Source organism: Podarcis cretensis (genome assembly GCF_951804945.1).
Source record: "Podarcis cretensis genome assembly, chromosome: 12".
Classification (NCBI taxonomy): Eukaryota; Metazoa; Chordata; class Lepidosauria; order Squamata; family Lacertidae; genus Podarcis; species Podarcis cretensis.
Window position 1 is genome coordinate 10,525,529 of NC_137181.1, and position 288,358 is coordinate 10,813,886.

At 45.5% G+C, this 288,358-nt stretch overlaps 2 protein-coding genes across 4 annotated transcripts; both read right to left on the minus strand.

Moving 5' to 3' along the window:
- Positions 1 to 386: 386 nt before the first annotated feature.
- Positions 387 to 23,078, minus strand: EXOG (exo/endonuclease G). Of its 2 annotated transcripts, none has more exons than XM_079946995.1 (6): positions 22,830 to 23,078; positions 17,260 to 17,409; positions 15,263 to 15,402; positions 14,666 to 14,742; positions 13,674 to 13,788; positions 387 to 1,354 (listed from the first exon to the last, which is right to left on the minus strand). In XM_079946995.1, exons 1-6 carry the CDS (start codon positions 23,041 to 23,043, stop codon positions 893 to 895), a joined length of 1,158 nt encoding a protein of 385 aa, XP_079803121.1. In that variant the 5' UTR covers positions 23,044 to 23,078; the 3' UTR covers positions 387 to 892. The 2 variants fall into 2 exon arrangements, with proteins under 2 accessions (XP_079803121.1, XP_079803122.1); XM_079946996.1 differs by lacking the exon at positions 22,830 to 23,078 and adding an exon at positions 21,390 to 21,466.
- Positions 23,079 to 33,075: 9,997 nt separating this feature from the next.
- On the minus strand, positions 33,076 to 171,419 carry ACVR2B (activin A receptor type 2B). 2 transcript variants are annotated; one of them, XR_013831823.1, is made up of 12 exons: positions 170,553 to 171,419; positions 78,713 to 78,920; positions 69,665 to 69,774; positions 64,383 to 64,534; positions 60,674 to 60,817; positions 53,925 to 54,068; positions 51,894 to 52,042; positions 46,801 to 46,915; positions 45,078 to 45,216; positions 41,645 to 41,775; positions 37,762 to 39,123; positions 33,076 to 37,685 (listed from the first exon to the last, which is right to left on the minus strand). XR_013831823.1 is itself a non-coding variant. In XM_079946920.1 (11 exons), the coding sequence occupies exons 1-11, from the start codon at positions 170,602 to 170,604 to the stop codon at positions 38,929 to 38,931; spliced, it is 1,539 nt and encodes a 512-aa protein (XP_079803046.1). In that variant the 5' UTR covers positions 170,605 to 171,419; the 3' UTR covers positions 33,076 to 38,928. The 2 variants fall into 2 exon arrangements, 1 of the variants encoding a protein (XP_079803046.1); XM_079946920.1 differs by having other exon boundaries at positions 33,076 to 39,123.
- Between the last annotated feature and the right edge of the window lie 116,939 nt (positions 171,420 to 288,358).

Below are 288,358 nucleotides of genomic sequence, written 5' to 3' on the forward strand. Positions count from 1 at the left end.
GGTGTCATTTGTTAGCAAGGGCAACAGCGAGGCTACTTGCACGCTAGCCCTATCACAGACAGGGGCAAACCTAGCAATGTAGCAAAGTTTCCTTTACTGGCAACCTGAAATTATAGCAGGCTGTGTCCAAACACAAGCAGAGAAACACAAGCAGCCATTGGTGACAAAGGTCACTGCCCAGAATTCAATCTTGCCTGTTACAGGAATCGAGGAGGAGGATCCTGTCAGTAGGAACTGGCTGTCTCTTCTATAAAGTTCTTGCGAGCATTTAGACTGTGATCTTAGCTGTCGAAAGAACCAGAGATGCTGGTTGAAGTAAAACACATAACATTTTTCTCTAAGAAGGCTTTCCCCTGCGGTGTGTAGAATAAAAGCAAGAATCAAAATCTTGGGGAAACATTTATTAAAAACTTGCTTGGGAACTGGTCCCCGTCCCCCAGTTCTTGAATCGTCAGTTTATACAAATAGTCATTTACAAATGAATTTGTTCTCAAGAGGCATTTCTAGAGATTTAGATGAATGAAAACAAAGAAAAGGCTAAAAAAAAAATACAGCTGGCAAAGAATTATATAAATAATATATTTATTTCTATAGCATCCTGTTAGAAAAGGAGAGTTATATCTAGGAGAGGTCTACTTATATTCCCAAGGTGACCATTTTCTATTTTTCTTGTATTCCAGAAGAGATTCAGAATAAAACTTACAACTGATGATGGATTTAGTAAAGGGCACAAATGAGTGACCTTAAGTCACATTGCCAACCTGTGCCACAGGAGGTGTTTTAATTTCTCAGCAAAGTGCAGCACTTTCAGCATAGGCACACAACCAATGGGGAGGCTTGTCCAAGTTTTCTTCTTAGTAGTAGCAGAGTCTCTGTAGAACAGTTCCTTATATTAACCAGATGTACCTTCTCTAGCTTCCATTGACTTTTGCATTGCTAATTCCTCCTCCTTCTTTTTATAAACCTTTAAGAGATACTCATCGGACTCAATTCCCTTTTCCTGTAATTCAGACATGATCTTTCTCAACCTTTCCAGTGTCCTTGCACTCTGCAACTTCCGAGTGGTGATGTACAGAGTGAATTCTTCCAAACTCATCAGCTTACAAGTATCAACCTCACAGATATTTCTAACGTCTTTAGTTTTATTCACCTGTGGGAAGAAAACAAGGCCTGACATTCTCTCCAGGTCTTCAATACTAACTTGGAATTCCGGCAGCTGGTGGTCAAAGCCAATAGCATCATTGGGTACCACGAAGGCCCCAAGTACCAAAGGATCTGTCGATGTTTCACTTCTTCGTGCCAGAATCACTTTGTAAAGATGCGAGGGTACAGCCACATCATCTTTTCCAATTACCTATCAGCAGAGCAGAGAGATTATATCACTCAAACTCATCAGAAAGGAGGCCATAATCCTCCCATATCTAGAACTAAAATTTTCTACATAATGTGCAGCTGCCAAACAGATTAAAAGGAACACCATACTGAAGACTCCACTACCCCAATATCAAACCAGCTGCAGTTCTCTCATGCAGAGCTGCCAAAATAAACTCAAGCTGATAATTGACAATGTTCCCATTCATGAAATACATAAATGAAATATGGTAAAAGGAAAACGTGATGACTACCTTCTATAGTTTAAAAACCAAAGACAAAGCCCATGGAATCTGTGAATAGTACAAGAGGCAATCAATATAACAGATTGTTATAACAATGATATTGAAGTAATAGTACATAAGAATTTATTTGAAATGGTCTCCAATTGTAACACATGGAAATTAGGCACAATATAGCCAAAAAAGCATTAAAAAGACCAAAAATATAGATTTCCTAGTGAAGAAGAATCTATTACAGAGTTCTTGGTGAGATCTCTTAAAAGTCTGACAAGGAGACAAGAACAGATTTTGGAGAAGGACAGTAAAAAGCATCATAAATTCTCTGTGAAAGCATGTCTACTTTACACACAATCTGGTTAAATAGCAATGACCCTGCCTTCTTTTATGGTATCCTGGGAACAGATTAGCAGTCTCAATTATAAAGAACAAGAGGGACGTGACAAAATGTAGAGTTTTCAGTTCAGGGCCATCACCTTTTCCAAGATACTGTATTCCCTTTCCTTCTCCCCTGTCTTCCATTTCCCATAGCCTAACATACGCCCCACACAACAGCCAGTCAGCATTTTGTGATCATTAAGCATGCTTTTTATTTTTACTTTATTTATACTTATGCATCATACAAACACTAAATAAAACAAGCAAATAATACCAAAACAGAAAAAATGCAAAGCCAGAAATACAAAAATACAAATATAATGACATACACATAGATCACTGAGCATGTTCAGTCTTCTTTGGGCTTTTTTTTAAAGGGGTGTGTGTCTCCCCTCTCTTTTTCTGGACTTCTGCAAACCTTGGGGTTCCCCTGAGTCTGCTGATACCTCACTCTTGTGCATGGACATAGCAATTTTGGCTAAACAGGTATCAGCTCTCAGAGAATGTTTGCTATTAGTATAAATTATTCTTTGATCTTCTGGAAAGCTGACGAGTCTACTGTAGTTGGTTTTAAGGGAGCCATGACAATGAAACCAGTTTAAAACTGGCTTATAGTGGTACTACCAAGCTTGGGGGAAACATTTTATCAGGACGGTTAAACAGATGGTGTATAAATCAACAATGATGTTTGTTTTCCCCCCCACAGATTGTTTCAGAACACTGATTGCAAAAAATTCCTCTTGTACCCTATACAACTGATTTGCCATTAAACTGATCAAAATGAAGAGGTGCTAAATTTGCTGTGATTGCAGGAAAAGAAAATATTTACCAAAGATGGATGTCTTTCATTTATAACACACACAAGTTGTTTCCCAGGTCATAGCTGATTACTTAAAAACAAAATGGTTTTAGTATCAGTATGTCAGACTTAGGACCAACACACTCTGCTTCACATGCTATATAATATAGTCACATATGTGAGAGCAGGTTTTCACCCAATTTATGGAACTTTTTCACAACATGAAGACAGGACTGCATTTCTATTTGAAAGCTACTCTGGGAGTAAAAATGCTTTAAATAGGCACATAAAAGCACACTGGAGCACGTATGCACAAATCTGAGGATAGAGCAAGGCCTGGGGAAAAAACAAAAAACTGCTTCCATGTGACTAGGGGCTCCATGTTGAAAGTATGAAGTATATATTTGTGCAATATCGACCATCTCAGATGCTACAATCAGCAGTATCATCATCATGTTGGTGGTATCATCACTGAGGGCTGCCCAGCTGGCACTGAACTGTGACAAGGTCTTTTCAGTGATAGCTCCCTGTTTGTGGAATGCCCACCTAGTGAGGTGTGTCCGCCTCCCTCATTACTGTATTGACTTTCAGAAGCAATTTGAAAATATTCCTGTTTATTCAGGCATTTGATGGCCGAAAGGAACTATTCCTGGCAACCTTGAGATCTCTGGTTGAGATAATGGTTTTATTAACAGTTGCTGCCTTGGGCTCTTTTGGAAGGAAGGTGGGACATAAATAAATAAATAAATGTATTTATTTATTTATTTATTTAAACAAATAAATGTATTTTTAAAAATAAATAAATGTCAAGGGTGATATATGCTGGGAGGGGAGAAGAACATTGGCAATGGAGGATCATCCCTGTGCTCAGTTGGAAGGATACGCTTGTTAAAAATCTGGAATTCTCAAACTGATCTTCCTCCTCTTTCATTCCATTCCATGTTGCAAGTCTTGAGTGACACACAAACCACTCAGCTATGTAGATATAACAGCTTTCTTGTTCTTTTCAAAGTTACAGAACCCGTTTTGTGAACAGCATGGAATCCTGGACTTCCATGGCTCATGAGGGAGAAGTGTGTGGTCTCTGCATGTAGGACCTGCTCGTCCATGAGACGGAGTGAAGCAGCCTGCCTTGGGTGGTGATATCTTGCGCCGAAGTGCCCCTGCAGGTGCTACTACTGCTGCAACTTCTAGCGAGATCTCACGAGATCTCTCCGGAAGCCGTTGCTGTGTGACCCCAGGAAGTGAGGCTCGGGGCGGGGGGCAGCATACTACAGCACCTTCCTGTTTTGCCTCCAGTGGTGAAATGGAATGGACCGCCTCTGCCTTCATGCACAGAGCTCTGACATCCACAAGGATCTATCAGAGCCCCTGGAGCACAACAAAGTGGTTAAAGACTGTGTACTTTTATGTGATCAGCTATGGTAGTGCTTTCTTATTTGTAATGGGAGGTAGCAGTATCTTGCACAGAAGTAGCGAAAATACCAATCAACTGACAGAGCAACAACAAGAACAAGAGACCAACTCCCACCACGTGAACGGCACTGCAAAAGACTTTTATGATTATAGTGCATTTTTGAGACAGGTAATGTGCATTGTTCCACATGATTGCTCAGCCCAAGCAAGCTGAAAAAATATCAGCATGTTCATAAGCTATGTCTTTGTAGTTTTGAAAGTAATGTCTTCATTCTGAGAAGCGGTTCAAGCATGGGACTCTGGATATTTTATGCCCGAGTGCCACCTAGTGGCTTTTTAGATGTAGGTGCTCTACTCAAGAGCTTGCACATCAATTTCCATAATTTAGATCCGACACACATTTCTCTCGCTGCTTGACTGAGGCAGACAGAGAGCATATGCCCTTATGGTAAGTGAACAGAAAGCATCTGAAAACTATTCATGCACACATGTCTTCTTTGATTTGTGATCATCTATTCACATACAAGGGATGATGAGAGAGTCACCATTTGCATCTTCTGCTGCAGCAGCGACACAGTCTGGCCAGAGAACAGCAGTGGCCTTTTTACACTGTCAAAGACTTACTGTGATTTAAAAGCTAGCACAAATAAAAACAAACTACAGTATTACATAGTGGAATTTGGTCCTCCCATCATGCTATCTAATTTACTGTTTCATTTGTACGATTTGTATCCAGCCTTTCATCATAAAATGGCAGGTCACAAAATACAAAAACAAACATAAAAACAGCCTTTAAAAATAATACAACTTTAAAAATATGGAATCTGGTTTTGTATATAGATTATTTATTTTAAATCATTTTTATACAACCTTTCATTTTTTTTAAATAAATTCAAAGGATGACTCACACCTCACAGCGTAACTGAGGTGGTCTAGGAAGATACCATGGTTAATGGTATCACAAACTGCTGAGACATCAAGCAAGAGCAACAATGTCACACAGACCCTGTCTCTCTTCTGGGTCATCCATTAGGGCAACCAAGGCCCATTCCCTCCTGAAACTCGAATGGATCTAGAATGGGTCTAGATAATTGGTCTTCCTCCCACCTCAGTCTTGCAAATGGACTACTAAGTACCTTCCACAAAATGGAGACAGTAGCAACCAGATGGCGCTATCATTAGCACAAAGAGAGGATCCAAAAACACACAGTTCATAAGGAAATAGAGCAAGGCATTGCTTAGGGGCTGGGGGAAATAAGTGGTTTAATTCACAATATAATCACAGTTACAGGACATGTTGCTGAACCTCTATCAATTTTGTTCTGCTAACTTACTATATATAGATTTGTTGACACCACTGGGTTAGTTTGGAAGACATCAGTGTTGTGGGAGACCACAGAGAGTGGCTTGCCACCACACTGTTCTGATTTTGCTGAGACTGGTATAAAAAGGAACAGCTAGCAGAGGCATAACTTTATGTCAGATCTATCTAACACAATTACCTCTACCCAAGTTGATTTAAGATAAGGTGACATCTAGGCTTTCCACAAAGTCTCCTTGCTAGTTGATTCCAGGATGGCATGTCTGCTCCATCAGTGAAGCTTTGTCCTGAGCTGACCAGAACTGCTCTCTCCTGTAGACGGGAGGGACCAGCCACACCAAATGTGTACAGTAAGCCACCTTTGTTCAGTTATGATCATCTGTTGTAGTTAAAACCTTTTGGGACCAGCAACAAGATTTACTGCAACAGGACCTGGTGAGTGATTTATTCGAAGCTGAAAAAAATGAGCTGCTGTTGTTTTTGTCTATGCTTAACCCACATAAATGCCCCCAATTCACCAGCCACTGCTAAATCATATTTTATGAGATCCTGTGGCTGAGAAAACTGTATTTATTTCTGGGGCACTCACAGTGAGGGGTGCTAGCCCCATCACCTGCTATTAGCATGTCAGGGCTTTGTTCCAACCTTAGTATTTGCTTTGAGGAAACCCTTCCTATTTTGCAGCCCACCCAAAGAAAGCAGCTACAACAGGTCAATAAAGAGAGGGAGAATTCCAATCTGCTATGACAGGTAAGTGTGCAAAGTGACTGATTACAACACATGAAAAAAACCAACGTGTCCGCATATCACTACCAGTGTCAATTACTGAAAGTATACCTGGAACAATGTTCCAGTGTAATAGCTTCTCTCGGTTTCGTACTACTGCTGAAATCTGGGTCTCATGACTTTGAATCGTTTGATGGTGTGTTTCAGCTGGAGTATTGGTCGACATTTCTAACTTTACTAGACACATACCACATTATTCATAGGACTGAATGTCAGGAACCATCGTCCCTTCTATTCTACCCTAGTAAAGGTAAAGGGACCCCTGACCATTAGGTCCAGTCGTGACCGATTCTGGGGTTGCGGCGCTCATCTCGCTTTATTGGCCGAAGGAGCCGGCGTACAGCTTCCGAGTCATGTGGCCAGCATGACTAAGCCACTTCTGGTAAACCAGAGCAGCACACGGAAACGCCGTTTACCTTCCCGCCGGAGTGGTACCTATTTATCTACTTGCACTTTGACGTGCTTTCGAACTGCTAGGTTGGCAGGAGCAGGGACCAAAAAACGGGAGCTCACCCCGTCGCAGGGATTCGAACCGCCGACCTTCTGATCGGCAAGTCCTAGGCTCTGTGGTTTAACCCACAGCACCACCCACGTCCCTTTTCTATTCTACCCTACCTGGGAGCAAAATTAATTACCCCAAACAAACTGTGTTCACAATGGCTACTGCACAACCCTGAAACTGGCATCAGTAGACAACCTGACCCAAACCCAAATCTGAACTTCTTGTAGGTGTCACAAAAACATTTATTTAAACTTAGCATTTGGTGGTGGGAATAAATGCTGGCGATATGATGGGGTTTTAACATTCAAGGCATAATCGAAATAAAAGTTGGTGTGCAGTTAAGTAATTATAGTGCAATCCTATGTTTAGTCATGATTATGTTGAGGTATATGGGCCATAGCTCAGTGATAGAGCATCTGCTTTGCATGCAAAAGGTCTCAGATTCAATTCCTGGCATCTCCAGGTAGGGCAAGGGAAGACTTAACCTCTGCAACCCTACCACTAGGCAGCATAGACAAAACAAACAAACAAAAACAGCTAGATGGACCAATGGTATGACTCAGTGTAAGGCAGCTTCCTGTGTTCTCAAGCAGATCAAAGCAATGTAACTGTGCTGGATTGAACAGTTAAAACAGATTTATTTCAATGGAATTTAGGCACTGACTATGATTGAAAACCAACTGAATAATCATCTGCCTTTGAAACTATTTATTGATTACATTTAGATAAACCAACAAATTACCCAAATGTCAATGTAAGTGCTTTTTTTGAAATACCGAAAGTAAAATAACTTTTCATAGATCATAGCATCATAGAGTTGGAAGGAACCCAATGCAGGAATATGCAGCTGTCCCATATGGGGATCAAACCTGCAACCTTGACATTATTTTAATATTTGATAAACAAAAACTACGTCTAATTGTCAGAAAGAAACACCACCTTTAACATCTTATTGTAATTTTCCAAACAAAATTAGTATTTAAAAAGCAAAGCTAGTCTAAATTTGCTGTCCTATGAATTATAAGTGACCTTTGATTAATCAACTACAACTTTCATTGACTAATTTACCAATTAAACACTGTAGCCCTATTTATTCTTCACTTTTTAAATTGTAAGTGGTATCTCTGGGAGTATGTGAGCTAACATCACATCTTCCATTTACATAATGTGGGGTTTTATGGCACAAAACTGGCCTCATTTTTATGGGACAGAGAATACACAGAACTCTCTAAAAGTATTTTCCAATACAAAAATCCAAATGGGTCAGAGGCAAGTAGTGTTTCATGCTTCCAGAAAGTCACTGAAAACCCACCACTTAAAACTTAGAAGAAAAATGCATTTTCACCCAGCCTTTCCCTTAAGTTGGTAATACGAAGTGTAACAGTAGAACTTTGCCTGCCAACTGTTCCCCAGATGAAGCGTTCTTTTAGCAACATATATAAACAGCTATCATATAACCCTTCTCTAGCTGTAGCAGAGAAAGTGACCTGAAGAAACTATTAGAGAAATACACCTTTAAAAAAAGATACTTGCTCTGTTGGCAACATAAACAGGCAGAGTGTAAGAAGAAATATACAGTGCCCTCTAGTGAGTGGGCAATGCAATGCCGCCACTGTAAACAAAATTAGTGGATATCACTGGACCTTTGCCTCAAAGATGGCAATTACCTGAGATTTCTGCAGGGTACGGTCAATAGAAATCAAATTTCATCAAGACTTAGCTGCCAGCACACATTATCCACTGCTGCACACTTCGCCTTGCATCAGAGGCAATGTTGTCAGATGCATTAAAACAACATCCACAGAAACTCTGTGTGCCCCAGTGACCCTTTCCTTCCCGAATGTACTTCAGAATCCTTGAGATCTTGGTGGAACTCTGTAGGCTCAGAAAAATAACCTTATTCCACCTCATCCACAAACTATGCTGTTCCGCTCCAGGCAAGGCTGCGCCACAAGAACTGCCATACCAAATCAGGCTAAAGAGCCATCTAGCCAAGTCCTCTGCCTCTAATGGCGGCCAGCCAGGTGCTTCAGGGGAGCTCACATGCATGATGGAGATAGCAATCCCCTGTAAGACTACTACCCCTATGAGTGATCTAATCCATTTGTAAAGCTGCTGGTGCTACAGGCCATCAAAACATTCTGTGGCAGTGATGACCACCACAGATGTGGACATACCGCTCCACTGGTCTGCCCTGAATCAAATCTTAGTCAAGTTCATTGGATGACCTTACAATTGTAGCCTTTTAGAAACACATAGGGGACGCAGGTGGCGCTGTGGGTTAAAGCCTCAGCGCCTAGGGCTTGCCGATCGAAAGGTCGGCGGTTCGAATCCCTGCGGCGGGGTGCGCTCCCGCTGCTCGGTCCCAGCACCTGCCAACCTAGCAGTTCGAAAGCACCTCCGGGTGCAAGTAGATAAATAGGGACCGCTTACCAGCGGGAAGGTAAACGGCGTTTCCGTGTGCGGCTCTGGCTCTGGCTCTGGCCAGAGCAGCGATGTCACGCTGGCCACGTGACCCGGAAGTGTCTCCGGACAGCGCTGGCCCCTGGCCTCTTAAGTGAGATGGGCGCACAACCCCAGAGTCTGTCAAGACTGGCCCGTACGGGCAGGGGTACCTTTACCCTTTTTTACCTTTAGAAACACATAAATCAGAGAAATTATCTTAACTTTCAAAGTGAGCCACCGACAACATTACCGATACTCATTTTTTAATCATCTATCTAGGACCAGAATAACAAGAAGGTGGGGTCCAAAAATTCATTTAACTGCAATATAATTGTGCGGTGATTACTAGACACACTATCCTTCTTGTTTCTTGATTAATCAGCCATCTAACACAAGAATAATGAAAAGGTGGGGTCCAAAAAAATCATTTAACTGCAATATAACTGTGCAGTGATTTCTAGACACACTATCCTTCTTGTTTCAGAATAAGCCTGTGGTTTCCTTGGGCACAGTGTCTCCAATGAAGTGTTTGGTTTTCCCAAGCTGTTACTTGAGCGATGACACTGACCATTAAATATCTTCCTGAAGATAACATTATTCTAACAGATATCACCTCAGGCCTGGCCCGTTCACTTGAGCTTTATTATAAACATCCTTTACAGAAGGGAACTAACATTGGTGCTGTGCAGAATTCGCTTCTTCACTAGATTTATTTTTCTGGTTACAATTGTCTTAAAAGAATATGAAGTGTCCACTACTCCATTACTCTCTGGATTACTGTTGTTATTGGGTGATTTTTACTGCTTTGGTCCTTTTTACGCAGCTTTTCAATCTCAGAAGGCTCTATCAGGAAGAGACTTCAGGGAGCTCCAAGTTAATATGAAGTGAAACCTAGACTCTGAAGGGGCTTCTGCTTGATGTTACTTCAGTATTTACTCCCGCTTTGGTCATATGTACTGAAATAAGAAAACCATGAAAGCCAATAATATATAGGACATCTCTCTTGACCTGGATATGATTGAATCCCTTTGTGTCCCCCTAAAAGGTGTTGACAGTACCACTAGGCAGCAACAAATGTATTGTGTCCTGCCTTCATTGTTTAAGGTAATTGTCCTTGAAATTAATGAGAAAATGATAACATATTCTTAGGAGATATTATTAGCATTCATATTAATTCTGCATCCCTCCTTCAGACATTGTTATTCTTTTGGAAGGATGTTTATCATTCCAATCTTGTGTACTAAATAGAAAATCTGCCTACTGTGTCTATCACACTCTCTTGGTTCCCATCAGCATATAATTTATTTTTTAAAAGCATACAAAATTTCTTAGCAAAATTATGAGTTGGTACTGTTAGTGATACACTTATTTATTTTCTCACAATGCTATAAAAGCTACTAGTAATACAGGGTTGCTTTTTTTTTTAAGCCATCCCCACAAATGTACAGAATATTTGCAGAGAAAATGCCTGTAATTCTTGAGAAATCATAGAATTGTAGAGTCTGAAGGGTCCGCGAGGGTCATGTAGTCCTACCATCTACAATGCAGGAATCTCAGCTAAAACATCCATGACAGGTGGCCATTCAACCTCTGCTTAAAAACCTCCATGGAAGGAGATTCTGCCACCTCCCGAGGGAGTCTGTTCCACTGTTGAACAGCTCTTACTACCAGAAAGTTCTTGTTTAGTCAGAATCTCCTTTCTTCTAACTAGAATCTATCTTCTAAACTCTTTCTTAGAAAAAATTATATTAAGTTCTTCCGAAAAACCCTTAGTGAAAACAGCTGGTCAAAGTTATTTAAAAACAACTGTTTATGACAGACAGAAAAAAGCTCTTTTTTATTTTAAAAAAAAACCTTGTCATTAAAACTCAATTAAAAATATTTGATAAAAGCCCACAACTGCTTGCTAAGGCTGGCAGGGGGAAGGGTTTGTCCCCAGTGTTGTACTCAAATCTTTTTCAGATCACTAATTAGTAAAGCATGATTCCCCAGCATCCCGCGAAATCCATCAGAGAAGCATAATGGTTCAAAATGTAGATGATCTGACCTTCCTCAGAATGAAAAATCCTGTGGTTTCATACAGTAGGTTTGGTAAGACCCATTATCCACATGCTATTCACATTTTTAAAATAAAGTGAACAGAATAATTCAACATCATTAACAGTGAAAGGCAAACATAACTGAATAGCTATAATTGAATAACAAGGCAGACATTAATTAATGTGTATGCTTAATCAGCTAATTCACAATCCATTTAGATTTAAGGCTTTGTAGTTGGAAAATCCCCTCCTAAAGGGTAAGGGCAGTTCTGTAAGAGAATGACCTGCCTAGAGGGCTTGTATAAATTCCCTTCTTTATTTCCCTTGTTTCATCCACTTTAAATCTGTTGGGGGAAGCAATCCAGGGCATTCTCTAACTCAGGGGAAAAAACTAGGGATCTGATCCAGCTTATTTAAAACAAATCCAAGCCAGTAAGCCATTTTTGGTGGCAAATGCTTCCTCAGGCAGTTGGAGCTGATACATTAACACATCAGCAAGAGCCTCTGGACAGCTCTCATAAACAGTGGGCTGTATCCAAGCAACAGATTCACAAAGTAAACCTGACAAAAATCACCTTATAATGTTTTTCATATGCCGAAAGTCAACATGAGAAATAATCCCTCTGACCATCTTGCTTTCTGGTGGATGTGTTTCATGGCAGAAGTATATTTCACAGTGCAATTCTACACATGTCTATTCAGAAGTAAGCCTGAGTCCTGTAGAACTTTGTTCTCAAGAAACTGTATATAGCTGGTGTGGGGAACCTTTGGCCCTCCAGATGTTGCTGAATTATGACTCCCATCATCATGATAGCTGTGCTTGCTGGGAGTTGTAGTTCAGTAACATTTGGAGGGCCAAAAGTTCCTCACACCTGGTGTATAGAGATGCTGCCTAATATGGTTTCTCACAGCAGCACTGTATTTATTCATTTGTGAGAATGATACTATTTACAGTCTTGTTTGCAAAATAATTCTTATTTTTGCTAAACATAGTCCGTTTTATTCGTAATTTATCTAGTCGTTCTCATTGTTTAAATTAAATATAGTTAGGTTAAAAATAAAAGATCCAAGTCTGTCCATATACTTCAGCAATGAAATCCCCTCAAATAAGAGACTTTCAATGAAATATAAAGCATATATAAGGGGAAGAATCCAGAGTCTGGGAATTATGGGTGACAAAATTATAAATTTTGCCTTTAATATGGGTTCAATCTGAGTGAAATGTAGGAGGAAAAATGATTGCAAAAAGACACATTTAGAAACAAAGATCTGCTAGCAGACCAAAGTCACTAAACTGACATTCTCCAGAGAACAGCAGTATATAAAGCAAGATGCTGTCATTTTGATTTGCTCTGGATGAAGATGGAAAACCTGCTCCTGCCTCTCCAGTGACACAGAAGAGATTCTTCCTGTTGGCATTCTCTTTTACGTTTTCAGACATACATTTATATTCTGCAAATGTGTCTCCCAAATATCAAGTGTGGTCATCAAATGCTTCACCAAGGCAGACAAAACGATGGCACAGACCTTGAGAAACACCAAATTCAGCCAACAGATAGCAGCAGCTTCTGATTAATTTCTTTGGTAATGAGAAGTGGTAACATAACCCAAGCAAGGAGCAATGCCATAAGCAATACTTTGGGAGTTCCTCTCTTTGCTTAAGAGATCCAAAAATAATCACATGTCCATAAGGGCAAAACAAAAACACAAAAACAATAGTATAAAGCCATTAATTTAATAGTTAACTTTAAACAGTGCACAGCCACTGGCTGAAAACAATTTAAGTGAACTTGAAGAGGATATGGCTATAAACCAGAGCTAAAATAATTAATCTATGCATGTTGTTTTTTTAAAATGTAAAGCGTATTTTAAGCTTGTATTTCTAGAATTCACAACATTACTTGCATCATATTAAGGAAGTCACAGAACTTCACTTTTCTGGATGCATAATTTTGATTTGTTTCACACACAGTAAGCACAGCTCTGTTAAAAATCCACCACTTGATTCCTAGTATCTACGCACTGCATTGCCTCTTACTGTTCTTACTCAGTTCTGTTTGCTGCCCACAAATTGTCCCTACTCCTTCCTCACAATACGCGACTTAAATTTTGTTCTTGGGCCACTGGACCTATTCTATGCACGTGAGCCCATATTTATATTCATCAGCTGAGACCACAAAGCAAATTCAAAAGAACTACTTAACAGTATAAGGCCTCAAATCGTGCAACCTTACCACCGGTTGTTATAGCCTTTCTCACACATGCAGTTCCAAGGCTGCATCCAGTTCAACTCCTAAGAAAACCTGCATGGCAGAAAACCCCCAGCAAAATCAAAGAGGACTTTGTTCCAATTATATGGCTAGGTTCAATAGCTTACCTGATATACAACCCTTTTTTTCCCATCATCATCCATCTGAGGTAATGTCAAAGGTCCAGAAACAATCCAGACATCTTCAAATCTGTCAGTCAGTTCCCGGCAATACATTTCTAGCCTGAAATTAAGCCAAAATAGTTTAAACATATGGACTAGCCTGGGGCTGGGGAATTCCAAACATACCTAGAACAGAGAAGGGCAGTGGGGCATTTTAGGGATGGGATAACATTTCCCAAGCTAAATATATTAAGTAAGCATGATGAGCAAATGTGAGCTTTAATCTTCAGTTTATTCCTATATGGCGCTTTAGCTCAGCAACCAGATCACAAATCAGGTCTCTGCCTTGTTTGCTTCCATTCATATGTATCTTTGCACATGCTTGTGTTATTGTTTGGTCTGTACCTTAGGGGAGGCTATTAGTGGAAATGCTTTGTTTCCAACATGCTCAGCAAGGAGAGGTCAGAGTGTATCTGTTTACAATGAGTAGTAGGCAGAGACCCATTCCTGGACTCACCCACATTAGTAGCTACCAAATTAACAGAAACCATTATCATACTGTTTTCCCTGCTTGAAGCGAGCTAATTCTATTTCTGTGCTAGTGTGTGTCTAATTAATTGAATTCCATTCCATTCCATTGGATTTGTAGGCTTTAAAATGCCGTGCACTGTGTGCCTTCAGGAAGAGAAATATTATAAATCTCAATAAATAAATATATGAACCTTGGACTAAGGCATAATATGCCTGCCACTTGCCCTGGGCAGCACTTCTCTCTTTGCATAAACAGACTATAGGAGCTTTCTGGCTAGATCACCAGAATGCTAATATGTGTACTCCTCCCCAGAGAAAGCTACATAGTTTCTCTAGTTTATTTCTTCATTTTTGGTCTTCTTCCCTTGCCTCCCTCTCTCCATGTTAGGCTGACACTTGATTAAAATGTTTAAAATATCACTAAACAAAATTTTACCTTGAATTTAGTTAATCTAGTAGCAATTTACCTATTCCAGAATCCAGCATTATTCTGATAGTTCTGGGGTACAATGTTGGATAGATAAAATGTTTCTGCCATAGCCTTCTGTAAGAAAAAAGAATTGTAAACAAAATTTTGGATGGATACCCAGACCTACTTAAATGCTCAGAATGAAACAGAATAAAGCAGTGAAATGTCAATGTTTATCTCTTTCAGCAAGAACCACCAAGAAGAACATTCTAATACATTTACACACAGAACATCATTCTGTTACATGATATATTACATTTCAAAACTGGTGCCTTCAAATTCAATCTGCTTTTTAAATTACTCACTTCCCCCTGGTCACTACGGCTAGCACAGTCTTCCCCAAATTGTTGGTCTCCAGATGTTCTGGAATACCTCTCACCATCTCTAATCAATGGCCATATTAGCTGGGGGTAATGTGAGTTGTAATCTAAAATGTCAGTTGGGCGCCAAACTGGAGAAGGCTGGGTTAGCAATATTTTCCAGTTCTCTCAAAGCACTTTCACAGCTCTGTCATAGATTTTAGGAACCATAGATTCTGTTCCAGTCCCCTCCCCTTCAAAGAAACAACAAGCCAAGAATTAAGTAGCAGTCCTACCGGTGAATATTTGTTATCCCCAGCTGGTGCCATATGGCCTCGTGACCAGCCACTCCCGATGTAGTCTTCATTCAAGGCAGTGAATATTGGAGGGATGCTAGGATCTGGTCTAAATTTGCAATGTTTTCTGTCTGCATTGCCTGAGGAACAAAAACAAGTTGTTCAGCAAACCTTTTCTTTTTTTAAGAAAACAAAAACTATACTAAATGCAACTGACAAAACTGCAAAATCAACAGCAATCCTAAACAATATCCTAGAATACAGTCCGTTCACATGGAGCACTGACAAGGCTTATTGATCTCCATTATTATCCTGTGTGAGTTGGCAATGTGCATTCAAGACTCCCATGAAACTCTGCATTGCAAGGAAAAACCAGTAGGTGAGCTGTCTTTCAGGGAAGATTGTTCTTTATTACTGATGTTTCTCACCGAGAAACCTGGTAAGCCTCAGATGAGTTCTCTACTCCTACACACATCATGTGCACTTTGCCAGTCACCCTACATTGCCTGCAGAGGTCCACATGTTTAAGGGTCACAAAGGGAAGAGGATGTAGAAAGGGCAGGAATCACATGGAAATGAAAGCCTTCATTGACTGAACAAGTCCATAAAAGGTAAAGGTACCCCTGCCCGTACGGGCCAGTCTTGCCAGACTCTAGGGTTGTGCGCTCATCTCACTCTATAGGCCAGGAGCCAGCGCTGTCCGCAGACACTTCCGGGTCACGTGGCCAGCGTGACATCGCTGCTCTGGCGAGCCAGAGCCACACATGGAAACGCCGTTTACCTTCCCGTTGGTAAGCGGTCCCTATTTATCTACTTGCACCCGGAGGTGCTTTCGAACTACTAGGTTGGCAGGCGCTGGGACCGAACGACGGGAGCGCACCCCACCGCGGGGATTCGAACCGCCGACCATGCGATTGGCAAGTCCTAGGCGCTGAGGTTTTACCCACAGCGCCACCCGCGTCCCTACAAGTCCATATCAATGATAAACAAAAAGAAGGGGTTACTTACATTGGATAAAACGCCTACAAGCTCGCACCAAAACTAGTAGACATCCATAGGATATGCTCTTAATAATAATAATAATAATAATAATAATAATAATAATAAATTTTATTTATACCCTGCCCTCCCCAGCCAAGACAGGGCTCAGGGCAGCTAACAACCAATAATAAAAACAAGTTGATTAAAATACAATTTAAAAAAACAAGATTAAAATACATTAAAACATTAGGATGCAGCCTCTTCACAAGAGGAGAAAGGAAAAAGAAAGAGGGGGAGGGAATCAAACTGATTCTAAGCCAAAGGCCAGGCAGAACAACTCTGTCTTACAGACCCTGCAAAAAGAAATCAGATCCTGCAGGGCCCTGGTCTCATGAGCGTTCCACCAGGCTGGAGCCAGTGTTGAGAAGGTCCTGGCTCTGGTTGAGGCTAATCTAACTTCCTTAGGGCCCGGGACCTCTAGGGTGTTGCTATTTATGGACCTTAAGGTCCTCTTAAATTCCACAGATATCCACTAACTATCTTGGACCTACTGTATCAATTTGAAGTCTCACCCATAGATGAAAATAATATTTCTGGGCTAGCAAGAAGCACCTTCATGCTCACATATGCTTTCTTCAGGATCTATAAATTTTGGCTGAGCTTGGCTTCTAGCAGGCAGTGAGGTTCAGTTTTCTCATGTTCTGATCCATGGAGGCAAAGCATCCCTCTTTTGTACCTGCTGCCCAGCCACTTCTGCCAACCACATCTATGAAATCTTGTGCTCTTTACAAGACTGAGATTGTTGCCTATTGAAAGCTTGTGTATGTGGACAACATAATTTACCCACCTGACAGAAGAATCCTATGCATTTTTTACTCAGAAGCTCCACTATGCTCAATGAGGCTTACCCTCAGACAAAGGTCCTATTACTCGTGCACAGCCAGTGAACTGCTTCTAATCCACAAGTAATAAATTAATTACAAGCAATGAACAAATGCCCACAAGAGTTCACTTACCCAACGTCTTATGTTTAGAAAGATGTTCAATCACCCATCTAGGCACTCGTTTTGTCTGATCATAAGATAATGCATGATTGGTGTAATATCTGATCTGTGCTCCAGCTGCAGGAAATCCATACTTTTCCAACACAGTCTCTGTTGTGGGTTCTAAGAGAGAAATAAAGAGTTTTAAGGCCAGAACATGTGGGGTTTGTTTTCTCCCATGGAAGAGTAGCCAGAAAGGCATCAAATGCCTAAGAACCCCATTAACAACTGAGAATTTACCCAAGTCTTACAAAACCCTTTTCATTTCTGATAATTTCAAGTGCATGAGGGTAAGCTCTCTTTCCATGCAAAGCACCACATACATGGATGGTGCCAGTATTATTGCAATGCGCTCTATGTAGGGGTACCCTTGGGCCAGGTTGGGATGCTCGAGTTGATACAAAATGCTGCAGCTTGACTGCTGATGGAGACAGACTGTTGTCAGCAAGTAACACCAATCAGCTTGCACTAGCGACCCTTATGTTACTGGGCCAAGTTCAAGTTTCTTGTATCAATTTTTTTAAGGCCATTAACAACTGGGATCCAGAGTACCTCCAGGGTTGCCTGATCACTAAGACCATTAAAGAAGTCTCTGTTAGTTGTCCCTCATAGCTCAGACTCATGGACTATATCCACCAGGAACTATGAATTCAGTACAGTCAACTGATTTTGTGGAACTAATGATTAAAAATTCACCAGTTTTAATCCTCACGACAACCCTGTGAGGTAGGCTATGCTGAGAGAAAAGTGAAATCACTAGCCCATGACCACCCATAATTTATTATTTATACCCCGCCCATCTGGCTGAGTCTCCCGAGCCACTCTGGGCAGCTTCCAATCAAGTGTTAAAAACAACACAGCATCAAATATTAAAAGCTTCCCTAAGCAGGACTGCATTCAGGTGTCTTTTAAAGAGAAGATAGCTGCTTATTTCCTTGACATCTGAAGGGAGGGCGTTCCACGTGGCAGGTGCCACTACCGAAAAGGCCCTCTGTCGGGTTCCCTGTAACCTCACTTCTCATAATGAGGGAACCGCCAGAAGGCCCTCGGCGCTGGATCTCAGTGTCCGGGCTGAACGATGGGGGTGGAGACGCTTCTTCAGGTATACAGGACCAAGGCCATTTAGGACTTTAAAGGTCAGCACCAACACTTTGAATTGTGCTCGGAAACATACTGGGAGCCAATGCAGATTTCTCAGGACCGGTGTTATGTGGTCTCGGCGGCCGCCCCCAGTCACCAGTCTAGCTGCCGCATTCTGGATTAGTTGTAGTTTCCGGGCCACCTTCAAAGGTAGCCCCACATAGAGCGCATTGCAGTAGTCCAAGCGGGAGATAACCAAAGCATGCACCACTCTGGCGAGACAGTCCACAGGCAGATAGGGTCTCAGCCTGTGTACCAGGTGGAGCTGGTAGACAGCTGCCCTGGACAAAGAATTACCCTGCGCCTCCATGGACAGCTGTGAGTCCAAAATGACTCTCAGACTGTGCACCTGGTCCTTCAGGGGCACAGTTACCCCATTCAGGACCAGGGAGTCCCCCACACCCACCTGCCCCCGAAAAACAGTACTTCTGTCTTGTCAGGATTCAACCTCAATCTGTTAGCTGCCATCCATCCTCCAACCGCCTCCAGGCACTCACACAGGACCTTCACTGCCTTCAATGGTTCTGATTTAAAAGAGAGGTAGAGCTGGGTGCCATTTGCATACTGATGAACAACCAGCCCAAACCCCCTGATGATCTCTCCCAGAGGCTTCATATAGATATTAAAAAGCATGGGGGAGAGGACGTAACCCTGAAGCACCCCACAAGTGGAAGCCCAGAGGTCTGAACACTCATCCCCCAACACCATTTTCTGGACACAGCCCAGGAGAAAGGAGCGGAACCACTGTATAACAGTGCTCCCAGCTCCCAGCTCCTCGAGACGGTCCAGAAGGATGTTATGGTCGATGGTGTCAAAGGCCGCTGAGAGATCCAGCAGAACTAGGAAACAGCTCTCACCTTTGTCCCTAGCCCACCAGAGATCATTGACCAGTGCGACCAAGGCAATTTCAGTCCTATGGCGAGCTTCTTGCCTGGTCACTGTGATAATCTAATTATCATTAATATTATTTTATTATATTTCCATACCACCCTTCATCTGAAGACCACAGGGCAGTTTATAATATAAAAAGACAAAAATACATACCATAATAACAAAAGCCTAAACCTCAATTGAAATGGATTAAAAAATCAGTTTCTTCCAAGAGCACCATTCTGCAATCAACCATTCAAGAACCTTTTCCAAGAAGGCCCTCCTAACAGTGTTGTAAGTTCTATTGATCCATCTTGAATACCCAATGCAGAGCCTTTAATGTAGTGGGTCCTACTATCTGGAACACCTTTGCCCTGGAAATAAGGCATGCACTAAGTTTTGCACCATGTGCTTTCAACACATGCTAAAAGCTTTAATTTTTACCCAGGCCTTCCCAGATTAGTCTGCAGGCGACGATTTATAGTATACTATGTTGGTTTGTGTTATTTTATTATGTACAGTGGTGCCTCGCAAGACGAAAAGAATCCGTTCCGCGATTCTCTTCGTCTAGCGGTTTTTTCGTCTTGCGAAGCAAGCCCATTGACGGCTTAGTGGATTAGCGCTATTAGCGGCTTATCAGTTTAGCAGATAAGTGGCTTAGCAGCTTAGAAAAAGGGGGGGGAAGGGGGAAAAAGTCGGAAAAACTCGCAAGACATTTCGTCTTGCGAAGCAAGCCCATAGGGAAATTCGTTTTGCGAAGCGCCTCCAAAACGGAAAACCCTTTCGTCTAGCGGGTTTTTCGTCTTGCGAGGTGTTCGTCTTGCGGGGCACCACTGTACTATTGTTCTGAACTTTTGTGCAATGTTTTGTGGTTTTCAAAATGTTGAATGGTTTATACATGTTTCAAAATAAAATAAATAATAATAGTTGAACTGGAAATTGAACCTGGGCCTCCCTAGTTCAAGACTGATACTCTAACCACTACACCACGCCGGCTTATCCAGAGGCATGTGGGGGCTACTGATGGAAGCAGAATTATGGGCTGGATTGACTTTTGGTCTGATGTGTTCTAACAGCAGAGGAGTCCTGCCACAAAAAGATAGGACCAACCCAGGCATCACCCAGCAACAGAGAATTTGAAATGGGGGTTGATGAGAGCCTACTTTACTTATCACAAAATTAAAAACTTTCTATCCTTTCAGAACACAAAACATTTTAAAATGTTGTTGGGTTGAGAAGTGATGTGGGCTTATTGTGTACTTGTAACCTTTCGCCCACCACTTCAGATTGATTTTTTGATAACAGTTATACAAATACACTTAAAGCCACCATAAAATGAAAAATATGTCATTGCTAGCAATTTACTGCTGGTGTGATACCGCCAGACAAAACCACTTTCTCAATACAGTGCTGATTGATTTTCAATGTATACAGGGAGAAAAGTGGCAGATGTTATTTTTAATTCAGTTTATATTTAACAATTCAGGAACAAACCACAGGTTGTTTGGTTCGATTTTTGTGCCATGGTAAAAAAAAACGAAGATCATGGCTACTGGTCCCATCACCTCCTGGCAAATAGAAGGGGAAGAAATGGAGGCAGTGAGAGATTTTACTTTCTTGGGCTCCATGATCACTGCAGATGGTGACAGCAGCCACGAAATTAAAAGACGCCTGCTTCTTGGGAGAAGGGCAATGACAGGCCTAGACAGCATCTTGAGAAGTAGAGACATCACCTTGCCAACAAAGGTCCGTATAGTTAAAGCTATGGTTTTCCCAGTAGTGATGTATGGAAGTGAGAGCTGGACCATAAAGAAGGCTGATCGCCGAAGAATTGATGCTTTTGAATTCTGGTGCTGGAGGAGACTCTTGAGAGTCCCATGGACTGCAAGAAGATCAAACCTCTCCATTCTGAAGGAAATCAGCCCTGAGTGCTCACTGGAAGGACAGATTGTGAAGCTGAGGCTCCAGTACTTTGGCCACCTCATGAGAAGAGAAGACTCCCTGGAGAAGACCCTGATGTTGGGAAAGATGGAGGGCACAAGGAGAAGGGGGCGACAGAGGACGAGATGGTTGGATAGTGTTTTCGAGGTTACCAGCATGAGTCTGACCAAGCTGCGGGGGGCAGTGGAGGACAGGAGTGCCTGGCGTTCTCTGGTCCATGGGGTCACGAAGAGTCGGACACGACTAAACGACTAAACAACAACAACAAAAAAAAACACCAGTTGTTTGCATTAAAAAATGTACTACTTCTGCAGAAACAAAAGGGAACAAATGTTTTAAAACAACTTATTTCAACATAAATTGTTATAAACAGAAAGCAATAGATAAAAGAAACCAATACTTTGTTCTCTTGTGCACAATTTTTTCAGACCATGCTGTAAAATGTAACTAGCATGACTCCTAAGGGCCTAAAATGCCATATTAATAAAAGGCAAATTCACTGTAAATTTGTGCAATTCTTTAGAAATCGCTAACAGGGTTTTAGTGGCTAGAGAGGGAAATTTTTAACTAAAGATGGATAGAGAAGAATGGGAGACCACCAGGAGTCCCATTTAAAAGCTGAATCTAGATAAACTGATTTTTTTTCCGTTTAAAAAAAAAAAATTAAGTGTTGAAGAGAAATGTAAGCATTTGAGGTAATGTGAACATTTCATTTTCAACTGCTGGCCACTGTAGAAAACAGTATGCTGGGCTAAATGAGCCTTTGGTCTGATCTTGGGGAAAGGTGAAAATCAGCTCAGTCACACAGGGTTTCCAAAACTTGGGTCTCCAGCTGTTTTTGGACTACAACTCCCATCATCCCTAGCTGGCAGAACCAGTGGTCAGGGATAATGGGAACTGTAGTCCAAAAAGCAGCTGGAGCCCCAAGTTGTGGAAACCCTGGTAGAAGACAAGCTGTCCCCTGGATATTCCTGGTTCAATCCCCAATGGCATTGCCTGAAGCCCTGGGGAGCCTCTGCCAGTCCGTGTAGTCAATACTGAACTGGATGGCGCAAAGGTCCCGATTCAGTGCAAAGCACCTTCCCATATTCCTATTTAATTTGAAACTGCGCCAGATCAACAATAAGGTAAAAGGTAAGCACCAGGAAAACAACATGGAAAAAGCTGGAGAAAAATCAACAGCAAAAACGTCGTGAACAACACCATAAGTTTTTGTGTGTGTTTTTTAACATGGCGCCCAAATGCTACCCAAACCGGTGCCCGGCGGGAAAACAGAAAACTCTTCAAATTATCCCGAAACTGTCGAAATTAGCTGTTGCTAATCCTTTTATTACAAAAAAAGATGTAAGCATTATATCAGCAAATATTCCTCTCCGGTCTCCTTTTATATGATGCTCCTTAGTAGAAAGCTCTGCGGGCGCAGACCCGCCGCTGGCTGAGGGCTGCCTTCTGTATAGCAGGCCCCACTTTCCCCCTCAGCCGCGCGTCGCCAACGGGCGCCCTCAGCCATCGCTCCGGCCGCCGGGACAGGAGAGCAGCGCTCCCGCTAGCGAGCCGGGTCGGCAGTTGCGCCTGCGCACTCGCTCGCTTACCCTCCTCAGGCGGCGGCGGCGGCGGCGGTTGCTGTTTTGCCGAGGCGGCGGCGGCGGCGGCCGCGGAGCTCTGCAGGGCCGCGGGCGGGAGACGGGGCTCCCGGAGGAGTTTGCGGGCAGTCAGCGCAGAGGCCGCGGCTCCCAGCGCCGCCCCGCACACGAAGCCGCCGAAGAAGCGGCTCCGGGCGAGGCGGGCGCCCAGCGGCCCGGCCATGATAGCGGGCCTGAGGGAGGGGAAGGAGCTTTTCCGCCTCCGCCTCTCTTTGCTCCGCCTCGTGAGGGGAGGAAAAAGCGCGCGAAAACCAAGCTCGCCAACGGGCGCCGCCGCCGCCGCCCTGAAGCAGGGCAAAAATCTCGCCTCACTTGTACAATTAATTACTCGTGAGACGGGTTGAAGAAAGAGTCCATAAACTTATTTACTGCAGTAAAATGTCCCGTCCCCCCACCCCAGGGACACACCTGGAATAATAATATTGTGTGCCCTTTCTGGGTGCCACATTTTAAGAAGGGTGTTGACAAGCTGGAAGGAGACCAAGGTGGTCAAGGGTCTGGAAAGCAAGCCTGAGGAGGAAGGGCTAAAGGAGCTGGGTAGGTTGAGCCTGGAAAAGAAGAGGATGAGAAGAGAGATGAGAGCCATCTTCTAATATCTTAAGGGCATAGAAGAGGGAGCATGCTTGTTTTAGGACTTGAACCCATGGCTTCAAGTTACAAGGAAGGAGATTCTGGCCATAGCTCTCAACTTTTCCCTTTTCTTGCGAGGAATCCTATTCGAAATAAGGGAATTTCCCTTTTAAAAAAGAGAAACGTTGACAGCTGTGATTCTGGCCTAAACATCAGGAAGAACTTTCTGATGGTAAGAGCCATTTGACAGTGGCACAGTCTCTGTCAGAAGATGGGGAACCTCTTCCTTCCTTGGAGGTTTTGAAGCAGAGGTTGGATGGTCATCCGCCAGGGATGCTTTAGTTCTGAAGCAAGTGAACGTGAGCAGGTACTCCTCACTGGGTATTAAATAAGGATCAGGCAGACTCCGCAATGGAGAATAGAAGGTGAAGTTTATTGCCAGGCAATAAGGACCCAGTTTGGAATCTCTTCCAAAAGGAACTGGGACCCCGATTGACAGAAATCCAGAGGTAAAAAAGGTAAAGGTAAAGGTACCCCTGCCCGTTACGGGCCAGTCTTGACAGACTCTGGGGTTGTGCGCCCATCTCACTTAAGAGGCCAGGGGCCAGCGCTGTCCGGAGACACTTCCGGGTCACGTGGCCAGCGTGACATCGCTGCTCTGGCGAGCCAGAGCCGCACACGGAAACGCCGTTTACCTTCCCGCTGGTAAGCGGTCCCTATTTATCTACTTGCACCCGGAGGTGCTTTCGAACTGCTAGGTTGGCAGGCGCTGGGACCGAGCAGCGGGAGCGCACCCCGCCGCAGGGATTCGAACCGCCGACCTTTCGATCGGCAAGTCCTAGGCGCTGAGGCTTTAACCCACAGCGCCACCTGCGTCCCAGAGGTAGATCACAGCAAATTATAGATCATGAGACAACCATGAGACAGTCACAATATTGCCAGTGAAAATTAGCCAATCAGCAAGCTTCTTGCCATGCTTCCAGCTCCTGGTCAAGCACGGAGTTCTAGTTCTGCTTTCCGATGCTTGCAGTGACGCTCTGCCTAACCTCTCCCCTAGTTATGACAGGACAGAGGGTTTGGAGATTTTGTGGTTTTGCTCTTCCTGTTCTGTGGATTAATTTAGCCTGTATCTGAGGGGATTTTGTACCAGAATCTCTGATTCACGTCTTCCCCTTGTCCAGGGTACACAGATGTTTGTAGGGGAAAGGTCGGCTCCTAATTTTGCTGTTTCAAGCAGTATGCAGTTAGCTAAGGCACAGCTTCTTTTGATTCAAAATGGATTATAAAATACTGTAAGCCTTGATTATGTGTGAGCATATATGAATATGTTGATTTCTGATAACTGATTATATGAATAGCATAGGGGTAGCCCTTCTTCCTTGCCTCAGTTCCAGCATTGCAGGGGGATAGACGGCCGTTGTGGTACCTTCGAAACCTACAGTTATTTGATTATAAAGTACAACAATTCCACATTCCGTTTTTTTAACTACGTATTTATGGATAGAACTGTTTTGCCTTACAGGTGCATATTTTATTGCTTGTAGCCGACTTTGGGACTTTGCAGTGAAGGGGGACTAATGAGCCTAATAAAATTCAAACCGTTTCATATGTAAACGCAGTTCCAACTCCCATACAGATACATGCTGGGATAAATAGGGCTGTTTTGAGGGGGGAGGGGGCTTTATTCCATCAAAATCCCATTTCTTTAAAAAGAATAAAATAAAAATTATAGAATAAGAAACTACCTCTTTCCCCTCAGCTGCCATGTCTGTTTGTGACATCACTCACAGTCCTTACATAGCCAGGGATGGGAAAACATCTGTCCAACCCTACTAGGCCTCACATTTTTTTGGGGGGGGGGGAGGGCACTTGTTAATAAAGAAATGATGACTGAGGAGCCCCCTCACAGCCTTCCCCTGCATTTGCTAAATAACCACATCCCTCATTTGTGTTGTTGGGATAAATTTATATAACATTCCAATGAACTTACAGAAGAATATATCTGATATACAGAAGAATATCAACAATCTAGCACATAATTTTACCCATAGTGTTTTGTTTTTCCAGAATCTGCTGAAACAGAAGGGAGAGGTCAGCCGTTACCAGTAAGGGAGGAAATATTCCTTTGAGAAGCTTCTCCCAAAATGGAAGGCACACAAGACTCTGTGATTCTCTTCTTTGGGAGGTGTCTGTCGTGTGGGTAGCCTTAGGAAGCTGAATGCGAAGGAGGCAGGTACCAGCCCTTTGGATTGCCTCAAGGACAACCTGGGAGCATCTCTCACCTGCTGTGCTTGTACTTCCTCACTCTCCCATTCGCTACCTCTGCACCTAGCCCAGAACAAAAACCAACATCTAGTCCTTTGAGCCCCACGTTGGACAAAAGATTCCTGCAGGGGGTTGGACTCAAAGACCCTTGTGGTCCCTTCTAAGTCTACAATTCTATGATTCTGTGCTCTAAGGGCATTGCTTTCAAGTGAACACATCATTCTCAGTGCTCTGAAACACATTTAAAAGGCATTCAAAGGTTTTTATAAAAATAATCTTTATAAAAAACAATAATTTATTAGTTATCCAATTGAAATTGTCATATGATCTCAACAATCAAGCAGAAACCACCTAAAATGGCATGAGATATAAAGTCTTTCTTCCTGTTCCCGAGAGATTTGAAGCTGTTAAAAGGGACCAAATGGGGAAATCCTTTCAATTCCTAAGAGGCAGTGAGTTGAGGGAGGCCAGGGCCACATCCACACCATTTGTTTAAAGTGCCGTGAAGCACTTTAAACACTCATGGCTTCTTACCCCAAAGAATTCTGGGAGCTATAGTTTGAAAAGGGCGCCCAGAGTTGTTAGGAGACCCCTCTGTTCCCCTCCCAGAGCTACAACTTCCTGAGTGGTGTAACCACCCATCCTTTCCAGGGAATTCTGGGAATTGTAGCTCTGGGAGGGGAACAGGGGGGTCTCCTAACAACTCTCAGTCTCCTTAACCACATACAGTTCCCAGAATCCATGGGGGGAAGCCATGCCTGTTTAAAGCGTCATAGCACTTCCAGTGAACGGTGCGAATGTGGCCTAATGTTTCTTCCCCTCATTTTTGTCAAACTGCTTGTCTTGCTCCTGCATTATGGTATATAAGCTTCCATGAACCACAGCTTGTTTCATCAGATTGATGATGTGATCTCCTGAAACTCACAGCCACAGTGGGGAATGCAGAGGAGAAGAACAGACTTCATCACTTGCAATCCAGCAGATGTCCGCCTGCAGTCTCCCTTCAAAGCTCCTTCCCTCAGTTATGGCCACGGCCTTGTCCATCGCTCACTGTCAGTATTTCACATTCATTTCTCCGATGCAAATAGGGACATTCTGTGGTTCTCTTCATGACTTTCATGGCTGGTCTCGTGGAAAAGCTTGCCGACTCCGGACATCCCTGAAAGGCAAAGGCAAACAGATGAGTGGGATGGCCACCATCTGACAGCGTCCACCCAGACACCTCCACTGGTTTCTGCCTGCCTAGGGAATCCACTGACATCATTTAAATGCAAATGCAAACTCCACCAGCTTCCGCCTAGGAACATTCACCTGCTGCCATTGGGCAACTTCCCTCCTCTGTTTGGCTGCCTATTAACAAAAAAGGCTTCCAAACCAGTTTGCATCCATTTCAGCCAGCGTAGCCTTGCGACATCCACTAGCCTGAATGCAAACGCTTCCGGCAACCATCCACCACCTGCAGCTTCGCCAGGTCCATTGCCAGACGACCGCCTGCTTCAGAGCTGAATATCAGTTGCCTTCAAGTAGCAATCCCACTAGCAAGTAAACTTTGAACTTGCCTTCTCCTTGCTCCACAGCATTTCAGTGCTGGGTGATTGCCTCCTTCCGCCTGCCAGCTTGCTGCCATGGGGCAGCAGACCACTAGAGCTGAGTGCCACCGCTGCTGCCTATTTCTCTCTGGGGAGGGCAGCTGCCTTGCCTTTTGCCTTGGCCAACATTTATACCCACTCAGCTGCCTTTTTTTGTGACATCACAGTCAATGGTAGCAGCTGGGGAAGCATCACCACCACCCCGTCAGCCCTCACAATGGTGGGTGCAGCTCAGCAACCATTGGCTCCTTGGCCTATTACCAAGGAGATATACAGCCAAAATCAGGTGGAGAAGAGGGACTGAAGAGGGAACACCATTCGCAGTACACGGGACAGGAAGTCACAGGTCTTGGGAGCAGCTGGGCTGGCACCACCCCTGTCCTCTCTAATATCAGTGCCACTCTCAAGTCTCCAAGGTGGTCCTTCCACCAGCCTTGTTTTTAGATGTGCAAGGTTTCTCTGGTACAGCCTCCCGAGTCCAGTTCGTCCACATCCTGCAAAAATGCACTTGTGTCCAGCTTTCCATGCAAAACTTTAAATTACTTGAGACTCCAGAAGCCGCTTCAGTTTCTTCCCAGAAACATGGACCTTCTCATGAGCTTCAACATAATCACCAGATTTGATGAGCAAGTGAGTGGAAATCTCCTACAGAGTGTTGACTTGTGGCTACCATTCCAGAAGCTCTTTCTCCAGTTGCATTACCGGTAATTCTCTTTGGCTCTCCTGAATTGAATGAGGATTAGCATTTCTTTATCCCAGCTTTTTTCTCCAAGGAGCTGGTATACGTTGCAGCAAAAACAATGAACACAGCTACCTTGCCTACCAGAGAAGAGACTAAAGGAGCACGCTTCTCGATGTTGTTGCTTATGGCAAAGTTTAAGAATGTATGAATAGCAATCACACATTGCCTGTGAGATTAGGATAGTAGATGCAATTGAAAGGCAATTTGCTTTTTTTTTTTGGATCTGCCACCTCTACAGTGGCTTGTTGGTGAATTGGAGGCACTGCTGGTGTCCTCTCACCCTTCTTCCTGATGCAGAACTTCACTCACCTCTTCTTCCCTGACAGAGGAAGTGCCATTTTGTGGTTTGCCTCAGGTGTCAAAATGTCTTGAGCTGGCCTTGCCAGCAGCCATAAGGCCCAACCAGTCTGGCAAGTGCTCTGCGTTAACAGTATGTGTACTCTATAGAACATTAAAGAATTGTAGAACCTTTTTGGCAGAAGAAGCAGGTTCAAATGCTTTGAATAAATAAAATCAGTCCTTTTTTCCTGGGGGAGTGCAGGGGTACGCATACCCCTAAGCATGTTGTGAATCTTAAGTTTGGCCTCATTGAGGGGCAGTATTTCAATATGAGTTGGAAAATAAGAGTACCCCTAAACATTTTTTAAGGAAAAAAGCACTGAATAAAATAACCCACTGCGGCACAAAGGGGTTTCAAGGCAGATGCCCTGTGACTTCTCTTTAGGAAGGTCAATATGGAAAGTTCTTTGAATTCCTTCATCAGACTGAATGGGGATGAGGGGAAAGCTGGCATAGTGTGAAAGTCACAAAGTCTGCAGTTGTAATAGTTTAAAGCAGAGTGCTGGGGGAGACTTGCAAGCTAATGAATTATTTATTATTCATTGGATTTATATACCGCCCTATACCGGGAGGTCTCAGGGCAGTTCACAGAATAAAATCAAAATATAAAACCACAAAATACGTAATCAAAATAAAAACACCAACCCAATAACCACCCAGGTTATTGTCAGGCTGCAACCCTAATCCTAGTTACTTGGGAATAAGCTCCATAGAATTCAATGTGTCTTACTTCTGAGGAGCCATGGTCAGCAAATAGCCATGGCACATGCCCTGATCGGGGGGAAATAGGGAAGTTGTTCCTACAAATCACCAACACAAAATATTTGTAATTTATTGTTTATTTTAATATACAAAAAAAGATAAATTTGAAATAGTTCTTTCTAGGTTTTTTCCTCCTATTTGTTGGAGCGGAGCTGCTTCACACAGGGCAAAAATACTACATTCATACTGGTTTATTCGGGCACCCTGAACTTAGCTGAAGCAGCAATACCCAAACTTGGCAGATCTAATTTCAAACATGAGACTCGTTTCTAAAATACCACAGTAAAAAGGAACAAAGATCTATTGCAAATTTATGAATTATGATACAATGTTTCAAAACATTTCCATTTCATAACTGCATACAGCGGATGTCTTCTTTAGGCCATCTTACATATGTATATCTATATTTATATATATAATATATATAAAAAATCAGCACAATCCAAAAGGGGTTACAGCAATGAGCTCAACTCTCTGTATACTTTTTTTGTGTGTGTTTGTGTGTGGATACTTTAATATAAATTTTGTTAAGTCAGTAGTACAAGCTATCTCTGGTCTACTTTTTTTTTATTTTAAGCTACAAGAGTGAAATATAACCTACAACATTTACGTTTCACGTATCTTGGTATACAAACAGTACATTGGAATTTGAGCCAGGACCAATAGTCATTTTAATTATTTCACCATCTGGTAGAGCTTTCTGCATTTATCAATTTCCTAAACTAGTTACTTAATTCTCATTTCTGAAGTTTGCCAAGAATTCAAATTGGAAATCTTGTGGGAACAGGTTACTGCAAACTCCTCTGTAGGCCTTCTATGTACAAGTTAAGTAACACAGCTTAATAAGACATAACTATTCATCATAAAACTGATACACACATCTCACTATGCTAGACTAGTTTTAGGACTTTATTTCCTTGAATAAAGCATACCATTTAGAAGTAGTTAATAGAAGGAACGATGGTTTTAAAAAAACAACTAAGAGTGTATTTTTTGTGCCCCCTCCCTTCCAAATTTTGTTCTATCCTGTGACATTTACTATAAGCATCTAATGGTATAAACAATGCAGAAAGCTCCACAAACTGACAAACTGTACTTAAGTCAACTTTACAGTAGGAAATTCACCAAACTTAAGGACAAAATGTGACAAGTATTCACAGGTGAAAGACTGTAGGCTTCAGTTCTGATATTCAAATGGTGGTAGATTGGCAAGAGGAATGCCCTGGCTTTGTGCAAATGTAGGGGCATAGAACTGGAGACCGAGAAGCATGTTTTAAAATCCGCAGTAACCACCTTTTTGCGGTATCAGCAAGTATCACTATATGACAAAACTTTTAACTTCATAGGAAGTTTTGCAGGGGACAGGTAGCTCAGTCTCCCCTCCCCCTGTAACCACTAAAAGCTTCACAAATGTTTGACACTGAAAATTTCGAAAGGCGTTGGCGGAGGGAAAAAAAATTCTCTCCAACCTGCTGCGCATTTCAATTTTGATAGGAAGGTCTCTCTTATATTGGTAAAACAGCATGTCTCAATGACCAGGAATAAAAATTGTAAGACTGAACAGATTATTATTATTAAAAAACCCCGAACCATTCCCTCCCCGCCCCCCCCCCCCCCCCCCCGTTCCCAAAAAACCAAGATCAGTAAAAATAATGCTATAGATTTCCATTCCAGAGAAAATTGTAGTGCTGTTATTTGGAGAAGATCAGTCTCTACTAAAGGGCTCAATATGGATCGCCCCATGCTCTGTCCAAGTTGTACCCCTTTGGAACTTCATGTGCAGGGTCATGATAACCGGTGGCACCTATCCGCCATGTCAGATGTTCCAAGTAACTTTGACCAGATAACCAGGAAATATCTCCCAATAAAACACTGAACACAGTAGAAATCAAGGAAAGGAAGCACTTGTTCATAACACCCTCTTGCTGTACATACATCCAACACAATTAGAGCTTGACACAAAAAAAAGCCCTTTTGGTTTAACTGGGAGTGGGGAAAGGAACCACAAGCTTCAAAAATGAAATGTAAGCTGCAATCCCTAGGGATCCATTTCCATTTTTTCCTTTCTGCATATAAATTATATAAAATATATAACTTATATAACACTTGTGTGTAGCGTGGTTCCTTGTCTGCATATTTTACAATCTTGCAGTACAAAGAAGATTCCAGAAAGCAACACTGTTATAATGTGAAGTTTGAGGTAACTGGTTCTTGAAATCCAGAAACAACAATTGGATAATGAAAAGCAGTTTCTCTTCCCCCCTCCCTGTAACATCCTGATGGCGGGGGGAGGAATTAAAAAGAACTTACAGCAGTTGCTTTGCATGAAAATAAATGAAGGCACAAAGAAAGAGCTTTAGACTTCGGAAATGAAGAGCTAAAAATAATGTTTCCACAGTTGTGTCCTAATACAAAATGAAGAACTCTGTCCAAAATCAGGTTTTTTTAAATTAAAAGGGGGGGGGAGTGTAAGAAACAGAACATACTGACCAAGTTTTTAGACAATGAATTGGAAACTTTTTGTGTGTGTAAATGACAGATCAATGGATCCTAAATTTGACTACCAAGTGATGGGCCTATTCATTGTTAAAGTCTGGCAGCAGCCTGAGCACCAGAAGTATGTATAAGGAGGCTTCTGAAAACACATTCACAATTTGTATTTTAGAACATGACACTCTGGTTTAAGCACTTTGCTGAGCTGCAATAGGAAGTTCAGCACCAAGAAGACTGCAAGGGGTTAAGCTGTCAGTCATAAAAATGGCACATGAAACTCATATTTCATCATGGTAATAGGCGACAGGAAAACCTTGTGTTGCCCCCTCCCTGTTGATTTCCAAACCAGCCAACAACCTGATGGAAAAGGACCATGTGATTGACCTTGCTGTGTGTGGGTTCTTTGCTAGCCAGATACTAGATTAACTTCCAAGCTGCTCTGGGCCCTCAAAGTAACCTAAGATTTTGAGCAAGGATATCAGTTTCACCCTGAAATTCCAAGCTTAAATAGAAGATGCTTGGTTCAACAACTTCAGGTATCCAGAGTCATGAAATCAGCATCCTTGGAGTGAAAAACTGAGGGATATTCTATCTCAGCCATGTTGTCTAAGTAATCAATCTTCTGATTAAGAATTTGGAAGCACCTGGTGTGCACACATGCTCTCTCTCTCTCTCTCCTCAACAATTCTTCCCTTCTCTTTTTAGGGTTAACCACTGTGTGTAGCATGTCAGTTAAGGCTAGCCAAGGTTAGCTTTAGACTGGGTTTGCCAATAAGCTTTAAACCTTGGTTGCAAATTCTGTTTTCAAGCTAACCATTGTTGGCGTTAACAAAACACTATACTATACTGAAAAGGGAAGGAACAATGGAATTTGTGGAGGAAATAAGTAATGGGAGCACATGTCCCTTGATCTCATGCCCATGGTTACTAGTTTGTGAAGTGTTGACTTTGCATTGGGATGCTGAGGAAGCAAAAGGCTTCCTCTTTTGAAACTCTGTTTACTTAAAAACAGATGTTTTTAAACATCTGTTAACTATGGGAAACTTGGCAGTGCCCCATTACTACTGTCAAAAAATGAAACATAAAGCTCCTTTACATTGCCCATTGCTTTAGTTACGGAAAGCAAAAGGCTAACTTTTATAACCCGGAGAAATTTGATTTGCAGATATTAATCAGTGCATTTCAGCATGATGGAAAGAACTACCAGGAGCCCATTGCCAAAGGAATGCTGACAGAACATCTCTTTACAGATCATATTGTCAATGTGGTACATATAGTCACTATAAACAGAACTGCTGGCATGTTATGGAGCAGAAATCTGATTTGCTGTGGTTTTCATAAATGCTTAATAGATAAGGCCACACAAATTATCACAAAACGCATCAAAATGTGTGTTTTCCATAAGGAATTTGTACGAAGGCTACACAAATATTTCTGTTGTTGTAGTGGTGGTAGAATCTTAAGGAGGCCATGAAAAAAACAGTCAAAAGTGTGGGGTTTCTGTTTTCGCAAAAGGGATTATATACAAGAGGAATACATAGTGAAGTCTACAAGTAAGTTGGCAATTCATGAATTCAGGCCACCTTTTCTCTAGCTAGTTTTAAATCTGGCTTCTTTTTTGCTGTGGCTGCACAGGATTCCTGTTTTCCATTTTCCTTGCAGAAACATATTGGGCAATACTCAATGTTAGCCATACTCAAGAACACACTACTGAAACAGACTTAAGTCCATTAATTTCATTGAGTCTACTCTGATTAATGTTGAATGTCATCCATTATGCTTTACAAAATAATTTGTGGTATGAAATAAATTTTTCAAACACAGTGCAGTTTTCATTCTTCAGGTGTGTATGTGTGTATTCAAAGGTCACTTCCCATCTATATAAACATTTTAAAATAGCATATTGAAATAATCAAGAAGAAAAACTCATAGTGCTGTACGTTTGTTTCTTAACTCTAAGAACATTAGTGGGACAATACTGCAACAGCATTATGATTGTGCTTTTATATTGCATGAACACCCTTTAGAAAATTTGGATTTCTCACCTTTATTAAAAGCCCACAGCACCTACTGTAGCATATTAGAATTGCTACCACAGGCAGAAAAATCAACAAGTGTTCTGCTATTCTAAACCAGAAAGAAGTACTGTAGTCGTTTTGCATTATAGCTGCCACTTTTGAAAAAAAGACATCACTTTCATATTAACAAATTTCAAAAGGGAACAAAGAAAACACCTATTTTAATATTCTTAAATAAGCATAAACAAGTACTTCTCAAGGAGTGACATTCAGAAGCCCAGCATAATAGCCATGTTTTAAAATATAAGCACAGTTAAGATTACTTTAATGCACTGTGGGCTGACAATACAGTGCTAATGCTGCAAAGATCTAGATTAGGGGTGAAAACAATCTTGCACAGCGGATTTTGATATTGGTTACTGAAGAATGAAGGCTGCACCATAATTAATTTAACCCCTGTAGGATTTCTCTCTGTGTGAAGTGGGAAGATTTAGGAAGCTGAATAAGTCCAGTCTGCAACCCTATTCTCACTTACCAGGGAGTAAGCCCCAATGAACTCAAATGAACTTACTTCTTAGTAACGATTGCACTGCAAGAATAGTCAATATTTCAGGAACCAAAGTAGTTTAGGATGCCCACAAAGGGTTGATTTAATGTTGGCAACAGGTTTGGATTTAAACCAATATCGTATTGGGGAAGAATTTACTCTCGTGTACCAGTGGTGAACTATTTTATTGCTATATAAAGAAGCAGCTTTAAATCAGGTGTACAGAACCAGCTTAGGGACAGGAAGACTTAAAAGATACTACTGGGGATTCTGTGAACTCTTTCATAGCGAAATAAAGCTTTGATCAAAGCAACTGAGAAAGCTGCATCGTATTGATGCTGAAATATTTACTATCAGTTCATTAAACACATCTATCGGACACAAACGATGTCATATTGCCAGCGAGGTAGCAACGAAGGACACAAGACAGGATGTTTGCGAGCAATAGGCATGTTTATAGCCGACCACCAAGTTTTGCTTAACCAGCCAGTGACAAAATGATCTGTAAGGAGCAGAGAGATGCCATCAACAGGTATGAAACAGTTAATTTTGGTCAAAAAAATATATTTGTGCGTCCTGCAGTAAAACAAGTTTAATGCAACTGAGAGTGGGAGGTGTGGACATCCTTTTCCCTTCCCATAAAGGGAAGGTTGAAGTTGTTGTCTAGTAGGCTATAAAACTCATATGGCACTTTCAATAAATACTTTAAAGCTTCTTAAAGAAACCAGAAGGTTGTGTGTTTGCTTCTAAAGAAGAGAAAAGCAACTGCTGTAAACCAAGCCTGTTTTAGCCATCACATAAATAACGCTGCGAGAAAATAAAAAAGGAAATCCAAAGCAGCAGAGTTCTTACAATAATTAAAAAACAGCACATCTCTTTCTCCACCATCATTAACAACCTGGATCATTAAATCTCACATTTAAGAAGATATATAGGTTCGAGGTGTATTTAAGCTTAATTGTTCTTATTTCACTTCATCCTCTCCGAAGCTTCTGCCATTCCTCTTTACAACATCAATCACAAAGATAAAGTTACTTTGGGTCTTTTACACAAATTGTTATATTGTCCCAGTTTGAGCCTGTTTTAAATGCGACCAAATTCAGCCCAATCAGTTCAAAGTTGGGACTTTCCGAGTGCTTAGCTCTCACCCTGCCTTCTTGGGGATAGCAAAAGGAAGGGGTTGTTAAAACGCTACACAAGCCACAATGCCTGGTGGGTCACACAAATTGTGCAGCCCTCTCCACATTTTGCTCCGCAAAGGAGAGCAAACTTAACACTCTGTGTTCCGAAATTACAGGGCGAATCCCAAGTCAGGTTTGTGAATCTAATAAGTGTAGTTAAATTCAATATAAAAACACGGTGAAAAAGAGTAAATGGGGAAAGGCTTTGCCTTAAAAAGCTACACGTGCCTTAACTTCTTGTAGTATTTCAGCCAATAAAACGATTCTCGTGTTTTAACCATTAGTGTTCAGATTTAGGCTCAAACATGACAGCCTTTAAGAATTATGGGTGGGGGCAACCTAAACATCAAGGAAGGTGTCTGCATTTGTCACATGCAGGCATCTCCAAAAGTTAAATAGATGCAGACTCCTCAACTCTGAATACATTCGATCCTTAAAAGTAAATCACACTGGTTTCAGTGGAGTTTACTTCCAAGTAAGTAAAATTTAGAATTGGTGTGAAAGATGCATGTTTAAGCACTGTTGAGTCTAAAACTGGTTTGGATGTTCAAAAGATGCAGGGGGAAGAGGGAGAGGGAGTGACTGCTGCTGATTCTCACTCTTCTGGACCTCGGTTGTTCCCCCAAGGCAAGGGGTGCAATGCCCAACCCCCAGCAATGAAAATGCACCCCCACACTTTGAATTGCACCTGGAAACATAGAGACACTTGCTCTTTCCTAAGCAATGTCAAAAACAACTCTGTACTGTTTTTATGGGGGACGGGGAAGAGCAATCCTTTGCAGGACATCTGCCTCATCAAATCCATCCAGCAGTAAGCCTGCGATTTTATTTTATTTTTTGGAACCATCTAATTTACAGGTAGTGAAACTGCCTTGGCAGGAATGGGCTGGGAATTAAGAGGCCCCAAGAACATATCCAAAGGTAATTTTTAATACTATTATCGTCAGGTAGTGAGTGTAAATAAGACAACTTTCTTTTGCGGATTGATGTTGCAGCCAGAGGAAAAAGTTAAAATTTCATGAGAACAAAACGAAAAGATGCACTGACCTTTCACTAAAACAGCTTGTGCTCCCCACTGCCCTCCAAAAAGTAAGAGAATGGAAACAGCCTTTGCAAAGAACAGTGAATAATGCCCAGAAACCTTTTTTATAGGCAGTTATTCTAAAACCGTTTACACTTATTTACAATGGTGCTTTATAAAAAAAACCAGAAAAACAAAAAAAAAATGGTAGCACTTCCTAAAATATTTTGGAACTTTTTTTTTTTAACTTTTTTAAACTTTTTTTAAAACTCCCTTGTCATAAAAGCCAACTTACATTAAAATATACATACGACAAGACAACACAACTAACAAAATATATAATAAAACTCATACAAGTAGAAAATTCTGAGGTATTTCTGGTTTGAGGTGATCTGTGGTCGTGAAGTTTTTTCAAAACTTTTTTTTTTTTTTTCAGTTTTAAACCTCGGAAGCCACGTAATGCGTATGTGTGTTCTAATTTTTTTCTTCTTTTAAAAAATCATTGCATGGTTTGCAAGTTAAAAAAATATTTAAACGTTGAATCAGCAGCATTAGGAACATTCACTGATTAGAGCGAGTTTATGGCATAAATAGAATCAACCGTATTGAAAATACGCACCACTGTTAAGATGAAAGAGTTGGGTGACAGAGTTCAGAGAACGAAGAATCAAGAAGAATCAACTTGGAGGTTTGTCAACCGACGGCGAACCTTGGCCTGGGTGTGACAGGCCCCAATAGGACAATGGAACTTACTTCCGAGCAATGTATACCAATATGCTTAGGATCGGGGCCAAGAAAGTACAAATGATCAGCTACACCAGGCTACAAAAATGAAGCTGAGCTAGAAACCCCCGTTTCAAAGTGGTTTAAGTGTCATGGCTTCCATTAAAGAAGTCTGGGAAATGTAAGCGTTGGTAGCCATTAATGCTCAAAATAAAATAGAAGCCCACCGAACCACACAACCTGCCCTGACAATTTCATTGGAGATACCAAAAGAAGCTGAAAAGATCTGGAATGGGTTTAAATCTGTCACACAGATGTGCTCCAAGACAAGAGTAGACAACAGGGTTATCTCCACATATCCCATCCACATTGGCCAACCCACTGAATAAAGCACATTTCCTTGGAAATGTGGGTACATCAGGATATAACAGCTAAAATCCAGAACCTTTAAGAATTTCACTAGCGGTGGTTCATATTTACTTGGAAGTAAGGCCTATTGCTCAGTGGGATTTGCAAGGAAATCAGTTTCCGATCACAGCATTACATGCTAAGAACCTGTTGCAGGCATTAACGGTCTTCTATTTTAGCTTACATGTTTTGTTTTCCCTTGTATTTTTATTTGAAAACGGACTTTTAGAAACTCCAAACGTTGCTCCAATCGGACGCCGCGTGGGAAATTTGCCCAATGCAGCAATTCATCCCCAAGACCGCATTCTCTGAACTTTTTTTTTAAAGATATAGGGGTTTTATTTTTCCTTTATTTAAATACCACTGAAGCCTGAGGTAACGAAAGGACCTAATTCCGCCGGCGATTCGCTGTGACCCAACTTTCTCCGTGCTCCGCAGCAGTTTTAATACTCTTGCCTCAAAACTTGCCCCTTCCTCTCACGAACTGTTTACCTGAGAAGTAGCTCCCTAAGCAGGTGTTTCTCCAGAATGCTGCCAGAGTTCAACGTCTCTCTCTCTCTCCTCTCCCAAGTCCCAATACTAAACTTTTCCCTTTCGATTCTATACCATCAAAGAGTGAGCGTTCTTCTTCTTGGCTCCTCTCCCAACTCCCCGCCTCCCCCCTCACCCCCCACATTACGGCGACACCCGTTACACCCGTAAAAGACACGTCTGCTTTTGTTTTCTTTTTTTTTTTCCTTCTTTTTTTTCTTTTTTTTTTAAGCTCGCTGTCAAAAATAGAAAAGGAACAACGGAAAAAAGAAAAGTCGCGGGGTGTGAGAGTCTTGTTATGAGGTGTGATCTTATGTAACAGTCTTTTTAAGCTTGCAGCATGTCCTTGCAGATGGGTAGGTTTTTTGTTTGCTTGGTATCGCCGATGCCTCGCGTAGAAAAAACAGACCGGACAAAAGAGAAAACCCAGAAAACAGGATCATTATTATTATTTAAAAAAGGGAAATAAAAGTGAGTCCATTGAGGTCTTGAGGTACCTGCACTGTTATCTGCATTCATTAGTCGGCACCCGAATGCTTGCTGAGATGTCCTCGTTTTCCTCCCGCCCCCCCTCGTTTTAATACAGTAGAGCAATGCGCTGGTAAAATTGATCCAGTCAAAATAATAATAATAAAAACATCAACGACAATAATAATAACAATAATAATAATAACAATAAAAAGTCAAGATTAAAATAGCAGCTGCATTCGTGTGTGTGTGTGTGTGTAAATGTATCTGTGTGTGTGTGTGTGTGTGTGTGTGTGTGTTGGATTGTGGTTTAACTTCTTTCTTTTTTTAAAAAAATCCAGTGAGTCTGGAAAGACCACAAAAAATAAAACAAAAAAATGTGAACCAGGCTTTAGATACTTGACTCTTTGGGCAACAAGTCCACGTTGGTGACAGAGGTCACAATGGAAACGAGGCAGTCCGAGGTAGGGCCGTTTACTGATTTGCGTATCTGAGAAATCCGCTCCTCTACGCAACCTGCCGAGAGGCGGGCCTCTGCGTCGTGGTCCCAGCATTCTTCTATCGTGACACAAAGCTGTGCCAAACCCTGGAGACAGAGGGTAAGAGGACAGGGGTGTTTAGCTCATAGGACACCAAGGGTGGAGTTAGGAACAGCATTAAGCATAGAATCCCACTTCCCTTCCCATCACTGCTGACCCCGCCTGGTCGCTGCTAGGTGCTGCTTCCTCAAGCTGGGATAAAAACTGGCGCTGATTTCTTCATGTTTATGAAAGGCGAACCATATCACATTTATATATTTCAATTTACTCATTTTGGAACATTGATCACCCACTTAACTATTGAAGGAAAACCTCTAAGTGGTGTGCAATATGTAAAAGAACAATACAAAACTACTAAGAGTCAAAATTTGTGGAGTCCGGCTTCAACGATCGGATTCAGTGGTCAAGAAAAGCCAGAATGATTAAAGGGATGTCTAAAAACAGACAAGAGGAGCGTCCTATGCAGCAGAGAACAAACAGCAGACACGGGCTTACTGCTTTAAGTGAGATCTAGGCCTTTGTGGCATGTTCTACAGATACTATTTTTTCAACCAACACAAACAATCTACCAGTCTGGGGAATTTATTTCATTAGTTTAGCTCTCTTTTATTTTTCTTATGTCTAAATGGATGCCCAGAAGTGTTCTAAGGAACGGCATCCGTATATTAATTGGACCAAAACCCAGAAATGGCTTATAAAACAACGGCAACAGCAGCAGCAACAATATAAAGCAGGTTTCCTGGGTCTACACAAAATCAACCCCTCAGAAAAACTCGTCACTTAGGCCAAGACCCAAAGAACTTTCTATGTAGACAGAGGCTTGAAAATGCTTCTCCCTGACCTGATTTTACATCTTTGTAAAATTGGACCTGATTTTACATCTCTGAATCCTCTGAATTTCTGTTTCATTCATTTTCATGGTGTTTCTTTCATATATGTGCTTTCCCTTGCTCTTATCTGTGTTTATTTCTATATTACATTTTTTAAATGTTAAATGCTGTAAAGATGCTTTTAAACAGATAATAAAATACATAAAAGCTGAGGAGACACACACACGAGAGAGAGAGAGAGAGAGAGAGAGAGAGAGAGAGAGAGAGAGAGAGAGGTGTGTGTGTTTGTGTATAGACAAACAGGCCTGCCACCCACATCACATTACATCACAATCTGCTTTTTAAAGTCCCCGCGGATTAGAACATAAATGAATGAAGAAAGCTGATGTAAAAAGAAAACACGGATCCAAATCTCTGCACAGTGCTTGGAACTAGTTCAAGGTTCCTCGAATTCAAGCCACATTATAATTTGAAATAGGTTTTCTTCTTTTAAATCCAACTAGAGAAACCAGGAGGACCTGCTAATCTCCCTTTCTCTTCTTCTTGCTCCTCTCACTGCAATCCTAATGGCTACTCAGAACCACTGCAAATTAAGGCAATGCTAATAGTAATAGTGCAGGACGCAGGTGGCGCTGTGGGTTAAAGCCTCAGCGCCTAGGGCTTGCCGATCGAAAGGTTGACGGTTCGAATCCCTGCGGCGGGGTGCGCTCCCGCTGCTCGGTCCCAGCGCCTGCCAACCTAGCATTTCGAAAGCACCTCCGGGTGCAAGTAGATAAATAGGGACCGCTTACCAGCGGGAAGGTAAACGGCGTTTCCGTGTGCGGCTCTGGCTCGCCAGAGCAGCGATGTCACACTGGCCACGTGACCCGGAAGTGTCTCCGGACAGCGCTGGCCCTCGGCCTCTTGAGTGAGATGGGCGCACAACCCCAGAGTCTGTCAAGACTGGCCCGTACGGGCAGGGGTACCTTTACCTTTACCTTTAATAGTAATAGTAATACTGATACTAATACTAAAGGTAAAGGACCCCTGGATGGTTAAGTTCAGTGAAAGACGGCTATGGGGTTGCGGTGCTCATCTTGCTTTCAGGCCAAGGGAGCCGGCGTTTGTCCACAGACAGCTTTCTGGGTCATGTGGCCAGCAGGACTAAACTGCTTCTAGCACAACAGGACATTGTGATGGAAACCAGATCACACAGAAACGCCATTGACCTTCCCAACACAGTGGTACCTATTCATCTACTTGCCCTGGCATGCTTTCAAACTGCTAGGTTGGCAGTACTAATACTACCACCACTGGTAGTAATAATAAACCCCACCAAATTTTAATCTACAGTGGTACCTCGGGTTAAGAACTTAATTTGTTCTGGAGGTCCGTTCTTAACCTGAAACTGTTCTTAACCTGAAGTACTACTTTAGCTAATGGGGCCTCCCACTGCCGCCACCGCGCTATTTCTGTTCTCATCCTGAAGCAAAGTTCTTAACCCGAGGTACTATTTCTGGGTTAGTGGAGTCTGTAACCTGAAGCGCCTGTAACCTGAAGCGCCTGTAACCTGAAGAATCTGTAACCTGAAGTGCCTGTAACCCCAAGGTACCGCTGTAGAGGGTTTTGTCTTTTTTTAATGCTGTAAGTCAAAAACTTGTGATTGACTTGAATGGGGCTTCCTGCTCTACAGCACGGTGCTTTTTGAACCTAGTTGCTAGAGAAGGGATTTAAACAGTATTAATGAGAAAGGACATACAGGGTGTTTAAGCCAGTGATCCTTGAATGCAGGGCGCATCTTCTTGTGAACCACCACTTCCTGTAAGTCCTCGAGTGATGGATGCTGACCGATCTCCTCTTCGAAAGGCAGCATATACTCATCTACCGGACCTGAGTTTGAATAGGAAGGAAAACATCATTATGTGGCAGAGCTCCTTGGAAGAGACAGAAAGCTCTAATTCAGGGTGACCTATGGCTGTGTACACATTACCAGCTTAAAACAGATAATAACAATAACAATATATTATTTATACCCCGCCCATCTGGCTGGGTTTCCCCAGCCACTCTGGGTGACTTCCAACAAAACACTAAAATACAATAACCTATTAAACATTAAAAGCTTCCCTAAACAGGGCTGCCTTCAGATGTCTTCTGAATGTCAAGTAGTTGTTTCTCTCTTTGACATCTAATGGGAGGGCGTTCTACAGGGCGGGTGCCACTACCAAGAAGGCCCTCTGCCTGGTTCCCTGTAACTTGGCTTCTCGCAGTGAGGGAACCGCCAGAAGGCCCTCGGCACTGGACCTCAGTGTCTGGGCTGAACGATGGGGGTCGAGACGCTCCTTCAGGCATACTGGACTGAGGCCATTTAGGGCTTTAAAGGTCAGCACCAACACTTTGAATTGTGCTCGGAAATGTACTGGGAGCCAGTGTAGGTCTTTCAGGACCGGTGTTATATGGTCTCAGTGGCCGCTCCTAGTCACCAGTCTGGCTGCCGCATTCTGGATTAATTGCAGTTTCCGGGTCACCTTCAAAGGTAGCCCCACATAGAGCGCATTGCAGTAGTCCAACTAGAGCTGACTTGTTCACTTTTTCTCAGTTTGGATCAAAGCTGGGAGTATTTGGGGGGGGGGCAGAACCACATCGAAACATAAAATTTCATAAGAAGTAACAGGATAGATACAGGATGAATATGGATTGTGGCTAACATCATGGAAGTGAACTGGATGAAGAGTAAGCTGGAATATGTACACTGCCTAAGTCTCCACAGCAACACCAGAAAGTGGCAAAGATCACATTTCACACATACATGCAGGCCCCACTATCAGAACTCTAATTATCCAAGATCTGTTACCCAAATAATTATACCCAAACTTCAGTATATGAATGGGAGGCTCAGATCTCCAAATAGCCATTTAAGCTGGCTTGGTTTCCCCAAACCATAGTTTCAGTATCTACCATTTTTCTGGGCTTGGACAAGTAACTGCATTTAGCAGAAAACAAAAGCAAAAGTTTCCAATCTCATCTTTGTGACCCTGCTGAAAGAGAAGAGGGAAGTGTACAAGCCCAGGACTCACCCAGTCTCATTCCCATAGCACTAATTCGGAGCATTATACAGTGGTGCCCCGCAAGACGAACGCCTGGCAAGACGGAAAACCCGCTAGACGAAAGGGTTTTCCGTTTTGGAGGCGCTTCGCAAAACGAATTTCCCTATGGGCTTGCTTCGCAAGACGAAAATATCTTGCGAGTTCCTGTGGGGTTTCCCCCCTTTTTTCCCCTTTTCCTAAGCCCTAAGCCGCTTATCAGCTGATCCGCTAAAAGCCGCTAAACCGCTAATAGCGCTAATCCACTAAGCTGTCAATGGGCTTGCTTCGCAAGATGGAAAAACCGCTATATGAAGAGCCTCACGGAACGGATTAATTTCGTCTTGCGAGGCACCACTGTATCTCAATGCTTCCTTTGGTACAGAACAGACTGTTCCCTTTATGTATTTAGATTCAGAGCTTATTTTTCAGTCATCTAGCACTCCAAGTGTCTTACAGTCAGTAATTAAAGCAAAGGTACAATACTACAAAAGACAATAAAACATACTGAAGGTTAAACCAACCGTTTAATCCTAATATTGTCTCTTAAAATGAATATGAATAAAATAGGTCAATGAACTCAGAAGGCTCAAAAGGACCCAGTATGCCTGAACTAGTGCTTTCCAACTGATTAAAGAAATATTGTTAATTAATCCCACAAATTTTAGGTGACTGACCAATTAATCTATTCGGTTTGCATGTGAGTAATTCTGGCTTGAGTAAATTTAGTAGTATAGGACATAAAAATAGAGGGAGGAAGTATACTATCTGAACTGAAAGCCTAGAATTAAACAGATAAGGAGAAAACAGGCCATTCTCTAAAAACAACAATTACTTATAATCTCTGGAGGTCCTTAAATTAAATCAAGAAAGTTCCTAAATGTTGCATATGCAGGCACAGAGCCCACATGTGTGACTGCACAGATAGCATGAAGAAAAATTACTTATTATTTCGAGTTTCTAGTGGTCATTAAATTGACCTTTTGCAGCAGGCAGTACAAAGTTTGCAACCCTTTTGACTACTTCTACATTTCTGGCTCTCAAGAAGAGTGCAATATTGTAAAAGTTCTTGTGTAACCCCAATACATAACTATAAGGAGAAAATGTTATCTGCCATATTGTTGTGCATTCATATGGGAATTTTTCCATGATCTTAGGTATTATTATTTTTGTTGTTGTTGTTGTTGTTGTTGTTGTTGTTGTTGTTGTTATTTACTATTTCTTACTTCGCCAAACCTTTATTAGGCATTACAAGTATAGGCCATCATAAAACATCCACATATAAAATTTTAAAATATATACAACTGAAGAGCCTCGTAAAATATATAACAACAAGGATTTTCATTGGGATTTCTTCCCGCTAAATAGTGCCACTCACCACTCTAAGAGATGCTATTGACAAAAACTCAGCCACCCTTGTAGTTAGGTAAAGGTAAAGGGGCCCCTGACCATTAGGTCCAGTCATGACCAACTCTGGGGTTGCGGCGCTCATCTCGTTTTATTGGCAGAGGGAGCCATGTGGCCAGAATGACTAAGCCGCTTCTGGTGAACCAGAGCAGTGCACGGAAACGCCGTTTACCTTCCCACCGGAGCAGTACCTATTTAACTACTTGCACTTTGATGTGCTTTCGAACTGCTAGGTTGGCAGGAGCAGGGACCGAGCAACAGGAGCTCACCCCGTCGCGGGGATTCGAACCGCCGACCTTCTGATCGGCAAGCCCTAGGCTCTGTGGTTTAACCCACAGCACCACCCGCGTCCCTCCCTTGTAGTTACTTCTGGGTTAATGTCAGACAGATAGAATCTGAGATTTACTATTTCATAAAAGTTTATATACCACTTAATTGTTTGGGGGAAACCTTAAAAGCGGAGAGGTGACTAAGGGGGTCCCCACTCTGCTGGCAACATTCCAGCTGGCCAAAGGCATTCCCAGAATTTCCTGGAAACCAGAGACAGTGGGAGTAACTCCAAGTGTGCATGCACACGAAAGCTCATACCAAGAACTAACTTAGTTGGTCTTTAAGGTGCTACTGGAAGGAATTTTTTTTGTTTTGACTATGGCAGACCAACACGGCTACCTATCTGTATCCAAAGATAGAGATTGTGATACTTACCATCAGCTGCTTTGCACCTGGAGACCAACTCCCACAAGACTAGCCCCATGGCGTACATGTCTATTCTCAGGAAGGCGTCTCTCTGGAAGTTTATTGCTCCCTCTAACACCTCGGGAGCCATGTATCTTCTTGTTCCCACCTGAGTCAGAAAGAGGAATCAGCCACTGAGACCAGTGTGGCAAATACAGAACCCCCATCCTTAAAACTGTGGGCATTTTTCTTGTTTCTTTAATTTATACCATACTTTTCCATCTATAAGACGCCCCCTGTTTTGCGGGACTCAAATTTCAGAAAATGGGGGGGGGGAGATCACACAGGGTTGTTGAGCTTTTGGGCGGGGGGCGGGAATTGCTGCAAATCGCTCACCCGCATGCGCCACAAAATCCGCCTCCCGTCTGTCCCCTCGCCGGCAGAAGCTGCCGATTGCCCGCCCAACTGCCGCAGCGTCAGCCAATCTACACCTCCCACTGATGCAGCAACCAATCACACACACAACCGCTGCTAACGGACGCAGCAGCAACCAATCAAACGTCCACCCTATTCACTACCCATGTATAAGACGACAGCAGTTTTTTTGCATGATTTTTCAAGAAAAAAATATAGTCTTATACACGGAAAAGTACGGTAGTCATCATTTGCAGAAGGAGGTGGAGGAGCAAGACTTTCCCATACCCTATGTAGGGCTCCCCCCCCCCCTTCCAACTTGAGTCATGAATCTGGTCATAAAGCATTCTCCACATTCAGCACTGCAGGAAATTCGGGGGGGGGGGCATACTGTAGGGGGGGGGGGTGTTTGTGTGGATGTATCAGTACAGAGCTGAATGGGTGGCAGCGCTGTCTCCATCTGCACACCCCAAACAAAGAACTGATGAATAGTCAAAGAGTATCCTGCAACATCGAATGTTTGCGCAATTTGCTAGCTGTATTTTGACTGGGCTGATCGGTGGGACGAGCCACTGAGAGCTCTCAGCATCTGCAGCAGAATGAGGCGGAAAAGTGGACCGCACTACGCCAGCCAGTTTCAAATCTTTTGCCACATCAAAGAACGTGCCAGCAAAACAACAAACAAACACGTCACAGAGAAAGGTCCCAGGGCAACCCACTCACTGTTGTGCCTAGTATTCGCCTTGCAGGGAGTTGGATTCTTAAATATATCATATAAACACACAAACACATCTTTTTTGTGATTGTAATCATTGCTACTGAGTGCTATCACCACTATTTCCTTTGCAGATCATGGCAGTCGCTTGGTGTTGGCACCCATGGCACTTTTGTCAAGATGTGAGTACTGGCATCTCTCTCTCTCTTTTGACCAAAAACCTCCCCCCCCCCATTCTACCGGTGAATAAATAATTTTAAAAAATAAAATAATTGGAAGCATTCAAAAAATGGAAGCGTCAGTGGTTGACTAAAGTGGCAAGAGGCCCATTCTGCCAATTCAGCACCTGATTCTGCTCCAGATGTAGTCCAGGTACTCTGCTGGACAGCACAGATGGATTCTGTGAACAATGATGTGATCGCATGGAAATGTACTTTTCCCAACAGGCAAGCCATAGTAAAGGTGACAACTAAGTGCACCCATTTGTCTGACAATTACTACGTCTATGTCCCTCCCCCCAAATGGTGTAATTTCTTGTCCCGAGGAAATGCTGTTGTATGGACTGAGAAGTGTTGCTAAGGGGGGTAGCGTAAGCAGACACTTTTGCCAAGCCGCAGGCGTTACCTGTCCGTGGGTGTCTCCTGGAGGTTTCCCAGGTTCAAACCGTACAGCCAACCCAAAGTCTGCTAGCACGGCTGTCAAGTCATTTTTCAGCAATACGTTTTTGCTCTTGAAGTCCCTGCAAAGGGGGGTGGGGGACAGAGGAGGGAATGAAGGTCACAGATACCATCGCTCTGAAATAGGCAGTTCCAGGTGAAATATTGACTCATTCATAGCCTATGCAAGTTCTGCTACAGATGTAAGCATGAGAAGTGGGTTTGATCTTGTTTTTCATGAACGGAAAGACCAGCAAGCAAAATAAGGCCAACCTGGAGACCAGCTCATCCTACACCACCACCAGGCGGCTGCCCAGTTGGTACATGGCCTTTTCGGTGGTGGCTCCCTGGAGGTGGAATGCCCTGTCTCGGAGTTGCATCCATCTCCATCATCAAGCTTCAGGAGGAATTTGAAATCATTCCTGTTTATCCAAGGATTTGGTGACTGAATAATTATGTTCCAGGCAAACATAAAAGACTAACTGGTTTTAGATGTTTTTAATTGTAACTTTTTTAAAAAAAAAAAATCTGTTTTGGAACGTTTGCTTTGTTTTTGTATTATATGATACATCTGTTTGCCGCTCTGGGCTCTTTCAGGAGGAAAGGAGGGATGGAAATTCAATAAATAAACAAAAAAACAATAAGCTTCTGAAACCCATTGCTGTTTTTATGTCATCTAGACTCCTCAGCCAGGCCTTTTCTGGAGAGTGGAGTTAGGTTCTGGAACCGTAGCTGCTGCCCTGGCTCCCTCACTTTTTGTCCTTACCTACCCTGTAAGTTCAAAAGCCCTGGCTATCAAGTCATTCCTGAACTTTCTAACATTTTCAGCGTGGGTTAAGAAGAAAAAGGGATGTGGGTAAATATAATTAAATTACAGATCTTAGGCAGCAGATGGCAAGCCCATGTGTGTTTGGCATTATAATTCGCCTGCCATCAATTCAATTCACTGTGGTAACCCTGCCGGCCGGACCGCGGGACAACAGCGAGGCCCAGCGACATAATTAATGAGGGCAGAGACAATTGTTTTCTGAAATCTCCTGTCAGAATACGTTACGGAGAGAGACACCGCAGCAGAGAGAGAAGAGTTCAGTGAGTTCCCAGGGCCCAGAATGCCCTGCAGGGGAACGGCATCCTCTCGCGATTCTCTATTCTTCTGAGAGAAAGGTCTTCCTCACATCCTAAACACTGGAGGTATGATACAGATTCCAGGGGCCCAGATGGAGGAAAAAGAGGTGGCTGAACCGCTGCTGAGCACTGAAATTGGCGAGCAATATTTTGACAGAATGTTATTTACTCTACTTGTAACAGGGGCAGCCAATGTGTTGTCTTCTGCATCAACAGCGTGGTCAAGAAAGATGGGTACAGTGGCACCTCGGGTTACATACGCTTCAGGTTACAGACTCCGCTAACCCAGAAATAGTGCTTCAGGTTAAGAACTTTGCTTCAGGATGAGAACAGAAATCGTGCTCTGGCAGCATGGCGGCAGCAGCAGGCCCCATTAGCTAAAATCGTGCTTCAGGTTAAGAACAGTTTCTGGTTAAGAACGGACCTCCGGAACGAATTAAGTACTTAACCCGAGGTACCACTGTATTGTGGTCGAACAACATTGGGAGATGTTGTTGTTGTTGTTGTTGTTGTTGTTTTGGGGCTGTTCACAACATAAAATGAATGGGCCTAATTTAGTCATGTGCATTCATTTCAACAGGTCTCCCCTGAGTGAAGCTTCAGCTGAACGTCTCCCCTATTTTAAGAAACTAAAACGGATGAAACTTCAGGAGCGAAAGAGCCACTGACAATGACAATCAATGCTTCTCTTTTATTTGTTTAGGATTAAACAAAACACTTTTGTTTAATACTAGGACAAAACGCCCATGTAACCTTCATGAGGGGCGACCAGTGCGTTGCCGTCTCAGAAATCCTCCAGCTTCTCTGGCCAGCTTTGACAAAGGAAAATGCAATGATCTCAGTGGCTGAACACATGCAGAATGGCTCCAGCTTCGATACCTAGCAAGCAGAACAGGGAAACCCTGGAGAACTGCTGCTGAGGTACATGGACCAATGGCCTGGCTTTGTCTATGACAACTTCCTGTGTTCCTAGACCTGCCCTTGAGGTACGTGAGCATCAACGCAATGTGTGAAAGGCTATGAATAAGGTAAGAGTTAATTGCATGGCAGAATAAGACACCTGGCCTAGCCAGATGGGTCTGCTAGAATTTGTTCCGGGTAACCTGTCTCCAAAAGACATCATGTCCCAATGAACTTTTAAAGCGATTGCTAATTGCGAACGGAAACCACTTGCTTTTGTTTAGGGGCAATAACAGAAAGCGGTGGTGGAGGTAGGAGAACTTTAGCGGAAGGAAGGAAGGAAGAACGCCCCAGTATAGATTCAAAGAGGGGGCAGTTGCTTACGAAAACAGAAACCTCCTCCTGCACAGCAGGGGGTTGGACTAGATGACCCTGGGATTCCCCCCCTCCCCCACAATTCTATGAAATCAGATTCTGTTCTCTTGCCAGCAATTTAAGTGTGTGCAATAAAGTGCCGTCAGGGGGCAGTGCAGCACTTAGAAAGCTAGAACAATAGTTTCCAGACTTTCTCCCTTCAATCCTTTCTGCGTGGACATTATCCCTATGTATCTGCCATGAAAACACTGCCATGCTGCAGAGAATTCTAGGCATGCATGCACCCCAAATGTGCACACACAACGCCACCAACCATATCAAGTGACAGGGTGCCCTAGAGAGCCCCCCAACCCCCCCTTTGCACAGGGAGGCTGTACAGAAGCCATCGTCCACAGAGCTCCTCTGGCATTGCAGGTACCCTAACAGAGGAACCTCAGAGAAGCTTCCCCAGTGTCTGAAAGCCTCTGAGCTGAGGCCATGCCAAACGGTGCTGGCGCTGATGTGGATTTTCAGAGGGGGAGCCGTGTCAAGGCTGCTGCAGTGGCCCTGAAAGGAAGACTTGAGGCTCCTGAATGTTATTGCGGCATAAGCTTCCGTGGTCCAGATTCTACACGATCTGCGGGGAACTCCTGGAGACTGAATGTGGGCCCTCCATGCCTCATTATCCAGCCCTCAAAACTCTCCCCGCAGGCCACCCTCCTCGCTGGCCGAATTTGGCACCCCAAGTATCTTTGCCTGGCTGGATTGGCCCTTGAGCTCTGATAATGCCTCTGGGAGGAAGATAGAGGGGGCACGTAGGAACTAGACCATTGACCAGAGCTAAAATTTGCTGTTTTGCCTAATTTTGCCTATAGCCCTGCCCAGGGCTGGGGTGTGGCCCTCGGAAGCTTGCCCAGAAGGTAATTTGGCCCTTGGAGTGAGAAAGATCCCCCATCCCTGACCATTAACAACTGATGGAAGTAGAGTCTTGGGTGCAAAAGTTCTTATGCCTTAGCCCAACAACACTGGACGGCCCCACACTGGCTACTCCTCAGCGGTGTGTGTGTCAGGAGTTCAGCCTACACTCAAGTAGGACCCTGGCAGAGACACATGCCCGACAGGTATGTTATCTCCCTCCTGGGCATTCGTTCGGGAGCTTCAAAAGCTTTCTTCAGCCCGAACATCACAGCAACCGACACTTAGGGATCCACAGAGTTTGCACAACTTGCGTAACAGACCTCATCAACTCAGCATTTTGGCTAATCTACTTTATTTACATATAAACACGCACGGAGCACTGCAACATGGCTCCCTCTCTCTCTAGCATCAGATGGCAAAGAGAAAAAGAACAAAGGACAATAGTCCCACTTCATGGAACACAGTAAAACAAAAATCCTGTCTCCATCACTTCCCACTCTGTAGAGTCAAAACACATACCATCATGTGAAAGACAACAATCCTATGACTGCAATGATGGAGCAGGAATTCTAAGTGTGTGTGTGTGTTGTGTGACCATCTCCCTGCCTAACTCACCTCACAGGGCTGTTGTGAGGATAAGATGTGATACCTCCATTTTATCCTGAGCTCCTTGCAGGAAGGAGATGCAACGCAACCAGTGAGCAAACGCACATTTTGAATCCTTGCCGCACACCCGCATCATTCCCCTCTCTCTCGTCTGCTATGCCTATGGCTTTCTTTCACTGTGCTTGGATAGCACACCTAGCTGGGTTTACACTTATGTAAGTAAAATGAGGCTGCCCTGGTCACACACCGAGAGCTGTGTCTCTTTTCTTTGTGCTGGAGGTCACAGGCCTTGCTGGATAGAAGTGCTTCTTTCTATTCCTTCTTCCTTCATGCCTCCCCAACACACACAGCTCTCTCTCTCTCTCTCTCTCTCTCTCTCTCTGCTTCAGAACTGAGAGCGGCTCCTTCCCACACAAACAAGTTAATAGGACTTGAGCGAAACATCTTCCTTGACCTGACAATGTATTATGAGGGCACGCTCCTTATATAAAGCACCGCATAACACTGTCCTGGTGCCTGAGGTTAATAACGACAGCAACAAAAACAGGCCCCACGTTTTGCTAAGAGACAGAAACTTGTTCGAAGGAGGGGAAAGAACTTGAACCAGGGTCTTCTTGAATCCAGAGACAACTCTCTATTCACCGGCACTACAATGACTCATTTATTCCCTCTGCGGCTTTAAATTGGCAGGTGGCGGGGAGGGCTGCGTTTGTTAGATGGCAACCCATTCTCTTCCCATTGCTTTCCCTCTCCCAGAATGTCTTCCATCACTGCAGTTCATGAAACGGGCACAATGCTATACCTACCACTGCTTGGTCCCGAGGAGCATAACCAGGTAGGCAAATTTGTATAAACCAGCCTTTCCCAACCTGGTGCCCTCCAGCAAAAAAAAAAAGAAAAGAAAGAGTGTGTGTGTGTGTTAAAAAAATGGTACAGCCATGTTGGTTGAGACTGATGGGAGCTGTATTAAAAACCAGCAAGGGAGCATGAGATTGAGGAAGAAGGCTCCCCTTCAGACTGGTGTTCTACGTTCTACTGCAGGTGAGGTGGTTGTTGAACACAGCTGAAACAGGGGACCTTCTGCATACAAAGTACATACCCTTGGATTTGTGGCACAATTGCCTACATTTAAAAACAACAACAAAAACCCTCACGTACCTGTGTGCTATAGCAGGTTTGTGTCCTTCTCCTTTACACCAAGGGACATCTTCGTGCAGGTACGAGAGTCCGCGAGCCATGGTTTCTGCTATATGGCAGAGTTCGTTCCAGCTGACAATGTTCCCTTTCAGGTAGTCAGTCAAAGAGCCCTGGAAGAATCAGAACATGATGTGTAGCAAGGATTCTCTTCCCTACGCCCACCCTGGCCACTCAAAAGACCCTTATTGCAGCTAGTTAGTTATGAGGGGCATTCAGTTCATAATATTTATTTATGTAAACAATTTGCCATTATTCAGAGGCAATGGAGTGAACCTCCGGGGGTCTGGAGAATCACAGCGCCTGCTGTGGCTGCAGAAACCGGTAACTGCTACTTCCCATGTGGTGGTGGTGGTGGTGTTTTGCTGCGTTAGCAGCATCAAAGTGACCTCTCTGGGGTGCTAGTCTGGGCAGGATGTATGGAGATCCTGGGCTGCCCAGGTGACAGGACCTCCATCTTGGCCTCTTAAAAAATGTATAATATTGCTTAGCTACAATAGTCACTATAGTAGTTTGCAAGAATACAATACCAAACAAAAAGTCAAAACTATAAAATCAATCTTAAGTGCCAGCTAGAATTAAAAAAATGTCTTTATTAGGTGCTGGAAATTCAGTAGGGAAGAGGGCTATCTGATGGCCGTGCATTCAAGCCATGGGGAGCCACTAACAATAACCCTTAACGTGGCCCAGTAGCCTATGGGCAGCTCATGCAGACTTCTGGGCACTGGAGTTGTGTGCTGGCGATAGTCTGTCCCCATCAATGGTCTAGTCACAGCCGCTTTGCACCAACTGGAACCTCTGAGCCAGGCTCAGGGGGAGCTCCACGGAGGCTACATTTCAATCATAGGCATAATCCTGACAAAGTAAAGTACTTTAAGGCTGCAATCCAGTGTACATTTACCTGGGGGTTGTCCCACTGAACACAGTGGGAGTTACACCTGAGTAAAACAGGTATATGATAATGAGTTGCAAGTAGTGTTTCTTTCAACGGGAGAGCTAAAGATAGGCTTCAGTTTCCCCTCTGGAATAAAGCTGCTAAACTTTTGGCTGCATGGCACCAAATTGTCTGAAAAGCCCCTATTGATTTCCAGCTTCTGCGGAAAGAACTCGACAAGTTTCTCGAACCTTAGGTCGCACCCTGAGGAGAAAAATCCCCTCTCTTTTTCTCTAAAAGCAGAGGTATGTTTTCATTTTGGGCAGTGGACATAAGAAACCCACCAAAAAAATACGCTCTGGGCTAAGCAGCCTCAACTGTGGCAAAATGGCAGAACCTGATGACGTTTGTATAAGAACGGCAAGGGAGCCCCACTGTGGTTCCCACGTGCGATGTTGTGGCCGATGTGTACATACCAGCTTCCACCCGTACAGAGAAGCAGCCACACCCCTGGTCCCATAAACTCATTTCCAGTGCCACCTACCCTACCCTATAAAAAGCATTAATCAGAACGGGGGGGGGGGGGGGTTGCATGACCCACCAAGGAACATAGTAATGCAATGAAATTCAAAACAGTAACCCTCAGTTTCACATTTATTCAAAGTGCAATTAAAACTATTTAGTTTAATTAATTCTACAAAAGTGATGAACCTAAATCCGGTGACACCAGATTTTCAAAGTCTGATGGCCGTTTGCACCTCCAGCAGTCCCCATTCTGCCCCCTTGCTTCTTAATTCCCCTCTAGGTAATCCCACCCTCTCTCAGGAGGTGGAAGCACTGATAAAGAGGGTCTTTGAATGAATTGGTGAATAAAGGAAGTAGGATCTGACACTAAACTCCTTCCCCACTGTTTATCCCATCTCTTTCCCTTCTCTTAGTTTTGCCCTGCTTCTGGGAGGGTGAGTGGGCTTTTAAAACCTGCCTCATCTCTTGGCTTCCCCTACAAGGGGAGACAGGTGTGTGTTTGTGTGTGTATGTGTGTGTGGAGTTGCTTCCCCTTCAGTTTGCTTCAGGTCTTCCTGCAGCTATCGAGATGACAACACAAGTCACACATCTGTTACCTTGTCATGGTAAGCTGTGATCAGCCACAGCTCTGCCTCCAAGTTTGTTCCCCGCTTCTCTGCCGCGATGAACTGCAAAAGGTTTTCGTGCTTCATGCCTGGGGTGTTGAAAATCTCCCTCTCGCTCTGCCAGGATTGTTTATCCTGTGGGTAGGGCAGGGGGAAAGAAAGATAAATGCTTGGGGAGGGGTGCTGTAGGGAATGGGGAATTCTATAAAAATGACCATTCGTGAAGCTACGCGGCTGCAAATGTCGTACAAAAATCATGGGAATTAAAAGTTCAGTAGGGTGCTGAGAAATCCCTGTTAAGGGACGCAGGTGGCGCTGTGGGTTAAAGCCTCAGCGCCTAGGGCTTGCCGATCGAAAGGTCGGCGGTTCGAATCCCTGCGGCGGGGTGCGCTCCCGCTGCTCGGTCCCAGCGCCTGCCAACCTAGCAGTTCGAAAGCACCTCCGGGTGCAAGTAGATAAATAGGGACCGCTTACCAGCGGGAAGGTAAACGGTGTTTCCGTGTGCGGCTCTGGCTCGCCAGAGCAGCGATGTCACGCTGGCCACGTGACCCGGAAGTGTCTCCGGACAGCGCTGGCCCCTGGCCTCTTAAGTGAGATGGGCGCACAACCCCAGAGTCTGTCAAGACTGGCAGGGGTACCTTTACCTTTTAAAACGAAAAAAAAAAAAAGAAAGAAAGAAATCCCTGTTAAGAGATTCTTGGTGCTTGGCACAGAACTCTAGGAGCGTTTGCACAAGGGCTCTTAAGAAGTGGCTTGTTCAGAGGTTGATTTCAACAGCAAAGTGTGATCCATACGCCCCTCAGCCAAACATCTGATTGCACCCATGCATATTCATCTATGAATATTGAAGCATTTTGGACATGCTGCCAGTCTTTGTCAATAGCATTGGAGCTAAACGGAGAGTCTGACCTACTATATGGCAGCTTAATGCTTTGCAACGGGAAGAGACTTATATTGCTTTCTTGTGGGTAGGATAATCTCCCCAGGAGAAGAATTTTAAAACTTGTTTGTTGCCACACTATTCCAATTCAGTCGCTTCTCCATGTCTCCATTTAAGCTTGATGGGCATAACTTTCTAGAGTCAACCTTAACGGATGCTTCCCCCTTTGCAATTTTTTTGAACAATGCAACTAAAATTACTTTGGTACAAAAAACTCAGAAAGGGGAAACTGCCCATGTGTTTGCACATAACACAAAGCCATGGTTTGTTTTACATGCAAATGAATAAGCTGTGACTCCTTGTCTCCAAAGCTCGTCTTATTTTCCAGCTGCTCTTAGAGCCTTCTGCCTCTGTGGCCTTGCAAGTATCTGGGATAGGGTGGCCAAACAACCCATGGTTAGGAAAGGTTGCTGGGTTCAGACCAAACCGGAGTTAAAAGTTCAGCAAGCCATAGTTCATGAGCCAACAACAAACCTTGACTTCAGATTGTGGTTTGTTGATAGAAAAGAAACCATGATTAGGCTGTAGGGGTCGGTTCAGATAGCCAAACAAAGCTTGACTTTGGTTGAACACACCACAACTTATGTGCAAACCATGTCATTGTACATCACCTAGAATACCTTCTTTGGCAAAACGCACACACAAGTTCTATTAAATAATGCAACTATTCCTACAAAACTCCAGCTGGAGAAATTTTGCAGCTTCACTTAACTAGGAAACATAAGAGTTTTAAAATGAAAGTTCTGTTATCCGACATTTCCCACCTATCCGTTGTGTCAAAGAGAAAGGAAGAGAACCAAGGAACTGTCAAAATAAAGCTTAGCTAAAGGTTTTCAAAAGCTACACAGAAAAGGACAAGGACTAGATAGACATTAACCAGATTTAAACCTTTTGTGTGTAATCTTAACAGTTACAGCTTTCTAATCTGGATTAGGGCAGGATATCCAACTAGTTAGTCAGAGCTGGCTTGGAACAGATGACATTAAAATCTTCTTTAAATCCACGATGGCAAACAAATTGTGGAGGATTAAAAAGAATAAGGGACAGTGTTTAAAGATTTCTCAGACTATAGCTAAACTACAGACTTAAGAACTGGTTCAACAATCATTCCCTCAGTCATGGGGATCCTTAGGAATTTTACTTCTGTGGGGAAAGAGAAGTAGGGTTCACTGGTAGAGAATTCTCAGCATCTTCCTCCTGCTTTCAAAATTATTTGGGGAACATCACAGGGGATTAAACTGGTGGAACAGAAAGTATAGATAGGCCTGCAGCCAACTTGCAGATGTATATATGCTTCTCTGTTCCATAATTCTAGACACGAGAACTCTGAAAGCACAGCTGAAAATTGTGCACCAAGGCAACTTAAGCAGGCATCTAAAACCTGTATAAAGGTAAAGCGACCCCTGACCATTAAGTCCAGTCACGGACAACTCGGGTTGCGGCGCTCATCTCGCTTTACTGGCTGATGGAGCTGGCGTTTGTCCGCAGACAGCTTCCGGGTCATGTGGCCAGCATGACTAAGCCGCTTCTGGTGAAACCAGAGCAGTGCATGGAAACGCCGTTTACCTTCCCACCGGAGCGGTGCCTATTTATCTACTTGCACTTTGATGTGCTTTCGAACTGCTAGGTTGGCAGAAGCTGGGAATGAGCAACGGGAGCAACCAACCACCAACCTTCTGATCGGCAAGCCCTAGGCTCTGTGGTTTAGACCACAGTGTCACCCATAACCTGTATGCAGACCCATAAATCCCCTTCCACACCTCTATGCTCATTAATCTGGTTTCACCCTCCAATCAGCAATGAGCAAACAATGTATTGCCTTCTTCGACATCACCAAAACTGGCAATGGTGCACACGATCAAATTCTGGCTTAGGAGTGCTTCCAATGCTGCGTAAACAGAGTTCCACCTGTGCGAAAGGATTTTCTCTGATTCTCTCCGCCTGCCCCCACCAAATCCACTCTGGGCATTTCCCCAAACTTCTGGATCAGACTTTGAGGGGCGTGGGGTGGGGCTACAGGAGGAGTTTCTGTTGCACAAGCAGAAGTTTGTTGCATGAGCAGAACGTAGCTTTGCTTGCAACTCTTTAAAGACTTGGATGCCCGCAAACTGTAGGCGTCCTTTGCACAAGTGGGGAAACAAACTAATAAGCCACAGCTAACCAGTGTTTCCTGTGACATTCAACCTTGGAACTATGGCTAATGGCTTCTAAGCAAGCCAGGATTTGTAAGATTACTCTAAACTGTCTCGTTCGGAAGCTGTGAGTCGGAGTTTCCTGATTCACACATCGTCAAGCTAAGGCCAACTGCATTTTTCTGACTTATGAGGGAGGAGCAAAAGGGCACCAATGTCTCAGCACCACGTATTTTCTCTACAGTGCCAACGTGGCACACTGTTCTGTTCTGTTTCCAGGACAGAAAAGAAGTGCGGACATTTCAGAGGCATGCCCGTTTAGAAAAAAACCAAAAAAACAACAACCAAGAAAACATTGTTAATTATGCAGAAGGTAAGTGCTGTTCTTAGATAAATGAGTCACTGATTTTCTAGCTACAAACAGCAATTTAAAATAGGCTATTTGCTTTCAGCCCTGGGCAAAAGCTTTAATACACAAAGTGGGTGTGGGGGTGTTTGTGGGGGTGGAATGCCTAGAGGTCTCCCAAAGTTGTTTTTTTAAAAAAACAGAGCCACCTCTGCTAATCACAAAACACTTGATTAGCTCAGATTTATAATGGAACCACAGTGGAGATGATACGCCACTTTTGCAATTAACCATTGAGCAGATGGCTTTTTAAAAGGTAATGGCAAGCACAGGAGGTTCCCACCCAGCCCGCAATCGCTCTTTGCATGGGTAGAAAATCCCTTGTTGGCATAAATGCAAGTAGCAAGCATTGGTGTGTGTGTGTGTGTGTTTCCTGCAAAGCTTCCATGGCACACCACCTCACCAGCCAGGGTCTCTATCTGAACTAGGGGAAAAGGGGAGGGCAGATGCTAATTACTTCTTAAAACCCCATTCACGCATTCACTTATTGAAAGCATGGAGCCTTGTCTAGTTTGGCTCTGCCACGAGATCCGTTCCGAGGTCTTCTGTGTGCTGCAGAGCAAGGTTCTTTCATATCGCTACCGAAACAAAAATATGTAACATCTGGAATGTTAGAAGGAGGCTGGAATGAAGTTATGTGGCTTTAGCAGAAATATTATAAAGGATTAAGTAAAAATAGATTGTTAATGGATAAAAGGAGGAAAGGTAAAGTTACATTATATTAAGATAAATTATAGGATAAAAATTGGGAAAGATGGAAAGGATTTGCTGAAATAGCTAACCGAACTAGAATACAAAAAAGGGAGGTGCGAGGAGGTCAAGGAAACAAGTAAATGAAAGATAAGTTATGGGAAGGTTCGTTGTGTTTTTTAATTGTTTCTATTTTTCTGTTTTTTATAATTTTTTTCTTTCTTTTTTTTCTATTCTCTTCTTTCTTTATTGTGATGTGTTGTTAAGTTTTTGTTTAACTTGGAATTATCTCGTTCTCTTTTTGTAACATTTAAAACTTTAATAAATATTATTTTTTTAAAAAAAATATGTAACATCTGAACTCAAGCGAAAGTGCCCTGCAGATGTCAATGTGTGGTTATCAGCCCAGCTCATAAACAGCAAGCACTGCGGGAGGTGGAGGTTGCTAACGAGATAAATGAGGTGGGAGCCCTTGAACTTTTGTGTCCGGCGAGGATGCCAAATGCCGCCCCCTTCTTCGCAGCAGGTAGCCAACCTGAAGGCCCAAGAATTCAAGGAGTTCTACATTTGCTTATGGGGTAGACCTGCCAGCTCCAAGGGGACCCCCTCTTCTATGCACCTTAGCCATTTTCTTACTGATTTAAATCTATGTAGCTCAAGGAGGAGGGCATTTACCGTATTTTTCGCTCTATAAGACACACATTTCCCCCTCCAAAAATTAAGGGGAAATGTGTGTGCGTCTTATGGAGCGAATGCAGGCTCCTTGGCTTCAGCGATAGGAACGCGAAGCCTCAGAAGTGCAGTGGGAGCGTTCCCGCCACGCTTTGCAGGCTTCGGGTTGCCTTCACTGAAGCCTGGAGAGTGAGAGGGGTCGGTGCTCTCCAGGCTTCCAAGGTAGCCACCTGAAGCCCCCGGAGCGCAGCAGGAGCTCCCACTGCGCTCCAGAGGCTTCAGGTTGCCTTCACTGAAGGCAAAGGCAATGTGGGAGAAGGAGAGCTGCGCAGCGCCCCTTCAGCGAAGCGGGAGGAGAAATGGAAGGGGCTCCGTTTCTCCTGCCGCTTCTCTGAAGGGGCGCTGCGCAGAGAGGGGGAGAATTTTTTTTTCTTGTTCTCCCCCTCTAAAACAAGGTGCGTCCTATGGTCGGGTGCGTCCTATAGAGTGAAAAATATGGTAATAGACACTGCATTACGTAGCAACAGAGAATCCTGCCACACTGCAGAGAATCCTGCCATAGTCACTGAGTTTTACCCAAATCAGACCCATATATAATAAAAAATAAACTGGCAACTTGCTGCTGGCACCAGCCAGATTCCTATAGGTTCCACACCTGCGTGCTGGTCAGTCTCCACATTTTCTCACAAAGTGTTCTGTGTGAGGCCTACATGTAAGAGACCTGTGGTGTGGTCTCACTCACCAATCCACCCACATAACTTAGCAAAAAGAACACTAGATGTTGGGAAGGGGGAGCATTCCCCACTGTAATCATTTGTTCAGGCACTCCATGGCGTCTTTGCAGATCTGAAGACGGGAGACGACACATCCAATGCATTATATTGTTCCTATTGATTTTTAATTGCATATTTAATTGCATCTTTTATTTCTTGTATTGCATTTTACTGCGCTGGAATTTGAATGGTACGAAACACAATCCATAAGAAATAAAAGAAGCAATAAAAATACAATTTAAAACCATACAGCATCTAGCTGCAATACAGGCGGAAAAACCATCAAATGGTTCACTAAGACCCTCAGTGATTTGCAAGCGGCCCAAAGGGCGAAAGTTCAGGAACCACTGACAATCGTGGGGATTTCATATCCCAATATCTTTTTAATGTGACTTTTAATTCTCCACCAACCCACAGTGCTTTTATATTCTGTCTCTCAATTATAATTGCTCGTGGCAGAGTACAATGCAAAATAAACAAAGAGTACATTGGGGACAACCATACCAAAGTCTCTGGATAGCTCAGTTAGAGTGTTGTGCTGATAGCACCAAGGTTGCAAGTCTGATCTCTGTATGGGATAGCTGAATATTCCTGAAATTTCAGGGGGTTGGATTGGATGATCCTCAGGGTCCCTTCTAACTCCAATGAGCCTATGATCTATGGTTTGTGATCTATGGTCTACATCAAGAAACAAAGCAGCAGCAAACAAACCCAAAGGAGAAGGAATATGGGACTAGCAAGACCTCTGGGCCTCCATATGGTGTTGGACTACAACTCCCATCATGCCCTGGCCATTGGGTCATGTGGCTGGAGCTGATGGGAGCTGAAGAAAAATAGCATTTGGGGAGCCACAGGTTTCCAAACACTTGGCTTGAACAGCTCATACGATGTCCAGGTGCGCCAGTATTTCTGACCCTACCAATGGTCGCTCAATTAAAAACGGGGCTCCGGTTAAAAATCAGTTACCAATGAGAGGTGGGCAAGAAAAGGTTCCTGTATTGCAGGGGGGTGACCCTCGTGGTCCCTTCCAACTCTACAATCCAATGATAATATATTTGGACTCCCTGCTCCAAGCAACCATTGGGAAGCAAGTAATTCTGAATGGCAGGTACAGTTCTGGCACTCACCTGTATGGGGAAGATTTTGACTGCCACGTAGTCATTCATCAGCTGAGCTTTCCAGACGCAGCCGAAGCGGCCCCTAGCCTTGATCTCCAGCAGCTGCAAGGGTTTAAGTCCAACCAACGGAGAAGGGGGTGGCAGACCCGGGTCCTGCAAACAAGGTGTGGGGGATGATATAGAGAGACAAGTTGGAAGTTGGGGACCTATTTGCTTCAGGTACGACCAAATGTGGGTGTGAGCTCTATCGCGCCTTTTCCCTAACCCAATAATGCTAGAAAAAATGCAACCTGTGCTGCTGATAGAAGCAGTGGCGCTGTGGGTTAAACCACAGAGCCTAGGACTTGCCGATCAGAAGGTCGGCAGTTCGAATCTCCGCGATGGGGTGAGCTGCTGTTGTTTGGTCCCTGCTCCTGCCAACCTAGCAGTTTGAAAGCATGTCAAAGTGCAAGTAGATAAATAGGTACCACTCCGGCAGGAAGGTAAACGGCGTTTCCGTGCACTGCTCTGGTTCACCAGAAGTGGCTTAGTCATGCTGGCCACACGGCCCGGAAGCTGTACGCCAGCTCCCTCGGCCCATAAAGCGAGATGAGCGCCACAACCCCAGAGTTGGCCACGACTGGACCTAATGGTCAGGGGTCCCTTTACCCTTTACTTAATTATACATTCTTTATCAATCTTCTGAGAAAAATACAAAACCTTGAGCAAAGCCACAGAAACTTGCAAACTACCCAGTGTAAGATGAACTTACAATGTCTGATTTCAATAGATTTTTCAAATGCTTAACTCAGCCTTTTGTTTTCTTTATCTTTTTAGGCAGGTTCATGAAGATACCAACAAAAGGTAAGTTTGGTGTTGTTCACAATACCGAGAGATGCTAGTGAAGTTGTACTTTGCCAGGGCGAAACAGGTGCAAAACGCTGGCACCCTGTCATCTACAACTTCATTAACATCCATCTGCAACTTCACTACCATTATTTTGGTAATTATTGTGTGTATACTATTCCCTAATCCAGGCTGGTTGAGGTATAGAACGAACTAATGAACTAATGCTGGCTTGCCAGATGCCTCCCCCAGGATAAAATTAGAGGATTCCCAAGGATCCTACAGGCAGTCTTTTCATTTCAAACCAGGAGAAGCATCTCTTAGGTATTCCAGCCTGGGCCTGGTGACATAATGTAAGCGAGGGGCTCTCCTATTCCCAGGAAGCTTACTCAGGACTTAAAGGGAAAGGGAAAGGGACCCCTGACCCTTAGGTCCAGTCGTGGCCGACTCTGGGGTTGCGGCGCTCATCTCGCTTTATTGGCCAAAGGAGCCGGCGTACAGCTTCCGAGTCATGTGGCCAGCATGACTAAGCCGCTTCTGGCGAACCAGAGCAGCGCACGGAAACGCCATTTATCTTCCCGCTGGAGCAGTACCTATTTATCTACTTGCACTTTGACGTGCTTTTGAACTGCTAGGTTGGCAGGAGCAGGGACCGAGCAACAGGAGCTCACCCTGTCGCGGGGATTCGAACCGCCGACCTTCTGATCGGCAAGTCCTAGGCTCTGTGGTTTAACCCACAGTGCCACCCACATCCCCTACTCAGGACTTACTCAGAGGTAAATAGCAGATGTAAGGAATGGCATAAAGTAAAACAGAAGTAGTGGCTCACTTTCTCAAGAAGGGGAGCAGGAAAGGCAGGTAAAGTGGGCCACCACTTCTGTTTTACTTGATGCCATTCCTTACATTCGCTATTTACCTCGAAGGTCATTTCGCACGTTATGTGGGAGCAAACCCAGGTTGTTGCCGCTGCGGATACATTGAATGGGGGAGCTGCAGCCAATCTCAGCCCCAGGGTGAATGTACACATATGAGACATACTTGAAGATATCTGATTGTTGCATGCCTACATTGAACATGTGATTGTTTTAAAAAGCTAAAAATGTAATTTGCCCAAGTCTCCAAACTGTAAGGGCTCTACGAATACAGTGGTGCCTCGCAAGACGAAAAGAATCCGTTCCGCAAGTCTCTTCGTCTTGCGGTTTCTTCGTCTTGCGAAGCAAGCCCATTAGCGGCTTAGCGGATTAGCGCTATTAGCGGCTTAGGGGCTTAGCGGATCAGCTGATAAGCGGTTTAGCGGCTTAGAAAAAGGGGGGGGGAAAAACCCCGCAAAAAAACTCGCAAGACATTTTCGTCTTGCGAAGCAAGCCCATAGGAAATTCGTTTTGCAAAGCACCTCCAAAACGGAAAACCCTTTCATCTAGCGGGTTTTCCGTCTTGCGAGGCATTCGTCTTGCGGGGCACCACTGTACAAAGTCTGACCTTGGTAAGTTTTATCACAATGCATTTGAAAAGGACTAATATGCCTTTTCGCTTAAATGTATCCATCTGTACACTTTCAATGCTAAGGAATGGCACTGACTTGTTTCTAAACCTCAAACGTCTGATTCAGTAAAGAAAACAATGAAAAGAAATAAAAGAAATATTTCCACCATCCCCTTCCAGCGTTTCAGTTGACTGGCTTTAGCGTCATGCATTAGCCTAACTCAGGGGTCTGCAACCTTTAAGACAAAAAGAGCCACTTGGACCCGTTTCCGAAGAAAAAAAAACTGGGAGCCGCAAAACTCGTCATTATAAAAATAACCTTTTTTGTCACTTTTTAATTATTTCTTTGTTTGACCCCTCAGAATTACTCCTCCTCATAGAAATAAACGTTAAATTAACAAGTTAGCTTTTTGTGTGTGTGTGTTCTTCACTCCCCTTCAAAACAGTGACCAGCATACATGCCCCTTACAATGTAGCGGGTGGGCGGGCAGGCGGGCAGGAAGGTGACGTCAGGACGGTGCGTGACTAACGCACGCACCGCCCCCATGCGACGTCACAGCCAGTACAGCGCCCGCCACAGTGGGGAGTCTCAGGGCGTACAATGCGCCTCCTCCCCTCGCTAGTATCCGCCCCGGAGCCGCGGCAAAGGTGTAAAAGAGCCACATGCGGCTCCGGAGCCGCGGGTTGCAGACCCCTGGCCTAACTAAAAGTGTTAATTCAAGAGGAAAATTAGGCCAATGCAAACTCAAGCAACTTTTCACCCAACAGTCACAGAACTTTTAAAAAATAATATTCTGTACGAGATATTCAAGGTTGTTTTGTGGTGACTGTGGCATTTTTTCTCGGCCATACCTACACCGCCCTGCCTTCCCCAATTACGTTTGAAACAGAATACAGGGAGCCATTTTGTTTTGTGTGGTTTTTTTAAAAAAACAACAACAACACAGAACAAACTGGGTGGAAAGGTCCATTTAATCCATCATCTAGCCAAGTAGTAGCCAGTTAAGACACCTCTGGGAAGCTCACAAACAGTGCTCAAAGAGACACTTTCCTTCTCTTGTTTCTCCCCAGCATCTGGTCCTCAGGAGGTAAGCAGCCTGTATTCATGGGACTGCACTAAGTTAAAGGCGCTTTGCAGCATACTTATTGCGCGGTCAAAACATTGCTGTGCAAGCAGAAAGGCAAGTACGTTATTAAAGGTACTTATGTCACAGCTGTTGTGCGCGGGGAAAAGAAAGCCACAGATTCCACAGCAAGAACCGGCTATTGCGCCAGGAGAATCAGCTGCTTCTCCCCTGTTTATCTGCCCAGTTCTCCCTTTCTAAATCCCGTTTGCAGAAGCAGTTTCTGCAAATGCTTAGCCGCCTGAAACCACCCTTTGTTTCCCAGGTGTCCCTTGCTTCTCGCCTACCTCACTGATGTCGACGTGCCCGTAGGGGGGCTTGCGGTGACGGTACATCCAGAAGGCAAGGAGAATGGCGATGGAGAGGGCAATGATGGGAAGCAGAGAGTAAACCAGAATGTTGAGCAGTGAGAGGCTTGGCGGCGGAGGCTCATAGACCACTGGAGGAAGAGGAGAAACAGTAAGGATCCCAGACAGGGTAAGAATTGCCTTGCCGCTTAAGACGAAATGACCGTTTGCTCCAGCATCCCAAGGCAGAATTCCATCATCCTGGTTGGATTTTGGTTCTTAATTTATTTTAATTTGTTTATTGTGTTTATATCCCAAAAACAACCCTGTGAGGGTAGCCAAGCTGAGAGATAGTGGCTGCCTCCACGGTCACTTATGGCTGAGTGGGGATTTGAGTTTATACAGAACGTAATAGGCTATTAATATCTGCATGCATTAATAGGATAATAACACTATATCAATTTATATAAGACTGTATAGGAGTTTATGACATTGCATTTTTGTTTATGCACCTCTTTGTTCTCTGTTTTCCCTCACACACCCACACCCCGTTCTGCCCTCACAGGGGTCAGTTATTTAGTGATAGCAAATCTGCGTATTAGTATTAGGTTGAAGGAATAACAATGCTGCCCCTTTAGGAAAAGATAGTGCCTTTTCCCCCTTTTGAGACCCCAAGGCAGGTTGGGAAATGTAGGCACAGCAATAGTCTGCTTTCTATTGGCTCTGTCAGAGAGCAGGAAAATACCTCCCTCCTATTGGCTCTGGCCAGAGCAGGAAGAAGCCTCCCTTTCTCCTTTGTAATCTAGTGGCAGCCTAATTATGGCAAAGTCCAAGAAGAAGGGTGAACTCACTTCATCCTTACAGAGCTCCACAGAGAACTTCATTTAGAGCCATAGAACAGCCTATTGGAATGCAAGCAATATTTCTACATGTGCCTTGATTATCTTCAATAAATCTATGTATGAGAGCTTTGTGGAGTTTTGTTAATACTATCAGAAATCTCCAGATAGAGCAGTAAGGATGAATGAATGATGCGCTCTCTTTCTCCCTAACAAGAATTTGCAACTGAAAGTGGTTTACAAATCAGCCTTCCCTTTGTGCATGTGAAACCAGCCCTGTTGGTCTCCCAGAGCAATTTACAAATGCAAACAAGGTTCTCAAAGTATCAGCCTGCAAGCTCCCTAGCCCTGGGATTCTCCCTACCTACCCTCTGCATTGAAGAAAAGTGCATCCTGCTTTTCCTAGCAACTCTGCAAACTTATGCAACTCAGTAACTCTCCTCACCCAGCAAGCCTTCTCCATTGCAATTCCATTGAAGTGCTAATTCTCCACTGTAAAGCCCACTTTTCCATTGCAAAGCCCATGTACCTTCTCAAACAGCTAAGATTACAGGAATAAAACCCTGAGAGAAAGCCACACCTCATCTAGTGTTGAGATATGGTACCGCAGCCTTCCAATTATAAGTGTATTTGAACCAGATTCTTAAAGAAAACGGGAGACCATTCTGAAAACACAACCAAACAGGGGATGAGACAGGAAGTAGCTTCTGATACAACTAATGGTGCCACAGGGTCTTCAGGTCAAAACAGACTTAGGAAGCTGACCCTCAAAATGAGAGCTACCTTAGAGGAACAGAAGGTAAATTAGATAAGGCGGCTTGACAGAGGCTGGAGAGGTTGAGGAAAACATTCTGGAGACTGATGATGCAACACTCCTGGAGAATATGCCTCACCAGAGGACCCGCTTGGCCAAAAGCCTGGTGCCAAGGACATCTTACACAGATTGCCTCTCCGCCATTTTTGCACAACTACACCCCAGTGTTACCTGCGATGAGTGGCTGCATTTCAAGCAGGTGAACGCCCAGAGGGACTCCACTTTCCATGAGGCCATGAACACTTTGGAGAAGCGCATAAAGCAGTGGTGTCCAAACTTTTTTCAAAGAGGGCCAGATTTGATGAAGTGAAGGGCCATGAGGGCTGACCAAAGGGCCGACCAAAGTTGTTGAGCTTTTTTTCAGGGCTGAAGTTGTTGAGCTTTTAGGGTTGAAGTTGGTTTTTTTTTTTTAGGATTTTACCTCAGGAAATAAACTGCCACAGGGGCCGGATTAGGCCCCCGAAACGGACTTTGGACATGCCTGGCATAAAGGATCAAGAAACAGCGCTTCTCACAGAGGCTGACAAGACAGCTGATGAACCAGAGCCGCATTCTCAAGGCAGCGGCCTAGGCTTCTCTACTGTTAAGGTCTTGCTCCAGCTCCATCGCAAGTTCGTCAGTAGTCACTTCAGGACGCCACTCCTCACAGCACAAACACTCTCCTTGTTCTCACCGCTCCTCGCTGACAGGGAGCTCTCACTCCCACTCTTACGCCAACAGATCGTCTTATCCATCCAGAGCATCATGTATGGCAGATGAAGTAACCCTCATGAAGGACGAGGCAGCAGCTGCGGGAAAGCGCGTCGAATTCACCAAGAAGGAAGAAGTCTTGAGGAGAGAAGCTGCGGCGCTTGAAGATAAGCTTCATACCTTGAAACAAGAGGCAGCAGCTGCACAGGTTGTTGCTCTCCATCACCCTCATCTTAGATAGATCACCAATCAGATTCCAAATCTGGATCCCGAGACACCAATTCTGCTGCTACTAGGAGTAAACTGCTCTGACCTGATTTTGTTCAGTGAACCACCTTTCACCAATGTGGGCCTCAATGTCTTCAGACCTTGGAGCGTGGTTACATGCAAGACAAGCTAACAGTAAGCGCTGGGCAGTTCTCTTGATGTGTTGGAGTATCCGTGCTGCCCAAATCAAGATCCTTGAGTTCATGGGACACTTCCTCATCAATGCCCTGAGAAGATTTGTGGCCATACGTGGGCCTATCAGACTCCTCAGGTCTGATTGTGGCACAAATTCTGTGGGTGATTTCTGCATGAAACCCTCAATATGCAAATATGTTGCATCGCCCCTTCCAGTCACTACACACCATTACCTCAAGTTAAAGGTAAAGGGACCCCTGACCATTAGGTCCAGTCGCGGACGACTCTGGGGGTTGCGGCGCTCATCTCGCTTTATTGGCCAAGGGAGCCGGCATACAGCTTCCGGGTCATGTGGCCAGCATGACTAAGCCACTTCTGGTGAACTAGAGCAGCACAAGGAAACACTGTTTACCTTCCTGCTGAAGTGGTACCTATTTATCTACTTGCACTCTGACGTGCTTTTGAACTGCTAGGTTGGCAGGAGCAGGGACCGAGCAATGGGAGCTCACCCCGTCGCGGGGATTCGAGCCGCCAACCTTCTGATCGGCAAGCCCTAGGCTCTGTGGTTTAACCCACAGCACCACCCGCGTCCCATAACTCAAGTTAGAGAAGATAAAAAGAGTCCTGCTATATCAGGCCAATGGCCCATCCTAGTGCAGGATCAGGGGTGGAACACCCTGCTTTGCCACCTGAGGAGAAAGGAGCAGCGTCACTTCCCCCTGCCCTGTCCCTCCCACCATACCTGCTCCCACCGGCCCTTCTTCTCTGCCCAGACTCCTGCAAGTTCGGGAGAGATTGTGCCCGATCTGAGCAATTTCGGTTGTGATTTTAGCTGATGCTGGCGGCACTTCTACGCTGGCAGCAGGGCACCCACAGGGCACCCACCCCAGGGGCTTCTGCTGCCTGAGGCCTCCTCCTCAGTCTACTTAATGGCAGAGCCAGCTGCGCCCGACATCCTGTCCTCCGTGGCCAATCAGATGCCTCTGGGAAGCCTACCAGCAAAACAACTCTCTCCCTGCCTGTGATCCCCCATCAACTATTACCCAGGGGCATGCTGCCTCCAACAGCAGAGGCAGAATGCAGCCATCACGACTAAGCTTTCAGTTGGGAATAGCTTCCAATGAACCACCTGGCTAGGTTCAAGGTGCTGGTACCAGTGTACAAAGAAGCATTATACTGCCTGGGACCAGGATCCTCAAAAGATCGTCTTGCCCTTCAAATTGATCACTAGAGACCATCTCATCAGGACTCCTCTTTGGTGAGGGCGCAACCTTTTGGAACTCCTTCCCATTACATCTCAGACAGGCGCGGTCTCTCTGTCCACTTTCTGGCTTTCACCGATCTTTCAGGTGAAGATTTTTTCTACCCGAGACTGCATCAGTACTGGCCTTTAACTTGTATACAGATGGACGCTTTTGCTCTTGGTGTTTTTCGCAGTTACATTGCTAGATGAGTTTAAGTGCCCTGTGTTTTAAGGGTGCTGCTAATGCAAAGTTTCACCTTGGAGACTTAAAAAAAAAAAAAATGCACTTCAAAAGGACTATAATGTGTTGCTCGCAAATGGTCTGAATGCTACAGGATCCATCCGTGCAATATCAACGCAGGGGGGGAAGGAATTACTGACTCATTTGTTTACCTCCAATCTGATTCAGCAAAAAAAAAAAAAAAACCAAGGAAGAAAAGAAATTATTTTCCCCCTCCTGCATTTCAATTGGGTTGGCTTTGTCGTTACATGTTACAAAGCATTATTTTGAAAGGGAAAAAATATCACAATGCACCTTGCTCTAGCTTTCTGTTCGTGGCCTTGCTCGCTTTATACCGCTTGGATTGGATTTGGATTTTAACAGAGATTCTTGTTTGCTTCAAGCAACCTGATTATTTGGCCAAGCTGGTTCTGGGTTTGAAAACCTGGCTTGCCCAAGTCTAGCCTTTGCACTGGGGGAGGGCCGTAGTTCAGTGGCAGAACACCTGCCTGGGAAGCAGAAGGTTGTGGGTTCGATCCCCAGCATATCCAGGTAGGACTAGGAGAAACCCCTGCCTGAAACACTGGGCTGCCCCCTGGGAGTGAGAGCAGACCATGCTGAGCTAGATGAATCAACAGATCATTATTCAGCAACTTCCCATCTTCCTCAGCACCACCACTTACTATGCCAGCTGCCATTTGGCCGAGAGCTAATTGAGATACTTAGCTAAATCTGCATAAACCAGACTATCTCATTCCCTTCCCACAAGCATTCTGCCTGCAGTTCTGCACCCAGAATCCTGCGAGAGAGAGAAAAGGAGCGCATTTCTTTTGCTTCACAGGTGGAGAGAGACTAGCATGCAATTCACTTCACCCAGAAGACCGGGAAACAATTAAGCAACATTCTGTAGAAACTTAAAATTTTTGAGAACTCCTCGACTCTGCAATATGAAATGCCACTGCTCTAATTAGGTTCCGTGTTCTATTGCCGAGCCAGGAATTCAAGGTTAGCAGAAACCCACTGAAGTCGGCTTCCAATACAAAGAGTTTTGTTCTTGATAAACAAAAGCCTCACCTTCTGGGCCCGTAACTTCGGGTAAGTGAGTGAACTTTTCATTGCAGTAGTTTCCTTCGCAGCAGCAGAAAAACACTTGTGGGCTCTCTTCTGTGGCCACACATTCCTGCCTATATATATAAATATATACAGCAAGACAACACAAAAGAAAATAAGATAAAGGTCAGTGGATTCTTATATTGCCCTCAGAAGAAAGGTGCACAATGAATTGTCTTTATCCTATTTAATGCCGGCTTTCTGCTGTATTTTGCCAATCCACCGAACCTTTTGTTATAAGGAGGCAGAAAGCTCGCCGCATGAGATCTCAAGAGCCCTTTACGCGCACAGGAACTTTGCAGAAGGGAGAGTTAAAACTCTTTAAAGGTATAACTTCAATATACAAGTTTCGCTCCAATATCCTTGCGCTTTGAGAACATATACATGCCCACACGTTGCTTCCCCCTTGTATTTCAAAGGAAACAGGCAGAAGGGACAAGGAACCTTTCCAGCACTACACAGAGCCACTGCAGCAATGTTATTATGAGTTGAAAGGCTAAGCTACCTGAAAAGGCCAGCTGCCCCCATGTTTCTTCCCCAGAGGCATGTGCAGAGGGGTAAGGGACACGAGGTGGCATGGCTGTTTAATGGCTTCTTTCATGGTGCCATTAGAACATTTCCCAAAATTAAGACACCATGAGCAGCAGTTTGGGGGTCTGCTTACAGTAATTTACAGGTGGGACTTTGCTGGCAATGAGCTAAAGGTCTTCTCTCTTGTGGCAGATTGCACCAAATCCACCTGTAAACGATGCCAGCAAATGTCTGCCAGCACAACGTTGCCGCAATTAAACCGCACCTGTATGAAGGCGGTTGCCGTCCTCTGCTTCAAATTATTGTGCTACAAATGATTTTTGCCCCCAGAGCTCGGAAAATTCCATTTTTCAAAGGAGCCCGATCTCGTTCTCGAGTTAAGGAACAAGTTCCACTTTGCGGTCGTCCCTTTACAAAGTGAACTAGTTCAGTTCCTTGTTCAGTTCACAGTTCAATTCAAGTTCATCCAAATGACCCTCGGAAACTTCAGCATTTGGATCACTCAAAGCTGTTGTGCTGAACTATAAAATAGGATTTAAAAGCCTAAGAAAAAAATCAAAACTAAAGTGGAATGTGAGTTGTTTACTTTCCCCTTAAGCTCTAAGGCCCAAAGAGACTAAAGAATGGTTTTTTTAAAAAATAAATGTAAGAGAATGAACTTGTCTGTATCCTCCTTCCATTATTTCCTCCATCCTGCAACAAATTAGTATTTGCTGTTAGCACAACTGTGGTGTGTGTGACGCAGCTGAGTTTGACAAAACATTTGAGTTTAAATACTCAAGGGAGAAAATGCGGGTGAGTGGGTCGTTCACCACTGCACACCTGCAATTTGTTATTTTGCTACAGGAGAAAGGGCTTGGCAGGTAGCTTTTGTGGGGATAACCCTGTGAATTAAACGCCACACTTTCCCCATATTATAAAAGAGGCGTGGAGACTGAGTGCGAGAAAGCAACAGCCTGACCAAGACTATGCAGCCAGCTCACTGACTGAACTCAGATTCAGGACCAGGGATGTCCTATCTTAAGATGCTACTTAACAACGCTGCACCAACTCTTCTACTTATCAATGGTTACTTTTGGAAGTGTATAGACTAAACCCTTCAGGGAAGCAAAAATTACTTTGCAATCTTTCCGAACCACAGATTTTCCTCCTTCTGCAGCAGTCTGACCTGCTTCCCCTGGTCAAGCGATGATCTGAGCCAATGTGATAAGGGAGAATGATTTGTGGCAACTGCTTCCTGTGTGATGCTATCGAGCAATGAGCCGCAGCTTATCAGGCAGCAAGCTCTGAGCTCATTTATAAGTTATGCCCGTCGATTCATTTGCACAAATAGCTGCTCACATTTGTGGCCGATGCCTCACGTAGGAATTGCAGTTGGCTCCAGGAGTTCTGTACTGATGGAAAGGGAGAACGAAGACAAGAGAACAGAAGCCTTGGGTAACTACCTCAAACTGTCTGTAACGGAAGCTATATGCCAACAAATTTCCCTGCAGTGCCCTCTGTCCTTTTTTAAAAGATTTGTTTTCCCTCGTTTACTTTTTCTTTTTTTCTCTTTGCATAACTTCCAAAGAGGATTCAGTCAGTGGCTACTGATTATATCAGGCTTCCTCAAACTCAGCCCTCCAGATGTTTTTGGCCTACATCTCCCATGATCCCTAGCTAGCAGGACCAGTGGTCAGGGATGATGGGAACTGTAGTCTCAAAACATCTGAAGGGCCAAGTTTGAGGAAGCCTGGATTATATGGACCATAGCATAGTGGCAAAGCATCTGACTTGAACGCAGAAGGTCCCTAACTATTATTTTATTTAATTAAATAATAACATGTGCAGAGGCAGGCGGCCAAGATGATCAAAGGTCTGGAAACCAAGCCAGATGAGGAATGGTTGAAGGAGCTGGGTATATTTAGCATGGAAAAGAGGAGAGCGAGAGGGAGATATGGTAGCCATCTTCAAATATCTGACGGGCTGTCACACGAAGGATGGAGCAAGCTTGTTTTCTCCTGCTCTGGAGGCAGAAGAACCAATGGCTTCAAGCCATTAGTCAAGGAGATTTTGACTAAACATCAGGAAGAACTTTCTGCCCGCAAGAGCTGTTTGACAGTGGAATGGTCATCCCTCGGGAGGTGGTGGACTCTCCTTCCTTGGAGGTTTTTAAGCAGAAGATGGATGGCCATCTGCCATGGATGCTTTAGTTGGGATTCCTGGGTAGGACTAGACAAGGTTTGGGTGCCCCTTTCAACTCTATGATCCTATAATCATTAAATGTTCCTCCCACCTAACTTCCTCCCATTCTCACTGTCCATTGCCCTCAGGGCTCAGTCTGCGCCACTTCCCAAAAGCAGAGGGCAAACTCAGGGTAGCTCGGTGGCAGATAATCTGCTTTGCAACCAGGAGGTTCACAGGTTCGATTCCCAGCACCTCCAGGTAGGGCTGGGAAAGGATTGCCTGCTTGAAACCCTTAGAAACTGCTACCAGTCCGTGTAGACAGTACTAAGCTAGATAGACGAATGTTTTGACTGACCCTGTGTAGGGCGGCTTTGTGTGTTCTTAGGAATTGTTTCTGCTCTATTAGTTATAGTCTTCAGCTTTCAGTTATTGTTTATGGTTAGAAGCACATCCTAATACAGTGGTACCTCAGGAAACAGGCAGAGGGCCTTCTCGGTAGTGGCGCCTGCCCTGTGGAACGCCCTCCCACCAGATGTCAAAGAGAAAAATAACTACCAAACTTTTAGAAGACATCTAAAGGCAGGCCTGTTTAAGGAAGCTTTTAATGTTTAATAGGTTATTGTATTTTAGTGTTTTGTTGGAAGCTGCCCAGAGTGGCTGGGGGGACCCAGCCAAATGGGCGGGGTATAAATAAATTATTATTATTATTATTATTATTATTATTATTATTATTATTATTATATTACATACACTTCAGGTTACAGACTCCGGTAACCCAGAAATATTACCTCAGATTAAGAACTTTCCTTCAGGATGAGAACAGAAATCGTGCTCCAGCGGCGCGGCAGCAGCAGGAGGCCCCATTAGCTAAAATGGTGCTTCAGGTTAAGAACAGTTTCAGGTTAAGAACGGACCTCCGGAATGAATTAATAATAATAATAATAATAATAATAATAATAATAATAATAATTTATTATTTGTACCCCACCCATCTGGCTGGGTTTCCCCAGCCACTCTGGGCGGCTTCCAACAAAGATGAAAAATACACTAAAATGTCACATATTCAGAAGATGTCTTCTGAATGTCAGGTAGTTGTTTATCACTTTGACATCTGATGGGAGGGCGTTTCACAGGGCAAGCGCCACTACCGAGAAGGCCCTCTGCCTGGTTCCCTGTAACTTGGCCTCTCGCAGTGAGGGAACCGCCAGAAGGCCCTCGGAGCTGGACCTCAGTGTCCGGGCAGAACGATGGGGGTGGAGACGCTCCTTCAGATATACTGGACCGAGGCCGTTTAGGGCTTTAAAGGTCAGCACCAACACTTTGAATTGTGCTCGGAAACGTACTGGGAGCCAATGTAGGTCTTTCAAGACCGGTGTTATATGGTCTCGGCGGCCGCTCCCAGTCACCAGTCTAGCTGCCGCGTTCTGGATTTGTTGTAGTTTCCGGGTCACCTTCAAAGGTAGCCCCACGTAGAGTGCATTGCAGTAGTCCAAGCGGGAGATAACAGAGCATGCACCACTCTGGCGAGACAGTCCGCGGGCAGGTAGGGTCTCAGCCTGCGTACCAGATGGAGCTGGTAAACAGCTGCCCTGGATACAGATTTGACCTGTGCCTCCATGGACAGCTGTGAGTCCAAAATGACTCCCAGGCTGCGCACCTGGTCCTTCAGGGGCACAGTTACCCCATTCAGGACCAGGGAATCCTCCACACCTGCCCGCCTCCTGTCCCCCAAGAACAGTACTTCTGTCTTGTCAGGATTCAACCTCAATCTGTTAGCCGCCATCCATCCTCCAACCGCCTCCAGACACTCACACAGGACCTTCACCACCTTCACTGGTTCTGATTTAAAAGAGAGGTAGAGCTGGGTATCATCCGCATACTGATGAACACCCAGCCCAAACCTCCTGATGATCTCTCCCAGTGGCTGCATGTAAATGTTGAAAAGCATGGGGGAGAGGACAGAACCCTGAGGCACCCCACAAGTGAGAGCCCAGGGGTCTGAACACTCATCCCCCACCACCACTTTCTGAACATGGCCCAGGAGGAAGGAGCGGAAGCACTGTATGACAGTGCCCCCAGCTCCCAGCCCCTCAAGACGGTCCAGAGGGATGTTATGGTCGATGGTATCAAACGCCGCTGAGAGATCCAGCAGAACTAGGAAACAGCTCTCACCTTTGTCCCTAGCCCGCCGGAGATCATCAACCAGTGCAACCAAGGCAGTTTCAGTCCCATGATGAGGCCTGAATCCTGACTGGAAGGTCCGCTGCTTCCAGGCGTGCCTGGAGTTGTTCAGCAACCGCTCGCTCAATCACCTTGCCCAAGAATGGAAGATTTGAGACTGGGCGATAATTGGCCATCGTGGCAGCATCTAAAGATGGTTTTTTAAGAAGCGGTTTAATAACCGCCTCTTTCAGCGGGTCACGGAGGGAAGCATTCACCACCTCACGAAGCCCATCGCCCAGCCCTTCCCGGCTAGCTTTTATAAGCCAGGATGGGCAAGGATCCAGGAGACAGGTGGTTGGCTTCACTCGTCCAAGCAGCCTGTACACATCCTCGGTAGTAACAGATTGGAATTGATCCCACTCAACTTGACTAGACAGGACTCTAGCACTCTCCCGCCCCGGCCCTGCTCCCACGGTGGAGTCTACTTCTTCCCGAATCTGAGCGATTTTATCTGCAAAAAACTTTGCGAAATCATTGCAGGAGATCATGTGACCAGTACTGGGCCCCAATGTCGCAAGTGGTTCCGCTAAATTGTGAACCACCTGAAAAAGTCTCCTGCTGCTGTTTTCTGCAGATGCAATAGAGGCAGCGAATTGTCTTAACCCGAGGTACCACTGTACAATACTGGCCCAGGGAGAAAGCCCTCGATACATTTCGGAAGTCTTCCAAAGCCTTTGGCTGACGGTAAGCAAAAACTTGAGTAATCAAGGGACAAGATACAATGCCTGTGTATGTGTGAACAGGTGCGCTGGGAAGGCAGAATGAAAACAGCCGCTCTAAAAGCAGGGCCATTATCACCCTGGCTAAGTGTGCTTTTCTGCTCCAGTAGGCAGCTCCGAATGACTAAGTTCTCCTTTTCTGCGGCACGTGGCTCTCCGAAGAACACGCTGCTCTCCACGTAATTGTACAGAACATTTCTCAGGGCACGCCAGAAATTATCGAGCATTTACTGTGTGAAAACACCCAGAAGCTCCTTAGCTTCCCGGATTTCACAACTACAAGGAAAAGAAGGCCTTTAACGTTTGCTCTTATATGTAGATACACCAAATTAAAGGAGTTGAAAAGATGGGATTTAACAGGCCTGCAGTCATGTATAATAAAACTGCTCCTTGTTGCTGAAAAGATGGGAGTATTCCTTCCTTCCTCTATCACAACCCTTTCTGGTCCCCAGTCTCCAGGTGTTTTGCGAACTTTCCGCTGGTTTTCAGGCATGGGATAATTTGATGGGGCAGGCTAGTAAACTAATTGCAGCTACTTTAGCATAAGGCTCCCCGGTTGCGTGGCAAATTGGGCTTCTTGAGCACTTGTGCTTCCAAAGGCGGGGAGAGGCCAGTCAACAGGAAGTGATGTCATAAAGCAGCGCCGGATTTAAGGTGATGCGGGCGGTTCCCCTGCACAGGGTGCCGAGCTGAAGGGGCGCAAAATAATAGTCAATAGTAATAGGGGACGCAGGTGGCGCTGTGGGTTAAAGCCTCAGCGCCTAGGGCTTGCCGATCGAAAGGTCGGCGGTTCGAATCCCTGCGGCGGGGTGCGCTCCCGCTGCTCGGTCCCAGCGCCTGCCAACCTAGCAGTTCGAAAGCACCTCCGGGTGCAAGTAGATAAATAGGGACCGCTTACCAGCGGGAAGGTAAACGGCGTTTCCGTGTGCGGCTCTGGCTCGCCAGAGCAGCGATGTCACGCTGGCCACGTGACCCGGAAGTGTCTCTGGACAGCGCTGGCCCCTGGCCTCTTAAGTGAGATGGGCGCACAACCCCAGAGTCTGTCAAGACTGGCCCGTACGGGCAGGGGTACCTTTACCTTTACCTTTAATTATTGTAAAAATAAGAAATATCTAAGGAGGTGGACCAAATTTTGTCCTTGCTCAAGGCATGTTAGCAAAGTACGCCCCTGCATAGAGGGGAGGAGTTTGGGTCATATTTTAAGAGGGATGAGGAAACCGTTGCTTGACTACAGCTCCCATGATCCCTGCCCACTGGCCATGCTTCCTCAGGCTGATAGGAGTTGGAGTCTAGCAACGTTTGGAGGCTTGCATATTCTCCCTGCGCGCCCCCCCCCCCATTCTCATGGGATTCCTTTTAGAGGAGGGTAGGCCAAGCAGGAGTGGCAACAGTAGTCGCTGGCGTTAGATTACTCGTCGTCATCATAATTTATTCCCATTGATGGAAGCAATTCATATACTAGGTACGCTACACAAATAAAAAAACCACCTATCGCAGCAATCCATAAATTAAAGGCGACCAAGAAATATACAGCAGCGCAAAGCTTGAGATGGGGGGGAAATAATGGCAGGAGGTGTGGGGTAAATAAAGGATATTATACCGGCCAAAAGATGAGAAGCGACACCACACCCTACAGGACTGGGAACAGGAAGGGAAGCTTAAGAGTGGTAATGCCAACTGGAGAAATTTCTGGTTTCTGTAGGAGCAGGAGGAGAAAAAGACTCCGAGAGGGAGATCGTGTAGCATGGCTGATCTGCTAACTGCCGAACAGCAATTTAGAAGGCTGAGCAAGGCAAAGAAATGACAAGGAACATAAACTAAATTAGGAAATTTTAAAAAAGGGACGTGCAGGAGGGGGTTGAGAGCAACATCGCCGGCTAACAGATGCAATGCAGAAATAGGAAATGAATGAATTGCAGAAAAAAGCAGGGCAGGGAAAGAGAACGCTTAAGCCCTAGAAAGATAAGAGAAACTGCAGGAACAGAGGGAACTACCTTATACAGAGTTAGACCAATGGTCCATTGAGCTCACTATTGCCTACACGGACTGGCAGAGGCTCTGCCAGGTTTCAGGCAGAGGACATTCCCAGCCTTACCTGGAGAAGCTGGGATTTGAACCTGGGACCTTCTGCTTGCAAAGCAGGTGATCAACCACTCAGCCACGGCTCTTCCTCAGATGTCAGCAGGAACAGGCTGAGACTACAACCCTAAACACTCTTATCTAGGAACGATTCTTGTTAAAGTCATTGTGGCTTATTTATGGGTGGACACATATAGCTGTACTCTCCAGCTGAGATGGGGGTTGTGTGTGTATTTAGAAATTAACTAACTGTGAATGGAATGAACGGAATTGTCAAGTTGCAGTTCATATAGTAAGAATTGTAGATGTCAGCTGGTTGGTATTTTTTTGTTTGTCTTTTGTTGTTTAAATTATTCGTGAATAAAAAGGTATTTTAAAAGGTTCCCCCCCCAAAAAAAACCCCCAGTCCATCTCAATGGATACTACCAGGGCTTTTTTCTCTCGCCAGAACTCAGTGCCAGCACCTCTCAGGTGGGTGCCACTGCCATTATAAGAGAAGAAGGGAGGTGTTCATGTTGAGTTCCAGCACCAATTTTTCTAGAAAAATAAGGCCCGTATAGTTAAAGCTATGGTTTTCCCAGCGGTGATGTATGGAAGTGAGAGCTGGACCATAAAGAAGGCTGATCGCCAAAGAATTGATGCTTTTGAATTATGGTGCTGGAGGAAACTCTTGAGAGTCCCATGGACTGCAAGACGATCAAACCTCTCCATTCTGGAGAAAATCAGCCCTGAGTGCTCACTGGAAGGACAGATCCTGAAGCTGAGGCTCCAATACTTTGGCCACCTCATGAGAAAAGAAGACTCCCTGGAAAAGACCCTGATGTTGGGAAAGATGGAGGGCACAAGGAGAAGGGGACAACAGAGGACGAGATGGTTGGACAGTGTTCTCGAAGCTACGAACATGAGTTTGACCAAACTGCGAGAGGCAGTGGAAGACAGGAGTGCCTGGTGTGCTCTTGTCCAGAGGGTCACGAAGAGTCGGACACGACTAAACGACTAAACGACAACAGCACTGGATATAAAGTGTTTCAGCCACTCTGAAAACTCAAGTGGTTGTGTAGGGTGGGTGGCAAAATTTGCATTCATTGAGCGCTGACACGTGGCCCTCCAGATTAAAAGAGGGAGGAGCCTCCCCAACCTTGGCGTGGACCTTCCAGATGGTATAAACAAAGCTCCCAGCCTGAGCGTCTTCATGGCTGAAGCTGCAAGCTCCATGGACTGGGGGGCAAGGGCCCCCCAGGCACATATGTAAGAAGGAGCGAGGAATGTGCTGGTTCTGCCTGTGCCCTCTCACCTGTCGTAGCAGTTGAAGTCGTCAAGCCAGCACCCTTTCTTCACCAGTTCGATGGAGCCGGAGTTGTTTCTCCATGAGGCGTAGCAATGGAGGCGTTTATCCTTCTCCCCTTCACAGCGCTCAACCCCGCTCTGGTTGGTCTTTTCCAGCTCCCAGTTGGCATTGTAATAGATGCATTCCCGGGTCTCGGCCTCACCATGGCCTGGCCCTGCAGGGGAGAATAATAATAAAAAATAATAAATTTTTATTTATACTCTGCCCTTCCCGGTTCAGGAAACCGGGCTCAGGGCGGCTAACAACAAATTTAAAACACTTAATTGATGCTACCCAAAAAAAAGCATAAGATACGGTATAAAACGTAAATAACAATAAAATCAAAAATCAATTTGAGGAGAAAATCCATCCAATAAACATTAGGGCTAGCTGGCTAAATTAGTCCCACTTGGGCCAGTGAGGAGACCAGGGGAGAACCAGCTGTGGGATCCCAGAGCGGGCAATCGTCATAAAAAGGGGAGGGAGAGGGAAGGAAGGGGAACAAAAGATCAGGCCAGGTTCAAATTGAAAGCCAGGTGGAATAGTTCGGTCTTACAGGCCCTGCGGAAGGAAGTTAAATCCTGCAGGGCTCTGGTCTCCTGGGACAGAGCATTCCACCAGGTTGGAGCCATCACTGAAAATGCCCTGGCCCTGGTAGAGGATAATCTAACTTCCTTAGGGCCCGGGACCTCTAAACTATAATTATTCATGGACCTTAAGAAGCAAAATGGATGTTGTTTAATGACAACAGCCCCTGGGTATGTGCCGTCACTACCGCATACTTAGCAAGAGGGACAAGACAGCCGTACCAGCATGCTAAAGTTCGCTTCATCTGATGCATCACTTTTTGTAATCCTTGAACACTTACGGAATCATACATTTTCTACAGTGCCGCTTGGCTATTGTTTCAGCTCTGCTATATGCCATGGCTAGTTAGCTGCCCCTTGGATTGCAAGGATACCAGAGCATCATACGCAACACCACACAAGGAGCCAGTGACAGAGAGGAGGATGTTTAAGTTATGCCTCCAGGTCAGGAATAGGCAAATTCCGGCCCTCCAGATGTTTGAGACTACAATTCCCATCATCCCTAGCTAACAGGACCAGTGGTCAGGGATGATGGGAATTGTAGTCCCAAACATCTGGAGGGCCAGAGTTTGCCTATGTCTGCTCCAGGTCCTCTGGGGTGCTAGGTTTTTTTTAAAAAAGCATGACTTGCCAACTGGCTTACGGAGAAGGAAAATGCACATGCAATATTTTGCCCAACCAAAGTGTGATGAAGCCTAAGGGGTTTAACTATTGACACCACCAACTCCTCCCCACCTTCAACAGCTTCCTACTACAGAGGAAACATGATGAGGAGCTATAAGCTTCAGAAATAAATAGCACGAGCCTCTTCCGTATGTATTTAATAAGGTGTCCTTTGTACAAACTGCACATACTACATTCACCACAACAGAAGATCCTACTGACCAGCGGTTTCACAGCAGCCAAACAAACATACACACTGTGTTGTTTTTTCAATCTGAAGAAAAACAGGGATACAAAACCTCAACCCTTATCTCAAACCTAGAAACACGCGCGAACCTTACAGTTCCAATAAAGCACAAATGTTGAAAGCTGCAGCGCACACCATTTCTCCTCCTGTGTTCACACATAAACAACTGCAAATGATTAAGCAAAAAGTAGGTAGTATAGAAATACGCATACTCCACCACTGCTCTTTCTTACCACTAATATTAAATTAAAAACCAAGGTGCTCAAATTAGTGATTGCATTGTTTTCCAGGCTAGCTACAAAGAATGCACTTCGTTGAGGATTGACTGAGTGCTGCAGAGACCCGACTGACAAAAATGTTTGCAGAGCTTATCCAATTTCAAATAGATGAGGGTCAAGAAAGAGTGTGTGGCTTTGAAATTCCTGGGTTGTTGTTTTTTAATTGCTTGACATTCTCCTTGGGAGGGCTGCTCCCATCGTGATTTTTAAAGAAAAGTTTAATATAGCAACATTCAAACTGGTCCCCGGTCTATCTAGCGAATCCATGTTGCCAAATCCCGATTCAAAACCGTAATAGGAAACTGCAGATTTATGATGCAAGTTCAATGGGGCTGTAATATTCCCTGGCAAACGGTATCCATTATGCTGCTTGCAGCTGTGCTATTTTGGGGGATATACAGCAGCAACTACAGCTTCCTTAATCAGACATCTGGCAACCATGGTATTATCCCACTTTGTCCTTCAGTCAAAAGGAGAGGCCATCCTGCTGTCAGATGTTCAGAAGTCGGGGTATCAGGTCAAAGCTCATGGGTGCTTGGGAAGCCATGCAAAAAGACTGCTGGAGATTTAGGAGCATAGAATGCTACCTTCTACTGAGTGAGACCAATGTGCATCTAAGCTCAGTATTCTATGCTGACTGCAGTGGCGCTACAGGGTTTTCAAGGCAGAGAATACAGGTGCCCAGAATTGACCCTGAGACCTTCTGCATGCAAATCAAGATGCTTTGCCACTGAAATGCAACCTGCAGCGGGGTCAGAATCCACAGGCAATGCTTCACCATCCCTTCGGTCAATACAGCAGCCTTTCCCCCCCCCCCCCCATCATGGGGAAATCCTTTTCTCCAAGTCGAAGGATGTTCATTAGATCTATATATAAACCTGAGCTAAAATTCAGAATCCTGAGCCACGAAACCCCAAGTGTGCTGTCAAGGGAGGCAGAACCCTGCAGCCCGTGAAAACTACACAAATTTGCATCTATCTCCTCAACTTGCATTATTTATTCTCTTGCAGCTCATCACAGGGAAAGGAGAGAGAGCTTTCCAAGGTGCTAATGTACCGTTCCAGCCTCTGACAACCTTCCTGTTTTCTGCATTTTTTCCAAGGCACAGTCTACACCCAGGGCTGGCAGAAAGCAGATCAGGATCTTTTTGGTAGATCAGCTAAGTAGTCTTAACTCCCAATTTTGGAATGCTAGCAACAACAGCAAGGAGAAGGCCTTGGTCTCACACACTTAACTTGCCTGATCCATGAGCAAGTTGTATACAGTGGTACCTCGGGTTAAGTACTTAATTTGTTCCAGAGGTCCGTTCTTAACCTGAAACTGTTCTTAACCGAAAGCACCACTTTAGCTAATGGGGCCTCCTGCTCCTGCTGCTGCCGTGCCACCAGAGCCCGATTTCTTTTCTTATACTGAAGCAAAGTTCTTAACCTGAAGCACTATTTCTGGGTTAGCGGAGTGTGTAACCTGAAGCGTATGTAACCTGAAGCATATGTAACCCGAGGTACCACTGTATCTCTGAGCCCCGGTGTTCACAAATTGTAAACTGAGACTACAGACACAAATTTGCTATTGTTAAAACTGGCTGACCATCATAGTCTCTGCTGGAGCTTCCCCAGCCCCTCTGTCTCGCAGGAACTCAGATGCAAGCTTGTACCTATATATTCAGTTAATCCTGGCATATGCTCATGGACTGCAGTAGCAAAAGCTGGCCATAAGGAAGTGACAGGTGAAGGCACCAGCTGGTGTCTGAAAGGTGCAGCTAGACTTATTCTTTAATAAGCTGGCCCTATCGGAAGCACAGCACCGCTTGGGCTCTGCGTCAGGATGCACAATGTCCTAGGCCAGCACTGGTAGCAGGGAAATGGCTCCAGGGTCGTGGGTTCAGACCCTAAATTGGGCAAAAGATTCCTGCATTGCAAAGGGGTTGGACTAGATGACCCTCGCGGTCCCTCCACCAACCTGACAATTCTGTGATACTATCACCATGTCAACATGAGGAAATAGTACCTGAATGTCAGGGAACTGCGATCAGAGACAGAGGTGGAGGGAAGGCTCCAGAGCGATGCCGGAGAGGGTCCCAGCAGGGAGAGAGGCAGCCCAGCTGCTGGGAAGGAAATCAACGTAACACCAGGAGAGAAGGGGGGCAGATGGGGGAATCGGAGAAAAGGCTCCAGGACTCTTCAACGGAGACTAGTGGGGAGAGCACGGGTCCTCCGCTGCCCACACCCTCCCTGCGCAGAAGACTTCCACGCAGGGAGAATAGGAGACTTGGCGTCAAAGAACTTTTTTGCTGGAAGAAGTTTAAGAAATGCCCACTGACGGATTCTGCCAGCGACTGAGAGAGCCACGCAGTGAAGGGCTGTCCAGACAGAAAGGGTTCAACCAGGCAACCTAGCCAGGAGTGGTGGCAACTTACACATGCGCAACCCCCTAGAACCATTACACCAAAAATAGTACAAAAGGTTTTTTACAAAGGTAACAATATCTCTGCTGTTGTCAAGAGTCTCCTCTTGATTTGTATGTTGCTATTTCACGAAACACACAATTAACTGGCATTTATTTATTTACTTGCATATCCAAGGTTTTAACATACTTTCTTTAAGAAAGGGTGCACCTCTCAGAAAACGGTTAAGGATAATTATCTGGCAATCGTTTTGTGCCTTAAGCTCCTGCGCACAGTGTGGTTTTGTGGAAAGCTTTGCCCTCTATAGCAAAACTCCTTTCTCCTTCCCTTTTTCAGCTTCATTCATTCATTCATTTTATATACCGCCCTATACCCGGCGGTTCACAGAACAAAATCAAAATATAAAACCACAAAAATATATAATCAAAATTAAAAAACAACCAAATAACCCCCCCAAACCCCCCCCCCCCACATTTTAAAAGGGCATAGAATGAGATAAAAGAAATTGGAGACAAGAAAATTATTCAAAAGGAATAAGACGTTTATTACATTTCTTTTTCCCAAGCTGCTGATAAAAGGCAGGCCTTGAGATGCAGAGAATGTGTTTAAAAGGACACATTATAACTAGCTCACAGTGGTGGGAGGATGAAGTGAAGATTCTATGTCTTTGAACAATCTCAAGACTTTTTTATGAAAAGGGCTTGCTGCCTCTTTTTTTACAAAGTATTCCCAACCACCACCAAAACAACAAAGGATTTAGGATACTGTATTCAGTTGCTGAACATGGCTTAAGCCAAGAAAGAGAGACCATCAAGTGAGGAGTGAGGGGAAAAGCTTCCATGTGACATTACGCAGCCTGCTACAGCCTGCTAAGTACTAACTTAGTTGGTCTTTAAAGTGCTACTGGAAGGAATTTTTTTTATTTTGCAGCCTGCTAAAGTATGCAATGCTTTTGGACTGGGAAGTCTGGGGTTCCAGTCTCCATTCTGCAAGGAAACTCACTGAGCAGCCTTTGGAAAGCTTCTTTCGGCTTTGGGGAGCTTTTCACCAGATCCTGTTCTGCAGATCAGAGGCGAGACACATGAAACAGCCATCACCAAATGAACAGGAGGTGAGGGTCGCAAAAACACACTTGAAGTCAAATAAATCCAAACTTCTGGTTAAGTCATTGGGAGAATAAAGGGGGATTCCATGTTTTAGCACAGATTCCAACACAGGCTGAGTAAATGAGTTGTAATTTGTAGCAACATGTAAGAACAAGATGAGGGACACAGGTGGTGGTGAGGAGGTGAACATCCCATTCCTGCACCACTAAGCCTTTTTTTACATTTGCAGTTTTTGCCCCACTGCCATGAGGACCCAACCAGTGTTAGAAACTTAAGATTTGTAAGAGCTAGGCGGCAAATGGCTCCTGAAACCAGGGTTGCAGTAGCCAAAATGGAATGTCTGGTTGCCATGTTGGGGCAAGACATATTTTTCAAATGACAGACTGACTGGCTAGTTCAGGTGAAAAACTTGAGCTGAGTTAAGAACTTTCGAGGGCTTAAAGAAGAAAAGTCACTTGATCCAGGGACAGTCTGCATGTATCTTGGTCTATTCCAACCTCTTTTTTCTTAATGGTGACACGGACCATTCATAACGCAGGGATAGTCTTCACAACTGCAAGCAGGGCGGCTGGGTAAGTGAAGACAAGTGACAACAATTCACTAAAACATTCGCTGCTCCTGCTCAGGCCGCACAGAAAAAGCACTTTGGTTCCTGAAATTCATTCTGTCTATGCAGATAAAATATAACCGATTGAATCCTATAGGACATGCAATAATCAGGTGCAAAATGTGCTAATATCGAACACTGGACTCAACATGTGCTTGCTTTCAGTCTTCTTCCTTTTTTGGGTAAGAGGTTGAAGCTGCTAAATTCCCCATTTGAAGAATTCTTACTTTTTGGATATGCTAGCACTGCACGAAACCACCTTCTTCTGTTTGTGCATATATCGCTCTTGGAACTTAACAACACCAGGCATCTTACAGCAACATTTCCCAAACTGTGAGTCACAACAGGCAAGTAAGCCGCAAGAATTAAAAGTCAATTAATTACTAATTGAGGGCCCCTGGGAGTCCAACCTGCGCCTTCCACGGGAGGTGGCACTGCGAGTGCCCTGCATCTCTGCGTGATGTGGCGTTCTGGATACTGCCACACACATGTGCTTCTGATGCTTATGTACATTTTGGGTGCAACATTCACTCTCACATCAGACGCATCAGAATTTTTTTTAAAAAAAGGTAAAGGACCCTTGACAGTTAAGTCCAGTCGCGAACGACTCTGGGGTTGCAGCGCTCATCTCACTTTACTGGCCGAGGGAGCCGACATTTGTCCACAGACAGTTTTTCCGGGTCATGTGGCCAGCAGGACTAAGCCGCTCCTGGCGAAAGCAGAGCAGCGCACAGAAACACATTTACCTTCCCGCCAGAGTGGTACCTATTTATCTACTTGCACTTTGACATGCTTTCAAACTGCTAGGTTGGCAGGAGCAGGGACCGAGCAACAGGAGCTCATGCCGTCGCGGGGATTCGAATCACCGACTTTCTGATCGGCAAGCCCTGGTTTAGACCACAGCACCACCCGTTTCAAAGGAGGCTGCCCATTGTATCCCTGCATGAATTGCCTCATATCCAAAGTACAGTGGTACCTCGGGTTAAGAACTTAATTCATTCTGGAGGTCCATTCTTAACCTGAAACTGTTCTTAACCTGAAGCACCACTTTAGCTAATGGGGCCTCCTGCTGCTGCCGTGCCGCCGGAGCACAATTTCTGTTCTCATCCTGAAGCGAAGTTCTTAACCTGAGGTACTATTTCTGGGTTAGTGGAGTCTGTAACCTGAAGCGTCTGTAACCCGAGGTACCACTGTACTCCCAGCTAAGGAAGTTCTTCTCCTACACAGAAGCAGTCATTGCTCTTCCGCTCTGGCTCTTGGAAGACAGCGGGGATTCGACCGCACCACCCCTCACCTGAACAGCCTCTTCCAACACTTCTGACACATCCTGTGCCCCCCACCTCTGCGGCACCAAACCCCCGACTCTTTCCTGGGTCAGCCCCCCGACCCTCTGCTTCCATCACACTCCTCAGAGCCATGCCACTTCACCTCTCAGATGTTTGTGAAACATGCTGCCTTATGCGATCTGGGCAGGGGCGCCCCAGTTCAACAGCCATATGCAGAACCCCTAAAGAAATTCATCAGGGAAGAAGTTTCGGATCTGCTCTGAAATGTGCGGAGTCTACCAAGACCAACCCCCCCTCCAGAGCTCCCCTATTGATTCTCCTCGACATTTTCAAATACCACAATTCCAAATTCAATTTGGTGGTAATTTGGTGGTGTGTGTGTGTGTGTGTGTGTGTGGAGGGACGATGTAATGCATGTAAGCAGGCCGGAAGAAGATGACGTTCAGAAGGTCAAGTATCGGGCAAACTATGCCCCCCTAAGAACGAAGCTGTGCTTGTTTTCCTTTCTTTGCACCCTGTTCCACCTGAGAAATCAAAGCTCAAAATCTGGCAGCCTTCTTGGCAGGTTGAAGCAAAGAAGGGAAATAAAACTGGACGATATGATCTCTGGGTTGCCAAGGCAGATTGTGTAAAACGTTGTTATAAGGCCACAAGGCAACATCAAGATCCACTGGAAAAATATTCCAGATACAGTGGTACCTCGCAAGATGAATGCCTCGTAAGACGAAAAACTCGCAAGACGAAAGAGTTTTTCGTTTTTTGAGTTGCTTCGCAAGACGGATTTCCCTATGGGCTTGCTTCGCAAGATGGAAACGTCTTGCAAGTTTGTTTCCTTTGTTTTGCAAGTTTGTTTCCTTTTTCTTGAAACCGTGCATTCAGGGGGTGCAGTTGCGACTTGACTTCAAGTAGCAACTCATAGCACGCGGTGTGGTAGCCTTCTTTGAGGTTTTTGAAGACTTTGGTGATTTTTGAAGCTTTTCCAAAATCCGTGCTTCGCAAGACGAAAAAAATCGCAGAACGAATTAATTTCGTCTTGCGAGGTACCACTGTACCATGGAAGAAAACTGCATTATTGCAAGGGACCCCATGCCTTGGCAAAAGTTTTTGAAACCTTCGCAAACTACAGTGCCCAGAATTCTTTGAAGGAAAGAAGATGCTTAAAGCAAAATGCTAGAAACTCAGATATACATGCTGGTGTCTAAATGGCACCTTAAATCTAGGTTGTGGTCGCCACAACAGAATGACTATTTGCCAAGGGCTTGGACTGGGTGACCCCAGGGTTCCGTCCAATGCTACAATTCTATGATTCTACGATCTCAGCTACATTGCTTGGCTGTAGCTTGCTCTCACAACAATTCACTTGTCCCAATATGCAAGAAGGAGAAACACACAGACACACACACACACAGTGGAAATGGTATTAGTCGTGGACTGAGGCCGGTTTTTAAATTGTGGTCGTCAACCTGGCACCCAGAAATCTCATCGTAGTCGCAACTGGACTCATGTCAGTAGCAAAATGCGCCTGGCGCCTGGCTAATTTCTAACACGGCTTGAAAGGTATAAGTGGAACACAGCCTAAGGCTCCAGGGAAGGCAGGATGAAGGTTTTTGACCACCACTACTAACCACAAAGTCAGCAGTTTACTGTTATTGTTATTGTTGTTATTATTTATTTTAAATGTCACACATTAAAAACTTCCCTGAACAGGGCTGCCTTCAGATGTCTTCTGAATGTCAGGTAGTTGTTTATCTCTTTGACATCTGATGGGAGGACGTTCCACAGGGCGGGCGCCACTACCGAGAAGGCCCTCTGCCTGGTTCCCTGTAGCTTTGCTTCTCACAATGAGGGAACCACCAGAAGGCCCTCGGCGCTGGACCCCAGCGTCCGGGCAGAACGATGGGGGTGGAGACGCTCCTTCAGGTATTAGTCTAAAGCAGACTAATAATAATAATAATAATTTTATTTATACCCAGCCCTCCCCAGCCATGACCGGGCTCAGGGCGGCTAACACCTGATATAAAAACAATTAAAATGCAACTTGAAAACAAGATTAAAATGCAGCCTCATTTCAGTAGAAAATCAAATCAAAAACTTTTTTGGGTATGAAAACGTCAAATCTTCACCAAGGCCATCTATCCAGACTGGTCCTCCGTGGGCCAGAAAAAAGCCAGGGAAGTCCCCAAATAGGAGTTCCATCACAGAAGGAGAAAAGGAAAAGGAAAGCATGCATGGCAGGTGGGCACCCAAACTCTGCTCCAAAACCTTCAAGGAAGGAGAGTCTGCCGCCTCCCAAGGGAGCCCGTTCCACTGACTTAACAGCTCTTACTTGTCAGAAAGCTCTTCCTCGTTGCTTAGTCAAAATCTCCTTTCTTGTAACTTGGGTCCATCAGCTCAGGGGTCCTGCCTTCCGGAGCTGGAGAAAGCAAGCTTGTTCCATCTTCTGTGTGAGAGCAGGAAGAGGTTTTAAAGCAGAGGCTGGGTGAACCACCTGTCCTGGATGTTATGGTTGAGATTCCTGCATTGCAGAGGGGGCTGGGATAGATGACCCCCCGGGGTCCCTTCCATCTCTACAATTCTATGATCTACATCAGAATCTGCTGCCCCCGTGGATCCTGCTGCCTGAGGCGGCCTCACCTCGCCCGGCCCAAGCGTTCTGTAGCTCTGTGTAGCTGTGAGCGATGTGCTCCTTCCACCAGGGGGCAGTGTAGCACTCTTGGCACATGGGGCTACGGAAAGCTGTTTACAAACTCTTGCCTTATTGCAGCAGAAGTGCTGATTTAGGGGGGTTTTGACCTTAGCATGGGAGGGAGAGAGAGAGAGAGAGAGAGAGAGAGAGAGAGAGAGAGAGAGAGAAAGAAAGAAGAAAGAAGAAGGAAAGAAGGAAGGAAGGAAGGAAGGAAGGAAGGAAGGAAGGAAGGAAGGAAGGAAAGAAAGAAAGAAAGAAAGAAAGAAAGAAAGAAAGAAAGAAAGAAAGAAAGAAAGAATAGAGAGCTGGCCCAGCTAGCTATAGGAGTATATTGTATTTTAAAACGGGGTTTCAGGGTTTTTAAGGGTTTTTTAATGTCTTATGTAGATTTTTCAATTTCATTGTTCTGTAAGAGACAATGACAATAAAGATATCGTATCGTATCGTAATATGGTAGCAGGATTGAATTCTAACTGTTGGCACTGCAAACTAGCCAAGGGATGGTTTTCCCATATGTACTGGGAATGCCCAGAGGTAAAGGAATTCTGGAATAAAATCCTAAAGGTTATTAATGAATTTTTTAAAGTGAAGCTTTCAATAGACTCTGATCTCATGACAATGGGTATACTTGGAAACACGGCTATAGAGAGAGGTGACCAGCTTACCTTCAAAGCTATGATGTTAGCGGGAAAGGCAACGATAGCTTTAGGTTGGAAAGAAAGAGGAAAATGGACAGTAGAGGCATGGAATAGTTATTTGTTTGAATTTATTCAGTCGGACATTGTTGCAGTCACGTCACAGGAGACAACATGGAAGGTCAAGTCCACCACGATAAGGAACAGATGGAACCCCTATCTTCAGTGGATAAAAACTACTGGAACAAAAGACATTATGCCTGTGGCTGAGGATAATTGTTTGAACCCTTCCAATGGATATGGGGGAGGGGAAAGGAGGGAAAGGAAAAAATTGTATGGGAAATTTAAAAATTGGAAGGAGATAATATAACGTATGTAAAAATCCCAAACTCAAAAAAAAAAAAAAAAAAAGGAAGAATATAGAGAATGAAGCATGTCTTCCCATTTTCGAAGTTTCCCTCCATTCAAAACACTTGAATCTCCTGGGAACCTTTTAATAATTTGTAGCACCGGAGAGCACCTTTCCTTAATTTGCTTTCCTTTTAAGATGGCAATTTCACCATCGTAAAAGTGGCTTTAAATCACCCCATGGGCTTTTTTCTTTTCTTTCTCAACGCTTACCACCACCACCCCTCCCCAAACACACACCACCGGACCCTGACGTGAAACTAGCCTTGGTCGAAAAGAAAAACAGGAGGAGTGAGTAAAAGGGCCGTGGGGAGTCAGGAAGCGAGGCAAGGTCCAGCTTTTGTCAGGACACATTGGTGCCTCAAGGGGACCGAAAGGAAGCCAAGGCATTCCTGAAATTCTTCCAGGGGGCTAAAGAGGCAAACACACTAAAATAGAGACACTGGGGCCTTCCAGCTTTCGCATTCCACTGGAAAAATCCTGCCATCCCCCAACCTACCCATCCCGCTGGCAGCAAACGACTGAGGAATTAGCTTCTCCCCTAGTAAAAAGCCATTGTATTCGAATGACCCCACAAAGGAATGTTAGCCCCCTCCCGCCCCCCCCCAAAAAAACAACAACCCACTGCCAATAAAGAGCTTCCAGGAATTGTTCCTGTCACAATAGTATTGGTGTTGTCGAAAGCAGGGGGCGACTTGGACGGCTCCCTTTATTTAGCAAAAGTGCGTCCGTTCCGCCTTTATTTCACGCCATACATTTATAGCACATTGCTTCTCTCAAAGAATCCTGGGGGGTGTAGCTTACCCCCCAGCAGACCTATGGTTCCAAGCACCCTCAACAAACTACAGTTCCCAGGATCTTTCGGGCTCTGCTTTAAATACACGGTGTGTACATAACCCAGCTCTTCCATCACCGGCTGTCAGAAAGCCGCCTCCTCCTCTCTTAAACAACTTGGCCTCTGTCCTTATTCCTGGAAGGGTGAATTCAGAAAGGCAGTGATGCATTTCTGAATTCAAGTTTCTCCACGAAACCTGCCTTTTCCTGGAAGCTTTTAGCTTACAGCCTGTGCCCCCCTCAGGTGTCCTTGGACTCCAGCTCCCATCAGCCACTAGCCAGCATGGCCATGGGAATTGTAGTCCAACGTCTTGAGGACTATGGGGTTCCCACCACTGCCCTAAGCTATCTTTCCCCCTTTTGCTAATTCTCTGGTTTTTGCACCGTGGAAAGCTGTCGCTTCTGTGGAGCTGGCGTTCACATTCTAATACGCTGGCATGCATTCTTGGGCTTAAAGGAAGAGGGTGGTTTTGATCTTTTAAAGCCCTGGACAGTTTGGGAACTGAAGAAACACTTTCTCCTATTCATGCCTCCTTAGTGCGGTCAACACGAGAACAGGGCCTTTCCTGCAGTGGATCCCCGTATGTGGAATGCTCCCCTCAGGGAGGCTCACCTGATTGGTGACTTTGTTTAGGCTCCACGTGAAAACCTTTTTCCATAGTCAGGACTTTGGCTGATTAAACAATCTAGTCCCAGTAGTGATGTATGGAAGGGAGAGCTGGACCATAAAGAAGGCTGATTGCTGAAGAATTGATGCTTTTGAATTATGGTGCTGGAGGAGACTCTTGAGAATCCCATGGACTGCAAGACGATCAAACCTCTCCATTTTGAAGGAAATCAGCCCTGAGTGCTCACTGGAGAAGACAGATCCTGAAGCTGAGGCTCCAATACTTTGGCCACCACATGAGAAGAGAAGACTCCCTGGAAAAGACCCTGGTGCTGGGAAAGATGGAGGGCACAAGGAGAAGGGGACGACAGAGGACGAGATGGTTGGATAGTGTTCTCGAAGCTACCAGCATGAGTTTGACCAAACTACGGGAGGCAGTGGAAGACAGGAGTGCCTGGCATGCTCTGGTCCATGGGGTCACGAAGAGTCAGACACGACTAAACAACTAAACAACAACAAGGACCTTTTAAATGTGATGGTGGGAGGTGGTGGTTATTGGTTTGTTTTTGCATTTCTGTTGTGTATTTTTGTGTTCTCCTTTTGTATATTTATGTTGTGAACCGCCCTGTGATCTTTGGGTGGAGGGTTTCGTACAAATTTAATAAATAAAATAAAACTATTCGGCAGCTGAGATCTTGCTCTTCGTGCCACTGGTCAACTGAGCCTGAGTGAGCACTCTCCTAAAACTTCCCAGAAAATTTCAGTATTATTTTTTTCTTAAGAGATATGAAGGCCCCGTTTGAGCGAGCCTTTTCCCTGTGGATGCAAATATTTTCAAACCTCTCTTTGGGCGAGCTATGATTAAACAAGGAAGACTCCAATTAACCCAAACCATTCATTTTGTCCAAATGTGTGAAACTCGGAAGAGCCACTCAGTGCCTGCAGTATCGAAGTAGCTAGTCAGCATGGAAAACAATACTGTGCAATGTCAACTCAGCTGGACAGCGTCCGTCCCGTCCCCCGTCCCCCAATTATACACTAACCAGATATCTCTCTCAGTAGCAACGTGCTTCAAAAGCAAACACCACTCTCCTTCCAATGCAACTTCTGACTCCACGCGGCAACTTACTGGACCAATATATTTCTCACACATACACTCGGCATCGACAGCTAGGGCTGTGTGCTTTCCAGCTGTCTTTTGTGAACTTTGATAATGCACTGCAGTTAACCAAGGACAAAAGGCAGCAAATGTGTGATAAGATGTCACACACAAACACGCACTCACTCACGCACACGCAGACAAAAAGCTGAATTGGCCATCTGCTGCCAGTAGGTTCTGGGCATGCATGAACAGGCTAATCCTCTGAGCCATATGCATGGCGGCCCTTCTCCAAATTCCACACACTGAGCACCATCCCTGGAAGAAGAAGAAAAGGGGCCACAGAACTGGCTTCACAATAGGTCGGTCACCCATCATTAACTTGCCTTTTTGAAACGGGAACACACTAATGGAGATGGATCTCTTATTCAAGCCCCTGTCCAAACTATCTAATGCAGCAGAAGACTGTAAGCATCAAGACATCCATTTATTCATTTAAATTTATGCCCTGCCCTATGCCAAGGGAACAGGCCAGATTACGGCTTTGACAATGCAGTTTTGCACAAAAGGCAAAACCCAATAAATAACACCTAATAAAAACCCAATAAACATCTGCACCGTGTTCTTCAGCTGTGCAAAGCACTTCCCTACATTGGTATTTCTTGCATCAATATTATCTCCGTGTCGGAGGTGAAGGCAGCTGGGTTGAAGTTGAGAAATTCATGTCCCTAACCTCAGGCCATCTACTGAGTTCATGGCTGAAGCAAACTTTCAGCCAAGGACTTCCAGGCTTGTTCCGCCCCCTGCCCCCCTGCAGAGTCCGTACACTAAACCCTCCCTCTGGATTCCAGAAACAGAATACATTTGCCTCCCCAAGCTTCCAGGAACTGTATTTCTAGCTTCAGGTGACATATAAAGAAGCACACATGCACATTTCACGCACAATATTTGCCAAAAGTTTCAAACTGTTGCTTAACAGCATTTGCAAAACAGTCACTTGCCTCTTAGCCAAAGTGGTAGGGAAGACTCTGGTGGCAAAAAAAACCAACAACCCCACAAGCACACCCACCACCATCACCCTGAAAATCTGTGATGCTGGAAGACAACTTCCATCAACCTTGACCATAGACCATGGTTTGGCTGTGGCTGATGGTCTGTAAGGTAAAGGGGACCCCTGACCATAGTTCCAGTCATGGCTGACTCTGGGGTTGCGGCGCTCATCTCGCTTTATTGGCCGAAGGTGCCGGCGTACAACTTCCGGGTCATGTGGCCAGCAGGACTAAGCAGCTTCTGGCGAACCAGAGCAGCACACGGAAACACTGTTTACCTTCCCGCCAGAGTGGTACCTATTTATCTACTTGCACTTGACGTGCTTTCAAACTGCTAGGTTGGCAGGAGCAGGGACTGAGCAACAGGAGCTCACCCCGTCGCAGGGATTCAAACCGCCGACCTTCTGATCGGCAAGCCCTAGGCTCTGTGGTTTAACCCACAGTGCTAAAAAAATCTGCTCTGTATGCAAAAGGGGTCCCAGGTAGGGCTGGGAGACCTCCAGTCTGAAACCCTGGGGAGCCACTGCTATTACTGAGCTAGATGGTCCAGTGCTCTTAGTATAAGGCAGCTCCCTATGGGAACTGGAGTTCAAAACATCTAGAGGGCATTAGGCCCCTGCATTAAATCAACTCTTCCCATCTAGAGACACTTGAGAGCTATGACTGGGCCCACAGTTAGAAGGGCAGGGCCAGGTAAACAGAAGCTCTTGCCAGAGTGAAAGTGGGCAGAACCACGCCATTTGCAGGAGCTGCTCCTTTCTAAACCAACAAGGGTGCTCTCCAAAGCATGGAACAGAAGTATAGCGTCCAGGTCAAGGGAAGTAATAGGTCCGCTCTATTCTGCTTTGGTCAGGCCACACCTGGAATACTGTGTCCGTTTCTGGGCACTACAATTTAAGAAGGTTGCTGACAAGCTGGAACGGGCGTCGGGGAGGACAAGCAAGATTGTTAAGGGTCTGGAAACCAAGCCTTATGAGGAATGGTTGAGGGAGCTGGGATTGTTTAGCCTGGAAAAGAGACTGAGAGGAGATATGAAAGCCATCTTCAAATATCTTATGGGCTGTCACATGGAGGAGGGAGAATATTTGTTATCTCCTGCCCTGGAGGGCAGGACCTAAACCAATGGCTTAAAGTTACAAGAAATGAGTTTTTGACTAAACATCTAACGGTAATATATGTTTGCTAGTGGAACAGACTCCCTTAGAAGAAGGGTTTGACAGTGGAACAAACTCTCATTCCTTGTAGGAATGTCCATCTGCCAGGGATGCTTGAGATGAGATTCCTGCATTGAAGTGGGTTGGACTAGATGACCCTCAGGGTCCGTTCCAACTCTACAATTCTATGATTTAAAGTGAGTGAGAGGAAAGCACTTGATTCAAGCAACCAAGGCATTTCTGGTCTCCTGCTTTCAGCTTCCTCCTAAAGAACACAATTGTGAGTGTTCATGGGCTTCCCCCTTTGCCTAGGCAAAATGCCACGTAGAGAAGGATCTGAAATATTTTCCTTGACGTTCGGATTTGTTTTGTTCTGGATTGTTTGACTTGGTGCTTTATGTAAGCCGCTTTGAGATTTGTTCTTTAAAATGTAAAGCGGCATAAAAATGAAACGAACAACAACAGGCCCAAACTGTTTTTCGGAGAAATGCACGTGGTCGACCCAAGTTAAAACACAGGCCCCCGTCTCATAACAAATCTGCTATTCCTTTTCTTCTAAACACCAGGCTTCCTGCAGCTACGAAATGCAGTGTTGCTTTATGGCAAAAGGCACCCGGGTTTAGAGCGGGGCCCTGATACCAGATACGGCGTTTAACCTTGCTAGTTTAGCCGTGTCATTAACTGGAGACTCTCTCCCCTTGTGCGCTTGGTGTCCCCGGCCAAGACACTGCCAATTAATCCCCTTCACGGCTTCAACCCTGTCATGCTAGACAGTTGCTGGGGCTACGCAGATGCTATGAGCAGGCAGAAGACCTCGTGCTCTTTCCACAGTTACGTCCCTGTTTTCTTTCCTAGGAGAAATCCAGGCCTCTCCAAATTCTATGGGGCTGGTTCAGGGGTAGGCAACCGAAAGCCCGGGGACCGGATCCGGCCCAATCAGCGTGTTTTTACATGAGTAGAATGCATCCTTTTATTTAAAATTCATCTTTGAGTTATTTGTGGGGCCTGCCTGGTGTATTTACATGAGTAGAACGTGTGCTTTTATTTAAAATGCATCTCTGGGTTATTTGTGGGGCATAGGAATTTGTTCATTTTTTATTTCAAAATATAGTCCGGTCCACCGCATGGTCTGAGGGATGGTGGACCGGCCCATGGCTGAAAAAGGTTGCTGACCCCTGGGCTGGTTCAATTATCCTGGGGAATTCATTTCAGCCTCTGATTTGTTTAAGGGATCCACGATTAAAATGAACTGGAAGGCTCAGGCCCCATCGGCAGTATGCATTTAAAGCGCTATAATACTCAAGAGAATCCTGGGAACTGTAGTTTTTTAAGGGTGCTGGGAGCTGTTGGGAGACCTTTATTCCCCTCACAGAGCTGCAAGTCCCGGAAGAAAAGCACCTGCTCTGGGAATCCTAGTCTCTGGGACCTGAGTTGTTAACGGCCTCGTCAACTTAATACAAGGACCATGAAGCTGAAATTAATACAAGAACCCTGAACCTGACCCTTGTCCGCATTCACACAGGGGCTGTCATCCACAGCTGTGAAATTAAGGCCTTGCCCAAGTCATCAGCCACTTGTTGCTGCTAGGGAAACACCTTACACCCCCAAACTCACCCTTAAAGAAGGTCGGCCCTCATCCCACAGTGCCCCAGAAATGCAACGACTCTCTGCAGTTTTATAATTTGAAATGGAAAAGCCCAGCCCCTAGAAATATTTTTTTAGATGGGTGCGGTGTAAATTTTAAAAAACATATATTATATATTATTATAGACTCCAGACCTATATTTCAACATATTTGGTTCCAGTATCAAACCCTTTGGCCGTCGGGAACAATAAATTCCTCAAATTCCATGTACAGTGGTACCTCGCAAGACGAATGCCTCGAAAGACGAAAAACTCGCAAAACGAAAGAGTTTTTCGTTTTTTGAGTTGCTTCGCAAGATGGATTTCCCTATGGGCTTGCTTCGCAAGACGAAAACGTCTTGCAAGTTTGTTTCCTTTGTCTTGCAAGTTTGTTTCCTTTTTCTTAAAACCGTGCATTCACTTCGAGGAGCAACTCATAGCACGCGGTGTGGTAGCCTTTTTTGAGGTTTTTGAAGACTTTGGTGATTTTTGAAGCTTTTCCAAAGTCTGTGCTTCGCAAGACGAAAAAATCGCAAGACGCAAAAACTCGAGGAACGAATTAATTTCGTCTTGCGAGGACCACTGTACAGCAGAGCTTTCCGCAAACCATCTACTAAAATATATTATAAGCCTTCAGGAACGACACTAGTCTTTTTAATACTTGCATAGTGTATGGCAGTTTAATTATTAATAGTGGTTTAGCATCATCTGGAGTGGGAAAGTTCAAAGAGATCCCACTTGATAGTTATTCACACATTTCCAAGCTGAAGCTGATTTTAAAAATATTTTGGTTTTGTTTTGGTTGTGTTTTTTTTTAAAAAAAACACCATTGCATGATCCCTGCAGATATCAGAATTGGGGGGGGGGATCCTGTTTGGGAGCTGAATTGCTTTCACTCTGCATTTATATCGCTGTCAAAGTCTTCTTTATAAAAGATGTCTTCTGCCTTCCTTCACCGGGGTTGAGAGATCCCACTTGCGCAACTTTCAAAAGCTATTAACTTAGTGCAACAGCATGCATTGCCTGCCTCCTCAAGAACAGTCCTTGGTCTCTTGAGCAAGGGCTAAACTACGTGTTACCAACAGCTGTGCGAATCTTTTCTCAGATTTGGAGAAAAAAAACCCCCGCAAGAACTGAAAACTGCCTCCGGTAATAGTAATAGTTTTACTTTTACTCCGGTAAAAGTAATAGTGCCACTGTATTCTGCTCTGGTCAGACCTCACCTGGAGTACTGTGTCCAGTTCTGGGCACCACAGTTCAAGAAGGACACTGACAAACTGGAAAGTGTCCAGAGGAGGGCAACCAAAATGGTCAAAGGCCTGGAAACGATGCCTTAGGAGGAACGGCTAAGGGAGCTGGGCATGTTTAGCCTGGAGAAGAGGAGGTTAAGGGGTGATATGATAGCCATGTTCAAATATATAAAAGGATGTCACATAGAGGAGGAGGGAGAAAGGTTGTTTTCTGCTGCTCCAGAGAAGCGGACACGAAGCAATGGTTCCAAACTACAAGAAAGAAGATTCCACCTAAACATTAGGAAGAACTTCCTGACAGTAAGAGCTGTTTGACAGTGGAATTTGCTGCCAAGGAGTGTGGTGGAGTCTCCTTCTTTGGAGGCTTGACAACCATATGTCAGGAGTGCTCTGATGGTGTTTCCTGCTTGGCAGGGGGTTGGACTCGATGGCCCTTGTGGTCTCTTCCAACTCTATGATTCTATGACCCTGAGTGCCTCTGTGGAACAGCAGCAGGTTGGATGGCTATTTGTCCTGAGTGCTTTAGGGGAGATTCCTCTATTGCAGGGGGGTTGGACTATATGACTCTCAGGCTCCCTGTCAACTCTAGAATTCTACGATTCTCTGAATAAGTTAACGAAGACATCTCATTTTCGTAGACACACAGACAGTGCCTCCAGTTCAGAACTTTGCGTGAGCTCCAGCTACAAGCATATATCTGGAGAAAGCCTGGTGCGCCATCTCCATTTTACCAACCCATAACTTAGCCTGTTGTGTTACTTCCAAGATGGGTCTTCAGCTCTTGCTCAAGAGCTCAGAAGTGCAAAATTGTGAGGAGAGGGGGGTATTCTCTGCCTCTGTCGCAACAGGGAGGACACAAGCTTGGCTAGGAAGAGAGAGGCAACTAAGAATGCACTTTAAGAGAGGAGAGTTCTCTCGCTCTGCGTAGCACACGATTCAGGTAGGGGACGTGGTTCACTTAATCATTAAGTGTTGCTCCAGATTCTGGCCTTGTAAAATGTCACAGTAAATCCAAGCTCTTCACTTCTCTCTGGCTGTGGATAATTTTCTGATAATGAATCAGGTGCAAACTAGAAATTTCATCCGGGCAAGGCTGAATTATGTCAACAGCAGCTTCAAAGTACACTAAACTGCAGTGAGAAACAGACGAAGGAAAACGCTTCCCACATCCGTGGGTTTGAGCCCTACATTGGACAAAAGGTTCCTGCATTGTGGGGGGAGGGGGGCGTTGAACCAGATGAGCTTTGTGGTCCCTCTTCCAATTCTAGGATTCTATGATCTGCAAAGATTTTTGAAAGCTGCTGTCCATAATACCCAGAAGGCACCAGATTGGAGGAGACTGCTCTAGGAATATAGGCAGGGTCAACGTAACAGAACAAATCTCCTCCCACACCCAAAAATATTGCCCACTATCTAGCACAGTGTTTCCCAATCTTGATTCTCTAGCTGTTTTTGGACTACAATTCCCATCATCCCTGGCCACTGGTCTTGCAAGGTAGAGATGATGGGAGTTGTAGTTCAAAAAACAGCTAGAGACGCAATGTTGGGAAACACTGATCTAGCAGACATCTGGAGGACTGGGTACTTATCTCCATTACAGCCATGATAAATCTATTCTACACACCCAACCTTGTACCTTCCAGATGTTGTTGGACTACAACTCCCATCAGCCCCAGCAAGCACACAGTTTGCAATGCCTGCTGTAACCAGCAAGAGCCTTCCAATTTCCCCATGTGACTTCATTCAAGGAAAGGAGCTGACCCGGAATGTCACAAAATGCAGAGGTCGCCACGAGTAGTTTAGTTGGCTTTAAAGAAGGCCCGGACTTCTCATCCATGAACTTGTCTATCAATGGCTACTAACCATGCCACCCAATACTGGTTGCAAGGGAGCAATGGCATCTGCATGCCCACTGTGGGAAACTGGATGTTTGGGTTGATGGACCTTTGATCTTAACTAGCAAGGGCTCTTTAAAAATGCTCATTTTGCTTCTGGGTTGTTGTTAAGATGTGCCTGTAGAAAGCACATGGCGTCAATGCTCAAAAAGCTGCGTTGGCTTCCGGTTATTTTCCAAACCCAATCTAAAGAACGATTTCTGAGCTTTAAACCTCATAACGGCGCACTATACTTGACCCCTCCACCCAAAAAAACCATGGCTTTGTCACCTGAAGCCTGACATGTTGCAATGCAAATAGCTCCCACCTTGCAGAATTTCTTGCCCGGGGAAATTCTGCTTGGCCACTTCACTGGGGGCAATTAGGTTAAGTACAGCAGAAGCTCCTGTACGAGAGAAAAGTCTTGTTGCCAATTCAGGAGAACCCTTTCATCAGCAACGTGTTCCCAACAATTCAGGCATTCTTTAAAAGGCGGATCAGCCAGTCAACTGAGCTCAGGAGCCTGAATAAAAGTTGTGGCACCTTAAAGACTTGAATGCATCATGGGCCACAAAAACCTGATGCCATAATATATATTTGCTAGTCTTTAAGGTGCCACAAACTGACCAAACTGCAGGAGGCAGTGGAAGACAGGAGTTCCTGGTGTGCTCAGTTCCATGGGGTCACGAAGAGTCGGACACGACTAAACAGCAACAAAGGTGCCACAAGATTCTTGCTTTTTGGTTCAACAAATTAACCTGGTTACATTTCTGAAAACTGGAATAATGCTTGTAGATCAGCACGATCACCAATAATAGACGCAGCTACAGAAACACCATGTTGTGGGCTGCAGAATCATGGACACTCCAGCAAGGAGCAATTTTAACAGTGAGGAAAAGAGCTCATGGCACATATATGGGTACTTTAAGGAAGTGTATGAAGACTTGTGGGACGCGGGTGGCACTGTGGTCTAAACCAGAGAGCCTAGGGTTTGCTGTTCGGAAGGTTGGCGGTTTGAATCCCCGCGACGGGGTGAGCTCCCGTTGTTTAGTCCCAGCTCCTGCCCACCTAGCAGTTCAAAAGCACGTCAAAGTGCAAGTAGATAAATAGGTACCACTCTGGTGGGAAGGTAAACGCCATTTCCGTGCGCTGCTCTGGTTTCCCAGAAGTGGCTTAGTCATGCTGGCCACATGACCCGGAAGCTGTCTGCAGACAAACGCCGGCTCCCTCGGCCTATAGAGCGAGATGAGCGCGCAACCCCAGAGTTGTCCGCAACTGGACCTAACGGTTAGGTGTACCTTTACTTTTTATGAAGACTTTTATTTTTCCAGCTCTGTGGGGTGTTTGGATGAGGATTTGCTGCTGAAAAGATTTTACCAGTGTTTAGTGTTTCTGGAGTGGTTTGGTGGTTGTTTTAATCTTTGTGGGTGGGAGGTTGTTGTTTTTAACCTAAGGTAAGAGTATTTTGGCACTAAATAAATAAATAAATAAGCAAGAAAGCAAGCAAGCAAGCAACGTATGAATTAGGATGTAAATTAGGGTGCAAATTACATCACGAGTTAAATGGGAAATGCAAATATGCCCCACGTGTGCGATTTGTTTTTAGAATATAAATATACAGAATATGGCTCGATTGTGCAAATCAATGTTTTAAGTGACCCCCCCCCCCCCATGTTGCAGAATAAACCACACTACACTGAGATTGCATTGAAAGATTGTAAACCTTAGCAGAAGGGTCTTTTTGTGAGCTATGCCCATCATTTCTTGTCCATTTTCCACTGAATTCTCTCTGCACATCTGGGAGATATTAGTAGAAAAGACAGCTCAGATCCACGAGGAGAGGGGAACAAGCCAGGAAGGAAAGTAACAACTATCTGCTCAGACATACTCCACATATTCTCTCCCCCCCCCCAAAAAAAAAAAGTTAAGAAAATCAGTGACCCTTACTCAATCCAAGCAATGGCATTTCTCGGTTCATCAAAGTTTGCCCTTTTCTCCTCTCTCCCCCCACTCGCACCCCTATGAAAAAACTCCCAAGAATCCCTGGGAGAAGAAGAAATTGTGAAATTGCGCTCAAGGTAAAACAAAGGACTGGCATTAGTTTCAAAAAATAACATTTGACAAGAATGCCAAACTCAAACCTGATGTTTTGCTCTAAAGCACAACTTTGATGCCAGCTTTAAGGGGAAAATAATTATGTGAAAAGTTACACCACCAGCACCCCAATTTTCAACCTTGCAGAAAATGGGTTTTGCAGTGTTGATGAGCTGGAGCATGAACTGATACACTGACAAATCCTTCTCTTATCCATGCTGTTTTCTCCCTCACCCAATGGACTGATCTAAGGAGGTTTCAGCAGTGAATTCATTCAAGGAACCTTCCCTTTGAGGAAAGAAAACTCTGCGAATACGTTCAGGGCTTCTCCTGACTCTTGGGTGACCCAAGTGAATGGGCGTTTAAGAAAAAGAGGGGGTGAATAGAAATGAGAGAGAACAGAGGACTTGAAAAGGAACTGCAAGAGGGGGAAAGCACCTGGAAATTCTCCTGCATCTGAGCTATCATGTTTAAAAAGATGGTGCCATTCTGATGCTTCATTTCTGCATTCTTAGGAAAACAGAAACATGCTCTACGCCTTCTAACACTTGTATACCTCATTTTCTCCACCATGGAACCAGAGGAAGGGTAGTTCCCACACAGTCCCCCCTATCTGGGCATTGACCAGAACCAAACCTGCTTAGCTTCAGCCAGATGGATGTCTGATGTGCCTTTAGACCATTACGCTAAGGCAGGGCTTCCCAAACTTGAGGCTCCAGCTGCCAAAACAATCAGCCACCAATTAGCCCTACTGGTTCACCAGATCACCTGCAGTCTTCTTTCCTGCCACTATCATTTTGTGGCGCTGTGGAGAGCAAGACCGGCCATTTCCTCTTCCTGTCAGCTGCCCCAAGTGGCACAGAAGAGTAAGGCACCTCGGCCATTCTGTCATGGTTCCCTGGTTTAACCTTGCTGGCACCTTACGGCCATTTAGAAAAACCACTAAATATCCTTTCTCTTGTTTCTAGCACGCTGCAATGTAATAACCGCAGTTACTTTACCATTCCCTTCCTCTTCCATGCTTGCAACGAAGGACGTTGTTTTAAAGGTCTCTGTTGTCACAGCCTCCGATCTGAAGTCTACATCACCCTTTTAAACAGATGCATCTTTTAAAGGATCTGCTGCTTCTGTTGAAAATTCATAGCTGCTGCCTCCAACAAGGAACGCTTAATTTATTTACTTTTTAGGAAAAGAAGCAGCAGCAGCTTATCGAATCACACAGAGTGTCTTTGGCTCTTCTGCAGGGAGCCTGTCCAGACTCACGACGCTTCTCCCTGCGTGCCACCCTGGCTGCAAAGTCCCCGCTGAAGCGAGCCGCGGCCAATTCACTCAAAAACCCCAAGCGAGCTGGCGCCCTACATTACGCGCACTCCGTTCCCTGTCAAAGCGCCTGCAAAGTCGAGTGTTTTCCTTGGCCGATCGAGCAGCCGAGCTGAACTGCTTTTGCCTCCTTTCCAAACACAACAGGAAGAAAGTGATGACAAGCTGAAAGAGGAGCATGATTAAAACGTACGAGCTCGAGGAGAGGGAATCAGCAGAAACTTTTAAAACACACACACACATTTTAACTTACTGGAAGCAGGAAAGGTGTATTAGTGAAGACGTCCAATGCGTGAAATATATGACAGGCTGCAACTCTGAGCGGCTTTCCTGTACAATTTGTTCGTCTTGATGGAAAACAAGGAACTCAGTGACAAGTTGTTGAATGTATGTTAAGTATTGCTAATGAGTTTGTGTGTGTATAAGGCACACTTAAATTACAGAGCCTACTAGCAGTGTTAGAAACTGAGATGTGAAAGCTAGGAGCTAAGTGGTACCTTACTTCTAGTTTTACGGGCGAACAATGGAATGTCTAGGCGCACTTTTTTCATAATAATACAGTGGTACCTCGGGTTACATACGCTTCAGGTTACATACGCTTCAGGTTACACACTCCGCTAACCCAGAAAGTGCTTCAGGTTAAGAACTTTGCTTCAGGATGAGAACAGAAATCGGGCTCCGGCGGCGCGGCAGCAGCAGGAGGCCCCATTAGCTAAAGTGGTGCTTCAGGTTAAGAACAATTTCAGGTTAAGTACGGACCTCCAGAACGAATTAAATACTTAACCCGAGATACCACTGTACTATAAAGCTGAAAATGAATGAACTGCAGCTAAAATATTATGTTCATTTTTCACATGGTCTAGTCCAGTGTTTCCCAACCTTGGGTCTCCAGCTGTTTTTGGACTACAACTCCCATCATCCCTTGCTAGCAAGACCAATGGTCAGGGACGATGGGAATTGTAGTCCAACAGCAGCTGGAGACCCAAGATTGGGAAACACTGGAGTTTTTCCCCTGCCCACCCCCCTAATATTCTTCAGAAGGTCTTCAGAGAGTAGCTGGAAGTGGGGAGGCAGAAAAAGGTCCCCCTTTGCTTCCACTTTGCCGTTTTCATCTGAAATCTTAGGCACACTACTGTGCTCAGAGCCTAGAAACTGTTCGCGCTAATGAAATTCCGTCGCAAAATGCGCCTAGAAGAATGGGAGTTTTGGACACTGCCTACTAGATCACGGTGCTTGTGTTCTGCTGCTGGATTTTAAAGAAAGCAGATAAACTGGCACACAAACACACACCAAAAACCCCACACACAATAGCATTCCTTTGTTCAGGGGTGAACAAATCCCACATTGGACAAAAGATTCCTGCATAGCATTGGACTAGATAACACTTTTGTGGTCCCAACTCTAAAATTCTACGATTCTAAGTCGGGGTCAGCAAACTTTTTCAGCAGGGGGCCGGTCCACTGTCCCTCAGACCTTGTGGGGGGCCAGACTATATTTTGAAAGGGGGGGGAATAAATGAATTCCTATGCCCCACAAATAACCCAGAGATGCATTTTAAACAAAAGGACACATTCTACTCATGTAAAAACACGCTGATTCCCGCACTGCCCACGGGCTGAAGGCGATTGGGCCAGATCCGGCCCCCGGGCCTTAGTTTGCCTACCCATGTTCTAAGTGCAAATTTCAAAGGATAGCTGAATTTCCATTCATTTATTGGTTTGAGAAGCATTTCTCTGCTATCCCTGATTCCTTATGCGCGCGCACACACACAGTAATGAAACCACACTTCCAAAGATCTCCAACATGCAGTCTACAATGTGTGCATGCACGCACATCAAGACAGCTAAGGCTCTCCCTCTCTCTGGTTTTGCCTGAAGGCCATTCCCTGAACTAATTACATTCAGCCAGTTAATGGCCACGATGCCACAGCTGTGCAATGCTGTTAATTCTTTCCTTAAGCTAAATCCAACTGCAAAGGCTGGGCTTGACCTCTGCCCTCGCTCCTGCGCCTAATGGCTGGGAGACGGCAGGTGGTCCAGCTTTAGCTGGTTCAAGAAAGGTTAAATTCGAGGAAAGAGAAGAAATCCATGTCAGGGGTTATTCTGAAGCAGAACAAAAGGCCCCGGTGCACGAACCATCATTTCCTCTGCCTGGCAGCAAAGATCACCACCCATCTCCTGTGGGGAGAAAAGCAAGGCTGTGAATGCCTTGCTTCAGCCGGCTAAATAAACAAGACAGAATGTACACTTTACTTCGAGGAAGGAGGTGAACGCTGAACCAAGTGTTACGTCCAGTGAAATGTCCTAGGGATCCGCATGAGGGAATGTGCAGACAGAGGAACCAAAGTGTTTAGGCGGGGATGCAAGTTGTCTGCACCCATGTCAGGCCAGCACTGATGGAGGGCAGGCAATCTGCTGTTCAGTTTTCGCCCCTATATAACGGTATCCAAGTGCAGTGATTAATTCCATTCCCACAAAAGAGAAGAACGCCAGACACCCAATTATGGGACGGAAAGAAAAGATTACCATTGCGGTAACGGCTTTCCGCTGCCTTGCCCCGCCAAAGGTAGACTTACTTTGCATCCCAGATCGCTGGCCATCTTAGGAACCATATCCCCAACCCAAAAAAACAGAACTGGGGGGGGGGGAGAGAGAGAGAGAGAGAGAGAGAGAGAGAGAGAGAGAGAGGGGGGGGGGGAGGGACTATAGACCACAAGTGGTTGCATAGGGGGGGAAAGGCAGCAGGAAGAACTCTGTTCCATGAGTGCGAATTCCATCAATGTAAACAGCAGTGTTGCTCAGCCAAGGAACACTAAAATAGTGCGTTTCTCTGCAGCCCACTCAAGCCAAGCGGTTGCGAAAGGGTTAAAATGAACCCAGGCCCACCTAAGAGTGCAAAAACCTTTATTTATAAGGTGCAGGAGGGTGACATTTCTCCGTTCCAGTTCCTTTCCCCCCTTTAACCTCCTGCCACCGTGTCACCCTGGCATTTGATCTTTCGCCTCCATTCATTTATTCCTGTCACGGCTATCCATCATTGATTTCGTTCTCAGAGGGGAGGGAGGGCAGCCCTGGCGCTGGCCTCTGGGCTTCCCACGCCCACACTCTGGCTCGCCAGCTCTGATCTCCAAACAAGAGCAAGGCCTGCCCTGGATGCAAGTCGTGACCTTTACTCGGGGCGTAAAAGGGGCTCCGGCGACCTTTTATCACACCGTGGCGAGGGAATATCCATTCTGGGACCAACGGCTGCTTCAGACCAAGCCAGCTATCGCTTAACGGTCACAGATATAACTTGCACATTGGAAACTCTCGAGTGTGTGTCCCCCATCAACTTCATACCCATCAACTGCCCCCCCCAAATGGGCCTTCTCATTTTTTCTTGCAAGAGGCCAAAATAACCACTGCAAACTCGTGCAATTTCGAGCTGCACATTTTTCAAGCATAGTGCCCCAAGACACAAATTTTGGGGTACCACACGAGATCACTGCCCCCCAATGGTTTGGGGGCAGCTATCTGGCATAGGAGCACTGTGTCCCCCTAAAAACACTTTGGGGGGCATGATGTCACACAGGTCAACTGACTCGTGCAGGAGTATGGACTTGGAAAATGGCACCCCAGATTTGCACTGCGTCATCTTGGAAGGTATGGGGCTTAGTCACACGTGGGAATTCACAAGTATCTTTTTTTGGGGGGGGGGTGTTGCTGGTTAAACATGCAACAGGAAGCAACAATGGGGAGCAGGTACTCGCAGCACAAGGTTCCCTAGGAAGGGAAGTTCATTTGGCACCATCTGTGCAAAAAAACCTTTGGCCCCTGCAAAAATACCGTATTTTTCGCCCTATAGGGCGCACTTTTCCCCCTCCAAAAATGAAGGGGAAATGTGTGTGCGTCCTATGGGGCAAATGCAGGCTTTCGCTGAAGCCTGGAGAGCGAGAGGGGTGTGCACTGACCCCTCTCGCTCTCCAGGCTTCGGGCAGCTCTCCGCAAGCCGTGGGAGACCGGCACGACTTCCCACCGGGCTCCCTAGGCTTGCGGATAGTAGGCTGTTCTGGGGGCTGGGGGGGGGGGAATGAAGATTTTTTTATTCCCCCCCCCAAAAAAAAAAACACTAGGTGCGCCCTATGGGGCGAAAAATACGGTACACTTCTCTCCCCAACCCCAAGGCTTTTATTACTTTTTAGTGCTTTATTACTTCTCACAGCGGAAATAGTTCTAGGGATTTATCTGTTTGCATTTCTAAACTGCTTAATATTTTAAAAATCTCTTAAGCACTATGCAGAAACGTTGCATTAAACAATACCATAAAAACAGAAGAACCACGCTGAAAACCAGTGAAACAGTATTATTAAAAAGAGGGTCCAATCTCACGGGTCAGGGGAAGAAGACGCATCTTTACGAGACATCTGCAAAAACTGAAGGGTCAAGCTTTGTTTATGGCAGAGGGAAGGGCATTCCAGAGAGCAGGGTTTTTGTTTTTTTACATAGACATGGTTTTGTTTAACAGAGGGACGTGGTTGCTCGAGATGTAATTATGTATATTGACTTCTGCATTTTCTTTTGGGGTTTTTTTGTGTTGCAGGATGCCTAGAGGTTTCAGCAACGCACACATTTTATATAATGCAGAATGTGCATGGCTTGATTCAGCGGGCCTCAGATCTTGAGGTACCTCCCTGACCGAACCCTCAAAACCCCCGGCTGGTTGGCTGATTCAGCTTATGTGAGCTACCAGAAGGCAGCTTTGTGCAGCTTCACTGTTATAAAATCTACTCCCTGCGTAAGCTTAGGAGGAGGAGGAGAAAGACCAAAGGCAGCCTGGCTCCACGCCTCTCCACCCGGCCCTCAAACTCTCCACACCCTTCAATGGCCCCCACTTTGCACCCAAAAGCAGTCTGGATCGTGCCCTTTAAATCTAATAATGCCTCTTTCTTGCCTGGATGGGAGATAAGAGAATAATCTGGTGAGAGTGCGGAGAAACTAGCCTGCTGTACACAGGGGGTGTTTACACTGCTTGCCGCGCCCACTCTAGCCTCTGGCCCCTCCCACAACTGGCGTGCGGCCCTCGGAACGCTGCCTATAAGGGAATGTGGCCCTCAGGTTCAAAAACTCCTGAAGCAGAGCAATACCTCCTGAATCCAGGTCTTCAGGCCATTGCCATGAGCAAGGAAAACCAGTACTCTTCAGGTCTCCCATCCAGACCCATTTGGCCCTGAGGGTTATTTTGACAAACTCCCTGTTTTTTTACAGTCCTGGGCAAAACCAGGTCCCTGATGACTCTGCTATATGTGATTGGTGGGGGCTGCAGGATATATCAGCCTGGAACTGGTATATCAGCCCAGAAAATGTGTTTTGGGTGAAGATGGTTTCATCCTAGTCTCATCTTGTTTTGATTGCTGCTGCTGCTGAAGATTTATTTATTTTTGGCTAAAAGGGAATACTTAAAACCAAAAATATTTTACATCCCACCAATGGTGTCTTTTTAAAAATAAATAAATAAATAAATAAATAACTCCGAGTTGCTGCTGCTGCTACCCCCCTACCTCCCCCCCAGCAGAAGCGTTTGTTGTGCCCAAGATCAAAGCAAGCACCAGCCATTAAAATAGTTGAAAAGAATTGTCACATGGCTCATGTTTCACAGGTTTCATACCTAAAATATGTCAGAAGCCTGTTAATCTTTCTTTCCTTCTTCCCACCCTCCCGCAAACATTAAAGAGATATTCAGGTGATAAAAGTAGCATTTCCAAACTGGGCAGAAAGCTGACAGAAAATAGTCCTTTTTAAGCATTTTAAAATGGTTGCAAAAAAACAAAAACAGAAAAACACCCCAATGTATCTATGTCCCCATTAGAAATCTTAAAAGGGTAATTAAATATGCACACACTGAGAGAGAGAGCTTTGGCCACAAAGATGAAACTTCTGTCACGCGATCTGTCACGCGAAGTGGTTCAAAGAAATTATGTGGCTACTGTGTGAATAGGGAAGCTGATGAGTCAGAGCAATTAGCATGGGCTCCTATCAGTGGTTACTGGTTTTCTTGTTAATATTATTGAACCACTGAGGCTCAGGCCCTTAGCAGAGATGGCCCAGGAACCCAGGGCAACTGGTGTGGGGACTCGCAGTCCTGGAATAAGAGTAATTCTGGCTCCAGAGCTGGAAACAAGACCAGCTAACCCCAAGCCCACTTTTTGTTGTTAGTAGCAATTTAGGAATACATACAAACTGCTTGCTTGTGCGTGCATCAGGGCCGGCTCAGCCGCAAGGCAGGTGAGGCGGATGCCTCAGGCGGCAATATCCACAGGGGTGGCAGATCCTGATGTAGATCTTTCTCTCCCCCACCATCTTGTTCCTGATGTAAATCTTCCTTGGCCCCTTCTTCCCTGGCGGAAGGGAATTTTGGGATCTGCCTAAGGTGGCAAAATGTCTTGGCCTGGCCCTGGCCTGCAAACACCATTAATAAATGTAGTCAGGAGTCTCTGGTTCCTGATGTCATATCAACAGAAAGCCCATCAGCAGAGCAGGCCACTGTGTGGACCTCTGCGGCAAAATCTTCTTTTACGACTTGATAGGATGACGGAGGTGGCTGAGCTCACTTGGGGTGGGCTCTGGGTTATGGGCTCTATGTAAAGCTAGAAGGAATGCACAATACTGTTAAGAAAAGGCCTGTCTAGGCTGAACTGTCCAGAAGGAATAAAAGTAATGTTAGGATGGAGTTCTCTCGAGATTTGATCTCTAGCATTAAAGAATATGAAGAAGATCTGCAGAAGAGACTTGGAAAAGAGTTAAGAGCCTCGGACATAAGATCTCCAGGTTGATGGACTATATGGAATTGACAGAAAGGACTGGCAGAATCCGAAACCAGGGAGAGGAGTTGATGGAAGAAGATTGGAAAATTTAAAGTTTATATATAGAAATATCGCAAAATTAATGAGTGATAGAAAAATGGTGGATTAATATTTTATGGACTTAGCAGAAATGTTATAAGGAGTTAAGCATATATAAGTATTTTAATTTTAATGTTAAAATAAGGTTAAAAAAATTGGTGAAAGGAGGGAAAGTATAGTTACATTATATTGAGATAAATCATAGAATAAAAATTGGAAAAGATGGAAAGGAAATAGTTAATTGAATTAGAATACAAAGAAGGGAGGTGTGAGGAGGTCAAGGAAACAAGTAAATGAAAGATAAATTGGGAAGATTAGTTGTGTTTTTTGTTTTTGTGTTTCTTTTTTTTTCTTATTGTGATGTGTTGTTTTGTTTTTGTTTAATATGGTGTTATTACTTTTACTTTTGCTTTTTGTAACCCTTAAATTTTTTTAATAAATATTATTTTAAAAAAAGAAAAGAAAAGGCCTGTCTAGTCCAGCTTCCTCCTCATCTCAGTGTCCTAACAAGATGCATATGGGAAGCCCATAAGCAAGACATGTGTCACGGTCCGGTTCATGGGCGATCGAAGTCCCAGCTGGGGACGTCAGGACCAGGGGCAAGATGGCGGGATGGGAGCAGGAACGGGACTCCAGAAGCCAGGAGTCAGAAAGCCAAGAGTCCGAGGGTCAGAGAGACGGGAGTCAAGAAGTCAAGGGTCTAAGGATCAAGAAGCAAGGAGTCATGAAGTTAGGGGATCGAGGATCAAGAAGCAAGGAGTCAAGTGCAGCAAGGCAGGGAACATGTTGCTGTGGCAAAGAGCCGAAGGGAAAATGCTGACCTTATATCCCTTCCCAGCTCTTGCCACCAGGTGCTGTGAGTTACCAATCGGCCTCACCTGTGCGGCCGCACCTTGCCTCTTCAGAACAAACTTAGGAAGGCCCCAGTCCTGCAAAGGCCTATGGGTCACAGGGCCTGGCTCCTGCATGCACTCCTGACAACATGAGAGCAACAGCCCTCTCCTGCCATTGTTCACAAACAACTGGGATTCAAAAGCATCTTGCAAATAGCCAACATGACTAGTAGCCGTCAATAGCCATGAATCTGTTAAATCTCCCTTTTAAGACATCTGAACTGGGGGCTGTGTTTGTTGTCACGAATTAAAGCGGCATAAGAGTGTTTAAAATGCGGAGTGTGGATGTGATCTAGAACCCAGGGTGAACCAATGAAACCTTCCATTCTCCACACAGATCTCTCTGGTAATTGCAGCTTTGGGGCAGGGGGAATATGGGGTGTTAGGGGAGGGGCAGTGCCTTTGGTGGGGGACATGTATGTTCCTTCTGGGGTAATTTGTCCTCCTTTGGTCCCCACCCTGCACTCAGCCCTCACTTGTAGCTCCTAGAAGCTGTCGGCACTTGACAGTGTCCGCACCCTAGAAAACGACTTCGACTGGCCGGCTAAACTAGGAGAGGGAAGCTGGTGGGTCTCAAACCCTCAGTGAGTTAGGGGCTTCCCCTGCATGCAAAAACAGGCTCCGAAGCATTGAGGGTACGAGACCAGTAATGGGTCCATCGGTCAAGAAGGTGTTTTCTGCATGTGCCATAGAGGGAAGTGAGGGGCTGGTGGGAGCTCGTCCACCTGGGATGGTAGCCCATCAACGAGAAGGAAGACTCTGATCCTAAACCTGCACTGCTTTGCGGGATATCTTCTGGAGATTAAAAGGCCAAAACTCTACACAAATCCAGAGTGGAGTCCCTAAGACAGTTGGACGCTGCCTTGCACACTTCCTTCCAGCAATTCCTGCAGCCAAGCTGGTGCAAAACGTCTTGCTATGCTTTCCTTTGTTACCACATCAAAAATGCCCAGGGAGGGGGGGGCAGTCTTGTGGTCTGGGCAGCCCAGGGTAAAAAGGTAAAAGGTAAAGAACCCTAGATCAGCCTTTCTCAACCTGTGGGTCCCCAGATGTTATTGAACTACAACTCCCATCACCCCTAGCTAGCAAGGCCAGAGCTCAGATATGATGGGAGTTGTAGTCCAACAACATCTGAGGACTCACAGGTTGAGAAACGCTGCCCTAGATTGTTAAGTCCGGTCAAAGGCGACTATGGGGCTGCACCTCTCATCTCGCTTCAGGCCAAGGGAGCCGGCGTTTGTCCACAGACAGCTTTCCAGGTCATGTGGCCAGCAGGACTAAACCGCTCCACGGAAACCAGAGCGCAACTTCCCGCCGCAGTGGTACCTGTTTATCTACTTGCACTGGCATGCTTTCGAAGTGCTAGGTTGACAGAATCTGGGACAGAGCAACGGGAGCTCACCCTGTCGCGGGGATTCGAACCATCGATTTTTGGATCAGCAAGCCCAAGAAGCTCAGTGGTTTAGACCACAGCGCCATTGCTCCCCTGGACAATCCAGGACCTCCATACACACTGCTCAGGCTTGCACCTCGGGGAGGTCACTTTGGTGCTGCTAACACAGTGGTTTGACTTCACCCCCGGAGGCACACTCCATTGTCTCGAGAGACCGAGGAATGCCAACAACAGGGGTGGGGGGAGACTAAAGTTCCCAGGATTCTTTCAGGGTGTGTGTGTGCTAAATGTGATTTGAATGTATGGTTGGTGTGTACATAGCGTAAGACACATCATGTGTCAACCTTACACTTACACACACACACACACACACACCTCTCTTACTAGCCAGCCTGCCCAAACACATTGGCACTCTTCCTCTCCAGCCTATCAATTGCCTCAAAACAAAAACAGAGCCCTTTTCCCCACCCCCAGTAAATCTACTCTGCCTGTTTACCTGAAGGCAATTTTCACTTGGCTCTCTGCAAGCCTATGTTGAGTTAGCCCCACCATAAAAACGCAAGGATCAGGGGGCTGCTTTCATTATTTGGGGGGTCTATTTATAGTATCTTAGCATATACAACTGCTTTGCTTTCCAGCTCCCCCCCAAAAAAATTTTGTCGCAAGCGCTTGAGCACAGCGAATGACACAGCTATCACGCTAAGGCCATCGTTATAAAAAGGGGGGGTGGGCGAGAGAAAGAGGGACCCACACAGAGCGGAAAGGCACACCAACACACACCTCTGATGCTATCTAACAAACCGAAGAAAGACCATCTTCCTCGCTCCTTCTTCCCACACTACCTCAAAAACACTCATCTGCAGAAGCAAACCCGCTGTTTGGCAGCTAGCCAGCTGGAAACCAAAAGGGGTTTTCCTTTCCTGCTGCTCACCCTCATTCAAGAGCTTTTTCTCCGTACACAATGCTATTTATAGCTGCTGGCAAGAAACCAGCCGCAGTTCAGCCACAGAACCACAGATTTGACTAATGCGTGTGTGCACACTCACGCACAATTATTCTGTTTATGTTATGGCCTTCTATGAACAGCATGACACATGTAAAAAACGAGACCGAAGCTGCAAAAAAAAGGGGGGAAATGTCCACAGAGGATGCCCCCACATTTAAAGGGGGGGGGACAGACGTAGGGAGGATTTAGCAAGCACGGCTGGCAGAAGTTTGTAGCTCGGGAGTGCAAGAATCGATGTGGTGTGTGCTGCTGCAACGCCACAGCCAAACATTTGCTTCCTTCCTCACAGCATCCCGCAACCCCTGGGTTCTTTTTAAGAGCTTCTCCAGAGTGCTTTGGGGGTTTCTTTGGGGGGGGGTATGGTTGAGTTTCTTTATTCTGAAACATTTTATTGGGGTGCATTTATATTGGACCACGCATCCACACTTCATTCCAATTTATGAGCTGTTCTGTGATGTTTCCCCAATGTTACCACATCACAAGGGAGTCTGGAGGGGCGCATTGCACTCTAATGGCGGAGTGGGGAGAACTGGAACAAAAAGAAGCCCCCGGAACATTGGTGGTATAAAAAGTTACAGGATTTCAGAAAAGGAATGCAGCAAAAAAATATTTTTTTAATTACAGGCGTCAACAATAATGTGTGTCATACACACAAACAGCCATTAAAGCACATTAAAAAATAACATCAAGAGAATGTCTGAATGCTCTCTAGTCATGTCAAAACAAAAATAAGTCTCTCTGCATGCAGAAAGCTGGCAAGGAAGACAGAACGCTAACAGAGAAGCCTTCTACCTGCTATGCTAGCTTTCAACATGCAGGGAGTTCAAATAACGAAAACTTTCCTTTCCACGTCCCCCTGTGATTTACACCATATATTTTTTTCCAAGCAGGCACTGAGTTTCAAAAGTTTTCTGCCGAACGTTTATCCTCTTGTAGCAAACCCTGATTTGCCGTTCCCAACTTCATGTGAAAGTGCTTCTCCCTATCATTAACAAAATTATGAAAGATAAGCACAGTTACTCCTGCATTGTTCATAGAGGCAACAAAGCAGCAGCTGCTCTTGGTGGCAAATTTTGGGTTACCATTGTACATCCAGAATTCCTGAATATAACTTAAGATTGCTTAGCCAACAGAGAGAGCTTCTGTTTCCTAACTCGTACTCCCTCTCCACCCATTTTCTATAAAGTGTGAATGCTTCCAAAAGAACACCTTACAAGTCATTTCCTATTGTGCATTGTAATTATCTGTTATAATAGGGAATAAAGGCTTAATTAGCTTTCAAGCTGCAGATATGATTTAATTAGCTTTCACGCTGTACATGGAACACCTGTCTAGGTGAAACCAAAGCTTGCTCATTCCGTTTCGAAGGGAAGGTCAGGCTTACGGATTTGCAACCATAAAGGTCTGTAAGCAATTGGATTTTAAGAGCTGAGGGTACTTTCTTCTCTGCCTTAATTAGCAGCAGCTTGACTAAATGCTGTGCTGGGAGTCAGATTATTCCCCCCTGTGGGTGCGCACTCCAGATATATATATATATTTTAAAAGGCACCTGGCTGTCTTATAGCACACGACGGACAGTGGTGCATGTTACACCTTTTGAGATGTCACAAGGCGCAAGAGTGGGCCCGTTTTAGCACTGGTTGCTGAAACAGAAGCTGCCACCTTTGTTTCCTGTTCTGCGGGGCTGGGGAACTCTTGACCAGTGTGCAGATCATGGTGACGGAAGCCTAGTGTGCTAGGCCCGGGGGTTAACCCGAGCAACATGGTCCAGGTCCAGTCCCGAATCCAAGGGTTCTGCGAGGAGTCAGTCCGACAGGGCCAAGGCAAGTCTCAAGGCAGGAAACCAAGCTAGGTCGGGCACAGGGTCTCGGGCAGGTTCCAGCAAGCAGCAATGATGCTCCCGCAACCTGGGGCGAACCTCTGTCGGGGTAACAGCCGGTCCTGATCCCCCAGTGACTCACCTCCCTGTCTCGCCCAAAGGCGAGCACTCCTCCTGCGAGTTATCAGGTCTCTCCTTCTCTCAGACCTTAGTCTCTGCAGCTCGGGAGACGTTGGTGGGTTACTAGACCCAGGGACCACCTCACCCTCTCCTGCCCCAAATGGAGCAGCTGTAAGTGATGGCCCAGCTGAGGGCAACGAGGTCATCCCCACATCTGGAGCCAGGGCAGGCTCAGGCCCCTGACTCAGCCCAGCTGGTGCTTGTTGCAGGGGAACCTGTGCAGACTGGGGCTCTTCAGAATCAGGCCCCAGACTCAGTTCAGATGCCACCTGAGGCAGAGGATCCAGTGCAGACTGAGACTCCTCCAGTCCCGAGTCCCAGGCCATCACACCTAGGTTTAAGGTGCCATTTGGCTCCTAGACTTCATATCTCAGTTTCTAACCGTGGTAAAAACCCATTGTGAGAGAGGTGGGGAGTCTTCTCAGCTCCCACTGCACAAGCCTACTTTGACAGGTAGGCAGGGCAAGCTATGTGCAAACACATGGTCAACAAATGCCTTACACCCACCACCCATGCCAACCGTCCAAATCCCAGCATCAGAGGTTGGAACAGGGAGCATAGAAAAGGCTACAGGACCTGCTCCATGTGGATCCTTTCAACCTTTTGCCATTCCCCCCCCCCGCCGCCTTTCCTCCCACCCCCATGTCACCAAAGCCCCCAGTGGCCCCTAGACCTCACCAAACCTTTCCCTGCCCCAGGTTCAATGACCAGATTGTTATGAGCCAGTTCTGCACTGAGCTAAGAGGAGGAGCAGGAGGAGGGAGGGAGAAGATCAACTAGGCAATTTTAAAAAAATTAATTCCATACGGGACTGACTCTTAGCGATTCCTCTGTGCTTTTCACTGCCCTGTCCCTAACGTAGCTTTATAAAAAGGCTTGATCAGGCAAACAAATCGAGAAACGGCTGTGCCTATGAAGCTACCAAGCTAGGAAATGCCAGCTGCAAAAAATATATCTTGTGTGAGGGAAAATGTGGATTTCAATTATGCAGGGTTGCTCCTTAAACACCCATCGAAAAAAGGGCTTCAGATTTATATATCCACTGAGAAAGCTCAGCAGGAGGAAGCCAGCGTTAAGTTCTTTAAAAATATGGCTGAGAGTACGCTAGCTGCATGATGAAGTCAAACAGGTGATTCATGAAGAATATTGGGGGGGGGGAGCGAGGAGTGGGGGCAAGGAAGGAAAGGGCTGCAAAATCCCGGATGCAACATCTCTGAAACGACAGCTCTATCTCTGCTTCTGCTGGTAGGCCACACTTAAATTAAAATGTCTATTTTTAGAACCGTGGCGCACATGCGAGGCATAAATAGAATGAATGAAATCTAAAAGCGGAGAGGCATGCTCTGCCACGCTTCAGAGTGGCACCAATACAGGCTTCCAGAATTCCCAGGGTAGTATTAGTGGGCACTAAGTCTCTACAAAGCAACAGAATGTGACATTTCTACCTTCACCACACACACACACACAAACACACACGTTCCCAACCTGGCTGTATCTGAGATGGCTCAAAGGCTGCAGATGACTCTTAAGAAGCCGAATAATTTATTTTCTTAAATTTATTTATTACATTTATATGCCCCCTTTATCTTCTGAGGCATTGTGTGTGGCTCTCCTCCTATCGATTTCAACCTCACAACAAACCTGTGAAGTAGTTTAGGCTAAGAGATGGTGAGCTGAGTGGGGATTCGAACCCAGGTTCTAGTAGTCTAACAGGCCACTTTGAGATGAGATGAGGGGTTGGCCCAGGGCCTCAGCACACCCTTTTGAAGTTCCTTTGCCCCCAAATGCCCTGTTCTCCGCACAACTTCCATGCACGCCTCACGGTGATGAGCAAATCACAACAAGAACAGCTTAAAAACAGTTCAAAGAAACAACGACACAGAAAAGCAAAGCAAACATATTAAAAATAATAATACACAAAAGTAGAGGCCCGTTCATGCAACTGGGAGAGCTTGTCAGATAAAAAAATGAGTATTCAATTGTTTCTGCAAAGTGCAGCGCCTCTCATATCTCTTGCTAAGAGTTACCACGGAGCAGGCTTCTGATATCTCTAGGGCTCGTGAGAGAAGCTCACCCAAAGATGGCAGTGACCTATCGTGTTTATAAGGGATAAGGCAGTCTCCCAGGTAACCCGGTCCTGAGCTGTGTAGGGCCTCATGCAACAGTACCAATACCTGGCAGCAGACTGGGAGTCAGTGCAAATCCCACCAGCAAGGTGTTTTGTGCACCAGCCACAGCTTGCGCACCAACTGCAAGGGTGACCCCACATAGAGTGCATTGCAATAATTCAACCACTTTGGTTCTAAGGCGGAAACTGAGAGGCCATGCAACACTTGAGGGGGGGTATGTTTGGCCTGAATAGCCCCTCGTTGCTCACCCCTAATGCCCAGACTTTGCTTTGGCATTTTAGTGGTAACTTGTGAAAAAACAGAAGGACTAAAATTTACAGAAATACCGTATTTTTCACTCTATAAGACACACCAGACCATAAGACACACCTAGTTTTTGGAGGAGGAAAACAAGAAAAAAAAATATTCTGAATCCCAGAAGCCTGCATTCGCTCCATAAGACGCACACACATTTCCCCTTGCTTTTTAGGAGGGAAAAAGTGTGTCTTATAGAGCGAAAAATACAGTAACTTTTCTCTATACATGCATCTCTGTCTCTGTGTGTGTGTGTGTGTGTGTGTGTGTGTGTGTGTGTGTACACCCCCACCCCCCACAGTTGTATCTTGCCCTTTGACCAAAGAGCTCAGGGTTATATAATCAGAAATAGGGCAGTGCCTAAGACATAGCCTTATCAGTTGTGGCCCCCAGAATATATGCAATAGCATCCTAAGGAAGAGTCCACCTGGCTCTTTCGTTCCTCCCTTTTAGATGGGCAGCAGAGATAGTTTCAGTTTGATAAGCTTTCAAACACCACTATATTTAAGTTATTTCATACCACTACTGCCCTTTTCTTAGGTTATTTTATTATTAATCTTGTTACTTTTACTGGTAAATTGTGTTCGTTGTTTTGTGCAACGCTTTAGTTCTGATCGTAAGTCCCCTTGAATATTTTATAGGAAAGTGAGGCATAAACATTGAAGACAATGTAAACGAACACAGGGAAACAAACAGGGTCTGCCTGTTTTATCCTCATGACTCTGGCTGCATTCACACAGCGGCTTATTCAGTTGGCCAAATGTTCCCCTAACTGCTAACTTCTGCATTATACTCGAGCAACTTCTGGACATATAGCAGGATCAAGCGCAGGTTTAGCACTCATTTTCCATGTTAATAGCAAGTGGGGGTCGTCGTCCCCCAGAAGCAAACAACAAGGGAATGAGCACTATTGCAAACACACCATAGCACTGGGCTGTGTTGGGGCTGCACCAGCTTGAAAGCTAAGTGTACAACTCCTTCACTTTCCTAGTCGTAACTGAGTGGTACATCTGCTTTGCATGCAGAATGTCCCAGGTTTAAAGTAAAGGTAAAGGGACCCCTGACCATTAGGTCCAGTCGTGACCGACTCTGGGGTTGCGGCGCTCATCTCGCTTTATTGGCCAAGGGAGCCGGCGTACAGCTTCTGGGTCATGTGGCCAGCAGGACTAAGCTGCTTCTGGTGAACCAGAGCAGCGCACGGAAACGCCGTTTACCTTCCCGCCAGAGATAGATACCTATTTATCTACTTGCACTTTGACGTGCTTTCGAATTGCTAGGTTGGCAGGAGCAGGGACTGAGCAACGTGAGCTCATGCCGTCGCAGGGATTCAAACCGCTGACTTTCCGACCGGCAAGCCCTAGGCTCTGTGCTTTAACCCACAGCGCCACCCACATCCCCAAATTTAATCCTGGGCAATTCCAGGAACTAGAACTAGCTGGAAATAAAGAGAGAAGCTTCTCGGTAGCCATGCCTAGGAACTGAAGCACCTTTCTGTGGAAGGCTAGTCCTCCCCCTTTCTCATGGCCAAAGGCCTTCCTTCTTTAGAAATGCTTCTGAATAGTATGTTTGCCAGCCTTGCTTTAATTTCTCTTGCTAGTGGTCCTTTTTAATGCTGATCGCTTCTGCAGTGGTTGCAATGAGTGTGCGTTTTTTAAAGACGGTGCTGCTGGTATAATCTTTTATTCCGTTGCATCTGTCTTTTTAATTCCTGCACTTTTGCCTTTGATGTTTGTAAATGGATATGAATGTGTTCGCTGAACTCTAAAGGAAAAGCAAGGTAACACACACACACACACACACACACACAAACACACGCCTTTAAATAAAACTAGAATGGAAACTGAGAAAAGCACCGCATGCCACTCCACGGTGCAGCCCTCAGTTTAACAAATTGTGCTATGGAAACCAAGTACTGTATGCGGTCTTCTGTTTCCGATTCAATCTCACTTCATAATGTCAAGGCTGGAAAGACGGAAATAGTCATAGGGGCAGCTGTCATAGCGCAGCCATGTGTGTACACAAAAAGCCGGTGCTTTGGGGCTCCACGCAGCTCATTTGGAATCTTTGCTCATTTGGAAGACATTTGTATAAACCACAGGCAACAAGGCAAGTGGCTAAATGACAGCCTTTTCTGTATGGCGCACGTTTTCAAAACAAGAAGAACTAAACCACATATTTATGGGGAGAAATGTGGCTGCCGCTAGGGCTGGGTGATATCTGGGTTTCAACATTACGCTATATCACCAGCTAAACATCACGATATCACGATATATCACGATATATATCTGTGGCGGCGGCAGGCCACGCTGGGCCTCCCCGTGATGGCAGAGGGTCCCGCCGTACCTCCCCACAGCAGCTGGGGGCCTTGAAAAGGCTCCCCACAGTGGTGGAGGGGCTTATAAATGTAAGGAAGCTGTAGATTTAATAAAAATATTAAATAAAGTTTAATATATAATATATTTAATATATTTTCAACTAAGTTTAAGTCATTTACTAGTCAAGTCGCATCTGCTCCCCTACTCAGAGGTCCAATCTATGCATGCATAAGCCCCACCAAATTCAACTAAACTTACTTCTACTTTCCTGGGAGTAAGCCTCATTGAATTCAGTAGGGCTTGCTTGTGAGTGGACACACATTTGCTTGCACTGCTTACTGAAAAACACCCTCCCCATCATTCCCACGCAGTACCCAACCTCCCATTTCAGCATAAGGCAGCCAGCTAAATCTTCTTCCCTCCATCTCCCCCAGAAGCCCCCCCCCCCCAAAGCCCTCATCCCACCAATCTCTCCCTTTTTATCAAAGAGAGGGAGGGAGGGCAGGCAAGCAAGCAAGCAAGCAAAAAAGATAGTCTCCTTTAAATATAAAAAACCAAAAAAACATTCTTTTTTAATATGGAGGAAAGTTATTTAGGGGGAACCAACAACATAAACACCACCACAAAATAAACTAAAAACTCTTCCCTCTCTTTTTTTTCACTGGTGAGGGGCAAAAGAAGAGTTTTCCAGTTGCCGAATCAAAGATACTGGTGAAGCTGAAAGAGTTTGCTGGTTTGTGTGAAGGATTAGACACGGGTGCCTGCAAATTATCTGCAAGGTATCTCTGTAAAGTACGGGTTCAGCTGAGCTACTCCGTGGGAAGCTATTAAGTCTCCCTCTTTTGTTCACCGGTATATTGCCTTGTTGAAACACTTATCACAATGTTGTTTCAATACCGGTATTCAATGATATGACCATCTATCACACAGCCCTGGAGGCCACATTCCATGAGGCCACCACGAAAATCATACCTGCCCCATCCCTAAAAGCAGCAGTCAATGAACTAGGAGGCCAGGCAGGGGAACACTGAACACGGGGGGCAGAACATCTAACCAATGCTTTTTCCACCAAAAATTACTGGGAAGATGTTTGACAGAGATGTGAGTTGATGGCTGCCCATGCATTCTCCAAAACATTAACTTCGTGGGTAGGCAAACTAAGGCCCGTGGGCTGGATCAGGCCCAATTGCCTTTTGGATCTGGCCCGCAGACATCCGGGAATGGTCGCGTGGATCACCAGCGCGTGTGTTCTTTCCCTCTCCCTCCCTCCCTCCTCCTGGCTTCTCCCTGCCCTGCCTAGAGGAGGAAGGGGGCTGGGCTTTGTTGGTGCCAGCAGCAGCAACGCTCGAGCGGCCGCCATTTTAAGCAGCCCCTCTCCAGAGCCCTTTTGTGCGCCGCTCACTGTCCTGCTGCCGCCAGCCCCTGCCGCTCGCAAGACACAGGCAAGCAGCCACCGGAGCTCGTGATGCTCTTGCATCATTCCCCCCCCCCAAAAAAAATATAGTCCAGCCCCCCACAAGGTCTGAGGAACAGTGGACTGGCCCCCTGCTTAAAAGGTTTGCTGACCCCTGATTAACTTGGTGGTAGAACATCTGCTTTGCAAGGTCCTAGATCCAATCCCTGGTATCTCCAAGTAGGGCTGGGAGAAATCTCTACCTGAAACCCTGAAGAGTACACAAACCTGAGCCGGACTATGGGTCAGACTCACTCACTATAAGGGGTTAAAACAGGAGCAGTCTGGGAAGGCAGCAGTTCTCAGCTAGTGTGAGAAACCCCCCCAGGTACCAGGTGTGTTTTGCTGGCCCCTCCAGCTTTCTGAAGCAGGGAAGCAGAAGAGTTTCTTTATTGCATTTCTATCCCACCTTTTTCTCCAAAGAGTACATGGTTCATCCCCTCCTCAGTTAACCCCCACAATGACCCTGTGAGGGAGGTTAGGAGGCTGTGACGGGCTGAGTGGGGATTTGAACCCTGAGCTCCCAGGTCCTAGTCAGACACTCTAACCCATGGGTAGGCAAACTAAGGCCCAGGGGCTGGATCCGGCCCAATCGACTTCTAAATTCGGCCCGCGGGCGGTCCAGGAATCAGCGTGTTTTTACATGAGTAGAATGTGTGCTTTTATTTAAAATGCATCTCTGGGTTATTTGTGGGGCATAGGAATTCATTCATTTTTTTCTTCAAAATATAGTCCGGCCCCCGACAAGGTCTGAGGGACCGGCCCCCTGCTGAAAAAGCTTGCTGACCCCTGCTCTAACCACTACACCCCACTGGCTTCCTATGGGGCAGCTATATAAATTAAGTAGGTAAATAAATATGGGAAAAGCAAAATGTCACTTGAAGAAGGTTCTGAAATATTTTCCGTGGAAATTTGAATTTGTCCTGGATTGTTTTATTTGATGTTTTAATGTGTTGTAAATCGCTTCAAGGTTTTTCCTTTTAAAGTGGTACAGAAATGAAACGAAAAATGACGACCAACTTCATTGAGGGAAAATTGCACCTAGGTAGTCCATTGTGGCGACTGTAACCTAGGTTTAAGGTGCCATTTGGTGACTAGCTTATATATCTGAGTTTCTGACGCTGGTTCTCACCTAACCTCTGGTTCACGCATGTCGCTGCTGCACACCAAGAAGGCAGGGGATGAGCAGCAGCTGGTTGGTGCAGTGCAAACCCATCACCGGAGCCCATCCTGCACTCCTCCTGGTGCAGCTGCACCGCACTGACTTCGCCAATGCCTCGCCCCTTTCCACACTGTCCTGGCACTCAGCATCAATGGGGGTAACAGGTGGGCATGGCTCCCCCACTCTTACAGCTGCTACTGGGTTAATGACTAGCAGCTGTAGGAAAGGAATCAAGCTTTTGTCCTGGACACCATCCCGTGCTCCCTTGAAATCCTGCTAGCTCCACTCACTTCCAGAGATTTGCCAGGTACTTCACTCTCTCAAGCTCTGAAGCTATGTGCTACAGCAGGGAAGTCCATGTGCCACAAAGGCAGCAACCGTCCCAAGGATGCTTCTAGTTCAGGGAGCGTCCCTCGCTTGGTAACAGAGCGCTGGTCTTGCACGCAGAAAACCTCAGGTTAGACCGCTCTCGCCTCCAGCGAAAAAAGGGTTCAGGTGTAAAGGTGATGGGAAATTCTCTCTCCTGTCTGAGAACCTGGAGAGCTGCTAGCACCAGGAAACAAAACAAGCCCCCCCCCCCCAAGAAAAGAGGCTGCAAAGAAAAGTTTGCTAACTCTGCTGGCAAGTCGATTGTTTTCATTGCACCAGTGTTGACCTACCACTGGCAGAAAAGGGAACAAAACGAGGCCTCGCAGTCCATGCAGCCCCTGTGGCTCTGCATAAACTCTGCTTACATTCTGTTTTTGAGGAGCCTGATCTATTGACATGGCAACTGTGAAAACTCCAGCCCAATTTGAAATTTAAATTGCATTTCTCCACTGCTCTATAAATCCCAGCAACAAACTGCCCCCGCCCGGCCACGGGTTTTGAAAATGCTTTTCACCATACAGCTTCCTTCCCTTCCCCACCCCCACCCCAATTCCGTGCCCCCTCCCCAACCCCTTTCTTTCCCAGCAGAATGCTTCCATACACAACTGTTCTCCTCAAAAGGAAGAAGGGAGAACTGAATGGGTGGGGAGCGAAGCACCTCCATTTTAATGCAAATTTTTATTATCCTGTTGTAGAGCAGCAGGTGTTTGGCCACCCCACCCCACCCTTCTTCTTTTTTGGGGGGGGGAGTGAGGGGCCCAGCTACTTCGGTCTTCAAGTTCCCAGCGAACGGGTCCCATTTTTAAAAATCTGCACAAAAGTTTTAAAAAAGAAAACAAGCTTTCGTAAAGTGACATGCAGATTGGCACGAAGCGAGAATGTTTGCTGTGTAAATATGACTCTCCACTGCAAACACTGGAAAGCCACAAGGCAAAACTGTGCTAGTGCACCAATTGTAGGGCTTTTTCGACACAGAAAGCTTGCAAGATGAGAGAGAGAGAGAGTTGGTTCGAATTCCAACCAGCCGTTCTTCCGTGCCCAAATGCAAACTCCCAAACCCAGAAGTCCCCTTTTTAGTTCTCTTCCATACAGCAATACCTTTTTTTAAATAGAAAACAAAAATCACAACTCATTGCAAGGAGCAGGAAAAACCCACCAGAACAGTTTGCTTGGATATTCCGAAGGCCGCTTATCCAGATGTATACGCAGAATGCGTAGCACGCAAACGGCAAACCAGCAGGGGGAGCACAAGCAGCTTTCAGAAGTGGAGCCGCCAATGTAATCAATGATACTATTAAACAAAGGAAATTAACAATACATCTCCAGATGGAAAGCAATGCATTATTTATTAGCTGCGTAAAAGCAATGCCCACAGGCCGCAATTCCGGATCAGGTCCCACATGCTATGCCAGGGGTCAGCAAACCCTTTCAGCAGGGGGCCGGTCCACTGTCCCTCAGACCTTGTGGGGGGCCGGACAATATTTTTTTGGGGTGTGGGGATGAACAAATCCCTATGTTCCACAAATAACCCAGAGAGGCATTTTAAATAAAAGGACACATTCTACTCGTGTAAAAACACGCTGATTCCTGGACCGTCTGCGGGCAGGATTTAGAAGGCGATTGGGCCAGATCCGGATCGTACAAGCATGGCCCATTTAGAAATAAAACAAGTGGCACAAAGGGAAAAGGATACCTAACACAGGGGAAATCTGCCTGCTTCCTCCCTTCCGAGAACAGACCTGACTCCTGCAATGGCCAATTCACCTGGATATTACGTAGCCTAACAAAATAACTATGAAAAGAGCTGGCACACTTGAGTTTCCTTACTTTTCCTCTTCCCACCCTGTTCCTTTGTATCGCTTCTGTTAAAGATGTCAAGCCATTGTTTTTTGAAACTGGCAGAAAAGTGGCAGATGAGTGTGAAAAGAGAATTAAATAAATGAGAATCCAGGATTGCATTGGACTGTTCCCAGTCAGCCAGCATAATGTTATGTCCCACGTCTTGTGCCCATTTTATCATAGCAGATTTCACCATTTCGTCCTGAGTGTTCCATTTCAACAGCAAGTTATACATTCTTGACAGAGTCTTAGTTTTGGGATCTAACAGTTCTGTTTCCAATTTTGATTTTTCCACCTGGAAGCCAATTTTCTTGTCCAATTTGTATACCTCCATTATTTGATAATAATGAAGCCAATCTCACACTTTGTCTTTTAGTTTTTCAAAGCTCTGCAATTTCAATTTATCTCCCTCTTGTTCCAAAATTTCCCAATATTTCGGCCATTTGGCCTCCATAGTGAGCTTTTTCAGAGCCTTTGCTTCCATCGGTGACAACCACCTTGGGGTTTTATTTTCAAGTAGGTCTTTATATCTTATCCAGACATTAAACAATGCTTTCCTGACAATATGGTTTTTAAATGCTTTATGTGCTTTGACCTTGTCATACCACAGATATGCATGCCACCCAAATACATTATTTTTTGAAACTGAAACTGGCAGAAAAGTGGCACATGAGTGCGAAGAGAGAATTAAATAAATGAGAATCCAGGATTGCATTGGATAGCATAAATGATGACAACGAAGCTAGCAACCTAAGCCATCGTTCAAAACAAAAATTCCCCGAAAGTCTCGGTGGCAAAGAAGGTAAAACTCATGCCATGTTAGCACCAGAAGGCAGCTTCGCCACAGCTGCCACTTAGTTTTCAGGCTGGCATGCCTGCACAACAAACCTCGGCCTCCCCATGGAACCCTGTCCTTCTTTCCCTAACTGTGTTATTCAAAACTCTTAATGAAAAAAAATACAAGTTTCAAAAGCTATACCACAACAACACATGCATGAAGTTACTTCTATTAAAACTTTCACTGTCTAGTCTACTGAGGGCAGGGTTGTCGTTTGCTGTTTTTGGTATGCATATGTACTATTTACTGTACTCTTCCATATATAAGGCTAGGTTTTCCTCTTTAAAAACCGTGCTGATAAATGGGGGTTGTCTTACACATGGGTAGTGCATAGAGTGGACGTTTGATTGGTTCTTGCCCCGGCTGTCAGCGGATTTTGTGCGTGTCATTGGTTGCTGCGTCAATGGTTGGTGTTGATTGGCTGGCGCTGCAGCAATTGGGCAGGTGACTGGCAGCGCAGGGACAGCAGAGAGGCGGATTTTGTGACACGTGCGGGTGAGCGGTTTTTGGCAATCCCCCCTATAAAAAAAAGTTCGACGACCCCTGGTAATCCTCCGCAAAAAGCTCAACTCTGTGCCATCTCCCCCCGTTTTCTTAAATTTGAATCCCCCAAAATAGGGGGGGGGGGCGTCTTATACATGGAGACGTCTTATACGAGGAAAAGTACGGTAGTTATGTGTTTTCAATTATACTGTCATACCTGGGAGAGTTTGGGGAATGGCCAGCCTAAATGATATAATTCCAAACATGCATATATCTGTATCAGCTCATCTTCAGGTTTGCTTCATCTTTATTTATTTATTTTTAAGCTAACACACACACACAAACAACACACACACACAGAGAGAGAGAGAGAGAGAGAGAGAGAGAGAGAGAGAGAGAGAGAAAGAAAGAAAGATCAGCTTCGCTAGCACAGCTTGGCTTAGAAATCCAGCTTGAACACAGAAAGCCAAACTGCAGAGGCTCCTTAGCGCAGATGGATTAATGCACATGGGAATTAACCGACTATAATATGGAAGGACGGTTGGAGTCAGACTTCGTTATTCGCTGAACTTAAAAAATGACCAAGAACCCTCCTCTTGTTTTTTCTTATGTTTACAAACCAGAGTGTCCCGAATTGGCAAAAGCTAACAGCAGTCTTAGTAGACAACCAGCAGGGTGGTCTACTAAGCATTTTTCTAACTTGCTCATACTGAAAGCACTTCAATAACTCCACACTTCTTTATTTCATGCAAACTTACAGAGGTCTGGAATTGTAGGCAGATAATGCCATTTCCAAAGTACGAAAGGGACTGACAGAGAGACCCTCCGCTCCGGAGGGGGGGGAGCAAACTCCAAAACTACTTCAAATTATCACACCAGTCATCATGATAACCGTTACCGCAAGCAGAGTGTTCGCCACGCCACCATGTAAAATGGGAGTACCCTGCATGGGAGGAAAGGATCAAAGCATGTAGAACTTAATTTCCCTTATTTACAGAGCAGCCTGAAATGGCTGGCCTGAGGTAACTATCCCTTATCTATTAAAACAAGGAACGGACATGGTGTTTGAGACACACTCCCTTGCTATCTTCGCTCATTCATAGGTTGCCAAGTCAGTACTTGAGTACTTCTCTGCAGATTTGCCGGCCAGTCTGCAGATGAGGCGCACACAGGCTTTACAGTGGTACCTCAGGTTACATATGCTTCAGGTTACAGACGCTTCCGGTTACAGACTCCGCGAACTCAGAAATAGTGCTTCAGGTTAAGAACTTTGCTTCAGGATGAGAACAGAAATTGTGCTCCAGCGGCGCAGCAGCAGTGGGAGGCCCCATTAGCTAAAGTGGTGCTTCAGATTAAGAACAGTTTCAGGTTAAGTACGAACCTCCGGAACGAATTAAGTACGTAACCTGAGGTAGCACTGTACTTATCCTGAGGTACCACTGTATTCCCTCTTCCTCTGCCTGCTCACTGTAGGAAGGACTCCAGGTGTCACAAATGTCACACAGGCAAAGGAGAAACAAAGAGACCACGGGGGAAGCTGGCAGGAGAAGCCACTGCTGGCTGCTCTCCAAATTCCATGGAAATGTAAAGCTACCAGGGGAATATAAGGTTTGTGGCCTAGTAACCCCTATTCACAGCTCTGCAAGCTGGCCCAGTTTTCACCTAACACTAAACCATGGTTTATAGTTATGAGGATAGTGGTAGGCAAGTCATGGGCTCATGCCAACAAGGAAACTGGAAGTTTCCGCTTCCGTTTTAGATTAACTGCAGTATAGCGTTGCGTCCAAACTGATAACGGTCAATGTTGACTACAGTTTGTTGGAACAAGCTAGCTTCTGAAGCTATGGTTTGAATAAACTGGCTTGTTTCAATAAACCATGGTTAAGATTAACCAAGGGACGCAGGTGGCGCTGTGGGTTAAACCACAGAGCCTAGGACTTGCCGATCTGAAGCTCAGCGGTTCGAATCCCCGCGACAGGGTGAGCTCCCATTGCTCGGTCCCTGCTCCTGCCAACCTAGCAGTTCAAAAGAACATCAAAGTGCAAGTAGATAAATAGGTACCGCTCCGGCGGGAAGGTAAACGGCGTTTCTGTGCGCTGCTCTAGTTCACCAGAAGTGGCTTAGTCATGCTGGCCACATGACCCGGAAGCTGTACGCTGGCTCCCTCGGCCAATAAAGCGAGATGAGCGCCGCAACCCCAGAGTTGGTCATGACTGGACCTAATGGTCAGGGGTCCCTTTACCTTTTTAAGATTAAGCAAAGTTTGTCTGGATTTGGACATGGACATAGAAGCAGCTGTAGCTCGGTGGTCAAGTGCTTGCTTTGTGTGCAGAAGGTCCTAGGTTCAAACTCCGGCATCTCCAGGTCAGATGAGAAAGACGATTGCCTGAAAGCCTGAAGAGCCACTGTCAGTGTAGGCGCTATAGAGCAAGATTATTATTATTTAGTTATTAAATAAATATGTATGGACCAAACGACCTGACTTGGGATAAGACAGCTGCCTTATATTCTGTTGTGTCCTCCTCATGTTCCTCTAAAAAGGTAAAGGGACCCCTAACCATTAGGTCCAGTCATGGCCGACTCTGGGGTTGTGGCGCTCATCTCGCTTTACTGGCCGAGGAAGCCGGCGTCCAGCTTCCGGGTCATGTGGACAGCATGACTAAGCCGCTTCTGCCAGAACCAGAGCAGCGCACAGAAACGCCGTTTACCTTCCCGCCAGAGCGGTACCTATTTATCTACTTGCACTTTGACGTGCTTTCAAACTGCTAGGTTGGCAGGAGCAGGGACCGAGCAATGGGAGCTCACCCCGTCGCAGGGATTTGAACCGCCGACCTTCTGATCGGCAAATCCTAGGCTCTGTGGTTTAACCCACAGCGCCACCCGCATCATGTTCCTCTACATCCCTCTAAATTCTCCTTGTGTGCAAGGATTCATTCTCATAAAGCTAAGCTATGGTCTAGTGTTACATCCAATCCAGACCACTTATCACTGTTTTCATGTTCCTAATCAGGGGACAAAATGGGTCAGTCCAGACTCCCTGATCCTGCCAAGCTTCCCAACTCATATTCCAAAACTTCCATTCTGACCCAAACAATTATTGCGAGAGGATTGATTTTATTTTTTTATTTTTTAGGGCAGGGGGATCTTTCTTTTTGTTTTCCCCTACCCAGAAATGGAAGGTATTTTATTCCAGAAAAAGTGAAATTCTATTGTTGTGTCCAATTCATGCAGCTACATATCTCTTAAGAGATTTTGGGATTTAGAATCATAACATCCTAAGAGTTGGAAGGGATCATGAGGGTCATCTATAGCCCAACCCGCTGCAGTTCAGGAATCTTTTTACCCAATGTGGGGCTTGCACCCACCATCCTAAGATTCAGAGGCTCCGGCTCTGCCAACTGAGTGATTTGGACTGAGACGGTAATGTTAATGATGAATGCAGTATCACATTTGACTGGGTTGCTGGTGACATGCTTAGGACTTGGGTGTTGGGAAACTGCTTTAAAGGGCTGCAGAATAAAGACTCTAGTTCAAGAATGCAATTTGAGACTCTGCCAAGCACATTGCTCCTGCGACATGGTGACAAAGCCTCAGTGCATAGCACAGCCTCTGACTCCTCGTTTCCCAGCTGCCTCAGATTTCTCCATCTCCTGCCTCGAGTAAAATAAAATGATGCCTGAAAACACACACACACACACGAGCATGTGAAACTGCTTGCCCAGCAGTTATTATTATTATGTAGGATAAATTGCTTATGTGATAAGGTCTTGTCTGAACATGACATATACAATATACAGTTGCATTGTATTCAGGGCAATAGTTTGCTATGGTTTTAAGTGTTCCATGTCCCCAAATGTCGATTTGCCTTTGGGGAGGTGGGACTTTTCAAATTATAGCCAAGAAGCTTGCAATACCTGCTTGGTACCCAATCAGCCAATGAGTGAATACTTCGTTATAGCTATTAATATATCTGTTAAGAAAGCTGCACTTATTTTAAAAAAGCAGCCCCATTTTCCCACCCCAACAAAACTGAGTGATCTCTATAAGTAAGCGACGTTCTCAAGCAGTTCTTTAAAACCAAGTGTGGGAGTGGAAGTTTTCCGATGCTGATATACTACAAGCAACTTACGTACCTCTGATTCTGAAAGTTCGGGGATTCTTGACTGGCATTGAACAACAGAACATTTCCCTTTCATCGCAATCATGATGCACATTCACACACACCTGACGTTAACCTGTATGGTAATGCTGGTTTGAGTTTTCCCGGGCTCATGCTTATGTAGCTTATGAGCGTATGCTTATCAGCTGCAAATTGTAACGGAACAAAATGCAACGTAAGAAAAAGAAGAAACAAAAAAATGCACTTTTGAAAAGAAATAGAAAAATGCACTTTTGGGGAGGAAACATACAGCACCTAGCACGGCACAGTTATAACTGCTACAACAGGCAGAAAAATAATTGGGTGGTCCACCAAGACGCTTCGCAATTTTCAAGCGGTCCATGGGGAAGGACCTACTGCCTACACTGACAGGGAGTGGCTACCCAGGATTTCGGGCAAGTCTGGGGGGGGGGGGACACACACACACGATATCAGGAGATGCAGTTAACTGTGCTCGAAAAATTAAGCAGGCAAAGCGTGTGCTCTGCCATTGAGCTTCCCAACATATTAATGTATAATTTCAACAGGGCTTCTGGCATGCTAAGGTGTTGTTGCAAAAATTCTTGCCAGAGAACCGTTCATTACACCCATGTGGAGCTTAAGAAACAGCAGCCTGCTCAAGTTTTGCCGGTCTGTCCATGGGCAAGAAGGGATTCGAATCCTGGCCTCTAAAAAAACCCCAACTTTCAACCCACCAAATACTAAATTAACATCTAAGACAGGGCCCTTTCATTATGCTACATTTCTGGGTGAATGACACCCATGGTATTTCATGTACCTGCCTAAAAAAGTAATGTGTGAATGCAATAAACGTGTGCCTGCAAACACATACCTTGCTTGTACAGCTGCACTCCTTAGGAAGTTCCAACTGAGCTGCAGCAGCTCCCTGGTGTGTGTGTACAGTCTGCATAATGTGTGAAAAGGCTCACCATATCCAATGTTAGAAACTCAGATATAAAAGCTAATCGCCAAATGGAACCTTAAACCTGGGTTACGGTCGCCAAAACAGAATATCTAGGCACCATTCCTCTCCCCGCCCCGGAGGGAACTGTTATTGTTATTGTTAATACATACCTCGGGTTACAGAAACTTCGGGTTGTGCGATTTCAGGTTGCGCACCGCGCCGAACCCGGAAGTACTGGAACGGGTTACTTCTGGGTTTTGGTGCTTGCGCATACGCAGAAGCGCTAAATCACTCTTTGCGCATGCACAGAAGCGTTGAATTGTGACCTGCGCATCTTGCAAACATGCCTCCCACACGGATCACATTCGCAACCCGAGCATCCACTGTATCAATTTAATTTCACTTTGCACGTTAAAGAAAAAAATCTCAAAGTGGTTTACTTATACAATAAAACACCAAATAAAACAATGCAGAAGAAAACAAATTTGGGCTTCAATTGAAATATTTCAGATCCTTCGTTAAGTGACATTTTGCTTTCCCCGTATTTATTTACCTTACTTTATACAGCTGCCCCATAGCAGAAGAACTCTAGGAAGCCAGGGTGCTGTAGTGGTTAAAAGTGTCAGAGTAGGACCTGGGAAATCAGGGTTAAAATCCCCACTCAGCCATGAAACTCACTGGGTGATCTAGGTAGGGCCAGTCACAGAGCACCTCACAGGGTTGTTGTAGAGGTTAACTGAGAAGTGGGGTGGACCATGTACTTCTTGGAGAAAAAGATGGGATATAAATGCAATTTTTAAAAACCCTCTTCAGCTTACCTGCTTCAGAAAGCTGGAGGGGCAAGCCAGATGGAGACGTCAGTTGCCGGTCTGGCATCTAGCGCAGTGTTTCCCAACCTTGTGCCTCCAGCTGTTTTTGGACTACAATTCCCATCATCCCTTGCCACTGGTCCTGCTAGTCAGGGATGATGGGAGTTGTAGTTCAAAAACAGCTGGAGGCACAAGGTTGGGAAACACTGATCTAGAGATCTCCATGTGGCTGCAATTGGACACTCGCCAGTCGCAAAACGGCGAGTTTCTAACACTACTTATAGCCCATGCTTGGAAGTTATCCATAAAAGCAAAGGAGGTAGCAGTACAGTGGTACCTCGGGTTACATACATTTCAGGTTACAGACTCCGCTAACCCAGAAATAATACCTCAGGTTAAGAACTTTGCTTCAGGATGAGAACTAGAAATCGCACGGCAGCAGCGGGAGGCCCCATTAGCTAAAGTGGTGCTTCAGGTTAAGAACAGTTTCAGGTTAAGAATGGACCTCCGGAACGAATTAAGTACTTAACCCGAGGTACCACTGTATATGCTGCTAAATGCTCATTTCTCTCATTTAAAGGAATACCATTGTGAGGAACTTCCTAAGAGGACCGGGAGGAAAAATATAAGCTTCTTCAGAGGTTCTGCCCCCAATTTTGTGGTCTGTTTCCCAGGGATATGTGAGAAGAGAAGGCGGGGTGGAGGTGGTTGAAAAACAAGCCATATAGCTTCTTTCAATGTGTGGTATTTTGTGCAGCCAGAATTGGGTAAAGGATGCAAAACAGCTGCAACCAGAAGAGGATTGATCCATCTCTCCCCCCCCCTTTTTGGGGGGTTGTTTGTTTCCCTAGTTTCCCTGGTCCACAGATCTTGCCAGCCGATGAACAAACACGGCACTGATTTGTTGCATTAATCTCGCCACAAGATTTTTAAAGGTCTGCATAAAAGCTTTTTTCTACCCCCCCCCCTACACGGGGGGGGGGTGTCCGGAACCTTTATTTTAATCGGAGGCTTTAAACCTTGCGCGCTGCAAAGTAACAAAGCACCACAATGCGTTCCTCAACACTTGCTTGAACCGCTAAAAATCGCTGCATGCAGTTTGAGGTTGGAGCAGCTGGGTATCCGATTACAAAGTTCGGCTGGGGGGGGGGCGGGAGGTGGCAGAGGGGTGGGGAGAGAAACACCCAACACTAAATGCCAAACCTCGATACATGCATTATGCCGAGTGCCTGGTCCGACACAGACCCGTCGTGCCCCCACAGACAACAGACCGCTATTGAAAAATAAGTAACAAACTCGGCCATTTGCGGACGCGATGCTAAAAAGTTTGGCTCCCTCTCAAATCTGGAGGTGCGCAGGAAGCAAAGTGCAAAACTGAGCCCGGCCAGCGTGGAAGCCTATGCAAGCTGTGAGAGCTATGCAAAACTCTTTTGAGATAAGACCAACCAAAGAGGCCTGCGGAAGTTTACAGAACTCAGGCTGCATCCCTCCCCAAAGTCCCTTTTGCCATACTGATGCTTCCTTCAACCTTGACAGTGCTTCTTGTTCCCTTGGATGGAAGGGTGTACAGCGGACGCTCGGGTTGCGAACGTGATCCGTGCAGGATGCACGTTCGCAACCCGCAGCGTTCGCAACTCGTGCCTGCGCACACGCGGGTTGCAATTCTGCGCATGTGCAAAGCATGATTTAGCACTTCTGCGCATGCGCGACCGCCGAAACCCAGAAGTAACCCATTCTGGTACTTCCGGGTTTCGGCGGTCCACAACCTGAAAAAACGCATCCTGAAGCGGCTGTAACCGAGGTATGACTGTATTTGTGAAGAAGCTTCCGACTTTCGTTATGGCTGGGACATACTCTACCCACCACTTGCATGCGGCCCTTGGAAAGTTTCTCAGGGGGGGTGGCCCTCACCCCTCCCTCTGCCACAGAGCTCGCTCCTGTGGGACTGCACTGCAAACCACTGTTTTTCTTCAGCTACCAGGTCAGCAGTTGTTTAATGTACACCATTCCCGGAGGACAGAATGTCCCTGAGGACATTTGGGATTCCCAAGCTGCTCCCCCCCCCCCAAAAAAAAAACCTCTCTGATACTGAAGGTGGCTTTCCTGGCAGAGAAAAGCAGTAGGGAGAGAGTTTGCCGACAAAAAGAATAATAGAATTCTAATGTTTGAAGGGATCCTGAGAGCAAGGAATCTCAACTAAAGCGTTCGCAACAGGTAGCCACCTAACCTCTGCTTAAAAACCCCCGTGGAAGGAGCTTCATTAACTACAAACCCTGAAATTTGGGATCCTCTCCAAACCGGTGCCAAAGTTTTTGCACTTGTTTTGTACTACCCCCAAACTGAGTAACTGAATCAAACCAGGATTCATTCATAGTTAACACTCACAAATCCGGCATTCTCTGATTCACTCCAAACTGGCGCCAAACCAGCTGCACTGAGCTGTGATATCTTACACACAGGTAATCGTATGACACCTGCAGTATAATACCCTCAGATGGTAGAATGTGCTTTGCAAGTACAATGGCAAATATTTGTGCAGGTATGTCCCCTTCAGATCTGTGTACTTTATACCACTCGCAGGACATTTGTAGCAGGCAGATGACTAGGTTCATGATCATCAAAGTGGCATCTGCATATTGGGGATGAAGAGCAATTGCTGACATCTTGTCATTTGCCATTTTTTAACAGTGCTCTCCTGCTGCTCCAGACAACTTTCTTTTCAGGTTACCGGAGGTGCTTCTCTACCGCATCCTATGAACTGTGACCTGCAAAATCTGCATTCTGCTGTGACTTTCCAATACAGTGGACGCTCAGGTTGCGTTCATGATCCGTTTGTGATCCATGCGGGATGCACATTCGCAACCTGCAGCGTTCGCAACCCGCACCTGCGCACGTTGCAATTCAGCGCTTCTGTGCATGCGCGACTGCCAAAATCCAGAAGTAACCTGTTCCGGTACTTCTGGGTTTCGGTGGTCCGCAACCCAAAAAACACAACCTGAAGCGACTGTAACCCGAGGTATGACTGTATTGTTGTTGCAGGCCCTTTCCTCCCCTATATATTATCTTACATGGAAATTTCAATAAGACCACAAAATGAAGATTTAGGGTATGAGTCCATAGTTTCAGCACATTATAGGTGGAAATGAAATTCTCTGTCCTGCTTTTATATGTGGCATCCACAATCTGATACAGTAGTGGCTTCCTTTCTCTCTAGAGTTTCATCCTACCATGCATGGAAGGCCATGGAGGTTGAGACAGTAGCGGTCATGAGGGAGCGAGTCACCATGCTTTACTCAACGGACTCCCGTATCAAGAGGAGGTTGCTGGAGACAGCGCTGTTGCACTCACACGACTTTTTGGTTCCTGAAATTCGTTCTGATTGTGCACATCAAGTACACAGTTGTACCTCGGTTTACAAACAGCCCCGCTTACGAACGATTCGGTTTACAAACTCTGCAAAACCAGAAACAGTGTTCCGGTTTGCAAACCTTACCTCGGTCTACGAACGGAAACCGAACAGCGGAAGGGCACCGGCGGCAGGAGGCCTCATTAGGGAAAACGCGCCTCAGTTTAAGAACGGATTTGGTTTAAGAACAGACCTCAGGAACGGATTAAGCTCGTAAACCGAGGTACCACTGTAATGGGTAGAATTCTACAGAATGTGTTGCTAGTGTGCAAAAACAGTTAATATCCAAGGATCCGCGGGTATGCACCTCCAGATAGTGGTGACATCACCTAGGCATCTTGGTGGAGTTCACATGCACCGATAGCCAGGTGCAAAATGCGCCTGGCGAATTTTGAACACTGCACCCACCTTGCTGTGATGTCGCTGGGACAGGGATGGTGCAGGTCAGGGGTGTTGGTGCTCTGGGTTGGCAGCAGCGGGGGCCATGTCCACACGTGCAGCTGCTTCCACCAAGCTGGTGAATCACTCCAGCGCAACAGCAGCGCCCCCCCCCAACTCACACCCTGCTGCTGGTCCTGCGAGTGAACTTCCTATAGGCGTCTGGTTGGCCGCAGCTGGAAAGAGGATGCTGGACTAAGCAGGTCCTTTGATCTCTTCCGTTGTTCTTATGATTTACTACCAGCTCATGTGCTTAGCTACTGAACTAAAACATACACAGAGAAAGACACCAGGCATGTGTTTCTTTTTTACTTAACATGCTGCTGTCTTGGCCGCCTGTTTCATCAGTGTATTGATGCAGTGTGTTTTATCGTTGTAATAATTCCACAGTATTGGTTGGTTTTTCATTATCTGATCTTTAACGCCAGGTATCTCCGCCCTGGGACTATTTGGTGAAGGGCTGATTATAAACATGACGAAATAAATAAAGAAATAAATATATACCGTATCTGTTTGCTTTTTCGTTTCACACACTGCTCTTCCTCTGGAGACCGGCTTACATGACGGTCTCAGAACAGATTTCATACCCCACAAATGTCCCAGAAAAACTACAACGTCCCATTTTCTCGCGAGAGAGAATACCAGCCATTTTGGATGCTGCGATCTCATGCACATTGGGGGGGGGGAGGGATTCTGCTGGTGGGAGTTGTAGTTCAGGAACATCTGGAGGGCCAGTAGTTTCCCCACACCTGATTTATCACAATCTTTGGAGGCCCTGCTCAACATGCTGAAACCAAAGGTGCTGCTACTGCTTGGGGGCCACAGGACAGGGCCTTTTCAGTGGAAGCACCCCAATTGTAGAAGCTGCTCTTGAGGAAGACAAGGGAGGCCTCCTCGTCTTTTGTTCTTTAAATGGCTGGCTAAGAACAGTTAGTTCTGCCTGGTTTTGAACAGGTCTTGCTTTTATCTCAGTATCATTTTGCTTTTATCTGTTCTCTGCTGACTTTGAGCACCCTTCACGACTGTATTTTTGTAAACTACCACGCTGGCTCCTTTTTTGGGAGGAAAAGAGATGCGCAGAAACGCTTCATAAATTATTAATAAAATTTCAATGCAGAACTTGGCTTTTCTTGGCTAAATTTTAGTGCAGACTCCTCCCCACCCCCTATTGGGATGTGGGTGGCGCTGTGGGTTAAACCACAGAGCCTAGGACTTGCCGATCAGAACGTCGGCGGTTCGAATCCCCGTGATGGGGTGAGCTCCCGTTGCTCGGTCCCTGCTCCTGACAACCTAGCAGTTCGAAAGCACATCAAAGTGCAAGTAGATAAATAGGTACCGCTCCAGCAGGAAGGTAAACGGCATTTCCATGTGCTGCTCTGGTTTGCCAGAAGCAGCTTAGTCATGCTGGCCACATGAACCGGAAGCTGTACGCCAGCTCCCTTGGCCAGTAAAACAAGATGAGCACCGCAACCCCAGAGTCGGCCATGACTGGACCTAATGGTCAGGGGTCCCTTTACCTTTACCTCCCCACCCCTCCCCCTACAAGCGCAGAACACCCACTCCACATCTCTATTTTGCCTCAAGTGCGGCTTATCAGATACTGCAAGAAATCTATGCTATTCTCCTCAAACCCTCCACTCTTACTATCAGAAGGTTCTCCCTGGTGTTTAATCCATGGGTAGGCAAACCAAGGCCTGGGGGCCGGATCTGGCCCAATTGCCTTCTAAATTCGGCCCGCGGATGTTTTTACATGAGTAGAATGTGTGCTTTTATTTAAAATGCATCTCTGGGTTATTTGTGGGGTATAAAAAGGTAAAGGTACCCCTGCCCGTACGGGCCAGTCGTGTCCGACTTTAGGGTTGTGCGCCCATCTCACTTAAGAGGCCATGGGCCAGCGCTGTCCGGAGACACTTCCAGGTCACGTGGCCAGCGTGACGAAGCTGCTCTGGCGAGCCAGCACCAGCGCAGCACACGGAAACGCTGTTTTATCTACTTGCACTTAAGGTACCTATTTATCTACTTGCACTTAAGGGTGCTTTTCGAACTGCTAGGTGGGCAGGAGCTGGGACCGAAAGACGGGAGCTCACCCCGCTGTAGGGATTTGAACTGTCGACCATGCAATCGGCAAGCCCTAGGCACTGATGTTTTACCCACAGCGCCACCCGCGTCCCTGTTTGTGGGGTATAGGAATTCATTATAATTTTTCAAAATATAGTCTGGCCCCCCACAAGGTCTGAGGGACAGTGGACCGGCCCCCTGCTGGAAAAGTTTGCTGACCCCTGGTTTAATGGGCATCACCACTATACCACAACTTTTGTGTGTGTTCCCCTGTGTGTCTGGCTTGAGTTGTAGCGCAGCTGATTTAGTCTAGGAAGCAGGGAGAGGAGTGGGGTGGGGAGAGGAAGGGCCACAGAGCTCAGGAGCATTAAATTTTCCATGTACACTTAGGGAGTTCCTGTTATGACTGACTTCTTATTCCCCTGTATGGTCCTAGTACTTGAGCTTACATGATCTTGCCCTGCTTTTCCTCGCACTGTATTTTTTATTTTGTTTTTTGCTGGCATTACGGGTAATATTTGAAACACTGCGTAGCAGCAATGCTTGGCCAAAAGAAAGAAAGAAAAAAAGGTTTAATCTTCTGGGAGAGAAGTGCGGTAAGTCGAACCAAAACATGGGAAGTGTGCCTGTCGGCTTGTGAGGGAATGTACATCCTGAAGCTGGGTGTCTTAAACGTTCTTTGCCAAACCACAAGGAAATGGGCTGGCTTGGTATCGTTATGATGAATTCCTTATTGGTTTAATGCAAAACAAGTGTTTCGTGGGAGAGATTCGTTCTCATATGCAAGTCTGTGCTGAACAGTAACAGCACCCTCACCAAAACGATCCCGTTCACGAATCTCTCCAACTCAAGTCCTGGCTCCTGGGGGATCCTTCACACCCACAGCTACGCCAGGGGGAGACCATTTGAGAATTCCCTTATCTGCAACAAGTTGCAGTTAAGAGCTGGCCTAAATAAACGCCTTTCGGCTAGCTGAACTGCCTTTGCACACTTCCTCCTGCCCTCTCCTTCGTTGGCATGGAGGGGTTCCTGGCTTGTAGGCTGTTCTGGGCCACTGCCTGGAATACAGTAGACAGCAGGGTGCCTTGGAAATAAATACTAGGTCAATTATATTTTTTCTTTAAAAAATGGAATGTTGGAAAGATGGGTCTGCGGAATGTCATAAACTGCATAATGCACAAAGGGAGCAGAGACGACTGCTTTTTAACGCAATGCTCTGTGTTAACAACCACCCTGACTAGAGAACTGATGTGCTAACTCTCCCATTCTGATTCTTTTACTCTCTGTAGTAAGGTATCTCACTACTACACACATACCACCCTCAAGAATTCAGTTCCTGGCAACCAAAATGTGCATCAGGAAAAAAAGCTTTTTAAGACTTTCCTCTACAAAATCTCTCTTGCACCCTCCTTCAAATCACTCTTGACCGCCTTAAGCCCCCCACCCCACCCCAATTTGCAACATGAAGCTAATAGTACTGACCCTCCCTTACAAGGCTGTTGCAAGCATTACAGAAAAATAATGTATGTCAAGTGGGTGGGGTGCTATATAAATACACCTTATACTTTGGACAGGCTTCTTTTGCTTGGAATGGTACCCTTTTTAGCTTCACAACAACTCTGTGAAGGATATTATTACAGCCAAATGCCAAACTTTATTAAGCTGCTTCCCCCTGGTGAATGTTGTTGTTCATTTCATTTTTATGCCGCTTTATATTTCAAAGAGGGACGCGGGTGGCGCTGTGGGTAAAAGCCTCAGCGTCTAGGGCTTGCCGATCGAAAGGTCGGCGGTTCGAATCCCCGCGGCGGGGTGCGCTCCCGCTGCTCGGTCCCAGCGCCTGCCAACCTAACAGTTCGAAAGCACCCCCAGGTGCAAGTAGATAAATAGGGACCGCTTACCAGCGGGAAGGTAAACGGCGTTTCCGTGTGCGGCTCTGGCTCGCCAGAGCAGCGATGTCACGCTGGCCACGTGACCCGGAAGTGTCTCCAGACAGCGCTGGCCCCTGGCCTCTTAAGTGAGATGGGCGCACAACCCCAGAGTCTGTCAAGACTGGCCCGTACGGGCAGGGGTACCTTTACCTTTTACCTTTATATTTCAAAGAACAAATCTCAAAGCGGCTTACATAACACACCAAATAAAACAATCAAGAACAAAGCAAATCCGAACGTCAAGGAAAATATTTCAGATCCTTCTCTACGTGGCATTTTGCTTCCCCCAGCCTGGCATCCAGAGATCTCCACGTGGTTGCAATTCGGCCTGTGCCAGTCGCAAAATTCACCTGTCGCCTGGCTAATTTCCAAGACTGATGATAGGTGGCATTAAGTTCAGAAATATAACAATGGATCTAATGGGAACTTCGCATTTCGGTAAAGGTAAAGGGATCCCTGACCATTAGGTCCAGTCCATGACCAACTCTGGGGTTGCGGTGCTCATCTCGCTTTATTGGCCGAGGGAGCCAGCGTACAGCTTCCAGGTCATGTGGCCAGCATGACTAAGCCACTTCTGGCGAACCAGAGCAGTGCACGGAAACGCCGTTTAACTTCCCGCCAGAGTGGTACCTATTTATCTACTTGCACTTTGACGTGCTTTCGAACTGCTAGGTTGGCAGGAGCAAGGACCGAGCAACGGGAGCTCAACCCGTCGCGGGGATTCGAACCGCCGACCTTCTGATCGGCAAGCCCTAGGGTCTGTGGTTTTGCTTTATTCTAATGCATTCTAGCCATGTAAAAGTTACAAGCAACATTCCAGCCATGCGAAAAGTCTACACACTCTTCTCCACTCAGGTAATAATCAGTGGGTATTATCACAGTTCAGGAGCACATTTCAGACAGGCAAACGCAGCGCTTGAGGAAATGGTATTGTTATAATGAGGCTATTATTGGATTGTAACTGAAAACTAATAAAAAATATATTATTTTTTAAAAAGCAGCGCTTGAGGAGGACTTGCAGCAAGACAATTTAACAGGTGTAGCCTGGGGAGGAGGCGTGGCCTGGAGAGAGGCTCAAGGGCCAGGGAGAAAGGCCTAGGGCCGCATTCTCCCCCCCCCCCCGGCCTGAAGTTGAAAGAAGGTGTAAAGAAGGCCGGAGATACTTTTATTTTAAAAATGAAAACAAAACAACCCGCAGCTCTGATAACCAGATTGTAAGCCAGCCTTTTATGAAACCGAAGTCTTATCTTTCCTGTGGAACAAAGAGTTAAAGAGCAAACAAAACAAGAGGAGATAAAAGAAGCAACAGAGGTAGAAGATGGCCATACAGAAGGAATTGTTGTGTGGGAATTAAATGCATTAGTTGGACTGGAAAGGGACAGGTCACGATCTTTCCTGCCATCTTTAACTCAGGAGAGCGCCATTGGTTTCAGTTTATCTCCTGCAGAGTTGTGTTGCTGCAACCGAAACGATGAAATCGTAAAGCCGCCACCAACTTTTCTGATAAAGAGCTGAGGATGAGCTGACCCGACCGACAACACACCCACCCACCCCCCGATCCGCCTGAAAACGAGAATATTCAAAACAGCCCAGAGGCAGACTTTTAATATCTGTATGCATGCAATTAAACGGCAACGTTTGGTAGCCAACATCTCTGCAGGCAGACACTGCAGCTGCTCAGCTTCGTCAAGTTCTGCCTGTTAAGAGTGGAAGGCAAGGCGTGGGTGATGCATTCCACAGCGGCGCAGGAGGCGCAATCCCCACAATTCGATGGCATGGCCAAAAGCATGCTTGAGAGAGCTGGGCGTAAACCAGAAGCCTTGGTTCCCGTCCCAAAAACTCTCGGCTCCAAACCAGAGGAGAGAAATACCTCCAGGTTCACAAGGTTCCAACCTCGAAAGTTTCACAAACTGCAACAGGCAGCCAATCTGCTGCCCTCCTAATAGGGCTCCCATCAGCAGCCCGAATCATATATCTGAGTTTCTATCACTGCCTCATCCGACTTCTTCCCCCATCCCCGATTTTTGCACAGGAAGGTAAAAGCACCTCCTTGGTTTTTAAAAAGACTTTCCTAGCCCAGACAACGCTGGTTTCTCTTTTTAAATTATTTATATTTTAAATTTACAGTGGTGCCTCGCAAGACGAAAAGAATCCGTTCCGCGATTCTCTTCGTCTAGCGGTTTTTTCGTCTTGCGAAGCAAGCCCATTGACGGCTTAGCGGATAAGCGGATAAGCAGCTTAGCGGCTTAGAAAAAGGGGGGAAGGGGGGGGAAAGTCGGAAAAACTCGCAAGACATTTCGTCTTGCGAAGCAAGCCCATAGGGAAATTCGTTTTGCGAAGCGCCTCCAAAACGGAAAACCCTTTCGTCTAGCGGGTTTTTCGTTTTGCGAGGCATTTGTCTTGCGGGGCACCACTGTAATAGGGTTTAAGGCTGTAATCCTATTCATGCTCACCAAGAAATAAGTCCCATTCAATCCAGCAAGGCTGACGTGTGAATGGTTACATATAGACTTGCACAGCAAACCTGCAAAAATTATTATCGTTGTTGTTGTTTTTCCTTCTTCTCTTAGCATTTGTAGGAATTTTTAAGTGGTCGATGTGATTTGATTGCTTATTTAAAAATTGCATTTATAATGATCTCTGCAGAAGTCCTGGCATATAAAATATAACTGTGCAATACTGCATAAAGCGCCTCTGAAAATTAAGAGCAATAAATAAAATCTTTAAAAATAAATATTTTTTAAAAAAGTAAAAGAATTGCACAAGGTTTTACGTAGCTCTGATTTTACATTATTCTATGCACCTCTAAGCACTTACTTATTGTTGGGAGGTAAATGCAAAGGGGATGGGAGAACAAGTTTTCTTCACCAGACTATTTTTTCTGTGCAGAAAGGAGGAATATTTATCCATTTCCTCCCCACAAACTTGTTGTGGTGATGCATAACAAAATATAATACTTATAGAAATCTCATTCAGAGCAACCTGGCTTTAAAAACCACAAAGTTCAAAAGTTAAGCTGCTATAAATCCCTAAAGAAATCAAATAGCCGCAGCACTAATTTCACCCCAAAGTCCTAACTGATAGGATTCCAAAGTCGGGTGATTGAATTCTGCTGGCAAGTCCTTTTAGTAAGAAGTCTGGGAATCTCCAAGATGAAGGAGCTTATATTCAATATTGTATAGATGCTGTGCAAGAATCAATCTTCTGAACGGAGTACAATTAACTTCCACTACTTAAATAAAGTATGCAATTAAGGCATGTATCTGTTATAACGCAGCGTGCTGTGAGTTTGCTACACTGGCAGCAAGTGCTTTTAAAGCAACCTGTTCTTAATGCATATTCATATACAGTGGTACCTCACGTTAAGTACTTTATTCATTCCAGAGGTCCGTTCTTAACCTGAAACTGTTCTTAACCTGAAGCACCACTTTAGCTAATGGGGCCTGCTGCTGCTGCCGCGCCGCCAGAGCATGATTTCTGTTCTCATCCTGAAGCAAAGTTCTTAACCTGAAGCACTATTTCTGGGTTAGCGGAGTCTGTAACCTGAAGCGTATGTAACCTGAAGCGTATGTAACACGAGGTACCACTGTACAGTGGTACCTCGGTTTACAACCATAATCCTTTCCGGAGGTCCGGTTGTAAACCAAAACAGGTTATAAACCAAAGCGTGTTTTGCCAATGTGACCTCCAAAAAAAAATGGGTTGTAATCCGAAAAAAGGGACAACAGGTTTGACGTGGTTGTAATCCAAAACGGTTGTAATCCAAAACAGTTGCAAACCAAGGTACCACTGTACATGGAGAATGGGCCAATGAAATTGCTCATTGTGGCTACCCACTCCTTGCCTGGCCCTCCCTGAGGTGAGAGGAGTTTATGTAGGCTTCAAGTAGGCAAAACACCTGCCTGAGCCACATAAGACTCAATTTAAGAGCCCTAGGCCCTCAACAATTCGTTGTTAACCTCCAAAGACCTCTTTGTCGCAGGAACACCTCGAAAAGCCTGCGATTCCTGGCGAAGCAAATCAGAGGAATGACCGACAGCAACCTTATTTTTCAAGTAAGGAATTATTTTCTCTCCAAGACACAAAGGTCATTTCGTGTACGTGAGAACCGTTCGGCTGCAAAATAAAATCGTATGACCTTTGTCCTTCGGAGGCTGCACCTTACTTGATCCGCAGCGCCGTTGTCTTCTAACGTAAAGCGATGCATGCAGTTAGTAATCAAACTTAAAGGGAGGGAGAAACAAAGGAGGAAGAATGCCAGTTAGGAGCTCACACAGAAGCTGCCCAATTAATTTCCAGCTTCTAAAAACTACATCCAGCAGGGAGGCCAAATTGCATCGCACAAGACCTTCCCAACGCTGCTCGCTTGGCAATTAAAGCGCAGCTCCTGGACAGGAGATTTATAAAAGTATCCTTGTGGGCCGCAGAAGGAAACATAGGTGTTATCAGAATGCAGTTGTGCTGGGAGACGTTTGCCCAGCTGGAAACAAGAAGGCATGCGTTTGTCGGAGCAGCCACATTTGAATTTCATTTCAGAATACAGATGTATCTTGTCATTGAGCATGTGACGCTTCTGGCACCCGATTGGCTGAGCTGGCGTGATGGCACAGAATGTTGTCTGACAAACATTCCAACTGCTCGGGGAGGAAAACAGCTGGAATGCTTGCAGTCCTTTTTCTCTGGGGGAAGGGGAGGTTGTCGGACGAAGTTTTTTTTCAATCCCAAACATGCAAGACTTGAAACATGAGAGTGCCTTTGTAGGGCCTGCCTGAGGGCGGGAAAGAGGTCCCAGGAAAGCAGGAAAGCAAAGGGTCAGGGAGCCCAAATAAAAGGAGTCTGAAGGAAGAGTGCAGAATAGGCAGGAGACTGGAAAACAGGGTTGTGAAAAACGGGTAGGTGAAGGAGGAGTGGCAGAAAGAAAGAGCCGAAGAAACAGAGGAAAGAGGAGGTTGTGTGCTAGATACAGGGAGAGAGCGCTTGACATACAAGAGGCTGGCGACTGTATTTTTTTGCAGTCACAGCAATGCAGTGGTAGACCCCAACTAATGGGCTAACTCAAAATAAAGCAGCTTCCTATGTTATTCTTGGGACACGGGTGGCGCTGTGGGTTAAACCACAGAGCCTAGGACTTGCCGATCAGAAGGTCGGCAGTTCAAATCCCCGTGATGGGGTGAGCTCCCGTTGCTCGGTCCCTGCTCCTGCCAACCTAGCAATTCGAAAGCACATCAAAGTGCAAGTAGATAAATAGGCACCGCTCCGGCGGGAAGGTAAACGGTGTTTCTGTGTGCTGCTCTGGTTCGCCAGAAGCAGCTTAGTCATGCTGGCCACATGACCCGGAAGCTGCACGCCGGCTCCCTTAGCCAATAAAGCGAGATGAGCGCCGCAACCCCAGAGTCGGTCACGACTGGACCTAATGGTCAGGGGTCCCTTTACTTTTACCTTATGTTGTTCTTAGCAGTAGCCAATGATATGGACTGGGAACAGAGGAATGCACAGAGTAAAGTAATAAAAAATGCATACTAAGGTGTACTATGTGTGATGGGAAGGAGGGCAAGAACTCTATTGTGGGGCTGCCGTTCAGGGTGGCAGCCTTGAGAGTCTTGCAATATGTAGATTTGCCTTCATTTACAGATAGGAAAGAGATTTCAGGGACTCCTATGCAGTGACCTCTGAGAAGCACTGCACATTATCACTCTGCAAAGAGCACTTCAAGCCTTTCCACAGGACAAGAGTTGCTTTTCCAACGATCTATTTTGCATTTGTTGGAACGCTGGGTTTTGCGTATGGCTGTAAAATTGCTACATCTGGACAAATGCGTGGCTCTTGCATAACCTAATTAAGGGTCAGTCTTCCACATACCTATACACTGGTTTCTTCAGAACAAGCATGGATAGAATCAAGTGCTTTCTTCTTCTTTTTCAGGATGCAATCCACTCTCACAAATAATAAGACATGCCAGCTGCACTATGACAGCAGACAGCTCAAATAAGCACAGCCACAGCCAAGTAGGGGGTGGGGGTGGGGAACCAAGTACAGTATGCCAGCAGGCCTTCCAAAGCTCCATTAAAAACCCACAACTTATCATGTTAGGACGAAGACTTTCTAATATCAGAAACCTATAAAATAATTCTCATAGCATCAGCTTCAGCCAAGTCCAATATTTTTCCAACTCTAAAAGCGGCCCCCTGAGAGAAATTTAGGTGGACATGGAATATGTGTTTTAAGAGGTTAGTGTTTTAATTTTTAGGATTTCCAGATACCACAGAAATTATGTTTGGTCCAACAAGCAAGTTGTCTTGGAGAAAGAAAAGAAAAGAAAAGAAAAGAAAAGAAAAGAAAAGAAAAGAAAAGAAAAGAAAAGGAAGGAAGCTCATGCTGAGCTGGTTACTGCACAAGTTGATTAATAATTTGGGGAGTGGACCCATCGTCAGGATATCTGCATTAGAATTTTCTTCCACCAGCGCTATGCATGTTGAAGCTATTACTGTATCTATCTAGCTATGGAGAGCTGCCTGGTTATTGAAGAGAGGAAGAAGAACAGACATCCCAAAAGTCTCCTGGAGGAAAAGATGGGACATTGCTAAGAAGCAAAAACTGTCAACACAGTTCGAGAGGTCCGGAGGGTGGCAACACAAGAATGGGCCTCTTCTGCTCCATTTGTGGAATGCTCTCCCCAGAGAGATTCGCCTGGTGCCTCCATTATAAATCTTTAGGTACCAGGTGAAAACATTCCTTTTCAACCAGGCGTTGGGCTGATTAACATTCTGTGTCCTTTAAATCTGTTTGTGGATTACTGGTTTGTTTTGTTTTGTTCTGTTCTTGTTTTTATTATGCTTTTTGTGCCTTTATTTTATTTATGTTGTGAACAGCCCCAAGATCTTTGGACAAAGGGCAGTATACACATTAAATAATATTTTTTTAAAAAACCTCATGCCTGCTGTCCTCTTCCTTCACTACCATACACCAGTCCAGCCCTTTTGCTACCCTGAAAACCCTGCAGGGTTGCTGCTTCAAGGATATTTCACTCCCTTTACAGTGCCCATAATGTACCTTGTTCTCCTTTTGGGGGGGGGGGCGCTGTGCAGACCTGACCAGACTAGTTTGCCTTCTTCACCCCATAAGCAAAAAAGCCACTTGCGCTTTCTAGCACTTGACACAGCTGATCTAGGGTTGCAAAACTTTCACGTTTAACGAGGTTTCATTGTGGCAGTGAAGAGAGAATTTTAACAAGTGAAATTTCTCCTGTCTTTATGACACAGTTGCACAAGGCCACGCTCTCCACTCTTCACCCTTTCCTTTTTTAAAGACAACTCCAAACCCAGTTGAAACCCACCACTTTTATCTACGGGGTGGGTTGTGGATTTCTCATTTATTTCTTGGGGGGGGGGGTGTTACGGACCTACAGAGATCCACAAAAGCATTTGGCCTGTTGTGTTTAAAAACAGTGTCCAACCTATGAAAACCTTGTGTTAGAAAGGAACTGAATTGTTTCTCCGGCTTAGTTGCAGAGCTGAAGCTCAAAATATCAAAGGTCATCTCTGTTAGCAAACTCCAATCTTTGCCTGTGACATTGAAATCTGTATCTAGAACCTATCTATGGGTGCCTTGGCCGCAAAGCCGTTCAGAGCACCTACGGTTTCGACATCGCTAAGGCTTTTCTTTCCAAATGAAGTGAATAAGTGAACAGCCCAAACTGTTCGGTGCTCTGCCTTAAAAAGGCCCATTTGCTTTTAGGGATTCTGTAGGGTGTATGGGGTGGGACGTGGGTGGTGCTGTGGGTTAAACCACAGAGCCTAGGACTTGCCAGTCAGAAGGTTGGCGGTTTGAATCCCTGCAATGGGGTGAGCTCCCGTTGCTCGGTCCCTGCTCCTGCCAACCTAGCAGTTTGAAAGCACGTCAAAGTGCAAGTAGATAAATAGGTACCGCTCCGGCAGGAAGGTAAACGGTGTTTCTGTGCGCTGCTCTGGTTCTCCAGAAGCGGCTTAGTCATGCTGGCCACATGACCCGGAAGCTGTACGCCGGCTCCCTCGGCCAGTAAAGCAAGATGAGTGCCACAACCCCAGAGTCGGTCACGACTGGACCTAATGGTCAGGGGTCCCTTTACCTTTTAGGGTGTATGGGAGGTTGGGAAAAACGACCACACTGTCAAAGTATGGCCTAGTTTAATGCTTCAGCCTGGTTTGCGAAGAAAGCAATCAAGGGGCGACGTCTTATAACGCAACTGCCTAGAAGCTGGTTGTGTCAATCGGCTCACAGCGCAGTGCCAACAGTTCTCCCAGCCCAGTGCAACCAGTTCTTGTTTCCAGCGGGCACCAGCATGGTGAATAATTACAAGAACCACTGCAGCAATCTTCTGTTTGCACAGGTCAGAGGTCGTCAACGTGGTGTTCCTCAGACATTGCTAGAAGACCACAGCTCTCCCATCGACCTTGGCAACTGGCCATGAAAGCTAGGACTGACAGGAGGGAGTATGGCAACACCTGGAAGCCCCGATGTGAATCTGGAATGAGTGAACCAGGCCTCAACAATTCAAGCAGGGAAGGTGGGCCATGACATGCCTTTCCGTCCATAGAGGGCATCTGGAGCTCCCATAGCAATCCACTAGGTCAACAGAGCTATGGCTGTTGCGCACGTGCATTTATGCTGCTGAAGGAAGGGGAGACAGGAGCCCATTTTGTGTGGCTTACTTTAAGCACATTCTGGTGGTATCTGCAAGGAGATTTGCAGGGGGGGGGAGCAGAGGTTGGCAACAAGGAGAACCCCCTACACTTCCTGGGATTACAGGAAAATAACGCACTGATGAGTGGGAGATGCAAGCAGTTGCACCCCTTCCCTCCGTGTTATTATGGACTGCATTTGTTACCCTCCCTACACCATGAGGTCCCCGGAGCAGGTTGCAACCCTGTAAAAATACAGTATTAAAATCAGTGAAAGCAATTTTCTGCCTTGAATTTTTGGGGACTGCACCAAGAGCTTGGAGCAGCACTTGGTGGGTCCTTCACTTAGTGCTCCACAGCCCACCTAACATTGCACCGCGGTCCAAGCATGTGGGGCGTGCGCGCGCACACACACTCATTGCAATCAGAAGCCAGTAGCTTTTCAAAGCCAGCAGAGAGCAAGAGCTCAATGTACAGACACCTGTGGAAGTGGAGTGAAATGAGGGAGGAGAGAGACAGCGCAGCTGAACAAAGCCATTATACCCCAATTTCACATTCCTGCAACACGAGCAGCTAGCAGGTTGCAGGAATTTAAACACACATCAGCCAAATTTTACACCTCTCGGATGATTACTTGAGAGCTGTTTGTCTCTGTACAAGAGGGAAGAAGAAACGAGAGTGACATTTCATCAGAGCAAAGAAATCCCCCCCCCCGCCCCCGTTAACTGAGAACCTTCTCCGCAGAAATACAGAGAAGGCTGCAATTACTGCTGACAGTGTTTCTAAAGCTTGCAGGAATTTGGGGGCTGAAATAAATGGTTTCTTTCTCCTTCAGAAACATTCCGGTATCTAGGTTTAAAGTCTGAGCAAAGAACATATTTGAGATAAGGCATTTTGAAACTCTGTGTGTGTGTGCGTGTGTGTGTGTGCGCACACGGGCATCCGCACTTTTCACTGCCACCAATCAGAGACTGGGAAAGAGAGGACAGTTATTGACAGAGCTCAGCCAGGAGAGAATTTGGATACACGGTGAAGGAGCAATGCATTTTATTCCAAGCATCCGCAATCACACACCAGGATCTTGTTATGTGAAGCGCTGGTAACGCGGTGGGTGGGATCTGTGCTTCCGATGGTAAGTTTGAAAAGGAGAGTTAGAGCACAAAACGTCTTCTAAGAGTTATGTGCATCAAGAGTTATGTTCCCACATCCATGACCATACCCACTCACTTTCTGGAGCAAGCTTCCCCAACCCTGGGTCTCTACAGGTGTTTTTGACCGCAACTCCCATCAGCGCTGACCACTGCCCACGCAGGCTGGCTAGAAGTTGTACAGTGGTACCTCGGGTTACATATGCTTCAGGTTACAGACGCTTCAGGTTACAGACTCCGCTAACCCAGAAATAGTACCTCGGGTTAAGAACTTTGCTTTAGGATGAGAACAGAAATTGTGCTCTGGCGGCGCGGCGGCAGCATGAGGCCCCATTAGCTAAAGTGGTGCTTCAGGTTAAGAACAGTTTCAGGTTAAGAACGGACCTCCGGAACGAATTAAATACTTAACCCAAAGTACCAATGTATTCCGAAACATTCCGAGGGCACATTAAGGAAAGTGTGTTTCTGAGACATGAACAGAAAGGTTGGTGTTTCCCACAATACTGACACTCTGAAATTTATCTTGGGGATAACCATATAGTGGAAGGCTGCTTGCAAGAGAGAGAGAGGGGGGGGGAAAGTCAGCATTTTCCACAGTTCTGACAGTCGCTGAACTTGCTCGTTTCAAAGTTTTTGAAGAAAGCTTAGAAAAACCGCCTCTTTCCTTCGGAAGCATCCGAATGCCGCCTTCAGGAATCTGCATCGTGCAAATGATGTGAATTTACAAATTTGCTAATCAATGAATTAGCTAAAAGCCAGAGTTAGCCAAGTTATTAAAAGGCCATTTTAACTGGTTGGACAGACCAGTTAAATTAATCTCCCTGCATGTTTACCTACAGCTACTGAATTGGGGAAAGGATGAGGGGCTTTCAGCACAACAATCCTACTCAGAGTTAAGTTCGTTTAGAACTGCAGTCTTAATGACAAAGTAATAGAAGACACTGCTGCCTGGGTCAATGTGTCTGGCTGTTAACCAGAAGGTTGGTGGTTTGAGTAGAGCCCCTTTCCCTTTCTACAATTCTATGATTCTGTGACCCACGACCAGAAAAGGTTCGGCTTACAGGACTGCAAAACAGAGCCTTTTCGGTGACTGCACCTCAGTTGCAGAATTCTCTCCCAAAGAGATGTGAAACAAGCCTCAACCCTGATGGGTCTTTGGGATGGCAGTGAAAACATTATTATTCCATGTGGCTTTTTAATGTTTTTTAAACATATGAATGAAGGGTTTATTTTCTGGGGGGGTGACCTTGCTCCTTTTCATTCTAAGTTCTAATTTTTTGTTAATTCATGTTCTTTTGCTTGGTTTTATTACAAGACTTCATTTATACATATACATATACATATACATATATACATATATATAGTCTGAAAAACCCCAATAATACTGATTTGATCCTATGGAAAAGGTTCTAAAAAATATTAAAATCTAGCTTGCTAACACTTCTGAATTTAAGAGGCTTAGGCTAGAATCCTATGCATACTTATCTCCTGCTAAGATCTAGTGAATTAAATGAAACCACCTTTCAAATAAATGCCTTTTAGAATGAGGCTGCTGGAAGCCTGAAATGTCTAGATAGGAAATGAACTGAGAACAATCTTCAACAGGAGTTGCTATGAAATAATGCTTTTGTTTAATTATTAAGACTTGGGTAGGCAAACAGAAGATCCCAATGGGCAGAGAACAGCTGCTAGCTCGAACAGTAAGCCATTCACGTTCCAATCTTGGAACTCTGAAATTCTACCAACAATAGCTGTAAAATGACTCTAGTGCAACTCGGGAGTTTTCAACTAGCTTTCATATTTAGAAGAGCTATTTTTAGCTAACTTTGGTTTGTCAAACGTTCGCTTTGAAGAGTTTTACAGTTCAGTAATGTCACCTGCAAATAAACAAGTGAAGGTATCTCGCTTTTTCTTTTTTTTTAAGGGGGAAAAAGTTTGCATAAAAACACGCCAACCATCTCTCTGTCTCCTCGGTTTTTATTCTTTCACCACCAATTCATTCAGGTTCGCTCACTCTTTGCTGGCACATCCTTGTCAATCGGAAACGGCAGATGAACACGTGAACATTGCAATCCTGTGCACACTTAATTGGCCGTGAGCAACATTAAACACAGTAGTGCTTACTGCAGAACATGCATAAAACTGTACAGGCAGTTTGCCCTTTATCAGACGTACCTTTTTCTTTTACCAGTATAGAGAAACACATGCATTACCAATCCATGATTTGCACTGAACCCGGGTATTTTGCTCCCTAGTAATGAAAGTGCCTTTTATTTGACTCAGCAAGCATTCACTTTAGTTACACTTTCATCCTTCCACATTTCTACAGTCTCGTGACAAAGAGCTGCATACACTTATAAAATGTAAAACAAACACCTTGCAATGGTTAATTCTAAGCCTCCGAAATAGCGCCTTGCTTGCAAGAAATCCCCACAGGCTTCAGGGAGCCAAAGGATGAGCACGTGCAGAGTTTTGACATCTCATTCTCTGACCCGGTGAGCCTATCTGAGCCAGGAAGGTGCCCATCTGAGCACACGAGCCGATTAATTAAAGGCCACTTCATACATTACATAGCAACAATCCTGATATACCACCCACGCTGGCTCATCGAGGCGCCACAAACTATCACGAGTCTCTCGATGAGCGGACCTGTATAATAAATGCATTTCTAAACGCCTGCCTCTTGCATTCGTACTCGCCAGGTTTAATTAAGCGTACGCTGAAGGTATACAGCTACTTTATATGGAAGGAGACCAAAAGACCACAGTCCCGCCAGTTCCAAGTGGCCAAGCCTTTTCCAACAACAAAATTCGCCCTCTCTGATGCTCTCTCCAGGGACCTTATGCAAGTTTGTTCCTTCTCATCTCCAGAGCAGGAAGGAGGCCTTGGGAGGTGGTCTTTTGCTTTGCCTAAGAACTTCTTCATACACAAGGCTCTATAATGGGCCATAGCTCAACGGTACAGTACAGGTTCCAATCATGAGCCGATTTAAACATTCCTAGGCAGTGTTAGAAACTCAGACATATAAGCTAATCACCAAATGGTTACAGCCACGACAATGGAATGTATAGGCACCATTTTCCCCCTCTGTAAGGCTTACTGTTGTTAGTATTAGTGCTATAATTATTGGTAGAAGCTAGGACAGAGCAATGGGAGCTCACCCCGTCGCACAGATTCGAACCGCCGACCTTCCGATCGGCAAGCCCAAGAGGCTCAGTGGTTTAGACCACAGAGCCACCCACTCCCTAGCACTTCAAAAGCACACCAGCGCAAGTAGATGAATAGGTACTGCTGAGGCAGGGTGGTAAACGGTGTTTCCGTGAGCTCTGGTTTCCGTCACAGTATTCCGTTGCACCAGAAGCGGTTTAGTCCTGCCGGCCACATGACCTGGAAAGCTGTCTGTGGACAAGCGCTGACTCCCTCGGCTTGAAAGCAATAAGAGCACCACACCCCATTGTCGCCTTGGACTGGACTTTACCGTCCAGGGGTCCTTTACCTTTTACCTTTATTATTAATAATAATTTCATTTTTATACCACTTTATATTTTAAAGAAAAAACCTTGAAGAGGTTTACCACACATTAAAACATCAAATAAACTCAAGGTTCAAGGAAAATATTTCAGATCCTTCTCTAACTGACATTTCTCTTTCCCCATATTTATTTACATACTTGATTTATAGAGCTGCCCCATAGCAGATGAACTCTAGGAAGCCAGTGTGGTGTAGTAGTTAAGAGCGTCAGACTAGGACCTGGGCCATCAGGGTTCAAATCTGCACTCAGTCATGAAGCTCAGTGGGTGACCTAGGTAGGCCCAGTCGCAGCCTCATAACCTACCTCACAGGGTTGTTTTAGGGGTTAACTGAGGAGTGGGGTGAACCATGTGCTCCTTGGAGGAAAATGTGGAATTTAAATGCAATGAATAAGCTCTTCTGCTGAAGAGCTGACCGGATTGCGCTAGGCCGACCAATGGCCTCATTCATACAGAAAGCTGCCTTACATTGAGTCAAACCAATGGTACATTTAGCTCAAAACTACAGTGACTGGAAGTGTCTCTCTTGAATTTCAGCTGGGTCAAACCTGCGACCTTCTGCATGCAAAGCACAGTTTCTCTGCCACTGAGTTACAGTCCTTCCCCAAAGGCCATACGTTCATAAGTATATATCCATCATACCTGGATCCGAAACCACCTTGGGAACCATTGTGTTCCCATTAGAGAAGGAAAGGTGAACTTAAATAAATGGAATTGCCGTCTTAAAATCGCAAATGGAACTCCTACACCCAACCAAACTGTATTCCTGCATGATTGCTGTTTTCAACCAAAAAGGGAAATGTCAAAAAGTGGGGAGAGCGGGGAGGGAAGGGTACAATTAGTATATTATAGCAGATTATTGTTATTACCAAGCAACCGCAAGATGTTTTTGGAAAGTTTCAAGAACTGCTGGGTGCTGCCAAACAGATGTGTGAGCAATCAAAAATACTGGCATATTGACTTGAGAACATGTGTCGTCTCGGCTGCAAGAATTCATGGTTTGGGAAGAGGAGGCATTCCAGACCCTGCCCTTCATTCCTCCCCCCACCCCACCCAAAAAAGCCATATTTTTTTTACATAGACTGGTGTGTACAAGAGAAATAGCAAATCCATTTCATGCTCAGATTTTACTAAAGCAGAACGCTGTCCAGTGTCTGCAATTAACTGCAACTTGAGACACCTTTGCTTTCTGACCCCCTCCGAAAGAAACCTGAACAACTGAATTTCTCAGTCCGCCCCATTGGTTTTTTTGAAAACAACAACACCGGAGCTCTTAACTCTTCTGCATTTTCTGCAAAGAGATCTTTAAAGACACATTGATTTAATGGAGGTTAAGAGCAGGCACGCGGGTGGCGCTGTGGGTTAAACCACAGAGCCTAGGACTTGCCGATCAGAAGGTCGGCGGTTTGAATCCCTGCAATGGGGTCAGCTCCCGTTGCTCGGTCCCTGCTCCTGCCAACCTAGCAGTTCGAAAGCACGTCAAAGTGCAAGTAGATAATTAGGTACCACTCCGGCGGGAAGGTAAACGGCGTTTCCGTGCACTGCTCTGGTTCTCCAGAAGCGGCTTAGTCATGCTGGCCACATTACCTGGAAGCTGTACACCGGCTCCCTTGGCCAATAAAGCGAGATGAGCGCCGCAACCCCAGTCGGTCACGACTGGACCTAATGGTCAAGGGTCCCTTTACCTTTAAGAGCAGGCATGGTTTTGATCTTAGGTTACCGCAGAAGAAGGGGACACAGCAGGTAATGCAGCCATGGGCTGGGAAATTAATTTGGAATTCTCCAGAAACCACAGAAGTGTTTTTCTGGTTCTGCACAAGACCAGCAGTGGCTGGTGCCTATCTGGACTTGTAGGATGGAAGCCAGAGAGATCCATTGTAAGCAGAATCAGTGACAGGTGGAGCCAGAACAGGTGCGAGGCAAAGCCAAGTAATTCAGGGGCAACCCTAATAATGAGAAGTTGGCAGGCAGTGCCATCCCCGCCAGGACTGGTTGTAAGTAGGCTGGCAGGAAGGTGGGGGCTGGTTGAGGGCAGACTGAGATTGGTGGAGCAGTGCTCCCCCCATTTGCCCAAATGCACCAGCCTCTACGTCCCAAGGCTTTAGGAACTCATACTTCTGCATTTGCTGTGTCTATGGAGCTAAAGTACGTTTCTGAGCACAATTCAAAGTGTTGGTGCTGACCTTGAAAGCCCTAAACAGCCTCATCCCAGTATACCTGAAGGAGCCTCTCCACCCCCATCGTTCAGCCCAGACACTGAGGTCCAGCACCAAGGGCCTTCTGACGGTTCCCTCACTGCGAGAAGCAAAGTTACAGGGAACCAGGCAGAGGGCCTTCTTGGTGGTGGCGCCCGCCCTGTGGAACGCCCTCCCACCAGATGTCAACGAAATAAACATTTAGAAGGCAGCCCTGTTTAGGAAAGTTTGTAATGACTGATGGTTTAATGTATTTTCAATCTCTTGTTGGAAGCTGCCCAGAGTGGCTGGGGAAACCCAGCCAGATGGGTGGGATGTAAGTAATAAATTATTATTATTATATATTATTATTATACAAGGAAAAAGAGAAACAGGAGAAGAGACAGAAGCTGTGAGGCCAAGTTTGCCCTGGACATTGTTGTTGTTGTTGCTGTTGTTGTTGCTGCTGTTGTTGTTGTTGTTGTTGTTTTAAACACCCCCCTGGTGCTTCAAACATGTTTCAGTTGTTCTTGTACATTTTTTGTGAGCTGGTCTTTTGATAGTTGGGACAGCAGGGTGCAAATATTCAAAGTAAATAAATAATGCCCTATGATCCATTTGCCAGAACAACTGGATCCCTTCTGCTGACAGAGGGGAGGGGGACAAAGTAAAACACAATGGAATCACCAACGGTGTGCATTTGGTTGAGGGGAGAGAAGTTCCATAATCTGCAGGACACATGCTGCCTACCATGTTGGCGGCTGGGGGGAGGGGAGCATCCTCTCAAATCTGAATATTCCATCCATCCATCCATTGCATTTATGTCCCCACCTCCCTTCCAAGGAGCTCAGAGCGGGGTGTACATGTTTCTCCTCCTCCTTAATTCATCTTCACAACAACCCTGTGAGGTAGGTTAGGCTGACAGCACCGTCACCCAGTGAGTTTCATGGCATAGTGTGGGATTTGATGCCTGGTCACTCCTGACGGCTGCACCACATGCATCAAAGGAAACTATTGTTGCCCTGTGGTGTGTTGTTGTTGTTGTTGTTTTGAAACCGGGTCTGAATGAATACAGGTGCATCCTTATCACCCTTTAATCCAACTTGAGCTGGGTGAAACATGACTACTGTTCTGTTTACAGTAGGGGCGAACAAACCTCACGTTTGCAGGATCTACTTAGTATTTTGCTAATGAAAAAAAAAAATCCAAAGTCTGCCTGTCAGACCCAAGTGAAAAAAATAGTGGTTTAGAAATAAAAGAGTACATGCTAAGTCCGGGAAATTGTTTCCAGTTAAGAACAGAGCCCCCAGTCCTTACACTCAAAATCTACTCCTGGTTTCCACCCAAGCTTTGTTTCAGCAGCCAAATTCTAGGAAAGAGAAAGTCTCCTTTTTGTTGTTGCTGATATTGTTAAGCAATTAGGGGCCAGAATCCTGGTGTATCTACAGCAAATCATCTGGAGAGGTACCAGGAGATCCCAATCGATCTACCACCCATTCTGAGCAAAGTCGTAATCCTGAAACGAATGTCAAAACTGCTGAGTTTTGAAACTGCAGGCACATAGATGAGCTTTTACTGTGAATTTACTACATATGCGAGCTGGAAAATCCGTAATTCACACCTCACAAGCACCCAACGTGTGTGTGTGTGTGTGTGTGTGTGTTTTTTAAAAAAAAATAGTGATTCATATCTTTCCTGCTTTTTAATTTTCCCTTTGCTACTTGGGGGGGGGGGGTTGCATCACGTGGTGGCCTCTGATAAAGAAACAAACAGGTGTTTGCTGAGCAGAGCCATTAGCCTTCACCATAAGCCCCACCATTTGCAATATTGAAATAACAATGCTGACCTTTAAAGCAGAAACGCTGTGGGAGAAAGTTACCTGAAAGGCCACCCACGCTCATAACAACCTAGGAAGGTTCTGAAAATGGCCTTGGGAGGCCTCACGACAATGATTGCTGGATTGGTGAGTGCCAGCAACGGGGCCTTCTCATTGGCGGTCCCGCACCGTTGAAGTCCCTTCCCCCAGGAAGTGGATATGGCCCTATCCTTGACAATTTGTTTTGTTCTTTCGCTTGGTATTTGGCTGGTGGTTTCATGCTGCCTTTTCGTCTTTTAACTGCCGGCTGAATTAACTTCCAGTTTCTTGCTTTTGTTTTAATGCCTTGTTATTTGATACAGCGCCCCGTTTTGTTCCTAATAAAGCCCAGCACTTTCTCCCTGCCTCTGCAAAGTGAATTAACGTTTCCGTATAAATTATCTACCGTAAACCTAAGTTCTCTTTCCTGGGTAATGGCAGCCCCTGCTACAAAGTTGGCCAGGAAGAGTAAGTATATAGGATCATAGAATCGCAGAGGTGGAAGGGACCAGGAGAGTCATCTGGTCCAACCCCCTGAAATGCAGGAATATTTTGCCCAACATAGGACCCGAACCCACAACCCTGAGATCAATTCTATGGTTCTATAAAATATGTCGCTGGTACGATATTCCTTTTAGGGCTGAGTCACCGCGATTGTGTGCATGAAAAGGTTGCATATTGTACTGTTTTTCTTCTTTTGCACGCAAAGCAGCAACCTTGGAAGTTTATCTGCAAGGATAACCATCTGTTAGAACGCTGAAAAACATGATTCCTTTAATCATAGTTAAGACTGCTGGACCATGACCTCGGGAGCCCAGGGTTCAAATCTCCACTCAGCCGTGAAGCTCACTGGGTGACCGTCTCTCAGCCGAGCCTACCTCACAGGGTGGGCGAGAACCACATACATCACCCGTGAGCTCCTTGGGAGGAAAAGGCGATATATCAAGGTAGTAAATAAAATAAGTACTTTTTGAAAGAAAGAAAGCATTTTCCCTCCTGGGTCAGACTTCCTGCTCTTTCGATTGCAATTGTGAATTTTGGTGACCGTGTTCAATTCTCATGGGTTCGGCATGGGTGCTCAAACTTTACCCCAACAATTTTTGCAACTGCTTTGAAAGGGAGTACGGTAGTACAGTGGTACCTTGGGTTAAGAACTTAATTCGTTGCGGAGGTCTGTTCTTAACCTGAAACTGTTCTTAACCTGAAGCACCACTTTAGCTAATGGGGCCTCCTGCTGCCAATGCGCTGCTGCCGCGTGATTTCTGTTCTCATCCTGAAGCAAAGTTCTTAAGCCGAGGTACTATTTCTGGATTAGCAGAGTCTGTAACCTGAAGTGTCTGCAACCCGAGGTACCACTGTACTGTTCTCTCCAAAAACAGGGAGTGCGGAAGGGGTGTGTGTGGCAATGTAGCAAACGTTTTGCATATTTGATTACAGAATACTCAAAGGTGGCAACCTGTATCTGACACCAACACCGTGGCATCTTTGCAACTTTAATAACGCCGTATCCTGTTTCTCTATTCGAGAAGGGCCTTGAGATCCTCCTCCTTCTCCACACAGGGCGTCGCTGTCCTAATTATCAAAAAGGCAATATTGGCAGCAAGCGGAGCTGAGGGTGAGAAGCAAAGCTGAAGAGCCCATTGTCAGAAGTTCTGCACATAAAAAAAACCCCTTCTCCTCCTCAGATCAGAAGGCGCTTGTTATCATTTCATAACAACATCCGTACACACAGAAAATACATGTGCTCTATGAAGAAGCTACAACTGCAAGAACGCATATTTTAAGAGATACAGTTTGCAGTTTCATAAGCGATGTGAGCCTTCCAATAAAAAATAAAGGAAGAGAGCCTCTCCTACCTTTTTTAACGGAACATTAAAAACAGATCAATTACGATTATGGATAAATTTATCGCCTGCCCGTCATCTGCAGGGCAGGTTGCTACTCCTTTAAAAATTCAGGGAAAAGGTTTTTGAAATTCATTCACAAGAATAGGCAAGGCCAGGGTAAAAAAGTGTGGCTACAACCCATATACATCAATATAATGTGCAACCACGATAGAGATCTGCATTATATTGCTCAGTGAGATATCTCTGCTATGGAATGGGGCAGTGCAGGGTACATTTAAGCGCAGATGAAAAAATTGCATGCCATTTTTGCAACAACGTTTTGGCTCTTTGTTACTAAAAAGGCATCAAGGAAAATAATAATAATAATAATAATAATTCTTTTGGTTGTTTGTTTATGTTTACGTTCTCTGTATAGTCAATGTAAAGCTATGCGTGCTGCACAGGCAAAAAGAAACCTGCAATGGATTCCAGATAATAGGACTGGGGGAAACTTTGCAGAGCTGCTGCCAGTTGAGACAATACACTTGAGTTTAAGCTGTCTTTCGTACAGTTATCCTCTCTGGAGAATCAATTCCCACTTGCAGTAGGAGAGCACGCTACCGCTGTCAAGCCAGGAAATGATTAAATATTACTTTGCACAGAGGTGCAAAAATACATTCCTCCTTAGGAGTCATTTCTGAGTGTTAGAAGTAATGCCATTAATAAATAATACCTGTGCTTGAGACAAGCATGCAGTGGCACAGCTCCAGTGCAAAAATACACGCTCTGCACAGAAAGGTACTAGATTATTTCCCTGGCTCCTTATGCAGAAAAGTATTGCAGAGTTGGGAATTTTCCCCAAGCCCTTGCTAAGCTGGTATGCATGGCTAGAGGCACTTTTGATCTGGCTCATAACAAGGTGGCTCTACAGAAGCTCTAGCTCTCTATCTGAATGCAACTTTGCCTAGAACCCATTGAAGATGCCGAAAGAAAGAGAATCGGGAGCGGGAAGAGGGGGAATTAAGTTTAAAAAAACAACACAAAGCCAAACAAAATGCAACTTACATGTGAGCAGTGCTGGAAGCTCAGATATATAAGCTGGGAACCAAAAGACTCCTTAAACCAGGGTTACAGTTGCCAAAACTGAACGCCTAGTTGCCATTTGGGGGGCCGGATGGCTCAAAAGTCGTGTTTTTCCAATACAACAGTTTGGCCCCTGACATTCATTCTGATTGTGCAGATAAAATATAACAGATAGAATACTGCAGGATGTGTTGGCGGTGTGTGAAAACAGCCAAGATCAACGGATCCCCAGGCATGCACTTCCAGATGGTGGAGATGTCAGGTGCAACCTTGGTGCCCAGGCATCTATCTTCACTTGGTCGCAAGTGGCAGATTGTCAGGTGCAAAATGCACCTGGCAAATTTCAAACGCTGCATCCGAGAAGCTACCTTCTGCTTCATAACTAATGGAGATAGTCATACCTTGGGTTACAGATGCTTTCAGGATGCGTTTTTTCAGGTTGCGGACCCACCGAAACCCGGAAGTACCAGAACAGGTCACTTCCGGGTTTTGGTGGCCGCGCATGCGCAGAAGCGCTAAGTCGCACTTTGCGCATGCACAGAAGCGTCAACCCACCCGTGCACAGATGTGGTGCTGCAGGTTGCGAACGCTGCGGGTTGCGAACATGCCTCCCGCACGGATCACGTTCGCAACCTGAGCGTCCACTGTACAGGAAGAGGAGGAACACTTTCTTAAGCACGTGGGCTGTTCCTGAATAAGCCGCTGAGTCGCTTTGAGCTTTGCCAGAATAGCTTATTATGCCACCTCAAACAACAGTAGCGTATGATCATGTGCACATAGCAAGGTTATTTTAAGAAGGAATCTCCAGCTCATTGCCGCTGCCCAGCCTCTTCCTAAGAAGAAAGCAAAATCTAACTCTGCTGAGAACTGTGTTTATCAAGGAATAAACTGCAGGTTCAGGGAAATCCCAGGAAAGGAACACATGAGAACATGTGAGCCGAATGGTGCAAAACCCTATGCTTGTCTGAGTCTATTCGGAAACAAGTCCCAGTGAATTCAATGGGACTTAGTGACAGGTGAGAGTATGTACAGGATTGCAGTCTGAGATTCCCTCCCTCTCACACTAAATTCATGGTACCTGCCCAGATTCACTGCCTGAACTTCCCACTTATTATTAGTGTATATATTAAGCTCATTCACAAACTGTCTGGCCTAAATGGATCAGGATTTCAACCACTGCAAGCCTTTAACTCTTGCTGCAAGAGCAATTATTATATAGGATTATGGTTTACAACAAATCTGGATGTTATTACCGTATTCACCGCTCTAGCATTTGCAAAGCAGGAAAACACCACATGTGTTTTCAATCTTTTCTCCTCTTCCTGCCATTTGTCACCAGAGAAGAGAATCAATATCACACACACACACACACACACACACACAAAGGTGGAGTTTGTACAAATGGTAATAGGGAGTATCTTAACATAACCTTGCTGTGCGCACATGATCATATGCTACTGTTGTTTGAGGTGGCATAATAAACTATTCCGGCAAAGCTCAAAAGGACACAGGGGCTTAATCCCATCATAGCACATTCCAGAAATATGGAGGAGTCACAAATGCAACAAGGAAAATGCCCCATTAAAAACTCCAGACAACAGAAGAGTACCAGGCTGAGTTAACAGTACGCACATCCTGAAAACAGCTGCACATCCAGGACTTAGTTCCAGTGGAATAGCAGGGCTGATTTTTGCAAGAAACTGTGCGCAACCTGTGCGCAACTGGTCTTTTCTATCTGAGCTGTGTAAAATCAGAGCAACTTCTAACCAGATCTTTTATTGGGGGCGGGGGGGGGGGGAGAGATCAACTTACGTTTTTGCAATTCATGGAAGAGAGGCAGAGAGCTCACATTTATGCAAGTAGACCATTTGGATTAGCAGGGTTTTTTGCAAAACTTGAGAACCAAAGTGTGGTGCAGTTGTTATATAGAGTGTTGGACTTCTGGGCATTGCTTACCCCTCGTGATTCCCAGCAACCCTTAAAAAACTACAGGGCCCAGAATTCTTTGAGGAGCAAAATGTGCTTTGAATGATGCTCACACTGTTCTGTGCAGTTGACCAAGGACTCAAAACACCAACTTGTTCAGCTAAATGAGCAAACAAAGGCAAGAACAGACTCCCCCAAACAAAATCCACTTCACAATGAGGATTTTGAAAACACACACACACACACACACACACACACACACACACACACCCCAACAGCTGTCTCTTTGCCAATGTGTGTGAATTGTTGCACAATTCTTAAAGAGGTGGTTTCTGAAGTTAAACAAACTGAAAAATCAATGGATTTGTTTAAATAAATATCATTAAAACCCGAAGGTCCAGCAAGAGTTTTGCCTGTTAAGATATTGTGGTTGTCCAAGGCTTGTACATGCATAGACCCTACAAAAATAATATCCCTGAACACTAGACAATGAGGCAAGGTGTTCACTTCCCAAGCTAACACCTTGCCATAGAGCATATATCTGTAAGCCTTTAATGTGTCCCAGGACCCTTTTGTTGTAGATACCGTGACACACTTGCGTAGAACTTATTATCTGCTCTTGGCAAGTTGTGTTGATCAAACCTGTAGGGCCCTTGGACTACAATTCTCCACCAGCCAATCCTGTGAGCATGTCCCATTGAGCTCAATGGGAATCACATCTCAGTAAACAGGTATCCGTTTGTACCCCTTGCTACTGCACAAATTTTTCCCCATTTGTGTGTGGGGTCTGATTTACACATAACGGGTTTTATAGCCAAAGCATGATTTGCTGAACATCTGAACCCTGCTCAGTAAACTGTGGTATGTTTTCTAGCAACACACCATGATGTGAAGCCATGGTTTGTTGGCTTACGAAACGTGTCTTGCATTAACTACGGCCTGGTGTTTCTGCCCAAACCCCCAAGCCTTGCTTAACCATGGTTTACTTGGCCAACCCACCTAAGGTACTCTCCTAAGGCAGAGGCACAAGGCAAGAACAGCTTTGTGGGGAGTGGGGCAGAAATCATTGGAGAAACAAGCCATGGCTTGCTTGATCTTCTGCGAGACTATTCGCTGAAGAAACCGTGGCTCAGTTTTATGTGCAAATGCAGCCAGTGTGTTACAATGTACAGTATATGCTTCTAGCCCTGACCTTTTTAGGATGGAGCAAGATAAGAGTTCTAAATATAACACAGCAATAGAGGAAATTTCCATTAAATGTTTATCTGGAGAGAGTGAGAGGGCATGGAGCTTGTGCGTTGTGGTGCTACACACCTAACAATGTAAAACCGGCAAGAGGGTTTTCCTTTTCACTATCGAAAGGAGAAAGCTAGAGGTGGAGAAAAGGGGGGGGGACTTGTCAAAATCCATCAGAGCAGTGGAAGTAAACAGATTTTCATTTTTAAAAGTGTGGGGGAGAGAGCTCCTCACCACTGAATGAAAGCACTATGCCCGGCATAGGCAAACTTAGCCCTCCAGATGTTTTTTTGGGACTACAACTCCCATCATCCCTGACCACTGGTCCTGTTAGCTGGGGATGATGGGAGTTGTAGTCCCAAAACATCTGGATGGCGGAGTCTGCCTATGCCAGCACTGTGCCTTGGCGATATATCACCATGTGGGGCAGACTGTGATGACAGCTTCACTCAGCGGTGTATCGTTGGTGAAACCGCCATTGCACTCTGCCCTGGCAAGCTGAATCGGCACGGGGCCAATACAGCTTGTTCCTTCCTCTGCTTCTTTAAACTGCTTGTCTGAGGAGCGCGCTGCTGCCCTCACCTCAGCCAAGCAGTTTTACAGAGCCCCCAACCTGCCCTGCCTGGCAGCCTCTGCCTTTACTCCCTCCTGGTGTAAGTCAGCCAGGTGGTGTAGGGGCTCCTTCATGCTGCTGGGGCTCCTTCATGCATGCACCCTCCTGGGGTGACTCCCCACCGGAGGGAAGAGACAGCGCACCCGCATGGGCGAAGGCAGCCTAGCAGGCTCCGAGCACTCGGCTACTGCCACTTGGTCCATCTTCAGAGAGTGGGGGACAAATGGGCAAGGTAGCTCACCTGCCCCCCACACCAGCGAAGACAGGTGGAGCTTGGCCAAGGAGCACCAAAGAGCACTCAGCGGGGGAACGGAGCCTTTCTGCCCCCCCACCCCCGGCTGAGCAGCAGGCTGGGGCCAGCTGTATTGGCCACAGCCCACAAGGCGCTGGGGTGATACATCACAACAGCCCTAGAAAGCACAAGCATGTACTCGGCAGTAGCCGCATGCAGGGCTTAATCATTAAAATCCCTACACAGCTTAGGACCCAGGTATTTTATGGACCACCTTCTTCCATAACAATCCACAAGGTCTTTCTCTGGGTGCTTACACCATTTGAGGTGCATCAGGTACATTGGAGAAGAGCAGGGGTAGGCAACCTAAGGCCCGGGGGCCGGATGCGGCCCAATCGCCTTCTCAATCCGGCCCCGGACAGTCCGGGAATCAGCGTGTTTTTACATGAGTAGAATGTGTCCTTTTATTTAAAATGAATCTCTGGGTTATTTGTGGGGCATAGGAATTCGTTCATTTCCTCCCAAAAAATATAGTCCAACCCCCCCCCCACGGTCTGAGGGACGGTGGACGGGTCCCATAGCTGAAAAAGGTTGCTGACCCCTTGACAAGAAGAACATATCTGCAGGCCTATGGAAGTCCCACTGGGAGACATCATTACTATCATTTAGGTACCAGGTGAAAACATTTCTGTTTTCCTGGGTTTTTAAGAACTAATGTAAGCATTTTTTAAGCTTAGGACATTTTGCTTTCACTGAGCATTGGAATGCTGTTGGTGCTTCTGTCTGCATGTCATTTTACTTTACTATATTCATCTAGATGTTTTGAATTATTATTATTATTATCATCATCATCATTATTATTAATCTCCAACCATATTTATGGTCTGCACTTAGGCTAATTTCAGTTCTACCTTGCCACCCCAGCTTCATTTTCCCCCTAGCTACAGATTTTGACTTTTATATTTAAAAAAAAGAAGTGCAGATGAATTAAACACAGCAACGCTGACTTAAGAACTCTGTAGCAAGATCAAAACAAAAGCACTCTGTTTCCAGAAGTGGTCACACATACCCCTCTGGAAGCTCACTAGCAGAGCATATAGCTGGTGCCCCCCAACCTGGTGTTTGTCCCCAGCATCTGAAAGTCAGGGATACAGTGGTACCTCGGGTTGCAGGCGCTTCAGGTTACAGACTCCGCTAACTCAGAAATAGTACCTCGGGTTAAGAACTATGCTTCAGGATGAGAACAGAAATCACGCAGTGGCAGGAGCGGGAGGCCCCATTAGCTAAAGTGGTGCTTCAGGTTAAGAACCGTTTCAAGAACGACGGACCTCTGGAATGAATTAAGTTCTTAACCCGAGGTACCACTGTATGTGTATTGTATACATACGTAGTATACGTGCTTTGAGCCGAATCTGCAAGCGTTTTTTAAATTCTCCAGAACAGCTCCAGTAGGTCAGAAAAGGTGCAAAATCAGGGCCTAGCAATCCCATGAGCCTTTGCAATTGAAATCCCAAGAGCGCTTGCACAGAGTTTGAGCAAGGAGGTTGTGAGAGAGCAACTGTCTTCGAATTTGGCAAAGCTTGGAGGAGGTTTTGGAGCAGGAGAATCTAGGAAAGACATACATGAGTTTTCTAGAGGTGGTTTCTTTTGCAGGTTTTTGGATAGTTCTTAAAAGATTTTTATGGGGTTTTTGGAGGGGTTGGGGTTTTTTTGGGTCATAATTTTCATGAGCTTTTTTTGAGGTTCTTGGGGGGGGGGGAGGTTTATTAGAGTTAGGAATTTTTTTTTAAGAGGTGGCACTTAAACGCAAAGCTGACCAACCCACGAAGCAGGGTTTTCCTGGGGTTTCCATAGATTGTGAGGGTGTTTGCAGGTTTTTCCTACAGTTGCTTCAATGATACACAATTTCACCAATGCGTAAGGTGCCTTGGAACATAACCCCCGCGTAAATGGGGGGGGGGGGGTTTTCCTGTACACGACAGCTACAGCATGAGACTCCTAATCTCAGAGCTGTGGATTCAAGTCCCACGTTGGGCAAAATATTCCTGCGTTGCAGGGGGTTGAGCTCTCATGTTCCCTTCCAACTCTACAATCAATTCTGTTATTCTACTTTCAAAAAAAGCTTTTTTTCAATGTAGCTAGTCATTGCTGTTCCATTTCTAGTTTTAATCGATCCTTATTGCGTTAACTTTTTTTAACAAGCTGTTTTGTGAGGTTCACCTGAAAAGTGGTATCTTCAATATATGATTAGTATAAATGCGATGCTTAACTTTCATTGATAGACATCCCTTCCATGAATGCTTCATCTTTTCTAAATCCATCTCATTTACATGAGGTGTATAGAACATGCTCTAAGACTAAGTTACACCATGACCCCTAAGCGCGTTCACTCGCTTAGCAAATGTGCTCAGGATTGCAGCCTTAATGTTATGTGTGCATAAAACATCCTTTAATTGTAAACATTGTGACCAGTCAAGAGTCCTGATATTTAGAGTGGCATAATCTATATCTAACAATAGATTTTTGTTAATAGGATCCTGGACACTAGTTCAGGAGTGTTGTGTTTTTAAAGACCAGCACCATTAACCTTGGTACCGCACTTCATTGTGTTTAATTAGCAAGCTAATGAAGACCGTCTCCTTCCTTCCTTCAACCACAAGAGGAAAAATGCAGGGTTCTGGGAAAAAGAGTAGACTTACCTGTTTGGAATTCAATTCATTGCTGTGTAATGAAATATTTATCAAATATATACCCTAAGTTTTGCAACACTTCAGCAATATGTGCTCTGTACAACATAACTCCTTTTTCTACAAACCGTATTATATCATGGGGCTTTATTGGGGGGTGGGGTGGAGATGAACACAATGTCTGAACATTTGGGCTGCAGGGAAATTTGCAAACAAAACACAAGGCATGAACATAATGTTTTCATCAACATATCTTCAGATACTAAAAAAAAAAAAATTGAAGTACACAACAGTGTTTTTGCTGCTGCTGCTCTTTAAAAAGTGACAGACTGTCATGTTTCACTATTTGTAGCAAGTTATTACTAGAAACCATCCCCACACATGCAGATGAGGTCAAGCTGCTTTTAAATAACCCACTCTTTTCTCACAGTACAAAAAATACCCCATTCACCTAATCTTCCGACAAACTACAGTAGAATCTTGGTGCTGAGTTTTCATCAGTACCAACAGCTTCTGCTTAGTTTTATTAACTGCGTCTTCTGGAGGGCTAGAAGGCAGGCCTGTTCCTAATCAAAAACACATATACCATATTTTTTAATTAAAAAAGAGACAGCTGAGGCCATTCATAAAAACAGATGTTCACCCACTTGCCGATTCAACTGACCACACTGGAAAGATTCTCACAATACACACGAGGCCTGTGTTTCCCTTTTTCCCTTTTAAATTACACTTCCTAAAAGTCAATAAAAGCATTTCCCCCGAAGCAAACCGCCAAGTGGTTTTGGACCGCGAGGTCAACGGGACTCACTCCCAGGTAAGTACGTACAGGATTGCAGGCTAAAAGTCAACTTTCAATTTGATCCCACTAGGAGTGCAAGTGTGATGTACTGTTCCCGGTTATGTTTTAAACAACAAAGCAGTAGAGCCGCAAGCCTCTTATCTGCAAATAAGCACACAGGACTACAGCTAACAAGGAAAGAAAATAAATACGCACACAGAGAGAAACAAATTGTCTAAAGATTGCCCCTGTATACAAAACCCTGCTTCCAACCAGCAGAGTGGTGTATGGTTACAAGAAGGCTGAATTTCGTGAGTAGAAACACAAGAACACATCCCTAGCATTGTTGTCCAAAGCTACCCTGCTCCTTCCAGAAATATCTGACAAAAGGACCACTTGCAACCCCTTAGCACAAGGAGACAAAGATCTATGCAAATGCACAACCCTGTTAGACAAATGCATTGCTGCTTTGATCACTACCACATATCAGGGGTTGTGTGTGTGTGTGTGTGTGTGTGTGTGTGTATATATATATATATATATATATATATAAAGGCACTCTCCCTCTCCCCTTTCAGTTTGATTGAAGGAGTGGGGCGGGTGTTTGAGAACCAGGCAGGGGAGAGGGGGGAGGAAATAAGAGCTATCACTGTTTACAATACAGCACACAAAAACCGGGAGAAAGAGAGAAGCCTGTGACAGTGAATATATAATAGGTACCCTGAACAAAGGAACACCATCCAAGGAACAGCCACCGCCGCCGCCACTTTGCTGGTTTTAACCCCTCCCCAGGATTTCAGAGCACATTCCAAAACAAACCCACAAAAGCAGAGAGAATCATTGTCTTTGGGAAAACAAGAGGGAGAAAATGGGTAAATGCAAAAGGGGGGAGGGGGAGGGAGACGGTTCTGTTCCAATGCAGGGCTTCTTCGCGCGCTCTCGCTCTCTCTCTCACTTTGCTTAGATATGATTTAAACACAACCCCAAAGGAGGTTAAGAAAGGCGGTGCCTGAATGAGTCCCCTTCATCTTCAGGCTGCACGCGGTGTGTAAAAAAAACAGAGAGAGATGGGGAACAACAGCTGCAGCAGCAGCAGCAGCACACCCGGTTTAAAACCAGCAGCCCTTGCTGCTGCTGCTGCTGCTGCTATGATCTTTATTATACAATACACCCAAAGCAAGCAAGCAAAAATAAAATAAAATGCCTGCTTTTCTCCATGCTTGGTGTAGAGCGTGACAAGTTACTACACAGGAGGAACCTTAAAAAGAGAGCAACGCGAAGGGAGGAGGGGAGCTAGCAAGAGAGGGTGATGCAGGCAAACAAGTTGGGGGGCAAAAGCTACGTGTCCTTCCCTCCCCACACACGCGTGATGTGCGAATTAGCCCCCTTTTCCTTGCGCTGGCAAGAATGGGGCGGGCGGAGGAAGCTTGCTAGTGTGGGAAAGTGGGGCTGGAGAGGGCGACACGAGCTGCTGCTGCTGCTTTAAAAGATACAAATCAATCCCTCCACGCCATGCTGCTTGCTATGGGGCCGGGCAGTTACGTCAGCGCCTGTTATTATTCCGTGGCCACGAGATTGGTGCGGGTTCTTGTGCGCGCGCTGCGTTTTCGTCGGTGGGGACGGCGATCGGCGTCCACGTTTCTGCACAGAGCCAGGTCGCCCCCCACCCCCACCACGAAAAAAAAATAAAAATCAGGGGCGAGATTTTCTCTCTCTCTCTCCAGACCCCTCCCCCACCTCCTAAAAGCCATCAAAACAAGGAGGAACAACAAAAGCAAGGCGAGGAGCCAGCCATGGCTCCGGCGAACAGATCGCGAGGAAGGAGAGAAAGGAAAGAAAGGGCGCAACCCCCTCCTCCCTCCCTCGCCACCTCGAAACCCACCACCATCATCGCCTCCTCCTCCTTCGTCCAGGAGAGGAAAGGCTGGGGATGGGAGGCGGGAAGAGAAAAGCAGATTTACTGCGGATCAATGTGGTGGCAACAATAAGGTTGCATTTCCATAACAAGAGAGAGGGTCTGGCACAAAAGTTGCAGCCCTGGGCTGCGAAACATCCATTGCTCGGGACTACAATACACATTCCCGTCCCCTTATTTAAACCGAGCTCTCTCCACCTCACCTCCCTCCCCCCCCCCCACGGAGGGGGGAGTGTAAAAAAGTAATTAAGAAGCCAGACAACGCTCAGGCTGGCACGAATGTAAATGAAGTTGCGCGCACACACACGCACATGCACCCAACAAAAGCAAGAGAATTTAAGAAAAGAAAAAGCCAGGAGCCAAGCACAAGGCAATATAAATAAATTCCTTTGGGACAGTCACTTTGAGTGGGGGGGGGGAAAGGCCTTGCCAAGCCTCTCCTCACTTCTCCCTCCGATTGTTTACATTTGTAACTTTCATCGTGGCATGCTAGTAGTAGGCAGGGTTTAAATAATAATAAAAAGCGGCTACCACGCTAAAGCGAAAGTTTAAAGTATCACAAAGGGGGCAAACACGAGAGGGGCGGAACAATCTGTTCCCTCGTCCCCACCCTCTCCAAAATTCAATTAACGTACCTCCTGGTGTTTTACAATTAGTTTAAAAAGGAGGATCACCCCTTTTTGCAATACGCTAACACAAACACAGCAAGAATAATATGAACCATCTTTGCAAAAAGGCAGCCCCCAAAACCTTGAGGAATCACAACATTTCACGAAGAGCCAGGTGAGAAAGGGGTTTGGAGATTTAAACGTGGGCAGCCTTTAAACCCTGTTAAAGCACACTATTCAAAGGTGCCTTTTAAAAAGTAAAGTTGCACAGTATGTGTAAAATCTACCCCAAGGGAACTTCCGAAACAAGAGGAGTGGAAAACAGGCTTTCAAGGGATCAAGTTTAAAATCAAAAGGGGGAAAGACCACAAGACCAGAGAGAAATAGTAAAAATCCAAGGCCTGGAGTGTCGTGTGTGTGTGTTTTCACCCCGGGAAAGATCTTTCCCCGGGGTGAAAACACACATGGCACTCGAGGCGAAGGGAAAACTCGGCACGTTTTATTCTCCGCCCCAAATGCCTCCTTTTCCAACTGATGTCAACTATTATCTTTGTTTCCAAATGCACGCCTCCAGACACCGAGCATTTCGGCAGGCACCCTTTTAAAAAATGATAATAATAATTATCCACCTTTCTGATCACTATCAAGCTGAGCAAAAGCCCCCTCCTTCGCGACTTGCAATTAAAACACGCGGCGAGAGAAAGGAAGGAGAAAGGCTAGAAAGCAAGAGGGGGGGGGACACCAAAACACCACACGATTGCCACCAAATGCAAAGTTTTGTCGTTCTTTCCCCTTTAAAAAAAACCCAAAACTAACACGATTAACTCTTATGTTTCCCCCACTTCACGTGTTTTTAAAAAATTAACTTCTCCAGTGTATTTGTTCCTTTTAACACCATTAATGCCTTTTAAATTTTTTAAAGGGGGGGGCTAGGGACGAAAGCGAAGTGCGAACCCCAAACTTTTTCGTTACTTACGTGTGCAGAAAGTCCCCCACAGGAAGGCGAAAGTTAACCACGAAACCATCATATTCCTTTTTCTCCTCGTGGCTATTGTTTACTCCTCCTCAGCAAGGAGGAGGGAGCGCGTAAAACGAGGGGCGAGGAGAAGAAATGAACGGGATACCCGGGAGAGAGCGAGAGAAAGACGGGATCTTTTCTTTAAAAATAGATATAGATATAAGATATAGGCTATTTAAAAAATAAAAATAGAAAAGGCTCCTTCTTAAGAACGACAATAATTTAAAAAAAACAACAACACAACGACACCGGAGATTAAATCCTTCACAGTTTCCAACAACGTATCCAAAGTCCGAGAGAGAGAGAGAGATGATTCAAAACGAGAGAAAATCCTCCAGACAGGTGGCTTCTGCTCCTGTCCGCTTGGGGGGCGCAGGGCTACAGGCGACCCCCACCAGGGCCAACCCCGAAATCCAGCTGGCCAAGAGTTTCTTCGCCGGGGTGGCGGTTGCGGCGCTGCTCGGAGAGCCAGGCAGGCGCGCAAAGCTTCCCTCGGCGACCTCTCCCCAAGAAGCCCCGGCCGGCCTTTTTTTCAGCAGCAGGGGGGCCGAGAAGACATCCAAGGCGGGGGAGGGGGCACGACATGAACAGGAGAGGGAGACCGAGAGAGACCCCCTCTCCTCCGCCGAATTGCCCTCCTCTCTTTTTTGTTTCCGAAAGAAGGCAATTCAAAGGAATCTCCCCTCGCCGAGGCGCAAGAGCGCGCGAGGGAGACGAGAGCGCACAGCCCAAGTCCGGCCACCTCTCTCCGAGGGAAAGAGCGAGGAGGCGGCCGAAGAGGCGACGCCGGAGCAAACTTTGCAATGGGGAGCCGCCGAGCGAAAGAGAGACGGAGGGAGAGCGCAGGAGCCGGCTGTGGCGGGGCTGCGGTTGTCGGTGGTGCCGAGAGAGCGAGGAGAGCCGCCGCCGCCGCCGCTTCTGCTAGGGGCGCTGAGGACTGGCGGGTAGCGAGGTCCGCTCTGAGGCATCGCTCGTTGGCTTTGGCGCTCGGGGAAGGGGGCTGGCAGCGCGCGCGCCACAGCCGGAGCAGCAGGAGGAGGAGGAGGAGGTGGGGGGGGGGAGAGAGAGAGAGGAGGCTGGCGCGGCAGTTGCCATGTACAGAGGCGCGCTCCCGCCCGCCGGTGCGCGCGCGCGCGCACTCACACACACTCTCTCGCGCGCGCATATATACATTCCCCCTTCCTTCCCTCCCTCCCTGCACGCAGAAAACAAAACAAAACCCTGAGTCGATTCCAAAATGGCTTCTGCAATTGGGGGGGGGGTCTGAATTGGAGAGGAGATGGTGGGCGGGGGAGTGTTTGTGTGCATATATATATATTCATATATATATTATGAGAATTTTGAGAGACGGATCTAGGTATACAGTATGTATATGCACACAGACACGCGCGCGCACGCACACACACACACAAGGAGCCAGTTAGGGGGAACCCGGATGTTTGATACAAAGAGAGAGAAGGGGAGGGAATGGGGGGGGGGAGAGAGAGAGGCGGGACCAAGGAAGGGTCTTGGAGGATGCTTAGCCGAGGACTGGGGGAGGGCGGCTGTTTGTCAAGGCGCACCGAGGGGGCAGGGCTCGGGAAGGGAGGCAAGGGAGGAGACCGGCTGTCAGGCAGCGCGCGAAGCTCGAGAACAAGCGTGTTTCCCCCTCTCCTGCGCGCGACTCGGTCTTCAGGGAACCGATTCCCACGTTACGAAGAGAAGCAAATGCGGGATTTGCCCCTGCGAGGCCAGAACGACCCTCGGAAGCGGAGGCCGGAGAGGAGCAGCTGACTCGAGTGTCGTGCACACGAGTGCTGGCACGCGTTTGTTGTTGCGCGCACGCTTTGACGTTTGGAATGGTGCGCTTTGTAAGAATTGCTTGGAGTTGACCTAATGAGAGGCCAAGCTGGTCTCAAAATGTAAGGTGCGAACCCAAATCCTGAATATTCCCTGGTACTGCACCCTCCTGGTGGAGGCCCCTGACAGAATGCTAAATTGAGCGTAAATTGGGTGCAGGCCGGATGATTTAATCTACAGGAGCTTTGGCATTGATAAGGCAGGGTGTGGACTGTATTAATGAACGCAGGGAGCTGAGGGAGAGATATGCCCCGGAGGCTTTTGATAATGCACTCTGGGAAACCAAGAAACGACCATCCTTTCCAATCGTGTATGTTCAAGCATGCAACCCAAGGGCATCTATTTCCTCATCGTTAGCCTTCGTATGTGCGAAAAAATATCATCTATTTTTTTGTTCAGAAACCAGGTGATTTTTCTTTTGGTAAGCTCTCCTCTTTATCAGAAAGCTCATTTCCACTACTGCCCTTAAGCTGAAGTTCTGTGCCATTTAGTAACAGGCAAATTACATTTGACCTGACGAACATATAAAATGAAGCTCCGGCTTCAAAAATAAAATAAAACGTTGCCCTGGGAGGAGGGAGTTTCTAGCGGATGGTACTTCACCCTTCCCTGCCAGACCGTTTTTCCAGCTCCAGATTGTTTATTCCAGCTCCATTTCATCCAAGACGCATGCCTATCCTTAGAAACAGGAATCTGGTGTCCCATAGAAAGAAAATGGAGCTGGATCGATAGGGAAGGAGCAACTTTGCTTAGAAAAACAAGAGAACGATAAGAGGTGTATAAAAATTATGCATGGTGTGAGGAAATTAGACAGAGATATGTTTTCGGCCCTCTCCAATACAGTGGTACCTCAGATTACATACGCTTCAGGTTACAGTCTCCACTAACCCAGAAATAGTGCTTCAGGTTGAGAACTTTGCTTCAGGATGAGAACAGAAATCGTGCTCCAGCGGTGCAGCAGCAGCTGGAGGCCCCATTAGCTAAAGTGGTGCTTCAGGTTAAGAACAGTTTCAGGTTAAGAACGGACCTCCGGAACAAATTAAGTACTTAACCTGAGGTACCACTGTACTACTACAACACTGGGGCAATCCAATGGAGCTTGAATGTTCGCAAGATTTGAGATAGGCAAAAGAAAGGATAGCAAATAGTTAAACTTTGGAATTCTGTCCGGCAAGAGCCAGTGGTGACCACCGAGTCTGATGGCTTTGAAAGAGGATTAGGCAAATGCATGGAAGATAAGGCTATCCATCAGTGGCTACACTGATGGTCTCCACAGTCTGAGGAAGCCTGCCTCTTAATACCAGTAACTGCAAATTGCAGGAGAGAAAAGTTCTGCTAGCTTGCTGGTTTCCCACAGCGGTCTGGTTGGCCACTGTGAGGACAGGGTACTGGAGTAGATGGTCCACTGGCAGGAATCTTCTTACCTTCTTACCTTCCTGAGGCTGTTTTCTTGTTTTAAAAAGTCGTGCCTCCTTTAACACAAGCATCTGTGTACAACATGCAGCTTACCCCTCTGTACCTCCACTCTTCTCAAGGGCACAAAGTCGGTACCAGCAATTAAATAAAACGAAGCAGGGAACAGAAAACGTCCAGTTGAATTTAGAACGATTCCATGTTTGCCTGCTTCGCCCTGGCTCTTGAAGGATGCCCAGCTCAAATTCAAAAGTCTGAAGGCTCTTCCAGGAAGCATCTAGGTCAAGGTGGTCCAACGCACAGCCTGAGGGCCGCATGTGGCCCTCAAGCCCTTTTTTGTGGACCTAAGCAACATTTGGTGGGACGCAGGTGGCGCTGTGGGTTAAAGCCTCAGCGCCTAGGACTTGCTGATCGAAAGGTCGGCGGTTCGAATCCCTGCGGCGGGGTGCGCTCCCGCTGCTCGGTCCCAGCGCCTGCCAACCTAGCAGTTCAAAAGCACCTCCGGGTGCAAGTAGATAAATAGGGACCGCTTACCAGCGGGAAGGTAAACGGCGTTTCCGTGTGCGGCTCTGGCTCGCCAGAGCAGCGATGTCACGCTGGCCACGTGACCCGGAAGTGTCTCCGGACAGCGCTGGCCCCTGGCCTCTTAAGTGAGATGGGCGCACAACCCCAGAGTCTGTCAAGACTGGCCCGTATGGGCAGGGGTACCTTTACATTTACCTTTAAGCAACATTTGACACACACACCCTGCAGCCCTCACTCTGCCTTCCTGAAGCCAAGTAAGCAAGGCTTGGGGAAGGAGGTGTGAGGGCTCTGAAAAAAAGCAGTGGTCAGCAAGGTTTATCTTTCCTGGGCCAGATCGGTCCCACGGAGATCCCTCTGTGGCCCAGATCTCATGAGCACGTGCGCCCACAATTTCCAGTGTCTGTGCATGTGCATATGTGATTTCCGGCGCTGCGGAAGCAAGTCCCCACGCCGTGCAGCGCTGGTTTAGCACAGCGCATGAGCGGGCAGCTCAGCTCAGGGGCGGCATGTGGGCCAGCCAAACGACCTCCATGGGTTGCTTTTGGCCCATGGGCCTTAGGTTGCTGACCCCTGTCCTAGAGTCCTCCTGCCTCCTTCTCAAAGCCTAGTTAGCATTTTTCCAGTTTTGGGAATGAGGTGAGAGAGCTCCAGGACCCTCTCTTAGTTGGCTTTGGGAAGGCAGGGGGGGGATCAGATTTTGGCCTCGCTCCCTCCCCCTCACGACAAGACAGTGGGTTCTATGTTGAAGGACTCTTGCAGCCCACTTGGCACAAGAAGTTTGGCTGCCCTGGTCTAGGTTCAGGGTCCGATGCCTGTTCGGGAAGAAAAGAGGTCCACAGTTGTGGAACAGCCATTGAAGGTCTCTTTCTGAAAGCAGAGAGCACTTGGTTGATTTTAATGCAGTGGTGCTGGTGTAAAGGGGTGTGGGCTGGCTAAGTGAGGCAAACACCTCCAGCACCTGATGCTGAATGTCAGAAAAGGGCAGCAAATTGTTTAATTTATCATGGTTGTACATTTCTTGCCTCAGAGAGGGAGAGGTGTTTGTGAGATTCTCACATGTTTGGACTTGGGTATTATATACCTTGAACATAGGCTGCTGCCTACGTCAAGGCACACCCATTTGACCTTTTCTTGAGCGTTCATCCTTGAGCATTCATTCTTGCTGAAAAGCTTACGTGGAGGTTAGATTATATCTGGTCTTCATAAAGCATTTGTTCCGATTTGTTTGTGCGGAATCTCAGTCCTGCGTTCTTCCAGCTTGTAGGTTGTTTACACCTCTTACAATTAATCATTTATCCATCCCACACCTTTTGGCACATTTACCTATCACTTTCCTAACTACAAAAAGTCTCATTATTACCATATTTACGCGGATCTAATGTGCCATTGAATCTAATGCACATCTCAGCTTTCAAAACCTTAAAACCAAAAGGGTATTTGCTGATGCCATCAAATCTAATGCACACCCTAATTTTCACCATGTAATTTGGCAAAAAAAAAAAAGGGTGTGCACATTACATTCAAGTGAATACGGTAAGTCTGATTATTATTTTTAAACGGCTATGCTCACAGTGTTTCTCAAACTTGGGTCTCCAGCTGTCGTTGGACTACAACTCCCATCGTGCCTAGCTAGCAGGACCAATGGTAAGGGATGATGGGAGTTGTAGTCCCAACATCAGCTGGAGTCCCAAGTTTGAGAAACATTGTAAGGTAACAGAGCACTGTAATCCATTTTAATGTTGGAAACCTTAATTTGCTGAATCCCTTGAACCCTTTCTGCAAAATAGGGACAATCTGGAGGCATCCCTCAACACACTGCCTGGCAGTGTAGCTCTCCAGAGGTTCTCTACCAACCATACCTGCGGATGCTGGGCATTCAACCTGGCACTGAAAACTTCCCAAAGGTATGGTACAAAGGCCCATGACACCACTACTTCTTTGCCAAAGCTAAGCAGGCCTGGATCTGGTTGGTGCCTAGTTGGGAGAATCTCTTGAGTGGCACGTGGCTGCAGCCTTGGGTTCCACGATGAAAAAAAGTCAGGGAGGCAGGGTATATACTGTATTTTTTGCTCCATTGTGAGAGCCAGCGTGGTGTAATGGTTAAGAGCGGTAGTCTCGTAATCTGGGGAACCGGGTTCGCGTCTCCGCTCCTCCACATGCAGCTGCTGGGTGACCTTGGGCCAGTCACACTTCTTTGAAGTGTCTCAGCCCCACTCACCTCACAGAGTGTTTGTTGTGGGGGAGGAAGGGAAAGGAGAATGTTAGCCGCTTTGAGACTCCTTAAAGGGAGTGAAAGGCAGGGTATCAAATCCAAACTCTTCTTCTTCTTCTTCTTCTTCTTCTTCTTCTTCTTCTCCATAAGACACACTTTTTTCCTTTTAAAATCTAAGGGGAAATGTCTGTGCATCTTATGGAGCGAATGTGTGGTCCCTGGGGCTGGGGGGGGGGGCGAACCTGGGCTTCCCCCACCAGCCCCACAAGCTCAGGGAGAAGCAGGAAGGCTGCTCCTTTCGCTGATGCCAGGAGAGTCCTACCCTCATCTGGTTTAGCCGGCCAGTCAAAGCCGTTCCTGGAGTTTGGCCACTGTCGTGCTGTCAGCTTCCAGGAGCCACAGGTGAGAGCTGAGTGCAAGGTGGAGACCAAAAGTAGACAAACCACCATAGAAGTAGCACGACAGTGACCCCCCCCCCACCAGAGGTATCCTCAGCATCCGAAACTCCCATTGTTCTAAGCGCATTTTGCAAGAGGTAATTTCATTAATGCGAGCTCTGGGCGAAATACTGCGCCAAAGATTTCAGATTAAAACTGCCACTGCTGGAAGGAAAGGGGGACCTTTTTCTGTCTCCCCACTTCCAGCCACACTCTGAAGACCGGAGAAAGGACCCTCGTAAGAATATTAGGGGGGCAGGCAGGGGCAGTACGGCTTTGTTTGTATGCAGTCGTAAGATGAGGACCACTAGGGACGCAGGTGGTGCTGTGGGTTAAAGCCTCAGCGCCTAGGACTTGCCGATCGAAAGGTCGGCGGTTCGAATCCCTGCGGCGGGGTGCGCTCCCGCTGCTCGGTCCCAGCGCCTGCCAACCTAGCAGTTCGAAAGCACCTCCGGGTGCAAGTAGATAAATAGGAACCGCTTACCAGCGGGAAGGTAAACGGCGTTTCCGTGTGCGGCTCTGGCTCTGGCTCTGGCTCTGGCCAGAGCAGCGATGTCACGCTGGCCACGTGACCCGGAAGTGTCTCCGGACAGCGCTGGCCCCTGGCCTCTTAAGTGAGATGTGCGCACAACCCCAGAGTCTGTCAAGACTGGCCCCTACGGGCAGGGGTACCTTTACCTTTTAAGATGAGGACCAGACCATGTGAAAAATGAACATAAGACTTTAGCTGCAGTTCATTCATTTTCAGCTTTGCATTCGTGTTATAAAGGAAGCACGCCTAGGCACTCCATTGCGGTGCCCATAACCTAGGTTTAAGGTGCCGTTTAGCTCCTCGCTTTCGTATCTCAGTTTCTAACACTGGTACTACCTCTCTCCTAATACCCTATAAAAATAAGCAGCAATCATGTTTCAGTTAGTACAAAGCATTTTTTAAAAAAGCATGTCCACTAAGAAGACATCAATTAAAAACCACAGATACTTTTTTTACAGCTTTTTTTTTTATTAAAAAAAACAAAAAACCAGCACATTATACTTTTATTTCTTCCCCTCTGTGGCTAAAACAGCTTGGGAAACAGAAGGAAAATCTATCAGGGAAATGGCAGGAAGGGAAGGGGTTAAAAAGCCTCCCCCAGACCATCTCCCCAGCGCAGACCCCCTGCCCAAATCTGCTTTTAATCAAAGGAAATGTTGTCAAGAGCCCCAGTCAAGGATCTCTGCCACATTTCTTTTGGCCTCAAAGCCAGTGATCAACGGAACCAAAGTTGCTGTTGTTGCTTGTTCTGTATCTGTAGATTCCCACCCAATTTCATCACCAAGGCAGGAAAAATAAACACATCCCTGCTTTGAAACACTACGAAATCCAATCACTTTGCCTGGTAGTATTGAATTTGTTTGTGTGTTTTTTAAGAGGGCGGAAGCTTTTACTTATATGACGGAAATGTTATGCTCATTTATTTAAGAAAAACTATACCTTGCTTTTCCCTTCTGCAGAGGAGTTGCTCAAAGCCGATTACAAATATAAAAGTAGCAACATTTCAACCCTTAAAATGCAAATCGTCAAACTAAAAATGGCAGCAAGGCGTCCACCACCCCGGAAACAGACCATATGTCAAATACTCTAGATGGGAATAACTCTGACCTTACATGAGGCATGCATCCTGCATGGCTTTAACTGGCCCGAAAAAGTCAGCCCACAGCAAATACATACAATTCACATTAAAATCGCAGATCACCAGCTAACTGTGACAAAAAATATTTTACTTAATTGTCAGCGGGAGAAACAAAGTCTTACTTGGTGGAGCATGCAAAAAGGTCTCCATCACTTTGAGAAGGACCTGAAAAATTTCACACTTGGGGGGCAGATAAAGAGCAAATATAAACTGCAAAAGCCCAGACAGATCTCCTTTGATACTTGAGTCTCCCCCAGTGTTTAATCAGTGTCGCAAGTCACAAGGAACGGCTTCCTCTGTCTCACACCTATCTCAGGATTTCTTCTTTCCACAACAGGATGGAGGGTTAGGGTTGTGTACACACACACACACACACACACACACACACACACACAGCCAGGTTGATGAAAGGAAAACTGGTGAGATTGTATCTTGGACTGGACACTTTGAGCTCCCCAAAGAGCAAACGCTTTGAGAGGTCTGCAAATAAAATGTGGACCAGGGAACCAACAACACATGTGTTCCTACCTGTGACATTTGTGTAAGCAGTTCAGGACCGCCACCAAAGGAAGCGCTAAAACTCTGTGCCATTGTTCAGAAGAATCCAGATGGGTTTATTTCTTTTTTAGTTTGCATCTGATTAGGGGGGTGGAGAAAGGAGGAAAGGAAGAAAGAAAAAATGGCTCATTAATGTATATTTAAAAGATTTTTAATAATGAGATGTGGCAGTTGGAGCCTGCATTCCCTGAAGAGCGAATGTTTGCTTAGGGAGGGAGAGGAAACAGCCATTAAGGCTTGTAAAAGGGATTCTTGAATGGTGCTTCACTTCTCTGGGGGAGGAATTCTCTGAGTGGGGCAAAGAGGATTCTCTCTGCACAGGTAACCAGCAGCCCTCCGACCTGAGATAAGATAAAAGTGCAAGGTGGAGAAGGAGGAAAAAATGGAGCAGTGTAAAATGTAAGGAGAAATGCCGAAGTAGCCGGTGTGTTTTGATGGATGAAACAGGGGCAGATGGACCCGAGAGCTAGGTGGAAAGTTCTCCTCAGCAATTGACTAGCATAGAGAGAGGTGAAATTGCAAGGGCTGCATGTCTACTTTAAGGATAAAGTCTACTGCCAAGTCTACTTTAAAGATAAAAAAAACCACAAGGAAGCCTTTTAAGTGGAGATCCCAGTCTATATCTATACTGGATTTGGAATTGTTTGTAGACATGGAATTGCAGAGGGCCTTCTCGGTAGTGGCGCCTGCCCTGTGGAACGCCCTCCCATCAGATGTCAAGGAAATAAACAAATATCTGACTTTTAGAAAACATCTGAAGGCAGCCCTGTTTAGGGAAGTTTTTAATGTTTGATGTTTTAGCGTGTTTTTAATATTTTGTTGGAAGCCGCCCAGAGTGGCTGGGGAAACCCAGCCAGATGGGCAGGGTATAAATAATAAATTATTATCAATTATTATTATTGTTCTTTTCCTGCAGAATTGCTTCAAGATATTTTGTGGGATGCATAAATGGAATCAAATGAATAAGAAAGGAAAGCAGGGGTCTTAGATGCTCATCAACAGTTAGCAGCTGGGCAGCAGACTTGAGCGTGCAAAAAGGCCACCAGTTCATTGCATTCTTTGGGGAGGTGTCCCGTAGTTCTATTTAAACTTAAGTAATTAATTTAAAATGTGCGTCTATACATATGAATTAGCGCATGCAAATCTGTGCCCTCTCTTTGTGTTCTTGGTGGCTGCTCTTGTGTCGAAATCAGACAAAGTCCATTCGCACAGTCTCACGCCAGGGTGAAGGCACCTGAACAGCCAAACATGGCTGACCCAGTTACATCTATACCTCAGCACTGACTTTATTTGGGTTTGATATTTGAATAATGTTTAAGTGTGGCTATTTAGATGTAGTAAAAACACAATTAGTAAACTTATCTACTAAACGGCCCTGTATACCTGAAGGAGCGTCTCCACCCCCCATTGTCCAGCCTAGACAATGGCTCCAAGGGCCTACTGGCGGCTCGCTTACTGCGAGAAGTGAAGCTGCAGGGAATCAGGCAGAGGGCCTTCTCGGTAGTGGCACCCACCCTGTGAAATGCCCTCCTCTCAGATCTTGTTGATAAATAACTATGCAACTTCAAATCAATACAGTGGACACTCAGGTTGTGAACGTGATCCATGCGAGAGGCACGTTCGCAACCCACAGCATTCGCAACCCGCGCATCTGCGCACACGCAGGTCGCGATTCAGCGCTTCTGTGCATGCGCAAAGTGCGATTTAGTGCTTCTGCACAAGCGCCGAAACCCAGAAGTAACCCGTTCTGGTACTTCCGGGTTCAGCGCGGTGCGCAACTCGAAACCGCACAACCCAAAGCGTCTCGTCTGTAATCCAAGGTATAACTGTACTTTATTGCGGTCCAAAGACCCACAAAACAATTTCAAATCAAGATACAGTTAAAACGACCAGACAGACAGACGGAAGAAACCAAGGCATTCATTTTGTTTTATCTAGGGCCTAATGATCTTTGTTTCTTATAACCTCCGAAAGAAACTTTGCCACGGCCAGTGTAATATCCTTTGACCTGTCTTCCAAAAGATATTTAATATGGGAAGCTTCAGATTTTCCCGGCAAATTTGCCAGTAAGGGTTTGATCAGTCGATCAGTTGCTCATATTGCCCACAATGCAGTAGGATATGCTTTATACAGTTGATGTCCTGGGAACATAGACAAAGCCTATTCTGATACGGAATGCCTCTCAGTCTGCCGTTTAGAACATCCGAGGGAAATACGTTTAGTTTGGCTTTGGTAAATAAATGCCAATACAGACAAATTCCTAAGGTTAGAGAGTACAGTGGTGCCTTGCAAGACGAAAAGAATCCGTTCCGCGAGTCTCTTCGTCTAGCGGTTCTTTCGTCTTGCGAAGCAAGCCCATTGACGGCTTAGCGGATTAGCGCTATTAGCATCTTTTAGCGGCTTTTAGCAGTTTATCGGCTTAGTGGATAAGCAGATAAGCGGCTTAGCGGCTTAGAAAAAGGGGGAAAAAGGGAACAAAAGTCGGAAAAACTCGCAAGACATTTTCGTCTTGTGAAGCAAGCCCATAGGAAATTCGTTTTGCGAAGCACCTCCAAAACGGAAAACTCTTTCGTCTAGCGAGTTTTCCGTCTTGCGAGGCATTCGTCTTGCGGGGCACCACTGTATCTGAAAGTCGTACCCGTATTGGATTCCAGCTGCGACCGGGCTACAAATTACATAAGATCGGGATTGCAGGTTGCTATGTGAGATGTCCCAAAGCCTTTGCCTCAGGGGTTCAAGGGCAGTGTCATAGCCCAGATGATATAAGAGGGATGATGGCAGTAAAATCGAGGTGCCTTTTCTGGCCATAGTTTTCAGCCATGGGCTGACAAACTTCTCGTTGGTTAAATGTACTAATAATCTCGTTGGTTAAATGTACTAATAATCCACAGGCCGAATGCTGAGATCTTGAGCCAACTTTTAGACAACTGAGTTATCTGCATGAAGACATCTGAAGGCAGCCTTGTATAGGGAAGCTTATAACGTTTGATGTTTTATGGCGTTTTTATATTTTGCAGGAAACCACCCAGAGTGGCTGGGGAAACCCAGTCAGATGAGCGGCATTTAAATAATAAAATCATCATCATCATCATCATCACCACCACCACCGCCCTGGAAGTGCCATAGCTCAGAGGTAGATCTCCTGCTTCGCATGCAGAAAGCTGCAGGTTCAATCCCCAGCATATCTCCGCAGGGCTGGAAGAGACCCCTGTCTGATACCCCAGGGAGCTGCTGCCAATTGGTGTAGACACTACTGAGTTAAGGGGAGCAATGCCCTGACTCAGAATAGGCATAAGTGTCTAAGCAAATCAGAATAAGCAAATACCGTATTTTTCACTCTATAAGACGCACCAGACCACAAGACGCACCTAGTTTTTGAAGGAGGAAAACAAGAAAAAAAATATTCTGAATCTCAGAAGCCAGAACAGCAAGAGAGATCGCTGTGCAGTGAAAGCAGCAATCCCCCTTGCTGTTCTGGCTTCTGGGATAGCTGCGCAGCCTGCATTCGCTCCATAAGACGCACACACATTTCCCCATACTTTTTAGGAGGGGAAAAAGTGAGTCTTATAGAGCAAACAATACGGTAAGTGTCTAAGCAAATCAGTCTCTTTTAAGCCAAGAAAGAGCATTCTCTATAAGATTGAATATCAATATACATATCAAGACTTTGAGATTAGAGCTCTGAAGAAGTCTGGAAAAGTACCTGTATTTTTCGCTCTATAAGACGCACCAGACCACAAGACGCACCTAGTTTGGAGGAGGAAAACAAGAAAAAAAATATTCTGAATCTCAGAAGCCAGAACAGCAAGAGGGATCGCTGCGCAGTGAAAGCAGCAATCCCTCTTGCTGTTCTGGCTTCAGCAATAGCTGTGCAGCCTGCATTCGCTCCATAAGATGCACACACATTTTCCCTTACTTTTTAGGAGGGAAAAAGTGAGTCTTATAGAGCAAAAAATACGGTACCTGCCTAAAAAAGTAATGTGTGAATGCAATAAATGTGTGCCTGCAAACACATACCTTGCTTGTACAGCTGCACTCCTTAGGGAGAAGTTGAGGGAGGTCCAATAAGCTAAAATATGTGATGTGAAAATTTGTATGATTGGAGATTTTATGAAAAATATAATAAAAAATTTATTTACTTTTTAGGAGGGAAAAAGTGAGTCTTATAGAGCAAAAAATACGGTATCTTGGGAGTGTGCTACCTGCAAGCCCCAGTTAAAGGGCCCCATTGGGGGTCAACAGCAGCCTTTAGATTACTTGGACTGCCAGGGCGAAACAGGTGCAAAACGCTGGCACCCTGTCATCTACAACTTCATTAACATCTATCTACAACTCTGCTAGCGTCTCTCAGTATTGTGAATACCACCGAACTTACCTTTTGTTGGTATCTTCATGAACTTATCTAATAGACTGAGTTAACCATTTGAAAAAAATCTATTGAAACCAGTTCATTTTAGGCTGGGTGGTTTGCAAGTCTTTGTGGCTTTGTTTAATGTTTTGTATTTTTCTCAGAAGGTTGATAAAGTATATATAATTATTGTTCTGTGTCTATTAATCGCCAACGTGTCGCATGAGTCGCATTATCAGCAGCACAGGTTGCATTTTTCTAGCTGACTCAGAATAAGGCAACTATGTTCCTAGATCTCACATCTGAGAGGCTGCAATGTGTTTCGTTTTCGCATCAGCTTCTGTGATGCGGCCCTTCCTAGTCTCTCTGTTTTCTCTATGCATCCTTGCCTAGCTAGACATGTGTGTACAAGCTGCAGGGAAATACCTGTGGTTGTCCGAATAGCTTGTCAAAGACTCCAGTGGGCTAGATGTGAGCTGAGCTCCCTGACAAGGTTTGGGAAGTGTGGTCCGGAGGACTCAATAAGAGGGCCCAGGGAAGAGAGCTGAGATTGCTGGAGGGATGTGATTGGCTGGGTGTTGGGATGAAAGGGAAGGAGCCGTTTGGGGGAATTGAAAACAGCCTCAGCAAGAATTGGGCGGCCCCCCGGACTTGGGTACCGGTCCCCGGCAGTCTGCCAGAGTTTCCAAGCGCCCAACTTATTTAAAGGACTATGTTGTTGGACATGTAACACTGTTGGTCTAATGGAAGTATGTGAAATGCTTAGGTGCCTAACTGAACCATTACGTGTAGTGCTGTATATAAGGAAACCATTACGATTGTAACTAACGCCTTATCTCGGTGGGGAGGGGTGTTATGTACTGAAGTTCTCACCCTGGGCCAGCAGGGGATACTGTAGATAGTTATGCAGATAAGGGATTGAAAGTGACATTCAGTGATTGGATAGTTTTAGAAAATTGTTACAGTTACATCGTACTGGAGCTCTATATAAGCAGGCTGACTGAACCCTTCAGTTCAGTTCTGTCCTGGCCTGTGAATAAACAAGAGCTGTTTGAAGAATTGCTGTGTCGTCTGATATGTTCACCCACAACTTAACATGCAGAGCCTGGGAAAATTGGGGTGAAGAGAGGGCCCACTTATCTGGCATGCAGGGGGTGTGATGGGTCGCCGTTTTAGCGTCTCCCCTGGGTACTTGTGGCTTGCCCATCTCTGAGCCCGCAGCATCCTTCAAGTCTAGAAGCTATTCAAAGTCCTACATTTTTTATGGCACCATCTACTTCTCCCTGTTTTTAATTTTTCCCTTCTTAATTAGATTCTTTGTACCGGGGGGGGGGCGGGTTTGAGGAGAAAGATCTCCTATAGTAATTAATGCATTTTTCCTCAGCTCTGTAGACCATTACAGCAGTTAAAATATTAAACCGTGTTCATTGCCAAATTGAATGGCAGGCAAGCAGGAGGCGTCGTTTATCCATCCGTCTCCCTCCCTCCTCCACCTCCTCACACGCACTTTATCTCCATCTCTCAAATTATCCTTTGCAGTCGCCGCCTTTGCATTTCTGGGGTAACTAACAAGATTTGCTCGTTTGTATGAAGAATATGCGAAACGAACATTATTGTGCTTTATAATCCAATATTTTGAATTTTCCCACGGGCACTGGTAGTTCTTGTGCAGTTATGTTTATTATTCTGCGTGCTTTAATGCGTTGTTTTTTTTTAATATGAGCTGCTGAAAATGAATTTGCAGGGAAGGGGAGGGTTGTTGCATTCAGGCCCACTTTCACTGGCAAGAGAAACAGAGCTTTGCAAGAAGAGAATTGTACGTCTGTTAAGGAACTCAAAGGCTGTATACCGTAACTAGGGTTGCCAACCAGCCAGGGGAAAACCTGCCTGACTGGTTTTTTGTTTTCGAGCCAATTGCCGGAAAGGCAAAAAGCAAAGCTGGTTTTTCCGTCTTTCTACTTCACCCCCCATTTTTTTAAGCTGTACAGTATACCTTAATACAGCAGTAAGCGGCCTTTCTGCCCTTGAGGGGGCCACACATGGCAGGGCAGTGAGTGAGCAAGGGCCACATGCCAGTGGGCAGGTTAGACCCACACATTTTTACCTCCCCATCATTCCTGATGCAGCCAGGTTCATTGTCTCCATACTCAGTTCTCTGCATTAATAGCTGGAGTGGGGAAGCAGGAAGAAGAGCGTGGAGACAAAGTTCAATATCCAATGCATTTCTGAGGCCTTTTATCAGGGAGTTTCAGAAGATACAGGAGTTCAGTCTTTCATTAAATGGTTGCCATTTCCCTACTACTGTAGGTGGAGACTGCATAGCAAGAGACTGAACTCTATTTGAAACTCCAGGACGAAGGACCTGATAGGCCCAAAACGCGTTAAGTAATAAGCCTTTTCTCCTATGCCTTTGAGAGACGTGGGTGGCGCTGTGGTCTAAACCACAGAGCCTAGGGGTTCGAATCCCTGCGATGGGGTGAGCTCCCTGCTCCTGCCAACCTAGCAGTTCGAAAGCACGTCAAAGTGCAAGTAGATAAATAGGTACTGCTCCCGCGGGAAGGTAAACGGTGTTTCCGTGCGCTGCTCTGGTTCACCAGAAGTGGCTTAGTCCTGCTGGCCACATGACCGGAAGCTGTACACCAGCTCCCTTGGCCAATAAAGCGAGATGAGCGTCGCAACCCCAGAGTCGGTCACGACTGGACCTAATGGTCAGGGGTCCCTTTACCTTTACCTTTACCTACGCCTTTGCTTCCCTGCCTTCCCCGCCTTCCCCCATTTGTTTGGGATGGCCCATTTTTGCCGCACTGGCTAGTAACAGTGAAAGGACAGCAATCTCTGGGACCTATTGACATCAGAAGAGAGGGAGCCTTTTCTGTGGCTGCTCCCAGATGGTGGGATTCCTTCCCAAGAGAGGTTAGACTGGCTACTTTTTTGTCATCCTAAACCAAGGGATCTAGTTTCGTTTCAGTTAGTTAATTTGTTATCATGGTTCTGTATATGTTTGTTTGCAGACTGAGGGTAGTCTAATAGTGTAATGTCATTGCATCAGCATACAGTGGTATCTTGGTACTCGAACGGCTTGGCTCCCAAACAAATCGGCTCCCGAATGCCGTGAACCCAGAAGGAAGTGTTCCAGTTTGCAGACGTTTTTCAGAAGCCGAACATCTGATGCAGTTTCTACTTGAGTGTGGGAAGCTCCTGCAGCCAATTGGAAGCCGCGCCTTGGTTTTCGAATGGTTTTGGGAGTCGGATTCTCAGAACGGATTAAGTTCGAGAACCAAGGTACCACTGTACTTTATTCAACACATAACATCCTCTGCGTATGCATTTACTTATTCTTGAAAACCTAATACAATTCTTGAAATAATAATATTGGCTGCATTAGGATTTATGGGTCCAGAGTGAGGAGAACACAGAGAACTTCAGCTCCACGGAGACAGTCAAAATGGCCGCCCCATGCCGCTTTGCAGGATGATCAGCTGAGCACTGAGGAAAGGTAGGCAGGGCTCCTTGGCGTGTGGCAGACCACACCTCGAACAGCCAGAGGCCACATGCAGCCAACAGGTTGCCCACATGAGTTGTAGGTGACTAGATAGTTTTTGCACCGGGCTGCAACCCCAGGTGAGCCGAAAACTGCTATACCTCTGGCCTCATTGGGCTCTGCAGGGATTTGTGGGGGAAAACCCTCTCAGTATCATAATGCCATTGCACAAATCTATGGTGCAGCTGCATTTATGTACAGTTCAGGCACCTCAAAAATGACTTTCTGGAGCTGAGTGATGAAGGGGATGGAGCAACCCCAACCATGAGGAATGGTTGCATTTAAAACTCTTTAGAAAAAAGGCAGGTAAGATGTCTGGGTGTGATAAAAGGTAAAGGTACCCCTGCCCGTAGGGGCCAGTCTTGACAGACTCTGGGGTTGTGCGCCCATCTCACTTAAGAGGCCAGGGGCCAGCGCTGTCTGGAGACACTTCCGGGTCACGTGGCCAGCGTGACATCGCTGCTCTGGCGAGCCAGAGCCGCACACGGAAACGCCGTTTACCTTCCCGCTGGTAAGCGGTCCCTATTTATCTACTTGCACCCGGAGGTGCTTTCGAACTGCTAGGTTGGCAGGCGCTGGGACCGAGCAGCGGGAGCGCACCCCGCCGCAGGGATTCGAACCGCCGACCTTTCGATCGGCAAGCCCTAGGCGCTGAGGCTTTAACCCACAGCGCCACCTGCGTCCCTGGGCGTGATAGAGATGTATAAAATATTGCATGGCACTGTGAGAGTGGATACAGAGATGCTCTTCTGTCTCTCTCATAACAGTAAAAACCAAGAGGGTCACCCAGTGAAGCTGGAAGTTGGAAGATTCAGGACAGACCAAAGGAAGTGCTTCTCATACAGCACATCAAGTTAAAATGTGGAATTCAAAATATGTAGCGATGTCTCTCAACTTGAATGGCCTATAAGGCTACTAGTCATGTATATTACCTCCAGCATCAGAGGCAGTAAACATCTGAATTCCAGTTGCCGGGGAGCACGAGTAGAGACACTTCTCTTCTTCTTGAGCATGGGTAGGCAAACTAAGGCCCGGGGGCCGGATCCGGCCCAAACGCCTTCTAAATCCGGCCCGCGGATGGTCCGGGAACATAGCTGTCAACTTACAGATTTGAAAATAAGGGACCAGCAGCCTCGAAAATAAGGGATCAGCAGCCAAAATAAGGGATTTTCCTGGCACAGGTATGTTCAACTTCTGAGCCCCTCCAAGCCAAAGGCAGAAAGCCCAGCCAGCAGCCAAACGAAGCCTCATCAATAAGGGACAGCAGCGGGACATGGCGCTGGGATAAGGGACTGTCCCACCAAATAAGGAACGCTTGACAGCTATGTCCGGGAATCAGCGTGCTTTTACATGAGTAGAATGTGTCCTTTTATTTAAAATGCATCTCTGGGTTATTTGTGGGGCATAGGAATTCATTCGTGTGTTTTCCCCCAAAATATAGTCCAGCCCACCCCACCCCCCCACAAGGTCTGAGGGCCGGCCCCCTGCTGAAAAAGTTTGCTGACCCCTGTTCTTGAGGGATTCCTTTAGGCTTCTGCTTGGCTGCTGTGAAAACAGGGCTAGGTGAGCTTTTGCTCTGACCCTGCCAGCCTCTCCTTATATTCTTAAAAGTCTCCCCACCGGTTTGATTCTTCCATGCTTTGCGTCTGGAAGCCAGAAATGCCAGATGAATTTGCAATAAGCCCTCCCTCCGTTTCCTCTTTGGACACGAGGGCAGCTCCTGCCGTTGATGTATACGCTGACCCTTCCACCTCACCTCACCCCAAGGCGGGGAAGTGCTGCGTTAGGATTTATTACGCCGTAATCCATTTTTGATTAAAAATGATAAATCAGCCTCCGTTGGATGTCATCCACCCCACCGCACCCCAGACTCACAGCACATGCCAAGCACAGCAGTGCCTGTCAGTATGGTGTATCCTAAGCAATGGAGAGTAAGGGGATGGATTGAAGGTGCTTAAAAGCCATAAATGACTCAGGTCCCAAATACCCCAAAGACCATCTCTTTCCCTATAGACCCTCCCAAGTCCTGAGATGCAGCAGAGGGGGCCCTCCTGATAGTTGCTCCGCCTTCAGAGGCTCGGTGGGGTTCGCAGCCTGGGAAAGGGCCTTCTCTGTGGTGGCCCCTAAGCTGCAGCACTTCCCACAGAGGTGTGTCTGGCAACTTCATTATACAGCTTCTGGAGAATGCTGAAGATACACCTCTCTACCCTGATTTGTAACACTTGAGGTGTATGTTTTTACAGCCCACCGCGATTGTAAGTTGTTTACATTGTTTTTAACACTGCGCTTTAATGTTATAACCCACCTAGGGACCTTGGGATGAATCATGGGTAACATAAATATGTAAATGATATTGTGGTAGTGGTGGCCCTTTTTAAGCTAGATGGTGACAGAGAGAGAGAGAGATTTTCTTGCATCCCCTTGAAAATATAACAGTGACCCAGGAGTCTGCCCATTAAATACATTTTTGTTTTCTTAGAGAAAAAGCAATGGTGCAATTTAGTTATTTAGCTTTTTGCACAGGGCTTACAAGTTGTCTCGAGAACTTGGGGGTAAGGCACTGGGAAATCTCAGATCAATGCCTCAGATATCTTTCTCTCTGCCTTATCACAGCCGTTCTCTGACAGGAGAAGGTTCCAGAATAATCTCTGCTGTGCTGCAGTGCCACCACTTTAATGGCCAGAGATGGTACAACAGCTTTGCTGGCCCAGCCTGATCAGGGGACCTGAAAATGAACAGGGGCCTGGCTGGCAGTCCCCTCCACCTCTTTGGCCCAGATATTCAGCCCCAGGGTCTGAGATTCCCCCACCCCTGCGATGAGGGCTAGAAGCTTGCTTTTTCAAACTGAAGTTGTAATTATCAGGATGCTTAATGCTGTACCATGAAGTTTAATTGTGGCATGGAAATCGTATGGAGGAATGGAGTGGGAATATCGATTCATGCTGCCACCTCCCCTTCTAGAATCTAGTCTTTTAAGTTGTTCCCCAAAACAAAAGAAGTCCCAGCTTCCATAAATACCTGGCTTTTAGAATTGCACGCACACTTGCTTGGGATTGTGTCCCACTGAACAGGATGGGACTTTCAAGTCAACATGCCCCAGGATGGGGCAGCACGTTGAAGTTACCAGGTAGGTGCTTGTTTGCTTTCTGTGCTATGCAATTCTATGTGTGTTTACTGAGAAGGAAGGTCTATTGCATTCAGTGGCACTTGCTCCAAGGAAAGTGTGCATAGGAGTGCAAGGTTAATCTTGGGAAACAATTCGAAGTTCCTCAGTGAAAGATTTTGTTGTTGCTCAATAGCAAACACGGGCAGCTCCAGACATAGTTCCTCCTGCTGCTAGGGTGACTTGCCTTTCTGAAGCTGATAAGAGTCACTTTCCAATACTTCAAGGGCACATGAGAATAGAAAGAATTGTCTGTGGATCACCTGTAGAAGATTCCCTCCCTCCCTCCTTAGATCTCAAATTAGCAGCCCCCCCAAAAGTGAGTCATTATACATCCTTGCCATATGTCACTTCAAATCAATAAGGCCTTCTGCTCAGCTAACAATCATTTCCAACCATTGCTATTAACAAGGATGCACATCTTCACAGCAATAATTCCACAGCGACCATCTTCCGCAGACTACAAATGGGGGAGAATTGCATTAGGAGGGGAAATGGGCAAAACAAACATACCTGATACATATACACGAGTACAAGAAGGCTTATACACCAGCATCGCAATTCGTGTTGTTCATATTCACCTTGAAACACACACATCCCCAAATTATGTGGCGGTGGAGAACAGTGAGGATTTTATATCCCTATTCCAGACATTGATTGCATTACCAGGGAAGGAGTAGATTTTTCAGAGTCTTGCAATGAACAAAGGGGGCCTCTGTCATTATTTTACATGAGAGACTCAAGGGCATATTGGGAAACTTAAATTTGTGCAACGAAGGTGGATTCAAGTGTTCAGTCACCCTAGTGCAACAACTCCACGTCAAAGAAGAAATTGACTTTTTGCAGTTAGGAAAGTGATAGGGAAACGCATTGAAAAGTATGGAGTGGGTGGGTGATTAACGGAAACGCCTATAAACACACCACAAGCAAATTAGGATGAATGAAAGATGAGCGCTCGTCTTATAGCCTCTCCGCAAGCCAGTCAGAAGGGAGTCTCAATAAAGTCTGGGCACATAGCCTAACCTCCATCACTAATCCCAGGAAACAAGGAATGGCAAGCTTGTTCCCAAGTTACACTGAATGCAGGTACGAGCCCACTCTACAACGTGCCTGAGTGCTTGTGTGAAAGAGCGTAACCACATTCAACTGTGTGTGTACACAGATTGTCCTCTTGTAGACAGATACCAATGGGAGGCGTGAACCCTCCTTACATTTCTGTGAAAAGAGTGGTCTCTGCTAAGGCATGTTCAGCAACTTTACAATGCTGCCTCCATCACCAACATTTATTAGATGAAAATTGGGGGTGTGCTTACAATTCCCTATAGTCTTATACCATGGAGCACTTCACAAACCCTGTCCAGTTCACTCTTATGCATTGTTGAAGCTCATCTCCACTGTTGGTGCAATGCAATCCTTTCCAGGGTCAGGATGAGCGCTGTGTAGCCAAAAAGCAGTATACCTCAGGTTACATACGCTTCAGGTTACATACGCTTCAGGTTACAGACTCCACTAACCCAGAAATAGTACCTCGGGTTAAGAACTTTGCTTCAGGATGAGAACAGAAATCATGCTCTGGCGGCGCGGCAGCAGCAGTAGGCCCCATTAGCTAAAGTGGTGCTTCAGGTTAAGAACAGTTTCAGGTTAAGAACTGACCTCCGGAACGAATTAAGTACGTAACCAGAGGTACCACTGTATAAAGATAACATGATATGACATGTATCTTTCCCTTTGCCCAAAATCTGGAAGCTGGCCGGACTGGGGATATTTACAGATAAGTGAGCACGGTAGAAACCATCCACACATTCTCTCACGTTTGTGTAGAAGATCCAGCGTAGTCCCCATTATTAAATCTCATGGCTGAAATTGTTTATGGGTTGCAGGGTTACGGCGGTTAATTAAAAAGGGTGCCACAAGAGTCGAACAATTTTGTTTTCTGTGCAGCTTTTATAATTCCACGGATAACGGCGTATTAACATTCTGTTTGTCCACCTGTTAGAAGAGGCTGATCCGAAGAGTCATAACAGTAAAACTGTGGGCGACAACTTAATGAAAAATTGAGCTCTGCATTTAATTTCCTTTTTAAGTTCTAGCTGGGCATTCAGAGAGATCAAAGAGGCTCTGGCGTTTGCAAATGATCTATGATATCAAGGAAGCATGAGCACACTTTGGCATTTGAGTGAGCACCCGCTTTCAAATACCAATGTTTAAAGCAGAGTGATGGAAATAAAGTGTCCACATTACATTCCACGATACCAATCTATAATCCATTACAATCGATCGAAGCTCTTGCAATCGCTTGCCCATTTAATTCCACCGGGGATTTTTAAAAAATAAATAAAGTTGGAAATTACCCTGAGCACATCCTGATCAGAAAGACTGTGTGGTGTAGGGGATACAAGCATGTACACATTTGCTTCTTAAAATATAGGAAAGTTGTTTTCCTTTGCCGCGCTGTGTTTTATTTGCTTATCCACACCATTACCTAATTATTTCCCCCCTCACATTACCTGGTAGGTTTTCCCACACCGGAATACCCACAAGCTCCTATTGAATAAAGCCATAATCTGCTCATGCGCTGTCATCTGTGCATGTGCAATTGATGCCTGAAGTGCGCACATGTCAGCTGAAGTGCAGCTTGCGTTTTAAAATGGATGGAAGCTGCTTTGAGGGACAGTGTATTTTTCAGGAGGCTGCTCCTCATCAATAAATTTATTGTACAGTGGTACCTCGGGTTACATATGCTTCAGGTTACAGACTTTGCTAACTCAGAAATAGTACCTCAGGTTAAGAACTTTGCTTCAGGATGAGAACAGAAATTGCGCAGCAGCTGCACAGCAGCTGCGCAGCTGCAGCAGGAGGCCCCATTAGCTAAAGTGGTGCTTCAGGTTAAGAACAGTTTCAGGTAGTTGGGAATAGAATTCATTAATTCAAACTCAAAGAAAAAAAGAGGGGTAGTAATCTATGCGAAGGAGAAACTAGAACCCAAACAAATTTGCAAGGATGAGGATGGAAGAGTTTTAGGAATTCAAATTAACTTCCAGGGAGAGAAAATAAACGTGGTAACAGTCTATGCCCCAAACTCAAATAGAATGGAGTTCTTTAAAAAACTGGAACAATCTTTATTAGAGCTAGACAACAATAAACTGGTCTTACTTGGAGATTTAAATGCGGTTCCGACGCCAGAACTAGATAGAAGTACAAGAAAAAAGAACATAAATCAAGGGAAACCACCGAAATCGTTTAATGATCTGGAAGAAAATCTGGACCTAATAGATATATGGAGATACAAAAACCCTACAACGAAACAATTTACCCATTTCTCTGAACCACATCAGAGCTGGAGCAGGCTGGATCAGATATGGATCTCAAGAGAACTAATAATAAGAACGGAGAAGTGCGAAATTCTACCCAGAACCTTATCGGATCATAGCCCAATAACATTACAATTAAAGTGGAAGATTCAAGGGCTGTACAGATGGAGAATGAATGACTACCTACTTGAAAAAGAAGAAGTGATCGAAAAAGCTAAAATTACCATTAAAGACTACTTTGACTTAAACATCAACAAAGGGACAGGTATAGACACAGTATGGGATGCTAGCAAGGCTGTGTTAAGAGGCCTCCTGATACAACAAAATACCCAAAGAAAAAAGGCTAAAGAGAAAAAAAAAGAAGAATTAATCCATCAATTGAAAGAATGCGAAAAAAATATGATAAAAAACCCAAATGACGATGGCTATAAGCAACAATATAAAACGCTCCAAACAGAATACTCGATATTAATAAGCCAAGAGGTGGAATGGGGAATAAAGTTAATGAAACAAAGGTCCTTCGAATCAGCAAATAAAATTGGAAAGTTTCTGGCGTGGCAACTGAGAAAAAGAAGAAAATTTAGTACCATCAATAAAATAAAAGTTGAAGAACAAGTCTTGGAAGACCCCAATGAAATAAAAAAGAACTTCCTTAAATTCTATGAGAACTTATACAAAAGAGAAGAAGAAGATTTAACGGGCATCGCAAAATATCTAGAAGAAAATAGTCCCAAAAATATATCAGAAGAGGAAAGAACCGCCTTAAATAAACCCATAAAAATAGAGGAGATCCGAGAGGCAATCAAGAGGATGAAACTGGGGAAAGCCCCAGGCCCAGACGGGTTATCTGCCAAGTATTACAAGGTCCTAGAGGAACACTTAACACCAGTACTATGTGACGTAATCAACGAGATACTAAGAGGAGGAAAAATGCCAGCATCCTGGAAAGAAGCCTATATCACGTTGATTCCGAAACCAGATTCAGACAAACTTAACATCAAGAATTATAGACCGATTTCATTACTAAATAACGACTACAAGATCTTCGCAGATATAATGGCACACAGGCTTAAAAAGTGTTTAACTAATCTCATCCATATTGACCAGGCCGGTTTCCTTCCCAACAGACAAATAAAAGATAACATTAGACATACAATAGACATCATTGAATATTTAGAATGTCATAATGAAATTCCCGCTGCTTTAATGTTCGTTGATGCCGAGAAGGCTTTCGACAATGTCTCCTGGGGTTTTCTGATAAAGTGCCTGGAAAGATCAGGGATAGATGGCATATTCCTGCAAGGAGTTAGAGCAATCTACACACAACAAAGAGCTAGATTAATTATTAACAATACCCTGACAGAACAGTTTGAAATAGCAAAAGGCACTCGACAGGGGTGCCCTCTGTCACCGCTGTTGTTTATCATGGTTTTAGAGATAATCACAAACAAGATAAGAAAAACCCCAGAGATCCGTGGCATAAAAATAGGAGCGAAAGAATATAAACTGAAAACATATGCAGACGATCTTATGCTGTCATTGGAAGAACCAAAAGAGAGCGTCGGCAAAGTGTTAAAGCTACTAGAGGAATTTGGAAAATTATCCGGATTTAAATTGAACAGAGCAAAGACTAAAATAATGACCAAAAATATGGAAGAAGAAACCAAAAACGATCTTGAAAGTCAAACTGGAATTAAAATAACTAAAAAAGTACAATACCTTGGAATCTGGTTAACTATGAAAAATATAAATCTGATTGAAAATAATTATAAGAAAACATGGAAAGAAATAATGAAGGACTTGGATACATGGAATAGAATACATCTCTCGTGGTTGGGGAGAATGGCGGCGATTAAAATGACCTTACTACCTAAATTACTCTTCCTATTTCAGAATATACCGATAATTAGAGGAACCTCAATATTCAAAGAATGGCAGAGATTACTTTCTAAATTCATTTGGCAGGGAAAGAGACCAAGAATCAGATTTAAATTGCTCACAGACCAAAGAGATAGGGGTGGCCTTGCGGTTCCAAACTTGAGGTTATATTACGAAGCTGCATGTCTTTGTTGGGTAAAAGACTGGATTGTCATCAAAAACAAAAATTTGTTAGATCTGGAGGGGTTTAATCTAAGATTCGGTTGGCATGCCTATTTATGGCGAGATAAGGGAAGGGTTCATAAAGGTTTTTCTAACCACATTTTCAGAGGGCCACTGCTGGAAGTGTGGGAAAGGAATAAAAAACTGTTGGAGCAGAAAACGCCCTGGTGGTTATCACCAATAGACATTTTAACAATTAAAAAATTAAATATAGAGGGGGAAAGATGGACATATGAAGATTTACTAACCAAAACAGAATCCGGGTGGAGGATTAGACCTTATGAAGAAATAAAAAGCAAGCTGACTGGCTGGATTCAGTACCATCAAATTAATTCAATGTGGAGGGAAGATAATAAGATCGGAATAAATGACAAGAAATCTAGATTTCAGATTGAAATAATAGAAAGTAAAACAAAATTATTATCAAAAATGTACAACCAGTTACTTGAGTGGGACACCAAGGACGAGGAAGTAAAGGATGTAATGGTGAAGTGGGCGGTAGACCTAGGGTACAACATAGAGTTTGACAAATGGAAGGCATTGTGGTGTAAAGATATGAATTTTTCAGCATGCACGACACTAAAGGAAAACATGTATAAGATGATGTACAGATGGTACATAACGCCGGTAAAACTACATAAAATGTATAGAACGGGCGATAAACTGTGTTGGAAATGTAAGAGCAAGGAGGGCGAATTCATTCATATGTGGTGGACGTGCGAGATTCTCAAAAAATTTTGGGAATCCATCTATAATGAATTAAAAAAAATTCTTAAATACACGTTTGTTAAAAAACCCGAAGCCTTCCTGCTGGGGATAATTGGTAAGGATATCAAAGAAGAAGATAGAACCTTTTTTCAATATGCAACGGTGGCCGCCAGAACCCTCATAGCACAGTACTGGAAAACACCAAAAATCCCAACACTAAAGGAGTGGCAACTTAAATTATCTGATTATTTGGAGCTGGCTAAATTGACACAGAAAATAAGAAATCAAAGAAGTGCAAAATTTAACAATGAATGGGATAAATTTAGGATATATATGGAAATAGAGACAAGGGGAAAATTAAAATGTTGATCAGAAACACATATGTACTTATAGAAATCACAGTAGGCATGAGATAACGCTTACTACGTAAAAAGTTTTATTAAGGAATAGACACAGCAGATAGATAAACAAGATAATAATTTCCGAAATCGAGATAAAGGGAAGTCGATCAATGTCATCAAAGTTGTATGTATTTCATGTTTTGTTTGTTTGTTTTTTTTTCTCTTTTTCTCTTTTTTCTTTTTCATTTTGTCTTTTGTATGTTTGTGAAATATATTTATGTCAAAATTTAATAAAAAAAAAAAAAAAAAAGAACAGTTTCAGGTAAAGAGCAGACATCCGGAATGAATTAAGTACTTAAGCCGAGGTACCACTGTACTAGCCAAAAGCCATGACAAAACCACACAGTTTAAAATACAACTCAGACAGCCGCAAATTAAAACATTGACCACATATTGTGAGATAACAGATAACAAGGAGATCAACACGGCTACACTGCCTGAGTTTCAGTTTTAGCCTCCAAATCTCCTTTACAGTTTTCGGCAATTTTATCCCGTTCCTTCTCCCTAATCTTTTTCGCTGCCAGAGCAAAAAGGGCCACTTTGTGTGTCGCTAAGGCATTGTTAAGGGATGTGGGTGGCGCTGTGGTCTAAACCAATTGAGCCTCGTGGGCTTGCCGATCAGAAGGTTGGCGGTTCGAATCCCCGCGACGGGGTGAGCTCCCGTTGCTCTGTTCCTGCTCCTGCCAACCTAGCAGTTCAAAAGCATCCCAGAAAGTCCAAGTAGATAAATAGGTACTGCTCCGGCGGGAAGGTAAACGGCGTTTCTGTGCGCTGCTCTGGTTTCAGTGTTCCGTTGCGCCAGAAGCGGCTTAGTCATGCTGGCCACATGACCCGGAAAACTGTCTGCGGACAAATGCCGGCTCCCTCAGCCTGTAAAGTGAGATGAGCACCGCAACCCCAGAGTCGTCTGTGACTGGACTTAACTGTCAGGGGTCCTTTACCTTTACTTTTTAAGGCATTGTTGTCACACAACAGCCACTGAACCCTTTCCAATAGGGAGGACCTGCTCTATTGTACAGAGGTTTAGAAAGTGCCCAGGAGACTGCTCACAGGAGACTTTTGAGCACTGGAGTTGTGTGCTGGCAATAGTCTGTCCACATCAACAGTCTAGCCACAGCATTTTGCATGCATGAATTCATCCTGATACATTTGTGGGTTGTTTACATGTCTTCCCATTAGTCATTTGTCCGCCCCGCACTTTTTAATACATTCCCCCATCACTTTCCAAACTGCAAAAAGTCTGATTCTTTTTAAAGTGGTTGTGCTAGGATGATATAGCGCTATAATCTGCTTTAATTGAAGTAATCTAATCCCACCCCCACCCCCCACTAACGTTTCAACAAATGAAACTGATTTGTAAAAATGTTACATGGAAAAAATACGAGAGACATTACACTAACTTCTGTAAAACAAGAAAATCTTTAATAAAGAAAATATGAAGGAATATAATGTGCTAGTATGAGCTTGAATCTCTGCTGCAAAATACTGGCAGACTGGAGGTAGCCTCCTTCTGCTCACCTTCCAGAAGGTTCTGGCAACAAATCACCTGTACTCCCCCAACTCTTTAGTTATGCAAAGAGAATCTCAGGGTACTACTTCAGAAAAGGAACTGGTTTGACACACATATAGATTCTCTCTCTCTCTCTCTCTCTCTCTCTCTCTCTCTCTCTCTCTCTCCTCTTCTCCAGACTCAAATCTTACACAGCAGGGTTGGGAGGTACCCCCAAAGGACATCCAGCCCCAGTCCTATAACACTATAAACCTAACAAATAAATACAATGAAATATCATTATGTGGCATAATGCACCAGGCAGTTCTTCCAAGAGAACTGCATTGGATGAATGGGAACCTCTGCAAAAGTTAATAGTGAAGCCTTCTTGCCCAGCAATCATGTTCTTGCCTCTTTTCCATTTGTTGTGCCTGCTTAATTGTGCCCAAAGCAATTCTTTGGGACATCTATTTTTTGCTTTACTGTAATGGCGAATAAATTGCTCCTTTGCGGCAACCTCACTGCGTAGGAAACTAAAACTGGAAACTTGGGAACCAACATTCGCATTTGTTTTGATGAACTCTCTTTTTTAAGATGTTGTTTTCAAAAATTAGATCATCGCCTGTAATATAAATGTGGCTAATTAGTCTTCTGATCATTAGTACAGTACTGTTCTCTCGCCGGGGTAAAACTACTCCAACTTGTAGTTAATCTTCAAATAAATATGCTTTTAATAATCACGGGGCTTTGGCTTAATACATAATAAATGTCATGTCTTGGGCTTAATTTTGCTCTTCGCAGAGGAAAGTTGCTTCCTAGCTGAAGGAAAGGAATCGTTCACTGGACACCATAGGGACACTGCACTATATGAAAATGAAGACAACCGTTTTGGAGAGAGGCACTGTCCCGGGATGTTCAAACTTCAAAGTGGACTGGACACTCAGCAACAGGTAAGACGCTTTTCCAATGACTTGCTGATTCATCCTTATTTGCTTCCACAAAGCTTCCATAGTGGTTAGACTATGGCCTCATTTGCATGATACACTTAAAGCAGTATCATGCTGTGTTAAACAGCCATGGTTTCCTACTAAAGAACGTATGCTCCAATATTCCTCAGAAAATAGGGGCATTTTAGTCTACACCAGTAAAAAAGGTAAAGGGACCCCTAACCATTAGGTCCAGTCATGGACAACTCTGGGGTTGCGGTGCTCATCTCGCTTTACAGGCTGAGAGAGCCGGTGTACAGCTTCCGGGTCATGTGGCCAGCATGACTAAGCCGCTTCTGGCGAACCAGAGCAGCACACTGAAACGCCATTTACCTTCCTGCCTGAGTGGTACCTATTTATCTACTTGACTTTGATGTGCTTTCGAACTGCTAGATTGGCAGGAGCAGGGGCCGAGCAAAGGCAGCTCACCCCATCGCGGGGATTCGAACCGCCGAGCTTCTGATCAGCAAGTCCTAGGCTCTGTGGTTTAACCCACAGCGCCACCTGCGTCCCTGTCTACATCAGTAGCATGTCCCTATTTTTGAGGACTCTCATTTGTCAAGGACCCTGAGAGTCGTTAGGGGACCTTTATTCCCCTTTGAGAACTACCTACACTTCCCAGAGTTCCAAGAGTGAAGAACTAAAAAAGGAGTGGTGTATACCTTTATCTGGGACGCAGGTGGCGCTGTGGGTTAAAGCCTCAGCGCCTAAGGCTTGCCGATCGAAAGGTCAGCGGTTCGAATCCCTGCGGCGGGGTGCGCTCCCGTTGCTCGGTCCCAGCGCCTGCCAACCTAGCAGTTCGAAAGCACCTCCGGGTGCAAGTAGATAAATAGGGACCGCTTACTGGCGGGAAGGTAAACGGCGTTTCCGTGTGCGGCTCTGGCTCGCTGGCCACGTGACCCGGAAGTGTCTCCGGACAGCGCTGGCCCCCGGCCTCTTGAGTGAGATGGGCGCACAACCCCAGAGTCTGTCAAGACTGGCCCGTACGGGCAGGGGTACCTTTACCTTTACCTTTTATACCTTTATCTGGGCAGGGAGAGAGGGGAAATTCATGCAAAGAACTGTAAATGAGTTCGTTGGGAAGAAGGATTGGTTGTTAAACCACTCTGACAATTGTGGCACCCTGACAAACGCCAGTTCCCAAAAGTCCTTGGGGGGAAGCCATGACTCTTTTTAAAGTCTTACGATGGTGCTTTAAATGTGTAGTGCGGATGGGATGTCCCGACTTTATTTTGACTTGTTTGCAGGATGCACAGAACAAGGAGCACTTGCTCTGATTTCCTCTCAGGGTGTTTACAGACTTCCTTGTTTCTTACAGCGGTACCTCTGGATGCGAATGGGATCCATTCCGGAGCCACATTCGCATCCTGAAGAGAACGCAACCCGCGTCTGCACGTGCCGCGATTCGCCGCTTCTGCGCATGCACGTGATGTCATTTTGAGCGTCTGCGCATGCACGAGCGGCGAAACCCAAAAGTAAGGTGTTCCGTTACTTCCGGGTCGCCAAGGAGCGCAACCCGAAAATACTCACCCTGAAGCAACTTTAACCCGAGGTATGACTGTATTTGATTATCTCGCACTTTCCAGATTAAGAAAAAAAGAACCCCAGTGATGAGAAATACGCTCTGTCTGAGATGCTGGAGTAAATTTTGTTGTTGTTTGTATCCCACCCATCTGACTGGGTTTCCAACAAATATAAAAACTTAATAAAACATCAGACATTCAAAATTGCCTTTAGATGCCTTCTAAAAGTTGAATAGTGATTTATCTCCTTGACATCTGATGGGAGGGTGTTCCACAGGGAACTACTGTGATGGCCTGGGATTCCGACTCAGAGGCTGAACCTGAGGAATCCCAGCCTGCACAGGATTCCCCGCCTCCAGAACCAGCTGAGCCGGGGCTGGGGCCTGAGCCTGAAGGGTCCTCACCTGTGCTGGATCCTCAGGTGCAGGCACCAGCTGAGTCTGCTCTGGCTTCTGAGGTGATGGAGGACCCATTGCCTGCAGGTGCTCCACTCTCAGCCCCGTCAGGGGAAGGTGAGGTTGCCTCTGGGTCCGGTAACCCTCCAGCCTCTCCTGAGCTGCAGAGGCTCAGGGCAGAGAGGTGGAGGGAACTAGGTTCCTGCAGGAGGAGTGCTCGCCTCCAGGCCAGGAGAGGCGAGTCACCTGTGGACCGGGGCCACCCTATGCCTTGGGGCAGATAAAAGCCAGTCAGCCCCAGTCCCAGGTTGTGGGAGCAACGTTGTTGCTAGCCTGTTCCTGCCTGCACCCTGACCTGCTCTTCTGCCAGAGTTCCTGATCCCACCCAACTCCCCGCCTTGGACCCAGCTACAGCCTTGACGGACAACCTTCATACCGCACCATTGACCTCGGACTGGACTCGGACCTCGCCTCTCAGTTAGCCCCCGGGACCAGCACAACTATTGAACTAGATCAAGGGTACAGCACCTCAGGCCCAGTGGCCAAATCAAAGAACTGTATAAAGTTGGAAGGGACCACGAGGGTCATCTATCCCAACCCCCTGCAATACACTAATCTTTTGCCCAGTGTGGGGCTCAAACCCACGGCCCTGATATTAAGAGTCTCATGCAGCCCTCCAGTCTGCCCTACCTGGCCCTCTGAACTCTCCTCCAAACACACACCACACTGCACAATGACCCTGCTTTACACGCCACTCTGCCCCCCCCCCCCGGCTACTAGCATGTGGCCCTTGGAAGGCTGTGCAGAAAGGAGTTTGGCCCTCAGGCTGAAAAGGATTTGGGGGCCCCTTGACTGGATGGGCAAGTAGTCTGACAAGGCAAGAGGCAGCTTACGTTGTGTTAGGAAATCTGCTGAATAGCCACGATGAAGAGAACCCCATCAGACCCTCCCAGAGGAATTTGATTCCCCCGTTAAATCGGGCTCCCTGTGCTCACACCAATCAGCTCTGCACAGACTAAGTCGCGAGGTTCTCTGGATTGTGGCCAGCAGGAAGATAACCTTGCCGCCAAACAATTAAGTAAACATCAACTGGACATATGGAATTGATTTTGAACAACCATCAGTATGACATTTATATGCATTAAGGGAGATATTGTCGACGCAGTGCCCTGAAACATAAATCTGCACATAACCATGAACATAGCCATACATCTGTGTTGTTGTTGTTGTTGTTGTTGTTGTTGTTGTTGTTGTTGTTGTTTTTAATGCAGAGCCCGAGATCCAACTGGCAGGTGAACGGGCACCAGCCCAATAAATCATACCTGTTATTGCTATTTGTTTCTGTAGTCGGCTTCCTACTTTAATTTAACTCCCAGTTTAGGGACCTGGGGAGGAGCACTTCTACGGTTCTAATGAATATTGCATCCTTTACAAGCTTTAGTCACTTCACCCTCGTGTTACTGCTGCTATTTCCATATTACAGACGGGAAACTGAGGATGAGAGAGGGTCGTACCCATCCAGCAATTGGGGGGGGGGGGGTTGCCAGGTTGCCAACCTTGATGATAGATTCCCAAGCAAGCATGCCTGGTTTCTGCACCCTCCACAGATGAAGTGGTGCTGATGCTGCAGATGCACCATGGCATTTCTCCTGTCTGCGCTCCTCCCAGCGGTCATTCCTCTCTGGTCCTTGCTATGGACGTGCAACCTGAATGTCTGCCTACAGGCGCTGCGGTCATCTGTAAGGGATTCCCACATGGCGGGTGTTGTGTATTGAGTCAAAGGATTTTATATCTGTATTATTATTGTCTGTATTGCATTAGGGTAAAGTAACTGCCTTTTGGTTCCAGAGGGTACAGCTACTATTGGTTCATTTAAGCTGCTGTATTTGGATCCTCTGTCTTATTGGTTTCCTCCAAAAGGCAGGACTGTGATTGCCTGATATTGTTCCCTCCAAAATGTATCCTTTCTAGCTAGTTCCCTGTCCCTATAAATGTAGCTCTTCCCTCCCCAGGTCTCAGTCTTGTTGCTTTAATAAAGAAGTGTTACTAGAGAACTGTCTCCAGCATACTATGTCAAGAGAGCTGAAATCACAAACCCCACGTCACAACAGCGGGGCTTTCATGTCCTGTTTACAGAAATCTTTGTACCCCACAGAGATGGTCTGCCAACGGTCCTGGTACCTGAAGACAGCTCCTCGTGAAACACATCCTTGGGGATCCTGCCATCTTCCATTCCATGGACATGACCAAGGCAGCGTAAATGTCGCTGAGACAGGAATGTAAACATGCTGGGAATGTGGACTTGGAGAGCACCTCTTTGTTTGAGACTCCCGCCTTGCCATGTGATGCCCAAAACTTTCCAGATGCTCCTTATACAGTGGTACCTCGGGTTACGAACTTAATTCGTTCTGGAGGTCCGTTCTTAACCTGAAACCGTTCTTAACCTGAGGTACCACTTTGGCTAATGGGGCCTCCCACTGCTGCTGCGCTGCCAGCATACGATTTCCATTCTCATCCTGGGGCAAAGTTCACAACCCGAGGTACTACTTCCGGGTTAGCAGAGTTTGTAACCTGAAGTGTTTGTAACCCAAATTTGATGGGTGGGATGGAAATGGCTATAACAAAACCAAACCCAGGCTCTCCAGTATTAATCCACTTCTGAAGTAGTAGTAGTAGTAACAACAACAACAACAACAACAACAACAACAACAACAACAACAATAAATTTATATCCCTTCCATCTGGCTGGGTTTCCCTAGCCACTCTGGGCGGCTCCCAACAGAATATTATAAACCCGATCAAAAATTTAAAACTTCCCTAAACAGTGTTGTCCTCAGATGTCTTCTAAAAGTCAGATAGTTGTTTACATATTTTCTTAACATTTGGTGGGAGGGCATTCCACAGGGTAGGTGCCACTCCTGAGAAGGCCTTCTGCCTGTTTCTGTGTAACCTCACTTCTCACAGTGACAGAACTGGCAGACGGCCCTCGGACCTGGACCTCAGTGTACAGGCTGAACGATGGGGGTGGAGACGCTCTCTCAGGAACTATTTGGGGTTCGCTGAACTAGCAGGATGCATCTTTTGAACACGATGGAGATATCCAAACTCCATCCTGGTCTCACTACCTGTTGTGCATGACATGGCAAGAGCTTGACTGAGGCAAGTGGCTCAACTCTGAGCCACATAGCAGGTTAAAGCTTAAAAAAAAAAGCTAGATATAATATTGCAACATTTTTGCACCCCTTCATATCACATCCCAGGAGCTGGGTGTTAAGAGGGAGCGCTTTGATGTTTCAAAGCTCTGTTTTGTCAGTTCTGATATCAATTAACTTGTACCTGACCTTTTGCAAAATTCATCACGCTTATCATTAACAAACTTGCAGAGTGAGCAACATGAAAGCAAACGAGGGCCATTTTCGTACCAGCAGCGCCTCGTACGAATTAGCACGTAACCTGCATGTCGATTGTCACGTGTGGTGACTGCACATGTATGCAGTTTGCTGTGCTTACATTGCTCTGTAATCCACTTGAACATGTAGCGAGATCGCAGGCGTTATCTTCACTTCATGCTGTTCCCCCCCCACAAAAAAAGGGGTGTTCGAGTGTCTCACAACAATGAGAACAACAATACATCACAGTTGTGCTAACTGATGGCAAGTGATGGCAATGTAAATGAATAAGCTGTCACAATAAGTGCTGGAAAATTGCCAAAAGAAAGGAGAAAATGCTGAGAAAATGCTGGTGTTTTTCTTTGTTGTCCTTCTTTGAATAATCAGGGGTCAGCTAGATAGGCAGACTACGCATGTGCCTAGGTAAAGGTAAAGGTAAAGGACCCCTGACAGATAAGTCCAGTCGCGAACGACTCTGGGGTTGCGGAGCTCATCTCGCTTTACTGGCTGAGAGAGCCAACGTTTGTCCGCCGACAGTTTTTCCGGGTCATGTGGCCAGCATGACTAAGCCACTTCTGGCGAAACCAGAGCAGTGCATGGAAACGCTGTTTACCTTCCTGCATGAGCAGTACCTATTTATCTACTTGCACTTTGACGTGCTTTTGAACTGCTAGGTTGGCAGGAGCAGGGACCGAGCGACAGGAGCTCACCCCGTCGTGGGGATTTGAACCGCCGACCTTCCGATCGGCAAGCCCTAGGCTCTGTGGTTTAGACCACAGCGCCACCCTCATCCCACACATGTGCCTAGGGCACCAGCAAAACACACACAGTGATTAAAAAAAAATAATTTGACATTTGATATTTTTTTAAAAAAAGCAAAGAAGGGATTATCCTACTACTAGATTTTTAAAATTGCAAGAAATTCAGATTCTGTCCTGTGTTGCAACAAATCTACTTGTTATTAATGATATATTCTTCTGAGTTATATGTACTTGATTCATTTTCCTTTCAAATATAGATATATAGTGTATGCTGTGCAATTGGTTTTTTAAACTTCAGATGACCAAGGTAAGAGGCAGGATGAAAGGTCACCAGTAAAACTTTACTTTACAGTTTAGCATTGGTTTTATTTTGAATTACATATGGAGGGGGCACATAAACTTTCCCATGTTTAGGGCCGCTGAAGGTTTATTCGGGGTGTGTGTGTATGCGTGCATTGTTTTGTTTGTTATTATGTTGTGTATTTTTGTGATTTTATACTGCAAACAGCCCTGTGATCCTTGGGTGAAGGGCAGTGTAGAAATTTAATTCATCATCATCATCCTCATCTGGCCCTGCTCATTCTTCCCTTTGTAAAGAGAGATTATGTAAGATGGTGGCACACCAGTTCAGCTGGCCGCAATTTCCACGAGTGTGACAACACTTATTCCAGGCCCTGCAAGGACGGGAATTGCTGCCAGCTGAATCCATGTGCCACCAGTTCACACAATTTATTTCACCATGTGAGTGTGAAATAGGGACGGACAGACTGCTCATGAAACAGAGGAGAAATCAGCATGCACCAGTTTCTGATGTTTGCAGCAAGATTTCTTGAGCTGCACACAAACATTCATCTTCAGGCTTTTGACAGCTTGGGTCAGTGGCGAACTTTGGGCTCTCAAATTTCAGAAGCACCCTGTATGATGCTAAAATGTGACACACACACACACACACACACACACACACACACACACACAGAGGCCTCTCTCGCTCTGTTCTACAGCATTATTTTGGCATCCCCTGTGGCGTGGCTCCCAGAACCACCGGCCACACCATCCTAAAACTGCCTCTACTTGGGGGAACCTAGAAATTGGTGTGTAGTTACGCAACCCCAACCATAATACATAGCTGATGGCAGAAATGTAATGATGAATCCCCAAGCCTCTTATTCTTTAAAGGTGGGGAGGGGACAGGCACATTAAAACAGAGGCTGAGATGGATGACCACCTGTGCTGAGCTTAAGTTGCAAGCTGCTTGGGGCAGAGACTCTTGTCCTTTTTAAAACACCACACACACACTCTGGGTGCCATATAAATGCTTGCATTGCGCAGTGTGATGGTTGTGATGGAATGGGGCACCGGGGGTGTAGAGAGACTTTGTGGCTGTTTGGGTGTCTGAAAACAAGGAAGATGGTCAGTGGGTGAATTTTACAGAGTGAAAATACAGCCAGATCTTTAGCCACAGGTCTTTAGCAAGTATAGATTTGTGATAGTTTTCTGTGAAAGTCTAGGAGACTGGAACTGGTGGGTGTATTGGGGGGGTTGCTTTTGCAGGGGACAAACATTGTGTGAGGGTGCTATCAGCCAGTGTGAAACAGGCTACTCCTAGAATATTTGTGAGATAAGATAATTGTGCAGTTGTAGGTGACGGTATCAGAATCCCAACATTTGCTCTAATTAATGTTATTGCGCCGTGCTCTCTAACTGCAATAAACTTGTCACTCGAAAGATTACAAGCATGCAGCGTTTAATGATATTAATACTAAAATGCGATGCCCAGTTTATTGGGCCGGCATGAAAGAGCAATCAATGAATTTCGTGATAACTATGGATGTGTGAACTGGTCTGTAATTAAGATTTGATTAATCTCTAAAACTCAGTTTAACTTAGATTAGACCTGCATCGATTTGTATTTCTTCACAATTACAGTCTTGGTATAGCAAACTTCCCAGGTCATTATAGAGCTGATTATCACCCTGGAAAGGAATGGCGGGGGAGGGGGGGTTAAATGGATTGAAAGAGAGTGCCGCTACACCTTTCAAAGTATGCAATTGCATATGAAGGATAGAGTAACTACAGGAAAATATAGACTTCATCTAAAAAAACAGTTCACAGCAAATTCCTTTACTGCTGTGTCAACCTGACTTGGCCAGTGAAATAACAGCCATGCATAGCATCAGCGAGGTACTGGCTAATTGTGTAGTGCAGGATCTCATCACGATGGCGCTTTAAAGCGTAGGACCACGCCTGGAAAGATTGGAGGAAAGGCCAGTGCGGATAAGCCGCCAGACGCAAATGTTCTAGATTAATCCAGAATAAAGACTCACCAGAACACATCTAATCCAGAATTGCAAGCATCAGTTTATTTTTTAATCCACCCCCACAAAATGCTGCCGCTTCCTGTTTGTTCCAAAATGATGTAGAAAGAAGGGAGAAGAAAGAACCCAAAAGAAATAAGGTGGAAATTAGCCCAAAGAGAGGGACTCGGATAGGATAGAAGGATGCGGAAGAAAGCTGGGTGTTGCCCATCTCGGGTCCAGATCAAGGGTGGAGAACCTCAGGCCCTCACAGCCACTTTATCTGGTCCCAAGGACTCCCCTAAGCCACACCTCTCACCGCCCTTTGCTTTACACCGCAGGTGAGTTGACTGGTTAGAAGGTGACCTACAATAACGCCTCTTGTTTGCTGGATGGAGGATAGAGAGGGGTGTGTGAATGTGCAGAGAAGCTCGTTTAGTCATGGTGTTGTTTTTGTTTAGTCGTTTAGTCGTGTCCGACTCTTCATGACCCCATGGACCAGAGCACACCAGGCACTCCTGTCTTCCACTGCCTCCCGCAGTTTGGTCAAACTCATGCTGGTAGCTTCGAGAACACTATCCAACCATCTCGTCCCCTTCTTCTTGTGCCCTCCATCTTTGCCAACATCAGGGTCTTTTCCAGGGAGTCTTCTCTTCTCCTGAGGTGGCCAAAGTATTGGAGCCTCAGCTTCACGATCTGTCCTTCCAGTGAGCACTCAGGGCTGATTTCCTTCAGAATGGATAGGTTTGATCTTCTTGCAGTCCATGGGACTCTCAAGAGTCTCCTCCAGCACCAGAATTCAAAAGCATCAATTCTTCGGCGATAAGCCTTCTTTATGGTCCAGCTCTCACTTCCATACATCACTACTGCGAAAACCATAGCTTTTACTATACGATACAAGGGTCAATTTTACATTTGGTCTGGATGACATGGTGTTAGATGGAGCAGTGGTCCGCTGTAGAATAAGACAGATCTCTCTCTCTCTCTCTCTCTCTCTCTCTCTCTCTCACTCACTCACTCTGTGTGTGTGTGTGTGTGTTTGTCCAGTCTAGACAGGGAAACAGGGAAAAAGCCAGGCGTGCCAGAGTTTTTCAGTACGTTTTACGACAAGATCGCAGTGCCAAAAGGAAGAGCCAAATGGCCATCACTGTGGTGTTGCTTTTTGTATCCAGGGAGCTGCAGGAGACTTTAAATAACAGACGGGAGTCCCTTGCTTTCTCAATGGTCAGCCCTTCCAAGGCTCGTATTGCAAACTGCAGCATTTTGCACTGTTTACACTCCCTCGCTGGAGGAAGATGAAAGCCCATCAAAGGAGCAGGAATACAGCAGTTTGACAGGAGATGTAATGCTACACAAATGATTCCATGTGGGCTGCAGAAGGTTCTCACAAGTCAGAGTCCGTTATAAAACAGCACTGTGGAAAGGGAGTTGATTTAAAAGAAAATTAAAAAAAACCCTGTAGCTCCCAGTCAGTTGTAAACATATCCCCTTGATTAACCTTCTGCCTATTTATTCATCAATTACATTTGAATAAATGTGCTTATTACCAAAAGGCGTATAAAGTGAATACTCAGAAGAAAAGGCCGCTATTAAATATTTTCTTCCTCATCCTACGCGCTAATCACAAACTCATCCTCTAAGAGCCTATCCTTTTGAAGACAAAATGGCACAATCCACTCACAGAACCTGCCCTCCTGTGGCACAGTGGATCAGTGCTTCTGGCTGTTAACCCGAAGGTTGGTGGTTCGAACCCACGCAGAGATGGCTGCGGCAGGATTCCTGCATCGCAGAGGGTTGGACTAGATGTCCCTTCCAACATGCAGCTGCTGGGTGACCTTGGGCTAGTCACACTTCTCTGAAGTCTCTCAGCCTCACTCACCTCACAGAGTGTTTGTTGTGGGGGAGGAAGGGAAAGGAGAACATTATGAGACTCCTTAGGGTAGTGCTAAAGCGGGGTATCAAATCCAAACTCTTCTTCCAGAAGTCTATGACTCTAAGGGAGGTAACAACAGGCTTGGAGGAATTGCAGAGGTAGAGCAAAACTGCAAATGAAATCAGCCTTATCTATGTCGCCTTAGATTATCCCTCCTCCACAGACACAAGCTGTGTCCACACATTATACCTTTAAAGGACATTTGACACACATTCTAAGAATTCTGGGCACTGTAGGTTTTTTTAAGTGTTGCTGGGAGTTGTAACTCTATGTGTTGCAACTACAGTGCCCAGAATTCTTTGAGGGGAAGAATGGGCTTCAAATGTACAGGTGACTCCCCACTTATGTGGGGGCTATGCTCCGGACCCCCACATGCGTAAGTGAAATGCGCATTTAGTGGGGAGTCTCGTCAGAGCAGGGGACCAGGGTGATTGCCTCTTATTTTACAACAAAAAAGTTCAGAGCTCTTTGGAACCCTACACAACAAAAAGCAGCCCTTACTGTACCTTTTGCTTCCAGATTGCCAGAAAGGGCAGGGAACAGTGTGTCGTGCAATACGGCTTTTCGTCCAACAGCTGTTGAGCAGAGTAGCGCAGTAGCGGCTCTCTTGCACCATTTTGGAACCCATAATTTTTTTTAAAAGCCTTAAAAATCTCTTCAGGCTCTGGGGAGGGAAGGGGAAGGGCTGCGGCTCAGTGAGAGAGCATCTGCTTTGCATGAAGAAAACCCTAATAATAATAATAATAATAATAATAATAAAAATAAAATAATAATAATAATAATAATAATAATAATAATAATAATAATAATGCTGCAGCCCTCTCAAGGTGGCTTTCAGCATACAAAAAGTGAGCTGACCTCTGCACCCTCTCCTAGGACCCTCATGTCATACTTCTTGGGCATCCAGGTTAGGATGTGAAGACCCGAAAAGGGGACAATGAACTTTCCCGTGTTGTTGTTAATTAATTTTCTGTCACACTTTTCCTCCCAAAGGAAGGAAAACAACGGGTGGCAAACAACAAAGCAACAACATATGTGATCGAAACATATTTAAAACGTTAAAGACATCGGAAAACATTTATGTTTTTAAATCCTTAAGCATATTTTAAGTATACTTGCTGTGACAGACCAGAATATCTCTCTCTCTCTCTCTCTCTCTCTCTCTCTGAAGTCTGCAAGCTACCTGGCCTAGTTAGAATTCAGATGCGACTTTAGCTCAACGTTGGTTTCCTTCCAAGCTACATTGCAAGCTCGAATTATTAGAATATAAAATGCCACCTCTATTAGGCCACCTTTTTTTGAAATGAAACCATAAATGTCTTTCGAAGTGTTAACAGATTTTACAAGGATCCGAAGGATGCAGCCTGTTCATTTTGACATCTCTGTAAAAAAATGGGAAAAATAAATGCTGCCTAGGTTTGAAAAAAGAGAGGAAATAATGAATAGCGCCTCCAGGGAATTCATGCATGGTATTCCCTTTGTGGAGATGTGTTGAAAAATATATATTATGCATTCCCAAAAGCTGCCTTTTTGCACCTGCTTCTATGGTACTGTGAGAGGCCCACCTGGGTCTACGGGGGTCCATTGGAAGGACAGTTTTGTATCTGGTGAATATTTATGTAGACATTTGGAGAATACACAATGGTTGGTTCTCTTTGTGTGTGTCCCCATAGTTCTTTTCCTAGGCCTGCTTAGGACTCAACCTATCAGCCTGGCATGATTCCTCAGGTGGTGGCACCCAGTCAGGGCCTGATGTTGTAGCTTGTCCTGGGTGCCTAAGCCTGGAAGCCTCTGTCTTGATTCCCCACAATGCCCATAATCCTGGTGCATTGTGGGGGATTTAAATGGTTTCCACCACCACCACACCTCCACAGTATGGTTATGGAAAGTGCCATTTTAATTACTCAGAATCTCCCAATATGGTGCTGGAGGAGACTCTTGAGAGTCCCATGGACTGCAAGAAGATCAAACTGATCCATTCTGGAGAAAATCAGCCCTGAGTGCTCACTGGAAGGACAGATCGTGAAGCTGAGGCTCCAATACTTTGGCCACCTCATGAGAAGAGAAGACTCCCTGGAAAAGACCCTGATGTTGAGAAAGATGGAGGGCACAAGGAGAAGGGGACGACAAAGGATGAGATGGCTGGACAGTGTTCTCAAAGCTACCAGCATGAGTTTGACCAAACTGCGGGAGGCAGTGGAAGATAGGAGGGCTTGGCGTGCTCTGGTCCAGGGGGTCACGAAGAGTCGGACATGACTAAGCAACAGCATGGTTTGACCAGGCCATGGACGGCAGCTTTCCAGGGCTTGGGTTTTCCCCCCGCCTCCCCACTCCAAGAAGGCGGACCAGTTCCCTCGGCCTGTGCCTCGCCTTTGTGCTGCTCTATTGTCTCTCCTAAGCAACCCAGTCAGCCTCCGGCCCAGGGCTTTGCCAGGCCCTATTCATAAGAAAATATTTTCACACAATGGGGCCACGTTGGCTCAGGGAACATGTCATGGGTGTTGATCCGTGAAGAAAACAGGCCTTTTTTTTTTGTCTGTGGTATATAAGGAAGAACTTTTTTTCCTAACAGCAGGAACAAAATTGTGTCATGCTTCACGGGATGATTTCAGGGATAAGGCTCTGAGGGGGCAGGGGAAATCAACCAAACAGTATTATTATCATGTGTCTTTAAGGTGTGTGAGGAAGGAGGAGAGGGAAGATGGCAAAGGATAAGATTCCCCTTCCATTTTCTTTTTAACCAATTAACTATCTTGTTCATAATCGATCAGCACCCTGAGGTGCTGACATCACATAAAGACTGCATGATGGGAAGCAACACTTGACTGCAGCCAGGGCACTGATGATTTTTGTTTTAACCTTATGGGGCATTTGCACAAGGTCGGGGTGGGGGAAACTTATGACCCTCCAATCAGCCCCACAGCCAGCACGGCCAAAGGTCAGGGGTGACAGGAGTTGTAGACCTGCAACGTTTTGGAAAGTTACAGGTTCCTCATCCGAGGCAGTTCTTTTCCAGGAGGAGGGGAGAAGATGCTGCCTTTCCTTTTTGCTCCATTTCCTGAAGTTGTGCTTTTTTGAGTGCCCAGCCTTCGTTCCTACAATAATCAGCATATGAAAAGAATAACCACTCCTGCTATGCAAAGCAACAGGCTGGGCTCCTTACTGATGACAGGTTACTGGGAGGGTCCTATGTGTCGGAATCGGCGGCGGGGGGGGGGTGATCGGAAGGCCAGCAGTGACTCAAGCTTGCAGACTTGAGCACACTTTACTCAGCAGTGTAAACTGCACAACAGAAGAGGCTTGAGGCTGTAGACACATACTAAACTACGCATTTATTATACATAAATCAGGACAAAGAAAACATGGCACCTCTCCTTGCCGTCTTCTCAGAGAGAGACTAAAAACAAAAGCAATACAGAGCGGAAGTTCCACTCACGCCAGCAATCTGTGCTGGAATGTAAACAGACGTGTGACACACAACAATCCCATGTCTGCAGCAAAGGGTGGAATGGAATTCCCAACACTATTATCCTGCAGGAAGTTGGAACCTTCCATTAGTTGCAGCGACTCAAACTGATTAGAAAGGGCTCCATTTGCTGATATGAGTCGTAGACCAAAATTCCTGGAGTGTTGCTGGTTGGGGAAGGCTATTCTCAAATGTATTTGATGTGAAGAACTAGCACTTCCACGTCATCCAGCGTAGCCTGACACGGGTCTTGCCAGGTACACTGCACACACACACACCCTGCCCATTTTATTACAGTGGCAATACCACTCCTGGTGATGATGTCAGTATTTCTGCTGTGAAAAAATGATATCACAGCTGAGCTCCGGCCCACTCTATTGCAGGTGTCAGGGACTGGTTGGATGCAGAGGAATGGTGGGAGGAACCACCAATCAAAGGAGGCTCAGAGCTTGGGGAGGGGTGGTGGAACAACAATGAGGGGGGCCGAGGGAGAAGACTGGGGAGACGAGGTGTCAGAAGCTGAAGAAGGGATGCCAGGGCTTAGTGAGCGAGGAGAGTCTGTGGCAGAGAGGAGTCCAGAATCAGAGGCAGAAGCTGAGGCGGAGGAGGAGGGAGGCCAAGAGGCAGAGATGAGTTGAACTGATGAGGAGTCACGGGCGTCTCCCCCTCCTGCTGTGACAAGTCCAACAGTGGAACAGTCTCCCTTGGGAGGTTGTGGACTCTCCTTCCTTGGAGGTTTTTCAGCAGAGGTCGGATGGTCATCTGTCAGGGATGCTTTAGCTGAGATCCCTGCCTTGGGTCATCCCTTCCAACTCTATGGTTTTAAGATTGGAACAATTAGAAAGGGAGACAAACTGAAATCGTCAGGTTCATGCATCCCAGGCAGAAGGCAGGGTTGCCAACTAGCCCTGAAAACCCTGCTCTTGTGCTTTTAGGCGCAGGCTGTTGCACAGAAACCGGAAGAGCTTGCACACCACAGAGATAAATATCACTTAAAGACACAGCTGCAGGGGCCAGTTGGAGAACTGGCAACCCTGAACAAATTGCTGTACGGCTTCCTAGGCTATTGCAAAGCCTGTGCACTTGCTTGGGGGCCCCGACTATAGTTCACTGTCTGGAAATAAATACGGAGTGTAGTTTCTGTGGTGCTAGAGGGGTTCAGCAGCCAGCTTCCCCACAGAAAGTTGTGAATGGGAGAGACTTGGCATCCAGCTCCCTCCCTCCTTCCCTCCCCAATCTCTGCAGGCGGTTTTCTGAAATGTATACTGTCCTTTTAACCGAATCCTTAATATTTAATATCATGCTAGGATGAAGTCTGATTTTTACGGTGAAAAATGTCAATTTCTACAGCTGATTGAACTTGTTTAAATGGCAAGCTGTTTAGTTGTATTGAAAACCATATAAACAGATCAGCCTACTTACTAACAATTTTTAAAAGAGAGAGATCTTTTACGCTTAAACGTTTTTCTTCTTTATATATATATATTTAAAGAATAACCCTGAAGATCAGCTCGGATGGCAATGTTCTTTTTATGTTCCTCCCCAATGGCAGATTTATTGGAATCCATAAAACAAGCCTCTGGATCTAGCAGCGAAAAAGAATTTAAAAGTCAGCTGAGCTGAGCCCCCACAATTTCCCCATAATTAACTATCAGCTACTCATTGTCTGTTCTGTTAGGTGCCTTTAGCATGCTGCATTTTAATATAATGAATATAATGGTGATATCAGGAGCTCAGTAGTATCTTGTAAACATACAAATGAATCTTGAGGCTTAGCTGGATTAAATTGTTTTAGTATATGTGAATATACCCACCCAGCCAGCCAACCAGAGAACCACATAAATTCACATATGGCTTTCTGTGTCTCCATCCCCTCCTCACTTTCACACTTTCCTCCATCCATGATGCTGAAACAAAGCACCATCCATGATGCTGAAACAAAGCACATTTTACTCATACACAGTCCACGCAATGAGAGAGAATTGACCAACCCCTTCAACAATGCCTGCTTCTTTATTCCTCCATCCATGATGCTGAAACAAAGCACATTTTACTCATACACAGTCCACGCAATGAGAGAGAATTGACCAACCCCTTCAACAATGCCTGCTTCTTTATTGGACCCATTTTCACAGGTACAACCCTGCCTATCCCTAGCGTGTCCTGATTGTGTTTTTGACAAATCCCTGGAAGAAGTTGGGGTGTTTGTAAGCATTCCATGACACCTCAGCACCTGAGACAATGGCCAGAGGTACCCCATTCCAGCCAACTGAAGTCAGACATTTTACAATTAAGTAGCTATGGAAGTTTCAAAGACTTCAGTTTTTGTTCACATCAGGGTCTGGGAATCTCCTCCTCCACCACCTTTTGTTGAATTTGTCTGATTTCAGAGGTAAATCGGCAACAAAGCAAAAAACCCAGAACACCCACTATCTGCATGTTCTGTGTTTTAATTTGATACCTCCTTCATCTCTCTCTGATCATAGGAAGACCTGGAATAAATTATACACCCCAAAGCTGACTTTGACACAAAGCCCAGATGCATGTATTAGGGAATCAGCGTTGTCAAACTCTTTTCTAAGTTTGGAACCAATAAAGTATTCATGGACAATGAGCAAAAAATAAATAAAAATTGCAACCCATTTCCCCACCCTAGCCTACAGCTTAAAGATAGTTGGATTCCATTTTAAAAGAAACACACAAACACCTGAGCTTTAAAATAAAAATAAACGCATCATGATTTCAACCAGAAGATGCAGAATAGACACGAAGCACATAGTATATTAAGGACGCGGGTGGCGCTGTGGTCTAAACAACTGAGCCTTGGGCTTGCCGATCAGAAGGTCGGCGGTTCGAATCCCCACAACGGGGTGAGCTCCTGTTGCTCGGTCCCTGCTCCTGCCAACCTAGCAGTTCGAAAGCACATCAAAGTGCAAGTAGATACCCCTAGTCAGGGGTCCCTTTACCTTACATAGTATGTTGATCTTGTCCACTTGTTAGGGGAAGGTGCCTTACAGCAAGTCATAGCAAGTATAGCCTACTCTGACTTGCAAGAACCTCTTAAGGTCTTCGGCAGAAACCTTTCTTGTCATCTGAGTTCCTTGTTTAGCTGAAGATGCTGAAGACTGAACCTGGAGACTTTTGCATGCAAGCCACATACTCTAGTCCCTCCCCTAAGGATACTGCTATTATATATTCTTTCTGTAGCATCGTCTGTGTAAATGGGGATTTACGGTGCAATGTCACCAAAGCACAGGCCTGCACTCCAAGGAGCTTACAATGTACATTTTGGACGTGGGTTGGGCAGGAGCAGGAAGAGGAGAAACAGTGGCTGGAAGGGAGGGTGGGGCAAAGATAATAAGGACGAGGGAGGTATGTATCACTCTCCCTAGCAAAGTAAGAAGAGCTGGACCACTGATAATCAATGAAAATCCTTACCACTTCACACACTGCTGGAAGCAGAAAGAGTACGGAGGGTTGATAGACTCTCAAAAACCTTCTCCTGTTGCATATATTCCTGACCCAACCCTGGCATGTCCATGTCAGTATTTACATTGATTCCTCCTCACACACAGGCTGCTACTGTCTGCCTTGTGTTTTATTTGCCATCGCAGGGAGTTGCTAAATGCGCAGTAATGACGCCCGCAGACCCAATTTCCACAAAGTTCTCACTTGTGCTAAGTTAAAAAGAGCTGTCCTTTGTTCTGGAGGCTCACAGGTGTTTCTGGAATTTAGCAGGGGGAAAGGGCTTGTGCAACGCTGCAAACATATTCATAGCTGTCAGCTGCTGGGGGGCGGGGACACACACGCCCATCAAAAGCACAGCAGCTAGAAGATATAAACTCAAGAAAATGTAAACTCAAGAAAAGGGTTTGAAGGATTTGCCACCCATTCTTGTATCTTTGCATACCTTCACTTCAAAATCAGTTCAGGGCAAGCCCTGAAGATTTGGGTGCACCATGTAGGTTTACCAGGCCTGTAGTTAAGTCCTCCAAGGTTTCTAGCCCACAATATTTGTGACACAGTTATCGCCTGAAAATGCATGTGGACCAGCTTTCTTCCATCTTACAAAAGCTCCCTTGCCTGATCTGAGCTGATTCTTATTCATCACAAGCAGCAGCAGCAGCAGCAGCAGCAGCAATGAATGGCATTTTGCAAAGGATAGCCCATGGTTCCCTTTAGTAGGTAAAGGTAAAGGGACCCCTGAGCATTAGGTCCAGTCGTGACCGACTCTGAGGTTGCGGCGCTCATCTCGCTTTATTGGCTAAGGGAGCCGGCGTACAGCTTCCGGGTCATGTGGCCAGCATGACTAAGCCGCTTCTGGTGAACCAGAGCAGCGCACGGGAACACCGTTGACCTTCCCGCCAGAGCGGTACCTATTTATCTACTTGCACTTGACGTGCTTTCGAACTCCTAGGTTGGCAGGAGCAAGGACCGAGCAACGGGAGCTCACCCTGTCGCGGGGATTCGAACCGCCGACCTTCTGATTGGCAAGCCCTAGGCTCTGTGCTTTAACCCACAGCGCCACCCGTGTCCCTTTCCCTTTAGTAAGGTAAGACTAAAAACGAAGTAATCTGGTCACAGATCTCTCCTGTCTTGTTTCATTTTGTCCTTGTAGTTTGGCATATGCAGCCGCTTATTTATAATGGACATTTTAAAGCCAAACTTAAATATTCTTCAAGGCGACTTCTCTTTTAGTTCCATTACACAAGCATGCGAAGAAACTGACCCAAAAGGGGAAAAGCAATTTTATGCTTAGAACACTCTTCTGACCAAATACGGCATTTTTTAATTAAATCACCCCATGCAAAGTGACTGCCTGTCTCTTGTTTTGAGACTAATTGATATCAAAGCTATCCTTACAAATCAATATTTTTTTCTGCCAAAAGGAAAGGGGAGGGGAGAGAATGAAAACATCCCATTGCATCAGCCGAATTCTATAAATAATTGTATTGGGCCTGATTTTTTAATTTTTATTCTGCTGGGTGAGGAAGGAGGGAAGCAAGGTCTTGCTTCACCAGAGCAGAATATACAATCGAAACACGTGGGGACACTCATCAGCTTTTTAGCTGTGTTACATAATAAGTTTTCTCCAAGAGTAACATGGCACAGTCCCTTTTACATTTACATCCATTCAATGGGCATAATCAAGAACTCTACGCCACAATAGTGTGAAGTGCGGGGAAATTCTTTTATGGCAGGAGAAAAAGGGGAAATAAATTGGAAAAAGATCCAAAATGTTCCCACAATCTGTGCAGATGACTAAAAAGCTGAGATAATTGACATGCAAAGGTTGGATGCAGGACCAGCAAGAATCACCCTGTTTCTCTCTGGTTTTTTAAGTTATTTGCACAGGGCTAAACAGAAGACAGTTTACCCATAGTCTGGTGCACATTGCAAGGCAGGGAGGCCAACACTAGGTGGCGCAAGAGCTAATGATGGACCCAGCCAACGAGTTTGAGTTTTGCCCCCACCTTCTTCCCAGCTTCTTCATAGTACAGTGCCTACTTTACTCCAACCACTGCGGTTGCTTAAGATGACCGTTTCCCTCTCACTTCCTGCCATCCCTGCTTTACTCAAACTTCTGCCATTGTTTTAAACCACCATTGCTCCCCCCACCAGAGTCCCCCTCCTCTCACTACCATGCCACAACCACAACTGTTGTGCAACCTGCCTTTTACTCTTGCTCCTTTACCCCTCCCTGACTTTATGGATTGTGATGCAGCACCACAGATTCTCCAGTGGGGACTACGTGATGACATAAAGGTAAAGGTAAAGGGACCCCTGACCGTTAGGTCCAGTCGTGACTGACTCTGGGGTTGCGGTGCTCATCTCGCTTTGGAGCCGGCGTACAGCTTCCGGGTCATGTGGCCAGCATGACTAAGCCGCTTCTGGCGAACCAGAGCAGCGCACGGGAATGCCATTGACCTTCCTGCCAGAGCACTTTGGCGTGCTTTCGAACTGCTAGGTTGGCAGGAGCAGGGACTGAGCAACGGGAGCTCACCCCATCACGGGGATTCGAACCGCCGACCTTCTGATCGGCAAGTCCTAGGCTCTTTGGTTTAACCCACAGTGCCACCCGCATCCCTATGATGACATACTTACATTATTATTATATCTATCTATCTATCTATCTATCTATCTATCTATCATCTATCTGTCTGTCTGCCTGTCTATCTGCACAGGTTCCAGCTATTTCAAACAGCTACTCTACATCTAAGTGAGTTCCATTCATGTCTTGAAAATAAGAGGAAGAAAGGGAAGCACACATCATTTCAAACCTAAGCGTGGGCTTGAGGTTCTGAGAGGCGCAGGTTTTTACTGCGAAACCTTTAAAAGTGGGGAAGCAGAACTACTTCAAAGTTAAAATAAATAATTTACTGAGACCCAGACTTTTCCAAGGGGCTCTTGAACAACTTGCAGATTTGCTAGTGTTTTTTATTCTTCCTTTAGGCAAAGGTCCAGGGGAAGAGAAGTCCAAGCATTTCTCTCTCTCTTACGAGACATGCCCTGTTATATTATTTAGCAGGGCTTTTGCTCATTATAGGAAGCTTGTAAAGGAGTCGAGGCACAATCTTTTCTTTTCCCTGTTCACTTCACACACAATGTCTGACGCTCACTGCATCTCAGGCAGTAGGGCTGGGTGATATATTGATACATCATCCGAAACCGGTTTGAAGTCCATATCCATAGCTGTCAAGTATCCCTTATTTGAAGGGACAGTCCCTTATTCCAGCGCCATGTTCCGCTGCTGTCCCTTATTGATGGATGTCCCTTAAATGCCCCTTAAATGATGTCCCTTAAATTTCAAAGGAAGCAGCTCCTCTCCCTCCCTCCCTGCCGGCCAGGGAGGCTCCAACTGTGTTGCTTGGCTCTGTTGCTCACCCAATAAGGAGTCTAAGAACGACTGGGGGGTAGAGCTTGCATGCCTTGTGTGTGGCTAGTTAATGCAAGCTGAGGAGTTTTTTGAATGCTGGATGCCATTTTGTTGCACATGCTGCTGCAAACTTTGCAGTGCAAAGCCAGGCAGGGGAGCCATGCATAGGCCTTGTGGTGCATGTGATTCAGATTCTATTCAGTTGAACCTCTGGTTACAAAGTTGGTTGGACAGTGTTCTTGAAGCTACCAGCATGAGTTTGACCAGACTGCAGGAGAACAGGAAGACTGGAGTGGCTGGAACAGGTGAGGCTGCAGGTCCCTTATTTTGGCTGCTGGTCCCTTATTTTCAAATCTGTAAGTTGACAGCTATGCAGTGGCGTAGTGTCGGTTGTCAGCACCCGGGGCAAGGCAAGTAATTTGCACCCCCTAACCCGTGGATTTGCGCCCCCTAACCCTATCCCCCAGATGTTGCGCCCGGTGTGGCCGGCCCCCCCTGCACCCCCCACGCTACGCCACTGCAGCTATGTCCATATCCCGATATAAGTTTCATAATTTTGACCTGGCAATATATCACAACTCATGATGTGTGTTAGGGCTGAGTGGTGTCTGGCTTTCAACATTGTGATATACCGATATAACATGATGTCTGAAACAAGGATGTATAAGGATGAAATAAGGATGTGGGTGGCGCTGTGGGTTAAACCACTGAGCCTAGGGCTTGCCGACCAGAAGGTCGGCGGTTCGAATCCCTGTGACGGGGTCAGCTCCTGTTGCTCGGTCCCTGCTCCTGCCAACCTAGCAGTTCGAAAGCACAAAGTGCAAGTAGATAAATAGGTACTGCTCCAGTGGTAAGGTAAAAGCCGTTTCCATGCGCTGCTCTGGTTCTCCAGAAGTGGCTTAGTCATGCTGGCCACATGACCTGGAAGCTGTATGCCGGCTCCCACGGCCAATAAAGCGAGATGAGCGCCGCAACCCCAGAGTTGTCCGCGACTGGACTTAATGGTCAGGGGTCCCTTTACCTTTACCTTTATGTAAAGTCCTCAAAACTGCTACTACTTAGAGGTCTAAAACGAATACATTCTTACTTACCCTTAACATATTGTTACAACTGTTATTTTATAGTACAGAGCAACAAGGGAAAAAGGGAAGAGAGAAGTGATGACAGGCTTCACAGTTTTTCCCATATCACGATTTTCTACATAGCACACGCACACATCGTGATTCATGATATATTGCAATGTTGAATATTACGAAACTGTTACCACGATGTGGACTTCAAACAGATTTTTGACAATGCATCGATACACTGGTGCCAGCCAATGCCTCTTGTTTCAGACATTGTGATATATCAATATATCGTGATATGTAGCGGGTGATATATCATGATGTTGAAAACCAGATATCGCCCAGCCATATCAGGCAGTTTTGCAGTTAGGTATTTTTAGACTCTATAATTAGCTGTCTTACAGACCTGTAACCCCCCCCCCCCCCGGAAATCTACAGGTATATAACTTTATTTGAAAATATGCAATCACATTTTCTCCTGACCCCTCGTCCTCTATGTCCTCCCGTGCTTTACAACGGTTTCTGCATTTCCTGATACAAAGGAAAGTAAGAAAATGCTCTGTGCATGTGCAGGTTTGCATTTTAAACCCACATAAACCGTAGTGTCTTCCCGGCGACGGGAATAACATGGAATTTGCTTCTGCTGTCCTGATGCTGAACACATTTCCGGGGGAATAAGCACCATTTTGTTGTAGCAAAGGGTGAAATAATAAAACAAGCATCTGTGACCGCAGCTGCCGGTCCGGTCCCCAACGAAGCAATGTTTGCTAGAATGAGAAGAAATGAAAGCAAGGTGATGAGACTTGCTTGCTCCTGTCTGAATCATTGGCCACTTTCTTGTTAGTCATCTGGGGCGGGGGGCTTGGACTGTGGGGAGGGTCCTTTGAAGCAAAGGGGGAGCTGTCCTGCTCACCTCAGTTACCCTCCCCAGCATGCAGCTCCAGTGGTAGAGCATCTCCTTTGTGTGCAGAAGGTCCCAATCCCTGACGTCTCCAGGTAGGGCTGGGAGACAGCCAGTGCCTGGGCCCCTGGAGAGCTGCTGCCAATCTGTGTTGATAATACTGAGCTATATGGATCAGTGGTGTTTCCTGCTTGGCAGGTGGTTGGACTCGATGGCCCTTGTGGTCTCTTCCAACTCTATGATTCTATGATTCTATGACTCAGGATAAGGCCGTGTCAAGGACTGGACTGACGAGGAATGGTGGAGACCACCTCCCCCCCTCTCCTGAACCTTCCCAGGAAGAGGAGGAGAGTATAGATTTAGTATAGTGGTTTGCAGAAGGGCATAGTTTAGAGGATGCAGAGGGGAGAAGCTGGGAAATATTGGGAGAGGAGCAGGAGGAAGAAGAAGCACCAGGGGAGAGACAGCTGACAGACTCGATGTCGTTATTTTTATTTTTCAAAATCATTTTTATTGATTTTCCAATAAAAAACATCCAGTTAATATATACAATCATAATACTCCAATTAAAATAAAAAAGTAAAATAAAAGGACCAAATTATAATTCATATTATAATTATCAATCTTTCGGAGCTCCCCCCGGTCTGGATCTCTGAAGCATATCTCCACATCTCAGTCCTGCTTCTCATTGTTTCCATATTTTCCATATCTCGATTTTGGCGCTTAATAATTCTCCGTCCCTGAGTCCACGATTCTCAGCCATGTCAAACATAATATACTTTCATCCGTCGAATACAGCTTTATTAGTATAGTGGTACCTCTGGTTACATACTTAATTCATTCCGGAGGTCCGTTCTTAACCTGAAACTGTTCTTAACCTGAAGCACCACTTTAGCTAATGGGGCCTCCTGCGCCGCCGGAGCACAATTTCTGTTCTCATCCTGAAGCAAAGTTCTTAACCTGAAGCACTATTTCTGGGTTAGCGGAGTCTGTAACCTGAAGCGTATGTAACCTGAGGTACCACAGTATATATTTTTCCAACTGCCTTTTTATCAGCGCAGCTTCCTCTGACTCCATTCCAATCTGGGATGTTGTCCAAGTCTGTTATCTGAAACTTCAGACTCATTCCTGACCCCTCCCTCCCAGAACCTGGCAGACATTGTGAGTAGGAGAACAGAAAGCTCAGATCAGCCGATGCAGGGTTTTTGTATAACAGGAGAGACAGAGGGGGTGGGACTTTACTCAGAGCAACGCCATTATCCAAGAGGCGACATCCTACGTCTCCCTCTCTGTGAATATTGAATAAAATACCTTGGTAAGAGCTTCTTGTTTTTCCCCAGCCAGCTGTGATAGAAGGGGATCAGATTCCCTGAATCTTACAGGCAGCTTCCTCTACTTTTCTGTTCTCACCTGCATTTCACGGGTTTGCATTCGCTCTCAGCTTCTGCCTCTGGAGTCGCATTGTTGCCTTCGAAGAATTCAACGGGGAAGAGGCTAGGGGGACAAAAGTTGAAGGACGTGGCTCTCACTCGGCTTGTCAATGGCTCTGGCTCCCCCTCCCCTTGGCAGTGGTGGACCTGCCTTTTGGGGGCCCTGAATCATGAACTGTTAAGGGGGCTTCTTTGGAACCAGCAACGAGGTCTGGATAACCACTGTTAACTTCTTCAATGGGGTTGTTCCATGACGGATCAGCACATTTTTATAAAAAAAATAAATAACTACAACATCTCAGATTTTGATTAAAATTTCTGTACTGGATTATCACATGTTACTTGAAGCATGTTTTACAAAAACCCCCTCCCTTTCCTCCCTAGCATCATATTCATTTACGGTTTCATCATATGAGAGCTTCTTTGCAATGTCACTTTCTAGAGACAATATGCATAAAGAATTTAAGTGCTCTTCAGCATAACAGCTAACTTGCTGCGACACTCCACCTTTACAAGATCTGTGCTACTGACACTCAAACTTTAGGATTGCTGAAACATATACAGTCGTACCTTGGTTCTTGAATGCCTTGGTACTCATACGTTTTGGCTCCTGAACACCGAGAACGCAGAAGTGCATGTTCCGGTTTTCGAACGTTCATTGGAAGCCAAACGCCCGACGCAGCTTCTGCGGCTTCTGATTGAGTGCAGGAAGCTCCTGCAGCCGATCGGAAGCCACGCCTTAGATTTCAAACGGTTCCGGGAGTCAAATGGAGTCCTGGAACTCTGTTTCTAGAAAAATAGCATTGTCTACTTGTTATGTACTGAGTTGAATAGGATCCAAAATGCAGCATTGGTCCTAGAGCAATAGGATTCAGAATGCAGCAGTCTGATTGGTCCTAGAACAATAGGATTCAGAATGCAGCAGTCTGATTGGTCCTAGAACAATAGGACCCAGAATGCAGCAGTCTGATTGGTCCACAGGAGCCAATCAGCTCCAGGTGGAAGTGAATCCGCAGCCTGATTAGCCTACAGGAGAATCCCAGAATTAGCCAATCACATGGGGCCCATTGTGTAAATAATGTATATAAAGCAGACATTCTGGGGGAACTTCCATTCCTCCTCACCACTATGAGCTGAATAAAGAGCATGAAATCCACTCTCAACTCTGAGTATATTTCACTACTAGGCCCATTTTATTTAAAGCAATGTGGAATAAAGTCACGGGGTCACTCTGGGATTAGGGTCTCTGAAGCTTGAGCTTCTCTAGTTTCATCGTAGATCTGCCCCGACCACTGACCACCTTCCCAAAAATCATATAGAATTTGACTGGTGTGGAAATGCTTTAGATTCCCTTGGACTACCTTCTTTGTCCTCTCCATTCAGCAGAATGCTAAGGGGAAAGCTGTTAATATTTGGATCAGGTAACAGAGAGATGCATCCTCTAATTTGCCTCCCAGGCTTGACTATTCCAACCTCTCTCTCCCCCCTTCTCTTTCATGCTATTAAAGCCAGTAACGGGTAATAAAGGCAGCAATTATTTTTGCATTGCTGCTTGCCCACCGCCCAGGCTCTGCCCCCAGCCTCTATTCTAAGCAGCATTCAATATTTATTCATGTATGTAAATTCACCGGTCAGAATCTTGACACATTCACGGTGTAACATATTTCATTCGGTTTATCCTCTGTAATTGTTCCCAACTGCTCAACAGCTCTGAATGATGAGCTCCATTGAGAGCAGGAGGTGCGGTAAGTGTAGTGCCTGGATTTTTTCATAAATAATCTCGCCGGTTTCGGAAGACTCTAAATGACCTTGCTTCATTTGATTTTGGCACTGGGAGGCCGTCTCCGAAATGTACTTCTGCATTTCACACTTGATGGGTTTCTCCCCTCTTTATTTTGATTAAAGGAGGGCTGGGAGTGAGGAGAAGCATGGCACCAAGTAATCGATTCTGTGGACTCACTACTACCAGCACCATGGACAATGAGAATAAGGATGCTAATGATTAATAATGAATCTTTAATGTTTATGTAGTGCCCCCAGAATGCTAGGTGCTGTAGAGTAGCGACTGCCATCTTTACTGGAGTCTAATGTGCCATCGAATCCAATGCGCACCTTAGTTTTCGCAACATAATTTGGCCAAAAAAGGTGAGCATTGTTGTTGTTTAGTCATTTAGTCGTGTCCGACTCTTCGTGACCCCATGGACCAGAGCACGCCAGGCACTCCTGTCTTCCACTGCCTCCCCCATTTGGTCAAACTCATGCTGGTAGCTTTGAGAACACTTTCCCACCATCTCGTCCTCTGTCGTCCCCTTCTCCTTCTGCCCTCCATCTTTCCCAACATCAGGGTGTTTTCCAGGGAGTCTTTTCTTCTCATGAGGTGGCCAAAGTATTGGAGCCTCAGCTTCAGGATCTGTCCTTCCAGTGAGCACTCAGGGCTGATTTCCTTCAGAATGGATCGGTTTGATCTTCTTGCAGTCCATGGGACTCTCAAGAGTCTCCTCCAGCACCATAATTCAAAAGCATCAATTCTTCGGTGATCAGCCTTCTTTATGGTCCAGCTCTCACTTCCATACATCAGTACTGGGAAAACCATAGCTTTTACTATACGGACCTTTGTTGGCAAGGTGATGTCTCTGCTTTTTAAGATGCTGTCTAGGTTTGTCATTGCTTTTCTCCCAAGAAGCAGGCGTCCTTTAATTTCGTGGCTGCTGTCACCAAATACAAGATGGGTGACACCTGGCTTGAGAGCAGTACATGTGAAAAGGATCTAGGAGTCTTGGTTGACCGCAAACTTGACATGAGCCAACAGTGTGACGCGGCAGCTAAAAAAGCCAATGCAATTCTGGGCTGCATCAATAGGAGTATAGCATCTTGATCAAGGGAAGTAATAGTGCCACTGTATTCTGCTCTGGTCAGACCTCACCTGGAGTACTGTGTCCAGTTCTGGGCACCACAGTTCAAGAAGGACACTGACAAACTGGAACGTGTCCAGAGGAGGGCAACCAAAATGGTCAAAGGCCTGGAAACGATGCCTTATGAGGAACGGCTAAGGGAGCTGGGCATGTTTAGCCTGGAGAAGAAGAGGTTAAGGGATGATATGATAGCCATGTTCAAATATATAAAAGGATGTCACATAGAGGAGGGAGAAAGGTTGTTTTCTGCTGCTCCAGAGAAGCGGACACGGAGCAATGGATCCAAACTACAAGAAAAAAGATTCCACCTAAACATTAGGAAGAACTTCCTCACAGTAAGAGCTGTTCGACAGTGGAATTTGCTGCCAAGGAGTGTGGTGGAGTCTCCTTCTTTGGAGGTCTTTAAGCAGAGGCTTGACAACCATATGTCAGGAGTGCTCTGATGGTGTTTCCTGCTTGGCAGGGGGTTGGACTCGATGGCCCTTGTGGTCTCTTCCAACTCTATGATTCTATGATTCTATGATTCTATGATCTGCAGTGAGCATTAGATGCAAGTAAATATGGCATATGCTGGTCTTGCCCTGCCTTAGGATCATTTCAGACATTGCTTCTGCAGTGAATACGGCCTGGCTCAGTCCCATGATGCTCTAGTAAGCTATGTTCAATGGGCTCATAGATTGGGTCTCCTCTAGAGTGTAGGCATCTGAAGTGGGTGAGTTAGTGGGTCATTGTGTGTGGATCCTTCACAATGAATCACTGGGTTGTGCCTAACAGATGATGAAACCATATAATGATAAATGACGATGCGTTTCTATTGCCTACTGAATTTTGATCGAACATCTTCTTATAAAAGCATCAAACAGCCCTTCATGTAGGCCCGTTCTGGATCCCTTGCATGATTCAGTTAAACACTAAAATAATGTATACGCCACGATGGTTAACAGAGTATTTGTTTATGTGGCAAAGCGTTTCTGATTCCGCCTTCATCAGCTGCTCTGATAAAAATGACATGACGTTGTTTCCAAGGTGGCAGGCGAAGAGCTTTGAGGATGGACTGTTCGGAAGGACTTCATTTGCTGGAGATTAAGGGATGTTGGTACTATCCTGAGCTCATGCTGCGCTGATGTGTCCAGCATGTGTATGTGCATAAGGTCTTCCTCTTTGCTAACATTGTTGGACATGTTGACATCTCTATAGCAACTATAGAGAATCCATTCCTAGGAATGAAGGTGCTCCCAATTAAAGGTTCCACCCACTTCCCCCCTTGTCACCCATGTCACTTCCACCTCTTGCAACCTGATCTCACAGCCACTCTGCTTTCTGCGCTGCCACCTTAACCTTGGGCTGAGCTGTTGGTGCTTTCCAGCGACAGTGAGTCTGTTAACTCTCTCCCTCCCAGTTCTTCTCCTCCTAGCTGTTCCCCATCCAGTACTTCCCAGCTTCTGCCTTCTGAACTACATCCCTCTGCAAACCGCTGTTCCAAATCTATACTACTTCCCTGCTCCTGGGAAGATTCAGGATCCTGATCAGGAGCAGGGGGAGGCTCCCGCCATTCCTCCTCAGTGCAGCCCTCCTTAGCATGGTCCCTGACACCCAGAAAACTTCCATTCCTGCTACCCCCATTTTTGGGGGGTGAGGTATTTCATTCCAGTGCTAAATTGGCACCGCCTTTGCCAGGAATCCAAGTGGAAGGGCAGCAGTGCCTTTAAATTACTGTGCCACAACGTAGTACACAGAACTGTAAAATGACTCTGTCTCTTCTTTCAAATTGACTCTAACAATGCCAACCCCCACCTTTTCTTTTGCCAATAACTTTGTCTCTTATAGTGCCAAGATACTTGAAGGATATCTCTCTGTGTGTATCCGCCCCCCCTTCCAATTCTTTCCATCCATCATGGTGTCTCTTCTCTCAATACTTCCGAGGGTATTAATAAAATGTACCCTCACACACACACCCCCAACACACCAAATGCTGTTTGGCCTTTCCTGCCTAATTGATTTGACCTACAGGTGATGGTGTATTAGCATATTCATCCGACCTCTTAAGCCGCGCGGGTTTGGGAGGCGAACAGAGCAGCCCACTTTGAGAAGAATGAGTATTGACACCAGGAGCTCAGCGCGTCCCAGCCTGCCAATACCGAGGGCAGTTTTAGGTGATGCCCAATGTGGCCAACTCAATCAACTCGACAGAAAAATGAATAATTTCATAATGCAAGTCGATACGTGAAATGTGTGTAAGCACACACACAAAAGCTCCAGTTTTGTTTTGCTCTCCCCATTTTCACTTTGTTGCTACGAGCAAGACAGGGTTGAATTCAAGCCCAAAGTGGAGACAGAGGACCTGGACATGATTAAACAATGGGTGTGTGGGGGGGGGGGTGGCATGATGGTGGAGAAACAAGCTATGCATAAAAATGAAATATGGACTTACTCTAGGAAACTGTAAAAGGGAGCGATTAGAAAATCAAAAAGCGAAAGGATTTCATGCAATCAGTAGGAGAGGCCCATCTAGCGAATAATATATGAGAAGCCTTTTAAGCAAATCTTTTAAAATGAAAGGGTCCTCTCTCTCTCTCTCTCTCTCTCTCTCACACACACACACACACACACAGTACCTGAAATTCTACCAGTAAATATGGAAGCTTATGACCTGCACTAAGGATATGTTCATACGCTTGAAAATTAGAGGTGTGCCAACAAAAAAGGAATGGCAAGACAAACTGTTAGAGTATATTGAATTGGCTAGATTAACAGAGGCAATTAGAGATCACACCAGACAAGAGTTTCAAAAAGCATGGGGGGAAATGCAGAGAATACTTGACAAAACAGTGCCCTCAAATACATACCTGGACTTGTTTTGATTAATGTCTGCAGGAGACTTTGTGGATATTTAAGTTATAATTAGAAAAAATCTTAATAATTACTCATAAAAGAAACAGCTTCTAAGAAGTAAATAAGGAGGCCAGATACAGGATAAAGGAAGTCTTTTATTTGGTTGTTTGTATTGTTGTATGTTATGCTTATTGTATGTTATGTTCACGTTTAATAAGGTTGGATTTCTGTATTGGGGGGGTTGGGGGTTTATGTTATGCTGTAAATACAATTTCCAATAAAAAATTATAAAAAGGGGGGGGGGAATTAGAGGTGTGAGCAACAACTACCAGACTGAACAACAACTACCAGACTTTTAGCAGACATCTGAAGGCAGCCCTGTTTAGGGAAGCTTTTAATGTTTGATGTACTACAGTATTTTAATATTTTTTTTAAGCTGCCCAGAGTGGCTAGGGAAGCCCAGTCAGATGGGCAGGGTATAAATAATAAATTATTATTATTATTATTATTATTATTATTATTATTATTATTATTATTCTACCAACATCAACAAGACATTTTATTGCATTTCTTCTTCTATCACACAAAAGGAAGGAACAATTCTCTGAAGATGGAGCCTGCTGCTATAAAATTGAGGACTAGGAACACGTGCTTGAAGCTGAACAAGGGATAGCTCAGCTGGCAGAGCATGAGACACTTAATCTCATGGTGGTGGGTTCGAGCCCCAGGTTTGGCGAAAGATTCCTGCATTGGACTAGATGATCCCGGGGTCCCTTCTGTGAAATATGGCGTTCTGCTGAGGGTGCTGAGAAGAAAGAGGCAGGCACATCCTGAAAGACTTATGTAAAAACCTGTACGTTCCAGCTCTCTGCTCCCTCCCTGCCTCAAGCATACTAGGAGAAAACTTTTCAGCGTTTGTTTACATGATAGCATGGAAGATCCAACAATTGCTTTGGGGAAGCAATTAACTTTTTATAGGTTTCCACTAAGATTTTACATTTTTTTATGGTTTATTTAGTGTTTGTGAGTGTCTGTTCTTAAAGAGAGGCAAAAAATTTAGAGAGTTAAAATGTTCATAATGCAACGACGGCGTAGCATGCATCAAAATTACGAGGAGCATGCTGTTCCGTGCAAGAAGGAAGGGAGAAGAAAATAAATTGAAGTGAGCAACGCAAGTACTTTCAACCTTCAGTTTAATTTCTGGACTCCCGCCAGTTTGTGTCATCATTTGTTGTGTTAAAAGAAGAACATTTTTCTTTCTTTCAGAAAACAAGGAAACAAATAATACAAAATAATAGCACCTAAAGGTTACTGTAGGGGACGCAGGTGGCGCTGTGGGTTAAAGCCTCAGCGCCTAGGGCTTGCCGATTGAAAGGTCGGCGGTTCGAATCCCTGCGGCGGGGTGCGCTCCCGCTGCTCGGTCCCAGCGCCTGCCAACCTAGCAGTTCGAAAGCACCTCCGGGTGCAAGTAGATAAATAGGGACCGCTTACCAGCGGGAAGGTAAACGGCGTTTCCGTGTGCGGCTCTGGCTCGCCAGAGCAGCGATGTCACGCTGGCCACGTGACCCGGAAGTGTCTCCGGACAGCGCTGGCCCCTGGCCTCTTAAGTGAGATGGGCGCACAACCCCAGAGTCTGTCAAGACTGGCCCGTACGGGCAGGGGTACCTTTACCTTTACCTTTAAAGGTTACTGTATATAATCCCTCCTTATCTCTTTCGGCTATGTGTTTTCTTTGCAGGGTTTTGAATATGGAGCTCCTCTGTCATTGCAAGGCCTTCTTCACTCACTGTGACAGAAGTCCCAGTACAAGGATGGAGACCCTTTTCCCAGCCTGTGGGTCAGATCTTCACCTCCCCCAATGAGCCATTCTGACAGGTGTTATTTTAGGTGCTTGGGGTCCAAGCCATCTAGGGCTTTGTACTCTGGTACTAGCAGTCACGAAATTAAAAGATCCCTGCTTCTTGGGAGAAAAACAATGACAAACCTAGACAGCATCTTAAAAAGCAGAGACATCACCTTGCCAAGAAAGGTCTGTATAGTTAAAGCTATGGCTTTCCCAGTAGTGATGGATGGAAGTGAGAGCTGGACCATAAAGAAGGCTGATCGCCGAAGAATTGATGCTTTTGAATTATGATGCTGGAGGAGACTCTTGAGAGTCCCATGGACTGCAAGAAGATCAAATCTATCCATTCTGAAGGAAATCAGCCCTGAGTGCTCACTGGAAGGACAGATCGTGAAGCTGAGGCTCCAATACTTTTGCCACCTCATGAGAAGAGAAAACTCCCTGGAAAAGACCCTGATGATGGGAAAGATGGAGGGCACAAGGAGAAGGGGACAACAGAGGACGAGATGGTTGGACAGTGTTCTTGAAGCTACCAGCATGAGTTTGACCAAACTGTGGGAGGCAGTGGAAGACAGGAGTGCCTGGCGTGCTGTGGTCCATGGGGTCACGAAGAGTCGGACACGACTAAACGACTAAACAACAACTAGCGCCCTGAACTGGACCTGGCAATGAACTGGTAGCCTGTGTGAAGTTTTCAGGACCAGCGACTCAATACACCATACATTTCCCTTTTTCCCTTGAAAGTGGGGGTGGTAGCTGACATGAAGGTTGAACTTGCAATGGGGCATTACGCCCTAGATGTTTGCAAAAAATATTTGCCCACGATCAAGAGAGAGATCTGGTTGCAAACAAGTAGAAATTGCCAAACTGGCAACAATGCGAAACCAGAAGCCTCACTTTGCTCAGTCAACAACACTTTATGTTAATTTAATTTCTTTTTCCATTTTTAAAGGGAGTGTCCCCCCACATTGGAAAGAATAATTGTATAAGCGAGGCTTTTTGACGAATGTTTTCTCCCTTTCCCCGTTAATTTTATTGCATCTTACCTATGAACTGAGACATCTATGCTCCCCTCTGTAATTCCTAAGAGATATTTTATCAACAAAGATATACCGAGAGACCCGGCAGATAAAAAAGGACAATGTTTGAATTAAAATAAGTGAGTCAAGAGTACAGCACGAACTAAATCATGTTCCACTACCATGCCTCTGGCATGCCTCTGGCAATGGCAGAATTCCTCTGATCGGGAGGAACTCGCTCCGTGGAAATTAGGGTCTGGCCGCCACGGCAAAGGCGGAGACCCACTAAAATCACAGGCGGGAGAAGCCTGTGAACGTGGGATTCGGCTGGCACCTTTTGCGCCTCCCCTACTTGCGGGGAGACCCGATTTCGGGGATCCGGAGCAACGTGGGGTGAGCGGCGCGGTGCTTCAAATTGATTGCTTTTTTCACGGAGTGAAGCCGCATTGCTGTTGCCGGAGAGCGCTGACTTTTTCCTGTGGACAATTTGATTCTAAACAACTACCTGTGAGTAGAATGGAAAATTGGATTTTTAAACGTTTTAATTTGGCACCGAAACGGGGAGGCTCTAAACAGGAAGTCCGCCTTCCCCTTTTGTAAATAGATTGAAGCAAAGAGCTAGTAAGCTAAAGTCTTGGAAAGTCCTCTGTAAAGGATTAAACTTCCATCGGCTAAAATCATTAAACCCCCCTTGGAAGCAGGAGAAGGGGGGGGAATTTTAGATCGCGTAAGCCTTCAGGAGAGAGGGAAGAAAGTCAAATTACCACCGCTCTGAACCTGGAAACGGGCTGCTAGCAAGACCGACGTTTTGGGAAAGTTCATTGTTGACAGCTAGCTAAATAAGAGAAATACATTGTTTCCATTGTCTCCTTCTGCGTTTAAAAAGGAGTAAAAGTAACTGAAAATTGAAACTAATTTTATTGCTTGAACTGTGCCTAAAAGGATTGATACAAATAGAAATTGTTTCCCTCTAGAGGCAGCCTTTGAAGCTGTTACAGGAGTTGATCTGGGGGGATTCCCAGCTGCAAGATAAAAAATTGTGAGAACCAGGGATTGACCTTGGATTGTTTAAGAATGTCGACAGAAGAAGCCTTAGTGACTGCATTTTGTAAGATAAGTGATTCATTGGAACAGCTCCACAAGAAGATGGACGTGATGACTATTAAAATTGACAATTTGGGTCAAAAAGTGACTAATTTTGGACAAAAAGTGAATATCTATACAGAAACTATTCAGGAATCAACACAGGAATCTATTTTGATATGGCAAACTGTGGAGAACGCGAGGGAGAAAGTTGTTGTTGAACCTAAAGTAATACAAGTGGAGAGGGAGAGAGCCCCAGTCTTACAGAGGCAATTTGATGACTATAAGTTGTTGCCTTCTATGAGTGAATTCAGAGAAAGTCAGATTTTGAGGATTGGAGCCCTGCTTGGACTGGAGAAGGAAAGTTGGATAGATCCCCTCATGCAGGGATTTACTGACCTTTGGGACCTGGACCTGGGTCAGGAGGAGATTGGAGTTGTGGGGATCTTCAGATTTGGAGGAATTTTGAAACACGTCCTGAAATATCTTTTGGATTTTAGTTTTAACTACGGAGATTTGGCTGACCTGTCGAGAAGGAATAAAAACATTGCTAGGTCGGAGCTTCCCCGGGATCTACTCTTCAGCATCAAAGGAAGGAAATTAAGAACAAGATCAGCAGAAGACAAAGTAAAGTACATGTATAAATATGAAGAAGACATGCAGAAGGGACTTGGAAAAGAGTTAAGAGCCTTGGACAGAAGATCACCAGGTTGATGGACTATATGGAATTGACGGAAATGACTGGCAGAATCCGAGACCAGGGAGAAGAGACGGTGGAAGAAGATTGGAAAAAGTTTAAAGTTTATTTATAGAAATATTGTAAAATTAATGAGTGTTAGAAAAATGTTGGAATGAAATTATATGGCTTTAGTAGAAATGTTATAAGGAGTTAAGCATAAATAAGTATTATAGTATTAATGGAAAATAAGGTTAAGTTAGGATAATTATAAGACAGAAAATAGAGAAAGATGGAAAGGAATTGCTGAAACAATTAATAGAATTGTAATACAAAAAGGGAGGTGAGAGGAGGTCGAGGAAACAAGGGAATGAAGGATAAGACATTGAAATGGTATGATGTATGTTTTTAAACTGTTTTTGTTCTGTTTTGTTTAGTTTAATGTGTTAATGTTGCGTTGTGTATATTGTAATGAATTGTTTTTTCGTTCTTTTTTTCTTTTCTTTTTCTTTTTTTTGTAAGGTTTAAAAGTAATAAATATTATTTTAAAAAAAATCATGTTCTACTACCTTTCATATTTCAATTGCTCCTTAAGATCAGGAAGAGGGTACAGCCTGCTCTCAGCAGCTGCGAAGACACCCTCTTCCTTCTCTCTCTCACACACCCATTTACTCTTCTGGCACATCATTATGGGCAACAGAGTGGCTGAAGAAGTCAACCCAAGTTCATTCATTCAAGACTGGTGCTTGCTTTGGGAATGTACCCAAGTTTCATCTTCTCTTCCTACAACATCCATCGATGATGAGAACAATGTTCACATAGGTAAAGGTAAAGGGACCCCTGACCATTAGGTCCAGTCGTGGCCGACTCTGGGGTTGCGGCACTCATCTCGCTTTATTGGCCAAGGGAGCCGGCATACAGCTGTTCCTGGGGTGTGGCTGCTGTCACATTCTGACACACTCTAGGAGCCCCAGGTGAGAAGTGAGTGAATGCTTGGCCTGGCTTGTGGCCTGCATGAAGAATACCTGCTTCACCAAGCTGTTAATCATGGAATTGTAGCATTGCAAGGGACCACGAGGGTCATCTAGTCCAACCCCTGCAATGCAGGAATCTTTCACCCAACGTGGGGCTTGAAGCCATGACCCTGAAATTAAGGGCTTTGTTGAACAGATCATGCTCGTAGGATTCCAAGAAGTTTTGTAAGGAGGACTATTTGAAATATTGCAAGAAAGACTATGAGAAGAACCTAGACAGCATCTTAAAAAGCAGAGATATCACCTTGCCAACAAAGGTCCACATAGTTAAAGCTATGGTTTTCCCAGTAGTGATGTATGGAAGTGAAAGCCGGACCATAAAGAATTGATACTTTTGAATTATGGTGCTGGAGGAGACTCTTGAGAGTCCCATGGACTGCAAGAAGATCGAACTGATCCATTCTTAAGGAAATCAGCCCTGAGTGCTCACTGAAAGGACAGATCCTGAAGCTGAGGCTCCAATACTTTGGCCACCTCATGAGAAGAGAAGACTCCCTGGAAAAGACCCTGATGTTGGGAAAGATGGAGGGCACAAGGAGAAGGGGACGACAGAGGGCAAGATGGTTGGACAGTGTTATTGAAGCTACCAGCATGAGTTTGACCAAACTGTGGGAGGCAGTGGAAGACAGGAGTGCCTGGCGTGCTGTGGTCCATGGGGTCATGAAGAGTCGGACACGACTAAACGACTAAACAACAACAACAAAGAGTAATAGAGAAATTAAGAAATGCAGAATAAGCGATAAAGAACGAAAAATCATCAGAGGTGTTGACGGAAGCCTAAAATATTGTATAAGATAAGAAGTTATGTTATATGATTGTTGGAAATGATATGTTAAAAAACCCAATTAAAATGTGTGTGTGTGAGAGATTAAGGGCTTTGTGCTCTACCAACTGGGCTATCTGGCACATGCAGAGGTCGAGAACCTTTTTCAGCTGGGTGGCAGGATTCACAGCAGGCCAACCTTTCGGGGGGGGGGGCAAAGTGGGCAGGTCCTGAGGGAAAGGCAAAAATAGCGAAATAATATCTTATTGGTTTCCACCCCTTTCTCCCACTGCACCTTGCTCCATCCATTTTATGATTGATTCCCATCCCTTCTCCCGCATTTGGCCAACGGTGAGGGATGATGGGAGCTGCCATTCAAATTACCTGGAAGGCCCCAGCCTGGGGACGGCTGGCTGGAGTCCCCAGAGTTTGCAAGCCCAGAGCTCTCAGGGACACAAAGGAGAAAGGCCAGTGAATGGGCGGCAGAGTTCAAAGCGCCAACAAAGGAAGCCCCTCACAGTGACTAACTGCAATCTATTATCTCTGCGGAATTAATGCCCATTCATGGGTGGGGATAAATGATATCCTGTCACCGAAGCATTTTGCTGAGAAATTCATTGTGCTCTTGCCATGCGGCGAGGCTGGTGCCAAAATCCACACACTGGGATTCCGCCGGGCAGAGAACGTGGATCTCAGCAAAGTGCCGAGTCAAAACCTTGGAGCTGGATGTTGACAGAGGTCGCTGAGTTTCCCACAGTATCGGCCCCGGAGAGACCCTGCAAGGGAGCGAAGGGAAAGCGAGGTGAGCGATGGCAAGATGGGAGCAGGCTTTGTGCGCACGTGGAATGACGTCAGCAGATGAGTCACCCGTCGCCTATAAAGGAAGCTATACAAAATGACAAAAAGGCAGAAGTTGGCAGTCTGAGAGAAAAGTCCTGCAGGGAGGGGGATAAAGGCTGAGGAAATTCCTTTGCTTGGTGCTCAAGTAGAGGGTTGAAGCAGAGATTCCTAAACATGGGCACAGCATGTTTCATAATAAGAACAATAATCCCTGCTCATATTGTTTAGGAAATTGAAGGGAGACTGGGGTCAGGGATTGCTGTAGGTTTGTGCTCATTCTGGGTAAGATGCTCCATGCCTTTGGTTGTGTGTGTGTGTGTGTTCCCCCCCCCCCATTGCAATGGGTGATGAGCAGCTTTAGCTATCCTCTTCATCTCCTGATCATCATCATTATCACCACCACCTCCAAGGAGCTCCAAATAGTGCTTCTCCTCCCCACTCTCCTCCCCACATAGCTGTCTTAGCTAGTAGTCATAGAATCATAGAGTTGGAAGAGACCACAAGGGCCATTGAGTCCAACCCCCTGCCAAACAGGAAACACCATCAGAGCACTCCTGACATATGGTTGTCAAGCCTCTGCTTAAAGACCTCCAAAGAAGGAGACTCCACCACACTCCTTGGCAGCAAATTCCACTGTCAAACAGCTCTTACTGTCAGGAAGTTCTTCCTAATGTTTAGGTGGAATCTTCTTTCTTGTAGTTTGGATCCATTGCTCCGTGTCCGCTTCTCTGGAGCAGCAGAAAACAACCTTTCTCCCTCCTCTATGTGACATCCTTTTATATATTTGAACATGGCTATCATATCACCCCTTAACCTCCTCTTCTCCAGGCTAAACATGCCCAGCTCCCTTAGCCGTTCCTCATAAGGCATCGTTTCCAGGCCTTTGACCATTTTGGTTGCCCTCCTCTGGACACGTTCCAGTTTGTCAGTGTCCTTCTTGAACTGTGGTGCCCAGAACTGGACACCAGTCAGGGCTGTCTTAAGCATATGTGGCGCTAGGGTGCAAAGATCGGCCGGTGCACCCCCCCCCCAGTTGCCCACTCCCAGGCGTGCAGGAGAGTGGAGCGGGCTGGCCACCGCAGCGTCTCACTGGCTCAGTCGCCCCCAAACTCGCGGTGCAGAGCCGCCCGCAGCAGAAGAACCCACCACGGCACTCGGACGGATGGACGGGCTCTTCCCCAGACTCAATTCTCGGGTCCCGGACTCTTGGCCTGGCGCCCCTGAAAGCCTGCGCCCGGGTGTCCCGCACCCCTAGCGCCTATGGGTAAGAGGGCCCTGCTAGTAGCCATTGATCCATGAACGAAACATGTTGGGCAGCAACAATGCTCCTTGCTCTATGTCTCTCCCGACACTGTCAAGTACAGCTAGTGCCTCTTTGAAGAAGTCCATGGCAGCAGCAACTGCATGTGAAAACAGAAACACTCCCACGTCACCAAGATGTGACCCTGCTCTTCCTGGGACATAGCCTGGGAAACAGGTGAGGTCACACACAGTGGCATAGCAAGGTCAGGTAGTACCCGGTGCAAAAAAGTTCTTGTTACCCTCCCACATTTATTTATTTATTTTTGCCTGCAAAACTAGTTTGACATTATTATTATTATTATTATTATTATTATTATTATTAATTATTATTATTATGGTTTGACTTTATTATTGCACCCACTGCACCCACCTTGCGACGCCTCTGGTCACACACACACACACACACCCCGCTGAAATATGCGGATTACTGGAGCTCAGCAAAAGAGTGCTGAATTAGCTCGCCCTGTCTCCAGTGGGTTTAGTTTGTATGTGTCCCTGGACAGAGACAGATGCATAGCTTGTTAGGTTTTGTATACTGTACATGGAAAGACTGCAGCTCCGTGCTAAATCAACTGTTGTCCGGTCCAATGGAAGCATTTCAAAAGAGCCTGCTAGAATTCACAAGCAAAGCAAATTCCCATCCCAGGAGAGCGTTCGTAGAGAAATGCATGGATCCAAGGAGATGGGTGGACATAGAATCATAGATTTGTAGAGCTGGAAGGGAACCCTGAAGGCCAGCTAGTCCAACCCCCGAAATGCAGGAATATGCAACTGACCCATACGGGGATTGAACCTGCAACCTTGCTGTGATCAGCACCATGCTCTAACTGAACTATCAAGTAGGGAAGATGGGTGATGAAGTGTAGGTGGGTTCTCATGAGGCAAAACACAATGATAACAGCAAGAACCTTTATTGAACTAACAGAACAACAGGGGCAGCGCAACTGCTTATATACATTTCTGAAGGCCTGGCCACTCCCACTCCCCACATGATTGGCTGCCTAAACTTACAAGCTGCAAATCAAGACTCAGAGTTCAAGGGCCAATGGCAGAGGCCCAAATCCTGAAATGTTCTGTGATTGGATATCATGTATCGAATCAGAACACAGGAGCTCAGAATCCTTAATCCAGACTCAAAGCTCAGGCAGACACAGACCACTGAATACGTAACAGGTGAAGTGCCTATTTTTTTGCTTCACACAAGTAAGAGTGACATAAGAAACCGTCTCTGCATCTAGAGCAATAAATCCCACGCACAATCCATATGCACCCTCCCTATTACAGTAAGAGCATCTACCATCCTTGCATTTTGTTACAAAATGTGTGTGATCATTAGGCACCCTGTTAGCTAACAGGCTTCTGGGATTACAGTCAAAACTGGGTGGAATCATGGGACATGATTTTTGCTTGGGATTACAGGTTTGTATTCTAAATCAGGATTTGTGGACCTCAGAGCTATCGCTAATTACTTTGTAATGGCTCATGGTGGGAGCTGTTCTGGTACAGCCCCCCCCCCCATTCCATTCAGTTAGGACCACTAGGCTGCAGGAGTTGCAGGCGCCATCACGGCAATTCAAATGAATATTTAAAGCCGCCAAGAGATAAAAGGGAAGGATTTTCAACACATCAAAAGAGAAGCAGTTGTAACATCTAATAGGATGAGAAGTCAGCCCCTTTTTCACGCAAAGGTCCTGCCAAAGGGCTTCAGACACTACTTACTATCCACAAGAATTTAACAATGAAAACAGAGGGGAAAGTACTAAATGGATATGAAAATGTGGAAGACATGGCATAGCTCAGATCTACAACAGTGAGAAAATAGTCTGTGAAAATCTACTTTTAAAAATATTGTGTTTGGATTCTCCGGCAAAGAAAAAAGTTTCCAGGTCTGGCTTGGCTTGTTAATTTCTCTGCGGGCACAGAAGGTTATATGGTGAGATTATAATAAAATGTGTTTGTGTGTCTAGACTGAAGTACTCAATTAGTGAGGTTCTGGTTGGGTACAAGCAACGACACACGGAAAACAGCAGCAAAGTCCTATGGATTTTTATAAAATAGGGTTGTGGCTGAAATATGATTGGAAGACATATTAGTCAAGCTTAGCTCTATGCACACAGTACGTCATGATAACCTTAAGGACCTTCTAGTGGCATTCTAGATATTATTGCCCTCTGCTTAAATGGTTTGCTGTTTCAGTGGCAGTAGGTTGGTGGCGCAAGGCTTAAGCCATTTTTACCACTGCAAAACAACATCTAAGCTTTGGCCAGTACTGTGTGTTCCTCACAGGCTCACCCTCCCACATGCCCAGTTTAGGGGCAAATAAAATCTGTCAAGAGATTTGCTGACTAGCAACGGACTTGTTCATGCTTCTCATGAGCTATTTTGTGGGTGATCCGGTGCTTCCATCTAGATGTGCCTGATCACCCTCCATCAAAAGGTAGGTCTTCAAAAGGGGCTGCAAAGAACAATGGAGATAGCACCAGTCTGGTGTGCAACAGAAGTTCCAAAGCGTAGGTGCCACCACATGGAAGGCCCCGTTCCTACACCAGGGACTCCTGTTGAGATGGTATCTGTGGGAGGATTCTTTCCTGCAGGCTCAAGTGGACTTCTTCTTCTTCTTCTTCTTCTTCTTCTTCTTCTTCTTCTTCTTCTTCTTCTTCCTCTTCTCTGTCCCTATCCCTTCCTTTTCCAGACCAGGACTCAAGGCGGCTTACACAAATTAAAACAACACAGATAATACGCAGAAGGCTAAAAACATATAAAAGATAATAGTTAAAGAATAATTAAACTGTCATAGAATTAAAACAATATGATAACCAGATCTGTTATCTATGATTGAACTACAATATAAATAATAAAAACAGCACAGCACTCTTTCAAAGCCCTTTCCTTAAAAAACAGTCTTCCAAAGCCTGTCCGAATAAAACAGTCCATATATATATATATATATATATATATATATATATATATATACACACTGTTTTACCATTTAGAATATTCATTTAAACTACCTTAATATAGCAAAGACTTTCCTTTTTCTCTTTCCATGGTTCATTTTGCATAACATAAATCTCTGTATATTTTACATAAACTAAACCATTCAGTTTATTATTGCATCCATCAAAACTTATTTACGCTATTGAATTTATCTTAATACTGCCAATGTTTTCAAGTGCCGAATAAAACAGTCTTCACCTGCTGGCACAAGGGCAACTGGGAGGGAGCCACTCCCCGTTCCAAAGTCTAGCGGCAGCCACCGAAAAGCCCCTCTCCTGCATACCCATGAAGCGTGCCTGCGAGAATGGCGGAACCAGGTAAAGGGCTTCCCAGAAGAGCCCCAGGTGGGTTTGTATGGGAGAATCCAGCCTGAGCCCAAAGGCTTGATACGTCATAACCAGCACCTTGAATTTTGCCCAGACTGGGAGCCAGTGGCGCTGTTGTAACAAGGGAGTCGTATGAGGGATGAGGCAATCTTTTAGGGCCAAGACTAAGACAATATCAACATGACGGTGCCCCACTTGCCAAAACCTGAGAGTGCCAAGATGAGAGGTGGAGTAGGCAATTTGCAGCATTTGTGTGAAGCAGGAATAAACACCATTACGTATAATGGCATTTTGCCGAGATAATTACCGTTGCAGAGGGTGATTCTCCTCTCCCCATCCCTTCTGAATTCGAGGGCTTTAACTGGTAAAAAGCTAGAAATGGTATAATGAGTTTTCAGTCAATTGCTTTTGACTGTCAATATAAAGCCAGCGCTACCATCCCACAATATCATTATGCAATCAATAGCAATTAGTGTCTAGTCAAGCCCGGGATTTTAATCATTCACATCAAAATACTCTGTCATTGCTTTGTTGTATGTAAATATCCAAAGATGGGGGTTGGTTTGCAAAATGAATGAATCCTTTCATTCCCCTTAAGAAATTGGGAAGGTTTCAGGGCTGAGCCCATGGGGTGGCTGAGCAAGGGACAAGATCAAACATATCAAAAGTCATGGCCTTATCTTGAGCCAGACCATGAGAGGGAAGGACTTTGGTCCTTTCTGCATGTAAATGACATGCTCTACCACTGACCTGCCGCCAAGACCATATAACATGGTCTTGAAAGATCTACATTGGCTCCCAGTACGTTTCCGAGCACAATTCAAAGTGTTGGTGCTGACCTTTAAAGCCCTAAACGGCCTCGGTCCAGTATACCTGAAGGAGCATCTCCACCCCCATCGTTCTGCCTGGACACTGAGGTCCAGCACCGAGGGCCTTCTGGCGGTTCCCTCACTGCGAGAAGCCAAGTTACAGGGAACCAGGCAGAGGGCCTTCTTGGTAGTGGCGCCTGCCCTGTGGAACGCCCTCCCACCAGATGTCAAAGAGAAGAACAACCACCAGACTTTTAGAAAGACATCTGAAGGCAACCCTGTTTAGGGAGGCTTTTAATGTTTAACAGACCACTGTATTTTAATAAGAGGTAGTGATGGCCTTCAACTTAGATGGCTTTCAAGGCAATTTAGAGGATAAAACTACCAATGGCTTCTGGCCGTGATGACTGGGTTCTGTTGAAGGTATCGCTGTTGATATCCATCTGTCTCAGGAGACAATGGAAGAGAGTGCTTTCAAGGGTGAATTCAAACCATTGGAGAATTACAGCACCTGCTGTGGCTGTACAGACCAATATGGGGCAGTCGGGGCAGATGAAGGCGTCTGGTTGTGCTGCTGCAGGTGCACCATACATTTCTTCTGCACTCCTCCCAGTGGTCAGTCCTTCTCTGGTCACTCCTGTGGATACACAACCTGACCATCTGTCCCCAGGTGTTGCTATCGTCTGTAAGGGATTCCCACACGGCACAGTTAATGTTGTCAGCCTTCACGTCCCGTCTGCAGACATCTTTGTAACGCAGAGTTGGTCTGTCACTACCAGTGAATCAAATCCTTAAAATACAGGGAGAAAGGAATCTGCTTGCGGTCCTCATGAGAATTCATAGTGTAGCAGCATGCAACCGGGCCTTCTCTGTGGTGGCACCACAACTTTAGAATTTCCCCTCTTGGGGATAGGTCTTTTTATATTTAGAGATCAGCTGAATATATTTCCATTTACACAGTCTTTTACAAATTGAGTTAGACTGTTTTAATACCTAGCAGCTGCAGGTAGCTTTTTGTGTTTTAAGGGCTCTGATTTTGTGTATGTTGGGGGTGGGGTGGGGCGTTATAAAAAAATATTGCTGTTTTCCATGTTGTCTTTAAGTTGTTTTTATTGCATGTTGCACATTGCCTTGAGACTTGTGTGGAAACTGATAAATAAATAATATTTTAGAGCTATATTTTGGTAATCCATTGTTTTATTTATGCCTGGGACCACCAACGTATTTAGGATTATTGGTACATTTGAGGTTTTGAGTGTTCTCTGGATGTTCCCTGGTGACTTCTCTCTACAGTTCCCCAAATTGCCCCCAAAGATACACACTTCACTTTTCCAAGTAATATGGGTAATAGTTGAATCCAGCAGAATTCATCTTAGCCATTAAAAGCACACAGAGCTAAAAGATGAAGCGGCGAAGACTATTACTCTTTCAACTTCTTCCTTCACCTTTATGTACTTTTCAAGTGAGGAGAAAAGGTGATCATCCTCACCACGAAGGGGCAGTAAGTGGTGAGGGTGAGCTCAGAGGTTTCATCCAAGGTTCATACCATGTTGTCACCCTCTGATTTATGGGTTGTTTTGTTGTTTTATTCTATATTTACATCGTTCTGGGCTCTCTTGGGAAGAATGGGGATTTACCAATGCAATGCAAGAGATGGATGAGAACCTAATGGTACCTAGGCCCTGAAATGATTTTAATTCCCTACTCCAAGAAGCCCTGGTGAACCCTGGACCAAAGTAGGCTGCCTGTTTTGACAGAACCCTCATAATGTTCTACCAGGCACTTTTATTCAGGACTCTTAGGAGTTCTCGAACCAGCAATACCACGATGTACACAGATCAATGCTCCCTGAACAGAACATCTAGCTGAGGAAAGTTAATTGAATTCTTACTTACATTACTAGGCAAGTTGGCTTTGGGGAGGAAAGTCTGGAGAGAGGACCAGAATAAGAAAAGGGGAAAGAAAAACACAATTAATTGGTCCAGTAGTTCTTGCTGTGGGTTCCAGCTTTCGAGTACAAACCTATAGCAGGTGAGAGGGAAGGTCTATAAAGAATCCTTTTGGATATGCATCTAATGAGCCACAAATGGTGAACTTGCAGTAGTGTTTGAACAGTAGGTTTTTATTACTGAAAGCGATGAGCGACATGCATGTCCTACTTCTCTCACAAGGAACACACCAGTCTGAGAAAGCATTGCACCTGTGCTCTGTTTTTCTCAATGGAAAACCTTGTGCTATCTGTGGAGGGAGGGGTGGCAAGATGCCAGGGCAATGATCAGAGCCGCAGCACTTCGTTGACCCTGTCGTTAAGGAAGGGCATGAGGCAGCTGGCAGCGGTAGCTGAAGCCCATGTGTGATAATTGCATTGGCTGGCTATAATCCTTGCAGGAGCCTTGCTTCTCTCCTTGCCATGGCTGGGTGTCAGGAAGGGTTGCCAGGTTGCAAGCAGGGATGTAAGAAGGCAGCAATTTCTGTTCCGGCCTGTATTCATCACGATCAGCCTTGTTTCCGTTCCACTGCAGTTCGGTTTCCACCAAATACTATGTTATTCATCTGGCTGTCTGCTACTGAATATAGTATATGTAGCTTCAGGGACATGGGTGGCGCTGTGGTCTAAACCACAGAGCCAAGGGCTTGCTGATCGGAAGGTCGCGGTTCGAATCCCTGTGACGGGGTGAGCTCCTGTTGTTCAATCCCAGCTCCTGCCACCCTAGCAGTTTGAAAGCACGTCAAGTGCAAGTAGATAAATAGGTACCGCTCCGGCGGGAAGGTAAACGGCATTTCTGTGCGCTGCTCTGGTTCGCCAGAAGCGGCTTAGTCATGCTGGCCACATGACCCGGAAAGCTGTCTGCGGACAAACGCTGGCTCCCTTGGCCTATAGAGTGAGATGAGTGCGCAACCCCAGAGTCATCTGTGACTGGACTTAATGGTCAGGGGTACCTTTACCTTTTCTATGTAGCTTATGTAACTACATATGTAACTTACATTACATTTGTATGATCTAGTTGAGATTCCTGCATTGTAGGAGGTGGGAATAGATAGGTCCCTTCCAATTCTACAATTCTATGATTTCAGAAATGTCAAAATAATCTAACCCCCTATCATTAATTACATTTAGTTTGTGTCCTTTTATTTTTTTTCAAAGGACAATTTGAATGAATACCAATTTTGGTTTTTGATATACTGCTTTCCATCAGAAGTCAGGGCAGTTTACAACATGCAACACAAATGTACCATATAACATAATAGCTATACAACAGAAATCAAAACAAGTATATAATTACCATTATAATAAGGAACACATAATAAAGTACAGATTCTTGTAACAGCAACAGCATAAAAAGATTTCTGTTCCTGACTACAGATGAACACAGGGCAGCAATTTCTGCTTCCTTCTCCACTAGAATTCTCTGACATCCTTAGCTGCAAGCTGAAGAAGTCTATAGCTGAGACATTTTCTTTTTCTCCAGCCTTATCTTCTGCAAAACAATGACTTCTGAAGATGCCCCTGTTCCCTTGATCTCTTAACCTGAGCCAAATGTTTTAATTTCTGCATTATTTTAATGGGATTGTTTTATTGTACAGTGGTACCTCGGGTTACAGACGCTTCAGGTTACAGACTCTGCTAACCCAGAAATAGTACCTTAGGTTAAGAACTTTGCTTCAGGATAAGAACAGAAACCGTTCTCCGGCGGTGCGGCGGCAGCGGTAGGCCCCATTAGCTAAAGTCGTACCTCAGGTTAAGAACAGTTTCAGGTTAAGAATGGACCTCCAGAACGAATTAAGTTCATAACCCAAGGTACCACTGTATATTTTCATTATAGAAGATCAAACCTGCCCATTCTGAAGGAAATCAGCCCTGAGTGCTCACTAGAAGGACAGATCCTGAAGATGAGGCTCCAATACTTTGGCCACCACATGAGAAGAGAAGACTCCCTGGAAAAGACCCTGATGTTGGGAAAGATGGAGGGCACAAGGAGAAGGGGACGACAGAGGACAAGATGGTTGGACAGTGTTCTCGAAGCTACCTGCATGAGTTTGACCAAACTGCGGGAGGCAGTGGAAGACAGGAGTGCCTGGCGTGCTCTGGTCCATGGGGTCACGAAGAGTCGGACATGACTAAACAACACCAACAACAGGTTTTAGAGAGACTTGTTTTATTTTGTATTTTAATTATGGATGTTTATATTTTAATTTGTGTGGATTTTTTTAAAAAAGAAACTTGTAAAACTCTTAGAAGCCTATTTTGGCAGTAAGTGGTAGAACAATAACAGCAGTAACAATGTAACAACAACTTAGTGCTCAAAGCCCTGAGTTGCATTATCTAGTTGATTAAAGGCTAGAGGATTCTTGAAAATCAAGGAGGAGGAAAAAACCCCAGAAGGCTGGATCTTTGCCATGTTATTTGCTTGTATAAAAGGAAAGAGATGTCTTTGCAGAGGGAAGCGGCTGGGATATTTCCTCTTCCCCATCTAAAGTGATTGTTGATTGTTGGATGGTAGAAGACCTGGCCAGAAGCCTGGGTTTTGATTTCGCAGAGTCACTGCGCTGCTCCTGCTGTGAGGGCACTCCTTGTGCAGAGCGTGGCTTTGATCCATTTGAAAACTGAATGTATGCAGCAGATAATGGAAGAGTTGAGGTTTTGTCCAAATCGGAGCAGCATGAATCACATCAGAAAAGCCAAGTTAGGGAGGAGATCTCAGGAGTTGAGTCCACACAGACTTTGAGAGAGCAGCAACCTCATGTGACACCTAAAATAGTAGTGGTGGTAATAATAATAGTAGGAATAATTCAATTGATTAGTACCTTGTTAGATAAGGAGTCTCTGGATGATTTATTTTAAGCACGTGAAGCATAACATATAATAAAAAATGAGAACAAGACGCTGCAATAAAAGCCATACAGTAATCTGTAGAACAGGTGCAATAAAACAGCAGGAAAAATATATAATCAATAAACATTACCAGTAATTAAAATAATGTAAAATATTGGTATCCTTGAGAGAGAGAGAGGTATCGTCTTCTGTTGCATTCTTGGTAAGAGTCCTTCCTGCTCCTGAGCTCAGCGGAGACACTCTGCTAACCTCACATGAGCAGGATAACACCATACGATTGTGCTGAAAGCTGTGCTGTAATGCAATAAAAACCCTTTGACATCCTTAGAAAGAGGAGTCTGTCACAGGTGCTGAACTTACAGTCAAGCTCATGAGGAGCCTGATTTAATATCTAATAAAACAATCTTACTCCACGGTTTTCTGTCACTCTTTCCTGTACTGATCAGTAGAGACGAAAGGGAAAATATGACTTTGGAAGTGAAAGATGGTGTTGTGTGTTGTGTTGCTATCACTGTCAAAGCCAGCAATTTGGCTTTTTTTTCTTCCCTTGCTTGTTTCTTTCTCCAGTGTAAACTCATTTGTTGGCATCCTCCAGCAGAGGCCCAGGGCCAAGCTAGGTGTTATGTGTCGGGCAAGCATAACCTCCCAAAACTTCAACAGTTCAGTCTGAATTTGAATGGCGCCCAGAGACAAGCGAGAAGGTGAAACCACCTCACCCCATTGGCATTTCAGGGGGTGTTGGGTTTCGGGAGAAGCAGGGAAATGCCGAAACCTATCACAGTTCCCCAGTCGGGTGACTATTGGGCTGTCTGTCTCCCCTTTTCAGACCATTTCATGAGGTGAAACCAGCACAAAATATTTCTTGAACTGCATCTCTCCAAGAGAGAGTGTGAGTACAGTGGCACCTCTGGATGCGAACAGGATCTGTTCCGGAGCCCTGTTCGCATCCTGAAGCTAATGCAACCTGCGTCCGTGCGCCTGCTCCTGCGCGGGTCACAATTCGCACAGAAGACTGACCTGAAACCATTTTAGCTCCCAAACTGATCAAATGTTTCCTCTCCAAGGAGGGAGGGGGTGAGGGAACCTCCCCATTGTCTCAGGAATTGGGTAATCACCATCTCAAAGGAATGGGCAGGCTACCAGGAAAGGCAATCAGATAAAGCATTATCAGATAACCTGGCAGACAGTAAAAACAACAACATTCAAATTTCTGTTGTAGACCGCCTTTTCTGTGATATAGGTATGATGTTTTGTGTGTGGGGGGGGGGTCTTGAGCTCCAGGGCAGGGTATTTAAAATGTCTATATAAGGGCAGGCACACCTTTGTTCTGAGTCCTCCTCCGTCCTCCTGCGTATGAGGGGAGCACCCTGTTGCAACAGCTTTAATAAAGATCAGGCTTACTAGCTGCTTTGCTTCTCAATATTCTCTGGTTGGCCTCTGTTATTTTCTCCTACCGATAGGGAACCCACTTAAGGACTCTGTACAGGCTTTTGGATACCACAAAAGGGAAGAAGGGCAGATTTTGTTTACAACACGATATATACACATAGAAGTTTGGAGCATTTCAGTTCTAGGCTGGGTACTTTAAGAAGCGAAATTATAACAAGCCTCCGTGTTTCCTAACAAAACAAGCACCTCCCAAGCTTTTCTTCTTCTCCTTACAGTATCTACTCCCACGTGTTTCAGCAGATGACACTGCGCTCCTGTCAACTAATTGATCCGGCAGCAGCACTAAATTCATGTTCCAAATACACCCCGCAGGGCGACAGCTGAATTATCGAACCAACACCTGTGTGTGTGTTAATGCTATTCTGGCTTCTGCCATGCTGAAAATACAAGGAATCTCCTGGAGTTAAGATGTATCCTTAGGAAACCCTTGCGTAACAGTGGCATTTCCTGGAAAGCAGTTGCGTTTACCATTTGCTTCCAAGACTCGCCTTGTCCTAGTGAGAGCTCTGAACACTACAAGCTAACGTTAGAACGGTGTTTCTAATATTTGTCTTTGTCTTTAATAAATCTGGAGAGGTGAGTGCTGGAGTACTGGATTAATATGCCTGTATGCGGGTGGCGCTGTGGGTTAAACCACAGAGCCTAGGACTTGCTGATCAGAAGGTCGGTGGTTCGAATCCCCGCGACAGGGTGAGCTCCCGTTGCTCGGTCCCTGCTCCTGCCAACCTGGCAGTTCGAAAGCATGTCAAAGTGCAAGTAGATAAATAGGTACCGCTCTGGCGGGAAGGTAAATGGCATTTCCATGTGCTGCTCTGGTTCGCCAGAAGCAGCCTAGTCATGCCGGCCACATGACCCGGGAGCTGTATGCCGGCTCCCTCGGCCAATAAAGCGAGATGAGCGCCGCAACCCCAGAGTCGGTCACGACTGGACCTAATGGTCAGGGGTCCCTTTAACTTTACCTTTTAGAGCAAACAAACCACTGCTATTAGAAATGCTGCTAGAGCTGTAATCAACTTTCAGTGGCTTAATATAGATAATGTATTGTCCCATGCCACTCCAATCTCTAAACAGTGCAAAATTCCAAGGGTTTCAACCAGAGTTTGTGTTTCCTTTTCAAAATGAGGCACGGTGGAGGGTGTGGTGTCTTTATGATATATGGTTTATTTACACATATATACAACTCAAGCCTGTGATGGAAGGGCTCATAGCATTAACATCCCACAAGGGTTTTCTTTCTCCCATAGCAGCAGCCTTGGATTCAAGCAGAGATCTGGAATAGCTCTCTCTCTCTCTCTCTCTCTCTCTCTCTCTCTCTCTCTCCTTATTTTGCTTCTAGGTCACACCGCTGCACTCTCAAATCTAAACCCAGGCTTTGTCCTTCTAACTATCTCTGAGTTGAGGGAAGGGCCCCACCCATTTGTCATCTAGCACAGAGCTACCTTTCCTTTGTTTTCTTAATGGCCCATCACTCAGATGATCATCTCAACAGAGGAAGCTAGCCTAGCTCATTTTTTTAACACTTGCTGGATCCGGGGGTTAGAAGGATCTTGCTTACAGCGTACTCCGACACATGCCTTGCAAGCTCATAACACTATTTAGGGGACCAGATATTTCATACATAATGTAGACTGTTGCCATCTTACTGTATGATTTCAAAAAGGTTCAAAGTGTGTTGCTTGCTGGCCAAACAGGCCACAAGAATGCACACATGTGATTTGTGTGAAGGGGTTCCATGCATGGAAAGGGGGAGGAGAACCACATGGCCAGCCCTGACCTGATGTCACCTGGCTTTCCCAGCTCCACCCCTAACAGCCACATGCTAAGTGTGGAAATCTGAGCCAAGGAAGCCTATGCATGCCAACACATCAGGTATAGAATCATAGAATCATAGAGTTGGAAGAGACCACAAGGGCCATCGAGTCCAACCCCCTGCCAAGCAGGAAACACCATCAGAGCACTCCTGACATATGGTTGTCAAGCCTCTGCTTAAAGACCTCCAAAGAAGGAGACTCCACCACACTCCTTGCAGCAAATTCCACTGTCGAACGGCTCTTACTGTCAGGAAGTTCTTCCTAATGTTTAGGTGGAATCTTCTTTCTTGTAGTTTGGAACCATTGCTCCGTGTCCGCTTCTCTGGAGCAGCAGAAAACAACCTTTCTCCCTCCTCTATGTGACATCCTTTTATATATTTGAACATGGCTATCATATCACCCCTGAACCTCCTCTTCTCCAGGCTAAACATGCCCAGCTCCCTTAGCCGTTCCTCATAAGGCATCGTTTCCAGGCCTTTGACCGTTTTGGTTGCCCTCCTCTGGACACGTTCCAGTTTGTCAGTGTCCTTCTTGAACTGTGGTGCCCAGAACTGGACGCAGTACTCCAGGTGAGGTCTGACCAGAGCAGAATACAGTGGCACTATTACTTCCCTTGATCAAGATGCTATACTCCTAAAGGTATGTTGTGTTGGACTCTAACTCCCATCAGCCCCATCCAGGGGTGATGGGAGTTGGAGTCCATCCACATGTAGAAGGCCATAGGTTCTTCATCCCTGCCCAGTATACCCGAAGGAGCGTCTCCACCCCCATCGTTCTGCCTGGACGCTGAGGTCCAGTGCCGAGGGCCTTCTGACGGTTCCCTCATTGCAAGAAACAAAGCTACAGGGAACCAGGCAGAGGGCCTTCTCAGTAGTGGCGCCCACCCTGTGGAATGCCCTCCCATCAGATGTCAAAGAGAGAAACAACTACTTGACATTCAGAAGACATCTGAAGGCAGCCCTGTTCAGGGAAGTTTTTAATGTGTGACATTTTAGTGTAGTTTTGATCTTTGTTGGAAGCCGCCTAGAGTGGCTGGGGAGACCCAGCCAGATGGGCGGGGTACAAATAAATTATTATTATTATTATTATTATTATTATTACACATACAAAGGTTTCCCCTGGCTCCAGAATCCTTATCTAATGTATGAGCATCAGAGGCAGAGACTCCACCTGACATTGTGGGGTAGAGATTCACTGCCTCTTTTAATGCATGGACTCATTTCAACTGAGTAATACATGCGGGAGGTTAAGGTCTCCCAAACATGTTTTGTCCTGGTTAGTTTCCGCCTACTATCTATGTTAGGTCAGGGTTTCCCAAATTTGGATCTCCAGCTGCTTTTGGACTACAACTCCCATCATCCTTAGCACCAGTGGTCAGGGATGATGGGCGTTGTAGTCCAAAAACAGCTGGAGGTGTAGCTGATGGAAACATCAGGAGGGTAGAGTGCTGTTGTCCTCAGTTTTTAGACGCAAGCTACCTGCAGGCATCTGGTTGGCTGTGGTGAAAACAAGATGCTAGGCGAGGTGGCCCATTGGCCTGATCTTCTTATGTCCTTATGGCAAGGACCGGCCCACCCATGAGGCAAGGTGAGGCTACTGCCTCAGGCAGCAGAATCCAGAGCAGCAGCAGCAGCAGTTTCCAATGTCTATTTTTACTCAGGGCCAGCTCACTCATGAGGCAAGGTGAGGTGACTGCCTCAGGCGACAGGGGCAGCAGGTCCCAACGTCAATCTTTCTTCCCCTCTAGTTACTGATGTAGATCTTCTCTCTTCCTTTCTTCCCTAGAGGAAAGGGAGGTGCCATTTTGGGGTTGGTCTCAGGTGCTGAAATGTCTTTGGAGCCATAGCCCTGCTTTTGGCTCTTCATACGATCGCATATCATTCAACAGTTTTATTAACCTCATTTTTCTCTGCAATTCTTTCCCAGAATCCCATACCCTCTAGCCAGCAAAAATATAGTTTTAATTTTCCAATGGGCTTTCCAGCAAAGGCAGAATTAATTTGTTTTAAAGAATCATTTTAAGTGTGTGTGTGTGTGTGTGTGTGTGTGTGTATTCAACATGTCAACGCAAATCAAGACATAACCCAATAAAGCTTGTTTTAATTTCTTGTCATCCCCGAGATTCAATAAATCTTTTCCATTTCTTTTCAAATTCTCTAGCTTATTATTCATCAGTCTTACTATATTTTTTTTATAAAAAAACTAATTAACTCAGGCAGTTTAACAATCTCCCAAACTTTTAATGTCTGATCCTAAGCTGGAGGCGCTTTTTCACACTTCCAGAATTTGACAATAAACATTCATGGTTCCAGCAAAAATTCTGAAACCATTTCCTGTAGGTTGGTTTCTTTCTTACTTTTTTGGAATTATTCCCTACATATAAGCTAGGGAGGGATGATTCTAGAGAAAATGAAGTGCACTTAAATCCCATCAAAATCAATAGGACGTTAAGCACATTATGAAGCATATCGCTACTGGTGAGTTCAATCAGACTCAACTTTTTCTGTATAGTTAAAAAAAAGAAAAGAACTGAAACATTAAGATTATTTTTAAGCCAGTTCTCTGCTTGGTTTTTTTTAACAATGTACTGGCCAGAAGAGTCTGGAGTTTGCAGGCATGTTTATCAGGAGATAGATATATATATATATATATATATATATATATATATATATTCTCATTTAAAAATATCAGAGTGGTTCACAACAGAATGTGCAGCCATATGATAAAAATCATATTATAAAGTTAGAAATCAGCTAAGCATTGGGGAAAGATGTATCCTTAATTGCCTGCATGGGCCTGACAGAATAAAAACATTTTCTGCTGCTGTTTAAAAGTTGGAACAGAAGGCACTTACTGGATCTCTTTCTAAAAAATAATTTTGATTTGATCTTACAAGTACAGAGTTGTAACATTACAAAATACGCATTAATATTTGATTTCTCTGAATCTCTTGACTTCCCACCTTTCCCTCCATGGGTCCTATTATAAACCTTTTCAATTGCATATTATTTCATTATTCAAATTTTATGTCTCTCCTTTTTATCTTCTACATTACAAGTGTTACTGCAATCCTGCTAATGTTTTCATCTGCTTACAGTGGTCTCTCAAGAAAATTATAATTTTTTCCCATTCTTTATTGAAGTTTCGGTCTTCTTGGTTCTTGAGCTTCCCGGTCAGTTTTGCCATTTTGCCATAGTCCATCAGCTTATTTTGCCATTCTTCTCTGGTAGGAATTTGTCTTCTTTCCATCTCTGGGCTAGTAGCATCCATGCAGCTGTCTTTATGTACATGAAAAGTCTTTATTGCTCCTTGGGGATCTCAGTACCTACAATTTGTAATAATTCAGGTTTTTTTTTTTAATAGAAGCTGTTTTACACTCCCCCCCCCCCAATTCATTATACAGTGGTACCTCAGGTTACATACGCTTCAGGTTACAGACTCTGCTAACCCACAAATAGTACCTCGGGTTAAGAACTTTGCTTCAGGATGAGAACAGAAATCGTGCTCCGGCGGCGTGGCGGCAGCAGGAGGCCCCATTAGCTAAAGTGGTGCTTCAGGTTAAGAACAGTTTCAGGTTAAGAACGGACCTCCGGAACGAATTAAGTACTTAACCTGAGGTACCACTGTATATCATTTTCCAGAATGCTTTTGTTACCTTACACGTCCACCACATATGGTAAAAAGTGCCTTCTTTTTCTTTACATTTCCAGTAGATATTTGTGCTTGTCTTATACATTTTTGCTAACTTACTAGGAGTCAAATACCACCGGTACATCCATTTTCCACAAGCTTTCCCAGTTTGAAAGTTGAATATTATGCCCCAAATCCCTTGCGCAGTGTATCATTACAGATTTAACTTGTTCATCTTTTTTTATGCCAGCACTTACTGGATCTCTATATGCAGATTCTCTTCTACAATACTGGGCCAATGGTACCAGAGACTCTGTTTCTTGTTGTCAAATGAGTCTTTCCAACTCCGAGAATGAGCAGCAATGCACCTGGCTGATGATCCATTTGATACTTGTATATAAGTCGCTTCCTGCTACTGGTTTTATTTGTGAAGCCAGTATTCTCTTTGATCTACACACAAAACCTGGCTCAATTTTAAATGTTCACACTGCTTTCTAGATAGCCTGGAGAAGAGGTGGCGAGATGATGGCCATCTTCAACTATCTGAAGGGCTGTCCCATGGATAAACAATTACCTGACATTCAGAAGACATCTTAAGGCAGCCCTGTTCAGGGAAGTTTTGAATATGTAACGCTGTACTGTTTTTAACACTTGATTGGGAGCCGCCCAGAGTGGCTGGGGAAACTCAGCCAGATGGGCGGGGTATAAATTATTATTATTATTATTATTATTATTATTATTATTATTATTATTATTATTATTATGGAAGATGGACCAAACTCCAGAGTTTAGGATCAGAACCAATGGGTTCACATGGCAAGAAAGGGGATTCTGACAAAATCCAATTGTTTGCAGGAGCTTCCTGAAGCCAATCAGAAGCCGCGCTTTGGTTTCTGAATGTTTTGGAAGGCGAATGGACTTCCGGAACGGATTCCGTTTGACTTCCGAGGTATGACTGTATAGATATAGATATAGATATAGATATAGATATAGATATAGATATAGATATAGATATAGATATAGAGGTAAAGGGACCCCTGACCATTAGGTCCAGTCGTGACCGACTCTGGGGTTGCATCGCTCATCTCGCTTTATTGGCCGACGGAGCCAGCGTACAGCTTCCGGGTCATGTGGCCAGCATGACTAAGCCGCTTCTGGCGAACCAGAGCAGCGCACAGAAACGCCGTTTACCTTCCCGCCAGAGCTGTACCTATTTATCTACTTGCACTTTGACGTGCTTTCGAACTGCTAGGTGGGCAGGAGCAGGGACCGAGCAACAGGAGCTCACCCCGCCGCAGGGATTCGAACCGCCGACCTTCTGATCGGCAAGTCCTAAGCTCTGTGGTTTAACCCACAGCGCCACCCACGTCCCCCTAGATATAAATATAGATAGTGCTTTTTTCTGGGGGGACGCAGGGATAAGCACACCCCTAAAGATTTTGTGAATCTAAGTTTGAGGGGCAAGATTTCAATATGAGTAGGAAAATGCAAGTACCCCTAAACATTGTTTTAGAAAATAGCACTGGATATACTGTAGCTATACCTATAGCTATAGCTATAGCTTTGCCCTCCCCCTGTCAGGACACAGTGGGAGTGTCTCTCACAGAGCTCTCTCTAGCAAACTTACAGGAAAAAACCGTGAGCTTCAGCTCCTATCTCGTGCATATCTAGCAAACATTCAATGTTGGTTTGACTGCATTGCAAATATCCCACACCATTTGGAGGGGCACCGCGTTGGCTGTCCCTGTTCTAATCTCTTGTCACGCCCCATTACTGACCTAGGCAGGCATAGCTGCGAGATGGGGGAAGCATTCCCTCTGCAAAGAAGGCAATCCGTTTTCTAACACTGAGCAGGGTGAGTGCAGTTTTTTTTGAGAGACTTAGTTCTTTGTGGATACAAATTACCCCGGCCATATGGCGGACACCACACACACACACACACACACAGAGAGAGAGAGAGAGAGAGAGAGAGAGAGAGAGGCGTTGCATATTCAATATCTCTATAGCCCGTGTTGGAACCTGACTGAAAGTTCCCCATTTGGAATGCAGTGCAAGCAAACACGGGTGCAGCCGTCCAACGCTCTCCAATGGCGCCGCGATTGCTGGGATCGTACAGAGTGCTACGACAGGTGCGGCAGAGGTAGCCAGGGAAGACTAGCCAGGCGGAGCCGGGAGAGATGAAAACAGCAATATTTGAATAAGATGGACGGCTTTCAGGGAGGCGGTCATGCTGATACAATGTCACAAATGAGAGGGAGATTGTAAGAGGAGTGCATGGTAAATTGGGCACCGAGACACTTAAAGGTCTGGTTATTTTCTGGCTAGTTGCCTTCTGATTGTTCCCTTTTTTTAAAAAAGAAAAAAAGAAAGATAGAAAGAAAAGAAAGAGGGGGGAAATGAACCTGAGAGATCCACTCAGAGAAGGAGGTGCAAAAAGCCATTTATTTACAGCTTGCGACACACACAAAGGCTGAGTGCGCACTTAAAGCACATTGAATTCGCCTAAGGATCCTGTGGACTGTGGTTTGCCCTTCCCAGAGCTACAGTTCCCAAACAAACTACAGTTCCCAATATTATTTGAGGGGAGTCCTGTGCGCTTTAAATGCCCTTTAAATGTGCAGCCAAAATCACAGACACACACTGCTCTTTGCGCTTTGCCATTATTGCTCAGGCTGTTATGCATACATCACGGCGACATGGCTTGTGACAATGACAATGTCACCCAGGTGGCAGCTGCTCACAGGACGTCCATTTTACTTATTTATGAACTTATTTCCATTTATTATCATCCCTCTCTTTCTGCCCAGCAGAGTCCGGAGGTGACTAATGCTTGCAAGCGTCGAGAAGCCACACCATTAAAACCAAATCAAACCACTAAAAAAACCCCAAAACCCTTAATAGCATTAAAACAAACTCACTGGGCTTTCTGAAAATAAAATGTATTTCTTAGCATCCTAAAGACCCACCAGCAAAGGAGGCAATCCACCATTGGCTCACCTATTTTATCAAGCACCACATATTCAAGCTGCTCATGTATTGCAGGGTTTGCTTAGCTAATGCTGTGCAAAATTATATGAAAAAACACATATATTATGCATATAACAGCATACAGTATAGAAGAGTTGAGCCCCATGAGGTGCTATATAGGGGTAACTGTGCCCCTAAAGGGCCAAGTGTGCAGCCATTTTGGATTCACAGCTGCCCATGGAGGTGCAGGTCAATTCTATGTCCAGGGCAGCTGTCTACCAGCTCCATCTGGTACGCAGGCTGAGACCCAGCTGCTTGCCAGAGTGTTGCATGCTCTGGTTATTTCCTGCTTGGACTACTGCAATGCACTCTGCGTGGGGTTACCTTTGAAGGTCACCCGGAAACTACAACTAATCCAGAATGTGGCAGCTAGACTGGTGACTGGGAGCAGAAACAAGGACCACATAATGTTGGTCCTAAAGGATCTACATTGGCTCCCAGTACGTTTCTGAGCATAATTCAAAGCGTTGGTGCTGACCTTTAAGGTCTTGTGTACCTGAAGGAGCATCTCCATCCCCATCATCCAGCCTGGACACTGAGGTCCAGCTCTGAGGGCCTTCTGGTGGTTCCCTCACTGCGAGAAGCCAAGTTACAGGGAACCAGGCATAGGGCCTTCTCAGTGGTGGCACCCTCCCTGTGGACCGCCCTCCCACCAGATGTCAAGGAAATAAACAACTATCTGACTTTTAGAAGACATCTGAAGGCAGCCCTGTTTAGGGAAGCTTTTAATGTCTGATGTTTCACTGTGGTTTTATAATTTGCTGGAAGCTGCTCAAAGTGGCTGGGCCAACCCAGTCAGATGGGCTGTGTATGAATAAAGAGTTGAGTCCCCTGAGGTACTGTATTTCTCTTGCATTGTTTAATATAAATGCATACTTTTTATGTACCAGAGTAGCGACAAACCTAGACAGCATCTTAAAAAGCAGAGACATCGCCTTCCCAACAGAGGTCCGTATAGTTAAAGCTATGGTTTTCCCAGTAGTGATGTATGGAAGTGAGAGCTGGACCATAAAGAAGACTGATCGCCGAAGAATTGATGCTTTTGAATTATGGTCTGGAGGAGACTCTTGAGAGTCCCATGGACTGCAAGAAGATCAAACCTCTCCATCCTGAAGGAAATCAGCCCTGAGTGCTCACTGGAAGGACAGATCCTGAAACTGAGGCTCCAATACTTTGGCCACCTCATGAGAAGAGAAGACTCCCTGGAAAAGACCCCAATGTTGGGAAAGATGGAGGGCACAAGGAGAAGGGGACGACAGAGGACGAGATGCTTGGACAGTGTTCTTGAAGCTACCAGCATGAGTTTGATCAAACTGTGGGAGGCAGAGGAAGACAGGAGTTCCTGGCATGCTCTGGTCCATGGGGTCACGAAGAGTCGGACACGACTAAACGACTAAACAACAACAACAACAACAGCATGTGTCAGTGCTGCCCAAGGTCCCAGCTCACAGAGGACCAACGCCAGTCCGTGGTTATATACAAAAGTCTTTATTGAAGTTCAGTTTCGATTTCAAAGCCGCGGCGTGCAGCCCTACGTCTCAAACTCTAGACCGCTGAAGCTCCGTCTGAATCTCCACCCCCCAGACACCAGTTTAAGACTCTAGCCTTGCTCCACCTCCACCTCTGCTCTTTCCTCCTCTGGGTCCGCCTGTCCGCTGGGGTGTTGCCCTTTCTGGACTCTTCTGATGCTGAGTCCCCGGATTCTTCCCCCTGCCTCCGGCGTGCTTTAGGACCTGGCTCCCAATCCGTGCTTCCTGCTGTCCCGCGCGCCTGTACACTTGAACTTGGCACGCGCGCCCAGCCAGCAACCTTTCTCCTGACCGTTACACTGCTCCTGTCACTGCTTCCCCCCTCGGGGGGGGCTAGCTGGACCTGACCTCCCCTCCGTTCCCTCACTCTGAGATGGGGGCGTGGCCAGCTCTGACTCATCTTCTCTCCCTCCTGGAGGAGACGCTGGCCCTGATTCATGAGACTCTTCCCCCCCACTCCGCTCTGGTGGGGGAACTGGTCCTGATCTCCCGCTGCTGCTTTGGGAGTCCCCGCTGGCCCCTTGCTTCTGGTGTGTCCCCCCTGGGACCCCCCTTGCCCTGGCCATCGGCGCCCCCCTCTGGGAATCTTCTGAATCGCTGGAGAAGCTCATGGAATCTCTCGGGCAACTGTCATACTCCCCTACGCTGCCCTCAGATTCTTCCCCTTCGCTCTCTGTTTCCTCTCTCCCCTGTGTCTCTGCTCCTGAACCCCTGACAGCATGCATCTGCTTGCATGCTGGTTCAAAGGAAACCTGCATCGTGTATGCATGTCATACATGTAATGATGTGTCTAATGATCCATGTGGCAAGTGAGAATTGTTTGTATTTATAGCAGGATTGGTTAAAAAAAGAAAAAGGGTAACTCGCTTCTCTCAAGATTAAAGAAGAATTAAAAAACAACAACACACGACTCCCGGCGAATCGCATCATTGAGATTTTCAGAAAAACCTGGCCCTGTATGATACTTTTGCCAGTAACATTTGTAGACACACATCCTTAAAAAAGCACAATGTGTTAAGTGACCCTTAGAGCCTGCCTTCAAACTGGCCGAACATCTGCTAGGCAACCTCTCGCTTGGAGGGAGGGAAGCCCTGCAACCCCTGAGCTCAGAACTTCAGTCAAGTCCAGGGCCTTCCTTCTGAAAAAGCTCGGCCTAAACATTTTTGGAACAAAATCAGCCCCTGCCCCCACCCTTTGGAGATATATGCCTTGCTGTCAAGGGCTCATAAATGGATGAACAGCTCAGCTCTTTTTAATAGAGTGAGGCATGAGGCGATAATAGACTAGCACCACTTTCTCCCCCCCCCCCTCCACTGCTTAATTCATCTTTCTAAAAATCATTAACATTGCTGGAATAACTGCTATCATTAGATGGGTTTTCCTTCTTCCAAACGCCGGCCGGAGGGGTTTTAACAGAAAGTTGCAGGCAGTGGGGGAGAGCAACGAGGCTCTGAGTGAGCTGCATAACTCTGGCTGCAAATAGGTTAGGGGTTTCTCTGTTTGTGCGTGGGCGCAGTTGTCTGAATGAGAACTTTAAAAATCAAATGTCTCCAAAGAGGCAGAAGAAGGTTCATCTCCTCCTGCTGGTCTGTGCCATATTTACAAGGAGGCGAAAATGGTTGTCAGGCAGGGTAGAAAGGACAGAAATAGCTGGTATGGCGCCTTCAGATATTGTTGGATTATGACCTGCATTATACCTGACCATTGGTCATGCTGGCTGGAGAGTCCAGAAACATCTGGAAAGCACATGTATGTTCTAAGAGGAAGATACAGAACCTCAAACCTGGAGCCAGAACGCAATTCTCCAGTTGCCTCACAACACTCCAGAGCAAAACCATATTGAGGGTGATTGGCATTACTCAAGCTTTACTCACTCATAATAATGAACAGACCTAACTTAGACATGTCCACTCATTTCAATAGTCCTACTCTGAGTAACACTTAGTAGACTACCACCCAATGTGTGCATGTCCTGTGAGTGTCCCAGAAAAAAATGGGACATCCTTCTTTTTTATTGTGAGAGGATGGTGGCCATTTTGGTTGCCATGATTTTGCGCTTTAATTCCCCCACCCCACCCCAGAAAACAGTGCTTTTTCAGGGCCATGTTTTCATGTGTTGCCCCCAAACACACCCTTTTGGGTGCGGTGCCCCCCCAAAAAACCACTTTTCCGGTCAGAAATAGCAGCTCAAAATGGCCACCGTCCTCTCACAAGAAAAAACGGGAAGATGGTGCTTTGCTTTTGCAATTGAAATGTTTGCTCCAAGATTCCCACTGCATGCTGCCTGGAGTGCTTCTTCTTCTAAGCTGCTGCCTGATAAACCCACTGGGAACGGACAATGGCACAGGGCATCCCCTCAAAGCCCCCCCAAACTTGTCGCCAGACCACCTTCCCCCATCTGCTTGTCACTGTTGGCATGGGCACCTGTGCTGAACCTATTCCACAGTGCCCCAGATCTGAGCCCAAGCCACAGTACCGCTGTTGTCTCTTCCATACTGTCTTAAGGACTAGAAACTTTAGAGGGAAATGTTGTCGAGTGCAATCATAGAATAGAAATACTTATGAATGCCCTCATACTCTTGTAGCCTTATGAGGCTTTGCCCTCGGGTGGGGAAAAAATATTGCGCCCGGGAAAGGGAAAATGGGAGTCAACAGACACCCAAGGAATAGTTTCTAAGAAAAAGCTTTATTTCTACCATCCATGAACTGGTAGAAGGAGCAAGTGTGATAACTCACAAACAAGCACAGGTTCACAGTCATTTGCACAGAGCATATATTCCCCTTCTAGTTCCCTCCCCTTTCTCCTCCTCTTCCAGAGTCCTGCCCATGAGTTCCCCTGAGCATGTACAGAAAGCTCCTATCTTTGGGACTCTTGGCGCCCCCCGCCCCAGGAAAGGGGGAATGAGAGCGGTTCAGCATGTCCAAGATGTTGCAACTGAATGAGATAAGACTCAGTTCTCAGGCTTGCTTTGAACAGAGCCTATTCATTAGCCTTTAAAAGTAACATTTTGCCTTTTCACAACATCTTGTGGGAAAGCAGAGGAAATCTTTAGCTGTGGATTTTTACAGTTTTGAGGCCTGGGGGTGATTATTGAGGGGGGGGGGTGACTTCGGGCCTAGGTAGGGTCACCTGTCCTCACCTCCTTCACTCTCTCCTACATATAAACATTTGCCTGTACAAGTCTCTTTCCCACCTCCATCCAGCTTAGCAGGTTCATCCACGGGGACAATTTTTGAATGGTCTTTCTAGGTCAAAAGGAAAGCTTTGATGCAGCCTGTTTTCAACATGGGCTCTGTAAGCAGGAAAGTTTTGCTTCTGCCGGTCCATTAATACAGGCGACGACTTTTGCATTTTTATTTTGGTGGTAAGAATAAGAGCAAAGCTTTTACTTATTGGATCCCTTGTGTGATATAAACCATCATTATGAGATACATTTTCTTTCCATTATACCATAAGAAAAACCTTCCACCTTGCGATCTAAATATACATTTCCTCCGGGGCATCCTATTTGGTAACGAACATGGTGGAAATCTAATCTCCTTTTAATCAATAAAACACCAAATGATGTTTCTATTTAATGCAAACTTTGCTCCTTGCCATGTAATGAACCTGTTTCTATTAAGGATACAAACATTAATGGAATAAGTAATGTGTTCCTGCTTAGGTTTCTGCTGCTTCGTGGCTTTGGTTTCCCACTGCAGTTCAGTTATAAAGCTTAATGTCTAAAGGTCTGTAATTCGGCAATAAGGATGCAGTTTTGCTCATGAAACCTCAATTTCCTGCCTCTGTTTTTATATTAAAAAAATGCTGTTACCATTATTATTTTATGCGTGTAGTATTAACGGGATGTCAGGTTCGCCGCTGCAATTTTGGCAAAAGCCACATGACCTTGGTGATGAGCCCTGGTCCATTTGGCTGTAAAACAGAGGCTAAGCTGTACACCATCAGGAAGTACAAGGTGAGTTATTTAAAAGAGGCTCCGTAGATACAGAGTATACATGTTCCATGGAGCCTCTTTTAAAAGACTCACCCTGTACAAAATGATGCACCTTCAGTTCGTTTAGTGAAGGCACCTGCTAGTTGACTGGTGCTAGAGACTGGTCTAGAGACATCACCTTGCCAACAAAGGTCCATATAGTTAAAGCCATGGTTTCCCCAGTAGTGATGTATGGAAGTGAGAGCTGGACCATCAAGAAGGCTGATCGCCGAAGAATTGATGCTTTTGAATTATGGTGCTGGAGGAGGCTCTTGAGAGTCCCATGGACTGCAAGAAGATCAAACCTATCCATTCTGAAGGAAATCAGCCCTGAGTGCTCACTGGAAGGACAGATCCTGAAGATGAGGCTCCAATACTTTGGCCACCTCATGAGAAGAGAAGACTCCCTGGAAAAGACCCTGATGTTGGGAAAGATGGAGGGCACAAGGAAAAGGGGACGACAGAGGACGAGATGGTGGGACAGTGTTCTCGAAGCTACAAACATGAGTCTGACCAAACTGCGGGAGGCAATGGAAGACAGGAGTGCTTGGTGTGCTCTGGTCCATGGGGTCACGAAGAGTTGGACATGACTAAATGACTAAACAACAACAACAACTATTTTCCATGCACATATACAGGTAAATGATTTGGAGTGCTCCAATACCTTCTTTTGGAATTACTTTAGTTGTGTTTTCCGTGACATTCCATTTACATACCACAGAATGTGCACACCATTTTTCTAAATGCTGAGCATTTGAGAATGTAGTGGTTTTAAAAAGTCCCCTTTTCATATTGATTGCAGTGTAAGGCATATTCCTAGTCCCTAACATTTGATCCATCAATCCAAACACAGCCTCCAGCCAGGTATTGCAGCCCACCAGATACCAGGCAGCTCTCCTGGTTTCAGAGGCCGGCAGCAACACCAAGACGGCGGCGTCCCACCATACCTGCGACTCGGCACTCATTCCTCCATGGTTTTCTGGCTCCCATCACAATAACCCCCACAGAGCCTGAGGAGCACCGCAGAGAATTTATCATCATCTTTTCTTTTGACAACTCTTGTCATTCCCATCCCGTAAATAAGGAAGTGATGGCAATATGATGAACCAGGGTCATAGAACCCGGGAAGAGAAACTAGGAAGCGATGTAGTATAAATGATATTTGAAGTTTGCGATGCAAATTGATCCCCCCCCCCGCCTCTCAAATGGCAAAGAAGTGCAAGGGAGGGTGGGATATTGGGGGAGAGGGAAAGATGAAAAACGCCTTTCTGATTTGCAATCTGACAATCTTTCTCCATTTTGAGTCCCTTTTTAAAATGTATAGGTGCTGTTTCAGTCTTAATAAATGGCCCTTTTGGGCAATAAAGCATGTAAATTGGGCTGCCAAGTATTTCAGAGGCGAGAAATTTCCCTGTTCAAATATCATAAATATCACCATGTAGATGCTATGCTAACACACAGAGAGGCCATCTCAGCTTCAACTAATTTCCTCAGAAGCACCTCTTATCCAGCAAGGAGTTTGCTCGTATGCTATCTATCAGGTCTTCTTTTTAAAGAAGACGACGATGGAGACAGATCCTTACCTGATGTAAATTAAGGGCGGCACTGACACAAGCAATTTATGCTAGTGAAGGTTTTGGCCTCTGCCGTGTACCCTATGTAGGAACATCGGCACAAGATAAAATTGACTATATTGGCTGCTAGTGTTGGATGGGAGAAAAATAGCGGGCAATATCGGGGTGCTGGTGGTGAATCTTCATTTTTTTAAAAGAGCAAACCAGTGGAGCAAAATCAAGCCCTTTCGCTTCATGAGTGTTACCTGTACAAACAAGTGGGGATCCAAACCAATGAGTTACAAATGTACTTCTCATTTGAAACTCTGGAACTTGCTTGCTAGAATCGAAGCCCTGGAACAACTTGTACAGATGATAAAAAAGTTACAGGGGTGTCCAGGGATTGACAGATTGGATTGATTGTTCCTTCTGCAGCAAAACATCAGCAAGGTCTGACGATCCAGAAGGTCTTCCGCTGACCATCGCTCTCCTCATGGGACCAAAGTCTCTTCCTTTAAATTCCCAGGAGTTTATCTCAGTGAAGACCTTACTTGGAAAATCAATACAACCCAGGTGGTTAAGAAAGCCCAACAGAGACTCCATCTCCTCAGAGTATTGCAAAAGAACGATGTCGATCAACATTTGATGATCTCCTTCTACTGGTCCAGAACAGAAAGTGTCCTTTCATACTGCATCACGGTGTGTTACGCTGGTTTGACATCAACTGATAGGAAGTGCCTACAGAGGGTGGTGAATACAGCACAAGATATTATGGGCTGTCCCGTGAATCTGCTGGATGAAATAGCGGAAGAACGTTGCCTCAGGAGAGTGAGGAAAATTCTCAGGGATGATTCACACCCTGGCCAGCACTTTCTTGATCTCCTGCCCTCAGGCAGAAGATATAGAAGCATGATTAGTCACACCAACAGGGTAAAGAACAGCTTCTATCTGTGGGCTGTTAGGCTGCTGAATGAAAAGATAACAACAGGGCAACTGACTTTCGGGTTTGGTGTGTGTGTGTCAGTAAACGAGGGGAATTAAGACTAAGAGAGCTGAGTGGAGGGGTGCTCGTGTAATCTCACTGTATACAAGTTGTACAAGTGACAATAAAGTATTTCAATTTCAATGGTGAACAAGGGGAGGGATTCTCTGCAAGTATTCTCCTTTCTCGCAGGCCCCCTTTACTGTCTTATTGTGTGAAAAACCAGATCAGCTTCTCTGCTGCTGCTGCTGAACTCTGGCTGGCTGGCACCCAAATCTGCTACTCAGTTCTGCTGCACAACACTGGCACCCCAGTTGCTTTCATGTCTGCTGTGCCACTCTGTAATTCTGTTAAGTTTTGAATAGCAGTTAGGCTGTGTCTGTGCGCCTTCTAAAACTGCCCATGAAACAAAACCTTTTGACCTATCCGAAATGTGACAGGTCTGGTCTTTTTGGAGGCAGTGTTGGCTGCTGAAACATTTCTGCAGGAAAACAGAAGTTATAGGCAGAAGAAGTGCAAATATGTCTCCGAGAAAAGCAATGAGAAGTTGGCATGGATGTGGTACCATTTTAAGTGCCTCTAAGACTAGGACTTTTGTCCAATTCATCTGAAATGTGGCGGGTGTGCAACTCTCTCTGGATTATGCTTACTTGTTTTAAAACAACAACAAAAGGAGCCACAAATTCAAAGATATTTCAGGCTAGATTGGAATTTTCTTAAACTGTGCTTAAGTCCCTCACTGAAATGAATGAAGCTTACAAGTGCTTAACTTTGGCTGGATCGTGAGCTGATTGTGGTCTGGATAATGAGGAAGGCAAAAAAACAAAAACAACAACAACAAAAAAAACAAAAAACAGGCACAACGTTTGAAGGTCTGGAAGCTCCAGCCAGTGTGACCTCTTTTGAAATATTCAGAAACCAATTTCCTCTGCCCCCTGTTTATAAGCATCCGACAGTGGCACATGCAGTCATCTACAGACATTACTTGGCCATGGCTGGGCTCTTTCGAGTCCTATTTGCTGATCCATTACTGCATCAGAAATGACGAGATTGAATTTGATCCCAGCAAAATTACATTACGCACCCCAAAGAGTTCTTTTACTTCAAATTGGATGTGGCAGTTTCCTCTGGTATTTTTAATTCGCTCACACACAAACACACACACACCCTGATGCCAAAATGCAAGGAGAAACATTCTCAAGGTGTGTTTTTTTAAAAAATAATAAAATCAGTAACCTTCTTCCATAACAGCTTTGACCAACCTGGTACTCTCTGGATATTTTTAGACTACAAATCCCACCAGCTCAAGGTGTACCCACTCACTTGCCAATCCCCTGATATCATGGGGACATCAGGTGATGCTGTGCTTTGAAGCCCTGACTGTCGGGACTTCAAAGCACAGCATTGGGCTGTTTGAAAGTGCTTGTGCAAAGAGCCCTGTGGTGTTTTTTCAGTCTATGGTGTCAGCTGATGGACAATTGAGCATGGTTTAGGGAAAACAGCCTCGAAGGCCAGCTTGGACCTCCTGGCAGGTCAAGACTGGCCCACGACTCACGGGTCCTGGTCTCCACCCCCCCGGCTGATAAGTTTAAGAAAACCAGTACACTCCTTCCTGCCCTGTCTCACCAGCTAGGTCACCTTGATTATAAAAAAAATATTTAGAGAGTCAGAGACATTGCATGAAGCTTTCACCTACTACCAACTGCCCACCAGACCTTGCAAGAATGTGTGTCCTAAAGAAAATTCCAAGGGCCGGATAGAGGTCTGGAGGGCCACATCCAGCCCCTGAACATAAGGGTCTCCACCTCTGCCCTCCATGAAAAGAAAGCGTCATGGTTGGGAATCATGACCAACCAGCTCCATTTATTTGCTTCTCCATTTTACCCTGCTAAAAATCAGAATGGGGAATGAGAGAGAAGCATTTTTTGGGACTGGGCAAATGATGCCATTGTACAGGTTGTGGAAGCTGCTTACCTTAAGAGCAATTATTTTTAGTCTTGTTGCCATTAGAGAGAAGTGCGACATCTCTTCTCCTGCTGTGATTTGTCATCTCACAACTGTGCTTAATCAGACAGTGCTGAAAAGCAAACTGAAGAAATAAGTGTGTGATCCTCCCCCGACTTGACACAACCATAAAATATAATAAACAAACATGCAAAGTGCTAGGTTAATGCCCTCTGGACATCATTACTTGTTGGTTGTCACAAGCTGGCAGAATAAATAAGTATATATCAAAATCCGAGGGAAAGGAAAAATCTGGACCCTTGAGTAAGGGATGCCATGAAATCTTCAGGAGGGAGATTTGTAGACATGAGCCCACAGCCCAGAACCCCAGGAGGATCTGAAGCGCATCTCGCAGATGGAAGCGGAAGCCAGGAAAAGTTTGCTCAAAACTAGAAGTAACATTATTTGTGCATTTTACAATTGCATAAATGCTTTTCAAATGCAAAGCAGTCGCAAAGGGCAGAGGGCTTTAGCTTTTGCCTCTGCCATGGTCCTGATCGAATATTTATATAATGATATTTGTATCATTAGCAACTAATACTGATGGGGGACAGTGGTGTAGCAGGGGATGCCAGCACCCGGGTAGTGAGTGGGAGGAAAATGAACAGAGTATGCATGCTGGACTCACTTCTCATGGAAGCGAGAGTTGGACCATAAAGAAGGCTGATCGCCGAAGAATTGATGCTTTTGTATTATGGTGCTGGAGGAGACTCTTGAGAATCCCATGGACTGCAAGAAGATAAAACCTATCCATTCTGAAGGAAATCAGCCCTGAGTGCTCACTGGAAGGACAGATCCCGAAGCTGAGGCTCCAATATTTTGGCCACCTCATGAGAAGAGAAGACTCCCTGGAAAAGACCCTGATGTTGGGAAAGATGGAGGGCACAAGGAGAAGGGGATGACAGAGAACAAGATGGTTGGACAGTGTTCTCGAAGCTACCATCATGAGTTTGACCAAACTGTGGGAGGCAGTAGAAGACAGGAGTGCCTGGCGTGCTCTGGTCCATGGGGTCACGAAGAGTCGGACACGACTAAACGACTAAACAACAACAACATGCATGCTCATTCAACTGCCTAATGGCATCTGCATAGGGCTGCCATATGTCTGGACATTAGGGGTTTTTCAAAGGCGGAATTGACATACGAGAGGACTTCCTGAAAGTCAGCACTTTGTCCTGGATCTTGGGAAAGTCAATTGAAAAATCTAAAATGTTTGGTGTTTGTCTAAGAAAAGCAAAACAACTTTTGGGTTTTCCAAAAATAGCTCAATAGTTTTGGGGTACTCTTTGAAATATGGGAACCCTGCATCCTCGTCACCCAGCAGATTGCAGCCACAGAGATAAGAAAAAAAGAGTTGTTCCATTGTCTGGAGAGGTCACTTCCTGGTTCACAATGAGAAGTCATTTTCAATGGAGCCCAGCAATGCAAGTGCGCAGCTGTATTGAGGCAGCACTGGGTGTTGCAATTTTGTGACCCTAACAATTTTGCGCCTGGGGCAGCTGCCCCTATGGCCACCCCGACGCTATGCCGCTGATGGGGAACAGTAATCCAGATTGAGGCCTTGATAGAACCCTTTCCTACCATCAGAGCTCCATCAGTCTATCTCTCCATCTAGCACAGGTGCTCAATGCAATAGGGATTAACATTGCTTCCTTTGTCTGAATCAGGCCCAAATCGCGTTGCTTCCAATATGCTGGACCGATCCATCGGCCTGTTGCAGACAGCCGGTGTGATTTTCACCACCAGCAAGGATCCATCAGGGCTAAAAATGTATCAAGTCTTGAGTGGAGCTTGCCTGGTTAATTAGCTGTATGCAAATAGAGATGAAGCTCCTTCCTTAGCCCTCCACCCATCAGTCACGTATCCGCAGGGGATCTGATGGCCCTGCTGCTGCCGAGATCCTGAGAAGAGATCGGCATTGAAATAAAGGGTTTTAATTATTTAGCTCTCCCCCGCCCCCACTTCACGTTTACTGGAGGTGACGTGTGATCAAAGTGCCTATTCAAGGATGTGTCTGAATTCCTTCATTTCAGGAGCAATCTAAACAATTGTTTTATTGTGTTTGGTTGTGTGAGGTGGATATCAACATCAGAAGCATTATTTATAAAGGCATGAATAAGAGGAATAAGGTTGGCGGGGAGGGGGAGGAGAAAGGATTTACTTCCTACGATTCCACACACGCCACAGTCAGAGCAAAATTATGCTCTCAGGTGCCGCAGAATGATCTGGAGACCAGTAGGGCTTCCCGATTTCCCCTTAGGGTCATACTGTTAGAATTCCTGCTCCGTGATTGCAGTCATGGGATTTTTGTCTACCACATGACGGTATATGTTTTGACTCCACAAAGTGGGAAGTGATGGAGACAGGATGTTTGTGTTACTGTGTTCCGTGAAGTGGGACTATTGTCCTTTGTTCTTTCTCTCTTTGCTGTCTGATTGCTAGAGAGAGAGGGAGCCATGTTGAAGTGCTTTGTGTGTGTTTATATGTAAATAAAGTAGATTAGCCAAAATGCTGAGTTGCTGAGGTCTGTTGAGCATGATGCGCAAAGCCTGCAGATCCCTAGGTGTGCTGGTGTCAGTTGGCATCGGTCGCTGTGATGTTCGGACAGAAGAAAGCTTATGAAGCTCCCAAACGATTAACCAGGGAGGAGAGAACATGCCAGTCGGGCATGTGTCTCTGCCAGGGTCCTACTCGAGTGTAGGCTGAGCTCCTGACACATACTGGATCAGAAGTCTGGAAATAATAATAATAATAATAATAATAATAATAATAATAATAATAATAATTTATTATTTATACCCCGCCCATCTGGCTGGGTTCCCCCAGCCACTCTGGGCGGCTTTCAACAAAACATTAAAATACAATAATTCACCAGATATCTGCCGCACATTCTCAAATGAATTCTCCATGATGGGAAAGAGTTTTCGAGTTAGCAAAGAGCAGGCAAGAAGGTTCGCTGAGGGCAGGAATGAGAAACCCACCCACCTCAACTGTTACTTCAGGGATGGTGGATGTTGTAGGGCTGCAACATTTAGAGGGACAGAGTTTCCTCACCCCCCCCCCCGAGTATCATCAACCTTTTCTTTACAATACTCAGCTGAAATACAGTGGTACCTCGGGTTAAGTACTTAATTCGTTCCGGAGGTCCTACTTAACCTGAGACTGTTCTTAACCTGAAGCACCACTTTAGCTAACGGGGCCTCCCGCTGCTGCTGCGCCGCCAGAGCACGATTTCTGTTCTCATCCTGAAGCAAAGTTCTTAACCTGAGGTAATATTTCTGGTTTAGCAGAGTCTGTAACCTGAAGCGTCTGTAACCTGAAGCGTATGTAACCTGAGGTACCACTGTACACTGTTCCTGGAAACCCTGAGGTGACTGGTTGAGAGAACGTCCTTAACTACTTTTAGGATGCTTTTAATTTTTAAAATTATTATTATTGATGTGTGTGCCACCCTGGGCTCCTTTGGGAGAGAGGGCAGCAGGGGTGGGGCGCATGGAATAATTGAATAAATGGGAAGGACCATTGGGGGACTGTTTGTACAATTTAAACCGATGAGATAGCTCAGTCGGTAAAGCTTGCGACTCTTAATCTCTGGGGTGTGGGTTCGAACCCCATGTTGAGCAAAAGGATTATTGCATTGCAGGACGTTGAGCTAGATGACCCCTTGTTGTGGTCCCTTCCAACATGGCATCTCTATGATTCCGTGAAAGATGAAGAACGCTAAGATGGGAGGCCTGCAGGAGCCTTGGAGTTGCCCAGTTAGCATCTGGAGAGCAGCCTGAGTAGGTCACAGTCTTCCCCGCCATGGCACTGGGCTGCAGTAGCTAAAGCTGCCTTCAGAGTAGACTACAGTCAAGCAAAATAATGGAGCAAGGCAGAGAGTTTACTTGATGCTTACCCTCCAAGTGCCCCAATTTTCCAGGGACAGCCTGTTGTAAACAAAAATCCACCCTTTTCCCCCTTATGGGGTACCCAAGAGCCCATATAGAGTCCTTATATGTAGGTTCCCTATTGGTAGGAGAAAATAACAGAGGCCAACCAGAGAATATTGAGAAGCAAAGCAGCTAGTTAGCCGGATCTTTATTGATCTGTTGCAACAGGGTCCCCACTCACACGCAGAAAAGGAGGAGGAACGCAGAACAAAGGTGTGTCTGCCCTTATATAGGCATTTTAAATTGCCCGCCTTGGAGTCCAAGACCATCCCCAGAAACATCATACCTACATCACAGAAAGGGCGGTCTACAGCAGAAATCTGAATGCGTCCTGTCTGCCAGGTTATCTGTTAATGCTTACTTGATTGGATGCCCTGGGGAGCCTGGCCAGTCTTTTGTAATGATAAATACTTAGTTCCTGAGCCAGGTCACAGGCTCATACCCTATTCATATCTTAAATGTCCCCTTAAGACAGGATTTGTGAGGAAAGAGACAATGGGGAGGTTTCCCACTTTGACCTTGCAGATAAATATTTGAGGTCAATTTGTTTAGGACTTTTTCTGTGGGTTTATATATTTAAGTATGTGTTTGCTTGGTACATTTATGAACATTTATTACATATCTAAGACCTTAAAATTCTTATAACACAGCCCCAGAATTGCAAAAGTCATCCTAGATTCTGCTTTGACCTCAGAATGTCCCCGTTTCCCCTGCCAGTGCCACCGCTGCCAAGCTCAGGGAGGAGCACACGAGCTGACTCTCAGGGGCTGAGGTCCCTTTGGTCACCCCAATAAAATATTGAGGGAGCCGGGCCCCTGCCAAGTTGATGGGCATCACCATTCAACCGTAGGGAGGAGGACAAGCCAGTGCTTGTCCCAAGCAGCTGCTGCTGCAAGTGAGCGTCAACTTCTTCCCCATGGCCTCTCCATGGCCGCCACTGCTGGCCTCCTCCCTTTAGTGGCTTGTAGCAGCTGCTGGAAAGCAGGCAAGAAGGAGGGGATGCCACCACCAAGGCCCCGCCCCTTGTGACGTGTCGGCTCTGAGGGGCATTGAATAGGTTGGAGTTCTTGTTATTAAATATACCAAGAAAAAAGCACACCAAGAACTCAGGCCAATAGTGGGAGTTAGTCAATTTTAACAAAAACTGATTCATTCAAAAGTATGTATTCTGACAAGGATTACAAACTCAAATAGTGATTACAAACTCTAACAGAGATTACAAACTCAGACTCATAAAGATATGGATAACACAATAATTCGTTTCAATCATTGAGCAGAAGTCAGAAGTCAGTTATGGATCAGAAACCAGAACAGGGCCCTGTTTCGATGTATTCACCTTCATCAACTAATTTTTAAAGGGTTGTGTAAATCTGAAGACTTTCAGATTAATATATCCTGTTATTTTCTACATTTCTCAGAGATAACAACTATGTGTGGGTAGATCAACGTGTATCTTGAGATTTTCTGTGCATTCTTTTGAGGGGCAGACAGAGGTCAGGGCTGCCCTGGGCAGGACGAAATGGGGAGTGGAATCAAGGAGTCATTATTATTATTATTATTATTATTATTATTATTATTAAAAAATGCTTTTTGCGTCCTCATCTAATCTTACCCCTTTCTAATATTTATTTATTGCTGTGTGTTTTTCTGTCTGTAGACCTACCAAAGAATGAAATAAAATAAAATAATCGGGATTAAAGGGTTTTCTCAGGACAATGGAGGGTGTGCGTTTTGTGTCCCCTTGGTGTGGGTGGGTGTCACTCGCCCTTCTTCTGACAAGAAATGTTCTGCAGGGGGTGGGGACAAAAATTGGGGGTCGAGGAGGGTCAGTTAGGGGATGGAAAATGTCCCTATTTTCATCTGAGAGATGTTGGTGGGTATGTTGATGGTGCTGTTCAAAAACGCGATGTGGCCAAAATAAACACAAAAATTATCGCTGGGGGAAATTTCACCAAATCTATTAAGTGTCGTGACAAATGGCTCTGCACCCCCCCCCCTCCGCCCACAATCTCTCAGATAGCTCATGGCCTCAGGAGTCATTCTGATGCCTACAAGCTACGTTGGGACCACAGCCAGCAGCACGTAATCTAGCAACGCGGGGATAAAGAGCTTAGAATTCATTTCCCCTCCTACTCTTCATTCAAGGATAATAAGCTCTTTTGGAAGCATATCTTGTAATATAGGGTTTTGCCCTTTGTACGATTTCTGGGAGCGATCAGATCAGAGCTCAACTGCCTTTCTTTACAGCCAAGGCCACAGGTATTAATAAACCAGAGTGCTAGTTTGTCAGTTGCCCTCGCGGTCCCGGAAAGTCGCTGACTTTCAGTACAGGGGTAGCTGGCGAAGAGGGGGGAGTCGTTTTATGAAGCGAAGCCCCCGCCTTGTTCCGCAGGGTGATTTGGGCTGTAACATGGGGACCCGGGAGACCTCTCTTAAAGCAAAAGATAAATGATTTGTGTTGGGCTTTTCTGAGCAGTAGTGACCAAACTCATTTTTCTCGGGGTGACCTCAGCCAGAGTGATAGCCACATCTCATAAACTGAAGTGAAACGGTTATTGTTGTGAAGCCCTGAACTGAGCTGACACTGGCTTGCCGTCGCCAATGAAACTGTCAGAGCCCAAGAGGATTTGAGCATTGCCACGGGCCTGGCTGCCTCTCTCCTGGACAGCGGGAGGAAAGGGCTGTGGCTCAGGGGCAGAACTGCTGCTTTGCATGCAGAAGGTTCTGGGTTCGATCCTCGGCATTTCCAGGTGGGGGTGTGGAAAAGCTTCCGCCTGAAACCCCAAATAGCCTCTGCCAGTGTGTGCAAACAGTATTGAACTACGAGGGCCATTTTGGGGGGACAGGGGACGGGCGGGTGTGGGGGACTCCCTGGTCCTGAATGGGGTAACTGTGCCCCTGAAGGACCAGGTGCGCAGCCTGGGAGTCATTTTGGACTCACAGCTGTCCATGGAGGCGCAGGTTAATTCTGTGTCCAGGGCGGCAGTCTACCAGCTCCACCTGGTACGCAGGCTGAAACCCTATCTACCCGTGGACTGTCTTGACAGAGTGGTGTATGCTCTAGTTATCTTCCACTTGGACTACTGCAATGCGCTCTACATGGGGCTACCTTTGAAGGTGATAAAGGAAAATGCAATTAATCCAGAATGCGGCAGCTAGACTGGTGACTGGGAGTGACTGCTGGGACCACATAACACCGGTTCTGAGAGATCTGCATTGGCTCCCAGTACGTTTCTGAACACAATTCAAAATGTTGGTGCTGACCTTTAAAGCCCTGGCTTCGGTCCAGCATACCTGAAGGAGCGTCTCCACCCCCATCGTTCAGCCCAGACACTGAGGTCCAGCGCCGAGGGCCTTCTGGCGGCTCCCTCACTGCAAGAAGTGAGGTTACAGGGAACCAGACAGAGGGCCTTCTTGGTAGTGGCGCCCACCCTGTGGAACACCCTCCCTTCAGATGTGAAGGAAATAAGCAGCTATCTTATCTTTAAAGGACATCTGAAGGCAGCCCTGTTTAGGGAAGTTTTTAATGTTTAATGCTGTAATGTTTTTAACACTGACTCAGTTTAAGGCAGCTTCCTTTATTCCTAAAACTACCACAATTTTCTCGGAACAAACGCACGGCCAAGTGCCAAAGCAACTCTCCTTTGCTCATCTGTACTTTGTGTGGTTGTTTATTTATCTCCACCCTTTAGATGTTTTGAGATGGCGTGCAGCTAGGTCTTCCCATTTCTGGCCTCTCAATCTCTAATTTTTCCAATTCAAAATTCCGTGCTCAACATTGCTACAGCAATTTGGGATTAAAAAGAAATCATTCTGAAAATTCATTGGTGTTCTAGTGTGAATCTCTTCTAATAAAGGTCCATGTTTTTGCAAGCATTTCCCCCCTATAAAATGAATTTTTGTATGATAATTTTCACCTTTCGCATTCTTTTTTCTGCACACTTCTGCCTATAACAGGGTTGTAGCTAGCAGGTGGTGAGGTGTGCCTCCACTGGGGTGCAGGCAAGAGGGGGCACAAAATAAGCTAAAAATATGTCCATAACTATGTCTTTTAATAAAAATATCGATTATTGCCTCATAAGAAAAGGCTTTTAATAGAGGGTAAATTGAATGGGGGGGGGGGTTGGAGGAGAGGCAAAAATAATAGCTAATTTATCCGTGGCTGGGGGGCGCAATCTGGACAATTCTGCCAGGGGCACAAGATCACCTAGCTACAACTCTGCCCTAAAATATGAGTTTTTGAAAAACTTTGATCGGAGAACTACATCGCAATATTTGGATAAGTGTGAGTTTTGAAGGAGAGCTGTGCTTCAGTTGACACTATTTCGGAAAATGAAGATTTGGTAAATTCGTCTTTAAACATGAATTGAATTAGAATTGCTACCCTATCCTTTCCTCTCATCATTAAAATAAGAAAGGGAGGGGGGAACCCTGAGGGTTGTAAGCTTTAATACACAGGGAGAGGGGAGAATTGTGGCCTTTCGAATGTTGCTGGACTCCAACTCCTATCAGCCCCAGCCAGTATGGTCAATGGTAAGGGATGATGGGAGTTGTAGTCCAATGAGATCTGGAGGGACACTGGTTCTAATCCCTGCTTTAATATGTTTAGTTGATTGGCATTGGGGGGGGGGTTCAACTGGCAGCCCATGTGTTGAATCCAGCCAGAGAAAAACTTATCTGGCACCTAGTGGTGACCCAAACAATCCTGAATCAAGATATGCTACCAGTTTCAAGATACAGCGATACCTCTGGTTAAGAACTTAATTCATTCTTACGCTTCAGGTTACAGACTCCACTAACCCACAAATAGTACCTCGGGTTAAGAACTTTGCTTCAGGATGAGAACCGAAATCGTGCTCCGGCGGCGCAGTGGCAGCAGGAGGCCCCTTTAGCTAAAGTGGTGCTTCAGGTTAAGAACAGTTTCAGGTTAAGAACGGACCTCCAGAACGAATTAAGTACTTAACCCGAGGTACCACTGTATAAGATATTCTGCACATAATATCACATCTCTTTGTTGGATTTCGCATGGAAATCTGCATAATGTGTTAACGTCCATATTATTTAAACACAATATACCTGATAGAGCATATGGGCTCCATGATGACTCCCTGCGCACCAGTTTTATTAGACAGCCTGATTAGCTACATGGGGCTCAGAACCTAGCAGGTGGCTTCCGTAATACATAAATTTATTTTCATTGAATAATGATTAACTAATTGAAAGGTTTGTGGTTAATCAACTAACATTCTTTCTTCGGTTGACGGCTTATCCCATGGGGTCACAGCGTAATATTTTCCCCCCTCCCCAAGTGCATTCCCACAGGTTCCGCTTGGCACGGGGGATGCCCTTTGGACAATGGGCAAAGTAACTTAAACATTTATTCTGTCCCTTATCCATCCAGCTTCCCTTTGAAAACAATCAGTTCCCAGTGCCCTGCAGAAACAATTAATGAGTCCGAGTTTGCTTAGCCTTCTGAAGGTGTGAAGTACTTGAGAGGTATTGCTAAAGCTGCTTTATTAATTATTACTAGCAGTAGCGAGGAAGCCAAGAGAACCAGCAGCCATACATGCGTAAGGAGAAATTTCTTTTACTATTCCGGTTAATTGCTTCTGAAGTTACACTGGCTAATTAAAGACAGGCACTGGAACCCAAAGAGAACATAGGCTGTGAACTTTGCAAGTGACAAACTGATTCAGAATTAGCTGGGGAGATACAGTAACCCAAATATCAAAACTTGAGCGTTAGAGGTACCCCAACCCACACCTATATGTACATATCACATAAGATTTGCATGCTTAGTTCTTCACACCAGGATGGCAGTAGTTGGCAGTCACATGACTGTTGTTGTTTCGTCGTTTAGTCAAGTCTGACTCTTCGTGACCCCATGGACCAGAGCACGCCAGGCACTTCTGTCTTCCACTGCCTCCCGCAGTTTGGTCAAACTCATGCTGGTAGCTTCGAGAACACTGTCCAACCATCTCGTCCTCTGTCATCCCCTTCTCCTTGTGCCCTCCATCTTTCCCAACATCAGGGTCTTTTCCAGGGAGTCTTCTCATGAGGTGGCCAAAGTATTGGAGCCTCAGCTTTGGGATCTGTCCTTCCAGTGAGCACTCAGGGCTGATTTCCTTCAGAATGGAGAGGTTTGATCTTCTTGCAGTCCATGGGACTCTCAAGAGTCTCCTCCAGCACCATAATTCAAAAGCATCAATTCTTCGGCGATCAGCCTTCTTTATGGTCCAGCTCTCACTTCCATACATCACCACTGGGGAAACCATAGCTTTAACTATACGGACCTTTGTTAGCAAGGTAGTGTCTCTGCTTTTTAAGATGCTGTCTAGGTTTGTCATTGCTTTTCTCCCAAGAAGCAGGCGTCTTTTAATTTCGTGACTGCTGTCACCATCCGCAGTGATCATGGAGCCCAAGAAAGTAAAATCTCTCACTGCCTCCATTTCTTCCCCTTCTATTTGCCAGGAGGTGATGGGACCAGTGGCCATGATCTTCATTTTTTTGATGTTGAGCTTCAGACCATATTTTGTGCTGTCTTTCACCCTCATGAAAAGGTTCTTTAATTCCTCCTCACTTTCTGACTAGCCTGGCCTAATGTAGGACACCATGGAAAGCTACCACAAATCCTACATCTTTGCCCTAAGGCTGCAGAGGGTATGGAGAACCTGACCTTCTGCAATGTTTTGCAGTGTTGCATTGGCTTGGCTCCACCACCCAATGCCTTGCCCCTCCCCTCTCTTTCTCAGGAAGCACCAGCTACTCTTGATAAGTGATTGCACTTGTATTATTAATTGATATGGTTTGACTGATTGTTTGATTGCTTTGATGGATGGATGGCTTTAAGTGTCATAACGGTCATATAATCCAGCTGAATTGTTTGCTGGATGGTTTGTTGCGCTCCGAAATGATTTCCCTGCATTTGATCCGTTACTGTAAGGATGTATTGATTCGCAAAAAAATTTCCCTCTGTCGTGAGCCTCTCTGAGCATATGTGTATGGAAAAGAGGCATAGGAATTTAAATAACAAAGAACAAATGAACCAATCCAGTCCTGTTGCACATACTTAAGTACCCCTGATTTCAGGGGGTCCTCAAAGTTGAATTGCATTGTGCGGTATGTGGAGTCCTCTGCAAATTTCCCACAGTGGCCTTCTCTATTCATTTGAAAAGTGTGTACCGAAGGCTTCATTCTGGAATGGCAGGTGCACAGGGCTGGGGAGGGATATTTACCGTATTTTTCGCTCTATAGGATGCACCGGACCATAGGACGCACCTTGTTTTAGAAGGGGAGAACAAGAAGAAAAAAAGTCTCCCCCTCTCTGCACAGTGCCCCTTCAGCGAAGCGGCAGGAGAAACGAAGCCCCTTCCATTTCTCCTTCCGCTTAGCTGAAGGGGCGCTGCGCCTTAGCTGAAGGGGCACCTACCCTTCAGTGAAAGGAACCCAGGGCCTCCGGAGCGTGGCGGGAGGTTCCACTGCGCTCCGGAGGCTTCAAGCGCCTATCTTTGAAGCCTGGAGAGCAACTGGGGTCGGTGCATACCGACCCCTCTCGCTCTCCATATAGCCTCGGGTTCCTTTCGCTTGTGGGGCTGGCGGTAGGGAAAGCCGAGCTTCCCTCACCACCAGCCCCGGGGAGCAGTGGGAAGGCTGCGCGAAGGCTGCGCACAGCCTTCCTGCTGCTCCCCGGCCTGCTGCCTTCGGAGCGCAGCATGAGTTCCCGCTGCGCTACACAGGCTTCGGGTTCCTTTTGCTGAAGCCAGGAGAGCAAGACTCAGGCGGTTATCCCTGAAGCCTGGAGAGCGAGAGGGGTCGGTGCGCACCATAGGACGCACACACATTTCCCTTTAATTTTTGGAGGGGAAAAAGTGCGTCCTATAGAGCAAGAAATACGGTAACTTCTCCCTGCAGGCCATTTTCTTCTCAAAAGCACCTATGGTATCTCAAGAGGCTTTCCTCCCTGCTGGGGAAAAGATCCAGGCAGAGGTAGATTGCTTCACTGGGCGCCACAACAACGACAAACAATGAAAGGTGAGAGGTAGGTGCAGGTGCTGAATTTTGGCGTTGCACAGGGTGCCGCTGGAATTTTAAAGCCCAAATCCTGCCACTGATCCATGGACCAGTTTTACTCAGTGATAAAGTGGCCCCTTAACTTACTACAAAGGAAATGCAGGTGTTGTCAAGGTAGGTCTTTGAGGCAGTCAGACGTCTATGGCCCCATTCAGCAGATCCCCCCGCCAAACGCAGCAGGGATGGCTTGCCACATTTTGAAGCAAGTGAAGTAACGCACAACACTATCTAAAAAGCGATACATGGCATTGTTTACCAGAACACGCTCTACTTGGAGCTGCCTTTGAAGTCTGCTTGGAAGCTGCAATCGGTTCAAAACGCTGCAGCCAAGCTTCTTACAGGGGGTGAGATATAATAGGGCTCATGTTATCCTTTTGTACCAATTGCATGGGCCGTCCATTTATTTCAAGGCATAAATCAGAGTTTGTTTCCATAAAGGGCCTTTGAAAGCCTTGAGAACCAGCCACATACACACCTTACACCTTACACTGAAAACACTATTATGCCACCATTGACAGTCATGGCTTCCCCAAAACCACCCGGGGAACTGTAAAGGATGCTGGGATGCCTGCTCCCCTCACAGAGCTACAATTTCCAGAACAGCTTAACAGTTCATCTTTTTCAGCAAACTTTGGCACTCTACGAGAATTAGGCGTACAGTGGTACCTCTGGATGCGAACGGGATCCATTCCGGGGCCCTGTTCGCATCCTGAGTAGAACATAACACGCAACTGTGTGTCTGCATGTGTGTGGGTCACGTTTCGCTGCTTCTGCGCATGCACGTGACGTCATTTTGAGCGTCTGCACATGCATGAGCGGCGAAACCCGGAAGCAACGTTTTCCGTTACTTCTGGGTCGCCGTGGAGCGTAAACTGAAAATGCTCCACCTGAAGCATATTTAACCCAGGGTATGACTGTATGCTGGACGCAGGTGGCGCTGTGGGTTAAAGCCTCAGCGCCTAGGGCTTGCCGATCGAAAGGTCGGCGGTTCGAATCCCTGCGGCGGGGTGCGCTCCCGCTGCTCGGTCCCAGCGCCTGCCAACCTAGCAGTTCGAAAGCACCTCCGGATGCAAGTAGATAAATAGGGACCGCTTACCAGCGGGAAGGTAAACGGCGTTTCCGTGTGCGGCTCTGGCTCGCCAGAGCAGCGATGTCACGCTGGCCACGTGACCCGGAAGTGTCTCCGGAGAGCGCTGGCCCCTGGCCTCTTAAGTGAGATGGGCGCACAACCCCAGAGTCTGTCAAGACTGGCCCGTACGGGCAGGGGTACCTTTACCTTTACCTTTTATGACTGTATGCTAACAACTATCGGCACCCTTAACAAACTACAGTTCCCAGAATGCTTGGGAGGGGTGAGCACTCTGGTACCACTGTATTGCTTCCCCCAGGGTGCTGTCCTCACAGACCTACAGTTCCCAGTACGCTGAACAAACTACAGTTCCCAGAATTCTCTGTGACTGTTAAAGTGGCATAAAGGCCTGGTGTGGATGTAACTGCAATGACAACAATGTGTATCTTTAATTCTCCCTTTGTGGGAGGGTGAGAGAGAGAGAGGACTTTTTTATCCCAGCTAGTTCTTTGTACACGCTGACTGAAGCGAACCTGAACATTGGAAGCCTCTTCCTCTTTGCAAATAATTTGCAAAGAGGTTTGCTTTTTCATTTCTTTCTCTTTTTGCTGCTGCTTCTCTCTCTTGCCTGGCCCGGCTTTTCGCTCCGGACTTAATGCAATCAGCTTATCAGCGAGGGCGGCCTTTCGAGGCAGGCCTTGGTAGCGCAAGGGGCCTCCTTAATCTAATACAGCAGAGTGGGGGGGGGGGGAGAAAAAAGAAGAGGCAAGGACAGATGTTCAAATACTTTCACCTTGGCAACAGGGAGCTCAAGCATGCCGGGGAGGTCGGAAGGGCAAAGGGCAGAGGGGAAAGAAAAGCTGCCTAAGCAACAGGCATAGCTTAAGGACGGCGCTTTAGGCCCAAGGCTGAGAAAACAAAATGGTGGGGCAGGGCTGAACTTGCCTGGAAACAAAATAATGAAGTCAAGGACCTTCTGCGCTCACTGGGGAAGTGCTTAGGTCTTCAACAGTCCTATTTAAGTTTGTCACGATAATACTATATGTTTCAGGGTGATTGATTCCTAACCCCAGGTGCTGGGTTTGCAACCCCGCCCCCCTCCAAAACACCTCTCCCTCTAGCAAATTGCAAAATTCCACTTGGAGATTATTATTATTATTATTATTACCGTGTTCCTTTATTCTCCTTAAGGCAAGAAAGGCCCCTGTAAGGCTTTGCCGAGAAGAGCGTTGTTTGTTTTTGTTTTTTTAAAAAAAAACTCTGCAAAAGGTGAGGTGGAGGGAGAACGACGCCCAACTGCCTTTTCCACGCCGCCTGTTTTGACGGACTGAGCAAACACGTTATTTGGGTGACAGGCAATTTTCATACTGATTAATTCCCAAACATGGGGAACAATGGGCTCCTTGGGCTTCTGAATAATGCATGCCAGGCGACGCAGGCTGCTGTCAGCGGGGTTCCCGGCTAGTGACAGAAATTCACACTCGAGGGTTATTTTAAGAAGTCGTCACCGCCGAAATTGTTTGCGTTCTCCATCTCCAACATCCGTGGCGCAAACATGTCAAGAACAGGGGATGTTGTCAGAATATAAACCTTGTTGACGATGGTGTCAATTACGCAAATCTGATATGGACAAAGGTTGCAGGGAGGGGTGAGCCTGCCTTTGTCCTCCCCCGCTCTCTCCTGACCAGCAGGGCTGGTATCCTGCACTGATGGATCGCTTGGGTTTCAGTGGATGATGGGAGCTGTTGCAATGCCCCAGGGTCCTCTCTGGAGAACGAAGGGCATTTCGTGTGTGTGTGTGTTTTTTTAAAAATATTATTTATACCCTGCTTTTCCAAAGAATGCACGCTCGAAGCAACCCAGAATGCAAGAGCAATAGAACACAATTCAAAACGGAAAGAACAAAGTGGAACGACACAAACAAGAGTGCAGAACCAGAAGAGGACAATCTAAATAATAAAACATCACATGGGATTTTAAATAAAGTTTTCAATGCCCATTTGTGTGTGGGAGATGTCTCTCCCTACACCTTACAGCAGACGGCAGTAGGAAATCTTGGCTCCTGTCTTCCCTATTCCTCTATCCTGTAACAGGCAGATTGTTGGAGATACCTTGGTGAATACCAGTCGCTGGAAGCTGCAGAAGAGGAGAGGGCTCTGGTGCTTGGACCCTGCTTGCGGGCTGAACATAGGCATCTGACAACAGGATGTATGACTAGATGGGCCATTGGTCTGATCCAGCAGACTCTTCTTATGCTCTTAGGCGCTTACCCGGGTGGGAAGGAGAAAAGAAGGTGGAAGCAGCAACGGGGACACAGGCAGAACCAGCAGAACCAGCAGCACAGCTAGGGAAGTGGAGCGTCAGCTGTCAGGTGGCATTGTGTGGCTGCAAGCCGATGTCCAACCATTCCAACTTGTGCCTCCAGGTCTAGTGCCCATCTAAAACCAGAATGAGATCAGGAAGCTTGATGGAAGGGAATCCCAAGACTGAGGTGCCACCACTCTCTCGAGTAGTAGTAGTAGTAGTAGTAATAATAATAATAATAATAATAATACTTTATTATTTGTACCCTGCCCATCTGGCTGGGTTTCCCCAGCCACTCTGGGCGGCTTCCAACAAAGATTAAAAATACATTAAAATGTCACACATTAAAAACTTCCCTGAACAGGGCTGCCTTCAGATGTCTTCTAAATGTCAGGTAGTTGTTTATCTCTTTGACATCTGATGGGAGGGCGTTTCTGCCTGGTTCCCTGTAGCTTTGCTTCTCACAATGAAGGAAACACCAGAAGGCCCTCGGCGCTGGACCTCAGTATCCGGGCAGAACGATGGGTTATACTGCGCAGAGGCTGTTTAGGGCTTTAAAGGTCAACACCAACACTTTGAATTGTGCTCGGAAACATACTGGGAGCCAATGTAGGTCTTTCAAGATGTGTTATGTGGTCTCGGTGGCCGCCCCCAGTCACCAGTCTAGCTGCCGCATTCTGGATTAGTTGTAGTTTCCGGGTCACCTTAAAGGTAGCCCCACGTAGAGTGCATTGCAGTTGTCCAAGTATGTGCCAGCCTAATCTTTTCTGAAGCTGGGAAGGGTTGTAGTTGAATGGCAGAGCAGCCCTTGGCATCTCCTGGTAGGGTTTGGAAAATTGCCAGTCTGAAACCAGTCAGTGTTGGTAGTACTGAGCTAGATGGATCAACGGTTTGACTTACAGAATCGTAGAATTGTAGAGTTGGAAGGGACACCAAGGGTCATCCATTCCAACCCCCTGCAATGCAGAAATCTCAGCTAAAGCATCCATGACAGATGGCCTGCCAACCTCTGCTTAAAAACCTCCAAGGAAGGAGACTTTGTATAGAAGTGCCTTTGGAACTGCAGGGTGATAGTCATATATATATATATATATATATATATATATATATATATATATATCCCAAAGCAGAGTGCAATACCAATTAAACACTATAAAATCAACCAGCAAACCACAAAAGAGTAAAGAAAACAGCACATACACAGTCAAACAGCTGTTTACAGAGGGCAGCAGCTACGCAGTGTCAGTCCAAAGTCTGGGTGAATAAGCTGGTTTCAACTGGTCCCATAAGCTTATAAAACGTGGTGCCAACTGTATTGGGGGCTGATGGGGGGAGAGTTATGCAAACCAGGTGCCTGTATTGAGAACACCCTCTCTCATGTTGCTTCCGCTCCCGATTCATATTGCTGCTCAGGAGTATTATTTTTTTGTAAAAATACACTAAATCAATAACAGCAGCATTTGTGCGGTGTTTCGGCCTCTTCAAAGCATTTCCCCCATCACAGTGGTTCCTAGACTGTGAGCTATGACACACACACACACACACACCGTGGGGGCAAGGAGTTACCCCCAAGGGCTTCACAAAGTTCTCAAGTAATGCCTGTGTGAGTGAGGAGAGAAAGTGTGAGTGTGAAGGAGAACGAGAGAGGAATATGTGAGCAGAGGGGAAGGGAGGAATCGACCAGACTGTTTGTAAAATGATTGAATTTTATTAATTTATTATTTCCTGCCATTCACTGTAAGGTCCCAGGGTGGGTCGAAGCATTAAAAATGTAATACAGCCGTACCTTGGTTTTCAAACAGCTTAGTTCCCGAATGCTTTGGCTCCCGAACACCACAAACCCAGAAGTAGTTCCGGTTTGCGAACTATTTTTGGAAGCCGAACGTCCAACGGGGCCTCCGCGGCTTCTGATTGGCTGCAGGAGCTTCCCGTAGCCAATCAGAAGCTGCGCTTGGGTTTCTGAACATTTTGGAAGTCGAACAGACTTCCGGAACGGATTCCGTTTGACTTCCAAGGTATTACTGTACAGTATAGCTCAGTCAGTAGAGCATGAGACTCTTAATCTCAGGGGTTCGAGCCCCATTTTGGGCAAAAGATTCAGCATTGCAGGGGGTTGGACTAGATGATCCTTATGGCCCCTTGCAACTTTACAATTATATGGTTCTATTAAAAGCACTTATAATAAAAATAAAATAAGGTGGGCTTTATGGCCACTGTCGCCAGTCAGTTCAACACCATTCACCGTGGGCGCCATTGAAGATGAAGCCCAACTCTGCCATTCCTCTGGCTGGTTTCACCACCAAGTGTTGTAGAGTTCAGGATACTCAAAGTCACCCATTACTACAGGACGTCCTCCTTTGATTTCGTTCTCTTAAGATCACTCTGGGTCCGGGGAGACAGTAGTACAACCCTGTGGCGTTTGCCTCCTAGGATGGGTCATAAGGAAAGGGTTAAAATGTGATTGGCCAGTGAGAATGCAAGGGGGGAATAGAAGTTAGAGTGGGAGGTTTTGAAAGTCAGTTGAGTTGGAGTGAGGTTTGGGAGTTGAAGAAGGAAGAGGGAGGTTTAGGTGTGGGTTGGTAGAGTTGTATTGTGAGAGAGTGAGAGGTGGAGTCAGATAGATAGTTGGAATAATCAGTTTGGAGTTGTTAGGAACTAAGAAAGAAACTGACAAGAGAAAAATTAACTGAAACCACAAGCTTGTTCCTGCATTTAAAAATAAACTTGATTATTTGTTTATGTTAATAACTGACTGGACTCTGTGTGTCCCCGTGAGACATACGGGGTGGTGGCACAGGGTCAATAGACCGTCAAACGTGCGGGGGCCCTGTGTGTGATCGCCACAAACTCCAGAACTAATTTACTCCTGAGGCCCAGGAGCAATGCTCTCGGGATTATTACCTTCTTGGACTCTAAATGCCATCTTTGACGTACATTAGGAAGATTGATATGCTGCAGATGTCGAAAGAATCAGCTTGCACATGTTTGCCACACAGCCATTTTTAAAAATATGCTCCTCCAGCCACCTGGAAGCACAACTTATCTGTACATCCTCGACTTGCCCCAGATAGATAACACTCTTTTGAATTTATGCACTAACAAGGCTTTTCGTTTTCTTGAGGCTGAGTAAAACTATTCTGCTTAATCAGGACCTTGGGAGGACGAGGTGTTGCACCCTTTTGTTGCAGGGAGTTTGTGAGCTGGAAACTTCTGATGGTAGATTGGTTTTAAGTTGCTTTTATATAGGTTTTATTATGTATCTTAACTTTACGTGTGCCACTTTAAGAACCCTGCATACTGGCAAAGAAGCAGACTGTACATTTTAAAAACTAAATTACAGTGCAATCCTATATATGTCTACTCAGGAGTAAGTCCCACCGAGTTAAATGGTGCTTACTCCCAGAATATAGGATTGCAGCTTTAATTAAATAAGTCTGGGATAATAGCTTCCCAAGAAAATTACATTTCCTTTTATAGGTTTTCTTCATGGCACCCTCTCCTTTTCACCCTCAGTTCCCCATCTGTGAAATGGGAATAATTATGATCTCCCCTGCAAACACAAGGCAGTTGTTGAAGCAAACACAGTAAAGAAGACTGCATAGTGGTTATATATGCCAAAGCCCTTTGCAAATTTTAAGTGCTATCTCATTATTACACTGGGGTGGCTATTACTCTGCATTTGTGCTATAATGTGTCATTCCATTTCCGTGTTTGGGGACATTTGTAATGGATTTAGGCTGCAGAAAACAACTTAAGGAAAATAACAAATGCTGTAACGATCCTTGAAGATGCTTGATTGATACAACATTAGGATCCAATTTTCCGCTCACCTTCAAGAAAACCTTCATCTCTGGTCTGGAAACATGTGTGAGAAATTACATTCTGATATTTCTTGGGGAAGGAAGAAGAGGGGGGGTTGACAAGGCGACTGGAGTTTCAATCCAAACTCAAGCTCTTCCTTCTCTCTTTCACTCCTCCCAACCCGACATTAAAGTTCTTTTCCTACAGAGAACAAAAGTTAGGAGTTTGTATTTTAGAGAATGGCTTGAGATTATGAGTTGTGCAAACAAAGAAGAAGAAGGAAGCCCCAAGGCTGCAATCCTATACAGTGGTACCTCAGGTTACATACGCTTCAGGTTTCATACGCTTCAGGTTACAGACTCCGCTTCAGGTTACAGACTCCGCTAACCCAGAAATAGTGCTTCAGGTTAAGAACTTTGCTTCAGGATGAGAAGAGAAATCGTGCTCTGGTGGCGCGGCAGCAGTGGGAGGCCCCATTAGCCAAAGTGGTGCTTCAGGTTAAGAACAGTCTCAGGTTAAGTAGGACCTCCGGAACGAATTAAGTACTTAACCCGAGGTACCACTGTACCCTGAACATGTACAGTGGTACCTCGGGTTACATACTCTTCAGGTTACATATGCTTCAGGTTACAGACTCCGCTAATCCCTGAAATATTACCTCGGGTTAAGAACTTTGCTTCAGGATGAGAACAGAAATCGTGATCCAGCGGCGCGGCGGCAGCAGGAGGCCCCATTAGCTAAAGTGGTGCTTCAGGTTAAGAACAGTTTCAGGTTAAGAACAGACCTCCAGAACAAATTAAGTTCTTAACCCGAGGTACCACTGTATAGGACTGCAGTTTCAGTTCGACAATGGAACCGTCTCCCTCCGGAGGTTGTGGGCTCCCCCTCCTTGGAGGTTTTTAAGCAGAGGTTGGACGGCCATCTGTGACGGATGCTTTAGTTGAGATTCCTGAGCCTTGGTGTCCCTTCCGTCTCTACAATTCTGTGATTCTAAAAAGCTAGCCCAAGTTCCACTTGATCTCTGGGTATGGCAATCTTTACAAAGTGATTTCAATCATCCAATTAAATTTCCCCTTCACAAGAACGTTGCGGGAATTATTCCTGTGTAGGATAAGCCACATGGAAAGCGTTACTCAGAGGAACAAATCCATGATTCTGATTTTGAAGGAAAGGCCTTTGAAGTCATTTGTCACGGATCCTTCCCGTAAAATCCATGTGGATTTTCCTTTCCAACACAACGGTATGCAAATTGTGCGTCCATCAGATTTCTCGGGAGACATAGCTATAGCTGGTCCTCAAAATGTTGCTAGCTTCCAGCCCCGGATGGGAAGGATTAACGACTTGGGAGTTGCTGCGTCATTAAACTTCAGACAACAGATTTGGACAACAACCCGGATTGGAATGGAGTCGGGGGAAGCTGCGCTGGCAAATAGACAGTTGGAAAAATATACATACACAAATAAAGCTGTATACGACGGATGAAAGGATATTTGATTTCTGACATGAGTGAGAATTGTAGAGCCAGGGATGGAGAACTTCAAAGCGTTAAAATCGGGGTGTGGGAAATATGGAAACGAGGAGAGGCAGGACTGAGATTTGGTGATATGCTTCAGAGGTCCAGACTGTGGGGAGCCCCGAAAAATCAACAATTACAATTTAGATTACAATTTGGTCTTTTTTATTTTAGTTTTTTGTTTTAATTGGATTATGATTGGATATGTTGATTGGATGTTTTTTATTGGAAAATCAATAAAAATGATTTTTTTAAAAAAATGTTGCTAGCTTCCAGACTCTAAAGCTCAACCTCTCTCTCGCTCTCTCTCTCTCTCTGGGCTTGTCCATACCGTTGTTTAACGCTAATAGTAAGCTTCTTGCAGCACCATTAATTCTCTGTTGGTCATATGACATACACTGGCTTCCCAACATTTTCCCTTCCCTCAATCCAGCTTTCCTCACACCCTCTTCCTTTTCAGAGTATCCTCAGTACGAGAGACGATAAAGTGCTGGAAAGCAGTGGTTTAGATTGGAGGAGAACATACTGTTATGAGTTTGGGTGCCAGAGATTGTGGGTGCAAGACACCCATAATTAGTAAATGTTAGAATTTCATCAGTGCTTGGAGTATTGAGATGGGCTGACAGACGCTGGATTTAGCAAAGTGCTAAAATACAGGCCAAGCCCATTTTTCCCTGCTCAGGGAAACACCAGAGAGGCAGGTCATTAACACAGAACAAGGCTCATCAGCAAGGCAAAAAAACCCACCAAAAACCAACATTCCTGGCTGCCAGATGGGTGAAGCCTGAGCTCTGTGTTAGCAGAAACAAAGGCCAGCAGTAGTAGAAGTGTTAGGATTACAGTTTCCCCTGATGTTTCTGTTGGTAATCAGCGACACACTGGAGAATAAGGATGGACAGAGCACAATGGGGGCTGACAGTTTGACCCCTCGATGGCCACCCAGGAAGGATGAGAACCCACTTGGAGTTTAATGCTCCATGGTAGCCTCAGGTTGTATACTTGTGTAAATAAACCATACAGCATAAAGACACCACAGTCTCTGCTGCCCCTCATTTCCAAAAGGAAACACGAACCCTGGGGAAGCTCCTGGACCCCTGAATTTTGCA

What these genes read in the sequence shown, in the direction of transcription:
- EXOG (XM_079946995.1), bottom strand. Translation starts at nt 23,043, where the DNA reads ATGGCCGGGCCGCTGGGCGCCCGCCTCGCCCGGAGCCGCTTCTTCGGC. An exon ending in GCCGCCGCCGCCTGAGGAGG is followed by an intron (nt 17,410 to 22,829) that starts GTAAGCGAGCGA and finishes TTTCTCTCTTAG; the next exon opens with AACCCACAACAGAGACTGTG. An exon ending in AATGCTGGATTCTGGAATAG is followed by an intron (nt 13,789 to 14,665) that starts GTAAATTGCTAC and finishes GCTTAATTTCAG; the next exon opens with GCTAGAAATGTATTGCCGGG.
- ACVR2B (XM_079946920.1), bottom strand. Translation starts at nt 170,604, where the DNA reads ATGATGGTTTCGTGGTTAACTTTCGCCTTCCTGTGGGGGACTTTCTGC. An exon ending in TCACAGCTTACCATGACAAG is followed by an intron (nt 52,043 to 53,924) that starts GTAACAGATGTG and finishes TGATTCTTCCAG; the next exon opens with GGCTCTTTGACTGACTACCT. An exon ending in ATCACTGGCTTAAACACCCT is followed by an intron (nt 39,124 to 41,644) that starts GTATGTCCTTTC and finishes CTCTGTCTCCAG; the next exon opens with GGTTTGGCACAGCTTTGTGT.